The 265763-nt window shown below is 39.7% G+C and overlaps 12 protein-coding genes and 7 pseudogenes across 16 annotated transcripts; 14 read left to right on the forward strand and 5 right to left on the reverse strand.

The window, feature by feature from the left end:
* Positions 1-1169: 1169 nt before the first annotated feature.
* Positions 1170-3410, reverse strand: LOC115750484 (WAT1-related protein At5g64700-like). Its single transcript, XM_030687863.2, has 7 exons — positions 3155-3410; positions 2977-3039; positions 2715-2831; positions 2014-2266; positions 1706-1864; positions 1459-1610; positions 1170-1354 (listed from the first exon to the last, which is right to left on the reverse strand). The coding sequence occupies exons 1-7, from the start codon at positions 3340-3342 to the stop codon at positions 1186-1188; spliced, it is 1101 nt and encodes a 366-aa protein (XP_030543723.1). The 5' UTR covers positions 3343-3410; the 3' UTR covers positions 1170-1185.
* A 16458-nt stretch (positions 3411-19868) lies between these two features.
* LOC115750476 (WAT1-related protein At5g64700-like) lies at positions 19869-20785 on the reverse strand. The gene is made up of 3 exons (XM_030687857.2): positions 20480-20785; positions 20228-20341; positions 19869-20154 (listed from the first exon to the last, which is right to left on the reverse strand). Exons 1-3 carry the CDS (start codon positions 20713-20715, stop codon positions 19869-19871), a joined length of 636 nt encoding a protein of 211 aa, XP_030543717.1. The 5' UTR covers positions 20716-20785.
* Positions 20786-23651: 2866 nt separating this feature from the next.
* Positions 23652-28665, forward strand: LOC115750498. 4 transcript variants are annotated; one of them, XM_048272400.1, is made up of 4 exons: positions 23652-24133; positions 24767-26184; positions 26362-26441; positions 27054-28665. In XM_048272400.1, the coding sequence occupies exons 1-4, from the start codon at positions 23761-23763 to the stop codon at positions 28285-28287; spliced, it is 3105 nt and encodes a 1034-aa protein (XP_048128357.1). In that variant the 5' UTR covers positions 23652-23760; the 3' UTR covers positions 28288-28665. The 4 variants fall into 4 exon arrangements, with proteins under 4 accessions (XP_048128357.1, XP_048128356.1, XP_048128355.1 ...); XM_048272399.1 differs by having other exon boundaries at positions 24767-26082; positions 26260-26441; XM_048272398.1 differs by having other exon boundaries at positions 24767-26050; positions 26228-26441.
* A 2372-nt stretch (positions 28666-31037) lies between these two features.
* On the forward strand, positions 31038-34412 carry LOC115750487 (probable mediator of RNA polymerase II transcription subunit 26c). 2 transcript variants are annotated; one of them, XM_030687868.2, is made up of 9 exons: positions 31038-31995; positions 32113-32184; positions 32294-32376; positions 32511-32587; positions 32716-32765; positions 32867-32900; positions 33018-33139; positions 33431-33524; positions 33637-34412. In XM_030687868.2, the coding sequence occupies exons 1-9, from the start codon at positions 31606-31608 to the stop codon at positions 33744-33746; spliced, it is 1032 nt and encodes a 343-aa protein (XP_030543728.1). In that variant the 5' UTR covers positions 31038-31605; the 3' UTR covers positions 33747-34412. The 2 variants fall into 2 exon arrangements, with proteins under 2 accessions (XP_030543728.1, XP_030543729.1); XM_030687869.2 differs by having other exon boundaries at positions 31042-31995; positions 32116-32184.
* A 4471-nt stretch (positions 34413-38883) lies between these two features.
* Positions 38884-41333, forward strand: LOC115732747 (annotated as a pseudogene).
* Positions 41334-47447: 6114 nt separating this feature from the next.
* On the forward strand, positions 47448-53040 carry LOC115750477 (monooxygenase 2-like). Its single transcript, XM_048272440.1, has 3 exons — positions 47448-47547; positions 47813-47935; positions 52472-53040. Exons 1-3 carry the CDS (start codon positions 47448-47450, stop codon positions 53038-53040), a joined length of 792 nt encoding a protein of 263 aa, XP_048128397.1.
* A 6306-nt stretch (positions 53041-59346) lies between these two features.
* Positions 59347-63145, forward strand: LOC115750499 (monooxygenase 2-like). The gene is made up of 5 exons (XM_030687891.2): positions 59347-59627; positions 59820-59882; positions 60787-60964; positions 61070-61301; positions 62478-63145. Exons 1-5 carry the CDS (start codon positions 59416-59418, stop codon positions 63035-63037), a joined length of 1245 nt encoding a protein of 414 aa, XP_030543751.1. The 5' UTR covers positions 59347-59415; the 3' UTR covers positions 63038-63145.
* Positions 63146-73863: 10718 nt separating this feature from the next.
* Positions 73864-77654, forward strand: LOC125312479 (monooxygenase 2-like). The gene is made up of 5 exons (XM_048272733.1): positions 73864-74107; positions 75296-75358; positions 76302-76479; positions 76583-76821; positions 76993-77654. Exons 1-5 carry the CDS (start codon positions 73896-73898, stop codon positions 77555-77557), a joined length of 1257 nt encoding a protein of 418 aa, XP_048128690.1. The 5' UTR covers positions 73864-73895; the 3' UTR covers positions 77558-77654.
* Positions 77655-85101: 7447 nt separating this feature from the next.
* On the forward strand, positions 85102-87030 carry LOC115750478 (monooxygenase 2-like). Its single transcript, XM_030687859.2, has 5 exons — positions 85102-85316; positions 85431-85493; positions 85804-85981; positions 86093-86321; positions 86510-87030. The coding sequence occupies exons 1-5, from the start codon at positions 85105-85107 to the stop codon at positions 87028-87030; spliced, it is 1203 nt and encodes a 400-aa protein (XP_030543719.2). The 5' UTR covers positions 85102-85104.
* A 3918-nt stretch (positions 87031-90948) lies between these two features.
* Positions 90949-103012, forward strand: LOC115750479 (monooxygenase 2-like). Its single transcript, XM_030687860.2, has 5 exons — positions 90949-91163; positions 91318-91380; positions 91732-91909; positions 91994-92228; positions 102492-103012. Exons 1-5 carry the CDS (start codon positions 90952-90954, stop codon positions 103010-103012), a joined length of 1209 nt encoding a protein of 402 aa, XP_030543720.2. The 5' UTR covers positions 90949-90951.
* A 7086-nt stretch (positions 103013-110098) lies between these two features.
* Positions 110099-169409, forward strand: LOC125312826 (annotated as a pseudogene).
* Positions 169410-181477: 12068 nt separating this feature from the next.
* Positions 181478-184209, forward strand: LOC115731190 (tyrosine N-monooxygenase-like). Its single transcript, XM_030661828.2, has 2 exons — positions 181478-182440; positions 183583-184209. The coding sequence occupies exons 1-2, from the start codon at positions 181478-181480 to the stop codon at positions 184207-184209; spliced, it is 1590 nt and encodes a 529-aa protein (XP_030517688.2).
* Positions 184210-186412: 2203 nt separating this feature from the next.
* On the reverse strand, positions 186413-186986 carry LOC125312827 (annotated as a pseudogene).
* Positions 186987-188916: 1930 nt separating this feature from the next.
* Positions 188917-196431, forward strand: LOC115731548 (annotated as a pseudogene).
* Positions 196432-202185: 5754 nt separating this feature from the next.
* On the forward strand, positions 202186-206031 carry LOC115733646 (tyrosine N-monooxygenase-like). The gene is made up of 3 exons (XM_048272576.1): positions 202186-202292; positions 204263-205118; positions 205405-206031. Exons 1-3 carry the CDS (start codon positions 202186-202188, stop codon positions 206029-206031), a joined length of 1590 nt encoding a protein of 529 aa, XP_048128533.1.
* A 2219-nt stretch (positions 206032-208250) lies between these two features.
* Positions 208251-208815, reverse strand: LOC125312828 (annotated as a pseudogene).
* Positions 208816-216184: 7369 nt separating this feature from the next.
* On the forward strand, positions 216185-229569 carry LOC125312829 (annotated as a pseudogene).
* Positions 226830-228705, forward strand: LOC125312866 (tyrosine N-monooxygenase-like). The gene is made up of 2 exons (XM_048272575.1): positions 226830-227792; positions 228079-228705. The coding sequence occupies exons 1-2, from the start codon at positions 226830-226832 to the stop codon at positions 228703-228705; spliced, it is 1590 nt and encodes a 529-aa protein (XP_048128532.1).
* A 1332-nt stretch (positions 229570-230901) lies between the features above and the next one.
* Positions 230902-231475, reverse strand: LOC125312830 (annotated as a pseudogene).
* Between the last annotated feature and the right edge of the window lie 34288 nt (positions 231476-265763).

The raw sequence follows: 265763 nt of genomic DNA on the forward strand, positions 1-265763 counted from the left end.
CATTTATATTTAATTAATTTATTAAGTGGGATCATTTAATTTATTATGTTTTAATCTGTGATCGACGAGAAAATATTCAATGTGACAAATATACCACGTGGTGGACATGATGTAGTGTAATTGACCAAGCCCTAGTGCTGTGAATTTCATCTTATGTGGTACCATGTATGTATGTATGTACCTCCTTAATGATTGGTCAATTACTTCATGTGACGGTGTATGCTTCACACTGAGCAGTTTCTCGTGATAGACGGGTTGAACCAATTTACATTTTCTACTTGTTACTTAATAACTAATTGTTTTTGAAAAATAAGTAGTCGAGGGTGTACATTGTGATTACGTTTATAATATTAACATGCGTTGGAAGTCGCAAATGGTATGTATGGAATACTGTCTCGAGGAGACTTGTGTAAAATTATACGATATGGCACAAGCTGATTTTTTTATAGATTTGTTCGGTTTCGATTTATGTTAAATGATGCATGTATAATATTATTGGCGATTAGTCTTTCATTTTAGTGTTTGCGCACTTATGTATTGTTCAATAGATTTGAACGGTGATGTAAATTTGAAAATGTTGTATGAAACATGAGAAATTAGCGGGCATTGGTAAAAAAATTAGCTTGACTAAGTTCCCCAACCTTAGAACTCTGGTCTGTGGTAGTAAGGCTCGACTCCTAATTGGTGTAGAACAGGTCAGGGGCAAGTGTAGTGTCATTTGAGTGATAATAAACGAGAAATCAAGTTCTGGCCAGTAGGGTTTGGAAGAGTCCGTGCGACTTAAGCGTTTACTTACAAGAAGGTATTATGCGCCCATCTAGCAATCGGTTAAACCCCTCGAGGTACATCTTGAGAGGATGGGCGACATTCCGTTTTTCAAAGAATTTTCTCTCGTCGTTTCTCTCCTAGTTTGATCAAAATTTTATATGTTGTCAAAACCACACGATCTTAAGATCAGTCCTTCCAGTAGCGGGTCCATTTGGAAAGATGAAAACAACAATACCGATGCGCTTCATACACTATCTAATTCAAATTTAGAACAAGCACGAACAAAGGCAGCTTGCAGATGGCACATTTTCCTCAAAACTGTGAATCTCAGCAATGTAATTTTATTGCAATAGTTCAGACTACCTTAACTACAATCTCTGCCAAACTGGGAACCATTTTTGTCCCAGAATGAGAGATTCAGACAAGTATGTCTGGTGATTTATGAGAAGCCTCATCTTGTTTGAATTGTGGGCATTCTTGGTCAACCTCACGAGGCTTGCAACTTCCCTGGTCCAGCCTTTGTTCCCTGCTTTTCCCCCACAAAACACCGTACAGTCCTCCAACCAGCAAAACCCCACCAAGAATACTGAAAGAAAGCCCACACATTAGTCACAATCATCAATGAGTTCCACAAAAAAAGAAAAAGAAAATAAATTATATGATTGACGAAATAAATGGTAATGTTAGTACCTTCCAAAAGTGAGGGTCTCACACAGGAGAAATGTAGAAAAGAGAATAGTGATCACGAGAGCCAGTGGTGTAGACATGGCTAGGAAAACTGGCCCCCTCTTCTCAATGACCCAAGCTTGTAGATAGTATGTCAACCCAGTTACCACTATTCCCTGTTTGTCATATCAAATGGCAAACAAATTCATCAAGAGAAAATAATCTGTTGGGTATGTATGGAGCAACTTGGAGAAAAGATCAGTGAGCTCACACAATAAGCCACGGCGAGGAGGCGGACGTTCCACCCCAGTCTCCATTGAGACGGGTCTCTCGCCAAAGGAATGGCAATGATAAGTGATTGGATCGAGCTCATGAAACATTGCAGCGTCGTGAGCATCAGCTTCGACGGGTAACTCTTCATTATCCGCCCCTAAAAAACGCATATGCAAGTCGTCAATCCAAAAGTCATTCTTTAGGCAATTGCAAGGTCCATGACTAGGTCTTAATTTAAGCAACTTCTATACTGAACATGCGAAGCGCGATCCGCTTGAGGAAGATGTTATGGAGTTCTTTCTGTACCTGCAAAACAAGCCACAGAGCCCAGCAGAAATTGGAAGAGAGCATGAGGAAGCAACCCTTGACCCAAACTATGCCAGAAGATGCATGGGGCCGGCTATTAATGTTGTAATGCCCATGAAGCGCAAACTGATGGCACCAGAGTTTGATTTGTGGACCCTTGTACAAGGCCAAGGTAGCTGCTCCTCCCAGGCACACAATCACACCAGCAAGCTTTGCCAATCCTGAGGCTGTCCTCAGTCTCAACGTTTCCATCCTGCAAATATATATTTTCCAAGTTGATTTATAAATTTAATTTGTAAAGTGACGTGTCAGACTGTGATAAACAGTAAATTTCCCATAAAGCTCTCTCCCTCTCTCTAAACGAAGTATAGTAACCCTAGGTCATCATCCATCAATAAAAGCTAAGGCATTACTTTGCATGGGGCATCTCTCTCTCTCTCTCTCTCTCTGTACGTACGTATGTGTGGAGGAGAAACTATGGAATATAGGACTTAAAAGTGGTTTGTATTGTTTTGAATCTTCTTTCACACCAGCTGTTCATCATTGAATAGTTATACTAATATTTCTTTCGTGTCTTCTCTCATCCCCCAAAAACACTTGAAGGAAAGAGAAAACAGGAAGAATAGGGAAAGAAGAGGCTTCATTAATACCATACTCATCTTGTGCTGATAACTCAGTTATATAATATAAGTAAAGCTCACCTGAGCAAAACTGCCAAGAAGAAGGTTATGGCAGGCAAACAGTTTGTCGTCGCAGCCGCCAAAGTTGCCGACGTGTACACAAGGGCTACGCCATAGATGTCCAAGCTTGCAGTGATCCTGAAATTTTCGAGAAAGCTCCAACTGACTCACTATATTTCCTTTGTGGAAAAAGAAAGAAATCTTTCTCCCTTCTTGTGTATGGCATGATTTTGCATACTATTGCGTTCTTAAGCCAGTTAAGTAGAGATTCGCATATGCTTACCCTAGTAAGGAAATTAGAAATATCTTGCAGCAAGTCACGAACGATAAGGAAGGAGCGGTTTTCCTGGAATCGAGAGGATAATGAAATCTATCCATCATAAGCTTCATATCAATGCGGAATAAAAGACAATGAGTGAGAGAAAGAAGAAGAGCAGAGTCTGCTAAGTTGTTATCTTTACCATTCGAAACAGAAGGCAAAAGGGGCCAGGAAAATGGTGGCAGCGGCCTGTCTGTAGAAGACGAAGACAAAGTTGTTCATGCCACCGTCGAACGCAGCTTTCGAGAGCAAGAACATGCCCGCATAGATCGCTTGGACAGTCATAACAACCAAATAAGGTTTTTTGCTGTCCATTTCCTTCATCTCCATGAAGTGCTCCTACCGGAAATCAGAGGTGTTTTCTAGGTTCGATGGACTGTGCTATGTACTCCTGTGATGCTTTCTTTTTCTCTGTTTCTTTCAAGCTTGTTCTGATGATGAGGATCTTTAGAGCATTTATAAGTTCATGATGGGCAATAAAGTAGACGAGATAGTCACGTTTAGACCCGTCAAACGGGTAGTTCTAGTTAGGTTATAAATGGTCCGATCCAGATAAATTCATTTAACTGGTTTATTGCACTGCAGATTTGTTGACTCATATTCGACTTAATTCATGCCTGATCTGATCCATATTCAATTATATATTTAATTTAATATCGAAAAACTCATTTCCAAATTGAGGTGAGAGTGTGGAGTGAGCGAGCGCATGAGAGAACGAAGAAAGAGTCATAGAGGTGGGTTTGGATCTAATTAAGTTACAAACCCATTTATTTATCACCTATTATGACCCATCTAATACTCATATTATGTTTAAACTCAAATGTGACCTATTTATTGAATAAAACTAATCCATATAACAACTCAACTTATCATATATGGGTTAAGAAATAGGTTTATAATTTATTTTGACATCACGTGACTTATCGACATAATATCAGGCGAACCAGCTTGCCGCTTTATTTGCATACGTGAAAGAAATGAAAATGATATTACGTCAGCATGTGTGTCAGTGTTCTGTGCCATAGCCTATAAAGTACTTTATGTCGAAAAGAGAAGCCAATGCAGACTTGTCTGTTGGGACTTGTATGTGGTAAGAATTTTTTTTTTTTTTTTTTATGTGGTAAGAATTGGAGGCTGCTTTTGTGGGCACCTTTCGAGTTTTTGATAGGAGCAAAGATCCACATTTGAGCGACTTCGAGTACTTTAAAATTTCTTGAAAACTCAAGCTCATGGTTTGGACAAGATTTTATTTTACTTTTCTGTTGAAAATAACAACTGTTGTATGTTCATTCATTAATTAAAGAAGTCAAACAAGTAAAGTTTATTTAGGCGCACGATTACCATCATGTGTATTTCATTTGAAATGGGTTCATCTTTGAATTTATAATCAAAGCCCACGTGAATCTCTTGTGGAAATATTTCTTAACCAAAAAGTGATGTGTTGTAAGGAGGAGGAAACATCTATGCAATGAGGAGAAGCAGAGTGTGGTCAGTGTATTTAAAAGTCTCAAATAGGAATAACACAAGCTAAGAGTTATCATTGCGCATAATTATCAAGACAAGAATAGTGAATCGTAATCTCATGCGTTAGATGTATTATAAGTTTAGTTTTTCCTAACATGGGCTTACATAGAAATCATGTAAAAGGAACCGTCAGTATGAAGAAAATTTTACCCATGCGATTGTTGGGGCTAACAATGTAATCTAGAGAGAGGGGTAAATAGGTTGTTTCGAAACTTTTTCAAATAATTGCAAAAAACCAAAGGTGATATGGAAAGGATAAGGTGAGCAAATATTTTGCTAAACAAGATCCGAGTAGTTCGGCTTATATACTAAGCCTACGTCCACTTCGCACAACTAACAGCCACGGTATGGCTGAAATGCACTAGTAAACCGCCTTACAAGTTACAAATAATATGTGAGTCAATCTTTCACATAATGGATCATACTGTTTTGATACAGCCTCACTACTAAGAAATGTACACTTGTTTTCGCACGATTACAAAGCAACAGATGATCGGAAGATCTTTTACACTTATGCTTTTCAACTAGAATAATTTCTAGAGCAACACCTGGAGATATAAATAGTTTTTTGTACCCTTGGTTACTCCTTGGCCTTCATGACTTCCTCCTTTTATAAGCTTTAGCAAAATAGCTGTTTGAGCATCCCTACAGAAGGAAAAGAGCCGTTGGAGTTTCATGGGACATCTTGTCCTCAAGCTAGTTTCTATGTCGGACTTGAGATGCTTAGCTGTTGTTCCGCGCTAACGGTTTTAGTTTTTCTCTGACATAGCAATGTACTGTTCTCGAGAAGATAGAAATCCTCATGTTAGCCTTTTCTATCAAGCGAGGGAAACTTTAGCCAATCTTTCTCAAACATTGGCATGTATGGACTTTATATTTCTTGTTTGACCTGAACTTTTAAGCCTCGATATCATATGTCCGGTAACTAGATCTTTTGGGATCCTCAGCGAATGTTTTCACGAAAGTGCTTCGGTCTTCACGCGATTTTTATCTGATGGCCACAATTGATCCTTTGCCACATATATGAAATATCTGCACACCAAAAGTAAATAAAGTACCAAAAGATAGTTTGGAAATCATCAAAATATTTTTTGAGATGTTTCTTCAACAGCGGTCTTGTCCACCCTTAATTCTTTTTCTTTTTTAACATTGATGGCTACAATTATTCTAAATAAAGTGTGTATTGGAGAAGAGATAAGTCACGCAATGTATATCATCAATATGTAATTACCACTGTTATGTTAGTTCCAATTGAGATCAATCCTCAATTTTGAATATTTGTTTCAATCTTATCATTGGGATTGTTTTGGGAAAATTTCACATTGTCATCGTTTTGGTGGATTATCATGGAAAGCACAACTTTTCTTGATTCCTCGTGTTTTTTTTCTGCATAGGAAACTGGTACAGCTGCCCGAGTGCAGAGGTTCCTGTCCAATCATTTCTTCCTTTGGAATTTGGGGGAAGTGGGGGAAAAAGTTGTTTCTACTGCACTTACGAAAGTGCGTGAAAGGTAGAAGAATATTGTGTATATTCAATTAGTGATAAATGGTGGAGAGAATAATTAGAATGTAAGGTTTCATTTATTTCGTAAAAAATAGATAATTTAAAAAATATTTTTTATAAGTAATAATTTATATTATGTGCAAAAAAGAATAAATAATAAAAAAATTCATCATTGATGAAAATATTTAAAAATATTTAGATATACATTGTTTCCGAAAATGAAAATATATAGTTATTTTAAGCGATACAAGAAGTTATTTTTATGAATTTTTTGTTCAAATCGTTTATTATTATTATTTTTTGAAACAAATGGAGGTTAAGTAATATATAAAAGTTTATAATTGGAGTTTCTAAGTGACTGCTAGGTAAAGATGTGATCAATAGCCTTTGGCAGTTAGACTATGACGTCGACCCGTTTAACCAATTGTTTCTTATATTCCTAGTCCATCCATTCATAAATATTCCTTTGCTATACTCCCTGATATTCAACCATCTAGGGCATATCAATTTGCATGTTTCGAGATTATGCTTATTCACATCGAACTATAACTGTCTAAAATATTATTACTAAACGAGTACAATACTCAACTTTATAAAATTCATTTTGGAAAAGATTTTACTTTCTAAGTGCCTCGTGAGCACTTGTGAAGCATCTAATTAAGAAAATTTTGTCTTTTTATAACGCACTGGTTCTCCTTGTAATATGCACAATCAATGCTTTGAAAATCGTATATTTTTTATTAGGGTTAATACTATAAAAAATCCCAAAATGTTACACTTGTGATACATTTACCCAAAATTAGTTTTTTGACCACGAAAAATCTAAAACTGGTATATGTGTGATAAATTTACCCCCAAACTATTTTTTGACCACCAAAAATCCTAAATTGGTATATTTGTGACAAATTTATCTTAAACTAATTTTTTGGACCACGATAAACCCCAAACCGGTACAATTGTGACAAATTTACCTTTCATTAAATTGGGTTAGTACCACGAAAAATCTCAAATTGATATAACTATTACAAATAGAAAGTAAAACCCCAAATTGATACATCTATCAACTGCCACGTGTCTTTCAACTCATCAATTTAACGGTTAGATTGAACGAAAACTAACGAAGGATAAATTTATTATAGGTGTACCAGTTTAGGGTAAATTTATCACAAGTATACTAGTTTTTGATTTTTGTGATAAAAAAAAGTAATTTGTGATAAATTTATCACAGATATACCAATTTGAGGTTTTTCATGATATTAATTATTTTTATTAAGTAGACTTAACAAATACCTCTAGGGCACAAGTTAACAGTCCTTTACTGAAAAAAATTTAATGGTATGTAGACATAAGGTAAGATCCTTCCTCATCCTTGAGCTAAATAAGGTTTTGCTTTAATAATGGTGGATTGAGCCTAGTATGTTCAAAGTAAGAATAGGTGGAATATTTCCTCCTCTCTTTCAACGCTATCACTCTAGCAAATCGGGCGGGGGCTGCTTTTCATGCGAAAAGAAACAAACTTTAAATTTCTTGGATCTGCTGCTCGTATCTCATCGACTTTTCTCACCCAATTTTGGTTTTGAATATCTTCGTCAACCTTAACCGTAAGAAAAATTACCAAAAAAATAATAAACCTTTTGCACTTTTACCAATTCAGTCATATTGGCCAGAAATCGTTAACATGGACATCGGTCGTTCTACGTGGTGCGGACGGTGCTAGTGATGAACAATTTTAATATATATTTTTTATTTTCTCTTTGTCTATTTTTTTTTTCTATTTTTCCCTTCCACTATCCCCTAGTGAGGGTCGCCTAGGCGAGGGAGTCCCTCACCTGAGGCTGGAGGAGGTCGAACCTTGGGCAGAGGGAGGAAAAAAAAAACAAATGGAGAAAATGGAAAGGGAAAAAAAGGAAAAGGAAAAATATACATAAAAAATAAAAATATATATAAAATATTAAGATATTATTAAAAATTATCCATGTAAGTGCCGATGGTGCCACGTAGGATGACTGATATTAATGTTAATGATATCCGGTCAATAGAACTGAATAGGCAAAAGGTGAAATGTTGAGGACTGAATCAACAAATTTAAAAGGTTTATAACTGAATTGGCAAAACCGCAAAAGGTATAAGAATTTTTTGACAATTTTCCTCATTATATATAAGAATCAGACACAATTACTTTGACTACTTTTTCTCTCCATCAACTAATAATTTTTTTTTGCCATTTTCCAATCCACTGGTTCTCCTTGTGCTGTACATAATCAATGCTTTGAATATCGTATATTTTCTTGTTAAGCATATTGAACAAATGCCTCTAGGGCATACATTAACAAAGTCTTTTACTTAAAAAACTTAATGGTCTGCAGACAAAAGGTAAGATCCTTCATCATTCTTGAGCTAAATGAGGTCTCGCTTTAATAATGGTCGATTGAGCCTAATGAATTCAAAGTAAAGCATAGGTGGAATTTCCAAAAAACCAAAAGCATAGGTGGAATATTTCCTCATTTCTTTCGGCCCTATAAAATTATTCGATCTGCTGCTCTTATATCATCGACTTTTCTCACCCAAATGCCTCTAGGTCACACGTTAAAAAAGTCCCTAAGTTAAAAAAAAGAATTAATGGTAGGCAGACAAAAGGTAAGATGCTTCATTATCATTGACCTAAATAAGGTTTCGCTTTAATAATGGCGGATTCCCGACCAAAAAAAAAATTATAATGGTGGATTGAGCATAGTAGGTTTAAATTAAGCATATGACAAATATTTGCTCCTCTCTTTCAACTGGGAAAATTGTCTAAAAAGTCCTAAACCTATTACACTTGTGCCATTTCATTTATAAACCTTTCAATTGTGCCAATGCAGTTCTAAACCTTTTGATAACTTGCCAATTCATTCCCAAACCTTTAAATTATGCCAATTTAGTCCTAAATTTTTTAATGATTTACCAAACTAGTCGTAAACCTTTTTACGAATTGCCAATTTAGTCCTTCCGGCTAATTACTCAAATAATAAGTTCATGACTAAAATGGCAAAACTTCAAAAGCTTTAAGACTAAATTGGCATAATTTCAAAATATCTAGGACTAAACTGACACAATTAAAAGGTTTAAGACTAAATTAGAAAATCGTCAAAAGGTTCAGGACTAAATTGGTACAATTGAAAAGTTTAGGATTAAATTGGCAAGATGTCAAAAGGTTTAGGATTTTTTTGGTAATTTTCCCCTTTAAACCTTGTAACAACACACTTTAAATTTCTTCAATCTGCTGCTCATATCTCATCACCTTTTCTCACCCCATTTCGGTTTTGGGTATCTCCATCAAGTTTAACTATATATAGAAGGAATCAGACACAATTATTGTGGGTGTAATTTGTCTTGTAAGATGAAAGATGTGAATCCAGTTTGGAAAGTAATATTGTTTAGCAAACTACTTGACAATCATTCTATAATATACCAGATCGAAATAATTCAGTTTGAGAAACAAACATGCATATTTCCTCATTCTTCTTCGGCTTTGGTATTATTAGAATGTCCAATATAAAAAGTTAAAATGATAAGTGGCTGGAGATCACATGTATTCAAAGAGCATGTACAATTTATTGTTAACAATGTGGGACAATATTTCAATATGTACATAAAATGCCGAAGAATAAACTATCATGATTTTATACAGTTTTTTTTGGGTAAGGAACTGTCATGATTTTATACAGTTTGTATCATATACAAGGAAAACACATTATCAATTAACTATATAATTAGAAGACTTCATAGAAATGTCTTATCGAACAATTAAATCACGCTATATAACAAAAGATTACAAGAATGTTATTCTTATTTTTGTTAATAAGAAATACAAATAATCATACTTATATGCATAAATGATTCTTGAAATGTCAGATCATTAATTGACTAGAGAAAGGACATAAAAATAAATTCAAAATTGAAGCTACTTTCAACCGAGGATAACGCAACGTGTTTTATACGTGCATAACTTGAACTTTCCGTAAATTCAATGAACGTGTGGGAGACGGAAATTTCCCAAAAATCACGTACATATGTATGTGTATTTTATGTGAAAGTACGAATAGCTTCCTACATGGGCATTTCATGGACTTTTTTTTTTACTTGGGCATTTCTTGGAATTTTCTTTTACCATGTTTCTTTTTGTAAAAGATTGAGATCGAATGTACTGTTTTTGCTGATGAAGTGCTGTTTGCTTTTTTCAAGCCAATGTGGAATTGTTCGGAACTTGAACCAACTTTAAACCATCTCTTTCAACTGTAAATGACTCACGAAGTTGTTTCAAATTGCATTAAAAAATTATATTGCTAATACTTTATGTCAATCAATCAACATGCAGATGTTTCAAGATGCTTTTGTAGATTATTGAGGGACCATCGTAGGTTGCCATTGTGGAATAATAGAATTTTTTTTTTGTCAAAAGAATAATAGATTAATTAGATTAGGTTTTGGTGGTTTCTTCTTTAGTGTATTATTTTACTAATACTGTCTAAGGGGGCTTTGCCATGACAAAGATATAAAGACGAGAGACTATAATTTGGTTCCCCATCATCCTTTCCTTTTAATCCTTTCTTTACAGGCAACAGAAGCACTAAGGAATTGCCGCTTTATTCACACGACTTCTGATTAAAGAGACGTCAGTCAAACATCGAGTCATAAAATTATGTGAATTTCTATCATAATGACAATAAAATAATCACTATAAGCTAGGCCAGCGAGCCATCGTGCTTTCTTTAAAGGATGGGTGCTTCCAAGCCGGCCTCTTGGTCGTCATCGCTCTATCACTTCTTTTTTCACTATGTGCTTGCTAAACAGCGAATTGATTCAAGAGGTACACATTTAGAACTGTATGTGCAAATTGAATACTATGCAGGACATTATAGAGGTACAAACGGTTTGATTTTGTTATGTGCTCGTCTCACTTGGAGTACGATCCTCCTTCTTCTCTCTAGAAATATTTCCACAAGTCGTTTCTTAAAATTGCCTATGTGTTGCTTCAAAATTGCTTGCATAGCATCCTAATTTTTTTTACCTTTCTACTTAAGTTTTAGGACTTAGTGCTACTTCTAGTAAAGGCTTAGGATTGGATTGACCAAAATTCAAAGGATTAGGACAATTGCTCTTTTTTGTAGAGGTTAAGGCTATGATTAAACCAAGTGAAAAGTTTAGGACTGAATTGCACTCCTTAAATAAGGAGAGAAAATTGTCAAACAAGTCCCAAACCTATTGTACTTTCGTCAATTCAGTCTCAAACCTTCTAATTTTGCCAATTCAATCCTAAACCTTTTTGTATTTGTGTCAATTCAGTTTTAAACCTTTTGCATTTATGTCGATTTAGTACATCCGGCCAACTTTGGCTGCCGGAGCTAACATGGAGTCACCGGAATTTCTTTAATAATATTTGATATATTTTTTCAATTTTTTGTTTTTTACTCCATTGCTTTTTTTTTTTTTTTTTTTTTTGCTTCTTCTTCCTTAGGCCATGGTTTTCTCACGCTATGGCTAGAGCGGTGGATCGGCGGGGTGAGGCCAAGCTCGCGCAGCCACGTCGCCCAGCCACGACGGCGACACCATGGTTGGGTGAGCTCGGCCTTGCCCGGATCTAGCAAGGCCATTGCCCAACCATGGCGTCACCGTTGCCAATTTGTTCCTCCATTTCGAATCCGTCGAATCTTGTCTTGTTCCCAAGCTGGGCACCGCTCGCGCTCGCTCTCGCTCGGCGTTCTCTCTCGCCATGGTTGGGTGATGGCGAGGTTTGGCCTTCCCATATTTGAGCGAGGCTGAAGCTCGCCTAGCCATGGCGTGGGTTAGCCTTATCCAACGGCGCCGGTACCGGCCTTGCACAATGACCCTAGTTGCTAGTGTCCAAGCCGACCCTCTCCTCCAGCCATGGCCTGACGAAGAAGGAGACCAAAAAAAGAAAAAGAAAAAGAAATAAAGGAGAAAATTAAAAAACTAAAAAACTAAAAAACCAAAAAAATTAAAAATTGCTACGATGGCGCTACGTCGGCTCCAGCAGCAAAAAGTTGACCGGATGGACTGAATTGGTACAAATACAAAAAGTTTAGAACTGAATTTGCACAAATACAAAAAGTTTATGATTGAATTGATAAAATTAAAAGGTTTAGGATTGGATTGGCAAAAGTATAATAGGTTTAGAATTTTTTTGACAGTTTTCCGTAAATAAGGATTAGGGCTTGTGGTGCAACTTTCCCTTCATAGAACAATTATATTTTATTGTAAAATTGTTGAGATCTATATAGTCCAGTCTTCAATTTCTTTGATAAATTGAAAAAAAATAATTAAAGATCGGTAAATAACTAAAATGAGTATTGGCAACCTAAAACTAGTTGGTAAGTTTGTATAACAAAAAGTTAGTTAGCTACTCCACTTGTAGGTTGGTAATTTCATATTAGAGTTAGGAAATTCAAAGTATTAATAAGTAAGGAAAACAAAAGTTAATAAGTTAGTACAAAATTGATAATTAGTAGACTATCAAATAATAGTTTGTGCTTTCATAAAAGTGATGGTAGGTTACTAACTAGTTACTTGATCTGTCATCTTTTTGCAAACAGTTTTTGGCACTTATCAACATGTACTGATATTCAATAGCGCATTCCGACAAAAGAAAAAAAAAATATCATCACTCCGGGGAAACCAAAAAAATCATAAACTTATTACATATATGCCAATACTGTCATAAGCCTTTTAGTTAAACCAATTTAGTCCTAAACCTTTTCCTATTTTGCCAATTGAATATATTCGATTAATTTAGGCAGGAAAGTATTGACGTGGACGCTAGCGGTCCTATATGGCATAGCCGATGCCGACGTGAACATTTTTTTACAACTTTATAATAATTTTTTTATAATTTTATTTTTTGTTTCCCTTTTTTTGCCGGTCGTCGGTCATCGGCCATAGGCCATGGCCAGCTAGGGCTGGCCTCGCCTGGCTAAGGGTGGTGAGGGCGAGCGCCGGTGAGGGCTCCCTTCGCTTAAGCTAGGGAGGACTTGCCGGGCGTCGCTTGGGCTCTTGTTGGCCTCATTGGGCCTCGTCTAAGCGAGGGTAAGGCTTGCCCTCGCTTATTTAAGGGTCAGCCTTGCAAGATCTAGCGTGGGTGGCCCTCACCGGCACTCACCCTTGTTAAGGGAGGCTCGGCAAGGTTGATCCTTGCCTTAGTGACGCTCGGCTTGGTAGGGATCAGCCTCACTAGATCTAGAGAGGGGAGCCCTCGCTAGTGCTCGCCCTCGCCGACCATGGTCTATTTTTTGTGGTCGCCGGCTGGCCACCGATGATAATAGACGGGAAAGAAAAAGAAATAAAAAAACTAGTAAAAATTATTTTAAAAAAAAGGTCATATCAGCGTCGATCGTGTAACGTAGGATTACCGACATCTATATTAACGATTTCCGATCTAAATTGATTGGATGGACTCAATTTAAAAACGTTAAAAATTTAAAAACTAAATTGATGTAATTGAAAGGTCTATGACCAAACTGATATTAATGCAATATATTTAGGACTTTTTTGGCACTTTTCCCGTGAAATCTGCTGAAACGATATAACTCTAGTGTTTAAATGTGGAGTTAACATAGGCACTATATCCATGGTGTGTTCTCATCTCACCATATAAAACATCTTTAATTATTTGGTTGAAGCTTCTAAAAACTAATCATGAGTTTCCCTTATGTTCTTTTCAACATAGTGTAAGCTTTTCTTTCGGCCAATGAAAGGTTATATCAAGCCGTATGCAATGTGGTCGGCGTCAAATGATGTATCCCGTCACATTGAACAGATGAGAAACAACACAAATGTGTGTCATGCTCGTTCCTGCAAGTTTCTTGAAAAGGTTCTTTTCATAGGAACCAATACTTTTCATGAACCAGAATACCCTCGTTGCTTTTGTCAAAAGAAATACCGGTCGCATTCACTTCCAATGTATATTCGACGTCAACTTCATGAGCATGTTGATCTGAACTCGATCAATGGTGACCCAGGCCCTCTCTAGGGCTAGCAAAAGACTTTGGTTCTTTGGCAAACGTGCTTTATTTTCGAAAGAATGCCGAAAGCTGGAACGCCTATGAACAAAAAGTTTCACTCGGTTTTTCTACAGGTAAACATCAGATGAGAGCTCAGCTCATGAAACACGCCTTAATAAAGAGCTAATGATCAATAACTTTTTACCGAAAAAAGAGAAGTGTGGCTCATCAAACCTAACTTCAGTAACAGCGGATGTATAATTTTTAGCATGACTCACGATTCTAAGGTTAATATCAACTCAAGTCGCTTTCGAAAGACAACCAGGCAATCGGCCCGCTGTGGTACGAGGATCTTTTGATGGAATTTGAACAGATGGCAGAAACTTTTCCTGATGAAAAGGAGTTCATTTTCAGAAGAATCGCTGCAATAATTGAAAAGTAGATGCGGGTGTCCGGTTCTTGCTGATTCCGTCGATCCTAGAGGCAGTCCCATCGCGGTTTGGGGAAGGTCAATCATGGGGATAATGCACGTGTTTGAAAAGATCTTTGTAAGTACGCAAGGGAAAGGTCATGGTTATCTTTGGATCCTTTTATGTTGCCGAAAGTGGAGCGTACAATCGATCACAATAGCGATATTTAGAAAGAAATAAGCGATAAATAGAGAAAACAACGCATTATTAAGGCAAAGAATTCATTGTGAATAACGGGGATTACAAGCTTAGAACAAATACTTTTCTCACTCAACTTCCGGATTACACCCGGTTGATCCTTATCTAGGGGTTCACTCAATCTCTAAAATGATTTACGCGCAATCACTCAACAATAATGAAGTTTGACGGAGAAATAAGCGAGATCCGAGGATTGGAAACTCCAACGTGCTCTTGATCACAATAACGAAGTTCGCTCAATTACTAAAATGGTCTACGAGCAATCGATCGTAACTCATCAGGATTTATATGATTAGACTAAGAGATGGAATTTCGGCGATGAATTCACTACGAACAACGGAGATTACAAGCTTAGATCAAAAGCTCTCTCACACCCAAATCCCGGATTACACCCAAGAAACAATTACTTGGGGGGACTTCGAAAGAATGAAAGCCACTTTAACGTTGCCAATGGAATGAAAAGAGGATTTCGGGATGAGCACGCGTCGCCACTTTAACTTGTAATTTCTTCATTACTCACTTGAATCTTTCTTTTTTGATTTAATTTTTTTTATTATAATACCAAATACCAAATTAATTTCTTATATCAACAAATTACAAGTTACACTCCATATCGATATTTATTATCATCTTTATTCTTAAGGGCCGGCGGAGGAGGCTTGGCAACCCCCGCCGGCCCTTAACAGCAAAATAAGAATTTTTTTTTTGAAGTTTTAAAAATATTTGTTATATTGTCCATGTCAATGCCACGTAGGACGCCCGGCAAGCGGGTCATCGATTTTCAGTCAAAATTGATCGGAAGGATTACATTGACAATTCATTAAAAGGTTTAGGACTAAATTGGTATAATCGAAAAATTTAGTACTAAATTAGCCTATAATAGGTTTAGGATATCGTGGATAAGTTTAACTGATATATTTTTTTTTTTTTGGATTCTTTTATGTTGCGGAAAGTGGAACATGCAGTCGATCACAATAGCGAGATTAATGGAGAAATATAGGCTAAGTGTATTTATGGACACTGCCGTTTCTTGTGATATGCATTATTTTCTGCTACTTTTTACCCACAAACTGTCTATAAGGCAGCCTGTTAAGAATATAAAATGCGACCAACTTTAAACGGGCATGTTCCAGTTGGAATATAATATCTTACATCAGATATAAGTTGATCACGTTCAGACTAAAAATAAAAAATAGCAGGTGCATGGCCATGCATGGTGCAGATAGACTAGACTGGGTCTCCTGAGCTCGACTAATAGCTCGTGAATGTACTATGACAAATCTCATTGAGGTGCGTTTTGTCAATTTGGAGGAAAACTTCTTAAAAAGACTTGCTTATATCGCTTATAATACGGAAAATATTTTCACCGTCTACAAATATATTTAGAAATAATATATCTTAAGTCTCTTGAGATCATCTATAAAGCTAAACAATCCCCACTAAAGTTAGACAAAATCATCAGGCATGATTAAAACCTACACGCATAAATAGAGCTCGTGAATTAAAATGGTGTTGGTTAGTAGGTGTGCGGACTTGTTAGTAAAGGGATTGGGGGGGGCTAGGGACGCTAGTATCACAAGTGCGAAATTCGACTTTCATGCTATGTAAAGAGGCAGAGCAAAAATCAGAGAGATGAGAGTTTGAGATAGGACAGACAAAAAAAAATTTAAATGGTGATTGATGTGTTAGACATGTGAAACACGCGCGTTAATTACATAAGACACACTATAAAATTGGCAAATGTGATCGTCAGCCGTGACTTCTCAGATTAGTACCCGAAAACATTTGAATAATCTGGTTTGAACCAGTTCAAGCACGGGGCAGCTGACTAGTAATTTAGTAAGACAATGACACTAACCTTTGGACTTCGGTTTAAGGACCTCGTGGTGGATCATATGTGACAGAATTGACATGCACTGGGAAAAAGAGGCAGCCCATGGTCAGTAAAGGTTTCAAAGTTTGTCCCACGTATACTTACGTTCATGGAGTAATGCCACAGTACTTCGTTCAAATATAAAGTCACTTTCTCTGGTGGCTGATGGGTACCGAACAACTTTGTATGAAACAAAATAAAAAAGGCGTAATTCCCTTCAAAAGCGCTAATTTTAGATCGGGTCCTAATTATGGCCTAAACTTTCTTTTGTCTTATAAAAATCACACGATTTAGGGCATACCCCAATTCTGGCCCAAGCTTCCTCTTTTTTTTTTCCCATAAAAAACCACCAATTTTATGTCGGATCCAAATTTGGCAATTTTTTTTTGTTATCTCATGACAGAACACAAATTTTTGGTGGGTACCAAAATCCGGCCCCATAAATTTTTCAATCCAACGATGCCATCGAAGATTTGACGTGTCATTCCACATGTACCGAGCAAAAACTTGTTGGAAACTTGAGAGTCATATTTGGGTACCAACAGAAAGTTGGTACTTTTTCATTAGAAGAAAAAGGGTTCGGGCCAGAATTGGAATATAAGCCAGAATTGGTGTTTTTCTTTTTTTAGACAATAAATTTAGGCAAGAATTGGGACACGAGATAAAGTTGATGCTTTTTTTTATAAGACAAGAAAAAGTTTGAGTTAAAATTGGAACTTGAGTTAAAGTTGGTGTTTTTTTTAAAGGAATTCGGCCCAAAAAAAAAAAAAAAAAAGGCAAGTCCCTTTCACTTCAAAAGTGAAATGACATGGCCAATGTTCAGCTTGGACCCAGCATGCATGAGAGGGTAGCCATCACTCGTCCACGATGTGGACTCGTCGAGAGCGCCATGCACGACGAGGGAGAGAAAAGACGAAAAGCATGAAAGAAGAAAGAAATCCCAAAGGTTCTTTTGCAATCGCATGGAAAGATGCTAACGTGCAAAATAGTCGGCTTTAAGATCAGAATTTCAATGTGACCCGTATATTCGAGGACTGCTAAGATCTTTCCTTTGTCTTTCGCGCTTCAATTGCCACGTTTATAAGCACTGATATCTGTCTTTCGGCTTTGTCGATTGAGCGGGGTTACCGTGGTCGGCGTGACCTTATCTTGAATTCTCAAAACTCCCATTGCCTCTCGGCCGGTCTAGTGAGGACTATAACTCAAACTAAAGGGAGGGGCTCTCGTCCTATACGATCTTGGAAATAGGTCTTATATGGAAATCTGATGCAGCGAATCAAGGAGTTCATTTAAGCAAATTGGATAAGCACAATTTGACTTCGATTCACTAGGGTTTGTTTCAATAACAGCTCGAATTCTAGAGAAAATTGGATTTAAGCTATTGGATATCAAAAGTCCTAGGACAAATTATACAGCCAATCATCCATAAAATAAATCCAACCATTTGAATGACGAGCACATTAAACCGTAATTAGCGTACAATGAGTAAATCACTATTGATGTGATGGTAAACATAGTTTAGAATTTTTGGTGATAACAAATAAAAAATAAACCTATTTGACAATTTACTTTTGTTACGAAAAAAGAGAGGAAAATCCTTGTAAATGAGTACGGGCTTAAGTGACATGGAGGCCCAAAAGTTGAAAAAACTGCAGTACCCTCTGCCCTGGTCCTCGCCTGCTAAATATGTGTGGTTTCTGTTACATTACTATAGAATCTTATTCATTACCATGATTCATTTAAAGAAAATACTTTTCCGACAATCTGACAGTACTATCAATTATTTCTGACCATAGATTTGCACATTATCACAGCATGTTTTACATAAAACACTCATTAATTAAAAAATTATGGGTTATAAATAGTGACGGTCTTGTCAAGATAGTAACTCCCTTCAATTAATCACCTAACACACTGTTTTCATAAAACGGGCATAACATGAACTTTTAACTAGACTAATTCGCGCAAATGGGCATAATAAACCATCTCGCCCATGTGCATCAAGTGAGGATCCGCTCATAGGGGCGAGCAGCTTGCTTTGCCCCCGAAGTTCTCTTAAATAAGGCATGATTTTACTCAAACACGAAATTCTTCGCAGCCAAACCAAAATTTTCACCACTCAGCCGTAAACACGTGTTTCTTCCTCAGTGTAAAGCAATTGTTCGTGTCACCAAAACCCCCAAATTCGTACAAGTGTGAAAAAGTACGCTCCATCACAGTTCAATCCAAGACGGCTATTAAAAATCATTACCTACAAAACGACCAATGTCGAACGATATGAGAAGAAATCAAATTTCGTTAAGCTAAATAACGAGCTTCGGCACTTTTAGGCTCCTGGTCTTCTGCATTACTGCATTTCTTCTCAGCTTGAACTGGTAAGGAACTTTCGGTGGCTAGGTTTTCATGAAACATACTCTTTTCTTCTCCTTCTTTTCTAATGGATTTTATCGTATGGCGTATTGTTAGGTGTACTGTTGGTATAAACGAAATCTTACACATTCATAGTTGGATAGTTAACATGTGAATTTGTAGTTAATTGTGTAATTAAGTTCATCTACATGTCTACTATCTAACGGTGAGTATGTAAATCATTTCTTACACCGGTAGTGGGTCTTATGAAAATCCCTTTAATATTACAAGTTTTTTAGCGTAAATTCCACGAGAAATCGCGAGATAAATAGAAGCAGAGCTTCAGGTGCTAGGATTGAGACACAAGTCGTGTTTGCTAATCCTTGTTTATCCTAAACGTATTTATCAATGCAGCCCTGCCTATGGACATATGCATCGCATCGACCGAACCACATCAAATTCCTTTTGTTGATATATTTTCCCACTGTTTGATTCGCAATAAGCGAAATTAGGACCTTGATAAGGTCATTAAATCGAAACGCAAAAGTGTGCATATATGTAAGGTTTACTATAAACCTCTTACACAAAGATGCTTTCTCATTTTACATCAACATTAAAACTCGAAGAATTTTACGTTATTTGAGCATGCATAGGCAATACGGTCTTTTTCTTTTATCTTAGCCATTTGAGAGATCACGAAATATTATACGGAAATGCATCTCACGATGAGCAATATTCTGAGCTTACGAAGATTGATTTAGGGCAGACGTTTATTAAGTGATGTGTCAAACTACAAGTGAGCCATAGTCAAATTCGATAATAGTGACAATCCTCTTATGAGCCTATCCATGTCATGAATCATTCTTGACAAACCTATTGTTTCTCTTTGGCGATATCTGCCATGATCTGGAGAATCTAAATGGAATTAAATTCTTGAAAAGATCACAATCCTTCGTGAGAAGCTGGGGGTACCTGGAGAACATACCATAAGCCCCAGGAGGAGACTGAAATGAAAGAGGGGAAGCAACCTACGATCCATGTTGTGCTTCCGGATGATGAAACATGGTGTTGGTGTTGGTGTTGGTGTTGGGCATTGTGGAGGGCAAAAGGAGGGTTTAGAATTTGTCCCTTGAAGAACGCAAGGGTGGCCACTCCTCCCATGCAAATTGTTCTTCCTCTAAGCTTTGCAACTCCCGCTATTTCCCTCACATTCAACTTCTCCTTCCTGCCAAAGTAGTGGCCGGAGTTACAATGCACTAGGAAACGAAGTTGTACATGAATATTGGCTCAGTAAAGAGTTAAGAAGAACGGCGAAGAAGAAGGTTGTAACTGGTACGCAGTTAATAGCTGCAGACGCGAGTGAAGCCAAGGTACACAGGAGCACAATCCCATAGACATTAATAGCTAGCATGATACTGCAATACACATGTATCATCTCATGATGATTTTCCGGAAAAGGAGTAAGCTTTTGAATGTTAAGTTACATAATCACCAAATTCTCTGATTACGGTTTTGAAACTCTTAACATTTCGAGGGAACGTTTTGTAACTCACCCCAGGAAAGCAAGCGTGGATATCTTGAAGAAAATGATGAACGTGAGCGGAGCTGCAGATCTCCTTTCGAACATCGCAGATAACAGGAGCAAGAAGATGGTTCCAGCCAGTTGCCGGTAGAAGATGAAGATGAAACTCTTCATTCCTCCATTGAATGCAGCCTTGGTGAGCAAGGTCATGCCTGCCTGCATAATCTGGATCAATATAGTGAACAAGTATGGATTCTTCAGTCCCATTTTTGCTCTCTCCTCTCTTTACATTCACCTCAGATTAGGAATTCAGAGCCGAAATCTTTAAGATTCGCATGCTTTTCCGGCTCTGCAAAAAATTTAAAACTTGCTACCTTTTTATCTATGAATTAAGGAAATGCAAAGTCAGTGAGTGGAAGTGTTAGTTAGTCTTCTCTTTTGGAGGTGCTTTCTGACGTGGGTTTCCTTTCTCAAAAGCAGCAAATTCTGGCTAGGGCATTCTCTGGTTATGATGAGGGAGCATCGGACTTTGTCCAACGATTCAAGTCGAAGATGTCGATTGTGCAGGAGAGTTGTCCATTCAGGAAACAAGTTGTCGATTTCATGGATACTGTCAACTACCTAGATATCGATGTACAAGCTTCTTGTTGATTTCGAGACTACTAATTGATTAACTAACGACGGGAAGCTGTTCTGGACGATCCCTTTGCTGTTTGTTGATCTTTCAAGGTGTTTATTGGGGTGCCCAGGATGGTGAACGAATTTGATTCCAAATTTTATGAGTCTTAAGTGTGTTGTAGGTTTCAAGAGTCAAAATTCAAGTCTCTAGCTGTTCTAATGCATTTTCTAGTGCCTAAGTCTTTATTATATTTTCTAGTACTTATGTCATTAATGATGGATAGTTCTCATGTCTTTAATGTTTGTCTATATCTTTTGGAATAGTCCCTCTATAAAAAGAGGCGAAATCTCAAATGTAAGGGACATGACTTGAATATTGAGAATATATGGGATTTGTCTCTTTGTGAGTAGATATCTATTCTGATTTTTGATCAAGTCCTCGTTAACAACATTAAATATTTTCATATAGTCTAAGGATTAGATTGAACATATAATAAAGATTCAGGGACCACGTTGAGTAAATTAAAAGTTTAGGAACGACATTGCGTATTGAGCCAAATTTTGAAAACCACATTGAATAAATTAAAATTTCATGAATGACATAAGTCATTCGAACTCAATTATCAAACAATTTAATTAAATTTGAATGCAATTTTTTTTTTTTTTGAAATAGCATTGTCAAAGGATGCCATTCGGGTTTGCGTTTCTTAAAACATGGTTGGTGATGTGGGAGTATCCTTGAGTTCTAGTTTGTGAGTGTATGCTTGTGTAATTGATTAATGACGTGCTATTTAATAAATTTTTGTTCCGGAAATAGAAAATTTGAAATTGTGTTACTAATAGGGGTGTGCAATCGGACCGGGTTTACTTGGAAACCAGACCGGACCCCCTGAAAAATAGGTTCGGGAATCGGTTCCTGCTCAAACCAGTTTGGGTACAAGTTCTAATTTTTGGGAATGGGAACCGGTTGGAACTTATCCGGTTCCCGATTCCAAGTGAAAAGCCACATGGAAATCATATCGATTTTGGACCCAATTTTTAACTACTATTAAAAAAGAAACACTAGTCTCATTCGCCTCATTTCCTCCGATTTTGGTGGATTGTAATTTCCATTGCTCATATTATGGATTATTGCTTTTGGGGGATAGTAAGTTTTATTATTTAATCTTTCACTTTGAATCGTTTCATTGTTACTCAAATTATTTTGCTGGAAAAAATAAAATTAGAAAAATAAAGAAAGGAAAAAAACAAGTTCTCGGGTAAACCCTAGAACCGAACAAAAAAAACAGATTAGGTTCCAAGTTTCAAAATCTGAGAAAACCGGTTACAACGGGGTAGGTTTTAGGTTCTAGGTGTGAAACCCACCCACCCGGACCATGCTCACCCCTAGTTATCAAATAGCTTTTTTTGTTCCAAACCTCTCTCCAAAAACAGATTTGAAACAGAAATAGAAAAACATAACGGTTATCATCCGTGCCCTACGTTTGAACTTCACCAGAATTTCCTTACGAAATAAGAAAGACCGAGTTAGTATCTTGAATTTGAGAGCATAACATTGAAAAAAACAAAAAAAAACAAAAAAACACATAATTGGAGTTTAATATCTCGTGAATTATGAGCAAACGAATGCCCTATTTAAAAGAAAATTTTGCAAATTGAGGGAAAACCTTGCAAAACGTCAATTGGGCCTTAAAACGAAGCCTATTTTTTGGCTACATGGGGGCCCAATAGCCCTGCCCCGGGATCAGGGGTTTTCAAAATTAGGAATGACGTCACCACCAATCAATAATAATAATAATAATAATAATAATAATAATAATAATAAGATTAAGATTACCTTTGATTTTCGCCGTGAATGCTTTATGTTCTGAAAACACGATTAATGGCGTGCCGGAATGCTCGAGTCTTGATTTTCGCTGCATACTTAGTTTCGAAATGAGCGAAGCCACATTATTTATAGGTCCACTTAACTACGGGCATTTCTGTTATTTCGGCTATAAATTACACACGTTATGGGGAGTAAATTTATTTTTTAGAGCGAAAAAAATATAAATTTTGAAAATAATATGGAAAATCATGACATGCAGATGACGACGGCCTAAGGAGAAGAACAATGTTTCTCAAGTCTATGTCAATAGAGAAATAGCTGTAAAAATCCATTTTTCGTAAGCTTTCGAAGGTTACTTTCGACATTAGCAATGCCTATTTATTAAAAAAAAAACTAATTTAAAGACCGCAGACTAATTTTACTTAGGGAGTTCAGAACCTTATTTGAGGGTGTTTCGATTTTCTTTAATCCGTACATACCGGCGGCCGATTGAACCTTCAACCGCGTAGTATTATTTATTAACTTAGGTTAAACCGGAAAAGATTGAAGAATATCCGCACCTCCAAAATCCCAAAGACCTATAATAATTCAAATCACCTTTTTTTATTATTCTAATTTTTATTTTTGTAGATTAAAAAAAAAAATGCAATGTACGGGTGCACGTGCACCTCACGTGATCTTGGGTGGGGGCTTTAGCAAGGTTTAAGGTGAATGCCTTCTTTCTCGTTTCTTCTTTCTGGGTCTAACCAGAAATTGTTATACCCCCAGCGCAATTCCTCCTCCTTCGCATGGAGCTAAAACCTCCATGAAACCTCGCAAGACCCACCATTGAATCTTTAGCTCTCCACCACGCCGCAGGTCCCAGCATGAAGTCCCTCCGCCCCAAGACCCTCTTCCCATCTCCGAAGTCTCCACCCTCGTTTCTGAGGATCTCCCGTTTCTTGGCATCTTCTTCCGGCTATGACCCGCATCCGCACTTGGCGCAGAGTCCGCCGCCGCGGCGGGACGACGACAGGTCGCGCGGCGTCAGGGTCTCGGTGTGGTGGGACTTCGAGAACTGCAACTTGCCGGCCGGCGTCAACGTGTTCAAGGTCGCGGCTTCGATCGCCGCCGCGGTTAGGGCGAGCGGGATCAGGGGCCCGATTCAGATCACGGCCTTCGGCGACGTCCTGCAGCTCTCGCGATCGAGGCAGGAGGCTCTCTCGGCCACCGGAATCAGTATGACCCATGTGCCTAACGGTTTGTTCCCTGTTCCTTTCTCGATATTGGTTTCGGTTTCCGACATTTTCTGCGCAACTCGAGCTGTCTTGTTCACCTGAACTTCTGTTGTATGATTTTGGTGCTAATTGTTTACAAACACTAAAGTAGTAAGGCTTTTCATATAACATATATACAGAGGCTCCGTTTATTTCGCGAAAAATGAAAAATTTGATAAACATTTTTTCAAATAGATGATCACTTGCATCACTCACAAAACTGAATAAACGAAAGATTTCTTCATCGTCAAAGAAAATGTTAAATTGTTGCTGCCACCTAAAAGATTTTCCATTGATTAATTATTTCAAGCGGTGCAAGCTATCGTTTACTGGCAAATGTTTTTCAAACATTCGTTTCCTCCAAACAAATGGAGCCTTATTGATGAACGTGCTATATGCCAGTTCGTGGTCCTGTACATTATTATGCAACAGGGTTGATTGGTACTAGTTGGCTTGTCATGAATGGGAATGGTGGCTTTTGTAACTTCATCAATGGTATTTCCTACTAGGAAGACATTCATAGATTGTGTGTCCAGAATTGCCGCAATTAGTGGAGGTTCCCTTTTTTAATCTTTCAATCCGAATTCATCCACCCTGTAATCATTTTGAGTTGCAGGTGGAAAGAACAGTGCTGATAGGTCTCTCCTTGCTGATCTCATGTATTGGGTATCACAGAATCCTCCACCGGCACATCTGTTTTTGATATCTGGTGATAGAGATTTTGCCAGCATTTTGCACAAGTTAAGAATGAGCAACTACAACATTCTTCTTGCGAGTCCAGAAAGTGCCCCCCCTGTTCTCTGCAGCGCTGCTAGTATTATGTGGCATTGGAATTCTTTGGTCAAAGGGGAAAACCTTACGGGAAAGCATTTTAATCAGCCTCCTGATGGTCCATATGGTTCTTGGTATGGTCACTGCAAGCTTCCTCTTGAGGACCCTTTTGCAGCTACTGAACAGCCTCGCTTGGGGAGTGAGAACTTGGCTCGCCCAGTTCCTCAGGCAGTCATGAGGCAAATTTGGAGATTATTAAGGTCAAGTCCAAAAGGCATTCCAATTACGGAACTGCGTGCAGAGCTGGGAAGAAGTAATGTTCATTTAGACAAGGACTTGTATGGATACAAAAAGTTCTCACAGTTCCTTATGTCTATGCCGCACATCATAAAGCTTCACCCCCTAGGTGATGGGCAATTCTTGGTGCAGGCAGTTACCAAGACACCTCAATCATCATCTAACTCCATTGTGGATCCATCTACAAGGTCCATAAATGAAAGTGGAGAGGAGGGATGCACAAGTTCAGATGCAGATGATGAGTTAATGCATGCCAAAAGAGCAGCTGTCCAGAAATTACCACCATCTGAGCTGAATAAGGATCTGACTTCAGATAATGAACCACATCGGGATTCCCCTGATGCACATGTGGCAGTGCCTCCTAAAAGGGTTGGTGAGCAACATTTAATTGATAAGAAGGCCCTTGAGATGCCGACTAGACATGGTGCATCATCTGAAGTCACGAATTCAGGTGCAGATGAGGAGTTAATTGAGGCCAAAAGAGCTGCTATCAATGAATCACCACCGCCTGCACCTATAATGGGTGTGACTTCAGATGAGGCACAACAGTGGCCTTCTCCTGAAAAAAGTTTGGCATGTGCATCTCAGCGAGGCTCTACATCTCTAGCTGGTCTTTTCAAAAGGTTATGGACAAGATGGTTTAGTGTCAAAGATGGCAGTTCAAGTAAGAATAATGTCAAAATGTCAGACTGCACTGCTCCCCATCACTCCAAGGAAATGAGTAATGGTACACTTGAAGAATGTTCTACTCCTAGGGATGATTCAGGAGAGGTGAAGTACAAAGAAAAATGTCCAACCCAGGTTTCGGAGCTAGATTGCCCACCATCATCAGATTCAACTAGCAATCGGTCAGCTCAAATGGAGGTGGGTGCCTTGAGAATGGAAACTTACGATAATAAATGTAGTCCTTTGCCGAATGATAGTGGAATGCTTGAAGAGACCAATAATCACTCAACAAAGGGCAACATTGATGCACTTTGGAGTGACGTGAAATCATCACTATCATCAGATTCAACTAGCAATCGGTCAGCTCAAATGGAGGTGGGTGCCTTGAGAATGGAAACTTACGATAATAAATGTAGTCCTTTGCCGAATGATAGTGGAATGCTTGAAGAGACCAATAATCACTCAACAAAGGGCAACATTGATACACTTTGGAGCGACGTGAAATCATCTCTGAGTTCAGCCAAAGGATCGGAAACTGTCGGAAAGTCGAGGACCAGGTTAATGCATTTACTGCTCTATCATTATTAAGCTGTCTCATCATGATGACAATCTGTTAATTAATTTCTTGGATCCTCTTATTGCTGTAATTTGTGTTGGATTGTAGATGAGCGGAAACATTAACTCTCCATCTATGTGAATTGCAACTTTCTGCTAGGTTATTTTGTTTCACTAGTTGTCCCCTTGACTTAATGCTATCTAATATCATTTTAGATCATATGATTGAACATATGAGCCTCTGATGACTTCCAGCCCAGGAGTAGCATAACATGTCCTTTCTAAGAAGAGCAGCATGATTTGTGTGATCTCTTTTTGTTTTACCTGTGGCTAATCCATTATGGTTTTGAACTTGAATCGTCTTAGGTAAGAACAGATAACTTTGTTTGGCTGATTCACGATTTAGGGATGGTTTTTATATGGTTTTCTTTCATGACGATGGATTGCGAAATGATGAGGAAAGAAGAATCCTTCCATTGTCTTTTCAGCGGTCGTTTCTATGATTTTTCTCAGTGTAAAATTGTTTTCTTTCAAAACTCATATCTCATCTTAACATTTATCCTTGCTAGAAAAATTGTTAGTCAGACTCTCACACTGTTCATTTTAAATGGCAGAAGAGAAATGGCGCAAAATCTGCGAAAGGACAGACTGCCAGCTGCAAAATCTCTCAGCGAAAGCGATCTCCTCCAGTTTGTCGATCTCTTGAAAGTGGGGCAGAAATCGGATGAAGACCCATCTCAAAAGCTGCTTTTTAAACCTGCTGAACATAGCTCCCATGCCCCAAGTCGGCTGAGCTCTGTCTTTCAGGGGAATCTGTCGTTGCGCACGGAGATACAGAGGTGTTTTGAGCATAACGGAGAGAAAAAAATTCAGAATACTGATGCTGGAGTTTCTCCCCACGTTCTTAATAAGAGGCCAATCAACCAGTCGAGAAATAAGATCTTAGCTGACTGTCAGAAACTTGTAGATGAGATACTGAAGCAGTATCCTCAAGGATATGATATTCGCCCTTTCAAAAAGCTGTTCCTTGATAAGCATGGTTATCCTCTTGATCCACAGAGAGTTGGTTGCGAAGGCCTGGTATCCGTTTTAGAGAATATGGCTGGAGTGACGGTTGAATCTACTCATATTTATCCTTCTGGCAAAGCCGTAAAATGTCAAAAGATGGAAAATGCCGATCCCAATGTTCATCAAAGCGATCCCTCTTGCTCGTTGGGTAATTTGGATATTGAAACGCGCGGTCCATCAAAGGCGGAGAATGCGAGTCCCACTGTTCATCAAAGCGATCTCTCAGTGCGTAGTTTGGATATTGAATCGTGTGGTTCATCAAAGAAGGATGATTGTGTTGACTCTCTGTGGGAGGAATTGGAGCCCATTGCTGATGAAGTTTCCAGCAGAAATGACCTCAAACCGGGACATTTTGCTGAAGCAGATGCTGCTGATGCTGATTACAAACCTGACCTCTCAGACAGTGACTTTTTAGAATTAGAAAATGAGGTTAATGCATCTGGAGAAGATGCGGGTGGAACACAGAAGGAGGACACGGTACACACCTCACCATTCGAAGAAGTGATCAATTCGTACTACACCAGCAAGAAAAGTGATAGTGAGAGTTACAAGTCGACTAGTACGGATGGCATGTCCGATTCTTCCTCTGATACAGCGCAACCATCCGATCCATCAGAAGGCACGAAAGTTGAGGCTTCCGTTAAATGCAGCAACGGAAAGAGAAGGGTTGGAAAGACCTATAGTTTTGTCGCAGACCCGGATAGGAAGGTTGAAGGCAGTCCACTGTATGGCATTTTGGATAGCTTGGATAAGTCAAGCGAGTCAAGAATGCATGGCTGAAAGAGGTCTTGGAGATTTTAAACGTACTTTGCATATCTGAGGTTTCCCGGTAACTGTCTTTGGGGGATCGACTCGGAAGAAATCAAGCAACAGCCTTTGCCCAACGACGAGTTTCCATCAAATTACACATATTGGTCCTTGTTCTGGATTACCTTTGCTCACGAGGCAATGGAGGACTATACAAGGTCTGCTCATTGCAACTTTAGTTTCCTGCAAATATCATGTCTGAGCCTCCATGAGTTAATTGTTATCCAACCTTTATTTATTTCCGGCTGGTCGGCCATTTCATTTTTCCTATGGTCTGTATGGTCTCTATCAATGCTGTCCGCGGCGACTTTTGAATTTTTACTTTTTTGTTATTCTAAGCCTTACGGTATACATACTTTCGAATTTTTCGTATGCGTTAAATGCATGAAATATTTGGAAATGCTTTTTAAATTGTTGGATAATCTTTGAATTTTGGCAAGGACTTTTGATTATCATTCGCGCCCAGTCACTTAGGGCGTGAATGATAATCATTCTGTTTCTCTGTTTTTCTATTTTCGAGAACAGGTTTGAAACAGAAATCCGTTTGATAAAAAAATTTAATTTTTTCATTTTCGAGACAAATTTTTAACCTAGAAATAGATTTGGAATAGAAATGAGAAGCAAAATTTTTCTATTTTTCTATTTATGTATCAAAAACAGAAATGAGAATTCTTCTTATTGCTCATTCCCTCTCTCTCTCGCGTCCCTATCATTGGCCGTTGGTCCACCGGTCGCTTGCCGCCGGCCCGCCATCCGCCGTTTGCCAGTCATTGGTTTTCGTTTGTTGTCCATCAATCGCCGGCAATTGTAGGAATGCTATGTAGTTATCAAACGAATTTTTATTTTCAAAACATAAATTTTGTGTCGTTATCAAATACATTTTTGTGATCAAAAACTCGTTTAGGGAATAGAAATATAAAAATTTATTTTTGGCTAGAAATAGCTCACAAAAATAAAATATTTATTATTTGAGCCCTTAGCGGAACCATCTTTGGTGCCATTAACACAATCACTTTGTTTTCTATTCGAATCATATTTGATAGTTTAGGCTATATTTTTGAATTAAAAAGGATTTGGTATTAAATTTAAACTTCCCGCATCAATTAGCTGCGGGCGGTGTTTTCCTGCATCTATTTGGTTCTAATCATGACATTACTGTACTTGTGAGGCCTGCTTACAGGTCCACCTTGCTTTACGAGGCTTGCTAAATATGTCATGTCATTGAAGTTACTCCACTCCATCCGATTCGCGAAAAATGAATGATTTGACCTTTTGAAAAAATTAATCAATAAAAAATATTTTCATCATTCATAATAATTTTATGTCTAAACAATGTTGGCAAAAATAAAATTTTCATTCATTCAGCTTCATAAGCAATACAAGTGATTGTTTTCAGAAAAATATATTTCGCATCATTCATTTCTGTGAAGTAAAAGCACCCTAAGTTGTAAAGCTAAACATTCCAAGCACGAGGTCACAAGCATGCCACATGGCTATTCCTGCTTGAATATATGGATCTTAAAGCCACTATACTATGGACTATGTAGCATTGTGTGTTGCTTTAATTAATAAAAAATTGAAAATAAAAATTGAAAATTATTCACGTAAGACGGTCGGTGTCTACATAAATAATTTTCAATCGAAATTGATCGGATGGACTCAATTGGTAAAATATGAAAATATCTATGACTCAATTGATAAAATTAAAAGGTACATAATTGAATTGATAAAAATGCGGCAAAGTTAAGACATTTTGGACAATTTTTCCTCACTTGAGCCAAGTATCCTTACTAATCTCAATCTGAAGGTGAAATTGGAGAGGGACTGACAACTTAAGCCATTTTGGGCAGTGGGACAAAAGCAAATGGTCCATGGTTGGGGGGGTTGGTGCTGTTGTTGGTAAGGATATAAAAGGACAACCTCAAATCAACCCACTAGTACAACCCAATATTCCATTCCACTGCACCCAAAAAATAAAAAATAAAAAATAATAGTAAATTATGCACTGTCCTCAAAACTGTAAAGTGAAGAAGAATAAAGCCCTTGCACCAAAAAAAAAAAAAAAAACATAATTTAAAACAAGACATATTCCAACATAGAAAGACTAATTCAAAGTTGTTAATTAAGTTCTCTAAATCATATCTTTTATGTCCCACATGATTCTAAAGTGTGCCAAAAAAAAGAGCCCCAAGCCCCCATCGTTGACCACTTCTCTCTCACTCTCTCTCTCCCCTCCTTTGCACTCTGCCCATTCATCTCCTAAACCACAACAAACCGGAAATCTGCCCTGCTTCTGGGCCACGTGGGACTCCCCTAATCTTTTATTTATCTATTTCCACCTGTTCAACCAAACGAAAAAAAACAAATGTTTTATTCATTAAATACCCTTTGCTTTATTTATCGTAATTCACGTATTTAACGTCCCGAAAATCGACACTGGCTATGTTTAATTCAAGCTTAGAAACATATTTGACGAGACCCTTTTTTTTTTTTTTTAACTCAAAACGTGTGATTCTCTGATACCCTTTTTCGTTGGTTTATTGTTGAAAAATCGATATCTACTGTTGATGATAAGCATTTCGACATATTCGTGATATACGATGTTTCGTGAACTTTTTTTTTTTTCCTTAATTTTATCAACCTTAGTTGCAAATGCATGATGGCAGTATGCTCTGTCTCTGAGCTCGTGAGGTTAGACATAGAAATTTTGCTATTAAAAAGCTATTTAGGAATATACCATTTTTCGTCCCAATCTTGTGAAAAGGGCAAAAGAAAGAAGTCGACGCCATTATTCCCCAAATCAAGAAGCGCAAGCGGAGGAAAAAGAAAAAAAAAAAAAGCTGACGATGCACCTTGCCCATTTCCCGACAGCTTCCAGTCCAGCATTTCGTCGTCATCTCTGATCGTGTTTGCTTCACTTCGATCCTCGAACGATAATTTCTGGGCGTGGTCGGGTTATTGGTCAACGCGGAGTCAGATCTAGATCTTTTGACGATTTGGGGGTCTTCTCATCGTTATTGGGTTGGAACGATTTTCAGCTCGGGAGTCTGGAGGAAGCCCCCTGTTTGTGAGCACACCCTTTATTGATTCGGAGTTCGATTCTGCTTTTGTGGTTCTTGTTCTATCCAGCATGGCAGATCTGGGGGTGGGACATCGTAATCTCAGAACAGGCGGTTCTTGAAATATTTCAGCATCAGGGAGCTCTAGATCTTCTTGTTGTTGAGATAGCAAGCGGTTTGTCAATAATTTAGAGGTGGGTTTTGGTTGTTCCGATCATTTGGAGGTTGTAGAATGGATTTAGATGACTTTAGGACGGTATTGGATAGTTCAGGTGTTGATGTCTGGACGTTCATCGACACGGCGATAACGGTGGCTTCTTCGGACAATTCAAATGAGTTGAAGAGAAGGAGGGATGGGATTGTGGAGCGCTTATATGCAGCCACTTTGTCTTCCAAGTGCAGGAACTGCCAAACTGATGGTGTGGTGGGTAGGCCTAATGGGCACATAGTCAGGAGTCCAGTCCCAGAAGAGAAGGCCAAGGGTGGTGAAGGGAAGGCGAATTCGCCCTCCACGCCGCAATCGGCGGACATGAACGACGAGTTGGACCCGTTTGGGGGTTTGTTCGATGATGAGCAGAAAAAGGTTCTCGAAATTAAGAGGCATCTCGAGGACCCTGATCAGGTCTTGTTTCGTGTTGCCTGGATAAATTTCGTATGTTCATTGTGTTTAGTTGCTTTTTTCTGTCTTTGAAGCAGAGCGTTTGATTATTTCTATGGTGTTTGGTTGGCATCTGTTAAGCAGTCCGAAGATTCCCTGGTCGAGTTGCTTCAGAGTCTAGCAGACATGGACATTACATTCCAAGCTCTGGAGGTGATTATTGTGGAATGCTTATTGGTTTCCCGAAGGAAGACAAAAAGGACAACTTTTATAATCTTTCAGTTTCGGTAGGGATAAATTTCCTGCTTGTTGTGGTTGCTAGGAAACTGATATCGGAAGGCATGTAAACCAGTTCCGGAAGCATTCCTCGAATGATGTTCGGCGACTTGTGAAGCATCTCGTTAGGTTGGGAAACCAGTACTTTGTAAATTCTGATGTTTTTGAGCAAAAAATTTCTCGGCCTTTAGGCCGAGATGGAATGACTCTTTCGAGCAAGTTCTGGGCATGCCGGGATGTTGAATTCGGTTATTGTGTTGCAGGAAATGGAAAGCAATTGTGGACGAATGGGTGACTGTGAATCAGCCTGGAGAAGTTGCCTCCTCCGCACTCTTGGGAGGTAAAAGATCATTCTCTGTTTGAGAAAGGAAACAATTTATCTTCCTTTATCGCAAAGAGCAAGTGAATATAACTCTGATGATGCTATACCACAAGCTAGTTGAAAATTGTAACTTGACATTCTGGCAGCTGATGGAGACTCGCCCCAGCAGAAAGTTCCACAGAACGGTTACTCCAAGGTGAAAGAAGTGTTTCCAATATTTAGTTTGGTCCAACCTTTGTGCAAATTGATGAAATTTCAGTTTTTCGTTTTCGTTCTAATTCTTCGTTTTTCCTCTAGGTTCCTGAATTTGGACTCTCTCCAAATCCTCAGAGTGAGTTTGGGCTTTGGAATCTGATTCAGAGACTATTCGGTTTATTCTAACTCTATAGTGATCGCCGAGATGAAATTATCTCGTCTGATGCTTGTTTCTTCCTTTGGCTGCACACAGATGGAAGTTCTGGCTCAGAGAGAAACTATTCAGAGCCAGAACCCAAGGCCAAGATGGTTGTGCGCAAGGAAACTCCGTCTAAACCACACCCACTAGCTTCAGCATCTGCTTCTGCACAAAATGTAATGATCTGGTTCTCTTGCCGAATTACACTTCCGAACATGATGGCATGTCCAGCTTCCAAATGATGCAGCCTGTGAATAAATTGATAACGATTTGCTCAAACGAGAGGCTCATACGGTATCTTGATGTGGTGTGGCAAGCCTATTAGGTTTGAACATAGTAATTGCATGTTTTAAAAGACATGCTGCTTTAGCATGGAGAACTCGTGGGCATGTGGTATACGTGCTTCATAAAAAATTTTCTCTATTAATATTGGGTTGTAACATTGATCTTCTTATTGGAATTTACAGAGACAGAGGGAACAGAAGGAGAGCAGCTTTGATGCTGAGAGGCTGGCCTCAGCTAGGAAAAGGCTTCAAGCGAATTATAAAGAAGCTGAAAACGGTTGGGTTTTACTTGGAGCAATATGAGTTTTTCTGCGATCGATCTTTTCTCGTTTAATCGGACTCGGTACTGATTCGTTCTGCTTGTCTATTGTTGGATGCTCTTTGTGAAGCTAAAAAGCAAAGAACGATTCAAGTGATGGACATTCATGAGATACCAAAACCCAAGAATGCCTTCTTTGGAAAGAACAAAGCTGGTGGTTCTCAGGGGAAGCACTGGTGATCTGAATGGCAGACATCACAGAAACAACAATACAAGCGAGAGAAGCTTTTTTTGCAGGAACTGGGAAAATTCCTAAACCCCTTTCTTCCTTCAAAAACTTTTTTTGGGTCCTATAAATGACAACATCTTCCTCATATTTCTTCCTTTTTCGAGGACCGAAAAAGCCCGAAAACTCTGATTTAAGGAAGTACAATTTGCAATTTGCACTGTGGCTTTCTAATGAAGTTTGTCCTTAGCCATCCGTGTTTGGAGATGGGGGTTTTTTTCTTGAAAAGTTCGAACCTTTCCCACAAATTTCCTAAACTTTTTGCTGTCGACGGTGGCCTGTTCAAGAGGGTTCGCCGTGTTCTGAGATTGCTACCAGGCAAAGTTTGTTGGTCAAGTGAAGGTCTTCTTCTCAATTTTCTTTTTTTCTCTGGAAAAATACTCCAAGGTCTTGAGTCTATTAATCGGTTGTTTTCATGTAAACGAGGTTTCCTCTCAGTTGTCTTAAAAAAAAAAACTCCTTTTGACCTTAGAACAAGCCAGTTGCTTGCCTTAGGTCCAGAGGAACTGCATGATGTCTGGGAAAAAAACAACCCAAGAACTGTAAAAAAAAAAAAAAAAAAAACTGTTGTAGCTCCAATGTTACGTAGCTTATACAGTTTCTATCGTCTCCTTCCCTTATAATATGTTCAGAGACATAGAAGCAAAAGAGTGTATAAAGCTCAAGATGTCAACTTGCAAAGCATGGTCGAGTTCTCAACTAGCAGAATCACGTTTAGCAAGATCAAGATTGCATTCTTACCGATAGTTTGCTACTCTCCAAAGCTTTTTTGGGGTCTGCACTACTAAATCAAGAAGTCGATTGGCGGCAGTTCATTTGAGAATTGGTTAAGTCGCAGAATTTCCGATACTGTTCGCCTGCTCTCCTATCAGCTACTTTTGAATTCTACTTATGACTGACTTCCCTTCTAAATTTCAAAAAACAGAAAGACATGGTGTGAATTTGCGAAATTACGAAAAAAAAGTCATGTCCGATTCTATCTGTTAATATCTGAACAATTCGAAAGGTCTAGAGGTAATTCAGGTTAAATAGAAGTTTAAGCATTGAGTTTCGCAAGAACTTGCAAAAATTGTCACCAAAAAATAATCGAAATTGCCTATGTTAATAAGGTGAGAGGGCTTTTATTTATTTTTTATTTTTTTTTGGTAAGGTAAGTATGTATTGATCTTTCAAAAGTTAGATACAAAAAAACCGGGCACAGAAGCTATGAACTCAACATGGCACATAGGGTGCCATGGAGAGTTCAACGTTGACCGGTTGCAAAATACACCCAAGAGAGGGGCCAGAGCCAAAAGACTAGCAAGCTAGCAGGGGAAAGCAAAGGCCAAACAAGTGGCCAAACAAGAAGAGGAACCAACAAAACAGAAGTACACAGCTAGAAGATGGACGAGAAGTGGCATCTTCCAAGAGAACCAGCAGCGAATGATCAACCAAAGTAGATGGGGAGTCCTGAGAGAGACAATGTGTGAGAGGGCTTTTATTTAGCTTCAATTTAGTCAATTAACTTTGAAAATCAAGCTATCCTGTCATCAGTAGCATTAGCAAAAATCACTGTCTGCTACTTGGAACTTGCAACGGATGAAGAAACAATAGCAGTTATAATCAGTCTTCCACCAGCTCGCTATCCAGGAAGAACAAGAAATTGATAAAATGGTCGAAATTGAATGAGTGGGCCTAGCCCAGGGGCAAGCCCAAGCCAAAGCAAAAAGAAATACATATAGGAAGCATAATATTTTTTTTTTGTTTGGGACTATTAGTCGGTTCGGCCCAAGAAATCAGACAGAATGAAAATGGGGCCTGGATGACAGTGTGCTACAGATGGATGCACCACATGAAATGTTGATGCCATACCTCGTTTATTCGAGAAAATATCGAAAGCGTACCTGACTCTTCGCCTCTACTATGGTGTGCCCTATACGAGACAGAGCTCATGCAATGAGAGTCGTGAGCAGATATATGGCTGATCTAGGAATGAAGTATTGGGAAGCTACAGTGGTTACTAAGGTACCCGAGAAGCACTTCAGGCATGACGCTTTGTTTCATGAAAAGCGATGTGACTTTACAATGCCTTGCCAATGCAGATTTTGGTGACGACATCAACAATAGGAAGAGCACTTCTATTTTTATCTTAGTTCGCGCAGCAATCAATTAGATGTCTAGACTTTAGAATCGTGCTCTCGACCATCGAAGCGGAGCATGTTGCTATATCTGAAACTTGCAAGGAAATGATTTTATTGAAGAATTTTCGAGAAGAAGATAGGCAAGGAGCAGGATAGCAGCGTATTTTTTTAGCGACAATCAACTCCTTATGTGTCTTGCAAAGAATACCGTATTTCGGTCAAGAACAAAGCATATTCAGTCGATTTATAATCATGTTTGTGAGTCGATAGATGATACGACATTGCCAATGAAGAAATTCCTTCGTGTGAAGAGTCAAGTGAATATGTTACCCAACGATGTTTCCACTAAAAAACTGAGGTTGTGCATTGCCTCAGTTGGCCTCTATGATAAGCAATGAGGAGGTGTCGCCCTACTAGGATAATTTGGGATACAAAGTTAGGTGAAGATTGTGAGGGACAATTGACGTTTCAAAAGTCTGCCTCCAAATCAGAGATTGATGGAGTTGTGGAGTTTGATAGAGGAAATTACTATCGAAATCAAAGCCCAAAACTCACGGATCCAACTTTGCTCTGAGTTGGCGGGAGGTGCAACTCCTCGCTCGTATGGTTACAATCTTTTACGAAAGGGCATCGATGTAATCTATATTGTAACTTTCTACACCCTAAACTCCTGTTATATATTAAGACGGATTCTCTCGTAACTGTAATTTGATATTAATAGTGAAAAGATAACCCAGTGCAACACGTTTTCGAAAGGTTTTCCTTGTAAATAATTCGTATGTCTTTTTTTCTTGTTCTACATTTCTCGTTCCTAATAAGTTTAGCATACGTGAGTAGGTACCTAGCTATCAAAAGACAACAAATTTGCCACTTAAAAAATAGCAGCCAAAAGAGAAGAGACTCCTTAACCTATTAAGCTTAATTTCAAGGACTTCGATTTTTTTGTTTTTCCTGATTTTCCCAATTTCAAGCTTGGTCTTCATTAAGGAGTCTTTCTCGAGGGGCACTTTAGTTACATTATACCTCATTGGACCAGTTTTTTTTTTCTTTTTTTTAGGGCCAAAACATTAGACCAGCTTGAGTTGGGAAAAATTACCCAAAAAGTTCTAAACCTATTGCAATTGTACCAATTTAGTTCTAAACATTTTTGTTGGCCAAATCAGTCCCAAGTTTTTTGTATTTGTGCTAATTCAGTCCATTTGAAAAACTTGACTGGCCGGCGTCGACGTGGACACCGACCGGTGTTGATGTGGCATTTCCAGCGTTGAGGTGGTAATTTTTAATAATAAATTAATATTTTTTTTCAAATTTATTAGTTATTATTTTTTCCTTATCCCTCCTCCTCCAGCTGGTCCCCAATCCACCGACCGGCCAGAGGAGAGGGCTGATGAGGGCGATACCTTGCCTTCACCGGCCCTCTCTTCTTCCTCGGCTGGAGGACAAAGAAGGAGAAACTAAATAATTCAAAAATATTAAAAAAAATATTAACATATTATTAATAATTGCCACATTAGCTTCGATCGGCTAAAGTTGGTTGGATGAACTGAATTGACAAAAAAATTTAGAATTGAATTGGCAAAATGACAATAGATTTAGAACTTTTTTGATAATTTTCTCACTTGAGTTGTTAAGAATTGGTACTTGCCTCATCATCATCTTCTTCGTCTTCTACTTTTTTAAATTGAAAATTTCAGCAAGAACGTCAACACTTGGGTGAAATTCGTAGATTGACTAGACAACCTCGTTGGCTCAAATCCAATTTGTATTCTAGCTCTCTACAAGACACTGTTGGATAAGAATCCAAATGAGACAAGGTCTATGCTTGCGCATTTGCTTGTGCAATGGTACATCAATTCATGAGACAGGGCCACCTATTCACCGGAAGGAATTGAAAAGGATCATTTTGTGCTGATGGCAAAGAAAAAACACATGTATTTAGACCTTCCAAGCCATACTTTAGCAAAATTCTAGACATAAGAAAATCGAAGAAAAATGATACCATACGTGTCATAACTTTCATACGCGGTTGACTTGGCTACAATAGCTTCTTCTTCTTCTTCTTTTAAATTGAGCGCCACAACTTATGTGTAGAGTTCATTTGAGCACCATAATTTTTTTTTTTCCATTCACTCGAGTGCCAGTCATGTAACTTTTTAATCGATAATTTGAGTGACGTAAATTTTTTTGGAAAGTCAACCACAAGTTTCATCCCACGTTGGATTTTTGGCACTAGGCGAACATTATGAAAAAATTATGGCATTCAATTGATCGATTTAAAGTTATGAAATTTAAGGGAACACTTTTTTAGAAGTTATGACGATCAAGTGGTAAAAAAAAAAAATTATGACATTCAAATGAGCGCCATACAAGATTTATGCTAATTTGAATGGTTTGTCGAATACTTGAATGTGATGCACTTAGTTTGAACAATACCTAGAGTTTTACGGGTTGCAAGCTTGACCGTGATCCGCGTCCTATTGACAACGGAGTTCATCATTCATTGGGTATGATCCTAAATATTTCAAGCCCCCGGTTTTCGAATATCATTGCCCTCCACGCCGTTGTTGTAATATTTAATTAGGCTTCATTTATTTTGCGAAAAATAAATAATTTGGAGAACATATTTCTAAAAATAATTGATTGTATCGCTTGATATAATTAGTGAATAAAAATATTTTTATTATCAATAGTAATTTATGTGTAAACACTTTTGAGAAAGATAGAAATATTTTTCGTTTATAAATTGCAGTAAGCAATACAAATAATCATTTTCTGAAAAATATCTTCAAATCACTTAATTTTGAAAAATATTTTCAAATCACTTATTCTTGCGAAACAAACGCAGTGTTAATGATATTCCAATAGCATTCGTAAGAGGGTACGTGGCCATCAGAAGGACAATCAACCTTCCCGCACTATAAATAACGACAATTGTATAAGTGACTCCTCATCCCCATTCAGAGCAAAAACACACGCGCACGCGCATGAGCTCGAATTATAAGACGGTCATATATGGAGGAGGTGGTGATAGTGGGCGCCGGCATCGCGGGGTTGGCGATGGCGGTGGTCCTTAAGAAGGTCGGTGTCCGAGCCCTCGTCCTCGAGAGATCAAATGAGCTGCGAGCGACCGGAGCGGCTCTCGGTCTCCACCCTAACCCGTGGCACGCACTCGATGTGCTCGGGATTTCGGACAAGCTCGGACCCCTCTACGATCCTATCCACAAGTAAGGCCCTTGGTTGCTCTTTTATTCATGAACACAAACGTCTGATTATTGTGGAATTAGTGGAATCAGGTGAGGAATCAATTCGAAGTTACTAAAAGAAAGCCGTTCGACAATTTCTTAATCACTAGAAAAAAAATAATTTCCCTCGTTAATATTCTGATTTTCCGGTTCTTGTCCATCTGGGGATACATAACAGATGTCCAGACTAAATCGATTCAAGAAGTGCGTTATGCTCCAAATAACCGGTGCATCTCATATTTCCTACCTAACATTTCATCATCCCTTGTTTCCTTAGTTTAATGATTTTAGACGGGAAATGATTTCACGACGATCCGACAGATCTGTCGGTTATTTCTGACCACGCATCCACACACAATCATCCCGTGTTTTGCATGGAGCACTCATTAATTGAAAAATCGTGAGGTCAAAAATGATAACAGTATCGTTAGACCGTCGGGCTAGCGGTTTCCTTTTTAAACCTATCAATTTGTTGTAATCTTATAGTATTTATATTTCAATTCGCGCAAAATGATACAAATGATGGTCAGAATTGTACCATCAATGGGACAAATAACCCCTATTTTTACTGCTCATTTTTTAAGAAGATCGCCAATTAATCGAGTTTGATTATTTAAAACTCCTTTTAGATAAATTTTGGATAATCTAAAATAAAATAAATTTTATTAAGCAGGATAGGAGCCCCACCAAGAGGGGTTCATCGAAAAGCCCTGTTGGAAGTTCTGGCACAGGAGCTTCCTCCGAGTTGCATTCGATTCTCCTCCAAGATAACTTCCGTCGACACACAATTCGAACGAGGCTCATCCATTTGTGTTGTCACGCTTGATGATGGGAGCGTCGTAAAGTCTAAGGTCTCTACAGTTCTGGAGTATCTTCTTTCGAATTTGAAATAAGTCGCGGTAACTTACCGGAACCGTGATTATTTGTACATGTAGGTCGTTGTTGGATGTGACGGTGTGCACTCTGTCGTGGCCAATTGGCTAGGACTTCGCTCGCCGGTCTATTCAGGCCGATCGGCAGTGCGTGGACTGTCCGTGTTCCCGGAGGGCCACGGCCGCCGGTTTCAACAGTTTGTGGATGGGGGCAAGAGGGCAGGTTTTGTTACTCTCAACGATAAAGAAGTGTACTGGTTCTACGTGGGGAAGTCTCCTCCTAAAGGTACCATTAGATCTAGCTTTCATATTTTCCCTTCGTTTCTTTAGCGAGAAATTAATTATTTAAAGAAAAAATATATTTTTTTAAAAAAAATAATTGCTTGTGTTGTTTATAAATAATAATTAAATATTTTCGTGAACGATGAATTTTTTTTTTCGTTTATTGATTTTTGTAAGTGATACAAGTGATTTTTTTTGGAAAATATTTTTCAAATTATTTGTTTTCTGTGAAACAAACGGAGCCTTTATCTTCCGTTCGTTTTGAGTTATAGATTTTTAACGATATCGAGTGAGCTTATTTTCTTGATATTACAAAGAAAAGTAGCCAGATTGCTTTTAGGAGGGCAAAAAGAAAGAAATAATTATGAATGATTGATTCATAAATTGGGGGCATATGATACTCCTTTAATTATGGCTCACTAATCTTCCTTGATCCCTAACGTTTCAATTCATCAAGGTATGGAAAAAGGAGTAGATCCAGAAATGATACAAAGGGAAGTGAGCGGAAATTTGGCAAAGGACTTCCCGCCCGTGTACCTCGACGTCGTCAAGCACACCGATCTTTCGAGTTTGACATGGGCCCCGCTGATGTTCCGATATCCTTGGACATACTGTTCGGGATCCTAGCCCGATCAAACGTCACGGTGGCCGGAGACGCTATGCACCCGATGACCCCCGACTTGGGCCAGGGTGGATGTTTGGCGCTTGAGGACGCGGTGGTATTGGGTCAGCACCTCGGGGACTTGATTTCGAAGCACGGGAAACTCGTGACCCGCGATATCGGGTTTGCTATAGAGAGGTACGCAAAGGATAGGAGGCTGAGGGCGATGATATTGATAACGGCGTCGTACTTCTCAGGTTATGTGCAACAAGATGGGTCTAGTGGATTAATGAAGTTCCTGAGAGATGTTGTATTCTATGGGCTCCTCTTGGCTAGAGTAGTAAATAGTGTCACACAATATGATTGTGGGATGCTTCCTAGTGTCTCCTCTTTGCCTTCATGTGGATCTGTAAGATCCACCTAATTGCCGAGTTGCAAATGGTTAATGGTCTTCTATTTTGTTTTTGACAGGCGTGTTAGCGATATTATGCTATTTACTTAATTCTCCGTATCTCTTAAGATTATGCATATATCTCTTTTGATTGTGCATATTCTTGATTGATTATATTTGATAGTATCTTTATCTTATTACTTTAAATAGTCATATGCCCTATGTACCATTTAGCAATATATCGAAGTATATGGAATTCCTTGCTTCTCTCTTCCGCATTCTTATTCTTTTCTTGCTCTAAAACCATATGAGATTTAGTGGCTGTCAACTGTTCTAAAAGCTTAAACTTTGTTACATAAATGTATGATCTAATAGCTAAATGTTTTAATACTCTCCCTCACGTATAGGCTGGGCTTTGACCTAAGTATGAAAATATGTAATTGGAGAGGCAAATATGTGACGGAAAAAATTTGTACTCAGAATCTCATGCTTTGATATCATGTGATATTTAGTAGGACCATTACCAACTGTCTAAAAGCTTAAGATATGAGATGAAAACATGATTTGACATCTAAATATTCTAACAAGAAGGTGGCGAAGTTTACTACAATTCATAAACAGAAGTTCATGATGGTATTGTTGGTCTCATGGCTGCACTTGTTTTTTTTTTTTTCCCTAATTCCTATGAACCCTTTTACTTGATGATCAGTTGCGTCATGAGGGATTTGATTTTGGGTCTTTTTTTTTTTTTTTTTTTCCAAGTTTTCCTAAAAATCGAGACACGAAACACAACAACAGGTACACCCTCTCTATACAAGGTCACCAAACTAAACAAAGAGCACTTCGGTTTGATGTTCGAGTGAATGTTGGACATCTTTGTTCACTCTTCCTCTTTGTGCTCGGAAGGCTAAATAAAGTGAGCCGCGAGGCTTAATTGGCGATAATTGGCAATTTTATACCTGATTGGAAACGAGCCTCAATTAAGCGGCGGTTGAGTATAAGGACCGCCTAGTCGTTAGGGTTTGGTAATTTGCAACATTGGTAGCTAGTAGATCAACACTTTCGTCAACAATCCTGATCTACACTGAGATGCTTAGTGTTCTCGTGAGGTAGAAGATGGCTTGAAGAGACGAGATTTGGGATTGATTATGACCATTAACAAACTTTTTGATTGATTATTCTGCTGAACGTTGCATGAGGACAGCCAAGTGTGCTTGTAGAGAAAAGGGCTTGCTACCAGGGCCTTACTCCTAGGGTACTAACAATATTCTCCTACGGCCATGAAAGGTGCCGTTGGATATGGGCCGTGGTATATCAAATAATCTATCATTCTAGAGTTAGCATTGAAATCCCCTTTCGCTTTTACACTCTCCTTTTCCAAGTTCTTCGGCGTCCAGCCCCGTCGCCTCACCGGCAACTCCCACTTTGTTCAGGACGTTGTGCTCTCCGCCAATGGCCGGTTCGCTCTCTTCGGCTCTAGGATCTCTTCGCCGGCATCTCAGCCTGTAGGCGACCATTTCTCTTCCGCCAGCGCTTTAAACTTTTGTAGCATCCAGTCTATGGTACTTCACATGTGCAATGGTTTTGTTGACAATTCTAGTTGTAGATCTATGCTCGGTTGAGGGTATGAGTAATTTGTCTTCTGGTTCGAGCATGTCTGGTCGCTTGACTTTCAGAATTGGTGAAAGTTTCATGAGGGCGTAGTTTAATTTCTCTTCTAAAAGAGGCTTCAAAAGCAGGCTCAAATCTTGTTCAACTCGGGAACTAGACTAGTTGAAGTAATTTGAATCCGTTGTCGGGTTGAACCGGTTCCCATTCCAAGGCTGGAACCATAAATTCAGGTCGGTTCAGTCCGATTCCTAAGTTGAACCCAACCTGATGCACACCCTAACCGGCAATGACCAGACCACTAGATCAGTAATTTTCGAGCGAGAATTGATTGTACGGAATATATTGGAACCAAGCAAAATTTTAGGATTATATTGACAAAAGAAAAGATTCAGGACACGATCCATTCCGGACCTTTTTGCCTAGTACCATCTCAATAATTCGATCATTACAAAAAACATGTGAGTCATTCGAGTAGTCACGGCCGGTTCGGTGGAACCGCCGGTTCCGGTTCAGGAACCGGCGGTTCCGGTTCCACGAAAAGGTGGAATCGGAACCGGCCGTGAAAAATGGCGGTTCCGGTTCCGAACCGGAATCGGCGGTTCCGGGCCGGTTCCGGTTCCGGTTCGGAACCGCCGGTTCATTCCGATTCATTTTTAATAATAATTTTTAAAATAATAAATAATAAAATAAATATAATAAATTATAAATTATAAAATACAATTAAATTGTACATTGTAATAAAATATGGAAAAAAAAAAAAGAAGGAATGGGCTTGAACTTAATGAATTATCATTAAGCGGCCTACATATCTTCTTGGGGATAGAAGAATCAAAGCCCATGTAGTTCTTTTTACCTTTGAGAACCCCAACTTACCTCATCGTCAATCGTCGCTATCCGTTGTGGTACCCGTGGCGGTGGTATCTCCAATATCATCGCTAAAAAATTCGTGTTCACGATCTAACTCTTGGTGTCGATATTTCGCCCTCGTCCAATCGCCGACACAAGCTTGAGCTTCCACAGAATCCGGGCTTAATCTTGAACGGCGAGAGTCCAAAATTAATCCTCCGGAACTAAATGCTTGTTCAACCGCAACCGTTGAAGAAGGGGTTGCTAATATTTGACGAGCGATGAGGGCGAGAACTGGATACTCGATTTGGTGACTCTTCCACCACTTCGGGATTTCGAAATCTGTACTATGTTCTGCATCACGAAACTCAAATTGAGTGGTTAAATATTTTTCTAATTCAGAAATATTACATGTTGCCCCTTTTTGTTTTTTTTGCCTACTCTTAAGCATATTATACCCTCTACTAAGTGAACTACCACCTTCGCTACGTGAGGCAGTAGATTGTAAAGATCCGTAATCACTTAAACCATATCTACTACAAAATTCTTCATATAATGCTACTATAGATTCTTTAACATGTCCTAATATATTTGAAATATCTATTGAATCATCCAAATGTAAACAATCATGATAATACACATTCAAATAATCTTGTAAACCGTCTAATTTAATACGTGGATCAAAAACAATACCAACTAAATAGACAAGAGGAATTTGCAAATAATAATGCAACCATTTTTCTCGCATTACTAAAATAGTTTGACCTAATTCGGTATCTTTTTCATATTCACTAAAAACACTACTAATATTAACACACTCTATTAAAAATAAATACGTTGTAGGATAATAAATACCAGATAAAGTCTTAGTAGCATCATTAAAAATTTTCAAAATATCTAAAATTTTCTTGCAAACGTCCCAATGTTGAGGAAGTAAAGTAATTTCGGGAATATTTTGTGAAATAAACATACATAATAAATCTTTATATTCAAAAGTTTGCCGAAGCAACTCGTACGTAGAATTCCAACGAGTCGGAATATCTTTTGGAAATCTTCTTGGCCTTCTCCCATTTTGTTTACAAAATTTTCTCCACGATTTCATACATTGGGGACGACTCCATAAAAATTTAATTGCACTTTTTATTGGGGCGAGAGAAGTGTCAAGAGTTCGTAAACCATTTTGTACACATAAATTTAAAACATGACAAGCACATCTAATGTGAAAAAATTGTCCGCCAAAAGTGGGTTTGCAAATATTTTCTAATTCGGGAATAGAAGCGGTATTTGCGGCGGCATTATCAAAACCAATTGAAAATACTTTATTTATTAAATTATATTCTTCTAAAACTTGCCTAATTATTCTATAAATATTATGAGCCGAATGACTTTCATCAAAAACTCGGAATGCAATAAGTCTTTTTTGAATCATCCAATTGTCATCTATCCAATGACACGTGACACCCATATAAGAATGAATTTGCCAAGGATCACTCCAAATATCGCTACCTATATGCACACGTCCATTGAATTCCGCAAAAAATTTTCCTAAAGATTTTTTTCCTTTTTTATAAAGATGAAAAACTTCGCGTTTAAGAGTATTTTTTGGAATAGTTGGCGCTATGGAACCAACGCAGTATTTATCAAATATTTCATATTAAAATTTTCACCCAGTATTAAACGGAGCATGATCAAGGGCAACATATTCACCTAATGTTTGTTTATAAAGTGCTTCAAGTGAAACGAAATAAAGGATGAGGCTTAGAAGTGGCGTACCCGGAAATTTGTTGTTGCGTATTGTCGATCCCCGCTTGCGTTGGATGTTTTTTTCGTCAAATGCCGACGGAATGTTCCGTAGCCGTCTCCTTTCGTAAATTTATAAGTTTGCGAACAATATTTACATTTTACATTATACTTACCTTCGACTTCATCACGTACCTTGTCGAAGTGTAGCCACAAGTCCGATGTATTATCTCGGCCCTTCCGTTCCGGCTCATTTGCCGTTGACGTTTCTTCGACACCAGTGGGAGGATGAAGACTTTCTTGTGTTGGGATGTGCTCGACGTTCGGAATCGGGACATAGTTGATATTATCGTCGTCGTCTTCCCAACTTGCATACTCACGAGGATCGTATTCATGAAAGGGATACTCGGAATCTCCCATAGCCATCTTGCCCTTGTCAGCATTTCTGCTTCCACTTGCTATTTTTGAGAGAATTGATCGGAAATCCGATTGAGAGAATTGAGTCGGGAATGAGAGAATTGGGAGAATTTGAGCGATTTGAGAGGATTTCGGAGAGAATTCGAGAGATTGCTCGGAGAATTTGTGACAAAAATGAAAGGGGAAGCATATGCATTTATAGGCAAGAATTATTTTTTTTTTTATTATTTTTTTTTTAAAAATTGGAAAGCCCAACGGCCCAAAGCCGTTGGGGGGGGGGGGGGGGGGGGCCGGGGCAGAGAGCCCAACGGCTCTCTGCCCCGGGCCCACTTTTATTTTATTTTATTTTTTTTTGCGGTTCGGAACCGGCTCGGAACCGCCGGTTCCGAGCCGGTTCCCACGTTTCCGGAACCGTGGGCCCGGTCAACGGGCCGGTTCCGGGCCCACGGGCCCAAATGGCCCCCTCTACATTCGAGAACGAGGGTGGCTCAGAAAATCATACAGAATCGGGGTGAGGTTGACTGTTCAATAGAGGCAGGTGGGTGTCTCTCTTGCTTTCCAGCTATTTGGTGTGTTCCAGACAAGCAATTATTGGAATAAAATCAACAAAAAGACAAATCAATCACCTTCTCGTGCCCTGTGACTGTTGCTTCCTTTTACATATTATTTGTCTTTCCATTTCTTTTTGGTTTTTCCTTATATTTCTCTCAAGCTGATAACTTTTTTGTTTGTTCCATTCAGCTTTCCCATCAAAATTTAGGTACTGTTCACAAATTTCAGAAGTCATGAAAATACAATATGCGAGTTTATGTGTGAGGCTCATATTCTATAAAATTTTAAAGTGTTTCGGATAAAAAAAAAAAAGAAATCATTATGCAGGATTTGAAGGTTTTTTAACTAATTAAAATGTCAAAAGTGAAAATGCCAAAACCCTAACCACCGCAAATTCCACCGCCAAATTGGCCTTTGGCGACCACCATAATGCCAAACAGACTTAACGCTTTTGTTTCCCACGGCGATGCGACAATACTGGTCTGAAGCCGAGTTGTGGGTCGCCGAAATTAAGTTAAAATCGACAATTTCCCCCTCGGCAAGAATGCCCCGATTTGCAATTCCCTCAAAATTTCCACGTAAATCATGCTATGATACCAAATATAAGTAATTACTAAATACTGAATATCCCAATTATACGTGCGTGAACAAACAAATTTCATGTATAATCATAACCGAATGTGGAAGTGTAAAGATCTCGTATTTACCTCCGACCATTAATGAAGTCGAATGACAAATCAAAATTCGCGGAACGTTGAACTCGAACAGATGCCTCTCCAATCACGCTCTCAAAACGTCTATGGTGTGTTTTCCAAATGATTGGGTCTAGCGTTGAAGACCCTTTTATATTCTCTCCTTCACATATCTTCAGATAAAGTCGTCCATCAAGACGTTATCATAACTTTGGGCGTCATGACGCTTGAACGAAAAAAGATATCAAAATGTGAGATTACATCATCTTTAATATTACAAAATCTTTAAATGGTTTTACTATGGTTTTACTATTATCTCTATAAGCATCAGTACCTATCTACTTTTTTCCTTAAAGAGCTTGAACGAGTAGTCATTAAGGGTCTGCATGGTAACAATTTTGTTTTTGTGATTCTGTTCCCAAAAGCAAAAAAAATGAGAATCATGTTTGATAACACATATAATTTTGATTATGATTCTAGAAGCAGAATCAGTTTTGAAGAAAAAATGACCATTTTTACAAAACCACAAAAAAGTTGGTTTTGACAAAAATAATCACTTTTACAAAACACAAAAACCTTTTCTTTCCTCCTTTCTTTCGTTACTTTGCTTGACCTCTCAGAAGGTCTTTCGTTGCTTTGCTTTTGACCTCTCAGAAGGATACTCTGCCACGACACTCTTGAGACTCTCGGTCGCGACTCAATTCACTGCTTTGTCCGCCGCTCTTGTGACCCGCCAGCTCTACTGCCGTCATCCGTTGTTCCCGTTGTACGACTCTGGTAAGTTTCGCTTGACCGAGATATGTCCTCATCTTCTCGCTTGAGCCGGATTCGCCGTCTCGTCGCCCGAGCCCGAATAGGGCGGCTCTCACCAGATCGGCGAGGGCAACCACCCTCTTGGCCTAAGGTGAGACTCTCACTCGCTAATCTCGACTAGGGCTGCCCTAATCGAGCGACGCAAACTTTCCCCTCGCTGAACTCGACTGGGGTCACCCTAATCGGACGATGCGAGCATCCCCTCAGTGATCTCGACTAGGGCCGCCCTAATTGGGCGACGAGATGGCGAGCTTCGGCGAGGAGACGATGTAAATGTGAGAGCTGTCTATCAAAAGTATGGCACTGAGAGAATGCTTCCTTGAGTGCTGCAGAGAGGCACTTGCATTTCGTAGGGGGGTTTGGTGGCTCTTCTTCATGATAGAACACGCCCATGTTTGGTAAGCTCAGAGGCAAAGGCTTTGCTGGTGGCTGCGGGAAGACTCCTGGTTGATTTTTAAGACAGGAAAGGATTGTGAGCAAGAAAATATCAACAACACAATCCAATCAATTCTTTGAAGTGCTCTGTGATAGTGGCCTCACAGCTTTCTGAAAATTGTTGGCTTTTAATCTTTAGGGTAAAGACTAAGATAAAATAAAAATATAACGTGACCCACAATTCCATTTCAAGCTTTCTTCCTTCACCACCGGATATGGCTGTGATTTGTAAGTGCCTCTTGATCAGAACCTGTTGATTGTTGAACTTTCATGTCAAAAGCTTGTTATTTTTGCAGGAATCCTTAAAAATTTTCCCAAAGGGGATGCATGAAGTAAACTAAACATTACATAGATTTCACTTGAAGCCATATTTAGCAATTTATGGAAAATGGCCAATTTGATATTTCATCAAGTTTATTTATGTTGTTGCCGATGAGCGGATTTTCCACACCACCTAACTTTTGAAGCCATATTTGTTGTGCAGTGTCTAGTAACATGTGCAAAATGCTCATTGAATTTCATTTACGCAAAACATGTCCACGATTATATCGACATATGCTTATGCGCATAGGGACGTGACAAGTAGCAAAGTGAAGCATTTACATTTTTCAAATTAAATTTTGGATCTTATTTATAACATGCTGAAAAAAAAAATAAGTGTATTTCAAATTATTATTTTTTGTGTATTGAAAATTGATCTTCAATTTACGAAGAAAATTTTAAAGTAATTACAAAATTAATTGATTTAAATAAAAAAATTGGGAAGAGAAAGTATTTTTGGGAACATAAATTTTGTACAGTTATCAAACGTGTTTCTATTCATGAACAGAATCACAATACGGTTATCAAACACATTTTGATTCTCTAAAAACTCATTATAACCATAATCAGAAAAAATCATTATAACCATAATCTGTTTTTGGGAACAGAATTGTTGCCATGCAGACCCTAAACATTCTTGCTACTATTTTCCCCTTCACATTAATAGGCAACGAAACAATATTGAGGCTGTGGCGCGTATATCGATCAAAGTGCAAATTAATTATAGGCATTTATATTTGAAGGATAATTCATAAATGTATTAATTCATCATCTCAAAAATCAGAGCAATTAAGTAAAAATAATCTGATGAAAAAACGGAAAGGAAAGCATTTCATGTTCATAAACCTACATTCGACGAAAATGTGTAAAATTCAACATACACGAAAGATAAACTACATAGCATAAATTCTAATCATGTGAATATCCTGCACAAGTGTGTAAAAGATAATATAAGACAAACATTTATCACTTTTTATTAAAATTATTGTTTTGCAATGCACACGTAAATTTTGGTTATTGATTCTATAAAGATATGCATTGAAGATTTTAAACTATGCTTAAAATGCTGATTGGTTATTTTTATTATTATTATTTCGGCTTGAACTTCTTTGTGCTCCCTCCTTCACAATAGATCATCCAATGAATATGTTAGCTTCTCCACATTAAAGCAGAAGAACTAGAACACATCTAGGGAAAACATTGTCGCATTGGACATACAAAATGTGGCCGAAAAAAAAAAAAAAAGTGGCTGAAGCTAATGGGACGTTGGACAAGTTGGTTGAGCTTCTTGGACCTTAGACAGTTAAACCGATAAGGTCTCGGGTTCGACTCCCAACAACCACGTTTTGGGGACTTACCCGGTGGCATTGGCATACCCCCACCACTCCGAGGAATAGTTTATTGTATGTGAAAAACCTCTGTTATAAAAAAACAAGTGGCCGAAAAAGTTGAACTTATTATTTATTTAAATAGACAGAAAATAATAAATGAGAAAAGAAGAATTTGAAGACTAATAGATTCTTCACAAATTCGATTATATTTTGCTTCCACAGTATGTCAAATTTCTTATTCCTTGTCATATTTTGAAACAAAATTCTCATCCAATCTTTGTAAGTGCTAAATTAAAACCTGAGACCAATGTCTCTATTCACTCAATACATTTTACAAAAATTAAAGCTTATGGACTTCTCACTTAATTTCAAGCCTTGATAGCTTGATCTCGAGGAAGATGGTCGGGGGTCCAGATCACAAGGTACAGCAGAATTGCATGCTCACAAGCACATTATCCATTTTCAGCAACTTTAATATCATTCAACAGACCTATTAAAATGGGTCATAACACATTTCTTAACCCATAAACCGAGTTATTATATGAGTTAGTTATATTCAATAAATAGGTCATAATGAGTTTAAACTTAAAATGAGTGTTAAATTGATCATAAACGGATTTACAACTTTTTAAAACTCAACCCACCTCTATGTCTCTTCTTTCTCTCTTGCCCTCACTCGATTCGCGCTCAGTCACTCACATACTCCGCACTTTCATCTTAGTTTGTATATGAGTTTTCTTAAATTAAATTAAATACAAAAGCGATTTAGGAATATGGGTTGGGTATAGATCATAAACCGGTTAAATGAATCTATTTATGTCACACTATTTATGATCCAACTCACCTGTTTGATAGGTCTTTTCTATATATCAATGTGCACTTTCGTTACATGTAAAATTTCGAGGCAACTAAATAAACACGTAAAAGTTCGGGGCACTTTTACGTTTTATAGATTGCAAGGATTCGCATGATCCATGTCCGTATATTGAAGTATTAAATCACACGATCATATAATGATTTTGAAAACAAAACAATCTATGCGTGAGGGGAGTATTGGTGTCTTTAAATATTAAAGCACACAATTATCTAAGAGCTTAAGTTTTCTTCATGCATATTGATGTAATTTAATATTAAAGCATACAGTCATCTAACAATTTAAATTTTTGGAGCAATTCACACTAGCCTTTCACATTGTATCATGGTAGGGTCATGAATTCAAATCTTTCTATATCCCTATTTGCTTACTAATTATATCTTTCAAGTTTAAGTCTTAGGCCAAAGCTTAATCTACCTTTGATGAAGAGTATTAGCGTATTCAAATATTAAAGAACGTTTTCATTAAATAATATAAATTATTAGAGCTGTTAATAATGATACCATAATTTAAAAATCCATGATCATCGAGTAGGTATAAAACAAAATAATCCAAGCTCCTCGTTTGGAAAGAACTAAAATAACATGAAACAAAAAAGCTAAGGACTTTTTTCGTCTTAAAAATCGGTTGACGTTTTAAACACTTATAAATTAACGATAAGACGCTTTTAAACTCGAAGACAACACAACACAACTAATAAATTTGTAAAATATTATTCCTGTTGAAAATTTTCATTTCTTAATAAAATTGAAATTAGAAAACTTCTTTATTTTCACTTAAAACAAAATTACGAATATGCTGACCAATCAAGCGGCCTAGCTTTTGTTCCTTTCTGAAGGCATGTTGCCTCAATCATTGCAACATAAATACATACACACGAACCTTTTAAAAATATTGTCCAATCAATTTTTTGGGGAACTCATAGGGGACTATGATGGCGCTTCAGTCATTGCTCACCAATCCTCCTTTCGACCCTTATGCTTTGTTGGCGAGGGGAGGGGAAGAAAATGGAAGAGGCCTAGGAAATTGGGCAAACAACAAAAAGATTTATGGGACATTCACAAAAATGTTTTGTAACGTGCTCTCTGGATTCTAAATTGTTCGATGCAATTTTTGAACTTTAGTTTAATTTGCAACGTCGTTCATGAACTTTTTATTTGTTCAATATGATACATTGATTGTTGGTATATATTCAATTTAGTCCATAGACTGTTTGAAAATGTTCAATGTTGTTTCTAACTTTGTATTAATGGAAGGACAACATTAAACATTTTCATGCAATCTAAGGACAAAATTGAATATGAACAAAAAAATTTAAGATTCATATTGAACAAATTAAAAGTTCAAGGACGACATGCATATTGGGTTAAAGTTCGTGGGGATCATATTGCATATGGAGCCAAAGTTCAAAACTCATTCATGTCATTTACCTAAGATTTATTGAAGATGAAACATAGTGAAATTGAAGAGATTGCAAGTTTTCGTTACACATTTTCTTTCCGCCATGTCCCAAACAAAGCATTATTCACTCAATTCAAGGTATGGAGAAGGGAGCGAAACCAGAAAAGATACAAAGGGAAGTGAGCGAGAATTTGGCTAAGGACTTCCCGCCCATCTACCTCGACGTGGTCAAGAACTCTAATCTTTCAAATTTGACATGGGCCCCGCTGATGTTCCGATACTCGAGGGACGTCCTATTCAGTAAATTAACCCGGGAAAACATCACGGTGGCTGGAGATGCTTTGCACCCGATGACCCCCGACTTGGGCCAGGGGGGTTGCTCGGCGCTCGAGGATGCGGTGGTATTGGTTCGGCACGTTGGGGACTCGATTTCCAAGCACGGAAAACTTGTAACCTACTATGTGAAATTTGCCCTAGAGAGGTACGCAAAGGAGCGAAGGTGGAGGGCGGCGACTTTGATAACGGCGTCATATTTGTCCGGTTGGGTGCAACAAGACTGGTCTGGCCGATTGATGAAGTTCCTGAGGGATGTAGTGTTCTATAGGCTGCTCTTGACTAGAGTAGTACGTAGTGTCGCACAATATGATTGTGGGAAGCTTCCCAGGGTTTTCTATTTGCCTTCATGTGGATCCGGGATGTCCATCTAATTTCTAAGTTGCAAATGGGTAACTTCCCTTCTCATATTTCGTTTCGTTTTGTTTTTTATTTTATTTATGGAATATGATGAAGCTAGTTTATAGTAATTCATAAGGGAAGAGTGCATGGTTTGTTTATATGATGGACACGCTTACATGTTGCCACCACATAATTTGCCACTTCTTAATAGCATTTGGTCTACATTTTATTAAACGTCTTATTCTAGTGACATTAAATAAAAAATCGACTTTGAGGTCTCATAAAAGGTCTTTTTCATGCACTTATCCTACCAATCCGCAAAAGGTACATCTATTTGTAGGATTATCGATTTTCCTGAACATTTTGTAATTCTTTTGTCACATAATTTGAAGAATGTTTGCTAGAGAACAAGTCCACTAATTGCGGTTACCTTTTCATGACTATAATTTATTAACTTAAACTTTTGAGTGAAGATGGTTCCAACTAGATATGACAACCAAGCTTGCACTTTGCCCTGTCCTAGGCGATTTCCCCATATGAAGATGTAGGACTTTTACTGTGGACTCCTAACAAATGGTATCAGAACGAATGATTGATTAGTGATCCATGCCCAATATGTATTGTTCGCAGCAAGTGGCGAGGGAACCAAATTTCGAGCTCGTCAACATATCCAATTAGACTCACTTTCACTCAAAAAGCTTAAGCTAATGAGTAATGAGTCAACTATGATATATTAACCGCTTAACACTACGCCAATTCTTTAATGTGAGACTTCTCTAACACAGTTCATTTATGCATCCTAAAAATCTCCCCATCACGTGTGAGCTCATTGTTTGGTACACTCCCCTTTAATTTTAGGCATCCTCATCTCTTCCATGTCATTGCAATGCACCAGTAACTATGCACCATAGCCAACCAACATCAACTGCTAACTTGAGATTGCATCACCTATGGTCTCTATCTTCCGTCTCCAGACCGATTGTCCATGGTCTCTTCTCACCAAAACTTGCCTTACCGGACCAACTATGTATGGTCTCTTCTCGTCGGACCAACTATGATGGTAATTTTCACTCAAAATAAGCATAGATCATGAGATTTCTTCCTTAATATATTCACCAAACACCGGGACAGATTGGAGGCCTACCAATCAACCATCGGCTCTGATACCATTTGTTGGCAGCGCGTAACGTAAGTCCGATACCTTCACCCAGATAAGTCGTCAAGAGGGAGCCTAAGTTCGAGCTCATCAATATATCTAGTTGGACCTACCTTCTTTCAACATCTTAAATCAATTACTTATGGGCCAACTAGGATATCCACATCAATTCTTCGATTTAAAACTTCTCTAACTCAACTCACATATGCATCTTAACATATATCTCCAACAACCTTTGTGGTTCGATTTGGTGGAAGAAACCTGGAGTGAAGGTGGAATAGTGGTGTAGCAACACAATCTCGATGACATTAGTGGTTTAGCCCAAAGAGAGCATTGAGGATGAAGGTGAAGGAATCATGTGACCTACGTGATTTTTGGGCAGCCTGCCCGATGGTTTGGCGAAAGAAACCTATTTTTATGGTTCTATTCGGAGAAAGATGCTAGGAATTATATCTTTATGTTTCGATCTAGAGAAAGAGACTAGAGATAAATGTAGACGTTTTTGTTGCGGTCATCACAAGGCAACAAAGTGAAAGTTCAAGTTTAACATGCTGATGCAGAAGAATACCTAAATTAAGGGAAAACAGACAAAACACTAAGCTTACGTGTGATGGGTTGATTGTTGTGATGTGGACTAGTCATTATATATGTACTTGACCTATGACTCATTGGTTTAAAATTCTACGTGAGTGTGTGTTCAACTGGATAAGTTAACACGGCTCGGACTTGAGTTCCCTTTAATGATCTCCCCCAATAGAGATATCAAATTTGTGCTGCACATTCTCAACAATAACAAACCTCACGTTCATCGACAAATCGTCCAAAACCAATTGTTCTTTTTAATCACAACTATTCCATCCGAAGAAGCCATTCAAACAGCCGTTGCATGGCCACAAGCGTGAGCTCCTTTGAGACAGAGCACACGTGAGGGAGAGAGGCTTGTTGGCAACGTCATTTGCCGTTGGGGACAATGAGGGGTCAGTTTGGTCGATGATGAAGAGGGGCTGGGGCTATTTTTCATCAATGAAGAATATTTTGCTTTGATTTTGGAGTCCTTTGAAGTTACGACTTGAGGCGTAATTGCTCGTAGTTCCCCCAATTTGAAGACCACCAAAACGATGTCGTTTGGGCTGTAAATCCACATCAACAAGCGACTGAAATTGGGACATAAAAGGAGCTCTAATGGCGACACTAGATGGAAAGTTGATGGGGGCAGATTTGGGTATGGAGAATTTGTTAGGAGACAAAAAAATTCCGGGTCAGAAATTTTACCCTATTTAAAGTTAGTGTTTTCTTTTTTTTTTTTTTTCCTTTTTAAAGGAATTGGGAAATAAAAGGGGAACAAGATTCAAAACACGCATTCGGCGCTATTGATGCATCCAAAGGTTCCGAACGAACTGGGCCCAGATCTCGTTTCAGAGGGCCACAAACTTTCGTCTTGCTGGGCCTGTTGTACCCACTTTATAGCTGTTTTCTGTCCTTTTTGTCCTATTTTATGCCCCCCTTTTTTTTTTTGCTAGAGTTTTGTTATACAGTTGTCCAGACCACAGAGCACATGAAAGGCAGTGAATAGTTTTCGTCCTCTTTGGGTCCTAGAAGTAGATGCAAGATGGCGATGCATCTGAAAGTTTCTGGAAAGGACCTGACAGATAAATAATAGCCGTCCTGCTTTGAGTAGACCCTTTGGAATTAGGTACCAAATTGATGGACAACATGTTTTTGGGGACCACCTTTAAAGGAAGAGTTTTCATTTCTTGTTGAATGAGAGTGACTTATGAGAGTTTGTCCTTAGTTTTCATTTCTTGCTGATGGTCCATTTCTGACACTAGCCAATTCATAGGTTTAGTCCTTTCGTTTTCAGTTTAAAATCATTCGTCATGAGTGATGAGTCGGTGTAAGCATGTTTGAAAGGAGATAAGCTGCTTCAAATCTATCATTAACTAAAAAAATTCTTTAAAGTACAAACTACTTTTTCCACGATACCCCTCGGGACATCTAAATACCAATGAAAACCCTAGACCCTTAGAAACTTAAAACTTCATTAGGTCATCTTGGCCACCTTCTTGCCCTATTATGCCTTGAGAATCACTAGTCCGTGACAATTGCTCTACAAATTGTTGGTGTATGTTTGGAGCTTTCATTATAAGAATCAATGACCGTGAAAGTGACAATATTGTCATCGCTCCTTTTACCCTCATTTGTATTATTCATATTCAACACATTAAGAGATAAAGCATTATCTTCGAGACACTTTCCTTTTAATTGAGTTTTTCTCTGCCATCTGGGGTGGACCAAATGAGAGAGTGAGCAATAGATCGAGCGGAAGGTTAAGTTTAGATGACTCTAGTATAGGGTGAACGACTCGAAGGAAGCTCAAAGTTTCGCACAATCGCAATCTCAAGTGTCCCGGCGGGGCCCTCACACCAGCATGACCACAATCACTCTCTATCTCCCTTGACTTTTTATGTTATTACTGTCGTGTCAAAATAAGCATGTTTAAATCCGCTGTGGTTGTCCACATGTGTTTTCTGAATTTCTCAAAAAAAAAAAATCATTTTACTTATTTAACAATTAACATTGATCGTTCAACTCTCTTTTGGCTTAGCAATGTTGTTTAACTGTGCTGCTTTGTATGTATGTATGTATGTATGTATGTATGTAAAGCTGTAGATATTAAACGGCACGATTTTTGCATTAAGCAGGAACGGAGCCAAATCGGCTCGCCGAAAAGTCTTGTTGCAAGTTATGGAAGAGGAGCTACCTCCAAATAACATTAAATTCTCTTCCAAGATCTCTTCGGCCAAAACCCAAGTAGAAGGAGGCTGATCGATTTGTATGGTTGACATTTGATGAAGGGGCCACCATAAATTCCTAATATTATTTAGGAGATTGAAGACGCATTTGTTTCACAAAAAATTAGTAATTTGAAAAGTATTTTCCAAAAGGTAATCTCTTATATTGCTTATAAAAATAAACGAATAATTTTTTTTATATATTTTTATCGATACTAAAAGCATTTTTCGTTAACTAATTTTTCTAAATGATATAACCTATTATTTTTTGAAAAATGTTTTTCAAATCGCTCTTTTTCATGAAACGAACGACCCTGAAATGATAAATAATTTGCATGTATCACTTGTACGATTTGGTCATTTAATTATTTATGCAAGTAAAATTTCTAAAAAAGAAATGGTTTTTAGAGCCGGGATTTTAAGTATATGACTTTGTAGAAGGTTATCAAATCTTTTATAGGGTCAAGAAGGGACACAAAGTTAAAAGTTGATGAAAAAGCTTTGAAGGTTCATGAACATTTAAACACTTTGTTAGAAATGAAATTTATTGCTTTTTGTAGTATTCGAGTTCGTTGTAATTAGGAAACTTCAAGAAGGATAAATGAATAGAAATTAGCTCATAAGTTGTTGTCGGAGCTTGACGGCAAAAAACATGCGGACATAGTATTTTTTGGAGCGACTGATATATCCCGAAAAGCATATAGGGTTGTAGTTATCAAGAGTGAAAATTCACTGAGTTGAGGTTACTTGCGCATTCTATAGGCCTTGTTTATAATATTGGTTGTTTAGAATGGACACAGGTTTCATTGTTTATGTACGAATGTTTACAATGGACATTGGTTTCTATGTTTATGTATCGAAATGTAATATCAGGTAACTAAGCCAATTGTAGCTTTTGTGTTGGAATACTTATCTCTCTTTTGCACCTAGTGTTTTTTAAACCAAGGTTCATTACTTTTAGGACAAATACCATAAGATACACCAAATTACGCTAGACACAAATACTTTTTTTTTTTTTGTGTGTGTGTCGCTAAAAACCTAAACATGCCTACTATGACTCAAATACCTTGAACATTTTTTTGTGTCATGAAAAAATCGAAACTTATCCATGTGTGACATATATACCCTCTATTATAGTTCCATCTAGGGTATATTTGTCACATTGGCATAATAAGTTTATGGTTTTTATGACAATTTTTTTTTTTTGGAGTATCTATGTTACAATGGGCAAGTTTAGAATTTTTAATGACAAAAAAAAAATATTGGAGTATGCAACGTCCTGGGTACTTTACTCCACGATTTTTATTTGTTTTTACGGTTTTATTATTTTCTCCCCCTTTCTTTGGACACCAAAAAACGACGGTAGGTGAACTAAATAAGTAGACATAGCAACTTCCAAAGCTTTTACAAACATACGTAGTTTTATACATATGCATCATGTATATTTTATAGTACATCCTAACCTTCCGTTTGCTATGTACATTATTCAAAATTTTGGAAGGTTACTCGATGACTACCGTAGTGCCCCTCCTTACTATTGCTAAGCTGCTATGTGACGACCCAGAAACTATATCCCATTATTCTACCGCTATTTAATTTATTTATTATTTTCTGCCAACCTTTTTTGTTACTAAAGTGAGAAATAGATGAGAAATTCAAATATGTGGTTGAATATGTAGATTTTGGTGCATCAATGAATTTATACTACGATGCGTGCTCATAGAAGATGAAATTATTGACATGTTGTATTGGGATTGGATGATAAGTACATAAATAATATAAGATGCATGTTGTAATTCTCCAGTGCATGAATATTTCATTATGAATATGATATTAATTAACGAACAAGTCAACATACAACTAATAAATGACACTCGTTGAATTATAATGATTCCTATAAGTGTTATGTGACTCGTTACTCATTATCATGTTGTAATTCTATAACTCGTTGGCCTTTTAACATCATCTTTGTATGAAGAGAAAGAGCATATAAGACCTATTATCATTGTGTTGTTGCTAATATATAACTTGTGATTATCGGGGTGGGCACATATACACTCTAAATGATAGCATTTGGCTCTGATATCATGTTAGAAAGCTTAACTCAAAAGCATAAGTTCTTTAGTGGAGGGAATCATATGTACATACATAACATGCCCTCTCATTTTCACGTGATATTAATGTTTCAAAAAGAGGCCAAATCAAATGGTCTTGTTCGGAGTTTCGAACAAGCTCGCCACCCTCTATGAAAGTTTGAGGCGGCTAAACAAATACGGTTGTCAATTCTTGCGACAGCGCCGCCTATTCAACGGTAGGTGAATTAATGGCATCTAAGACATCTGGGAGTTACGAAGCACACGATATAAATAGCAGCCATAAGATAAGAGACTCCGTATCCCAATTCAAGAACAAAACACACGCACACACACTCACAAGCTCGGATTAGAAGAGGACTATATATGGAGGAGGTGGTGATCGTGGGCGGGGGCATTGCGGGGCTAGCAACGGCGGTGGCCCTTAAGAAGGTCGGTGTCCGAGCCCTCATCCTCGAGAGATCGACGGAGCTACGAGCGATCGGGGCAGCTCTCGGTCTCTTCCCTAATGCGTGGGTCGCACTTGACGCGCTCGGGGTTTCGGACAAGCTCGCGGCCCTTTATGCTCCTTCGGACAAGTGAGGTCCTTGTTTGCTCCTTATATATGATTGGAAAGTGTCCTTGCTTGCTCCTTATACATGAAGCCGACTCTTGGAGGGTTAAAGATCTAAGATGCTTGATATTGAATCTATTTGACACTTTCTCATTAAGTAGAATAGTTAATTTTCCTTTATTGTATTCTGATTTTTTTTTTCGTGCTTGTCTATCAGGGGATACGTAACTAATGTCCAAACCAAATCGATTCAAGAAGTGCGTTATGCATCAAATGACCGGTGAATCTCAAATTCCTCTCATATTTTCTACCTACCCTTAACTCATCACCTATTTCCTTAATTTACTTTTGTAATGTTTTAGAGCGGTCAATTTGTGGTAATCTTCTACTACATATTCTATTCGGACAAAGTGCTACAAATGACCGACGGAAATATACCATGAACTGGAATTTAACCTCTATTTTTACAGCTCATATTTGTAGAAGATCTCCAATCAATTAAGTTGGGAACATTAACAAAAAAGTCATAAACCTATTGCAATTGTGCAAATTTGGTCATAAACTTTTTTTCTGCCAATTTAGTCCAATTTTTTTGCATTTATGCCAATTTAGTTTATCCGGCCAACGTTGATTGGAAATTGCTGATGTGACGGTGTCAGTGCCGACGTGACAATTTTTAATATTTTTAAAAATGATTTATTTATTTTTTCTTTTTCTTTTTTTTCTTCCATAACTTCTTCCTCTAGCCGGTCGACGAGGTCCAATGATCGGCCATTCGTCGGCCTCAGGCAAAGCTTGCCCTTGCCTGTCCCTGGCGAGGCCGTCCTTGCCAAGTGTCGAAGATAAAAGAAGAACAAAAAGAAAATAAAAATAAACAAAGAATAATTTAAAAAAAAATTAATATCATTGAAATATTACCACGTTAGTACCGACGGCGTCAAGTCAATGATTTCTGGCTAGAATTGTCCGATAGATCGAATTGGCACAAATGCAAAAGGTTTATGACTGAATTATCATAATTGCAATAGGTTTAAGAATTTTTTGGTAATTCTCCCCAATTAAGAATGATAATTTCATCCTCTTTTGTTTAGATAAAATTAGATGATTTATCTAGATGATGTTCATCCTATGCATGTGTTCATCGTGCGCCAATGGTGGAAAACCATGCCTTGTGCATTAAGCAGGGATGGAGCTCCACCAAGAACAATTCACCGGAAAGTCTTGTTGGAAGCTCTGGCAGAGGAGCTTTCTCCAAATACCATCCGGTTCTCTTCCAAGATAACTTCCGTCGAAACCCAAGTAGAACAAGGCTCGCCCATTTGCATGGTCACGCTTGATGATGGGACCGTCATAAAGTCTAAGGTCTCTACAGTTCTCTCGAGTATACCTTCCTTTCAGAAATTGAAATAAGGCGAGGTGACTTGTCGGACTTTAATTTATCCGCCACCGTGATTACGGTACGTGTAGGCTGTTATCGGATGCGATGGGTTGCACTCTATCGTGGCCCGTTGGCTTGGTCTTCGCCCGCCGGTTTGTACAGGCCGGTCAGTAGTGCGCGGATTGTCCTTGTTCCCGGAGGGCCACAGACTTGAGCCCGGCGTGATTCAACAATTTGTAGACGTGGGTAAGAGGGCAGGTTTTATTGCTCTCAATGACAAGGAATTGTACTGGTTCTGCGTGGTGATGGGTTCTCCAAAAGGTACCATACATAAGATTGAATTTATATATTCTGCCTTCTAAACATGATGGTTTTTTCTTCTTCTTCTTTTTTCCATTATAGGGAGTGAGTCGCTCTTTCCTTTATATACTGCAATGGAAAGGTAGCCAGATTGCTTTTAGGGGAAAAAGAAGAAATAGTTATGAATAATTGTCTCATAAATTGGGGGGAAATTTCAAAAGAGGCCCGAAGTACCTTCATTTTCTCAAATAAGAACCCGACCTTAACCTTATTTTAAATAAGGGCCTGAAGTGCTCTCATTATCTTAAATAAGAACTTGAAGTGGAGACTGTTTCAAATAACACTTGAAGTGACCTTATCAATCTCAAAAGAGGGATCCGACTCACCAGTTGCTGAGGGCATTTCGATCATTTGGTATTTTTATTATTTATTATTTTCTTTTTTTAGTTTTCAATTTTTTTTTTAAAAAAACTAAGAAGTGAAACAAAAAATGAAACACAAGCGGGAGGGCAGCCCCTCCCGCTTGTGGCTGCCCGTCGAATGCTAGTGGGGCGGCGGCTAGGGCCAATGGGGTCGCGGGCGCCTCGGCTAAGGCCTGGCGGCCCTCGCTCGAACCGAGAGAGGCCTCGACCCTCGACGGAGGTTCGACAACCATCGCCTTGGACTAGCGGCCCTTGCCTAGATCTAGGAGAGGGTGCTCACCCTCGCCTCCGGTCGATGGGGTCGTCGGCCCTTGCCAAGATGCAGGTGATCTCTCCCGCCATCGTCGTCACCCCATCGACGTTGGGGCAGCATCCCTAGGTGGGAAGCCCAAGCCCTCCCCCAAAAAAAAGTGCTTTCCTTTTTTTTTTTTTCACTTTTAGTTTTTTTTTTATTTAGTTTAACTAAAACATAGGTTAAAATTGTATTTTGACGAAAATTTCCTTGATTGTTTGAAATATTTAGCCGGCTAGCCAGTCAAGAAAGTCAGGCCCTTATTTGAAACAATCATGGCCACTTCAAGCTAGTATTTAAGAAAATGATGACACTTCGGGCTCTTATTTGAGGAAATGAGAGCCTTTGGGGCTCATAATTGAAATTTTTTCTAAATTGGGGGAGGACTGTATAATAATAGCTCACTGGACTATGACACCGCTTTAATTATAATAGCTCACTAATCTTCCTTGACTCCTAACGTTTCAATTCGGCAACGTGTAGAAAAACTAGATCCAGAAATGATACAAAGGGAAGTGAGCGAGAATTTGGCAAAGGACTTTCCCCCCGTGTACATCGATGTCGTCGAGCACTCCGATCTTTCGAGCGTGACATGGGGCCCGCTGATGTTCCGATATCCTTGGGACGTCCTGTTCGGAAACCTAGCCCGATCAAACATCACAGTGGCCGGAGACGCTATGCACCCGATGACCCCTGACATGGGCCAGGGCGGATGTGCTGCGCTCGAGGATGCGGTGGTATTGGGCCGGCACCTGGGGGACGCGATTTCCAAGCGCGGCGGCGAACTCGTGGCTCGAGACATCGGATTCGCTATACAGAAGTATGTAAAGGAGAGGAGATTGAGGGCGACGGCGTTGATAGCAGCGTCGTACTTGTCGGGGTGGCTTCAACAAGGTGGGTCCAGTCGATTGATGAGGTTCCTAAGGGATGTGGTGTTCTATAGGCTTCTCATTACTAGACTATTCAACGCGACACGATATGATTGTGGGAAGCTTCCTAGTGTCTCCTCTTTACCTTCATCTGGTTCCAAAAGCTCCATCTAATTACCCTGTTGCAATTCATATCTGAGAACTCCATGTAACGGTCTTATAATTTGTTGTCAATAAAGGGTGATGGAGTTTATTGCAATCATATTGGAAAAGTTCCTGGTATTGTTTGTCTCGCGATCGTCCTCGTATTTTTTTCTTTTTGGTCAATTCGTAAGAACCTGTTCACTTGATGATCAGTTGCATCATGGAGGATTTGATTCGGGACACTTCTTTCTAAGTTTGTGTTGCGCGGAACAAACGATCGAACAATAAATAGACAGAACAAGAAAATAAATCGGACACCGGATGTACGTGGTTCGGTCGTAGAGACCTACGTCCACGGGAAGAGTAGCAACGAATTCCACTATAGAACGAGCGATACACGGAGATTACATAACCACATTCGAGTAACTCAAACACTCTCGGTGTTTCCCAAACCCCAATTACATCCAATAACGCACACAGTGTTTAGCCCCCAATTCCTAACGATATTCTCGCAAAGGAATTAACACAAATCTAACCTCAAGATTTAATCGGCTTCGACACTTGAATTCTTGATGTAATTCCACGAACAAAACCCACGAATGAAACCCTTGCAAAGCACTCAATGAATGGCACTTCAGGACTCTCTTTCAAAAGTCATCTATAAAGCAAACTTGAAAAGCATTTTATATTAAACCCACCACCAAAGAGTGTGCAGATTTCCACCGTGAAGATAGTTACAACAAGATCTCAAACTTGGACTTTCTTACTCCTGCACGCAACTTTTTCAACAACAAGAAAGCAAATCTTATCTTTTCTTTCATTGTCGTTGTCTTCAAGGAGTCCACTTTGAACCAAATATCCTCATTATTTGGCCAAAGTCAAAGATTGCACTTTTCCCTTTTCTCATCCTTTCACGTGAACACATATCCACCGGCAAATATATGTGCTAATCTTTTTTTTTTTTTCGTTCTTTCACGTGCTCGAGCATCCACACAATACATCGTCGGATTTCGTTCGAACTCAAACTCGAGACATATATTTTAACAATCTCCACCTTGGCTCGACGTTTGAGCCATGTCACAATCGCTTCTCTATAATCCGAACATCATCTGCTACTCTCCCAATAGCCCCAATGGGCTCAATCGCCAGAGATATCATCCAAGTCCAAGCCGCGCTTGAACTTCGCCGTAATCGTGGACCTCATCAGAATACCAATCGAACATGCACCTTTAATCGCTCTACAAGGACATTCTGACACAAGCTCTTTAATCGCAGATAAAGCAAAACCACCGTTGCATCCATATCTGTCGGGAGATCGAACACGTACCTTATCAATATCGGCAGTTACAACAACCGTTGGCTCTACGGGCTCCACCTCGCTACAAGCACCATCTGTGTCGATTATCACGCTAGTACTCGCTACCTCGGGAGTTTACGGTTGCAACTCCACCTCAAGCCGAACACCGTTTAGATCCGTATTTATACCGCCACGAACACTCCTACCCCGAAGTGCTGGAGACTCGTCAAAGGTAACTTTTCTGCTGCGAATAGGTGAATTTATATTTGAGCACCACAACCGATAGCCTCGCTCACCTCGTGCATAGCCATGGAATATGCACCTTGCCCTCACATCGAGCTTACCATCACTTACTCGATAATAACACGGGCAACCAAACATTCTAAAAGTAGAATAATTAGCAACGTTACCCGACCACACTTCTTCGGGAGTCCGAAATCCGATCGCGATCGATGGAGATCCGTTCACCGGGTAGCTCACCATACTAAGTGCATCCGCTAGAACTCTTCTAGCCATACCAGCACTAGAGATCATTTTATGGGTCATCTCTAGTAATGTTACGCTCATCAATTCTGCAACCTGTTGTGGTTTATTGGCACTAGTGCGGTGTTTCACTATGCCATTTATCATGCAGAATTTATTTACTAGCTTTGAGCGAAACTCCATGCTACTGTCGGTTCGCACATGCTTGATCGATTTAGTAGTCTCCACCTCGATCAAAGCTCTCGATCGCGTGTTCCCGACAACAGCATCAAACTTGTGCTTCGACACACTCACCCAAGTCTTTCTCGAGCGGTCGTTAGACCCTCGAACAGATGTCGACGTCTCCAGAGCGAAACTTGTCAATGTCTTACCTTGAAGTTCATACGGGCTTCCATGCTTGATTCCTTTCATTATCACCAAGGCACCTCGAACTACCTTTAGAACTCCACCTTGTGAAGAATACCGCATCCCAAGCTGAATCTAGGGCACCCAAGGAAATTAAGTTCTTTTTCAGTGCTGGAACGTGTCTTACTTCGGTCAACGTCCTCACAATACCATCATGCATCCCGATTTTAACATCACCAATACCCACAACATCGCATTCGGCGTTGTAACCCAACCGCACTTTACTACTATCTGTGCACCGATAAGTAGCAAACCGGTTTCTATTTGGTGTAGCATGAAAAGAACAACCAGAATCCATAATCCATCCGTCAAATGACGAATTCTCGATGTGAGACAAGACACTATCGACACCATCAGAATTTTTCTCTACTGCTGCAATATCATCCGCAGATTCAACTCTAATTTCCTTACCTTTCTCATTTTTCAGCTTTAAGCAATTCCTTCTAAGATGCCCTCTCTTGCCACAATTCCAACAGACGGCACCACCGGTCCTAGGATCGATGCGTCTATTCGAGTTCATACTACTTCTACTACCACGGGTATCAGTCCTTCCTCTATTTTCACCTACTAAAGCGGTAGATACATATTCGCGAGATTCTCTTCTACGGATGTCCTCACTTAAAATCAAATCTCGAATACCATCAAACGTCAAACTTGTTGACCCGGAGGAATTACTAACAGCAGTAACTGTAGTATTCCAGCTATCGGGCAATGAGGATAATAGAATCAAAGCACATACCTCATCTTCAAAGTCAATATCGACCGAACTCAATTGACTAACGATCACATTGAATTCATTGATATGATTAGTAACTGACGCACCTTCGCTCATCTTCAAATTAAATAGACGCCGCATCAAATAGACCTTGTTGATTGCAGAGGGCTTCTCGTACATATCCAACGGGGCTTTCATCAAACCCGCAGTGGTTTTCTCTTTGACGATATTAAACGCGACGTTACGAGCCAACGTCAGCCCAATAACACCCGGCGCTCGTCTATCCAGTAGTTCCCAATCGGCTTGCTTCATCGTCTCTGGTTTCTCCCCGGATAGGGGCAAGTGCGGCTTCATCCGATATAGATAATCCTCAATCTGCATCTTCCAGAAACCAAAGTCCTTCCCCTCAAATTTGTCGATTTTCACTTTTACTTCTTCTATCGCCATTGATTCGCTTCAACTCGACAAGCCTGGCTCTGATACCAATTGTTGCGCGGAACAAGCGATCGAACAATAAATAGACAGAACAAGAAAATAAATCGGACACCGGATGTACGTGGTTCGGTCGTAGAGACCTACGTCCACGGGAAGAGTAGCAACAAATTCCACTATAGAACGAGCGATACACGGAGATTACAGAACCACACTCGAGTAACTCAAACACTCTCGGTGTTTCCCAAACCCCAATTACATCCAATAACGCACACGGTGTTTAGCCCCCAATTCCTAGCGATATTCTCAAAAAAGAATTAACACAAATCTAACCTCAAGATTTAATCGGCTTCGACACTTGAATTCTTGATGTAATTCCACGAACAAAACCCACGAATGAAACCCTTGCAAAGCACTCAATGAATGGCACTTCAGGACTCTCTTTCAAAAGTCATCTATAAAGCAAACTTGAGAAGCATTTTATATTAAACCCACCACCAAAGAGTGTGCAGATTTCCACCGTGAAGATAGTTACAACAAGATCTCAAACTTGGACTTTCTTACTCCTGCACGCAACTTTTTCAACAACAAGAAAGCAAATCTTATCTTTTCTTTCATTGTCGTTGTCTTCAAGGAGTCCACTTTGAACCAAATATCCTCATTATTTGGCCAAAGTCAAAGATTGCACTTTTCCCTTTTCTCATCCTTTCACGTGAACACATATCCACCGGCAAATATATGTGCTAATCTTTTTTTTTTTTCGTTCTTTCACGTGCTCGAGCATCCACACAATACATCGTCGGATTTCGTTCGAACTCAAACTCGAGACATATATTTTAACAGTTTGGCTTAAAATCGAGCCTAAAAAAGCACAACAAGATGCCATCTCTACAAGGTTACACAAAAATAAACATAGAGCACTTCGGGTGGATTAAACTTCACTAAACCTATATGAGCGAATATTCAACGTCTTCGGTCACTTTCCCCATTTGTGCTCGGGAAGGCTAAGTAGAGCGTGACTGGATGCTCAATCGGCAATGATCGGCAATTTGACGCGTTGGAAACGAGCCTCAGTTTAGCATTAGTGTTTGCGGTTTTGAATAAGAATCTCTAGTTGTTAGGATTTGTCAATTTGCAACATTGGTAGCTAGTAGATCAACATAGTCGTCCACAATCGTGATTTAGACAGTAGATGCTTATTGGTTTCGTGCGGTAGAGGGATGGGGGGAGTGGGACGGGTTTAAATTAGTACAGGCGACAACCTTTTATTTGATTAATCAACTCAACTCAATGGTGTGGACACATATGTACGGAAGCAACCTGGAGTTCCTTTTCCAAAGATGTTGCCAGTGTTTTTGTTGTGCTAGTAGAGAAAAGGGTTTTCAATAAGGTGTTGAGATATACGTGTGAGTTGTATTAAAAAAAAATTTATATAAAAAAATTGGTGTGGTATGGAACTATAAAACACCGACACTCTTTGGAGGTCTACGTATCGTGTTCTACACTTTTCGACACTCTCCCAATACTCTTCGATATGCGACAGATCTATAGTCGGCGCTTCGGACACGCTAGCGAGTCCAGCATCCCGACATGCCATTTTGACTCACACGAGTTAATTTGAAGCATTTTCAATAAATTAGGAACCAAAATGTAAATTTATCAAAAATATATATACTTAAGTCATATACCCAGCCACTCCAAAATTAATATACTTAGCCAGTCAAAAAATAAACTAATTGTGATAAAACAAAAGAAGAAGAAGAAGAAGAAGAAGCTCACTGCCGATATAATTGATCATATATATATACAAGTATATATTTAATATACAATGTATGTCAAAATTTTCTATTTTTTTAGAATGACGTGTCGGCGTGTCGTGTCGTGTCATGTCATATCGTGTTGCGTGTTGGTATCGATGCTACTTAGGTGTTGAATAATTAATGATTCTAATTGGCTCATAACTCATTATTTTAAGTATTTGAGTGAAGATGAGTTCAGTTGGATATATTGATAAGTTTGGGCTTGAATTCTCCTTTGGCGATCTTCCAGCTCGAGGCAAAAAATTTTCTCTTCAAACCACCGGATGTATCGTCGAATATGCGCCATGTATACAAAATAATCCTTCATTATGAAGTTACCATTGAAATCATAATGGGGCACCATCCCATTCTCTCTTTCGCTTTCCCTTTCTTGTACCCAGATACCAGACCCCCATTGTAACAGATCTAAATTGCCATAGCCGCAAGCATCGACCCTCTCCAGCAGCTCGTCCCCCAACCATTGCCCTGCCCAGCCCTCCCTTTCCCTTCTCTGTCTCTCTCACATCTATTACATCTATTAACACGTTCTCTCTCGTGTTCCTACCTCTCGTCAACACCCCATTTACATTTCCTTTCACCAAATTTGGGGAGAGTAAACCTGTCAAATAGGTGGATCTGATTGGATTATGAATGGTCCAACTCAAATTGATACATTAACCTGTTTAAGACTGATTTATTTGTAATACAAATTTCTTGACATATACCCGAACCGATTCATACATAACCCATATTGCTAATACACTTCCACATTTATCCCAATCTAAGAAAACTTGTTTCTTATAATTTTTTTAAAATCCTATGTTGCTATAACACTTCCGTGCAATACAAATTTAGTAGAAATTTTTTCTAATTTTCCTTTTCTAAAAAAGACGGATTTTTTATTTTTTATTTTAATTTGTTATGATTTGTTTATTTTTTTAGTTTATATTTTTCTTTCTTTCCTTGTCTTTTTTTTTTTTTTTCATATGAAGTCCTGCGAGGATAGCTAGTCGACCCTCACTGGTCATAGGCAAGTGTAGGCCAACCCTCAATGGCCACTTGGCGAGGGCTACGAAGGCCTCGCTAGTAGCAACTAGCGAGCAAGGCCGTGGCCCTTACCCGGATAGCCTCACCTGCTGGTGGCGAGGGCTTCATGGCCCTCACCTAGTGGCAACACCGGACTTCGTAAAAAAAAAAAACATAAAATTAAAAATTAAAAAGAAATTAAAAAGAAATTAAAATATAAAAAATTATAAAAATCCTATTAATTGTTGGATCTCTTAAATGGGTTAAGTCCATATGATAGTGAAGGGTAGATGTCTCTTTAATGGGTTGTCTTAAGTGGGTTGTAAATGGATTTGCAATTGACCCATTTATAACCCACTCATTTTGGCTTCTTTATTTTGTTGATCCGTTATGCTAGCCTGCCAAGTTTGTTATGACACATTTATGATCCATTTAAATGCTTGTGGGTTATCAAATGGGTTTTGGACTCATTTTGACAAGTCTAAAGAAGAGTAGAGGCATGGTGGTAGGGGAGATAGATGGCGAGGAGGGGTTAGTCATAGTTCGATACATCTTTTGGTAAGCCAATTTGGTAAACTAATTCTACTAAGTCTAGCATTAATCATGCTTTTTAAATTAAATAACCAAACTTGACGCATATCTAAGGGTAGCCAGTGGGCCATGCCAGCCCATATGCCTGGCCAGGCATTCGTCGCAACTTATAGGCAACAAGTTGCATCAACTTAATCATTTCTTGAAAAATGAAAAAGATCCTTTGGCTGCTGCCACCACCTCGGCCACCGTCACGACACTCAAGCACCATCTCCTTTTCTACTTAAGACGAGTTGTTGCCATCGCCGCGATGCTTATCTCTCTTTTTCACTATTATGATGACCTCTAGTGGAGGTCACCATTGGTGGCTGAGTCGCACGATGATATGAGGTTGCTCAACTACTAACTAAGGTTGCATGAATTAGAGATAACAGCTCCACGATTGGTCGGGATCTCTATTTCACCGTCATCACCTCTCTTTCTCACTTTTTGTAACACTTGTCAAAGTGGTTCACAAACTCATTTTTTAACTCATCTTTGACGGATTGAATCATTTTATGTGCTAGCTATGTTAAGTAAATATATTATAAATGAGTATATAATGAAAAAACGCCAAAAAAAAATAATAATTGGCTTTTACAGCTAATAGCATACATATAATTTTCATGTTAAAGTAGGAAAGAAAGTAGTGCTGCTAATGACATGCATGTATTTATGACTACGGTCTAAACTCCTGCTATAAATTTGGGCATTTTCTTTTACAGTTGTAACTTTTAATACTAAAAATTGATACTGATATTAAGAGTGTAAAGATTATTTAGTGCGGTACCGTAGTTTTTCTTTTTTTGCTTTTGAAAGGTTTTCCATAAAGAAAATTTGTGTGTCTTCTTCTCCAGTTTTTCTCTTCAATGTTTCATGCTCTTAACACTAATGTGGGATCTAGGTGTTGCTAAGTCAAAATCACATAATTTTTAACTAATAAAATAAGATAGTGATATGCACAGGAAAAATAAAAGTTTATAAACACTATTTCAACAAGTTGTTTATGCTAATTTTTTTTTAAAAATTACATGAAAATTAATCCATAAATTTGCTCGACAACGCATAGAAGGACTACGTTTCTTGGAAGTTTCTTTCTTCGACAAAGGCAATTTCTACATAAGTAAAATCTAAAAACAAAACAGAAAAAACGTAGTGCTTTTAATATACATGTGATTTCCACGATAAACAATGACAAAACCAAGTGATATTCTTAATTATAACAACTAGGTCATACATAGAAATAGAAAATATTAAAAAAGAAGAAAGTAAATAATTTTGGGCCACCACTTTAAATTATAATTGTATAATTAATAGCGGTTTTTATCTCATTAGTAAAAACATGGTGTATTTAGTCATATGGGAAGTGATAATACCCCCAATCTAAAGGTGTGTTTGTTTCACAAAAAACTCAAAATTTGTAAAATCTTTATGATTAGTTATATCGCTCACAAAAATAAATGAATCAAAAATATTTGATCACCCATGAAAATAATCAAGCATAAATTATTGTTAATAATGAAAATACTTTCCATCACCTAATTTTTTTTAAGTAATACAATTGAACATTTTTCGGAAAATATTTATAAAATCTTGAGTTTTCCATGAAACAAGCGCATTCTTAACTTATTGGCATATTATACATCTAGACGGAAAATATTGTATTTAGACTTATCACGCAATAGCTTAAAAAATGATCTACACGGTAATTAGACTGATTTGCGGAATACTTGAATATGATGCACTTGTTTATAGTAACAATACTTATATTTTTTCATGTTATATTCAAATATTTCTGTGGATCAATTTGTGAAATAATTTTAGTTCTTTATTTTCACCTAGGGTTAAGTGTACCAAAAATCCTAAAACTTATCGCAAAAGTGCAATTAAGTCCTTAAATTATGCAATTAAGTTATAGAATTTGTTAAATTGGTGCAATCAAGCCCCTCCATTAATTCAGTCTAATTTGATTAATAGAAAATGGCAACATGATTTTTTTAAACATTTTCAATACATATAGCGTTGATGTTGTTTCCACTAAGTACCACATTAGTAAAAAAATTGAAAATCTAAAAAAAGAAATAAGAATCTATAAAAAAATGATGTTCATCTTTTTCTTAGACGGTTCATCTTCTTTCTTTTTCAAATACTTACAGGCAATTTGCTTAGCTTTAAATCCATCCCATGGTATCATTTCTAATACATATGTTGGGCAGGGTCGAAATTGTTCTATCTACTTGGAGCCGCGGTAATGGCCTCTCAAGTTTCATCGAGCCTCAGGTCATGACAAGACATCGAACTTGGAGCAAAGCCATACCAGTATTTTCAGTTTTTTTTTTTAATCTCAAAGTTTCATGGAAGAATAAGATGAAACCGATAAGAATTCTTTTTAATATTTCCATATTTTTTGGTATAAGTTTTCTAATTTTTCACGATATGGCCTTGGTGGGCACCACATCAGCGTCTTGTGTCTTGAAAAAATGGGAGAAGAAAAACAGAAGTGCCAAAAGTCGTACGACGCTCATTTTAGTATAAAAAATTTTGTCCAGATCATTTTAGTGCCAAATTTTTTGAAAAACGATCATTTAAGTGTTAACCTCAACCCGCTTAGCCAAAAATCCTATGTAGCATTTTTTTTTATTAATATATGAAGTGGATATGGCTCACTGGAGATCTACTCAGCAATAAAAAAAGGCTTAAAAATTGAAAAACATATTAAAGATTAAAAAACACAAACCTAATCAGTTAAAAAATAAAAAACTAAAAATTTTAAAAAAAGGCACATAAAATAGAGTTCTTAAAATCAGTCACGAAAGTGAAATTGAGTCCTAAAATTCCAAAAAAAAGCATAATCAAGTCTTAAAACTTGTCAAATTGATGCAATTGAGTCCTTCTGTTAACTCCGTCAATTTGAACTAACGAAAAATGACAAAGTTTTTTTTAATATTGTCTCTCTCCTACATTGTAATGACGTGGCTAATATTTTTTTCTAAATGCCACTTAATATTAAAAATTTAATTATAAATGTCACGTATTAATTTTGGCCGAAATATCTCACCGAAGGCATTTAACTAACCATTTTTCTTCAATTTAACACTTAAGTGATCTGGCGAAAACCTTTGACAATAAAATGAGCGAAGTACATTTTGGCACTTCTTGTATTTTTCTCCTTGAAAAATCATAATTAGACAGAATTAAATAAGGGACTTGATTGCACAAATTTGATAATTTTTAGGATTTGGTTGCATTTTCTGAAAATTTTGTAACTCAATTATATTTTCTCCATTAATTTTAAGTCTTCCGGCACACGTATCCCTTTTACATTGTGATCTATTTCTATATGATTTATAGAAGTTTGAGGCGAATAAATAAATATGAGCAGACCCTTCACATTTTATGGGTCGCAAGGATGAACATGATCCACGTGCCCCAGAGAAAGGCGTCAATCATTGATTAAGCAAAAGCAAACGACCAATTAGCGGCCTTTCACCATTTGAAAACCCAAATAACACTCAAAACACATTTGGTCGATCTTCATTAATTAGAAGTTGCTCGTTAAATTTGGAAAACCAAATGAATTTGTAAAATCTTTGTTCTCTGTGGGAATTTTAACTTCGCAAAACAGAAATGTTGTCCAAAATATAAAAAGAAAACCAAAATTAGAAAATCAGTTTAGTTTGGCGAAAAATGAATGATTTGAAAAATACCTCATAAAAATAATCACTTATATCTCTCATAAAAATAAATGAAAGAAAAAAATTTCACTATCCACAAAATGTTGAGACATAAATTATTATCCATAACGAACATATATTTTATTAGATAATTTTAAATAATATAAGTTATTATTCTTAGAAAATATTTTTTAAATTATTTATTTGACGTGAAATAAATGGACCTTGCCTCAAGTTTGGCTCCTTTCTAGAGATTGTCACGTTGCGTTCAATCATTGCTCCTCCATTCTGCAGCTGTAATTTTCATTCAATGATGCTCCGGTAGCAAACGTGAGCAGATACGTAGCAATCGAAAGTCCGACAAGTTTTGCCGCTCGATAAATAGCGACCATACGATAAAGACTCCTCATCTCAGCGCAAAACCAAAAACACACGCGCACGACACCTTCACTACACCAGCTACACTCGGAGTAGAAGACGATTGTCCATGGAGGAGGTGGTGATTGTGGGTGCTGGCGTCGCGGGGCTGGCGACGGCGGTGGCCCTCAAGAAGGTCGGTGTCCGAGCCCTCGTGCTCGAGAAATCGAAGGAGCTGCGATCCACTGGCACAGCTCTCGGTCTCTACCCTAACGCATGGGTCGCGCTCGATGCGCTTGGGGTCTCGTACAAGCTCAAAGCCCTTTATGCGCCTTTCGAAAGGTGAGATCCTCGTTTGCTGAAGCATTTAAAATAAACCTGATCCCATGTTTACTTCCACAATCATGTTCAGGTCGAGAGTTAAACGAGTGATTTCTCTGTTATTACTGGAAATGGATGAATATAATTTCTGGCTTTTTCAAATTTGATTGTTTGATTTGTCGAAGCAGAAGAAACCAATGCAGGATGACACCACTCAAATTGAGTGGAAGCCGACCCTTGCTTTGGTCCTTTTCAATTTAAAACAATTCTTGATGGATGATGAACTAGTGGGGGATAATTACCAAAAAAAAAAAGTAATAAAATTTTTGTACGAAGGTCAATTCAGTTCTAAATATTTTGATTTAGCTAATTTAAACCTAAACCTTTGATGTAAACATTTTGATGATTTGTCTATATAACTCGTTGGGCCAATTTGAACAAAAAATTGCTGATGTGGACATTGACATGTGATATAACCCTTGCTGATGTGAACAATTATTACCGTTTTTAAGGATTTTGTCAGTTTTTTCGTTTTCTTTTTTTGTGGCTGTGATTGTGGCCAGCGACCCTGACAGGCGTTGGGGGACAGCATCGCGGCCCTTGCTGGCTCTGGCAAGGGTCACGATGCCCTTGACGGGCACCACAAGGGCTTGCGGCCTCTCTCACCTAGATCTGTCGAGAGCCGCGGTACCGGAATGTGGCGAGTGCATTGCGTCCCTCACTGGCTCAACTAATTCTTTTCACGTGACGTCCATTCAAATGACTCAACTAACTTTCCGTCCAAATACGATGTTGTTTTCGTGCGTGTCATACCACGTCTCCAGCAAGGCACTGTGTCCCCAAATTATATTTACAATAGATTAAAAATGGGTCAAAAAGTTGTTATAATTCATCATATGCGGGAAGAAAAAAAATGCAATTTGAGTGCATTTCGTAAATAAAAGCAAAATACAGTGGCTTGTCGTAAAATGCACCTTGAAATTTACCCTTCTTATTCATCAAACGAAGGGAAAATGTGCTATATCAGTGAGAAAGAACAATAGGCTACTCAAGCAAAATATACTAAGTAGATATATTAGCTCTACATTGGTTTTGTACTTCGTTAACTTGATTTTAGGTTTCGGGAACTTCTTGAGTCAGTTCTTTTATAATTACGACAAAAATAGTTTCTTATTAAAATATTCTGATTATTCATGTACTTCTGTTCAGGGGATACATTACTGATGTCAAGACTAAATCGATTCAAGATGTGCGTTATGTTCCAATTGGCCGGTGAATCTCAAATTCCTTTTCATGTTTTCTATCCACCTTTTTCATCATATCTTGTTTCCTTAATTTACTGCTTAACCTTTTAGATCAATTAATTTCTTGTAATCCTGTACTGTAGGTTTTATTTCGTACAGAATGATATGAATGACCGTCAGAAATATACCAGGAAGGGCGCAAATAGCCTCTATTTTTACAGTTCATCTTTTAAGTATATCATAATTAATGAAGTTGAATTATTTAATACTCCCTTTTATAGATAGAATCGGGCAATTTTATCCGACTATGTTGTTGAAGATACGTCTAGATTTTGAGGTCTGTACCAAATAGGCGTCCTAATTTAAGTAGGTTAATTTCCTACACTTTTTTTTTTCGTTCAATTATTTTGTATATAAGATGTGGGTCTTCTTCAGGAACTTTTGGTATTCAAGCCCATAAAATATATGGTAAGATTTTGGGAATACCTTTTTTGAGATGTTATTTTGCAAGGAATTTGAGGGTTAAACACTACGTAGGAAGCTGGAAAATACGTAATTCAAGTGTTATTATAATTTTCTTTTTCATGAATAGTATCCAAGAGGAACTTTTGGTGTTCAAGCCCATAAAACATGTGGTAAGATTCTCGGAATACCTTTGTGCATTGAGATGATATTTCGCACGAAATTTGAGGATTAAGTACTATGTAGGAAGCTGGGAAACCATTAAGAGTGTTTACGTAATTCAACTATTAATATAATTTTCGTTGTATCGCTTGAACTATCGTGAATCTTATTCCGCCCTTCGTATGGAGTGGGTCCCACTGACCAATCCATGTAAATTCGATATCCGATCTATTTTCGTCTTCTGTTCATCTTATAGTTCAATCGCTTGTTTTTGGCAACAATGGTGTATTTTGTGCATGTGTGTTTGTGTGCTAAGGATACAGAACCGTGCCTTCGGAATTGAGCAGGATTGGAGCCCAACCAAGAGCGGTTCACCGAAAAGTCTTGCTGGAAGTTCTGGCAGAGGAGCTTCCTCCAAATAGCATTCGGTTCTCTTCCAAGATAACTTCCATCAAAACCCAAGAAGATCGACACTCACCCATTTGTATCGTCACGCTTGAAGATGGGTCCATCATAAAGTCTAAGGTCTCTATAGTTCTCAAGTAACTTCATTTGAAATCAAATAAGTTGTGGTAACTTACCTATTTTGATTTATCCGAGCGATAATTAGTAATTATTGTACATGTAGGTTGTTATAGGATGCGACGGTGTTCACTCGATTGTAGCCCACTGGCTCGGACTTTGCCCGCCGGTCTATTCGGGTCGGTCGGCGGTGCGCGGGTTGACCGTGTTCCCAAATGGTCACGGATATGACCGCAGTGGTGTGATTGAACAATTTGTAAATGTGGGCACGAGGGCAGGTTTTTTAACTCTTAATGATAAGGAAGTGTACTGGTTCTTCATGGGGAAGAGTCCTCCTAGAGGTATGTTACATATATACACACACTATCTTCCGTTCAATCGTTTTGGATTTATTGGTTTTAGTGAACAAAAAAGAAATAGTTATGAAGAATTAATTCATAAATTCGGAGATCAATGTACATGTGATAATACCTTACTAATCCTCATTAATCTCTAATGTTTCAATTCTAAAGGTAGGGAAAAAGGAGCAGATCCGCAAATGATCCAAAGGGAGGTGATGGAAAATTTGGCAAAGGACTTCCCGCCCGTATACCTCGACGTTGTCAAGCACTCCGATCTTTCGAGTTTGACATGGGCCCCGCTGATGTTCCGATATCCTTGGGACATCCTATTCGGAAACCTAGCCCAATCGAACATCACAGTGGCTGGAGACGCTATGCACCCGATGACTCCCGACTTGGCCCAGGGTGGATGCTCGGCGCTCGAGGATGCGGTGGTATTGGGCCGGCACATCGGGGGCTCGATTTCCAAGCACGGAGAACTTGTGGCCCGAGATGTCGGATTTGCTATAGGGAGGTATGCGAAGGAGAGGAGATTGAGGGCAGTGACGCTGATAACGGCATCATACTTGTCGGGATGGGTGCAACAAGATGCGTCTAGTCGATTAATGAGGTTCATAAGAGATGTTTTGTTCTACGGGCTCCTCTTGGCTAGACTTGTAAGCAGTGTCGCACAATATGATTGTGGGAAGCTTCCTAATGTCTCCTCTTTGCCTTCACGTGAATCCGAAAGCTCCATCTAATTACCGAGTTGCAAATGGATAATGGTCTACTATATTGTCTGACAGACGATGATGAAGTTTATTGCAATTTATAGCAGAAAAGTTCATGTTATTTGAATTAAGCATTGGATCGGAATTGGAGGGAAATCAGCTTAGCCATAACCGGTCGGAGGTGGAGTGGGCGACTGGACTTCTCCAGCTGCAATAGGAGGTGTGAACAGCAACAAAAGGACAACTCTCCAGCACCAAGTGGGAGAGGAAACTCAAGTTAAGGTTCATTGGATGTAAGCAAAAACCGAAGGGCAAAAGACTAACGAAAAAATCTCCAGTTGCGGTGATCATTTAAGGTCTAGAGTATTGGAACTGTTGGGGTGTAATCATGCTGGCCGTGTCTCCCCTCCTGAAAATCTAAGCCAATCCTTTGCTTGGTTAGGCTATTAAATTGATGTTCATGATGATATATGGCGTCCATTAGTGCTAAAATTGTCTCTTAGTTGTCCCATTTTGTATCAAATGTCTTGAATGTCAGATTTGGACCTTGAAATCGATTTTAGGCATTATGTTAGACCCCTGCTCAGGTTCGGTTTAGTCTTGATTTTAGTGTCTTTAGGTAAGTCTAGTACCAGCAGCTGCGGTGATTCTAGCCTAAGTTATGTGAATGACAACATCAGCATTACCTCAATAGTCCCCTTCAAACTGATTAGTGGGGAGGACCAGAAAAATGATAAGCGTAGTGGGATAAGTACAACATAAGTGCCATAACTTTCATACATGGCTCACTTGAGTGTCATAACTTTTTTTTTTCGACCACCTAAGGGCTATAACTTCTAAAAATGTTTACTTGAGTGCCATAACTTTCAATTGATTACTTAAGTGCCAATTTTTTTAAAAACATTCACCCAAGTTCCGTAAATTCGACGTGGCATAGAACTTGTGGTGAATGTTTTTAAAAATAGTTATGACAATTAAGTGACAGATTGAAAAGTTATATAGCACCCAAGTAATAAAAAAAAAGATATGACATTTAAGTAAGCGCCGTGCATAAGTTATGACACTCAAGTAATCGAAAAAAAAAAATATGGCATTTAATTGAGCGACGTATGAAAGTTATGACACTTGTGATGTTTTTATCCTTGAACGCAGTAGCATGGAGAGTAACTCTTTTTTTTTTTTTAATCGAAATAATAAGAGCTCTCAATGTGCTTTGTTCGACCATGAAAAACGGGATTAGTTGTGAGATGTAACGCTAAGCTATTGTCCGAGAAAAGTAACTAAGGTCGAGGTTGGTATTTCCTAATGTTATGCAGTATGCATGAGTGCGTTCAACAACTTTTGAAGCAAGAGCTTGATATTTAGCTTCAAATGTGGAGCAACCCACAATGACCTATTTCTTGGCATACCATGAAATACATTTTGAGCCTTGAAAAGTACAATAACTAGTGGTAAAATATCAGGCTAGTTTGTACCCGACTCAGTCTACATCGACAAAGCTAAATAAAAGGAGAAAATTATGATAAAAATAAAGTTTTTCCATTTTTCCAATCTAATAATGACCAACGGCTGGCACATGCATATATTGGTAAACAATGTTGGCCACAAGCAAAAGATCCGACGAGTAAGAGTAATGTATTGAAGAGCACAACCAATGCTCCGAAAATAAGATGGATCAGCATAAGACTTATCGTCGTGCTTGAGTGTTTGGCTCCTTAATAGTTGTGGGAGTAACAATCAGCTTGCATTGTGCTATGTATGCTCAACTCAAAAGATCGGAGGCATATTTTCATTGTGAGAGAGATTCCCTTGGTGACACGATTGATTTCAATGCCCAAAGATAACGATGAGTGCCGAGGTCTTTCATGAAAAAGACATAATCAAGTGCATACGCAAGATAGGTTCAATAATAAGCAAATGGAGATCACATGTATATAAAAAACATATGAATCCCACAATCAAGCGATGTTACATACTTCAATATCCCCTCTCACATGCAAGTCGTATTACAAATGACACATGAAATTTGACGAACATGGGAGAGACACATGCGAAATAAGTCGAGGTAGGACTTGATTTTGATGCCATAATGACAAATAGGGAATTGAATGAATGAAGCACACCAATTTCATTGACACTTGGTGTAGTATCAGTCGAGAGGTATCTTCATCTATGGTCATGATAGGAGATAAGCATAAAGATAATAATTTTATTTACATAAAAATTGGATACTAAAATAAGGGAAAATTTTCAATATGATCGGTTCGTGGATACTTTGCTTGTGTGTTATGAATAGTTGATTTGTAGAAGATTCTGCACCAAAACAATCCTGATAAATTGCTATAGGATTTGTTACATCAATGTTATATTCATCTTAAATGTAAGAAACTCGCCTAATTCTCATAAAAAATTCCAAGGTCCAGTTATCTCCCTAGGCGGGACATTTGAAGGCACAAATTCTGAATCATTGTGACTACGAGTGAGCATGGATCTAGATAGAACTAGGAATAAGACCAGACCAAGCCTAAAAATTGACTCGACTCTCAATTTCGGACTTCCCAATTCTAAATTTTTTGGAATTGGAACCATGAAATCCGTGTTGACACTCGATTTTTGGTCATTTTAATTTTTAGAAAAATATTTAAAAATCAATAAAAACTCATAAAATTCAAAAATCAACTTTGGAACCCTTACCCATGCCTAAGGAACCAAATTTGATCAAAAAATATTTTCCATGATGGAATGTCTTTTCATTTAAAAATGGCCGAAAATTAGGAAAAAATACCAAATGTGGTCGGAAAAATCTGAAAAAATAGTCAAATATTTTTCTTTTAATTTTAATTTTATTTGGCTACTTTTGGTTAAAGAATATTCGATTAGGATCATAGTTTTTCCTAATCAAAGGAATTCATGACCTAGTTGAGCCAAAAAAATCGTGGCTATCCAAAATGACACATCATAGGTCATGAGCCAATCAAGACCTTCATGATTAGCAAGAGTGAATCTAAAAATTAGATTAATTCTAAGGTTTCCTGATAAGCCTATAAAAGCCCTAGAATAACCTCACTAGCCCCAAGAAGGACACAACTCCCAAAAAATCCCCTCTTGGTACTAGAACAAACCCTAGAGAGAGCCAAGGGGGCTGGTGTTCGAATAAACTCAAAAAACCAAGTGAAAAAAAAAAATTAGAAAAAAGCTGGTCACGGAGGAAAATGGAGGAGTTCGAGTCGTGAGTTGAGTGTGTTTGAGAGTGAAAGAGACTTTGAGAAACCTTGAGGGAGACCTCCTCTTCCATATCCCACCGCCTCCTTGCCATCGTCCATCCCCGTAAGCTTCGAATAGGTGGGTTTTAAGCCCTTCACGAGCAGCCAAGCCTGCATTTTCTAAATATGGGTCTTGCATGCAGGCTATTTCATGATGTGTTTGTTATGCGTGCGTCTAACCATTTTCCGAACCGTTAAATGTTTTTGAAACCTTGTGTTACGTAATTTCATTTGGTTTGAGTGATTTTTCTTGTATGGTGTACTTGTGCGAAGTATTGGGGCTTGAAACAGGGCAGACAATAATTTTACCTGACCTGGGTTCAAGCCCAACTCTTCAAACAGCTCAGACCTGCGACTTTGAGGCGGATTTTGTTGTGATTTTGTTCGTTGTAGTTGTTATTTCTTAGCTAATGTTATTCCCAGCATGAATTAGTACACGTCTTTGTGGGATTTTGCTATTGGTTGTGCTTGAGATGCGAGATTAGGGACCATGGAAATGCTTCCGAGGGCTGGTTTTCAACCCAATTTTCTTGCAAAAAAAAGAAAAAGTTCAGACTTGCAACTTTGAGGCAGATTTCGTTGTGATTTTATGTGTTTTGATCGCTTTTTCTTAGTTAATACCATTTCTTGCATGTATTAGTACCCATGTATGTGCGGTTTTTCTGTTAGTTGTGCTCGAGGCCCGAGTTGGAAGGCCATGAATATGCCTCCATGGTCTGATTTCGTGCCCAAGCCGCCAACCAGGCATTCGATTTAATGCCCCAAAGAGAGAAAGCGGACGAAACGGCGCTATTTCACCCGTTTCCCTTTTTTTACAAAAAAAGTTTTAAAAATCACAAAAATAAGAAAAATTAAAAAAAAAATCAGAAAAATTCTAAAAAATTGGGAAAATTCTGGAAAATAAAAAAAAAATTTCTTCTGCATTTTTAGCCTAATTAGTGCCTTTATTTCACAATGGAGGATGACCGATGCTCATTCTAGTCCGATTTGTTGTACAACTAATCATGTCTTGGGTTCGATTATTTGGGATTGTAACCTATATTGATTGGCTTGCATGTTTACTTTCTAGTTTGTAGATAGCTGGTTTAAATAGTTAGTTGTTTAATTACGACGTTGTATTTCGACTAATTGTCTGTTAATTGCTTTTCCTAAATGCTAGTGTAAGAATTAAGTAGGTAATTGCACGAAAATGACAAAAAATCATTATGCATGATCACCTAGCATTGGTTTCATACCCGATAGGCTTTGAATGATAAGTAGCATTTGTGATCACTTTAGGAACATTAATTAGTTAGGTACCGAAAGGGCGCCAATTAGCTAATTAGTGTAAACAAGCCAATTAGCTAATTAGTGTAAACAAGTCCTTGAATCCAATTGCATAGAATTGAACAATTCATCCCAATCGCTCGATAAGATTTTCGATCCACCTTCCTCAAAGATTGGTGGCGACTCTAATGTATGTACACATACACAAGTCATAGATCATACAAAGATCAAATCCGATCTTTTCCCATCGCAATTTGCTATGGGCTTGAGCCAAAGCCCGCCTTTGAGGCTTGACAATCTATTAACCCATCACTCGATATGTAGGAATTGAGATGGGTCGCGATAGTCCTGTTCCCAAGTAGGAACCAAGCCGAACTGGACCAGAACCGGAGAATCGAAGAGTCGAACTAGGAAATGGAGAACCGAACCGGGAACTAGAGAACCGACTAAATCAAGGTAACCGTTATCGATAATTAGGATTTATCTAGGATATTTTCTAATTTAGAGATGTTTGGTAATTATATTGATTTTATATATCTCTTAAGATTGCGCTTATATCTCGCTTTGATTATGCCTATCTTCATTGATACGTATTTCCTTCTCTATTTATATCATAAAGCCTATGAATAGGCTGATGTAATCTTTATTATGGTATATCAACATATAGAGAAAATTCTCTAATTTATGTTTCGCATTATTCTCAACTTGATATTATAGCTTTATTTATGAGGCAACCATAGTGTATTGAGTGCACTTCGCCCTCGGTGGACCCCATGCACCTCATAGCACATTAAATTCCCGCCACTCGACAATGGTCATCGAGTGCCTCATTCCCATTTGGGTAGGTACCATGGTGGTTGCGTTACAATGTCATCGACGTGTTACATAGTAGAGCCATTTATAGGAGGTTGTTTTCTTTTGATGCAAGTCACACGGGCCACATCGCTCAGTAACTATTTTCAGCTAGCCGTATAGGTCACTTGATGCTACGAGATGTAAAGGCCGCATCGCTTAGTTACTGTTTCACAAGCAACCACATTGGTTGCGTGCTGTTTCCCTCAAAATTCTCGACCTTTTGCATGTCGTTTCGAGACGCAAAATACCACCATCTGAGTTGCCGCCTCAAACAACTAGATTTGGAAGATTCACCATGACAGCTGTCAGATATCGTTTCATGCATAGCCAAGTGCCTCCTCGCTGCGGATCCGCCCTTGTCGTTGAGTGCTGGTTTCATTGAGAAACAAGATTTTGTGGCATTGTTACATTTTCTTTCAAACTCAAGCTGACTTATAATCACCTTACGTTTGAGAAGGGGTGTTAGAGATAATTAGTATTTATCTAGGATAATTTCCTAAGCTTGAGATATTTGATAATTTTGTTGATTCTATATTTCTCCCAAGATTGCACATATATCTCCCTTTGATTTTGCGTATTTTAATTGATATGTATTTCCTTCTCCAATGATCTCAGAAAGCCTATAAATAGGATGATATAATCTTTATTATGGTATATCAAAATATAGAGAAAAGTCTCCAATTCACGTTTTCGTATTATTCTCAACTGTAACATTAAAACTAAGAAAATTATAAAAAATCTTAAACTTTTTGCACTTTTTTCAATTCAATTCTAAACATTTTAAGTTTATCAATTCGGTCCTAAACATTTTCACCTTTTGACAATCGAGTCATATTGGTCGAAAACCGCCGATGTGGACCCTAGCCGTCCTACGAGATACTGCTGGCCCTGGTGTGGATAATTTTATTAATATTTTACTATTTTTCGAATATTTTTAATATTATTTGTTTATTTTCCTTTTTTCCCCTCCCTCACCCAGCTTCAATTTTCGCTAGCCTCAAGCGACAGCAGCCCACATCCTCCCATATGAAGGTGAACCTCATTAGGGGCTGGCGAGGGGGGTCCTTACCAGCCTTGGCTTGAGGCCGGCAGAGGATAAGGCTAGGTGAGGGAGGGTAAAAAGAAAGAGAAAAAAACAGAAAAAAGGAAAAAAATAGAAATATTTGAAGAAGAGAAGATATAATAAAAAATTATTCACGTGAACATCGGCGGTGCCACGCAAGACGGCCATTGTCTTCATAAGTGATTTTCAGCCAATATGACTAAATTAGCAGAAGGTGAAAAATGTTTAGGACTAAATTGGTAAATTTAAAAGGTTTATAACTGAATTGGTAAAAGTGCAAAAGATTTAGGACTTTTTTGACATTTTTTCCCTTAAAGCTAATAGTATCTATGGATCTTTTCACCAACTTTTATTCTAGCAGTATCAAACTCTCAGCATTCGGAACATCAATTCATTACTAATGTTATATAATATATTCTCTATCACTATGATTATTTTTAAACTTGCTTTGGTGCTGGTGGAAGATATGTACTCGTTAGAATCCACCTCTAACACATACATATATTTTATTGTAAGAGTATCCAACATACTTTAAACTTTGAAAGCCCCAAATTAGCTAACCACTACTCTTTTACACGTGTTTTTAGTTTACTCTTTTATACATGGTAGGCTTCAGCTTTTAAAAATTAAAAACCAGTCTCGACAAAGAAGGTCCTAAGTTTTAGGTAAAACCAGAAATTGCTCACCACTATTTGCGACTCTTCTTTCGTGCTTTATTTTGCAACCATCATGTCCCTTCTTTTTTTTTGGTTTTGGTCAACATGTCCCTTCTTTTGCCTTGCGTTGCTTTGTCGTCGTCACTCTAAAAGAAAAGTCAAAGGGGGCCCACTTATTCAACTTTTGACCAGATACTTTGATTAAAAGAATTTCTACTTCTCCTTCTAGGAGACATTTTGTCATGTGCTAGTTTCTAGAACATCTGAAACTTTTATTCTTGCAGCTCACTTATCTGGTCAAAGGGGAAATCAAAATAGAGCACGTCATTAGACGTACACGACTGCCCACAACATCTATAAAAAGAAACGTAATCGTCACTCTGAAATAGTTCAACACCAAAGTCTCACCCAAATAACAAGAAAAGATCGTAAAAAGAGGGAAGAAGAAAAAAGAGTCAAGCGTTGCTTTTCAAAATGGAAGAGGTTGTGATTGTCGGAGCAGGCATCGCGGGGCTAGCGATGGCGGTGGCCCTGAAGAAGGTCGGAGTGCGAGCACTAGTGCTTGAGAGAGCGGAGGGGCTGAGAGCCACCGGCGCGGCCCTAGGCCTCTCCCCCAATGCCTGGCAGGCGCTCGCCGTGCTCGGGTTTTCTAATAAGCTCACCTCGATTTACAAACCTCTTTCCAAGTAAGGTTTTACCTTTCTCACGTTGTTATATAGCCTATCTTCAAGTTCCTTTTACTTAATTAAAATTCTTCTCAGATTAAACTTCCCATGATAAATTTTTTGTTCATGCATTAGGGGTTACGTAACGGATATGAAGACCAAAGCCATTCAGGAAGTGCGTTATGATGCAAGCAAAGGGTACTGCAACTCTGAAAATTCCTCATTTCGGTCAATGCATCGTCTATTTTTGATTTGTCGTGTGTGTTTCCTTCATTTCCCTTTGTTTTGCCAAAAGAAACATTGGATTCATTACACTTTAGATGGAAAACAAATTTGGGGTTTTGCAAAAATCCTATGGTGAGTCATGTATGGTTTTGAGCAACTACCTTTTTTTTTTGGTAAGTAGATAAGGCAAATAATAACATTATTGTCGCAAATTCTTAAACTTAGCATGACACAAATAGACATTAATTCTTTCATTTACCACTTCTTTTTTTACATTTCCTAGGAGTGGAGATGAACTAAGAGCGGTGCACCGAAAAGTCTTATTGGAGGTCTTGGCAGATGAATTGCCTCCAAATACCATCCGTTTCTCTTCAAAGCTCACTTCCATTGAAACCCAAGTGGAACAAGGCTCATCTATTTGTATCCTCGCGCTTGAAGATGGAACTGTCATCAAGTCTAAGGTATAATAACTTCTCGTAATTAAAATCTCTTTCTAATTTCCGCGGCAATAATACTATCCTAATACTTGATTAATGAATTTATTATAAAATATGCGTGCCATATAAATGTAGGTTGTTATCGGATGTGATGGGGTGCATTCTAGGATAGCGTGTTGGTTAGGGCTCAGCTCGCCGGTTGATTCGGGCCGGGCGGCTATTCGCGGACTAGCCGTGTACCCAGAAGGCCATGGGCTGAACCATGAGTTTCAGCAATTCGTGGATGTCTCACAGAAGGCTGGTTTTATGCCTCTCAACAGTAAGGATGTCTACTGGTTCTTTCTTTACAAAGCTCCTCCAAAAGGTATTGGAACACACCCTTTTATACCACTCTTGTATTTGCTCGTATGTCCTATAAAAGGGTATAATTTTTTACACTTCCGCATAAAATGAGTGATTTAGAAAATGTTTTCTAAAAAAATTCTAACTCATTGAACATCTACATTTCGTGGATGTCTAACAATTTTCACTCATCGAACATCTACATTTCAGGTGCAGACACGGGAGGAGACCCAAATTTACTACTAAGAGAAGTGGCTGGCCATTTAGCCAAAGACTATCCTCCATTGTACCTCGACATCGTTGGCCACTCCGACCTTTCCACCGTGACGTGGGCCCCATTGATGTTCCGGTATCCGTGGGACGTCATCCTCGGGAACCTGACCCGCGCGAACATCACAGTGGCCGGCGATGCCATGCACCCCATGACTCCGGACTTGGGCCAAGGTGCGTGTTTGGCACTCGAGGATGCGGTTGTGTTGGGTCGGCACATCAGAAGCTCGATGTCCAAACGGGGAGAGATCGAGACGCGTCGTATCGGGTCTGCCCTTGAGAGTTACACGAGGGAGAGGAGGTGGAGGACGGCGGCATTGATCACGGCATCCTTTTTTTCGGGTTGGGTTCAGCAGGATGGGTCTAATTGGTGGATGAGGTTCCTAAGACACGTATTCTATAAGTTTGTAATGGTTAGAGCCGTCAGTGCTACTAGGTACGACTGTGGCAAACTTTGCTAACCTCTTCCCTTTTGACTTCTGTTTCAATTCTAAACTGTACAAAAGTTGGATCCAGACTTAGCTTGGACTGATGCGTTCGTTTTGCGTAGCTCACAGGGGTTCATGTCCTGTGGCATAATAACAAGCTCTTGTAATATTCTTTACACAACATCGCATTGTGTTTTACTTTTCTCGTACTTTACATTCCATCATCCTTATTTAGATGCTTATCTCGATTTGGCGTGTCCTTTATTCTATATGCTTGATGGATACCCATATTTGGCAAGCAACCATGCTTGATCACATAGTGGCATGTACCTAGGAGGTTAAAAATTCGGAAGGCTGTTTGAATCACGTTTTCAATAAATAAAGCGAGTTTATGTACGGAAAGGGAGTTATTTGCACACTAGTGGTGATGCATTGGCACACGTATTGCACGTGGAAGAAAATCCCATTGCAAATAGGATTAGCTATTAGAACGGACTCCAGCCTAGGGCGTGTTTAGGCTAGCATTATCTACGTAGATGTTGAGGAATTTATTGGAGATAATAACCTCATCGGCAGCTCTCATTATTTTGACATCTATATTTGAAAATCATTCGAGAACATTAACTTCTTAATGTAAGAATGCAATAATGTAATTCCCCTTTCTCATCGACCCAATAGCGGATGACAACACGGTACTCGTGATTTATAGGGCTAGTCCATGAGCCACATAAGCTAAAGAGACTTGGAAGTTATTTGTCTGTTGAGCGAACCTTAGCTGAGGTTACAAAGCTGCCCATACATAGTGAAGTGGGGATTTTCGACATAGCCAGAGGCTTGTTCGACGGCAAGACAATAAAATGCTAGTGCCCAATACGCCGTATTGTAATTGTTGACTATCGCAACATTTTTAGAGGTGAACCACTAAAAGAAAAGCTAATGGATGCGGGAACTCTCCCGAGTCCATATCAATCGCAACTTTGGGTTTTTGATTTAATCAACGTGACATGGAAATCAATTCAATTAGGAGTTGTTACTAATCTATTTTGGATCAATTAGAAACCCAAGTAAATTGCAGGAAAACATTTTACTTCTGCAAATTGGAGATAACATGGATACGGGGACTTGGTTACACAAGATAAATCTAAAGCCCTTTCAATAATCTATTATATCAATCTTCAAGTTTCCATTGATTGATTTTCGAGATATTCAATTGAGCCATTGTAGATTGCAATAAGATCATTAGAACTTCGTTTGCCCATACAAACAAATCTTCCAGCAATCTTGTTGCTCCCAAGAATAGAGTCTCCAGATTAGGATGAATCTTTGTCTATTGATATAATACATGATTGACTAGATTCTCACCGAAGTGAACTCTCGCAAGTGTTACATCTATGTTATCCTTGATGCTTGTGTACTGCTCCACGATTTTCTTCCTTGTTGCTGAATGGTAACCGTTCCCTCCAAATGCTCGTGCCTTTGGTCTAACTTCCCTTGCTGTTATGGGTATCTAGAAACTGTTTCAATAAATGTCCGTCACCGGCATTAAATTAGCGGCTATCGATTATCCATCATCGTATTTCAACAACTGAATATTTAGTGCCGACGAACATCAATATCGCCTATCATATGTTGACTCTTGTGCTTATCGGCATTGTTTGCTAGGCTCGCGAGCCATTCACATGTTCACCTTTGCTCACGTGCCAAGCATGCACTTATTGACTACCAAATTATTTTAGGTGTCAACATATGCCACTTTTTAAAAGAATAGAAAGATATTAAAAAAATACCTAGATTGCAGCCCCTAACCAAAAATATTAGGACATGCTCATATATTTTTCTTATAGGTAAGTTTAATTTTCTGCATTGCATAGCATAGCACACCATTCATCTGCATATTAATTGGATTGGTGGCGGAAACAGATCTGAAATTGATGAGAAGAGTGGGCCAGATGTAACGCACCAGAACGTCACTTTCTAACTCGTGCTCTTTAATCTTCTAATGCAAGCAGAAGTCAAAACATGACACTAATGGTGTGCATGAAACACTTCAGAAATTGCATTTCTTCGCCAGAAGCCCATTTGGCAAAGAAACGTGTTTGATAAAAACCTGATCGAAGTAGAAATCTGTTTGATAAAAAAATTGACTTCTAGTAGGATTTTTCACTTATAATAGGATTTTTGGTCAATTTTGAAAAGTAAAAAATTTTAGCTTCTCGGCTCCCGAATCACCTCTTGGACCATACCCGCCTTCGTCGACCACCGTTGCTGTGACCGCCGGTAGACGACTATCGCCGTCACGGCCGCAACCGATCGCCGCAGCCCACCACTGTCGACCGCCGCCGCCGACCGCCTCCGCCGCTCGCCATCGCGGCCGCCTCCGACCACTGCGTCCGCCGCCGCCGCCGACCACCATCGACCATCGTTTCTATGACCGCCGGCCGCCGAGCACAGACATCGCCACTAGAGGTGGCAGGTTCGGCCGAACCGCTGGTTCCGATTTAGGAACCGGCGGCTCCGGGCTGGTTCCGGTTCGGAACTGCCGGTTTCCAAGCCCAACGGGTCGGTTCCGGGCTGGTCAATTGGCCGGTTCCGGGCCCCCGGGCCCATTTGGCCATGTCTAACCGCCGCCGACCACCGTGAACCACTGCCGCCGCGGTTGCGGACCACCGCCACCGCGGTTGCCGACCACCGCCACGATCGATCATCGCCGCCGAAGATTTTGTTAATAATGTTTCAAAAGTAGAAATTTTCAACCGTTATTAAACGAATTTTTCTGATCAGAAGTTAATCCGGAGTAGAAGTAGAAAAATCAATTTCTACTTTTGAGGAGAAGTAGAGAAATCAACTTCCGATCAGAAGTTGATTTCTCATGGAAAAGTGTTTTCATGCGCACCCTAAACACATGTCACTAGGACGAAGCGCATTTATTATAAAATACCACTTCCATTTCATATCCACTTGATGGTGTTCATTACATGCACTTCACATCGACGTACATTCCAATATATATATATATATATATATATATATATATATATATAGGGGTTCAAAAAGTTGCGTAAAATTAGCTTCTTTTTCCTTGCGTTGCTTTGTCGTATTCCCTCTGAAAGAAAAGTCAGGGGCGGCTCACTTATTGAACCTTTGAGCAAATACTTTGCGTTTAACATTTTATTAAAAAGTTAATGTCACGAAAAATCTTAAACTAATATGCTTATAACAAATTTATCCAAAAATAATTTTTTGACTACAAAAAATACTAAACCGATATATTTGTGATAAATCTATCCCTATTAGTTTTTGCTAATAATTTTTTGACTACAAAAAATACTAAACTGGTATATTTGTGATAAATCTATCCCTATTAGTTTTTGCTAAATTTTACTGTTAAATTACTGAGTTGGATGAGACGTGACGGTTAATATGTGTAACAGTTTGAGGTTTTACCTTTTGTTTGTGGGAGGTGTTATCAGTTTAGATTTTTTGTGGTATTAACTTAATTTAACGAAAACTAATGAAGGGTAAATTTATTGCAAGTGTACTAATTTAGGATTTTAGGGAATCAAAAAATTAGTTAGTTTGTGTGGGCATATCGGTTTGAGATTTTTTATGATAAAAAAATTGTTTGAGATAAATTTATTACAAGTGTATTAATTTGAGGTTTTGCATGATATCAATCATTCGTTAAACGAGAAATGCTACTGCTAAGAGACATTTGTCTTGTGCTCGTTTCTAGAACGCCTAAAATTTTATTTTCTATTTTTGCAGCTCAAATATCTGGTCAAACGAGAAATCAACTAGAGCACGTCATTAGACCTCCGCGACCGCCCACGACAGCTATAAAAAGAAACATAATTGGCACTCAGAAATAGCTCAAATAGATCAACACCATAGTCTCACCCAAGTAACAAGAAAAGATCGTAAAAAGAAGAAAAAGCCCAACGGCTGCTTTTCCAAATGGAGGAGGTTGTAATCGTTGGAGCAGGCATCGCGGGCCTAGCGACGGCAGTGGCCCTCGATAAGGTCGGTGTACGAGCACTAGTGCTTGAGAGAGCGGAGGGGCTGAGAGCCACCGGCACGGCCATAGCCCTCTTCCCCAATGCATGGCACGCGCTTGCTGCGCTTGGGGTTTCGGATAAGCTTGCATCCATTTACGAACCTTTTTTCAAGTAAGGTTTTTCACCTCTTTCATTGTGAAAAAAAAAAGGTAAGTTTGATATTGGCCGAAGCGACGCAGATGCATAGTGCATAATTAATTCCTTTTACTTAATTAATTCTTATTAGATTGAACTTCCCAGAATTAATTTTTTGCTCATGCATTAGGGGTTACGTAACCGATGTGAAGACCAAAGCCACTCAGGAAGTGCGTTATGATGCAAGCAAAGGGTACTGCACCTCTGAAAATTCCTCATCTCGATCAATGCATCGTCTATTTTTGATTTGTTGTACGTGTTTCTTTCTCGGTTTGCCAAAAGAAACATCGGATTCATTACTACATTAGACGAAGTATATTCGATGAAAAACAAGTTTGGGGTTTTGAGAAAATCCTATGGTAAGACACATGAACATCCGCAAAGATCTTTGAATTTTCACAAAACCCTAAAATTGTGTGTGTAAAAGTTGCAAGACCATGTACAATGGTCTAAGGAGCTAATTGTAGCTAGATGAAAAAAAATTAAAGTCTATTCGTGTGATGCAAAAAGGTTAAGAATTTACACAATTTTTTACATTTCCTAGGAGTGGAGATGAACAAAGAGTGGTGCACCGAAAAGTCTTATTAGAGGTCTTGGCAGAGGAATTGCCTCCAAATACCATCCGTTTCTCTTCAAAGCTCACTTCCATTGAAACCCAAGTGGAACAAGGCTCATCTGTTTGTATCCTCGCGCTTGAAGATGGAACTATCATCAAGTCTAAGGTATCATAACTTCTCATACTTGTGGGCAGATTTGTTGTTGATTGATTAATATAGTATAAAAATACTCGTGCCACCTACATGTAGGTTGTTATTGGATGTGACGGAGTGCATTCTAGAATAGCACGTTGGTTAGGGCTCGGCACGCCGGTTGATTCGGGCCGATCTGGAATTCGCGGGTTGGCCGTGTATCCACAAGGCCATGGGTTGAACCATGAGCTTCGGCAATTCGGGGATGTCTCAAAGAGGGCTGGTTTTATGCCTCTCAACAATAAGGAGATCTTCTGGTTCTTTGTTTGCAAAGCTCCTCCAAAAGATATTGGTACACTCCCTTATATATCCCTCTTGTATTTTGCTCGTACGTCCTATAAAAGAGTATATTTATTTCTTGGGACTGACACTTCTTGTATAAGAGTAAAATTAGTGATACTTAGGTCCTGTTTGTTTCGCATAAAATGAATATTTTGAAAAATATTTCTAAAAAATTATAGCTTATATCTCTTATAGAAATGAATGGACGAAATGTATTTTCATCGTCCGTGCAAATGTTTAGACATAATTTGCTATCAATAATGAAAATATGTTTCATTGAGTTCAAGCGATAATGCAATCATTTTTAGGGAAAATATTTTTCAAATCACTTATTTTCTGCGAAACAATAAAAGTATAATATGTTACTTTCATTTGTCATTTGGATATGGTCTCATCCCCCCTACCGTTATTACTGTGCATTGACTTCTACATCACCGGTTCAATTAAAATGTTTTCGTAGATGTATCTTGTTGACGCCTAAATTTTGACTAATCTATTTTTTTTGCATAAAAATTAGAACTAATTTTAGTTCTAAATAAAAATCATCTCACATCTTTATTTTTAGCGTACATTGCATTGGCATATAATTGGGCAAGCGGAACACGTAATTTAGCATGCGTCTAGACTAGGCATGGGATGGAAAAATACACCGAGAAGATTTGAAACTTCGGGGACTATATTGCAAATACTTAAAACTTGGGGGTATTGCAAATACTTGAAATTTCCGGGACTGCATTGCAAATACCAAGAGAAGATGAAGAAGGGAAGATAATGAAGGGAAGATGATGAAGGGAAGGTGATGAAGAGAAGATGAAGAAGGGAAGATGATGAAGGGAAGATGATGAAGGGAAGATGGTGAAAAGAAGATGAAGAAGAGAAGATGGAGAAGGGAAGATGGTGAAAAGAGGATGGTGAAATTTGGCTATAAAAGAGGGAGAGTTCTTGAGAATTGAGAAGGAGAATTTTTGGGGTGATAGAGAATTTAGAGAGCTCTTAGAAGGGGGGAAGTTGAAGAGAATTGAGAGAGAGAGTAGAAGAGAATTGAGGGAGAGAGTAGAAGAGAATTGAGAGAGTTTTTTAGGAAGAGTGAAAGAGAATTGAGAGAGTTTTGAGAGAGTTTTGAGAGGAATTTTTAGAGAGGAAAAAGAGAGTTCTTGAGAAAAATCAGAAGAGAAAATTCGAGAGTGAAGAAAAGTGTTTTAGTCGAGCATCATCTTCGACGAGTCCCGACACATATTTCGCCCTCGCAACCCAACAAGGCCATTGCTTGCCATTTTCGGCGACAGCGCGTTCTTCCGGCTCCGAGATCTTGAAGGGAACTATAACGTGTATGTGAGTAAGATTTTGTGTAATAGAAGGTAACCCTTTCCATCTCGATCTACAAAAATGTAATCGTTTGGTTTGAATATTTGTTTGTTTATTTTAGACATGCCACGTGTTTCAAATTTTAGCATTATTACATGTTAATTTATTTTTATAAATACTGTGATTGGTTGCATTTTCTTTCTTTCTAAATCACCCATGGTGTATATCGTACAAAGTTCAATGTTTTACATCCCCATAAAAAAGAAGAAAAACCAAAAAATTGCATCTTTGAATTTCGAGTAAAATCCATCAAAATTGCCAAATCAAATATTTTTCATGAAAATGGTACCGAAAGGGCGTTAGAGAAATCGCGTAACCAAATCCCGAATTCAAAATCTGCGGTTCGCGGAAATAAGATAGTTTTCTCCGCTATTTTATTTAGGTTTCTAATCAACCTACCGAAAATGATTAGTGGCGACTCCAAATTCAAATCACATTGCATGTTAATTATTTGAACCTTAAGTTGCGATTTGGTATGGACTTGGGAGAGTCCGAGTTAGGTTAGTTAATTAATTAACCTGATAATCCATTAGCCCGAAAATTAACTTGTCTATTTTTTTTTAGGTCGCGACAGCTTGGCGACTCATTTGGGGACCCAAAGAGGACTTAGGCCGGATAATTTCATGAAAAAGAAATCACTTGATTTGGCAAACTTTGGTTGAATTCTCATTCTTAGGTGTTAAATGTTTTTGCGGATTGGGAGTTATAAGGGGAGGAGTGATTGGCTAACCCTTTGTTTTGCGAGGCTTGGTGAATTGGAATTGTGATTTAACTTTTGAATCATTGAAGCGGTGTTTGCTTTTAATTGTTGTGCATGATTTATCGTCTTTGCACTACACTCGCACACAACCCGTGACCGGACCGGGTCACACTAATAGTTTTAAGATGGTATTTAGATGGTCCTTTAACCCTGGCGGTAAGGCTTCGCTAAAGGTTATCCCATCTGGATCCCGAAAATTTTTCAAAAAATGGCTCAAGGGTCGTTCTTATGCACGTGAGGTTACGATGCATGAGAATTGCCCTTGTCGACCGAACCAAGCCGAAGTGATTGAACCCGACTAGTCATGACTATTGTACGCGAGGCTGCGACTAGTCATGATGATTGCGCGAGGCTGCGACATGTCGTTTCGTTCATCATTTCACTTTGCAAAGCCTTTTGGATGATAGAATAAGATTTAAACTCACGATTCATGCGCATGTCTTTGTGATTAACATTTTCTTCGTATGAGAGGTAATTTCTTGTCTCTTGTACCCTGTTATCTCATTTTTATTTTGGGCGGTCCATGGTTTAGGTTGATTGTTTAGAAGTTTCATTGTCTTATTTCCAATTTCGCACTTTGCTTGAGCTTTTACAATTCCATCGGTTGTCCTCAATTCTGATTTGGCTTATTCCTGTTGTGCGATTTTTACTAAATTCTACGATCGAGCTTTGAGTAAGTGCCAAACACGAAAGTTGTAGACCTATGTTTCAACTAATATCTTGCAAAATTTCAGAATTAAATTCATAATTTAAGATGGCCTTTCGTTTTTTCAACTACCTGCGGTTATAACAGTTTTCTGAATGTGATTTTTTGGAAAAACACATTAAACTAATTTGACCCGTGCATTTCTAGTCCGATTGGCCAACATAAAAGTTGTTCATCATCTTCTCAACTACAAGCTCGTAAAATTTGGACATGTTTTGATCAACGTGCGAATTAATATGAATTTTTTCGTAAAAGCGGATAAACTGAAAATTACATGTTTCAATCCTTTGGTCATAATCACTTTGTTCGTTTGAGTCTAGAGGGATGCCATGGGCCGGCTCGCTATTCTTGCTCCCTGTACTCATTTTGGGTTTGTTGCGTGTACGGGTAATTTATCACGGATCCTCCACATATCACCCGATCAATAGCAAAAGGATGGCCGACATCAACGCCACCGTTAGTGCTGCCCTGGATGAGAAACTTGGCTCCTTGACCGAGCGCTTTGAAGGGATGATGTCCCGAAAGATGGAGGAAATGATGGCCGCATTTGCCGCCAAACTTCAATCATCCACCTCCGGCCGCCGCTAACCATTCCTGCTCTAATTCCTCCTACGGACAACGTCGGTAAAGCCCTAGAAGCTACTCCCTATCCGACAATGCCGCTAGAGGATGTGATCATCACAGGCGTGAACTCGAGCACGCCGCCCGTAGTCCCAATCCCTCAAGCCAACCCCGTGGGCCCGGGTTGAATGGTGATGCGGTCAAGCTGTTGGCCCAAATGGAGCAGAGGATCCGAGAGGTTGAGGGGACTCACAACATACCCTGTTGACTGTCTGTCTTTTCAAAGGTCACGGTGCGGGAGAAGTTCAAGATGCCCGACTTTGAGAAGTATGATGGAACTTCAACCCGGTTCGGCACGTCCGGATGTACCAGGCAAGAATGAATAAGCATGCGACCAACGGTCCCTTAATGGTTCGGACCTTCCAGGCTAGTTTAAAAGAAGTGCCATGAGATGGTATCGGACTACGAGATCTCCGGATGGATGATTGGGAGAAGGCGCTAATGCTTTCATCAAACATTTCAGCTTTAACTTGGACGTGCTCACCACCGGAGAGGACCTTGAGCGGCTTGAGATGAAAAGGAAGAAACAATCAAGCAATATGCCACTAGGTGGAGGAACGTGGCAGGTGAAACAGTCCCTCCCGAAAGGGAACTCATGAAATTGTTTGTTTCCACCCGCGCGATTATGAGAACTCGAATTTTGGGATCTGCTGCCACGTCATTCAGCCATCTCATCGCAATGGTGAAGAAATCGAGAACGGCATGAAGAAAGGTTGGTACGGTGATGTCGCCATGACGACTAAGAGGTTTGTGGTAAGGAAAGACAAGGAGTCGGCCCCATGGTCAACATGACCTACGGCCCAAAACCCACGACCCGGACGCCGGTCGTTGATTCCTAATCGCCAGGCTAATTTCGGCATGCAACGACAAAGAGGGAATCAACGGTCTCCTCGGCGGTTTACCCCTCTACCGGGAACCCCGTCGCGGTACTTGCGGTTCTGCGTAAGAGAGGTTTCCTGAGCCTCTACGACCCGAGATACGAGCTTGCGAGATATGATCCATCGAAGAAATGTGATTACCACTGCGGGAGCTTGGACATGACAACGATGGCTGTTTTGTCTTGAAGCATCGGATTCAAGATCTCTTGGATTCTAAAGCATTCTCATTCCAAGGCAACAAACAGCAAATGTCCGGAATAATCCTTTGCCGGATCATTCGGTAAAGTTAATGCTGTATTCGGGTGGGAATCGAGACAGTTGGTGCTAGTAAGGATGAAGGGTCTTCGATATCGCGGTTGTTTTGATGATGTAACCATTTTGCTATATCGAAGACGGAGCGCATAAGGAGGAACCTTACGGCGCCTAAACCTTCCAAATCATTCATTAATGCCATATGTGATGATCTTGGAGGGTTTAGATTCGAGTAACATCTTTATGTTTATGCAATCCCCTACGTGGGACATTTTCTGTTTCCTTTAGGTTTTGGATCGCATTTGGATTTCTATTCTGTCTTGCACTCTTGAATTTTCTTTCCTAGAAGATGTAATTTCATATCAATAAAATTGCACCATTTTTCGAATCTTATTGAAGTATCCCAAACCAACCCGATGACGATAACCAACGACCAACAAGTTTGTCATCATGGTAAGAACTGAGGGTTGGGCTTCTTCAAGAATTCATGTCCCACGGTTTTGAAAAATAAAAATAACAAAAATAACAAAAATAAATAAAGTTCTTCAAAAAAAATCACACCGCAATTAAACCCTGTTTGTTTTTCTGATTTTGTTACTTTATGTTTCGGGGATACATGAGGAGGGAAACCTAGTGGATTTGAAGTATACGACCTAGATGAGTCGATCTGATTATGAGGAAATTCGTCGGGATTTCGAACGACATGAGGAGATCAAGCCATTGTGAGTTCAATGCCGATTGAAGCTTAGCCCAAATGGTTACAAAACCGGAGAGATAACATCACAAACATACAATCCGATCCGGATGAATCGATCTTTTCAAATTCAAAATTTACAAGGAATACGTACAAGGGTAAAGCGGTATCGTTTCAACTCGTTTAGAACATGAGAACGTACATTGATGCTTTCCTTTTGATTTTTACGGATCGCCTTTCCGGGATAGGGAAGTATCCATTCTCCCTGAAAAATTAATGAAATAAGAAATTCCTGGAGCCTTTGACAATCTCATGTCTCGAACCGGATAATGAAGTTTTGCAACTCATTTGCATGGCGGGGGCAACTCCCAATCCATGCCCCTAAGAAGTTTCTTATGTGCTTGCGATTCGTCACCAAGATAAAAGTTGCTGCATTTTATATGCTCAAAAACACTCATACATTGCATAGTTTGCATGATTGTTCCTCATGTTTAATTTACCAACTCTGAATAAGGAACATGAATTACATAAGATACATCGAATGTACGGAATGGGGCGGGCGGGATGATGAAAGGCAATCCTTTCCCAAACACTTCCCATTTTTTCGGGAGAGTTGAACGGTGGCTAAGTTCCGCATTTCACAAGGTAAAAGGTTTTTCGCAAAGGTACGATAGCCGAAATGACGGAGGCATTCGGTTCTCTATCCCAAACACTGCGGGTGATCCATTGATTACCCCTTTTGGCGGTGGTTTCATTTCTTTACCCTATCAAGAACCACCCCACATCGGGGTCAGGGAGTTAATTCCAACAGAACACGAGGTAAATGGTTAGAAATTTTCTTGCTCGGACTAACATTAATCTTCGGGTGTTTCTTTGCATTTATACTCGAATTTTAATTCAAGTGCCTTAGGATGATGAAGAGTATTCATTTCTCTATCCTATACACTTCATTCTTTGCATAGCCCACTTGAGCTTGCAAATTCATTTCTTAAACCCCTGTTGGTGATCATTTGCTCAATCCAAAGACGAAGGTAGCATTTTCCCAAGGATTAGAATTGAAGATGGTCGGGTCAACGGAGAATTCCCGAATGGACTCATTTCTTGTATGCTACATTTTTTTATGTTTACATAATTTTTCTTTGTAAATGTTTATGCTTGCTGTAATTCCTGGTTCAAAATCATGGGATTAAAAAAAAAAAAAAAAAAAAAAAAAAAAGGAGAGGCAAACTCGGCTTAAAGGAGAAGGGCCCGCTCTAAAAAAAAACAAAAAAACAAAAAAAGCAAAATAAAGAGATGTCGAAGGGCTCTCAAAGAAAAAGGAAAAGAAATCTTTTCTCGAAAAAAGAAGAAAAAAGAAAAATGAGAGTCGGGAGTAAGAAAAGCAAAGGCGATCTCATATGAAAATTTCAAGCATAGGAAAAGCAAAGTGCCTACCAAAAGTAAGGCCAATGCACATTCATTTGTAAAGTACTTCTGAATTTTGAATGTACATTTTTGCATGTTAAGTTGTAAATTCCATGTACATGTTTGCATTGTGTCTCTTGCAAATCCTCGACGGACACTTGTTGTGAAGAAGACTCCCCAGAAGTCGGTTTGCAAAGTGCAATTTTCAGTAGAAAACTATCATCCCTCATTCAATGATGGTATTTTTTTTGAAGACATTTCCGGAAGACCAAGATCGGTGACTAGTCGGCGATGACCACCAACGTCAAGCCCCTTCTCATTTAATTTCGAGCCAAAGCGAGCCTTTTCGTTCCTCGGTCCCCAATCCTAGCCTACGTTATAACCCTCCAAAGTCTCTTGATTAGGACACTTGAGTTAACGTAGAGTTAAATGATTTTAAGCATCACTCGAAGGAGTTCGAGCAAGATTATTTTCTCTCATTTTTGCAAGGCTCTTGACTTGTAAATCGGAGCAGATGATGAAGAAATTCATTTCGGCGGCCTCGACTCAACTAGAGTCCCCTTTGTAAACCTTTGACCTAGCTCTCATTACGGTCCTAATCAAGACCTCCGACCTCGGCTCGGTCGTACCAATTGCGAGATTACTTGGATCCTTATCGAATGCGATGATGGAAAGATTGAGTGATTTCTCTTGAATCCTGAGACGGGATAAATAGCTTTTCTCAGAGTGAGTGAAAGCCCTTTTTTGAAGTCCCCCATTAGCTCACATTCGAGGTATTCGTCATGTGAGAACCTCCCTGGACAAAATTGGTAATGCAAACTTGACGGAATGGTTATGCATGAACCATAGTATGAGTGATTGCATTATACTCATTGTTGAATATGTTTGTGTGTGTTACCTCGACATTCTATGATAGGTAATACATTCCCGATGTTCGAGTTCCCTCCCAGGTCTCGAAATTCATCCAAGGATTATTGAATGAGCAAGTTTTCTTTGGCAAATGCCTACCGGTGCGATCGGCAATCGCTTCGTTCCTTGATTAATCGTTTGGAGAACCCGGGTAAGTTTTCTGAACCCCTTTTCAAATTAACAACTCTTCGATGATAGTTGTTATGATTCATTCGGGCAATATGCCCCTTTTGTACTTATCGATTCCATTCGGTGGTACTCCTCTCAAATATTGTTCAAATCGGGCAATATGCCTCTCCTCTCGGGACGTGAAGACATATGCACTGGCGATCTTGACATCTCTTCAAATCATAACGACGTAGCTCTTATGGTTTCAATCTCGGGACGTGAAGACATATGCCTGGCGATCTTGACATCTCTTCAAATCATACGACGTAGCTCTTATGATTTCGTATCGATCACGAAGACGTATGCTGGTGATCTTGACCTTTAGTCGGCTCATAATGACATAGCTCTTATGATTTTCGGCTCCTTTATCAAATCATGAAAACATAAGCACCCATATTTTTGATCCAAACCAAATCATAACGGCGTAGCTCTTATGATTTTGGTTCCCCTTTATTGAATCGTGAAGACATATGCCTGGCGATTTCGACATTTAATCAACTCACAACGACGTAGCTCTTGTGAACTTGATCCCACTTCTTTCGACTCACAACGACGTAGCTCTTGTGATCTCAAACGACACACATATCTTGCGTTGTCTTGCATTAGGGAGAAGTCTCTCGATAACGGATAGGCCAAATACCTTAAAATCCTTGCATGCAAAAGAAGCTTGGAAATTAAGAGAACCATTAGCTTACGAGAAATTTGGTAAAACAGGTATTCTTGTATGCGATCCATGTTGGGTTTCTCTAACATGAAAAAGGGAAATTATGACACATGTTATTTACGGTCTTGCATATCATGCATCACTTCATTACATAAAAAATGAGATTAAAACTCCCGCCAAAAGTTCATCCATAATTTGCCTGTCAAAATTTAGGATTCAATTGTCTTTGAGCGGAACCTCTCGAGCCTCCACTCAAGAGGGGCAGCGTTGACGCCTAAATTTTGACTAATCTATTTTTTTGCATAAAAATTAGAACTAATTTTAGTTCTAAATAAAAATCATCTCACATCTTTATTTTTAGCGTACATTGCATTGGCATATAATTGGGCAAGCGGAACACGTAATTTAGCATGCGTCTAGACTAGGCATGGGATGGAAAATACACCGAGAAGATTTGAAACTTCGGGGACTATATTGCAAATACTTAAAACTTGGGAGTATTGCAAATACTTGAAATTTCGGGGCGCATTGCAAATACCAAGAGAAGATGAAGAAGGGAAGATAATGAAGGGAAGATGATGAAGGGAAGGTGATGAAGAGAAGATGAAGAAGGGAAGATGATGAAGGGAAGATGATGAAGGGAAGATGGTGAAAAGAAGATGAAGAAGAGAAGATGGAGAAGGGAAGATGGTGAAAAGAGGATGGTGAAATTTGGCTATAAAAGAGGGAGAGTTCTTGAGAATTGAGAAGGAGAATTTTTGGGGTGATAGAGAATTTAGAGAGCTCTTAGAAGGGGGGAAGTTGAAGAGAATTGAGAGAGAGAGTAGAAGAGAATTGAGGGAGAGAGTAGAAGAGAATTGAGAGAGTTTTTTAGGAAGAGTGAAAGAGAATTGAGAGAGTTTTGAGAGAGTTTTTGAGAGGAATTTTTAGAGAGGAAAAAGAGAGTTCTTGAGAAAAATCGAAGAGAAAATTCGAGAGTGAAGAAAAGTGTTTTAGTCGAGCATCATCTTGACGAGTCCCGCACATATTTCGCCTCGCAACCCAACAAGGCCATTGCTTGTCATTTTCGACGACAGCCGCGTTCTTCGAGATCTTGAAGGGAACTATAACGTGTATGTGAGTAAGATTTTGTGTAATAGAAGGTAACCCTTTCCATCTCGATCTACAAAAATGTAATCGTTTGGTTTGAATATTTGTTTGTTTATTTTAGACATGCCACGTGTTTCAAATTTTAGCATTATTACATGTTAATTTATTTTTATAAATACTCGTGATTGGCTGCATTTTCTTTCTTTCTAAATCACCCATGGTGTATATCGTACAAAGTTCAATGTTTTACATCCCCATAAAAGAAGAAAAACCAAAAAATTGCATCTTTGAATTTCGAGTAAAATCCATCAAAATTGCCAAATCAAATATTTTTCATGAAAATGGTACCGAAAGGGCGTTAGAGAAATCTGACGTAACCAAATCCCCGAATTCAAAATCTCTGGTTCGCGGAAATAAGATAGTTTTCTCCCGCTATTTTATTTAGGTTTCTAATCAACCTACCGAAAATGATTAGTGGCGACTCCAAATTCAAATCACATTGCATGTTAATTATTTGAACCTTAAGTTGCGATTTGGTATGGACTTGGGAGAGTCCGAGTTAGGTTAGTTAATTAATTAACCTGATAATCCATTAGCCCGAAAATTAACTTGTCTATTTTTTTTTAGGTCGCGACATATCTCACAGCAATTACACTTGGGAAAAAGCTGTTTTTCATCTTTTTATTTCCGATTTATGTAAGCTTAACTAGTAACAACTTAACCTTTATCTAACAATCTTTACTCATCGACGCGTTCATCTCAGGTGCGGACATGGGAGGAGACCCAAATTTACAACGAAGAGAAGTGGCTGACAATTTAGCCAAAGATTTTCCTCCATTGTACCTCGACATCGTCGGCCACTCCGACCTTTCCACCGTGACGTGGGCCCCGTTGATGTTCCGCTACCCGTGGGACGTCATCCTTGGGAACCTGACCCGGGCGAACATCACGGTGGCCGGAGACGCGATGCACCCCATGACTCCAGACCTGGGCCAAGGTGGGTGTTTGGCCCTCGAGGACGCGGTCGTGTTGGGTAGGCACATCAGAAGCTCGATTTCCAAATGGGGCGAACTCGAGACGCGTGATATCAGTTCCACCCTTGAGAGGTACATGAGGGAGAGGAGGTGGAGGGCGGCGATGTTGATCACGGCATCGTTCTTGTCGGGTTGGGTTCAGCAGGACGGGTCGAGTTGGCGGACGAGGTTCCTAAGAGACATATTCTATAAGTTTCTGTTGGTTAGAGTCCTCAGTGCTAGTAGGTACAATTGCGGCAAACTTTGTTAATGTCTCGTCTGACATTTGTTCAGCTCTAAACCCGTTAATTAGATCAATATAGTCAAAAATAAACCTTTGAAAGAAATTACAATCAAGTCCTCCAGCTAAGTCAGAATTGCTAGATCGTTGCTGAACTTCTCTTGAGTAGCGCCATGTTGACATCACAATGACAACATGACTCTCCGTGACTGTTGATTCAATTTTCTTTACACGGGAAATGGATTGCAGGATTAGAAGTTGCATCCACAGTTGGTTTGGGGTCGTGGGATCGTTTTGACTAGCTCACGGGGGTTCATGTCTCGTGACGTAATAATAAAGCCAGTAACATCCCTGGCTCGATGCCGCATCGAATTTTACTTTTCTTGCGCTTTACCGTCCAGCTTCCTTATTTAGAGGCCTATCTCGATTTGGCATGTTGTTATTTCTATCTGCTTGATGGCTACCCCTATTTTGCAAGCAGCCATATGATTACTTAGCTAGTCAATTTTAGCTGAAAATCATTGACGTGGACTCGAGCCTTTCTACGTAGGACAATCAATGCTTACGTAGACAATATTTATTATTTGTTATTATTTTTTTCGAAATTTTTATCAATGACCATGCATATTTTATTTTATTTATTATTATTTTTCTTTTCGTTTATATTTTTTCCTTATTGGTTCATCGATTGCCAAGCCTCGCAATGGTCTGCACCTAGCCAAAGGCAATTGCCAGCGAGGATCGACCTCACCACCCTTGCCCGGATATAACAAGGGGTGACCTTGCGGGCCTCAGGTGAGGGTCGACGATGAGGGGCGAGTCTCCCCGAGGCCGACGAGGGCCAGGCTCGCTAGGTTCACGTAAGACTTGATCTCGCCGGCCTTTGTTGAGGCTTACCCTCGCCGGGTTTTAGCGAGCCTCAACCTCGTAGGATTTGGCTAGGGCGAGCCTCTCGAGGTCAACAAGGTCCACTCTTGCTAGGTCTCAGTGAGGGTGACCTCGCTTGTGGCTTGTCGAGCAACCTTGCTGGTTGTAGCCTTTGGCCTATTTCTGGCCATTGCAAATGCCCGACAACCGGGCCAATGAAAAAGGAAAAAGAAGAAGAAAAATAAAGGAAAATATAACAATTCAAAAAATATAAAAATTTAAGACTAAATTGGCATAACTGAAAAGTTTATAACTAAATTGACACAAATGCAATAAATTTTAGATTTTTTTTGGTAATTTTACCATCAAAGTTTACAAGGGGTTGCACCACCACCCCGCGAGGGTTGCTGGTCCATGCAGAGACGGTGGGATGGCAACGACATGCCTTCAAAAACCTTTCCCTACAATCGCCCCTCTCTCTCTCTCTCTCTCTCTCTCTCTCTCTCTCTCTCTCTCTCTCTCTCTTTGTACCATTTTTTCTTTTTATTTTTTTTCCGTTTTGGTTTTTTTTCTTCTTCTTCTTTTTTTATTTCTATGTAGTGCCCACTTGCTACTATATCAATGTCATCCGTAGAAATTGATTTTTATAACACGCCACGTCAGCATTTTTCGGCATTCGAATTGATTGCCCCAATGAAAAAATCAGTTGTACTTTCACATTAAATTTAAGCTTTTTATCAAGAATATTAGAATTTGATTGCGCATAAATTTCCTCCAAAATGTACCATAGATCTTTTCACATTCCCGCCTAAAAGCATTGGCTTCTTGGGTCGGCCTCGCCGGTTCTCTAGACATTGATTTGCTCGCATATTGACGTGATCTCTAGTTCGATATGTTTCTGTTATATGGAAATGGAAAATAAGCAGTTTTTGGTGGTAAAAATTAGTTACAAACAATAAACAAAGTGGGAGGACGAAATGACATTCGCTAATTAAAGCAGACTCCTCATAGGTATTTTTCTAAACAATTTTCTATGATTTCTTTTACAATGTTAATTCTCAGTGGACAAGAATAGTCCTCTGAGAATTGCTTCTCTGACTCCAACGTCTCCATTCAAGGCATGGAAGGGGGGAAAGCCCGAAAATGATACAAAGAAAAAGTGAGCGAAAACTTGGCCGGGGATTTTCCACCTGTTTACACAAAAGAATGACTAACTTCTAGTTATAATCGATAAGTGCAAGGATTAGTCTCAAGATGAGAGTTTGATCACTCAGAACGGATGTACCGATAACTTAAATGGAATCGATAGCTCGGCAGTGAAATTATCGACAACACAATGCAAAGTTATCTTCGAGATTCTTAACGTTTCTCAACAAAGTTATCGATCTCAATGTTGGCCAATCGATAAAAGGATAATTTTGGGTGGTTCTATCCATATCCATTAATTTAGGATTTGTGTAACTTTTTTTGGACAATTGTTCGTGAAGTAACTTCCAATCACCGCCATTATGAAGTTATTTGTTTGTTTGAATGCCAAAATTGTAACCACCGGGTCATAAATAGCCCAAGTGAAATCTCTGTAAACCCTTCAATCAATTACAAAACTCAAAGTTCTTTATTTTAATTTTTACTTTCCATAATTTATCTTTTCTGAACTTTATAATCCCGTACCTTTCAATTCCCATACTAGTTGTAGTTTTATACATCTTTGTCATCGAGGAAATTCCGGCATTATATCTCTCTCTCATCTCACATTGTCATCGATTAAATCTCAGCAAAGTGTTTCAAATTCATCATCGATTAAATTCCGATGAAGTATATATGTGTCTTATGATTCGTTGAGACTCTTGTTCAGAGTCGCCACAAAATCCGTCTCTTTTCAGTAAAAATCGAAGAACCAATTTCAGAAACATGTGCTTCATCAATTGGGACCATTTTCAGCGAAACATCTTTTTGGCACATCCAGTGAGACGACTTGTGGTTTGATTTGAGGAAATTCTATGTGGAGAACAAAGAAACATCTAGATGTTGGGATTTATGTAACATGCATTGGCAAATAAAATATATAAACCCAGCAGAAATAAAACCTATACATGTATCTCAAAGGCGTTGTTCGTACGTTTTAATCAAAAATCAAAATAAATGAAGAGTGTTAAACGGATTACCTCTTATAAAATGCTTGAAACAGGTTGGTTCAAATGTTCTTCAGTTCGAGTCTTACAAGTATCGGACCTCTAGTTCAAAGACACCACCAATCGTTCAACGAATGGAAGAAAGACGTCATGCATAATCACCACACTTACTTGTACTAGCAATCTCGCGATGACAACTCTCCGCACTCTCAATAGTTTGATCACAGTAAGAACGAAACTGAGAAAACTCCTTTTTTCACCTCTCGTCACTTTGCACGCTCGCGCACAGAAGAAGAGAGAACACTTTTCTCACGTTTGCACTTTATCTTGAATAGCACACACTTCAGCATTCTCTTTTTTTTTTTTTTTTTTGGCATTTTCTAATAGCCATCGGCGGTTGCTGATTGTGAGAAACTCCCACGATCAGCAATTACCGCTTGCTGATCGTGGGTGTCCCATGCGCATATGATCAGCAAGTTTAATGACCGGGTGGGTGGGCCTTTATTTTATTTTTTAAAATTTATGTATTTCTCACACACACACATACATGTATGTCAAAAACACAAAACCAAACATGTATGTAATCTGTTAGGAAACTTATATGCAATATGTTAGGATGCATGTATGAGTTGTGTTAAAAAAATCCCATGTTGGAGAAATAATGTGGTGTTGAGCAGTTAATATATCCAACTTAGCCCATAACTCATTGGCTTAAACTTTTAAATGAAGGTGGGCTCCCTATTGGCGATCTCCCCCAATAAAGATATCAGACTTATGCTGAGCGTAAAATTTAGCACTGAATTGGTACAAATGTAATATGTTAAAGACTTTTTTAGTATTTTTTCCCATTATTAAATGCTCACACAAGATTCTTGAAAAAAAATTTCCAAAGAAAGCTACATCGTTTTGTTCAATTTGTCAAGTTGGACGAAAAATTTTCCGCATTGGACTTCAATTTCTTTTAAAGAAGCCACGTGTGAGCTGAAAAATGATTTAAAAAAGCCACGGAGGACTTTTGGTCGGAAGTTATGGTCGAAGACACTAGCACTTCTAGTGTCCTTATCAGTATAGATGATGAGTGAGATCCATATCACGATTAGTGGGTTATGTCCATTTTAATATAACTATCAAACTCACCTAACTATCATGAAAAGGTCCAAGGTCCGGTTATCTCCTTAGGCAGGACTTTTTTTTGAAAGCCCAAAGATTCTGGACCAGTGCGACTATCTTCTCGTGTGTTATTTTGCAACCATCATGTCCTTTTGAGAGAGAGAGAGAGAGAGAGCAAAGAAAAGAAAAATAAGAGGAAGGTAATTGCAACAAGTAAAAAGATGGAGGCAAAGTCTTACTTGATTAAAATAGTTTTGGTGATTATTAATTGTTATAAGTTGAAAGCGTTCGTGCAATACATGTATCTCCGGCATATTAATTGAATTTACCACCTCTATCGTTGTTCTATCCGGAACGTTCAAACTATGTGACACACACACACACACACACACACACACACACACACACACACACACACACACACACACACACACACACACACACACATATATATATATATATTCCTTTCGTTGCTTCGTCATATTCTCGCTAACAGAAATTCAATGGCTGCCCACTTATTCAATTATATGTTGTGACCAGATACTTTGCAACTTCCTAATAGCAAATGTTTAACATTATACTAACCACGGTCTAATTGTCGTGCTAAGAGATATTTTGTCATGTCCTCGTTTTTAAAACACCTGAACGATTTTGATTCTTGCATTTCACGTGCCTGGTCAAACGGGTAATCCAAATCAAGCACGTCATTAGACGTACAAAACTGCCAGAGTAGCTATAAAAAGAATCCGCCGACTCGGGAAATTGGATGATCCAATCGATAATCATTTGGGTACGATCCGCAGATTTTTGTTAGTCAATTTGGATTAAATATTCTTTAAAATCATGCATTATTTTCTGTATATTTTGACTGCATGTTATCTCTATTTGTTTCCTTAATTGAAAATCCAAAAAAAAAAAAAAGATTAGCAAGATAAGGTTTTCCGTAAATCCTATCTGATCAGATTTAAATTGCATTAGAAAGACAGGATTTGTTATAAATCCTATCTCATAGATCGCATTGCATTTAATAGATTAGGCGCATTTAAATTGTTTTGCAAATTAGAGTAGATTGCATCATTATCTAGGTAGGTTTGCCTATTTTAAAACATGTAGATTTAGGGTTAAAGGTTTTCTAAATAATGTTAGGATTTAATTCAAATTATTTCCTAGAAATTTAGGATAATCTCCATTCATGATAAATTTTATTCCATTAATTGTTAATTTCAAAATTCATCAGAAAATGCCAAAAATATCTCATTCATATGTATTGCATACAGTTTAGAATATTCCATGTCATGCATATAGACTAGGCATTTATTCCATATAGGTTATAATGCATAATTGCCAGGACTCATGTCTTGGTTCATTCATATAGTCCGCATGTCTAGGTTCATTAATCTAGTTCATATGTTTAAGTCATTTAACCTAATGTTCCATGTCACTTTGGTTAAAGTTATGTTATTTTTGGATGTCATTTAAATTATGCTCATTCACATGTCATCTAATTAGAGCTGCATGTCAATCCAATTAAATTAATTTTGCATGCCAATTGGACTAGGTTAATTAGCATGTTATTAAGCTAGAATTGCATGTCACTTAGGGTTAGGACATTTAAACAAATGCCTTGCATGTCATCCTATGTCATTTAGCTTAGGATTGCATATGTATTGTATTTCATTTCCATTCTTCATTTAAATAAGTGAAAACCCATAAAAATATTGTATTAGACTAAGACTTACACTTGGGAGATAAGCATTAGGGATTAGGCTGCAGTTTCTAAGTACGTTCCCTTCCCTTTTTCCTATCTTGCAATTTATTTAATGCTTTGATTATTGAATGTTAAAAAATGTTTGCACACCCAGGTGATCACCTCACATGTTAAGACCTTAGATTAAAATTAATCCAAGATGCTCGCTTAAATGTTTTCATTGAAATGAAAAGTACCAAAAGAGCGTTAATAGAAATATTTGCGTAACCAAGTCCCTATACGCATTAATCTCTGGTTCATATGAATAAAGTATTGGTCGCGATACTTTATTTAGATGGCTAATCAGCATACTGTAATTGATTAGTGGCGGCTCTAAATATAAAGTCTTTGCATGATAATTGAACCTTAAGTTGCGATTTAATAGAGCTTGGGAGAGCTTGAACTAAGTTAATTTTATTAACTTAGTAATTCATTAGCCTAAATGACTGAAATTTAGGGCATTTTGTTCTGTCTCTAACTTGGTTCCGAACTTGATTGTTTACATTCAACATTAATTTATCAAGTTCATTAACATTACTATTCACCCTCCTCTAGGTGATACTACTAGCTACAACGTTATGCAATTTGCAAACCTCAAATTAACTAATCACTACTCTTTTACACGTGTTTTTAGTTTACTTTTGATTCAATCCATCTCATTTACTCTCCATGACAACATAATGCGACTTTTCTCATAGGTTTGACAAATTACTTCACTTATAAATGGTTCTGTTTGAGATAGTTAGTCTTGTTGATGAAACTCTATCTATTTGATGGGGAATTTTGTTGTTGCTCTAATCTTTACTTTTGCTTGACTAAAAACGAAGCAAAAATAAAACAGAATAAAAAGTGAAAAAAATTGGCTAGTTCTTGAATAGACCCTTACTTGAATAAAAAGTGAAAAAAATCGCATGTTCCGTTCCTAGATATACATTGTAAGTTCTAGATTTTAAAAATTGAGAACCGGGCCTGACAAGATAGGTCCTAAGTTTCATGTGAAACTTGAACCTACTCTGAAACTACTCCCCACAATTGCGACTCTTTTTTGGTTCTTTATTTTGCGACCATCATGTCTCCTTGCCAAATTGGCTTCTTTTTCCTTGTGTTACTTTGTCAGACCTTCGTGACTGCCCACAATAGCTATAATAGGAAACATAATTGTCGCTCTGAAATAGTTCAAATAGATTAACGCCATAGTCTCACCCAATTAACAAGAAAAGATCGTAAAAAGAAGAAAAAGGTCAACGGTTGCTTTTCCAAATGGAAGAGGTTGTGATTGTTGGAGCAGGCATCGCGGGGCTAGTGACGGCGGTGGCCCTTAAGAAGGTCGGTGTTTGAGCATTGGTGCTTGAGAGAGCAGAGGCACCGAGAGCCACCGGCACGGCCCTAGTCCTCTTCCCCAATACCTAGCATGAGCTCGCCCCACTCGGGGTTTCAGATAAGCTCACATCCAATTACAAACCTTTTTTCAAGTAAGGTTTTACCTTTCTCTTGTGAAGACGAAGGATAAACTTTATATTGGTAGAATCGACGCAAATGCACAATGCATAATTAATTCTTATTAGATTGAAGTTCCCGGAATTCATTTTTTGCTCTTGCATTAAGGGTTACGTAACCAATGTGATGCACTTAGAGTTGGCGAGCTCGGAATGGGCTGAAATTTGGTCTGCTGCATGAAAAAGGGTTGCTGATTAAAACTCACTGCTTTGCTACAATTGATATCATTTTTTCACGTTTCGGAGTCGTTTTGATAGGTTTTTAGGCATTTTTCGTAATTCCGGTAGCATTTTCATAATTTTGTATTTCCTATTTTAATTAGGGTTAACACCATATAAAAGAGTACTTAAGACTCCTAGTGGAAAACAGCTTTTGGGACATTCAATTGATTTTGATAATCGTAATTAATAGAACAAGTTATTCCTCTTTTCAATACTAATTTTCTGTTTAACCAATTTTTGTTACATTTAAGCATTCTTTGGTATCAAAGCACATGTTGCCTTGAACCAATGGCTGAACATAATTACGGTGGTTGTGGACGGCGGGGTCATGGTGGCCGGGGACATGGAGTCATTCTTGAAGCAAATGAACAACCGCGCTAAAGAAACCTGCGAGACATAGAAATTGAAGAGGAGGGAAGGCGAATCCAAGATTTGGAACGACAACTTGCACATGCAAGGTCGGGCGTTCAATTTGAAGGAGGAGTGGAATCTGAGGATCCATCCAATGATGAAGAGGAGGACGCCAATCATTTCGGGGTTCTAAACTAGGGACGGAATAGGGAAGTACGACCTGGAAATCAGTATTCTTTTCATAATATTGGGATGAAGATCGAGATTCCCGCATTTGAAGATAAGGCTCATCCCGATGAGTTTATTGACCGGCTGCATACAATCGAGAGAATCTTTGATATTAATGATCCGATTGAAGAACAAAAAGTTAAATCGGTGGCTATAAGGCTACGAAAACATGCTTCGATATGGTGGGAGCGTGTGAAGAAGTAGCATGCTAGAGAGGGGAAATCAAAGATGGATCGCTGAGATAAAATGAAGAAATTGCTGCAAAGAAAATTTCTGCCTACTCATTACGGGAAGGAGGTGTTTATTGAATATCACAATGTTAAGCAATGAAATTTAACGGTCGAGCAATATACCGATGAGTTTGATCACATGTGGATGCGTTGCGATGTAGCTTTAGGAAGACGAGAAAATAATTGCTTGATATTTGGCAAGGCTGCGAACTGAAATTTCTAATGTTGTCCAATTATAGCAATATTGAACCTATGTGGATGTGTACAAATTGGCCTTCAAGGTGGAAATGCAATGTAAAAGGAAGGGCAACAATTCTAGATTTCGTAGTCGATGGTTAGGCAAAGAATTTCGAGGAAAAGCAAGGAATTCTTCAACCAATTCGACACCAACATCGATTAAGGGTGCGAGTTCTAAACCTACATCCAAGATAGGACAGAGTAGTACTGGAACTAGCAGTGGAGGAGCTGCAGCCAAGTAGTGTTACAAGTGTGAGGGAATCGAGCATTTCGTTGCTGATTGTTCGAACCGACAAATTGTGACACTTGTTGAAAATCCATTTTTTGATGAAGATCCAGTCTATGATGAATCTGATGGAGAATAAGAGGATATGGATCCAGATCATGAAGAGATTATCTATGCTGATTCTAGTGAGTTCCTAGTCGTTAGAAGAATGTGGCGGAAGATGAATCGTGGCTTAGGCATAATATTTCTCATACTAAGTGCACTAGTGGGCGAAAAGTATGTAGCATGATAATAGATGGAGGGAGCTTCGAGAATGTGGTATCTACTACCATAGTGGAGAAGTTGGGGTTTAAAATAGAAGATCATCCTTAATCATACAAGCTGTCGTGGTTTAGGAAAGGAAACGAGGTGAAGGTGAGCAAGAGGTGTCTTGTACAATTTTCGATTGAAAAAAAGTATGTGATGAGGTGTGCTGTGATGTAGTCCCAATGGATGTTTGTCGTATTCCGTTGGGGAGGCTATGGCAGTTCGACGTAAAGACACAGCATGATGGCTTCAAAAATACCTGCACCTTCAAGAAGGATGGTCGGACCATTACCCTAGGTCCTTCTGATTTGAGAAAGAAGGTGAAGAATAATCTGCTGTCTTGGTCAAAGTTCCATGAAGAGGCAGTGAACGCGCCTAAGCTTTTTGCCGTTGTGGTGATGGAGCGTAATCCCGACAGTCCCGAAATTCCTACACAAGTTCTACCCTTACTTGAGGAGTTTGCTGATGTCGATCTGGAAAAGATACCACCGAGGTTGCCGCCCATGAGAGACATTCAGCATTGTATTATTTCATTCCATGAATTGTTGTTCCTAATAAGGCAGCTTACAGAATGAGTCCTAAGGAACATGAGGAGCTGTAGAGACAAGTGTAGGAGCTATTAGAGAAAGGCGTAGTCCGAGAGAGCATGAGTCCCCGTGCAATGCCGGTCTTATTGGTTCCTAAGAAAGATGGGTTGTGGAGAATGTCCATAGATAGTAAAGCTGTCAACAAAATTACAATCAAGTATCAATTTCCTACCCCACGATTTGATGATTTGATTGATCAGTTACATAAGGTGACTATCTTTTCGAAGATAGACTTGAGAAGTGGTTATCATCAGAGTAGAATGCCACCTGGAGATGAGTGGAAGACAGTGTTTAAGACAAGAGATTGTATGCATGAGTGGATGGTGATGCCCTTCGAATTGTCTAACGCACCGAGCACTTTGATGGTTTGTATGAGTGGATGGTGATGCCCTTCAACACCATTATTATGCCTCTTACGGATTATCCGAAGGGAGGCGGACTTGTGTGGGCGGACGTTGCGTTTTAGTGAAGATATAGGTGACTGAAGCCCCAATTTTAGCGGTTCCGCATTTTAGTGAGGTTTTTGAGGTGCATTGTGATGCCTCGGGCATTGGTATTGGGGCGTCTTGAGCCATAAAAATAAACTTGTGGCATTCTTCGGTGAGAAGTTGAATGAAGCGAAGATAAGGTATTCGACTTATGGCAAGGAATTTTACGGCATAGTGAGGAGCTTGAAGCATTAGAGGTACTACCTTATTTCGAAGGAATTTATTCTGTATTTTGATCATGAGGCCTTGAAGTACATTAATGGGCAACATAAACTAAATGCTAGGCATGCAAAGTGAGTGGAGTTTCTTCAAGTTTTCAGTTTTGCCATTAAACATAAGGTAGGAGTGCTAAATAAGTTAGCATATGCATTGAGCAAAAGACATTCTCTATTGTCTACAATGCAGGTGAGAATTTTGGGCTTTGATTCTTTTAATGATTTGTATGTTGATGATCCTATTTTGGAAATATTTGGAGGAAGTACAAAACAGGGCCCTTTTAGCGAGTTTCGATTATGGAGGGCTTTCTTTTCAAAGGCAACAGGTTGTGTATCCCTCGGTGTTCTTTGAGGGAATCCATTAATACCGTGAGTCATGTAGGAGGTCTAGTTGGGTACTTTGGGGTGGATAAGACGATGGCCTTGATGTGTGAGCACTTTTATTAGCCCCGAATGGAGAGTGATGTGACTCTATTTGTAGAGAGATGCGGGGTATGTCATGTGGCAAAAACCAAAGGTACCAATGCTGGTTTACATATGCCTCTACCCGTCCCAATTGCACCATGGGAGGATGTCGGCCTTGATTTCGTCTTGGGATTGCCAAGAACACTGCAGAACAAAGATTCCATAATGGTAGTTGTCGACAGATTTTTTACGATGGCGCACTTTACTCCTTGTAACAAGACCTTTGATACTTTACAGGTCGCTTGATTGTTTTTACAGGAGATTGTTAAGTTACATAGAGTTTTCAAATCCATAACCTCAAATTATGATGTGAAGTTTGTGAGTCACTTTTGGCAAATTCTTTGGAGGGACGTGGGAACCAAATTGCAGTTTAGTTCCTCCCACCATCCCCCGATCGATGGGCGGATCGAAGTTGTCAACCGAAGCTTGGGAAACCCGCTGCGAAGTTTGGTTAGAGATGGCCTGCGGTAGTGGGACTTGGTGTTACCTTAGACAAAATTTTCCTATAACAGGTCACAAAATCAAACTACGGGCAAGAGTCCTTTTGAGATAGTCTATGGGCATAATCCAATTACTCCTCCGGATCTCACACCATTACCAGTTCACAAGCGGTTCATTTCATACTGAGATGACCATGCCAAGCAGATCAAAGAGCTGCATTCATAGGTTCATAACTAGATCAACAAGTAGAACATGAAGTATAACCAGCGGGTGGATTGGCGCAGAAAAAGAGTCGTCTTCAAAAGGGGTGATCTAGTGTGGATTCACCTCAGGGAAAAGCGTTTTCCAGCTAGCGGGTTTGGCAAATTGCAATCTAGAGCTGATGGACCATTCAGAGTTCTTGAGCGAATTAATGACAATGCTTATAAGATTGAGCTACCGGGTGGATAAAATGTATCCAGGACTTTTAATGTAGCATATTTGTCACCTTACCATGCAGATGAGGAAGAACCCGAAAAGATTGATATCAATGAAGACGAAGCGGATTCGAGGGCAATTCTTTTCCTAGCAGGGAAGAATGATGCACTTAGAGTTGGCGAACTAGGAATGGGCTGAAATTTGGTCGGCTGCATGGAAACGGGCTGCTGATCAAAACTCAATACTTTGCTGTGATCGACATCGTTTTTTCGAGTTTCGGAGTCATTTTGATGGGTTTTTAGGCATTTTTCGTAATTCCAATGATGTTTTCGTAATTTTGTGTTTCCTATTGTAATTAGGGTACACTGTATAAAATGGTGTTTAAGACTCCTAGTGGAAAGCAGCTTTTGAGACATTATATTGATTTTGATAATCATAATTGAGAGAACAAGTTATTCCTCTTTTCAATTTCAATTTTCTGTTTAGCCAATTTCTATAACGTTTCAACATTACGATGTGAAGACCAAAGCCATTCATGAAGTGCGTTATGATGCAAGCAAAGGGTACCGCAACTTTGAAAATTCCTCATCTCGATCAATGCATCGCCTACCTTTGATTTGTCGTATTTGTACTACATTAGATGGAGTACATTCGATGAAAAACAAATTTGGGGTTTTGGGAAATTCCTATGGTAAGTCACATGAACATCCGCTAAGATCATTGAAATTTCACAAAATCCTAATATTTTGTGTTTAGAAGTTGCAAGACCATGTGTAATGGTTTGAGGAACTAATTGTAGCTAGATGAAAAAAAAAAAAACTAAAGTCCATTGGTGGGGAAAAGTACACTAGAAGTGCCATAACTTGTGTACGGCGTTCACTTGAGTGCTATAACTTTCAAAACGTTTACTTAAATGCCATAACTTTCAAAAATCGTTCATTTGAGTGCTACAAGAACTTTTCCGGCGTGTCACGTCGGCTTCCCGGCGTCTACAGTAACTTTTTCGGCATGCTACAGTAACTTTCCGGTGTCTACAGTAACTTTTTCGGCATCCACATCAGCTTTTCCGATTGCCACGTCAACATGGTACTCAAGTGAACGCTTTTTAAAAGTTATGGCACTTAAGTGAACGTTTTGAAAATTATGGCACTCAAGTGAACGCTGTACAAAAGTTATGACACTTCTAGTGTACTTTTCCCTCTATTTGTGTGATGCAAAAAGGTTAAGAATTTACACAATTTTTACATTTCCTAGGAGTGAAGATGAACAAGGAGTGGTGGATCGAAAAGTCTTATTAGAGGTCTTGGCGGAGGAATTGCCTCCAAATACCATCTGTTTCTCTTCAAAGCTCATTCTATTGAAACCCAAGTGGAACAACGCTCATCTATTTGTATCCTCGCGCTTGAAGATGGAACTATCATCAAGTCTAAGGTATCATAACTTCTCATACTTGTGGGACGATTTGTTGTTGATTGATCAATATATTATAAAAATATGTGTACCATCTATATGTAGGTTGTTATTGGATGCGATGGAGTGCATTCTAGGAAAGCACATTGGTTAGGGCTTGGCGTGCTGGTTGAAACGGACCGGTCCAAAATTTGCAGGTTGGCTGTGTACCCACAAGGCCATGGGTTGAACCATGAGGTTCGGCAATTCGTGGATGTCTCAAAGAGTGTTGACACCTAAATTTTGATTTTTAGCAAGTCATTTATTTAAGCATAAAATGAGAATTAGTTATAATTCTCACAAAAAATAATCTTCATGCATTGCATTTTTTTATTTTTTTGTCGTCGCATCATCTGCATTTAGGGTCGTAGATAAATCATTGCGGTCCGACTTGACAGGCGACTAGACCGGACTCAATGTAGGATTTTTAACTGAACCTGCGGGATGTGCCGAATGGACCTACTTCTTGAGCGCAATTCCATTTCGTTCAAGCTTGTTTTAATCATTAAGGCTTTCGATTAAATGTTCGTTATTTAGAAAGGCCTTATTTTGAGCTTGAGAATTCAAGATGAGTCCATAATTTGTATTGAAAGTTCGGATGGGTCATGAATGAGAAAGTGCCAAAATTTATATATGTGGCTTGAATTTTATCTCAAATCTAATCTAGCCCATTTTTTGTCATTGAAGCCTTTAGTTTATTACTTGTTGAATTAATTAAGGCCCAAAGACTTTGAAATTACGTGAGGTAGCCCATAAAATGAGAAGAAATTTTGCCCACACATGATAACATCACTTTGGCCGAAATTGATAGGTGTTTAGTTAGATTAGGACTCTTTTAAGGTCAAAATTCAAAATTTATTTAAAGAGTCTTATCTTAACTAAGATTTTATCACTAATTGGCTGCAAATAACAGAAAGTTTTGGTGGATATGGACTCTTAAAATCTAAGGCTTACATTCGATCCCGTTCTAACTAGAACTCTCTATCCAACGATCCAAATTGACTCCTATTCCTACTAGGATTGTCGAGACAAGTTCTATAAATACAAGGTCGTTCACAAGGGGGAGGAGAAAATTTTTTTTTGAGAAGAACACCGAGAATTCACGTGAGAGAAAAAAGGGCAGGAGAAGAGGAACCGAGAGCCCCTCGGTCAAGTCCAGCCACACGTGCCATCTTTGCTTTCTTTGGCTAACATCTGCAGCTCCGGTGGTCCTTGCTTCTTGCTTCAACGGCCACCATCGACGGTGGAGCTGCCCGATGCACATACCGACCCGTTTGTGCCGTTGAAGAGCCCCCTTGTGCTGCGTTTGTTCTGGTCCAAGGCGCAAGATCAGCTGCTGTCCAGGGGCCTTTTAATCGCTTTTCGAGGTCCAAATCAACTCTGCTTTGGACGTGTTTCATTGGTGGTGCAAGCTCGATTGGCAAAACTCACATTCGGTTCAAGACGTGCTGTTCATGCGGCCTTCTTTGGGTGAATTAGCGCGGGATTTCAACTTGAAAAGGTAGACTTCGAAGAAGCTCCATTGGATCCGAAGCTTGCTGGATAACCAAATTTTCGGTTCAAGTTCGAATTAGGTAAAATCTCTATTTCATGATATTCTGAAAGTTGATTGCATAATTTGAATGTTTAGATGAACGAAATTTTCAGATGTGATGAGATTATTACCTATTTTAAAAAATCAGAATCGGAAGTTATCTTGTGAATATCTTGGGTATCATTGAATTTGATTTTGGGATATATTTGCTTATCTTTGGATACATCCCGTGGTTCAATTTGAATATAATTTGAGTCCCGATCATATCGTTTAGGTTTGGATAATTATCTGAAAATTCATTTTCAAATCTCAAGATATAATCTTTCCTATCTTAAAAGATGTGAATCCTTTGCAGATAGGGGCCTATCCCCTTTAAAATTTCGGCACCTACCCCTAGTTGGCTGAGAAATTATTTTTTATACATTAGCCTAATTCAAATATTTTTATAATCTACCTTGAGTATAATACATGCTCCCTTGTGCCTTGTCCCTCGGAATATGTGCATTGTGGATGACTATCTGACTTTACCCCTGAAGTACGATGTCATCCGCACATGGATTTGTTTAACCTATCCCATAACTTTGGGACCGGATCGACAAATTTCATAATATATAAATTCACTATCTGACCCCACCCTCGGGGTACGACGTGAATAAACTACCTTCTAACCCCACCTCCCGGGTACGAAGCGAATTCATCGGAAAAATTCGGATTATAAGGTGTATTATGCTCAAGGTTTATTATATTCTTATTTGATTCATTTTTTCATTAAAAAAAATCATAAAAAATCATCATATCTTGACCTTAAATGAATTTTTTTCGGAAATTATATCTTAAGATGACTCTTAATATAAATTGGATTTTGATTAATCAATTTGTGTTGATTGTCGGACCAAAAATCATAAAACCGAAAATTCATTAAAGGGTTATGACCTTCCATGTGCATTTCACATAGTCTAATTCATCATGCATTATCGTATGTCATTCATGCATTTTCATGTCATCGATATAATCCATATTGCATGCCATGTAGTTCGAAGTTCTTGTTCACGTTCCATCAAATTCAATTTTTCCAAAAGCCATTCATGCATTTTTTTTATATACCACATTACGTAAATAAATCATCTTGCATGTCATATAGGTTAGTTCTTATGTTGCACATCATGTAGTTAGAATTCCCTTTCCTTTATATGCATCAAAATACATTTTCTCAATATCATCATTATTCATTTCATATAGTTGCATAGCATTCATCTAATCAAGAAAACCCAAGAATAAATTGCACCTAAATTCATTTATTGAAATCAATTGGATTTGCCAATCAAGAGAATCTTCACAAGAATGGTACCGAAAGGGTGTTAATTGAAAAATTAACATAATCAAGTCCCCGAACCTAAATCTCTGGTTAGCAGAAAATAAAGTATTCTCCCATACTTTATTTAGGTATCTAATCTACCTTCCGAAAAAGATTAGTGGCGGCTCCAAAAAAATCAAAAATTCCTTAATTGAAATCATGTGAACCTAAGTTGCGAATTGGTAGAGCTTGGGAGAGCTCGGGCTAGGTTAATTAATTCATTTAATTAATTTGGCAATCCATTAACCCGGAATTCAATACGAATTTTAGGTCGCGACAGCTTGGCGACTCCATCGGGGACTAAAACTTTAATTTTTCAAAAACAAATTCAAGACTTAACTGGTTCACCTGAATCGTTTGGAAAATTAAAATTTTTAGTGGATTTAGGCCTGCAAAATTTCATGGATATCTCGCTTTTGGCGATCTTGATTGAATCTCACTTTAAGGTGTTAAATGTTTTTGCAGATTGGAGTGATAAGGGGGAGGGTGTTTGCTAATCTTTTTGTGCAGGTTGAAGGAGATTGTGTAAGATTTATATTGGAGTGTTGAGTGCTTAAACTGTTGTGCATGTCCTTATTATTTACGCATCACACTTAGCACACACAACCCGCCATTGGACCTGAATGGCTAGGCTTAGGATGGTACTTGATTGGGGATACTTCGGCCATCGCCGTCTTTCCCGAGTCGCCCTTCTCGAGTCCCAAACCTTTTCAAATCGGTGCCAAGAGTTAACACCTCCATCATTCGCCATGTGATGTGGGTCGTTACTTGGCTAAGCCGGGTGTCTACGGGGGATCTTGGTTCAATCACAAGCCAAGGTGATTTAGTCCGGATATCCCTGGGGCCCCACCTTTGTCAAGCCATGTTGTTGACGCCTAAATTTTGATTAATCTATTTTTTGCATAAAAATTATAAAAAATCATCTCACATATTTATTTTTAGCGTACATTGCATTGGCATATAATCGGGCAAGCGGAACACTTAATTTAGCATGCGTCTAGACTAGGCACGGGATGGAAAAATACACCGAGAAGATTTGAAACTTCAAGGACTGTATTGCAAATACTTAAAATTTCAGGGACCGAATTGCAAATACTTGGAACTTCGGGGACTGTATTGCAAATACCAAAAGAAGATGAAGAAGGGAAGATGATGAAGGGAAGATAATGAAAAGAAGATGAAGAAGGGAAGATGATGAAGGGAAGATAATGAAGGGAAGATGAAAATGGAAGGTGAAGAAATGAAGATGAAGAAGGGAAGATGAAAATGGAAGGTGAAGAAATGAAGATGAAGAAGAGAAGATGAAGATGGAAGGTGAAGAAATGAAGGTGAAGAATGAAGGATGAAGAACTTTGCCTATAAAAGAGAGAGCTCTTGAGAAGAGTTTTAGGAAGGGGGAAGTGGAGGAGAATTTTGGTGATAGAGAAGGTAGAGAGCTCTTGAGAAGAGTTTTAGGGGGGAGTGGAAGAGAATTGAGAGAGTTTGAGAGAGTTTTTGAGAGGAATTTTTAGAGAGGAAAAAGAGAGTTCTTGAGAAAAATTAGAAGAGAAAATTCGAGAGTGAAGAAAAGAGTTTTAGTCGAGCATCATCTTCGACGAGTCCCGACACATATTTCGCCTTTCGCCACCCAACAACGCCATTGCTTGCCATTTTCGACGACAGCGCGCGTTCTTCCAGCTCCGAGATCTTGAAGGGAACTATAACGTGTATGTGAGTAAGATTTTGTGTAATAGAAGGTAATCCTTCCCATCTCGATCTACAAAAATGTAATCGTTTGGTTTGAACATTTGTTTGTTTATTTTAGACATGCCGCGTGTTCCAAATTTTAGCATTATTACATGTTAATTTATTTTTATAAATACTCGTGATCGGCTGCGTTTTCTTTCTTTCTAAATCACCTATGGTGTATATCGCACAAAGTTCATTGTTTTACATTCTCATAAAAAAGAAAAAAAAAATCAAAAAAATTGCATCTTTGAATTTCAAGTAAAATCCATCAAAATTGCCGAATCAAATATTTTTCATGAAAATGGTACCGAAAGGGCGTTAGAGTAACCTAGCGTAACCAAATCCCCGAATTCAAAATCTCTGGTTCGCAGAAATAAGATAGTTTTCTCCCGCTATTTTATTTAGGTTTCTAATCAACCTACCGAAAATGATTAGTGGCGACTCCAAATTCAAAACACGTTGCATGTTAATTATTTGAACCTTAAGTTGCGATTTGGTATGGACTTGGGAGAGTCCGAGTTAGGTTAGTTAATTAATTAACCCGATAATCCATTAGCCCGAAAATTAACTCGTTTTATTTTTTTAGGTCGCGACAGCTTGGCGACTCCACCGGGGACCCAAAGAGGACTTAGGCCAGATAATTTCATGAAAAAGAAATCACTTGATTTGGTAAACTTTGGTTGAATTCTCATTCTTAGGTGTTAAATGTTTTTGCAGATTGGGAGTTATAAGGAGAGGAGTGATCGGCTAACCCTTTGTTTTGCAGGCTTGGTGAATTGGAATTGTGATTTAACTTTTGAATCATTGAAGCGGTGTTTGCCTTTAATTGTTGTGCATGATTTATCGTCTTTGCACTACATCGCACACAACCCGTGACCGAACCCGGGTCACACTAATAGTTTTAAGATGGTATTTAGATGGTCCTTTAACCTTGGCGGTAAGGCTTCGCTAAAGGTTATCCCATCTGGATCCCGAAATTTTTTTTAAAAAAATGGCTCAAGGGTCGTTCTTATGCACGTGAGACTACGATGCATGAGAATTGCCCTTGTCGACCGAACCAAGCCGAAGTGATTGGACCCGACTAGTCATGACTATTGTACGCGAGGTTGCGACTAGTCATGATGACTGTGCGCGAGGCTGCGACATGTCGTTTCGTTCATCATTTCACTTTGCAAAAGCCTTTTGGATAGATAGAATAAGATTTAAACTCACGATTCATGCGCATGTCTTTGTGATTGACATTTTCTTCGTATGAGAGGTAAATTCTTGTCTCTTGTACCCTGTTATCTCATTTTTATTTTTGGCCGGTCCATGGTTTAGGTTGATTGTTTAGAAGTTTCATTGTCTTATTTCCAATTTCGCACTTTGCTTCCGTAGCTTTTACAATTTCATTAGTTGTCCTCAATTCTGATTTGGCTTATTCCTGTTGTGCGATTTTTACTAAATTCTACGATCGAGCTTTGAGTAAGTGCCAAACACGAAAGTTGTAGACCTATGTTTCAACTAATATCTTGCAAAATTTCAGAATTAAATTCATAATTTAAGATGGCCTTTCGTTTTTTCAACTACCTGCGGTTATAACAGTTTTCTGAATGTGATTTTTTTGGAAAAACACATTAAACTGATTTGATCTGTGCATTTCTAGTCCGATTGGCCAACATAAAAGTTGTTCATCATCTTCTCAACTATAAGCTCGTAAAATTTGGAAATGTTTTGATCAACGTACGAATTAATACGAATTTTTTTCGTAAAAGCGGACAAACTGAAAATTACATGTTTCAATCCTTTGGTCATAATCACTTTGTTCGTTTGAGTCTAGATGGACGCCATGGGCCGGCTCGCTATTCTTGCTCCCTGTACTAATTTTGGGTTTGTTACTGTGTACAGGTAATTTATCACGGATCCTCCACATATTACTCGATCGATCGCAAAGAGGATGGCCGACATTAACGATGCCGTTAGTGCTGCCCTAGACGAGAAACTTGGCTCCTTGACTGAGCGCTTTGAAGGGATGATGTCCCGAAAGATGAAAGAAATGATGGCCGCCTTCACCGCCAAATTTCAATCATCCGCCGCCAGCCCGCCGCTTCCTGCTCTAGTTCCCCCTACGGACAACTTCGGTCACAAAGGTCTTGGGAGAAGTTCAAGATGCCCGACTTCGAGAAGTATGATGGGACTTCCAACCCGGTTCAGCATGTCCGAAGCTGTCACAAATGTCAGATTCATGGTAACAAGATTAATGTCCCTCCAAACGAGTTGCATCGGTTATCCGAACCATGGCCGTTTTCTATGTGGGGCATTGATGTTATCGGCCCTATCAACCCTAAAGCATCCAATGGCCATCGATTCATCTTGGTGGCGATTGACTATTTCTCCAAATGGATCGAAGCCGCATCCTATTTAGCGGTCACGGCACGAAATATCGTGAATTTTATCCGCCGGGATATCATTGCTCGATACGGTTCACCTGAAGCTATAATCACCGACAATGGCTCGAACTTAAACAACAAGCTAATGGACGAATTGTTCAAGATCAAGCATCCGAACTCTTCCCTATATCGTCCTCGGATGAATGGAGCAAGAGAAGCCGCCAATAAGAACATCAAGAAAATCTTAGCGAAGACGGCTGAAAATTATCGCGATTGGCATGAGAGGTTGCCATTTGCACTTATGGCGTATCGGACCTCGATCCGGACATCTACCGGGGCAACCCCGTATTCTCTTGTATATGGAATGGAGGCTGTTCTACCGGTTGAAGTGGAAATTCCTTCCTTACGTATATTGTCTCAAGCTATGCCGACGGAAGCTGAATGGATCCAACAGAGGGCGAGCCAATTGAATCTGATCGACGAAAAGAGACTTAAGGTCGTATGTCATGGCCGGTGTTATCAGCAGAGAGTTGCTAAATCATTCAACAAAAAAGTTCGGCCTCGATATTTTCGGATCAATGACCTGGTCTTGAGAAAATTATTGCCAATAGTCCCACTCCCGTAAGGGAAATTCGCTCCAAACCGTGGTGGTCCATATATAGTAAAGAAGGTGCTCCCTGGTGGTGCTTTGATTATGGCCGAGATGGACGGTCATGTCTTTACCAACCTTGATTAGTTCGACTCACGTAAAGAAATATTATACTTGATTCACTCGATGTTTTCATAATCGAGTTATAATATTAATACTGATTCACGAGTTGTTCACATTTGGGCATTCGTTTGTTTCCTCGCTACTAATCTTTGCCGAGAGATTGTTTCAAATGGGGGAGTCTCTCCGGCCCAATTGAAATGACCATCGGTAGCGTGAGATTTACATATTCACAGAGTAAAAGGCTTATCTTGCAAAAAAAAAGATATGACGACCAAGATGAAATGAGTAAAATGAAGAGCCCCTTCAATGTCAAACATATGGAAGATCGAATAATGCGAAAGCGAAATGCAAATGAGTAAAAACTTGCATTTATTTCATCCATCGGAGAGCCTTACAAACAGATCATCGGGGTGGGAACGTAAAGCCAAACCGAGCCCTAATGAGCATCACAAAGGAGTTTAACCGACTCTCCATACGGTTGATGCTCCGCCTACACCGATCGCTTCGAGAATCGAGATCCGCCGCCTTAAAGAGGAGGAGCTCACATTTCTCTTTAAGCTTGGCCACCCCGTCCTCGTGATACTCGGCAGCAGATTCCAAGTCATGGATCAGCATTCTCCCGCGGGCTATATCCAGGGTCGGATCGTCCAGCCTTTCTTCCAGCCATGAGCATTGAAATTTCAAAACAATATCGAGCGGATCGCGCTCGAAGATGGTCCTGGGACATGGCCAAGCGTTCCACCAAGTTCCCCTCTCACGAATCGGAAGTGAGACTTGATCATTACCGTAGTCAAGGGCCTTCTTATAATTGTCGGCTACAAGATCGGCCAACATCAAGTTATCCGACCGATCCCGATAGCGTGCCCTCACAAGATAGGCCAAAGTAACATCTTGATAAGCATGATTGTAAGCCTCCGGGAAGTTAGTGAAGAGGGTAGGGAAGATCCTATATTCCTCTTCTAACTTGGTACCTTGAATAGAAACGGTGTCCATATCCGTAAACATGAGACGGATTTCGGTTTCGACCTCCGGATGGTTGGCTATATAAGAGTAGCCCTGGCCTAAGAGATTATAAAGTTTCTCCCATTTGGCCAAAACTTCAGCCGAGAAGATGCGTGCGGGGAGGGAGGCCATTGTTGCTGAAGTTGCTGAAAAAGAGTGGATGCGAAAGAGTGCTTAGAAGGTTGGAGATGAGGATATGGAAGCGATAATCGTCTCGGCGTTAAATCCTAATTTAAAGGGCAGAAAAAGTTATAGCAATAATTATTGTGGGGGCCGAGTTAATTATCCGGGTAAAACTACAGACGTTTCGTCCGTGAATCACGGATCTACCATCTCGAGGCTCACGAAATTCGAAAAGTTGCGAAATGACTTAAAGGTTCCGCCATATTAAAAGAGGGACAAGCATACTACGTAAAAGATTTGAGGGTCCCACCATGTTAGAAGGAAATGAAGAAGACAGAGCGGGAAACACGAAATCTTGGGAGAAGCACTGGCTTAGTGGTTTTCATCCACGTTAAAAGGGAGGCTCCGGAACATGCATGTTTACTCGGAAGAATTTGGAGAGAGTAAGCATACAGCGGAGAGTAGAGTGAACAAAAGGCAGTAAGAAGTATTTCAATCCAACATGTTTGGAGGCTACCAAGACTTACCGGAGGCAACCAACCTAGACATCCCCGAGAATGAACTCGCTGAATTTCGAGGCCGGATCCAGCCTTGAAGCCGTAAAACCCAACTCCCTTGGCGGTGAAGTTCAAGATCTCGATAACAAAGAACAACAATAGCAGCAGCAGCAGCCGTAGTCAACCCCCTTAAAAGAAAACATCAAATCAAAGAGCTCGAAGCTGCCTTTAAGGAGTGCCCTTACGTGAACGGGAAACGAAAAAATGAGTTGAGCCGGAAGCTAGGAATGGAGCCCTTGAAGGTCAGGTTTTGGTTTCAAAACAAGCGGGCCCGAGTGAAGGTTCGAAGTGAAAGTCATGAACTTGCGTCTCTAAAGGAAGAAAATGAAGAGCTTCGAGCGAGAGATCAAGAGGTATAGGGATGCTCTTAACATCGCTATTTGCCATGTCTGCAAAGCAACCCCATCACCTTTGGTGGCATGTTCCTTGATGAGCCACATCTCGAGCATTGGAAATGCTCATTTATCGATTCATCCTCCCGAGCAAGTTCTCGCACAATCGGATTTCGTTGGGGATACATCCCGCGAATGTCGGCCTTGCGGAGGCGTAACCGATGCCCTTCGAGGGAAGTGACATGCATCACTACAATTGGAGTTTCCCGATGTCACGGTCGGCCAATTCAACACCGATGAAACTCCGAATCAGTAGCCTACATGAAGCTTGAGTTTTTATTATGGGCTCTCAAAATGTCGCTCTTTTGAGCATTACTAGCCAGCCCTTACGAATCCTCAAGAAGAGTAGAGACATGCGTGAATGAATGTACTGTTTGTTACAAAGTCCCCATGCGAGACATTCTTCCTTTTACGCCTAGAGATAATCAAGGGGCAAAGAACAGTACTATCCGCAAATATCGTCATGCTTAAATGCGTGAATTCTTTGTCAGATTTGACTGAACGCCGAAAGAAAAAGCATTAAAAGCCTTCACATAGGTAGATGCAAAAAGATTTGAGGAGGGAAATAACCGCCTCGTTCGTAGGAGAAAGCGGAAAGATTTGAAGAGGGAAATAATCGCTCGCTCGTAGGAGGGAGCGAAAAGATTTGAGGAGGGAAGTAATCGCCTCGTTTGTAGAGAAAGTGAAAAGATTTGAGGGCTCCTCCATATCAGAAAAGGAAGAAGATGATAGATGGAGTGAGAGATGAGAGTTATTACGAAACGGATCCAAGGCACTAAGACCGAAAAGGAGAGAAAAAGCTGTCCTCTTTCGTAGAGAAAGCGAAAACCTGTTTGCAAGACTAATAAAAAAAGAGAGAGGAAGTTTATAAAGAACTTGAAGTCTCCATACACCTAGCGACCTTCGGAATCCGTCACGAAAGGCCATCATCGCTTTTGTGATTTTCGGGCAATTTGTTTTTGCAAGTCCAAGAACATCTAAAGCTCATTCTCTAGTCGAAATAGCCATTTTCGGTCTACATATGGAAGGTTTTAAAAGAAAAACACGTTCATTCCAAGCGGAAGTATGGGAACCTTCCTATCCCGAGGATCTGCGAGTCATGGCCATTGATGGCAACCCCGTTTCCCTCTCAATCCTCGTTGCTATGCTGAGAAGTTGCATGTACGGGGTTTTTGCTTATGCGAAGGCAACGGATGCCTTAGAAGTGCTGAGGCAGTACAAAGAAGAGTTTGACATCGTCGTCACAGCCGTGATAGGGATCAATATGGACGGTTTCGATCTCTTAAAGATCATTGATTCCGAGTTAGACATACAGGTCATCGTAGTATCAGCAAGTAATGATCAGCAGTTCATAACGAGGGCCACATTGCATGGTGCTCGAGACGTCCTACTGAAGCCGGTCTGCGTTCGAATGCTCCAAAACATTTGGCAGCATGCTGTAAGGAAGCAATTACTCGAACAAAAAAACTACGACCAAGCTGATGACGACGATTTTGTCCAAAAGAAAAGGCCCCTTTGGTCCGCCAAGCTTCATTCTATATTCATTGAGGCGGTTCGACGCCTAGGAATCAATTCAGACGACCAATGGCTGTACACAGAATAATGAATATAGACGGACTCACCATGCAAAGTGTCACGAATCACCTTCAAAGGGTTAGAGATAAGTCGAGGAAGCACGATGCAGGTTGGGACCAACGCGACCGGACCAGAGTTGACTGGAAGATCAATTCCGGGAAAACCTACCGAGCAAAAGGTACCCGGCCACTTCCCAATCAAGAATACGAGTCATACCAACCTTCCGCTGGTGGTTCTAGTAGCGGACCAGTTGATCATCCCTACAAGTTCCCGAGCAACGACGGAGGCTCAAGCTTAAGGAGTCGGATCGCTCACAAGAATCTGTCACCGGTGTTAGCAAGTAACAATGCCCAATTCGAGTATCAATTGCTCGAAAAATCAGAAGATTACTTTGATGATGAGCTTGCTACCTTGATGAGCCTGTTTGGAAATGAAGGACCTCAGGCTGTGATCCGAAGCAAGTTATTATGGGTCTTCAAACAACGATTGTTGGTGTTTAGTCCAAGACAGAATCGGTTGATCGTTGAAGTGGCCAACAAGAGAGGTGGAACCAATCTCGCATGAATACTCCTTTAACTCCATGTATAGTTCCTCTACCTGGGATATTTTTTTACTCTCTAACTGTCTAGAATTTGCCTAGAGTTAAAGGACGAATTTTCTCCTCTCTTGTCAAAATGCGTAAGTTCCTTACTAAGCTAGGCCTGTAGCAAATCAATTTGTGGACGACGCCCCTGAACGCCCGTAAAGAGAGATTCCGAATAGCCTTACTTGGGAGAATACGAGTAAAAGGCCCGACGGGCTCAAAGATGGGTAACTCCGTATCGTCCCAATTGGCTCTCGGTTATTTCAAACTCTAAATTATGCTTATTTTATTCTCAACAGGGGATTGCCAACTGTTTTGAGAACAATATAGCAAAAAGCGAACCAACCGTGGACGCCAACATCACCACAGCCTGGTGGTTGGGGGAATGACGGTGGTCCGAGGCGTCCCGGGTTCGATCCCGGGATTTGGCATCAATGTACAAAGATTAATAAAAACCTTTTTGCTTCGCAGTTCAATGCCGATTGAAGCTCAGCCTAGATGGTTACAAAACTTGAAGAGATAACATCCCGGACATACAACCCGATCCAGATGAGCCGATCTTTTCAAATTCAAAGTTCACAAGGAATACGTACAAGGGTAAAGCGGTATCGTTTCAACTCGTTTAGGACATAAGAACGTACATTGATGCTTTCCCTTTTGATTTTTACTGGGGTCACCGCCTTTCCGGATAGGGAAGTATCCATTCTCCCGGAAAAATTAATGAAATAAAAAATTCCTGGAGCCTTTGACAATCTCATGTCTCGAACCGGATAATGAAGTTTTGCAACTCATTTGCATGAGCGAGGGCAACTCCCAATCCACACCCCTAAGAAGTTTCTTATGTGCTTGTGAATTCTGTCCACCAAGATAAAAAGTTGCTGCATTTTATATGCTAAAAAACACTCATACATTGCATAGTTTATGCATGACTGTTCCTCATGTTTAATTTACCAACTCTGAATAAGGAACATGAACTACATAAGATACATCGAATGTATGGAATGGGGCAGGGCGGGATGATGAAAGGCAATCCTTTCCCAAACACGTCCCATTTTTTCGGGAGAGTTGAACGATGGCTAAATTCCGCATTCCCCGAGATAAAGAGTTTTCTCGCGAAAGATACGATAGCCGAAATGACAGAGGCATTCAGTTCTCTATCCCAAACACTACAGGTGATCCATTGATTACCCCTTTTGAGCGGTGGTTTCATTTCTTTACCCCTGTCAAGAACCACCCCACATCGGGGTCCAGACGATTTAATTCTAGCAGCAACACGAGGTAAATGGTTAGAAATTTTCTTGCTCGGACTAACATTAATCTTCGGGTGTTTCTTTGCATTTATACTCGAATTTTAATTCAAGTGCCTTAGGATGATGAAGAGCATTCACTTCTCTATCCTATACACTTCATTCTTTGCATAGCCCACTTGAGCCTGCAAATTCATTTCTTAAACCCCCGTTGGTGATCATTTGCTCATTCCAAATGCGAAGATAGCATTTTCCCAAGGATTAGAATTGGAGATGGTCGAGTCAACAGAGAATTCCCGAATGATCATTATGCTTGTTGTAATTCCTGGTTCAAAATCATGGGATTGTAAAAAAAAAGGAGAGGCAAACTCAGCTTAAAGGAGAAGGGCCTGCTCTCGAAAAAAAAAAAAAAATGAGAGTTAGGAGTAAGAAAAGCAAAGGCTGATCTCATATGAAAATTTCAAGCATAGGAAAAGCAAAGTGCCTACCAAAAGTAAGGCCAATGCACATTCATTTGTAAAGTACTTCTGAATTTTGAATGTACATTTTTGCATGTTAAGTTGTAAATTCCATGTACATGTTTGCATTGTGTCTCTTGCAAATCCTTGACAGACACTTGTTATGAAGAAGACTCCCCAAGAAATCAGTTTGTAAAGTGCAATTTTCAGTAGAAAACTACCATCCCTCATTCAATGATGGTATTCTTTACGAAGACATTTCCAGAAGACCAAGATCGGTGACTAGTCGGCGATGATCACCAACGTCAAGCCCCTTCTTATTTAATTTCGAGCCAAAACGAGCCTTTTCGTTCCTCGGTCCCCAATCCTAGCCTACGTTATAACCCTCCAAAGTCTCTTCTGATTAGGGCACTTGAGTTAACGTAGAGTTAAATGATTTTAAGCATCACTCGAAGAAGTTCGAGCAAGATTATTTTTCTCTCATTTTTGCAGGATTCTTGACTTGTAAATCCGGAGCAAATGATGAAGAAATTCATTTCAAAGCAACCTTGACTCAACCGGAGTCCCCTTTGTAAACCTTTGACCTAGCTCTCATTACGGTCCTAATCAAGACCTCCGGATCGACTCGGTCGTATCAATTGCGAGATTACTTGGATCCTTATCGAATGCGATGATGGAAAGATTGAGTGATTTCTCTTGAATCCTGCAGACAGGATAAATAGCTTTTCTCGAGAGTGAGAGAAAGCCCTTTCGGACTGAAGTCCCCCCATTCAGCTCACATTCGAGGTATTCGTAATGTGAGAACCTCCCTGGACAAAATTGGTAATGCAAACTTGACAGAATGGTTATGCATGAACCATAGTATGAGTGATTGCATTATACTCATTGTTGAATATGTTTGTGTGTGTTACCTATGACATTCTATGATAGGTAATACATTCCCGATGTTCGAGTTCCCTCCCAAGGTCTCGAAATTCATCCAAGGATTATTGAATGAGCAAGTTTTCTTTGGCAAATGCCTACCGGGTACGATACAACAATCTGCTTCGTTCCTTGATTAATCGTTTGGAGAACCCGGGTAAGTTTTCTGAACCCCTTTTCAAATTAACAACTCTTCTCATGATAGTTGTTATGATTCAATTCAGGCAATATGCCCCTTTTGTACTTATCGATTCCATTCGATGGTGCTCCTATCAAATATTGTTCAATTCGGGCAATATGTCTCTTCCGTCAAGTCGTGTAGACATATGCACCGGCGATCTTGACATCTTATCAAATCATAACGACGTAGCTCTTATGGTTTCAATCTCGGGACGTGAAGACATATGCACCGGCGATCTTGACATCTTATCAAATCATAACGACGTAGCTCTTATGGTTTCAATCTCGGGACGTGAAGACATATGCACTCGGCGATCTTGACATCTCTTCAAATCATAACGACGTAGCTCTTATGATTTCAGTATCGAATCACGAAGACGTATGCACCGGTGATCTTGACCTTTAGTCGGCTCATAATGACATAGCTCTTATGATTTTCGGCTCCTTTATCAAATCATGAAGACATAAGCACCCATATTTTTTATCCAAACCAAATCATAACGACGTAGCTCTTATGATTTTGGTTCCCCTTTATCGAATCGTGAAGACATATGCACTGGCGATTTCGACATTTAATCAACTCACAACGACGTAGCTCTTGTGAACTTGATCCCACTTCTTTCGACTCACAACGACGTAGCTCTTGTGATCTCAAACGACACTCATATCTTGCGCTGTCTTGCATTAGGGAGAAGTCTCCGATAACTGTATAGGCCAAATACCTTAAAATCCTTGCATCCGCAAAAAAGAAACTTGGAAATTAAGAGAACCATTAGCTTACGAGAAATTTGGTAAAACAGGTATTCTTGTATGCGATCCATGTGCATGTTTCTCTAATATGGAAAAGAGGAATTATGACACATGTTATTTACAGTCTTGCATATCATGCATCACTTCATTACATTAAAAAAAAATGGGATTAAAACTCCCGCCAAAAAAGTTCATCCATAATTTGCACTATCAAAATTTAGGATTCAATTTTGTCTTTGAGCGGAACCTCTACGAGCCTCCACTCAAAGAGGGGCAGCTGTTGACGCCTAAATTTTGATTAATCTATTTTTTGCATAAAAATTATAAAAAATCATCTCACATATTTATTTTTAGCGTACATTGCATTGGCATATAATCGGGCAAGCGGAACACTTAATTTAGCATGCGTCTAGACTAGGCACGGGATGGAAAAATACACCGAGAAGATTTGAAACTTCAAGGACTCGTATTGCAAATACTTAAAATTTCGGGGACCGAATTGCAAATACTTGGAACTTCGGGGACTCGTATTGCAAATACCAAAAGAAGATGAAGAAGGGAAGATGATGAAGGGAAGATAATGAAAAGAAGATGAAGAAGGGAAGATGATGAAGGGAAGATAATGAAGGGAAGATGAAAATGGAAGGTGAAGAAATGAAGATGAAGAAGGGAAGATGAAAATGGAAGGTGAAGAAATGAAGATGAAGAAGAGAAGATGAAGATGGAAGGTGAAGAAATGAAGGTGAAGAATGAAGGATGAAGAACTTTGCCTATAAAAGAGAGAGCTCTTGAGAAGAGTTTTAGGAAGGGGGAAGTGGAGGAGAATTTTGGTGATAGAGAAGGTAGAGAGCTCTTGAGAAGAGTTTTAGGGGGGGGGAGTGGAAGAGAATTGAGAGAGTTTGAGAGAGTTTTTGAGAGGAATTTTTAGAGAGGAAAAAGAGAGTTCTTGAGAAAAATTAGAAGAGAAAATTCGAGAGTGAAGAAAAGAGTTTTAGTCGAGCATCATCTTCGACGAGTCCCGACACATATTTCGCCTTTCGCCACCCAACAACGCCATTGCTTGCCATTTTCGACGACAGCCGCGTTCTTCCAGCTCCGAGATCTTGAAGGGAACTATAACGTGTATGTGAGTAAGATTTTGTGTAATAGAAGGTAATCCTTCCCATCTCGATCTACAAAAATGTAATCGTTTGGTTTGAACATTTGTTTGTTTATTTTAGACATGCCGCGTGTTCCAAATTTTAGCATTATTACATGTTAATTTATTTTTATAAATACTCGTGACTGGCTGCGTTTTCTTTCTTTCTAAATCACCTATGGTGTATATCGCACAAAGTTCATTGTTTTACATTCTCATAAAAAAGAAAAAAAAAATCAAAAAAATTGCATCTTTGAATTTCAAGTAAAATCCATCAAAATTGCCGAATCAAATATTTTTCATGAAAATGGTACCGAAAGGGCGTTAGAGTAACCTAGCGTAACCAAATCCCCGAATTCAAAATCTCCGGTTCGCAGAAATAAGATAGTTTTCTCCCGCTATTTTATTTAGGTTTCTAATCAACCTACCGAAAATGATTAGTGGCGACTCCAAATTCAAAACACGTTGCATGTTAATTATTTGAACCTTAAGTTGCGATTTGGTATGGACTTGGGAGAGTCCGAGTTAGGTTAGTTAATTAATTAACCTGATAATCCATTAGCCCGAAAATTAACTCGTTTTATTTTTTTAGGTCGCGACACATGTTAGATAGAAATCGAACCTCACGAGCATTTTCATGCGTATGTCTATGTGCTTGTTTATTTTGGGCATTCAAAGGCGGTATTCTCTCGAACCCTTTTCTCCTACTTACTTATATTTTTGGGTCGGTCCATGACAATTCTTTAGGAGAGTCATAGTCTCGAGCTATACATCATGGGGGAAGTACGAGTCATAACTCCGGCGAAAGATCAACTGAAGCGATGGTGGTGCGAATTGCCCGAGGGTGGCCGAGAGACCGTTAGATTTCGCATTGGCCGAATGCTCCCCTTGATTCATATTCGACTTCGATTTGGTCTCATCCATGCACTGGCACATTTCTGGAGCCCGAAGCCCGCTACTTTCATATTCGGTAAGCATGAGCTAACTCCAACTTTAGAAGAGTATGGCATTCTTGTTGGAAAGTCACTTGACTCTGGGTTGATTACTTCGCCAATTGGAGAGGATCCGGTCTTGGTTCTATCTGAATATTTGAATGTTAATCGAGATGAAGTAGCTAACGTTTTGAAATCAAACCGAGGAAGTTGCTCCATGTCATTTTTGGATTCATGTTTTGCAAAAGCTCCCTTCGAATATGATAAAGCTAAGATTTTCATACTACTATTCTTCGGCTCAATCATTTTTCCGCATAAACAAAATGCAATTGACCCCATGATTGCGTTTTTTGCCCGACAAGTAAATAATGGAAAAAATTTTGTCAATGCCATTTTGGCGGAAACCTTCATCTCCCTTACAAAGTTCAAAACAAGCCAAGATAGAGCATTTCGCGCTTCACCCGAGCTTCTTCAAGTTTGGTTCCTTTCCCACTTTTCCAAATTTGGGAGCCTTCTTGAAATTTTGAAAATCTCTGAATTTGAGCACCCTCTTTTGATGTTTAAAAATGAGCAAGACCGTGTTCCCGAATATCATTACTCCCAATGGCTAGTCTTATTAGGAAGCCCGAGTCCCGTGACTTTCCTATGGAATGCTCCTTGGTTCAGAGTGGAGGAGGCTAGGCTTACAGGTCGAGATGGAGCACCGGTCCCTCTTTTGGGAGTTTCTGGCATTACGGAGTACTACCCGATGAGGGTAGTCCGACAATATGGCATGATACAGTTGATTCCTCCGAATCCGAAAAGCGTGGAGGTTCGCATTGACTTCGACCTGAAGAGCCGAAGATTTGAGGAGCATGTCGCTCTTGCTCATGCTATGTGGGAGCGGTGCCGGCCAACCAAGCTAGTGTTTCCCAAGGGAATTCTTATTGGGGAGGTCAAGACATATCATGCCTCGGTGAGCTACATTCAAGGGCATGTTATCCCAAAGGAGTGGCTTCCGGTTATACCTCATGCGGCCCTACAAGACACGAAGCAGTTCGAGATCAATCGTTTCAAGCGTAAGCTTGCTAAAGCAAAGGAAGAAACCAAGAAGAGCGAGGAAAAGTACAAGAAGCTCAAGGCTCGCCTTGTCCCCCAGAAGTCTATAGCTCGAGCTAGCTAGAGTCTTTATTTACAAGTTATGGTCATTGTTTTCGTTAGGATGTATTCTGGACGTTACTGTTTCTAGGTGACCTCTCTGCATGGTCTTATTTTTTCGAGCTTCTTCTAGTCATTTTTTAATTCCAACATGTGAATGGAAAGTGCTCAGAACGTCTTGAGCTATCATGTGTAAAATTTTGAGAATGATCCAATGCATTTTCCATTTAATAGTGATTTTCCATCGAGAACAACGTCGCAGGAACTTTGACAGCTTTACTGGTACCAATTTTGTTTCGCTGATTACCACCACTGAATGAGTTCCTTTGCTAAATCACCAAAAATGAAAGTTTTAGAGTGGTCTTTTAACTAGAATCCTACAAAATTTCAGACCTTTAATCACATTTTTAAGTGATCTTTCGTTCTTTTTATGGGGATCTGACGAAGCAGTTTTCTAGGCTGAAATTTTTCAAAGAAGTAATAAACTGTATTGATCCATGCGAAATCCACCTTAGCGCGAAACATGAAAGTTGTTCATCGTTGTATTATCTATCAGCTCGTAAATTTTTTCATCATTCTGGTGCAGGTTTGAATTAAGACGAATTTCTTCATAAAAGCCGACGAAATTGAAAACTGCCTGATTCAGTTTTTTGTCCATACCCATTTCATTCGTTGAGTCTAGAGGGACGTCATGGACCGGCTCGCTATTCTTGCTCGTTGTACTTATTTTCGCTTGTTACTTTTGAACAGTAATTTATCACGGATCCTCCGCACATTACCCGATCGGTGGCTAAGAAAATGGCAGACAAGGCTGAAATCAACAACGCGGTCCAGGAAGCTCTGCGAGAGCAATTCGAGGTTATGAACCAGAGGTTTGAGGGTATGATGAGCCAGATGATGGAACGTATGATGGCTGCTACTGTTGCTTCTGCTAAGCACCCGACCGGTCCGACACCTCAGAACGTCGTCTCTCCGACCCTTCCCGCAAGCAATCCCGAGAAGGCTTCCGAGCATGTCCTTGATTACACCATGCCGCTAGAGGATGTTGTCATTATCGGCGCTAGCTCGAGCGCCCCATCACCAGCTCTCATCTCCCAAGCCAGCCCCGTGACTATGGGACCGTCCGTTGAAATGGCCAAGTTATTGGCCCAAATGGAGCAGCGAATCCGTGAGATGGAAGGAACGCACAGCATACCCCATATTGACCTATCTGTCTTTTCAAAGGTCATGGTGCCGGAGAAGTTTAAGATGCCCGATTTCGAGAAGTATGATGGGACTTTTAACCCGGTCCAGCACGTCCGGATGTATCGTGCAAGAATGAACAAGCATGCGACCAACGGCCCCCTAATGGTTCGGACTTTCCAGGTTAGTCTAAAAGAAGCTGCCATGAGATGGTATACGGACTACGAGATCTATTGGATGGATGATTGGGAGAAGGCAGCTAATGCTTTCGTCAAACATTTTAGTTTTAACTTGGACGTGCTCACCACCAGAGAAGATCTTGAGCAGCTTGAGATGAAGAAAGGAGAAACGATCAAGCAGTATGCCACTAGGTGGAGGAACGTGGCATCTCAACCGAAACCGGTCCCTCCCGAAAGGGAGCTCATGAAATTGTTTGTTTCCACCCTGCCGCAAGTTATGAGAACTCGAGTTTTGGGATCCGCTGCCACGTCATTCAGCCATCTCATTGCAATGGCTGAAGAAGTCGAGAGTAGCATGAAGAAAGGTTGGTACGGTGATGCCGCTACGACAACCAAAAGGTTTACAATAAGGAAGGACAAGGAGCCGATCCCACGAGTCAACATGACCTACAGCCAAAAAGTCATGACCCGGACTCCGGTCGTACAGATTCCTAATCAGCAGCAGGCTAATTTCAGCGCGCAACGACAAAGAGGGAATCTACGGTCCCCTTGGCGGTTTACCCCTCTACTAGGGACCCCGTCGCAGGTACTCGCGGTTCTACGTAAGAGAGGCTTATCGACTTCCGAGCCTCTGCGACCCAAGAACACGAGCTCGCCGAGATACGATTCATCGAAGAAATGTGATTACCATTGTGGGGAGCTTGGACATGACACCGATGGCTGTTTTGTATTGAAGCATCGAATCCAAGATCTACTTGATTCTAAGGCATTCTCGTTCCCGAGCAACAACCAGCCGAATGTTCAGAATAATCCTTTGCCGGATCATTCACGTAAAGTTAATGCTGTATTCGGGCCGGGAATCGAGAGGTTGGTGCTTGTTAAGGTTGAAGTGGCCGATGTCCTCGACGCTCCGATCAGGGCGGGATATTATAAGATCGGTGAACCGATATCACTCGATCGGTTGAAGGAAAAGGTCTCCGATCTCATGAAGAACGGATTCATTGTTTGGGCAAGTCAAGCCGGGACAGTGGCCACTATATCCCAGATTGTCATTGATTGGGATCGGGAGCTTGCAGCTTTGACCCAACCCGGGACCCTTCAAGAGTCTCGGGTAAGAGATGCTGATATGACCGACTTAATCAAGAATGACCCAGCAGTGGCAGATATGCCCGCCTTGGAAGATGCAGTGGATGATGAACTCGGAATCATCATTGCCTCGCCCCAGCCTTTTCCGTATGTTAGTGACAAGGCGGTTCCTTGGTCCTACGATCTTGCCCCGATAACAAGATCGGGACGTGCTTATAACGATGACCGGCCAACTAAGCAAGTTGCTGAGAAGGATGCTAAGGAATTCTTGGCCGTGATCAAAGCGTGTGAGTATAGTATCGTCGACCAATTGCGGAAGTCACCGGCTCAAGTGTCCCTACTTGAACTCCCGCAATCATCCGAGAAGCATCGGGAGTCCTTAATGAAGGTACTCGATCAAATTTACGTACCCGAGAATATTGAGCGGGACAAATTGGAGAATTTCGTAGGGACGATCCTTCTAAAAGATCAAGTCGCATTTGCTGACGATGAGATTCCGCTCGAGGGGCGCGGTCATAACAAAGCTTTGCACATAACGGTCAAACACAAGCAAACTCACGTGGCTCGGGTACTTATTGACAATGGGTCGGCATTGAATATTTGTCCATTAGCCACATTGAATCGTCTTGGAATCGACTTGGCCAGGTTGCAGACGGCCAAGACTTCCGTCCGGTCGTTCGATGGCGTGAAGAAGGATGTGCTGGGGCAAATCAACTTGGAGATTCAGATCGGACCTTCTTTGTTTGACGTTCTCTTCCAAGTACTAGATATTCCTTCGGCCTTCAACTTTCTCCTAGGCCGTCCTTGGATTCACAACGCCGGGGCTGTCCCATCGAGCCTTCATCAGAAAATTAAGTTCGTGGTCGAGCAGAAGTTGGTGATTGTCCATGGAGAGGAAGATCACCGGATTTTCAATGAAACGGCCATCCCATACATCGAGCCGGCCCATGATGAAGAAGATTCTTACCACGCTTTTGAGATAGTACACACCATTCATGCATCTTCGGAGAGCCCTTTACCCATTCCGGAAGTGTCATCCGCATCCCTTATGGTGGCAAAAGTAATGGTCGGTTGTGGTTTCGAACCTGGCATGGGTTTAGGTCGACACGGCCAAGGGATCCGCACTCCGATCAAGCTTAAAGAGCAGTCCCACACAGGTGGTTTGGGATATCGAGGGTATAACCGCCTTAGGCGTGATAAGCGATATACAACCGGTCGGAGTGAGGAAGAACGCAGTCCTTTGCCACCTCCCTTGTACACTACCTTCCGATTGGCTGAAGTGACCGGTGGTTTTGATGAATTGAGCCGGTTTGAGGATGATCTGGGAATAGTGTTCCCAGAATGCCAAAATGCTGATCCAATGATACTCGACAAAGAGGATGAGGACTTCGACCTTGCCAGTTGGTTCGATAATCTGACTATTCTTGCTGTATTGGAAGAGACCATAGAGGTTGATGGCTCATTTGTAGAGGAACCTAATATAGCACGTGAACTCCCGAAGCTATCCGTCAATGCCACGTTCGACGATCCGTTGGAGGGATTGGTTTCAGAGTAACACTTGCTTATTTATTTTCATGTTCCCCTGCGTGGGATATTTCCCGCTTTCCTTTAGGTCACATTGCTTTCGTAGGATTTTGATTCAATGTCGTACTTCCCTTTCAATAAGATGTAATTCATTGATTGGATATCAATAAAATTACAGACAATTTTTATTATGATCTTTGAAATCTTGTCGGAGTATCCCAAACCAATCCAATGACGATAACCAACGATTGAACAATCCGCCATCTATGGTAAGCACTGAGGGTTGGACTCCGTCAAGAGTTCTCGTCCCGGGGTCTTCAAAAAATAAAAAAAACACGGCTAAAGGTGCTCGATTTGCAAAGAAATGCATCAAATGTTTAAACCCTATTTGTCCTCCCGATTCTACTACTTTTTGTTTCGGGGGTAAATGGGAAGAGGGAGACCTAGCGGATTCCGGAGTATACGACTTGGACGAGTTTACTCCTGACTACGAGGAGATACGTCAAGACTTCGAGCAACACGAGACGTTTAAACCTCTAACTGGCGAGGAGACTATATCAATCAACTTGGGCGATGAGGAAAATCCTAAAGAGATTAAGATAGGGGCGAACCTTTCCCCGGAAATGTCTGAGCGCTTGATCAAGCTTTTGAAGGATTACCGGGACATTTTCGCCTGGTCCTATGCAGATATGCCCGGTCTTGACCGTTCCATTGTCGAACATTGCTTGCCGATCAATCCTTCGGCTAAGCCGGTGGTGCAAAAATCGCGGAGAGTCAGACCTGAATTGGTCCGGAAGATCAAAGAGGAGGTCATGAAGTCGCTTGACGTTGGATTTATTGGGACTAAAGAATATTCCGATTGGGTCGCCAATATAGTCCCGGTCATGAAGAAGGATGGGCGCATTCGGGTCTGTGTCGATTATCGAGATTTGAATAAGGCCAGTCCTAAAGATGATTTTCCCATCCCGCATATCGACGTACTCGTTGTGACGATCTGCAGGTTCGAATTGTTTTCATTCATGGATGGTTTCTCTGGATATAATCGGATCCCGATGAATATCAATGACAAGTTGAAAACCACTTTCACCACACCATGGGGAATGTTCCATTACCGGGTGATGCCGTTCGGTCTCAGAAATGCTGGAGCTACTTACCAACGAGCCATGGTTACCCTTTTCCATGACATGATGCATAATGAGATTGAAGTTTACGTCGATGACATGATAGCAAAGACGAGGCATGGAGAAGATCACGTCGAAACGCTGAAGAAATTGTTCGACAGACTCCGAAAGTTCAAGTTACGCCTCAACCCCGCCAAGTGTGTCTTTGCGACCAGCTCGGGCAAGCTGCTCGGATTTGTGGTAAGCAGCAAGGGTATTGAAGTCGACCCTTCTAAAGTCAAGGCGATTTGTGAGCTTAAGCCGCCGACGACGGTTAAAGAAGTGCGAAGTTTGATGGGTAGGCTAAACTATATTGCTCGATTCATCTCTCAATTATCAGAAACCGCTAAGCCGTTCCTCAAGCTATTAAAGAAGAATGCGCTAGTCGAATGGGATAGTGAATGTGAGGAAGCTTTTGAGAAGCTGAAGCAACATCTCATGAATCCACCCGTGCTTGTTCCTCCAAATACGGGGCAACCTTTAATCCTCTACCTCACAATCCATAGTGAGTCTTTGGGCGCTATGTTAGCCCAAGAAAGGCGGGAGGATGGAAAAGAACAAGCCATTTATTATCTGAGCAAGAAATTCACAGCTTCAAAAATGAAGTACTCCGAAACAGAGAAAACATGTGCGGCGTTAGTCTGGGTAATGTACAGGCTTCGGCAATATACCTTGAATTACCAGGTGCTTTCGGTGACAGAGTGCGATCCTATCAAATACCCGCTGAATCAACCCGCCTTGATTGGTAGACTTGCCAAATGGCAGGTCCTCATTTCTGAATTTGATGTTCAATATTTGTCTCAAAAATCAATCAAGGGACAGGCCGTAGCCGATGTCATAGCCGAAAGTCCGGGGCGGGATAATGACACCTATCATCCCGAGGATCGAATCATGGCAGTGGATGATTATATCTGGATCATGTATTTTGACAGAGCTGTAAATTTGTCTTGATCGAGCACTGGAGCGGTTCTAATATCCCCTGGTGGCCAGCACTATCCCGTGGCAGCAAAGTTGGTATTTCCTTGCACAAATAACATAGCAGAATACGAAGCATGCATTCTCGGCTTGCGGGCAGCAATTGAAATAGGTATAACCCGGCTTAAGGTATTCGGAGATTCCGCTTTGATTATCCTTCAGACCGTCGGAAAATGGAAAACACGAGATGCCAAATTGCTACCCTACCATGAGTATCTGGATGAGTTGGTGGAGGAATTTGATGATATTTCATTTGAATATTTGTCCGTAACCCACAATCGGTTCGCCGATGCATTGGCAACCTTGTCCTCAATGTTACAAGTCACTAATGGATTTGAGGTTGAGCCGTTGAAGATCGAGGTACTAAGGAAGCCAGCATATTGCATGGCTATGACCGATGAACCCGACGGCAAGCCATGGTACCACGATATCAAGACTTACCTTCAGAAACATGAGTTTCCCGAGAAAAGTACCGCGTCTGACCAAAGGTACATAAAGAAGATGGCCTCGAAATTTTTCCTGAGCGGAGAGAGTATATACAAACGGTCGTTCGATTCAGTCCTTCTAAGGTGTATAGATTCCACCGAAGCGATCCGCTTGATGATGGAAGTGCATGAAGGAATTTGTGGTTCGCACATGAACGGACACATGCTAGCTAAGAAGATCATGAGGTTGGGCTATTACTGGCTCACCTTAGAGAGTGATTGTATTCAACATGTCCGGAGCTGTCACAAATGCCAGATTCATGGTGACGGGATTAACGTTCCTCCAAACGAGCTGCATCGGTTGTCCGAACCATGGCCATTCTCTATGTGGGGCATCGATGTGATCGGTCCTATTAATCCCAAGGCCTCCAATGGGCATCGTTTCATTCTGGTGGCCATTGATTATTTTTCCAAATGGATTGAAGCTGCATCGTACTTGGCAGTCACAGCTCGGAATGTCGCGAAATTCATCCGTCGAGACATTATTGCGCGATACGGTTCGCCTGAAGCCATAATCACCGACAATGGTTCAAACTCGAACAACAAGCAGGTCAATGATCTATTCAAGGAATTCAAGATCAAGCATCTGAACTCTTCTCCATACCGTCCCCAAATGAACGGGCAAGTGGAAGCAATCAACAAGAACATTAAAAAAATCTTAGCTAAGACAACTAAGAATTATCGTGACCGGCATGAGAGGTTGCCGTTTGCCCTCATGGCGTATCGGACTTCGATCCGAACATCTATTGGGGCAACCCCGTACTCTCTAGTATACGGAATGGAAGCAGTGTTACCGGTTGAGGTGGAGATTCCTTCTTTGCGGGTCCTATCTCAAGTTAAGGCGATCGAGGCCGATTGGATCCAACAGAGGATGGATCAGTTAAATTTGATCGATGAAAAACGGCTTAGGGCCGTATGTCATGGCCAGTGCTATCAGCAAAGGGTTGCTAAATCCTTGTCGCGACCTCGCCTTCGGCCTCCCGCGAGGGTCCGGCGGGGTTTAGAAGTTTTGCCATAGATCAATGGCGTGGACTCTCCCAAGTCCTACCTCGCGTGACATTGGATTTATTTTTACTGATTAGCAAATTAAAATGCTATTAAGAGTCGCCACTAGCCTATTGGGGTCGGCTAGAAACCAATCGAGACGTGGGAGGGTTATCTCGATTCCTACGCAACGTGAGCTTCTAGGTTCGGGGACTTGTTTACGCTAACTAGATAATTAGCGCCCTTTCGGTACCTAACCAGTCTATATTCCCTAAGGTGACCACACATTATGCATATCATTTTAATCTCTTTAGGTATCTAACCAAGTACTAAATGATCATGCATAATGTCTTTCTATCATTTCGTGCAATTACCTATTTATCCTTAACCTATCGGATAGGAAAAGCGATTAACGGGCAATTTTTTTAAAAGACAGTGTTATAAACACTAAATCAGATAAATATGCCAAATAAATATCAGGATAAGCACATGCAGACCGAATCTATGATGGCGATACTTAAACAAACAATTTCGACGCGAAGGTCGAATTACAACGATCATCAGACCGGATTGGACATCGGTCTTCAATCAACGCCAATTTTAGGCATGAAAATTCATATTAGGGGTAAAAAGGTCAAAGAAACCACTTTTTTAATTTTCTGAATTTTTTCTGAATTTTTTTGAATTTTTATTTATTTTTTCAAATTTTTTATTTTATTTTTAATTATTTTATTATTATTAATTTTTTATTTTTTATTTTAAAAAAAGGGACCGGGACCGGGTCCAAATCGGGTTCTCGGACCCGGACCTAGATCGAGTCGTCGGGCCCGGTCCGGTCCGCGGGAGAGACCCAAACCCGGGCCCGGAGGACACAAAGGAAATTTCGGGCCCATTCTTCTTTAGCTTAACCGAATTGGGCTTCCAATTTTTTTGGCCCAGCTTCTTCACGCCCAAGCCAGCCCACTCCCCGAACAAGACAGCCCGGCCCAGCTCCTCTTCTTTTGCTCAGCCCACTCGAACAGCCCACATAGCCCACGACCAGCTCCTTTCTTGAACAAAATAACCCAGCCCAAATGCATGTCTTTTTTCTTCCACAATGACCCACACGAACCAGCCCACTCTCCTTCATTTCATTAGGGCCAGCCCTCCAAGAAGCCCATGACAGCCAACAAAAGAGGAAAAAAACGTGGAGAGGCCGTGCCACTATTCACCGTCTTCTTCCCGTGGTCCCTTTTTCTGCAACATCCCGACGACGACGACAATAGCTTTTTGCTCACCTTGCCACTACACCGCCAAGACTCGATCATCGCGCCGCCGTGAGGTCTTGTTCACCGCACCGCCGGGATCCACTCGTCGCGCGATCGCCACTGTTCATCGTTTTTTTTTTTTTTTTTTTTTGCGCGATCGCAATTCTCACTGCACTTACGGCCGTGACCAAGCTTGACGCCACCGCCGGCCTTCGTTCGCCCGCATCGCCTTCCGTCGAGAATCGTTCACCGCAATGCTACCGAAATCGCGCCCGTTGGGCTTGCTAGAAGCCAACCGGCTCTGTTCACGAGGTGCCGAGATCGTGACACCGAGACCCGACCTCGGTGTCGTCGCCTCTGACTCGAATCACCACTTGCGCCGTCACTGTTCGGAACTCGTACGCCTCGGCTCGAGCTCAAGTCAATCCTGTTTACCCTTGCGTCGCCATTGTTCGGACCGGCATCGCCTTCGTTCGGACTCGCGTCGCCTTCGTTCGGACTCGCGTCGCCGAAGTTTCGGACTCGCGTCGCCTTCGTTTGGACTCGCGTCGCCTAAGCTCGGACTCGCGTCGCCTTCGTTCGGACTCGCGTCGCCTAAGCTCGGACTCGCGTCGCCTTCGTTCGGTTTCCCGCACTGGTTTCTACTCAGATCGAGCTCACCTCGGCTCTCTTTTTGTAGATTTCGGGTCCTCGGTATCGAAGATGGGGCGCCAGAGCTCCATCTCGCATTGTCGAGTCTTCTCGGACGACCAATCGTCCCGAACGATGAGCCGCAGATCACAACAAGGCAAGTGCAGCAGATAAAAGACTATCGTAGGAAAAATGAGTGCAAAACCAGTAGTTTGGAGGAAGAAAATCCATCATGGAAGCTGGGGTACTTCGCTAGAGATGTGGGGGGCACGAACAGGTTGTGGGTAGGGGAGTACATCCAGGTTCAAAAGAAAACCACGCATGCACTATTCATATGAAGACACAATGCATATATGGAAAAGGAAACGTCCACCTTGGCTGGGCAAAAGCAAGGAGAAAAAGAACAAAAACTTACCTGGTTAGCGAGCCGAGGAAAAGCGAGCTTCGGGGAACTTCTTGAAGCCTTTTCTTGTCTTTTTCTTTTTAGAAGCCCCCCTTTCTTCTCTCTCTGACCCAACGCCCCACCTGCTCTCTTCTCCTTCTTTTCAGAGTCCTCGAACGAACCTTTCTAGCTCTCTCCCTTCTCTCTATTTTCTTTTCATTTTTTTGGTCGCCGAACGGAACAAACTTGCTGGAGCCGAACCAAAAAACCAACCCGGGGCCTGCCCTCTCTCCTTCCTTTTATGCACGTTGCCTCCTTCCCCAAGTTTTTTTTGTGCGGATGGGCGTGATTCCCGCTTGATGTGGACGTGGTTTGGTGAGAGACCGCGTGCAGTATGCGGTGAAATCGTGAATAACGTAAGTGTGTGTAGGTGAGTGGACGTGAGGGTGGGACATGTTCACGTATGGAAGGGCTGAAGAGAAAAGATTAAAAGAGAGAGATGGGCTGTGGGGGGAGGAAACAAAACAAAGATGGGCTCAAGAGAAATAAGAAAGGGAGATTGGCTGAGAACTAAAAGGAAAAGGTGGGCTGAGGAGAAAATGGGCTGAGGAAGAGAATTGCCCAACCGGGCCGCACGTGGGTGGGATACGCGTGAGAACAAAACAAAGGGCTATGGGCTCGAGTTTGGGCCTGAATCGAGCTGGCCCGAATTGATTTTTTCCTTTTTCTTTTTTTTTTTTTTTTTTTTTTTAGTTTTCTCATTTATTTTTTTCTTCTTTTTTTTAAAAAGATTCGTTTTATATATATGTTTATATTTTTTGATACTTTTTCTATTTTGCAATAAGACAAAAATAAAATAGACGTATTCTTATTTAACGAATAATAATAATAATAATAATAATAACAATAATAATATGGGATCGCCAAAATTAGGTGTCAACAGTTGCCCTTCTTGGAATGGGAACTCAAAGAGGTTCCATTCCAAGACGAAAGGACACCTAATTTTGTCGAGAACTAACTTTGGCAGTGTTTGGGAAGAACCGCCAAAGCAACTATCAAGACTAAAAATGGGAGACTCGCTCGGAGAATATGCTCCGGGGCTCCAATCCTCTTAGTACCTGCGCATGCAAGGTTAACTTTGGGACGACCGTATAAATGATACGGGCTTGGTCCTCGGATGGAAATGGCACGACCGTATAGATGATAAGGGCTTGGCCTTCATTTGGTAATGCGTTTGCTCTGGGCTTTAAGGCTCACCAGACTTGAGGGGACTTGCTCGGGGAAGCGGCTTCGGGGCTCATGCCTCTCCGTACCTGTTCGAGCAAGGTTAGCTCAAACAAACACACCTCCGGGACGACCGTATAAACGATACGGGCTTGGCCCCAAAGGGAACGACACGGTTCACGGTATTCTGACCCGTGAAAAGGCGATTGAAAAAGTCACGGTTCACGGTATTCGAACTCGCGAAAAGGCTATTTTGAAAAAGTCACAGTTCGTAGTCTTTGACTCGTGAAAAAGCTATTGAAAGGTCTCGGTTCAGAGTCTTTGACTCGTGAAAAGGTTATTTTAAAAAGTCACAATTCGGGATATTTGACCCGTGAAAAGGCTGTTGAAAAGTCACGGTTCAAAGTCTTTGACTCGTGAAAAGGCTATTTTGAAAAGTCTCGGCCTGGGGTCTTTGACCAGTGAAAAGGCTGTTGAAAAGTCACGGTTCAGAGTCTTTGACTCGTGAAAAGGCTATTTTGAAAAGTCTCGGTTTAGGGTCTTTGACCCGTGAAAAGGCTGTTGAAAAGTCACGGTTCGTAGTCTTTGACTCGTGAAAAGGCTATTTTGAAAAGTCTCATAGTGGGCTTAGCATTGTATCATGCTCACTAGAATGAGGAAACCCGCTTATAGAATAGGCATTGGGAAGCTAAAGTTCACCTTACCTATCCAAAAAAGGTTAGCTCTAACAAATAATATGCCAATGGGGAGAGAGTGCTACTTGGGGCTGAACTTACACTTCGGCCTCCGGAGTACATTCTCTGGATTGCACGGGACAAGCTCTCGACCTTAGCGCTTGCATGTCGATCGGAACTCCGCCAATGAACATCCGTGATATGTTCGCTTCATAGCTTGGAACTTGTCGCCAATAACCGAATCGCTCAAGCCAAGTCCCTATGCAACTTAGGACTTTCGAAACAATTTTAGAATGATGCACAGATGGCATTAAATGCATGGGCAGATAGAGCTATATCTACTTGCTGGGGAAGCTACTTGGCACAACATGATACCGAAAGCTTCTCACTCGGTTAGATGACATCGCTGACTATTAGACTCCATGGGGAAAATTGATTGAAGGGAGAACTGTCGTTCCCGAAAATGATAATAATTTTTTTCTTTTTTTTGTCGGTGAAAACCTTGGTTAATGGAAACAATAATTTCGCTTCATGAAAAGGCTTTATTGAGCATGCCAAGCTAAGATCCTTAATCTGAAGGGCTTCTCACACACTCTCGCTGGGGAATATTTCTTCATCCCGATCGCTCACTTGGAGGTTTTTGGGACAAATACTCTCGAGACCTTGCACTCTTTTCGTGTCTAAGGTTTTGGACATATTCGCAATGCATACATTATTGATCAATCTGAAAAGTCTTTCGGGGACCGTAATGTTGGCTTGGTCATGGGCTTACACAAGGGGTTTCTCCCGCTTTGAGGCCACACTGGAGAAATATTTGAAATTACTATCTTCACCGGGTTTACAAGTCAAGAACCTGGAAGATAAGACAAGAAATGATTTACTTCACTCCTTCAAGCGGCCGCTTCTTTGTAAAGTCTTCATGTCAACTCGAAACATCCCAATCGGAAGAGTCTTCGGATGGGTTGTAATGTCGATTTGGGAAGGCTCATAGGCTCTGATGATTTTTTTTTTTTTTTGTGGGATTTATGAGTTGGTGACCATCTTGGTGTTTTTACCAATCTCGCTTCATCTAGGGAAAGCATCTGACTGCGGGGATTACAACCCGCCTCGAGAGTCCAATGAGCTGTTTGTTTTTGCTTGGCAAGAAAAGAGTTTTTCTCTATTTTCTGCATTTGTTTCTGTTTGAGGTAAGCTCGATGCTTTCTGCAGTTGGCTTTTTCCTCTCCGGGCTTTGGCCATGCTTTTACTAGGCACTTTGCTTTTTTAGCCCTTTGATTTTCATTTTCCTTTTTTTTTCTTCTCTTCTTTGCTATTTTCATGAGCTCTCTAGACTCTCGAGACATTTCACATTGATGCCAATTTTTCCGGTAGATCATTTGTTTTGCCCCAATTGGAGGGATGATCACCACTCGGGCTTTGAAATGAATGATTTCAGGCTCAACTTGGCTAGCAAATGGTATTTAGTGTTTGGGTAGAGAAAGAAATGCTCTTCTTCATTTTGGGATACTTCGAGTCTCCATAAAGATTCACCTGAAGTTACCACACAAAGGTTAACGCAAGTGAATGCAATTAAATCTTACTTACCTTTTTTCTAATGATTTTGAACTACGATCTCCTGCATTTGCCCCGGTGTGGGGTGGTTCTTGACAGGGGTATTTTGAATTTCTCCTTACCGAGGCTCAAAGTGGCTAGCAAGGGATATATTGTGTATGAGGAAAAGAAGGAACCGCCTTTCGTCACTTCGACCCATGTATACATTGCGAATGGATCCTCTGTCCCAAGATACGAATTTTGTTCTCACTTCACTCAATCTCAGAGTGTATCAGGGGTGTGTTTAAGTGGAGCTTGCCTTTCATCCTAAGCACTCTCACTTGGTAAACTCAATGCCTTCGCTTCATTCAACAAAATCATCTCATCAAATGAACTTGGAGGAAATTTCAATGCAAGATGCATGTATGCACGAATGGACGCACTGATTGAGTGAATGGCGATGCCCCTTTTTTTTTTTTTTTTGGAATGAGTTGAAGCATGAACTCTAACTGTACTAAGGATGAGAATTTTTTTCTCTCTTTTTTTTTTTTAATGCTTTACGGATTGAACATTTATTACGGCCTAGCTAGGGACGAAACATTTGAGCGATCACGCGTCCCGCAAAAGCTTTGGGAAAGGGATACTTACTCGATCTACTCTGGCAGGCTGATCCCTTTGTGTTCACTCTTCTGAGGATTGATGCTGATAGCACATCCTACACATAGAGATAGAAGTCATTATTGCGAGGATGACAAAACTTTTTGTCTCTGACGCTTGCTGGAGATGTATTCCCTCCGGACCGAGGATACACATCCTTCTTCGGGAATCCCTAGGGAAAATTTGCACGATGGTCCCGCTGGGGATAAATCTACATGACGATTCTCCTAAGCAACAAATTACTACTATTTTGGGAATCTCCTCGTTTTAGGGAACCTGCAATTTTATTGGCAAAGTCAAAATCCGTGTTTAAGACTTGCATGAATAGAGAATTATTGACTCTTAGGGAATGGTGAAATTCGTGTGCATAATCCGATTCCACATCCGAGATTTGCATGAATTGAGAAACTTGTTGACTCTGTCTCTCTAACGATCAATTGCTCTACAACGAGGTCACGATCACATTGGATCTTGGATTTGATCACTTCTCATTCCAGCATCGATCCATCTTTGGAAAGCCGATCCTACAATCAGTAAAGCAAATCACGTTAATGAGTATCCTTTTTGAAAATGACAACTTGGAACGATACAACGTTACGTTTTTGTCTACGCTTTTAGGGATTGATGGTTCCCCGCTCGTTTGAGTTCGTTTCATCATTCTTCCGGCAAACCCCTTTTTAACCTTTCCGTTTGTAGCTCTCTCCTTGTGAGAGAGTTTCTCATCTGATTTTTGTTTTCTTCACGGGACCTACTTGCGGCGAAGCGATTTGATAACCCCTCTGTCTAGGTTGATTTTCATATAGCTGGAAATGCCTCTTAGCTTAGCCTCAAAGGTCACCATGATGCCTAAGTGGCTTATACAAGGAAAATGGAGTTGCTAACATCATCCTGCAACTTTATCATCTTAAGGGACGATTTTAAGGAATATCAGCTCGCCATTACTATGCGATATCTTCGATGCGTTCTCGCCTTTGATGAGATTCTTGATTATCTTACGGAGAATTGACTTCATCCCTTAATACATGGTAGTGATGGATCTGGTTGTTCCAATTATCTCCACATGTGCATAGGGATAGAAGTCCCAATTACAGGGATGACAAGCTTCGCTGTATGGTCCAATGAACTAGAGATCGCCTCTGTTTAGGGGGTCTACAACCTTTGTTGCCATGGTCTAATTCAATGTTTAAGACCTGCATGAGTTGGGACTCACGGATTTCGCTTCTCTATTCCGGTTGACGTAATAGTCCAACCCTTTATCTTTGTTGGCTCAGCTAACTTCTTGTTGTTGAAGTTCCAACTCTCATTGTTAGGAAAGGAATCTTCTCGGGTAGACTGGATGTTGATTCGTCTTGGGCTTGGCTACACCGGGTGTTGATCTGCGTCGATTAGCCGATTCTTCATGTTTGCTCTTCTAATGGCTTCATCTGAGCTTCTTGGGTAATTCTTCAGGTTGCTTAAGGAATGAAAAATCATCCGGGATGCCTTGATTCTCTTTTCTTTCTTTTTTGTTGAAATATCATCCGAGACCTAAGCGAAGGCGTTGAGGCAAACCCGTTGACTTTGAGTGTCCACATGTCCCCGCTAATCGTAGGTTTGTTTTTCCAATGTCCGCATCTCCTATCGTAGAGTCAAAAGCATGTCGGATGTGTGATTAAAAGGGATAAACTGGAATCGATACCGAGCTACCCTTCGCTTTGATTTCGTCTTTTAAGGTGCTTTGCACCTCCCCTTTTGTCAACTTTGCCATTTGGATGTTCGGCACTTTTCCTTTACCGGCTTCGCCACTTGGTGGCAATGATTGAATGGATCAATAGCGCCCAAGGTTCAAGTATTGTCCGAGATTCCACAGCCATCCAGGTTAACTCCTTTAAACTTCGTTGAGAACCGGACTGTTGAAGCCATCATTATGAGGGAACATTGATTTGGGTTGTATTCTCGCCTTTTTCTGCAAAATAAGGGAAGTGCAAAAAGGTTTTTATTAATCTTTATACAATATATACATTGATGCCGACCGCGGGGATCGAACCCGGGGTGCTTGGACCATTATCACTCCCCATGCCATCGGGCCGCGGCGCTGTTGGCGTCCTTGAGGTGCTTTGCTTTTTATTTAAGCGCTAACTCTCGGACGACACGACTCGATGTTACGTCGGACGGCCACGCCTTGTACTAGTCTTGAGTCGATTGACAATTCTCTGCCAAGAATAAAATAAACTCATGTTAGAATTGAAATAATTAAGGGTAAATTGGAAACGATACAGAGTTACCCTTCTTCAAGCTCGCTTGAGTTTTGTCATTCCCAACCTGAAACAACTCAAAAATCCTTTTTACGGCCTTTGGGGGACCGCCTCCAAGTTGATTTCCCCCATACTTGTTTGGCAAGGTATCCATGCACTCGACAGACGGATGAGGAAAAAGATACCCTCATGTCTGGATTTTCTCCTTTCCATCCTTGGGAGAAAGGGCTCATCAACTATTTTGCCTCGTTGTGACATGACCTGCTGATTGTCGCCCTTTTCAATGGATTGCTTGACTTTGACATTCTAGTGCCAAATTTGATTGGTGGGTAAATGCTTCTTTTGAATCCACTTGTTTGCTAACGAAGACATGCTTTGCCCTCAAGGGTTGCCTTGTAGTGAAATGCTCCCGCATGGAGTCATGAATGGATTTTTGCTCATATCCTGTTCCTTTCATCGAACCTATTATAGCCGGAAGACTCGTTCTTAAAAGAGAACCACTGGAATCTAGCTGTACATAAATTTGACGTCCTTCTTCATCACGTAGACGGTATCCACTATTCAACCGGTATAGTGAGTGATCTAGGTGGAATCAAATTTCAAGGGCTTCAACACCTCATGTTTGATCTTCTTGGACAAATCAGGCTTTATCCTTCTTAACCGCTATTTCTTCGGCGACACATCTAGATTGGTTGCTAAAGCACCGCCCCCGAGTTAATCCCCGGCGTGTTAGTGTAAGACTAGGTGATCACATCTTAGATTTCTCGGAGGAGATTGATCAATCTGGCGGCTTCTGCTTTCTTGCAATTTTGCCCCGATCTTTGCGTCTTTGACACTATTTACATTACCCGGACTTATTGTCACTATCGGCTCTGCTGTCGATGGTTTCGACTCCTCACGGCAGTTCCATTTGAACTTTATCTCATTTGGATTATTGATATCACTATCTGAATCTAAAGAACTCCCTTCTCACGAATCCGAGTCACAAGTACTTTCATCGGGAACATACGGGATGTGATGCTTGATTCCCTCTGCTCATCGCTTGGGCCATTCTTCGTTTTCACTCCTTTCTATCTTGAGTAGATGGCTCAACTCGATCATCTCTTCCACGTAGGATGCATTGTCACTATGATTGAGCATACTCATTTATCTGCAAATTGAGAGATAGAACGAGTCATTTCATATTCTCAATTGAGCTAAGTTTGAAATGATACACCTTGCTACTGAAGTCGAATGATTCTTTCTGATCCGGATTCGTTGGCGAGAGTCATCGCATCTAGAAGAGGCTCTTCACTTTTGGTGGATGTCTTCCGGTTGAGCATCCTCATTCTAAAACTCTCCGCAGATGTCGTAGCACACGGGATGGGTTTTCGGACCTTTGGCCGTGCAAGACTACGGTTGCGTCGGATCGTCGTCGAGGTCCTCGTTCTTGAGGGCATCGATGCTGGATTATTTTTGCCGGTGGATCGTGGTTCGCAGCATGACGACCGCATACTTCATCTTGAAATCAAGAAGTCCGAGGAACTTGAACGAGATGACATCGGTCCAATTATCCTTGAACAACGCGATCCTCTTGGTGGAGACCGTGGATGGACTACTTTAGCTCCTCCAGAATCTTCCTCTTGGGATTCAAGAAATCAGCAACGTCATTGGTCATTTCCTTGGAGAAAGCTACGGACTGAGGAGGGAACTTCTACGGCTCGACTCGTTGCTCAAGCTCCTTGGTGGTATCAACAGAGATAATGACCTAATTGTGGATTGGTGCCAATTTCTCAAACATTTCGGACTCCACTACCGTGGCCGTCGTCACGACGGTTTCATTTGTCATCCGCAAGGAAATATGTATAACACGTCATTCTGAAAATGAATTCAAACGATAATTTGGAACGACACATCCTTTTCCCCATATCAAATGATCTCGTCAAGCTTGGTGTCTAGGGGTTGCCTCAATGATCGGGTCCATTGCCCCATTTGACTTTTGAAACAGTCTTGGGTGATTACATCCTGTCGGGCTCTTCTAACAAGGAGGATTGATATTATCCACATGGATGGATGCGCATCGTGTTATCCATTAGATCTTTTGGTTTATGTTAAACCTTTCTTCGTTCGAGTTGAGTGACCATGACAATTCATGTTCTCGACCTATTATGCGGTTTCTCCTAATTAAGAGCTTCCCGCATGGTAAATACAAAATAGATAAACTGTTTGCAATGGTTCGAACTAAGAACGAGAACGAGATATATCATTTTTATCCTCCTTCGTCCTTCGTCCGAAAGGTCTTAACACCGGGTGCTCCATTGAGTCCGTCTAGTGATCCTTTTCAAGTTTGAGCAATCTTCAGCCTTTTTTGGGCTCGGAGGTTGAGGCCACTTTTCCTCAGTAGAAGGGCCAGCCATCACATTTGAATCCATGTTCATCACCTCCAAGCGGGTGATCATATGATATCACTAGCTTGTCCACGTTTAGTTTGTTTTACTGCACATGCAAAAAGGGGACGATATTTAGCATATAATTCAAAATGAGAAAGATTAGGACCGACTTCCTTTTTATTCACACGTGGGCACGATTGCTCCTCCATAGTGGCTATCCTCTACTATCATTAGAATAGGTCCGTCTTTCGTGGAGTTGCTCCAAATTGGTTCTTCTTGTCCATTTCGGCGCATCTTTCGCTAACCAACTTTGGCTTGAAAAACAAAGAGGAATGAGACTTTCCCCTTCTACCGAACCGGATGATAAGTCATCGACTCGTTTGGAAGCGTGGCCTTCACGCTCTCCGCCCAATTATAGAATGAACACGGGTTTAACATCTCGGGCGTCACTTTGCGACACAATCTTTGCATAGTCGGTCAAGAGAATCTCAAAGAATGATCTTCATTCATATCCTACGAGGGAAGATAATAATGTTAGCACCTAGAAAGAGAATCGATCTTTCAATGATATCGCCTCTTATATGAAAATGAGGCGACGATACCCGCCCCGCAATCTCAATCTAAAGGTATTCGGTACTTCGCTACAATTTCATTGTAAAAGAAGATATCATTAAAAGATCGTTCACGATCATCAATAGGATGCCCATTCAATTTCAAAAGTTTAACGCACACAAAATGATATCAATTTTGAAAAATTGCTTCGAGACAATCCTTTTGCAAAAACGACGTGAAAATTATGACAAATGATTTGTTCATTTGAAATTTACTCTTCAAACTCACTACAAAAAGTGATCGCCAAAATTTTTCAATTACGTACTCATATCATGCAAGGCATTCAACTGATTTTCGCGAACTATCGGAAATAAAATTTGGAATGGACCAAGGAAATCTGAAATCAACTCACAGTGGTCGGTGAACGGTACCTGTTAAAGGCATTGACATGCGCATGCTAACAGTGAGGTTCGACACATAAAGGGTAGAGTAGACTAATGGCTAAAGGCTCCCACCACAACGAAATGATGTACCGCCCCCAAAAATGCCGACAGCATAATCGGATCGGGGCACATATTCCGAGATGATGAGCGGGATCAGAAATGATCGTGCCATTTGCAGACTTGCGTATGGCCCAATCTATTTTCGACACCTCCTAAGGATTTCCTAGGATCGCAGCCTGGGTTTGACCACTGGATGTGTGTGCAAAAAGTGTAGTGTATGAAAAGCATGCATAGTAGGGTATATCAAACACCGCTTCTATATACATATAGAAAGCATACATTCCTACGACTCCCTACAAAACAGATATGTCAACAATCACTTTGCCCCTAATGACTCCCAAACCTGCAAGAACATCTAATCACAAAATTAGCAGATTAACCTGATTTTTCTACCAAAACAGCAAAATTGTGATCAAGTTAGGAAATAATCAACTGGTTATTACGGCCTAAGTCTACATAGATTTTTAACCTATTTTTCCCCAGCGGAGTCGCCAAGTCGTCGCGACCTCGCCTTCGGCCTCCCGCGAGGGTCCGGCGGGGTTTAGAAGTTTTGCCATAGATCAATGGCGTGGACTCTCCCAAGTCCTACCTCGCGTGACATTGGATTTATTTTTACTGATTAGCAAATTAAAATGCTATTAAGAGTCGCCACTAGCCTATTGGGGTCGGCTAGAAACCAATCGAGACGTGGGAGGGTTATCTCGATTCCTACGCAACCAGAGCTTCTAGGTTCGGGGACTTGTTTACGCTAACTAGATAATTAGCGCCCTTTCGGTACCTAACCAGTCTATATTCCCTAAGGTGACCACACATTATGCATATCATTTTAATCTCTTTAGGTATCTAACCAAGTACTAAATGATCATGCATAATGTCTTTCTGTCATTTCGTGCAATTACCTATTTATCCTTAACCTATCGGATAGGAAAAGCGATTAACAGGCAATTTTTTTAAAAGACAGTGTTATAAACACTAAATCGGATAAATATGCCAAATAAATATCAGGATAAGCACATGCGGACCGAATCTATGATGGCGATACTTAAACAAACAATTTCGACGCGAAGGTCGAATTACAACGATCATCGGACCGGATTGGACATCGGTCTTCAATCAACGCCAATTTTAGGCATGAAAATTCATATTAGGGGTAAAAAGGTCAAAGAAACCACTTTTTTAATTTTCTGAATTTTTTCTGAATTTTTTTGAATTTTTATTTATTTTTTCAAATTTTTTATTTTATTTTTAATTATTTTATTATTATTAATTTTTTATTTTTTATTTTAAAAAAAGGGACCGGGACCGGGTCCAAATCGGGTTCTCGGACCCGGACCTAGATCAGGTCGTCGGGCCTGGTCCGGTCCGCGGGAGAGACCCAAACCCGGGCCCGGAGGACACAAAGGAAATTTCAGGCCCATTCTTCTTTAGCTTAACCGAATTGGGCTTCCAATTTTTTTTGGCCCAGCTTCTTCACGCCCAAGCCGCCCACTCCCCCGAACAAGACAGCCCAGGCCCAGCTCCTCTTCTTTTTGCTCAGCCCACTCGAACAGCCCACATAGCCCACGACCAGCTCCTTTCTTGAACAAAATAACCCGGCCCAAATGCATGTCTTTTTTCTTCCACAGAAGCCCACACGAACCAGCCCACTCTCCTTCATTTCATTAGGGCCAGCCCTCCAAGAAGCCCATGACAGCCAACAAAAGAGGAAAAAAACGTGGAGAGGCCGTGCCACTATTCACCGTCTTCTTCCTGTGGTCCCTTTTTCTGCAACATCCCGACGACGACGACAATAGCTTTTTGCTCACCTTGCCACTACACCGCCAAGACTCGATCATCGCGCCGCCGTGAGGTCTTGTTCACCGCACCGCCGGGATCCACTCGTCGCGCGACCGCCACTGTTCATCGTCTTTTTTTTTTTTTTTTTGCGCGATCGCAATTCTCACTGCACTTACGGCCGTGACCAAGCTTGACGCCACCGCCAGCCTTCGTTCGCCCGCATCGCCTTCCGTCGAGAATCGTTCACCGCAATGCTACCGAAATCGCGCCCGTTGGGCTTGCTAGAAGCCAACCGGCTCTGTTCACGTGGTGCCGAGATCGTGACACCGAGACCCGACCTCGGTGTCGTCGCCTCCGACTCGAATCACCACTTGCGCCGTCACTGTTCGTAACTCGTACGCCTCGGCTCGAGCTCAAGTCAATCCTGTTTACCCTCGCGTCGCCATTGTTCGGACCGGCATCGCCTTCGTTCGGACTCGCGTCGCTGAAGTTTCGGACTCGCGTCGCCTTCGTTCGGACTCGCGTCGCCGAGGTTTCGGACTCGCGTCGCCTTCGTTTGGACTCGCGTCGCCTAAGCTCGGACTCGCGTCGCCTTCGTTCGGACTCGCGTCGCCTAAGCTCGGACTCGCGTCGCCTTCGTTCGGTTTCCCGGACTGGTTTCTACTCAGATCGAGCTCACCTCGGCTCTCTTTTTGTAGATTTCGGGTCCTCGGTATCGAAGATGGGCGCGCGAGCTCCATCTCGCATTGTCGGAGTCTTCTCGGACGACCAATCGTCCCGTAACGATGAGCCGTGAGATCACAACAAGGCAAGTGCAGCAGATAAAAGACTATCGTAGGAAAAATGAGTGCAAAACCAGTAGTTTGGAGGAAGAAAATCCATCATGGAAGCTGGGGTACTTCGCTAGAGATGTGGGGGGCACGAACAGGTTGTGGGTAGGGGAGTACATCCAGGTTCAAAAGAAAACCACGCATGCACTATTCATATGAAGACACAATGCATATATGGAAAAGGAAACGTCCACCTTGGGTGGGCAAAAGCAAGGAGAAAAAGAACAAAAACTTACCTGGTTAGCGAGCCGAGGAAAAGCGAGCTTCAGGGAACTTCTTGAAGCCTTTTCTTGTCTTTTTCTTTTTAGAAGCCCCCCTTTCTTCTCTCTCTGACCCAACGCCCCACCTGCTCTCTTCTCCTTCTTTCTGCAGTCCTCGAACGAACCTTTCTAGCTCTCTCCCTTCTCTCTATTTTCTTTTCATTTTTTTGGTCGCCGAACGGAACAAACTTGCTGGAGCCGAACCAAAAAACCAACCCGGGGCCTGCCCTCTCTCCTTCCTTTTATGCACGTTGCCTCCTGCCCCAAGTTTTTTTTGTGCGGATGGGCGTGATTCCCGCTTGATGTGGACGTGGTTTGGTGAGAGACCGCGTGCAGTATGCGGTGAAATCGTGAATAACGTAAGTGTGTGTAGGTGAGTGGACGTGAGGGTGGGACATGTTCACGTATGGAAGGGTCAAGAGAAAAGATTAAAAGAGAGAGATGGGCTGTGGGGGGAGGAAACAAAACAAAGATGGGCTCAAGAGAAATAAGAAAGGGAGATTGGCTGAGAACTAAAAGGAAAAGGTGGGCTGAGGAGAAAATGGGCTGAGGAAGAGAATTGCCCAACCGGGCCGCACGTGGGTGGGATACGCGTGAGAACAAAACAAAGGGCTATGGGCTCGAGTTTGGGCTCGAATCGAGCCGGCCCGAATTGATTTTTTCCTTTTTCTTTTTCTTCTTTTTTTTTTTTTTTAGTTTTCTCATTTATTTTTTTCTTCTTTTTTTTTAAAAGATTCGTTTTATATATATGTTTATATTTTTTGATACTTTTTCTATTTTGCAATAAGACAAAAATAAAATAGACGTATTCTTATTTAACGAATAATAATAATAATAATAATAATAACAATAATAATATGGGATCACCAAAATTAGGTGTCAACAGCTGCCCTTCTTGGAATGGGAACTCAAAGAGGTTCCATTCCAAGACGAAAGGACACCTAATTTTGTCGATAAACTAACCCGGCAGTGTTTGGGAAGAACCGCCAAAGCAACTATCAAGACTAAAAATGGGAGACTCGCTCGGAGAATATGCTCCGGGGCTCCAATCCTCTTAGTACCTGCGCATGCAAGGTTAACTTTGGGACGACCGTATAAATGATACGGGCTTGGTCCTCGGATGGAAATGGCACGACCGTATAGACGTGGGAGGGTTATCTCGATTCCTACGCAACCTGAGCTTCTAGGTTCGGGGACTTGTTTACGCTAACTAGATAATTAGCGCCCTTTCGGTACCTAACCAGTCTATATTCCCTAAGGTGACCACACATTATGCATATCATTTTAATCTCATTAGGTATCTAACCAAGTACTAAATGATCATGCATAATGTCTTTCTATCATTTCGTGCAATTACCTATTTATCCTTAACCTATCGGATAGGAAAAGCGATTAACAGGCATTTTTTTAAAAGACGAGTGTTATAAACACTAAATCAGATAAATATGCCAAATAAATATCGGGATAAGCACATGCGGACCGAATCTATGATGGCGATACTTAAACAAACAATTTCGACGCGAAGGTCGAATTACAACGATCATCGACCTGATTGGACATCGGTCTTCAATCAACGCCAATTTTAGGCATGAAAATTCATATTAGGGGTAAAAAGGTCAAAGAAACCACTTTTTTAATTTTCTGAATTTTTTCTGAATTTTTTTGAATTTTTATTTATTTTTTCAAATTTTTTATTTTATTTTTAATTATTTTATTATTATTAATTTTTTATTTTTTATTTTAAAAAAAGGGACCGGGACCGGGTCCAGGTCGGGTTCTCGGACCCGGACCTAGATCGAGTCGTCGGGCCCGGTCCGGTCCGCGAGAGAGACCCAAACCCGGGCCCGGAGGACACAAAGGAAATTTCAGGCCCATTCTTCTTTAGCTTAACCGAATTGGGCTTCCAATTTTTTTTGGCCCAGCTTCTTCACGCCCAAGCCAGCCACTCCCCCGAACAAGACAACCCAGGCCCAGCTCCTCTTCTTTTTGCTCAGCCCACTCGAACAGCCCACAAAGCCCACGACCAGCTCCTTTCTTGAACAAAATAACCCAGCCCAAATGCATGTCTTTTTTCTTCCACAGCAGCCCACACGAACCAGCCCACTCTCCTTCATTTCATTAGGGCCAGCCCTCCAAGAAGCCCATGACAGCCAACAAAAGAGGAAAAAAACGTGGAGAGGCCGTGCCACTATTCACCGTCTTCTTCCCGTGGTCCCTTTTTCCGCAACATCCCGACGACGACGACAATAGCTTTTTGCTCACCTTGCCACTACACCGCCAAGACTCGATCATCGCGCCGCCGTGAGGTCTTGTTCACCGCACCGCCGGGATCCACTCGTCGCGCGATCGCCACTGTTCATCGTCTTTTTTTTTTTTTTTTTTTTTTTTTTTTGCGCGTCTGCAATTCTCACCGCACTTACGGCCGTGACCAAGCTTGACGCCACCGCCGGCCTTCGTTCGCCCGCGTCGCCTTCCGTCGAGAATCGTTCACCGCAATGCTACCGAAATCGCGCCCGTTGGGCTTGCTAGAAGCCAACCGGCTCTGTTCGCAGGGTGCCGAGATCGTGACACCGAGACCCGACCTCGGCGTCGTCGCCTCCGACTCGAATCACCACTTGCGCCGTCACTGTTCGGAACTCGTACGCCTCGGCTCGAGCTCAAGTCAATCCTGTTTACCCTCGCATCGCCATTGTTCGGACCGGCATCGCCTTCGTTCGGACTCGCGTCGCCGAGGTTTCGGACTCGCGTCGCCTTCGTTCGGACTCGCGTCGCCTAAGCTCGGACTCGCGTCGCCTTCGTTCGGACTCGCGTCGCCGAGGTTTCGGACTCGCGTCACCTTCGTTCGGACTCACGTCGCCTAAGCTCGGACTCGCGTCGCCTTCGTTCGCTTTCCCACACCGGTTTCTACTCAGATCGAGCTCACCTCGGCTCTCTTTTTGTAGATTTCGGGTCCTCGGTATCCAAGATGGGGCGCCAGAGCTCCATCTCGCATTGTCAAGTCTTCTCGGACGACCAATCGTCCAAAACGATGAGCCGCAGATCACAACAAGGCAAGTGCAGCAGATAAAAGACTATCGTAGGAAAAATGAGTGCAAAACCAGTAGTTTGGAGGAAGAAAATCCATCATGGAAGCTGGGGTACTTCGCTAGAGATGTGGGGGGCACGAACAGGTTGTGGGTAGGGGAGTACATCCAGGTTCAAAAGAAAACCACGCATGCACTATTCATATGAAGACACAATGCATATATGGACAAGGAAACGTCCACCTTGGCTGGGCAAAAGCAAGGAGAAAAAGAACAAAAACTTACCTGGTTAGCGAGCTGAGGAAAAGCGAGCTTCGGGGAACTTCTTGAAGCCTTTTCTTGTCTTTTTCTTTCTAGAAGCCCCCCTTTCTTCTCTCTCTGACCCAACGCCCCACCTGCTCTCCTCTCCTTCTTTCTGCAGTCCTCGAACGAACCTTTCTAGCTCTCTCCCTTCTCTCTATTTTCTTTTCATTTTTTTGGTTGCCGAACGGAACAAACTTGCTGGAGCCGAACCAAAAAACCAACCCGGGGCCTGCCCTCTCTCCTTCCTTTTATGCACGTTGCCTCCTGCCCCAAGTTTTTTTTGTGCGGATGGGCGTGATTCCCGCTTGATGTGGATGTGGTTTAGTGAGAGACCGCGTGAAGTATGCGGTGAAATCGTGAATAACGTAAGTGTGTGCAGGTGAGTGGACGTGAGGGTGGGATATGTTCACGTATGGAAGGGCTGAAGAGAAAAGATTAAAAGAGAGAGATGGGCTGTGGGGGGAGGAAACAAAACAAAGATGGGCTGAAGAGAAATAAGAAAGGGAGATTGGCTGAGAACTAAAAGGAAAAGGTGGGCTGAGGAGAAAATGGGCTGAGGAAGAGAATTGCCCAACCGGGCCGCACGTGGGTGGGATACGCGTGAGAACAAAACAAAGGGTCGTGGGCTCGAGTTTGGGGCCTGAATCGAGCCGGCCCGAATTGATTTTTTCTTTTTTTTTTTTCTTTTTTTTTTTTTTTAGTTTTCTCATTTATTTTTTTCTTCTTTTTTTTAAAAAAGATTCGTTTTATATATATGTTTATATTTTTTTATACTTTTTCTATTTTGCAATAAGACAAAAATAAAATAGACGTATTCTTATTTAACGAATAATAATAATAATAATAATAATAATAATAATAATAATAATAATAACAATAATAATATGGGATCGCCAAAATTAGGTGTCAACAATCCTTCAACAAAAAGGTTCGGCCTCGACACTTCCAGGTTGGTGACCTTGTGCTGCGGAAATTGTTGCCCATTGTTCCACTTTCGGAAGGGAAGTTCGCTCCAAACTATGGTGGTCCATATGTTGTGAAGAAGGTACTCCCGGGAGGCGCTTTGATTTTGATCGAGATGGATGGTCGTGTTTTTACCAACCCTGTCAATTCTGATGATGTAAAGAAATATTATGCTTGATTTTCTCTGACATTTTAATCAAGTTACAATTCAGCTAATGAGTCTTCATGCATTATACTTGTACTTGAATTGTTCCTGGTCGCATTGTTAATCTTCAATGTGGGAGGTTTTCGATTAGGAAATTTCTTTGATTCTGCTGAACCGATAATTTTGAATGAGGAATATCGGGATGATGAAAGGCAAGCCATTCCCTATACACGTCCATATCATAATTCCCAGTGAGAGAAGTGAGATTTCCACACTAACAAGGTAAAGGGTTATCTCGCGAGAAGTATGACGACCAAGATGATATGAGGCATTCATTTCCTCTATCCAAACACTACAGGTTGTCTATTGCTTAACCCCTTTGAATGACGTTTCGTTTCGTATCCCTGTCGGGAACAACCCCACATCGGGGCAATTCTCGGATCAAGGAATGAGTAAAATTTTCTTGCTCTCACTTGCATCAATCTTTGAGTGTATTTATTGCATACGAATTCTGTATTAGTCCAAGTGCCTTAAACATGACGAAGAGCATTTCATTCTCTACATCATACACATTTATCCCTTTGCAAACCCAATTTGAGCGGTGGATTCATTTCTCGTAACCCAATTGGTGATCATCCCAGCAAGGAATCATTTCGGATCATCCGGCAAATGAGCAAAATGCCTTGGGGCAAACTCGAACTCGAAAGATTTGCTAGCAAAATATGCAGGATCCGGACGAGACCCCTTCTTTCCTTTTGAAAAAAAAAATAAAAAAAAAATCAAAAAAAGAGAAAAGCAAAGGCTTACCGCTCAAATAGGAAATGAAAATAGTGGCAAAATTTTGAGCATCCAAAAATCCCAAAAAATAGAAAAAAAGAAAAAGAAAAGATGAGAAATGCTGTCCAAAAAAAAAAAAGAAAAAAAAGAAAAGGGGGCCATTTCCTGTAAAAGAAAAGAGGAAAAATTCCCGGGATAATCTCTGGAATGAAGGGGTGTCTCGGTTGGACGCATTCAAATGTTCCTCAGGGAGTCTGCAAGAATACCATTCTAAGCAAAGAGATGGTCACCGGTCTCATCATTATGCACCCTTTGTTGCAAATAAGCATCTCATTTCTAGGCCTACCCTTAACCTACATTACAACCGTTACTAAAAGTCTCTTCAGATTATGGCACTTGGGTTAATGTAGGATTTTTAATTGCTTATAAATATCGCTCGAAGAAGTGCGAGCAAGATCATTTTTACTTCATTTTGCAGGGTTCCCGACTTGTAAACCCGATGCAGCTAACAAGAGTTTCATTTCATTTCAAAGCCAAAAATGACTCATACGAGTCCCCTTTGATAAACCCTTTGACCGAACCTGAATTACAGTCCTTGCAAAAGACCTCATAGATTGGTCTGGTCATACCGATTGCGAGAATATCCGGACCCTTGTCAAGTGTGATGATGACAGTTCTTAGTGTTTTCTCTTACCCGTATCAATGGTCGGGTTTCAAAACCTTTTTCATGAGAGTGAGCGGAAGTCCTTTTTGATCGTAGTTCCTCATTTGATTTGATCAAACTCGTCAAAAGGATCAGACTTATTTCCTTATTGACAAATCCCCATGGAGCTTTGCAATGCAAAAAAAAAAAAAAATCAAGAATTTGTGGACGTGTCATGTTATGTTAACAATTGATCATGTTCATCTCAAGTGATTAAACAGGTATGATACAAGCAATCTACCTCGTTTTGTGATTATTCGTTCGGAGAACCCGGGTAAGTTTTCTGAACCCCTTTTCAAATTAACAACTCTTCTGATGATAGTTGTTATAATTCAATTCAGGCAATATGCCTCTTTCGTACTTATCGATTCCATTCGGTGGTACTCCTCTCAAATATTGTTCAAATCGGGCAATATGCCTCTCCCGTCAGATCGTGTAGACATATGCACCGGCGATCTTGACATCTTACCAAATCATAACGACGTAGCTCTTATGGTTTCGGTCTCAGATCACGTAGACATATGCACTGGTGATCTTGACCTTTAGTCGGCTCATAATGACATAGCTCTTATGATTCTCGGCCCTTTTATCAAATCATGACGACATAAGCACCCATGATTTTGATCCAAACCTAATCATAACGACGTAGCTCTTATGATTTTGGTTTCTCTTTGTCAAATCGTGAAGACATATGCACTGGCGATTTTGACATTTTATCAACTCACAATGACGTAGCTCTTGTGAAGTTGATTTCACTTCTTTCAACTCACAACGACGTAGCTCTTGTGATCTCGAAGCACATTTCAACTCTACGTATATCTTGCGCTGTCCTGCGTCAGAGGGTGGAACCTTTGGTAACGGATAAGGCCCTAGTACCTTAAGATCCTCTTGTGATCTTGGTCCTTTTTTTCGATTCACGATGACGTAGCTCTCATGATCTCGAAAAACATATTTTCAACACTACACATATCTTGCGTTGTCTCGCATTAGGGAAAAGTCTCTAGTAACAGATAGGCCTAGTACCTTAAAATTCTCACATCTATAAGGAGCTTGGAAATTGAGGGAATCATCAGCATTATGAGGTACTTGGTAAAATAGGTATTTTCATGTGTGACCCATGCGCAGTTTTCTTTAATCCATTTATGGTGGACGGGAGCTTTGGCGCATGTTATTTATAGTGTTGCATATCATGCATCATTTCCTTTTGCATAGAAAATGGGATCAAAACTCCCACACACACACACACAAAAACACACTTACAAAATTTAGGCTTCAATTTTGGGTCTTTGAGCGAAACCTCTGCGAGCTTCCACTCAAAGAGGGGCAGCTGTTAACACCTAAATTTTGATTTTTAGAAAATCATTCACATAAGTATAAAATGAGAATTAGACATTGTTCTCACAAAAATGATTTCTCATGCATTGCATATTCAATTTTTGTCAGTCATTACATTTAGAATCAGAGGTAAGTCAATTGAGCTTAGTTTTAGCGTTCACCAAGATCATATTCAGTTTGGAAAAAATTTGTTCCAGCAGAGGGTGTGCCAAATTTATTAAGCTAATTGAACTTAACTTCAAGCCAATTTTATTTCGTTCAAGCTTAAATTATCCAAATAAGGCTTTCGGTTAAATGTCCGTTATTTAGAAAAGCCTTAGTTGAGTTCAAGAATGTGAGACGAGCCCATGGATTGATTAGAAAATTCGAATGAGGCATTACAAAGGCTGGCTGAAATTCCATGATGGGTTCGGTCCTTAATTTGACTCCAAATTAGCCCATCGTGAAGTAAAGCCCCCAGTTAATTAGTCATTAATCATCTAGAACCCAATTAGGCCTAAAATTGCATTCTAAACCCACAAAAGAGGCCATTTTCAGCCATTTCTTTCATCATTACCCCCTTTGGCCGAGATTCATAGAGTCCTAGTGGATTAGGACTCCTCAAAGTTCAAATAATTCAAGAGTTCTAATGATTTGGGGATCCTATCTAGCTAGAGTTTTATTAGATTCAGAAACCTAAATCTAACGGTTCATAATAAATCCTATTCTAGCTAGGGTTGATAATCCGACGGTTTCCGATAACTCCTACTCCTACTAGGACTCTGGCTCAGGACTCTATATAAACAAGAGCTCATTCACGTTCAGGGCATTGGACCATTATCAAAATTTTCGGCACACTTGAAGAGCAGAAAAATCCAGAGCTAGGGGTACGATTGTTTCCCCGACCGGTCGAGACAATCCCTTTCCAAGCTCTTGTCATCATTCACCCAGATCATCACCGAACGGTCCCCTTGGCCAAGCATCATCCTTGGGTATCCACAGCACCATCAGCAACCACCACAGTCCAGCGTTCCTCATCCCAAGCAGCCTCAACTTCCTCCTCAGTGCGATCTGCCAATCTCAGCCCGAGATTGCTCCGCACGATTGCCGATCCAGCCGAGCATAGCCTGCTGTCCAGCCCTGTTTCAAGCTCAATTCATTGCGAAATTGAGCGAAAAGTGGGCTGATCCGGGCGAGGATCCTAGTTAGAGCGCATGCTGGGAATTGTTCGAAGCAAGGGGAATTGCGTGCGGCTGCTTCCTCTTCGACACCAAACGACCATGTCCATGATAAGAAGGCAATTTTCCAGATTTTTCAAGCTCCACTAAGCAGCCACAATCAGTGCCTTTGTCTCGTTTTGTGACACAACTGGCGCTCGAATTCTTCTGCCGCATCTGTCCAATTACTCCTCATCGCGACTCAGCTCGAATCTTGCCCGACGAATCAAGGTGACACTCGCATACTTTTAGGGTTAATTCAAACATGTTTTAGGGTGTTTTTATTTGTTCTTTTTGAGCTGTTTAGTGCACTGTTTCAATGCTGTTCCTGCACTATCGACATGCTGCTTGCTCCGAAAAATACCTCGTTTTCGCATGTTCTGTGACGTTTGACCATGCAGATTTTTGCAGGAGCTAGACAGGTGAGTCTTTGACTTTTCTAGTTGCTATTTTGCACGTGTTTGATGCTGATTTAATGCTATCGTTGAGGCAAGAACGCAGTTTTTTTTGGAAACTCAAGAAGTAATTATTTTTGTATGATTTAAATATCAAAACCTTAATTTTATCACAAATTTCGAAAATTGGGTTTTAATTGGACTCACTAGACATGTTTTCAGAATAAAAAATCCTAAATCTAAATTAGGGAATTTTATTCCCTAATAGGCAACATCTATGTTAAGTTGGATAAACTTGTCCGTCGCCGTTTGGATACGACCCTCCAACTTAGTAAAGATGGGAATTTAGTTAATCCGATCTATCGCCGTTTAGATCCGATTCGCTATCTTCAAAAAGCCGAATTTAGATTTATAAATATCCTTTTTTTTCGAAAAAATTGCAAAAGGATAGGGTTTTTGATTTGATGTGGATCGCTATCTTGGATTATTTGATTGGATTGATATTCCATACCCGATTGATATATGGTTTGATTTAAATTTCTTGATAAACTTTTAAAAGAAAATCCTAAAAAATTTAGTGAGATATGGGTTCTTAGAAACCATGTTTGATTAAATCTTTAGGAAGATGAGGTTTCTTTAAAACTTTATCTCGTTAAGTTTATCTTGAAGATTTAAATCAAGAGAATCGAATCAAGGATATTTCTAATCCGGTCGAAAATTGCATCTAAAAGAGGATAAAAAAAATCTCAAAAAAAATTCGGCAAATCCTTACGTATGGTTCGAATTGTCATGTCTACATATCTTGCACATTCATACATCATATTTCCTATAATCACATGTTGCATTTCATATAGGCTAGGCATAAATTCTTGTCTTGCATATCATATCTATTCGCATGTCACATGTTCAATTTCTATGTCATATTTGCTTGCCTTACATTTTTATATCATTTTTTTAATACGCCATAGTCATTCGCATGTTCGTATATTCATTCTGCAATGTTGCATTTTTGCACGTCACATTTTCACATATTATATATTTGCATGCCCATGTTGCATGTTAAATTTTTCCATGTCATTTTGCATGTCCTTAGTACCATGTTTAGGATATTCACGCTAGGTTAGTCTAATTGCATGGTTAATTTGCTTGAATAAAAAATTGCATGCTCGTATCTCATGCTTGCATATCATCATTTTTTTCATATATTGCATATTCGCATATCATATTTTCGCATGTCTTATGTTAGCATCTCACATTTGCGCATTTAATGTTTGCATATCCCATGCTCGCATATCATATGTTTGCACGTCTTATCGCTCGTATGTTATATGTCTAATTATTATATCATGTCATATGTTTGTCTCTTATACGTTACGTTTCGACATGTCATATTCGCTTTTTCATTATGCCATGTCATTCGCATGTCATATAGAAAACATGTTTGGATTCGTTCATCTTAGGCTAATTAATTTTAATGCATGGGTCATTTAATTTAAATTGCATGTCTTTTAAATTAAGCATGAACTTTCGCATACGGTTCTTGCATTTTGAATCTAATTGATTGCATATTCGCTCTTATGCCACCCATGTTATCCATGTTATGCATAGTTAGAGTAGATTGCCTTGCGTTTTACGTCATATACGGATTAATGCCATGTCATTTTGCATGCTTTAATTGATTAGTTAATTTTTGCATATAGGTTAGTCTTGCATGTCATGCATTGCATTCATTCTAAATAAATGAAAACATAAAAACACCTCGTTCGAGCCTAAATTCAATCAAGCTTGAGTCGTCGATTTAGGACATCTCATGGAATTAAGGTACCGAAAGGGCATTAGCTTTAATTAGTTAATGTAACCAAATCCCCGAATCCTTAATCTCTGGTTCGTAGGAATAAAATAGTTCTCCCGCTATTTTATTTAGGTATCTAACCAACCTACCAAAAATGGTTAGTGGCGACTCCAAATTTTAAATCATTCTAATTAATCAAAGTTGCAATTTGGTAGGGCTTGGGAGAGTCCGTATCAGGTTAGTCATTAAAATTAGCCTGATAATCCATTAACCTAAATTTGATTTTTAGGTCGCGACAAAGAGGGCTGGTTTTATGCCTCTCAACATTAAGGAGATCTACTGGTTCTTTCTTTGCAAAGCTCCTCCAAAAGATATTGGTACACTCCCATTTATATCCCTCATGTATTTGCTCGTATGTCCTATAAAAGGGTATAGTCTTTTCTTCGGACTGACCCTTCTTGTGTAAGAGTAAAATTTGTGAGACTTAGGTCCTGTTTGTTTTGTATAAAATGAGTGATTTGACAAATATTTTCGAACTAATGATAGCTTATATCTCTTATAGAAATTAATGGACGAAATGTATTTTCATCGTCTATGCAAATGTTTACACACAATTTGATATCAATAAGAAAATATGTTTCAATGATTAATTAACTCAAGCGATACATGTAGTCATTTTTAGGGAAATGTTTTTCAATACTCATTTTTTGTAAAACAAGCGGATACTTAAACAAACAAAAGTATATGGGTCTCATCCTCCCTACCATTATTACTGTGCATATATTTCTACATCACCGGTTTAATTGAAATGTTTTCGTAGATGTATCTCATAACAATTATGCTTGGGAAAAAGCTGCTTTTTATCTTTTTATTTCCGATTTATGTAGGCTTAACTAGTAACCACTTAACCTTCATCTAAAAATTTTTAATCATCGTCACACCTGCATTCGGGTGCGGAAATGGGAGGAGACCCAAATTTACTACCAAGAGAAGTGGCCGACAATTTAGCCAAAGATTTTCCTCCATTGTACCTCGACATCATCGGCCACTCCGACCTTTCCACCGTGATGTGGGCCCCATTTATGTTCCGCTACCCGTGGGACGTCGTCCTTGGGAACCTAACCCGCGCGAACATTACGGTGGCCGGAGATGCAATGCACCCCATGACTCCAGACTTGGGCCAAGGTGGGTGCTTGGCCCTTGAGTACGCAGTCATGTTGGGTCGACACGAACTCGAGACGCGTGATATCGGTTCCATCCTCGAGAGCTACATGAGGGAGAGGAGGTGGAGGGCGGCGACGTTGATCACGGTGTCGTTCTTGTCGGGTTGGGGTTCAGCAGGACGGATCTAGTTGGTGAATGAGGTTCCTAAGAGACATATTCTATAAGCTTCTGTTGGTCAGAGGCCTCAGTGCTAGTAGGTACAATTGCGGCAAACTGAGCTAATGTCCCTTTTGTCATCTGTTCAGTTCTAAATCTGTCAGTTAGATCAACATAGTCAAAAATAATCCTTTGAAAGAAATTGCAATCAAGTCCTCCGGCTACGGAAAAACTGCTAGATCGTTCCTCAACTTTTCTTGAGTTGCGCCATGTTGACATCACCAATGACAACATGACTCTCCGTGACTGTTGCTCCAATGGTCGTGGCAGCGATTTACGTGTTTGATTGTTTAAGTCTGAATTTGCTTTCCTTAAGATTGGCCATTTCTGAATGACTGTGTGTCCAAACTTTGCGCGAAGTAATTGCCCGTCACAGATATTGGTATCAAAGAAAAAGGAATATTCAGGTTTTCAAACTGAGGCACTATTTAGTATTTGACTATTGTTGCATATTTTCTTTACGCGCCAAATAGATTGCACGATTAGAAGTTGCATCCACACTTGGTTTGGACTTGTGGGTTCGTTTTGACTAGCTCCGTTCATGTCTAGTGGCATAATACTAAGGCCATGTAATATCCTTTGCTCAATATCTTATCGAGTTTTACTTTTTTCGCACTTTACCTTCCAATTTCCTTATTTAGAGGTCTATCTCGCTTTGGCGTGTTGTTGTTCTATGTGCTTGATGGCTACCCCTATTTCGCAAGCAACCTTATTATCACTTAGCTAATCGGTCTCACGTGGCACGGCCAGCGCCGACGTGGACAATAATTATTATTCGTTAATGTTTTTCAAAATTTTAATCAATAATCTTGCATACTTTATTTCATTTCATTTTTCTTTTCTTTTTTGTTCTTTATTTTTTTCCTTAGTCCTTCGTCGATCGCCTAGCCTCGCGATGGCCAGCGAGTTGCCAAAAGCAACTACCATGAAGATCAACCTTGCCACCCTTGCCTGGATATAGTGAAGCTGGCGTTGGCCTCGCTAGGTTCAGGTGAGACTCGTTCTTGCCTACCTTGGGTGAGGCTTTCCCTTGCCAGGTTTTAGCGAGGCTCAACCTTATAGGATCCGGCTAAGGTAAGCCTTGCCCGAGATCGACGAGGTCCCCTCTTGCCGGATCTCGGCGGGGGAGACCTTGCTTATGGCCTGTGAGGGCAACCTTGCCGATCATAGCCTTTGGCTGATTTCAAGGCATCGCTAAGGCCCGGTGACCGGGCCGATGAAGAAAGAAAAAGTAAAAGAAAAAGAAAAGAAAAATAGAGGGGAAAATAAAAAATTCAAAACAAATTAAAGAAAATTAATAAATTTTGTCCATGCCAATACCTAACGTTTTACATAGGATAGCCCACATCGACGTTAGTGATTTTCGGCTAAAATTTGCCGAATGGATTACATTGACAAAACATGAAAATATTTAAGACTAAATTGGCATAATTGAAAGGTTTATAACTGAATTGACATAAATGCAATAGATTTAGAATTTTTTTGATAATTTTACCATCAAACTTAACAAAGAGTTGCACCAGCCCGTGAGGGTTGCTGGTCCTCGCAGGCAATAGCGGAATGGTAGTGACGTGCCTTCAACAACCTTTCCCTACAATCCCCCCCCGCCCCTCTCTCTTTGTACCATTTTGATTTTTTTTCCTTTTTGGTTTTTTTCTTTTTATTTTTTATTTCTATGTGTTAAAGTTCGTTTATAAAACAAACAAAAGTTGCATTTTCTAATCTCACATAGAATGGAAAGAAGGGTGCAAATCTCTTTATTAGTTAGAAGGCTACTATGGTCTTTCAAAATAAAGAAATGGGCAAGTGAGATAAACCTCACTATACTCGTGTGTGGGTGCGCGATTATTAGGCACACTTAGCACTTTGCACGTTGCACGGCCACGAGTAATAATCGACACTAATCAACAATCATGTTCTTATTTTTATTTTTTTCGAAATTTAATTTAAATCTAATTTTAATATCCTATCAAAACAGTGAGACTATTCACTTAGGAATTGCGATTATTTTTAATATTAATCTCGAATTTTAATAGATTAATTATGACCAATAGTTGCAACTCTTCAAACTTGATAGTCTAGACATGAAGAATTGCGTCCGTTCATGTTAGCAGTTTTAGACGAGCGAATAGTTGCAATCTTTCATACAAAACTGTTTTCAAAAAATGAAAAGGCATGATCGAATAAACTGTTTTGGACACAAAGAGTTGCATGAGAATTAACTACTTTTTGGACGCGAAAAAGGTGTGTTCATTTTTCTTTATATATTCAAGTGTTCTGTTCATTTTCAGAAACTATTTCACTTTCAATTTTCGTTCTTTCCAAATAAGAGAGATACAGCCTTCGTTTTCGATTATTTCCTAGAGAGTTCTTGGAGAATTATTTGAATTGCCATTTAATAATCTTGCTTGAGACTCTTGTATCCTAGAGGATCTTTGTGGGTAACCATTAGCAACGTTGTAGGGCAAGTAATTCCTTAAAGAAAGTATTGTCATACTTCGTAGTCCGATTCCTTTATTCGTCCCATTTGACCATATTTTTACCTTCACTATGTAGTGCCCACTTCCCGCCATATGAACGTCATCCGTAGAAAAAAAATTTGTAACACGTCGCACTAACATTTTCGGCTTTCGAATTGATTGCGCCATTGAAAAAATCAATTGCACCTTCACATAAAATTTACAATTTTTATCAAGAATATCAACTGCATACAATTTGAAGGTAGAGCAACTTGAAGAAAAAACAACATTCCTCCATAGTGATTTGGAGGAGGATATTTACATAAAAAAAATAGAAGGATTTGAGGTCAAAGGAAAAGAAGATTTTGTCTGCAAATTGAACAAGTCTTCATATGGCCTAAAACAATTTTCAAGGATGTGGTACCAAAATTTCGACTCATATGTCTTAACGCTTGGTTTTGTTCGCTGTGATGTTGATCATTGTATCTATGTGAAGAGGTTAGATGATGATATTGTTAACTTAACCTTATAAGTTGATGATATTATGCTAGTTAGAAATAGTATGAGAATGATTAGCATTGTAAAAGGACTGTTGGCAAAACATTTTGCCCAACAAATTTCATCTTGGGCATGCAGATAAAAAGGGAGCGTGAGAATGGGAAGTTGTGGCTATATCGGAAGAACTACATTGATAGTGCGTTGAAAAAGTTCAACATGTCGGACTGTAAACTAGTGAAGACCCTCATGTTCATAAGTTTCAAGTTATCAGCACTCTAGTGTCCCAAGATTGAAAAGGAAGTTGAAGAGATGACAACAGTCTCATATGTAAGTGCAGTTAGGAGCTTGATGTATGTCATGGTGTGTACTCATCTAGTTATTGCTCAAGTAGTAGGAGTATTGAGTAGATATTGTCAAATTTGGGGAAAGAGCGTTAGATAGCTGCAAAGAGGGTGCTTCGTTATCTTCGTGGTACATCTTACTTTGAGTTTTGTTATGAAGGCATCAAAAGCTTGTTGACACCTAAATTTTGATTTTTTCTAAAATCATTCATTTCAAGCATAAAATGAGAACTAGTCATAGTTATCACCAAAAATAAATTTCTTATGTATTGCATATTTACTTTTCGTCAGTCGTGCGTATCATTGTATTCAAGCGAGAGAAAGTAATTGAGCTTAAATTGACAAGCAAACGGATTAGGCATTACATGGAAAATTCAGCTAAGCATGGGGAGATTGCCAAAAATTCTAAGAGGGCTTGAACCTATTTTTATATTTAATTCAGCCCATTTATGCTCATTTAAATGTTAAATGCTTTTAATTAATTATTCATTTAATTAATTAAAGCTCAATTTGAGCCCGAGATTGTATAGTTAAGCCCGCAAGAGCGGGAAATTGAGCTAGCCCATGACAATTCCTCTTGCGGCGGAAATTATTAAGTTTTAATGAGATCGGACTCTTAAAGATAAGAATTTTTAATCCGATGGTCATTAAGGAATCCTACTTCAAATAGGATTAGGTGATCCTAGTCTATAAATACCACGTTAAGCTTAGGGTTCGGGGGTCCACATTCACTGAAGACACGGCAGATTTTGGGGGCCCACATTCTGATATACATTGAGAGAGGAGGGGTCTTCCACGAAAAGGAGGAGTTCTTGTTCGAGTCTCCCGCTCGGTCATCCTTGCCCATGCTGATTCACTCACCATAGAGCGACATCGCAAGAGTCACATCCACGTGAATTCGGTTCCAGCGAATCCAAGGTTATCTGCCACAAGACTGTCACTTTCATGATTATTTAACTTTTCTTGCTGCAGGAAGAAAAAGAGAGGACTCACCGTTTGGAGCCGAAGATGTGAGAAGAGCGGTGAACTTTTGTTGCCTTCTGGTCCCCGTCCCTGTTCGCCGAAATAAGGCAGCAAAAGCTTCGGTCTTGGTGACCCCCGAATGCAAGCAAAAGAAAAATTAAGAAGGCACATAGTGCAACCTCTATCACCGGGCTTGCCATGGTTCATGGTGACCATCCTTAGATCCGAGACGCTCTTACCACCGTTACTCAAACTTGACGTGTGCCCATGAAGTCCTCATCATCAGAGAGCCAGACCTAGAAGCCATGATGGCCAGCCAATTAGAATCCCTTTCGATGCACAGCCGCGCGATCGACGATTAGTAGTAGCTGGAGTGATTCTAGTACCTGCGGCATAATCCAGCAAGTTCGATGCCGACCCCTTCCTTAAAATCCGGCTTCGTTGGTGATCCCTTTTTGGGCGAGAATTCTTGATGGGACTCCAACACGTTTTTGGCTGCACCTTTTTTATTTATTTATTTTCATTTGCAGGTTATCTTAGTGCCTTTTTACTCGTAAATTATAATGAGTTTCTAGTTCCTGCAGGCATTATCCAAAGCAAGTCAAGACAAGATTTTCGAAGGCTCATGACTTAGTTCTTTCACGTTACTAAGCCAATCTCAGCCATCCCACTACCTTATTCGCTAGCATTATGGAATTTTCACAAAAAGACAAACAAGGTGCCTGGACCGTCTGGACGTGTCTTTGCTTGAGGAGATCTTCATGCTTTCTGGCGTGCTCACATTAGCCATAACAGCCCCCTGCACCGTCACCCAAAGTTGCTCACTTGCCGAGCTGCGGATCAATCTTGTTTTTGCACTCAATCAGCTCAGATTTTGAGGTTAATTAGCCCTATTTTTTCATCGTTATTTGGTTCTTGATATAGCTGCTGTTTGGTTATAGAATTTCTCCAATCCAGAGCTCAATCGGTGACAAATTCGGGTCAAAGGGCTGCTGTTCTTGGGCGAATTTACAGCTTGCATAGGTGCAAGAATTTGGCTCAGAAAAGTTATGATTCTTTAACTTTTGATTGCTGAATCAATGCTTATTTGATTGGAAACTAGCACGTGTGTTCTTACATCTTAAGAAATGTACACGTTGGTTTGCAATTAAAAGTGAATAGTTAAACCTTTTTGCTAATTCTTTGCTGCAATAGAAAACTTGGAGTTCTTGGTATGAAATTCTAATTTTTTCAAGCAAGATTAATTGAATGATGAAATTGGTTGAATTCTATGCATGATTTGAGAATTGATTGTTTTTTTTATTGGAAAATACCTTTTCTTGAAGCTTAATAATTGTTCTACAATTTCTCTATGATCTAAATTGAATTGAAAAAATTGAATTTGTGGTGAATTGATTAAGGAATTTTGGCACACATGACCCCTTGGCCGAATTTGTTGATATGTAGATGGATGAGCATTGTTTTGATTTTTATCCCAATTGGTTGATTTGATGTTATCCATTGGTTGTTCAATCTTATCTCATGTAAATCAGATAATGATCATGCGAATCGAGCTCTATCTAATCTCTAGGAATTTTTTAATCGGATAGTATTTAACTTGTGGATAATCCTCGCTTTGAATTATGATCCATGGTTGGTTGATTTATCTAATCCTTGCCTTATCTTGATGTTATTTGATGCTATCTTATCGTAGATAAGGATCGGTGCTTAATTGGATAATGTTTGATCGTTGTGGATAGACTTTTGATTCCAATTATTATCTTTAACATGTGAATCGGTTGGGATGATTATTTGATCTTATCTCTGGCAAATTTTCTGAAAGCATTTGATTTGAGATAATATTTACATTTGACTGGATAATTATCCCATTTTTTATAATTATCTGAAATTAAATTTTCAAATCTCAAAGATAATTTCTCAAATTAAAAGTGGATCAATTTTTTTAGATGAGGGAAGGTGGACCCCAATGCCATATTTTTGGCCACCCCTCTCATATTTTCAAAATATCCAAAATAAATTGACTCATTTTCATTTTATTTTTGTTGTGCTTGTTTGTTTTGATTTGTTATAAATTTTGCACAATTTTAAACAAACATGCCCATAATATATGCTCTCCTATGTGCCTAGACCCATCGGAAAATTAAATTGTATGCCTTAGCCACGATCTCATAGAATGGGATGGTAATTTAGTATAGAAATTTGTGTTCTACCCTTTGACGAAAGGGATGTTGTTTTTCTATACACGTATCTGCATACTAGCTCGAATCCTCGAGAATGTAGCGGATAAAATCTCGCTATAGCCTAGATCTTTAGGAATGAGAGGATTTTCGAAAAAATTGAAAATTAAAAGGTATATTATGGGCATATTTGTTTATTTTTATTCAGATTTTTTTATTTGCTTTTGAATGTTTTCGTTTATTGCCGAAAATATCAAAAAAATCATCCTCTGGGCGCATAATATATGGTCTTCATGTCACGTTTTTCCAATTAATCAAAATCGTTCAATTCACATCGATCAATCAAAAGAGGCTTTTTCATGAAATTGGTACCGAAATGGCATTAATTTTTCAATTAGCGTAACCAAGTCTTCGGACTCATTTTCTCTGGTTCATAGGAATAAAATAGCTCTCTCGCTATTTTATTTAGGTTTCTAATCGACCTATCAAGAAACGATTAGTGGCGGCTCCAATTTAATATCTTTCGAAAATTAAACCTAAGTTGCGATTTGGTAGGACTTAGGAGGGTCCGAATTAGGTTAGTTGATTTAATTAACCTGATAATCCATTAGCCTAATTTTAGGTCGTGACAAGCTCAAAGGGACATCAAGCGTTAGAACTAAAGTGTTTTGTTGATGTTGGTTGGGGATATGACATTGGTAGCAGGAGGTAGACCAGTAATTATGTTATTTCCTTATATAGCGGAGCTGTGAGTTGAATGATTAAGAGACAAAGCATGGTTGCTTTATCTACCACTGAGGTAGAGTACATGGCTCTTATTCATACTGCTAAGGAAGTGATCTGGGTAAACAGATTGTGTAAAGAGCTTGGTTTTACACAAGGAGGAATGAAGATTGGGTGTGATAGCCAAAGTGCTACATTCTTGGCTAAAAATCCTGATTTTCATACAAGAAGAAAGTACATTGACATACGATATAACTTCATCCGAGAGAAAGTAGAACAAAAAGTTGTAGTGCTAGATAACGTTGACACATAAGTGAATACTGCAAATTTTTTTATCAAGATAGTGAGTATAAAAAAGTATGAATGGTATACAATTAAGTTGGGTCTAAAGAAGCATGGAAAGTATTCACCAAGTGGGAGAATGTTAGGGTGTGGCTCATATTCCCCAATGATAACAAATCACGTGGGTCCCGCTCCAACGGGGTCGCACGGTCAGTGCCCCCAAGCCGCCATAAGGCATTTATAGTTTGAGCTCGTAATTTTTCATTGGTAGTTTTGGCTTGAGGCCCATGTATAGCTACTGTTATATATACCTTTTTTCGCTTATAATTGAGTAATGTAACGAGAGATGAGATGTGCTAATTAAAGTGGAATCGTCTGTTGGACGTAACCCTAGTTTAAAGGTGAATCGGGATGAAATCTCATTGTCTCAATTTTTCTTTCTCTCTCACTTTACTTGTCCGAGATTGTGCGCTGAATCCTAACATTAATGGTACATGCCGAATAGCTATTCACCAAGATTCCGATGTGGAAACTATTTAATCATCTAGTTGTCAACTTCCGTCTTTTCTTGTGGAGAATGTCTACTTCTTTTCCCACGAAATCCCAACGAATGTTTCGCGGGAGTTGTCTGATTGGAACATCCACTTGCCTGATAATTAATACAAACTTGAAGTGGTGATTAAGGTTATAATTGGTTCAAGTAATACTGAAAGGATAACCAATTTCATCATCAAATTTAAATATATTGCCAAACATGTTGGTCATGGTTAAAGGATATCCTTACTTTAATTAGCCAAAGGCCACAATGCCTTTGCGATACGCTTCGGAATATCCAACATATTGTGCTCCAGAAGCACCAAGTGAACGAAGGCTATAAAGAGGTTCATTGCACAATTAGGACAGAATGATCTTCTGAGATTTATGAAATCATAGAAGATATTGAGCAGATTCTAGAGAATAACAATATATTATCCCTAGCTATTAAATGATATTTCTGGCAAGTTTAATACACACGACAATCAAACTTCTAATGCGGTTGGCTATTTCTACCTAGTGTACGGCTCATTTCCGTAGTTCAATTGGCTTTAGGTACAAATGTATTCGTGCCCTAGACAGTTAGGATCCATTTCCTTCACAAAAGATAAATAATTTGGAGAATATTTTCTTAAAAATGATAATTTATGTCTCTTGCAAAAATGAACAAATAAAAAATATCTTCGTCATTCATGAAAATAGTTAAATATAAATTTCTGACATTGTGGAAAACATTTTACATTGACTAATTATGTTGAGTGATATAAGGGATCGTTTTCTCTTTTAGAAATGTTTTTTAAAATATTCATTTTTCGTGAAACAAACCGAGCCTAAAAAATGAGTTAATCATACTTGGATGAGGATCGTCGTAGGGTGCTTTCATCGGTGTCTCAATCACCTCTCACCAGTTAATGCATGTAAACAATGTACACAAACCGGACACGTATTTCTGGAACGAGGTTTCTTAGGAGAAAGCTTACCTATTAATCGAGAGACTAAACAATGACCAAGACCATGAGAGGCCTGTCCAAAAGGAAATAATCAACATGGACTTCAGTGAATAATGACACTTTGGTCAATCTAAATAGAAGACAAGATCTAAACCCTTTGCTATGTGACGAGGACCTTGACTTGCATATTTATAGGTGACTCTCCTCCAAGAAGAAAAGAGAAAATTCTTTTATCCTCTGAACCCTAGCCGCCATCGAGTTGATGACGACGAACTGGCTTTTCAAGGTGAATGATAGAGATTGAATCGATAGCTACCACGAATTTCGAGAGATGACTTTGCTTTCGCAAAGACGTGAATCATTTAGCTCTCTTTTGTGCTACGAAGTAAGGAAGTGATCAATAGTAGAGGTTGCATAGGTGATGATAGGGGAAAATTACCAAAAAAAAGTCTTAAACCGATTCTGCTTATGCCAATTCACCGCTAATTTGTTTTTTGTTCATTCAGTCATAAACATTTTATATTTGTAACAATTCAGTCCATTTGACCTACCGAAGCTGACGTGAAAATTTTTTTTTTTTTGGTCCAAAAATGATTTTTAATATCAATTATATTTAAATTAAAGTAAAAAATGGTACATTTTTTTTTTTTGAGAAAAAAAAAGGACAAAGAGAGAGTGAAGTAGGCGATGAGGGCTACAAGCCCACGCCGTCGCCACCGCCGCCGCCGCCCCACCATCATCGGGAAGGGCCGGCGAAGGTTGGGAACCCGGGTGAGAGTTGGCGACCCCCGACCCTACCAAGGTGAGGGCCGCGACCCTAGGCCAAAATCTGGATAAGGCCCGCACGCCCTCACTTCCAATTGGTGAGAGTCACCGGCCATACTCCACCCTTGCTGGCCCTTCCCAGTGATGGTGAGATGGTGGCCTGCGATGCTTGCTTCACTCTCTCTCTCTCTCTCTCTCTCTCTCTATTTTTTATTTTACCTTATTTTTTAAAAAAATGATATTAAAAATCATTTTTGGACATAAAAAGGTCCACCTTAGTGCCGATAATGACACGTCAATGCTGACCCTCCAAATGGACTGAATTGACATAAATACAAAAAAATTTAGAATTAAATTGACACAGTTACAATTTATTTAGGAATTTTTTTGATAATTTTCCCTTGATGATAGTTTCAAACATAAGCGGTCGAGCTGGTTGGGAAATGAGCGATAGAAATTGAGATTGTAGGATATGTAGATTTTGGTACACGACTTTTACTTGTTAAGAGGACAATGGAAATCACTTAGGCTACGTTTGGTAGTCGGGATAAAATTCAGGATATGATAAAATTTATCCTTTCATGTGTTTGGTGCTTACCCAGGATAGGATAAAGTTGAATATAAGAGGGATATAGCCCTGGTAAAATTATCCTTTGGGAGATGTGGGATGAAGGTGGATAAGATTTCTAATAACCCTAATGCATAAGTTATTTTTTTTTTAATAAAAATTTTCTCAAACTAATAAAATTAAAATAGTATTAGAATATAAATAATATTTGATTTCTAATATAAAAAATTCAAAATAACAAAAAAAATGATTTCATTATTATTTATTTCCTTTTTTATTTATGTATTCGAATTTCTTTCTATATTATAATATAAAATTTTCTTATATTATACTATATTTATAGTTATTACATATTTTAGGTATTTTGGTAATTTAGGAATATTAGTATAATTCATTATTTAGTAAAATGTTATTAGAGAATGATGGAAGGGGAAAAAAGAATTAAAAAAAGGAAAAGAATTAAAAAAAAAAGGAAAGGAAAATAATAATAATAAAAAGCAATAAAAATGAACTAGGCAAGAGTATCATGAGAGATTTCTACCATTTTTTTTTTTTGTGTGTAACTTTTAGGTTCATTTACACTGATATTTTGTCCATACCAAATGATAGACAAAGTAGGATGTGAAAATATCCGGCTTTATTCTAGTGATTCATCGAACAACGAATATGATATAGCAAATCCCTTGATTTCATATCATATTCTATCCAGTCTTATCTTATTTAGAAATTTCGACGATCAAACACAGCCTTAGTTTTTTATTTAGGTTAAGGTTTTTTTCCCTTCGAATTTTGAGGAGGTTTTCTGTCCGGGCCTTGCAAAAGGGTTAGCGCTACGCAAAAGTAACACCACAAGCATGATGAAGCCAAAATGTTGTGAGAGGGAGGAGTGAGCAGTTCTGGTAAACTCAAAAATGTCGAAGTCCTGAAGTTTTGTTCTAAGCATAAATGAATTCGTACCTCGAACAGTAAAGAATTGATATCAAGTCTCCAGATCTAGTTTTTCTTTCGAGGTTCGAGACCAACTCTACAGTGATTTTATGCCATTTTTGTGTGTGCTATTGTGTATAAACATGAGGATTAGGGAATGTAAAAGTTTTCCCATTTCTTTTTATTTGTAATTATAATGTGTTGAGCAATGTTGTTTCATGATAATTTAGAAATTCTGTAGATTCGTGGTCAATATGTAAACTTCCTATTGTTTTTGGTGAAGATATACGTGATAAATTTGTAAACAAAGGCACCATTTATTTAGCGAAAAATGAATAACTTAGAAAGATTTTCTTAAAAATGATCATTCCCTACAAAAATGAATTAATAAAAGAAATTCATTATTCTGGTGAATGTTAAACCATAAATTGTTGTCTATAATGAATTTTTTTTTATTGATTAATTATTTTAAGCGATACAAGCCGTTATTTTTAGGGGAAAAATTTTCAAATCATTTATTTTTCGCGAAACAAAGTACTCTAAAAGGTATTACCTTTTTGAGAATAAAAGAGTAGGGTAGAAAAGGGTTAATCTGATTTGAACAGGGTTACGTATGGGTTGGTCGAATCTCGATCCAGTTAAAATAATCCATTTCATGATCTCGTGCAGATTTTGTCTGGATTGAACGAGAATCTTTCAGAGGTTTGCTAGGGGAATACGTACCTCGTACTCTGGGAGACTAAAACAATGACCAAGACCAAGAGAGGCATGCACAAAAACAAATTATTAACGCAGACTTCAGTGACTAATGACACTTTGGTCAATCTAAATTGATAAGAAGATGTGAATCCTTTGCTATTTATAGGTGACTCTCGCTCCAGGAAGAAACAAGAAAAAGCTCAGATCCCTTGAAGCCGAGCTTCTCCTGACTATCCAAAGCAAACAAAATGATCTCCTCCAGTTCTATACCCCTACTCTTCATAGTTCTGATCCTTCTCCTTATACTCATTAAGAAATTAAAGTTCAGGAGTACCCGCGAAAATGGAAAATCGGTCCCACAACTTCCCCCCGGTCCTGCCCCGTGGCCCACAATTGGCTGCGTGCCCGAGATGCTGTGCCAAAAGCCGATATTCTGGTGGATACATTGCCTCATGAAGGAGATGGACACCGACATCGCATGTGTTCGGCTCGGCAAAGTTCACGTCATTCCCGTGACGTGCCCTAAAATCGCCCAAGAGTTCCTCAAGAAGCACGACGCGATATTTTCATCGAGGCCGACTTCGATGGCAACACGGATGTATAGTGGCGGATACGTCACAGCCGGTCTGACTCCTTATGGCAGCCAATCGAACAAAATGAGGAGAGTTTTAGTTTCAGAAATAATTTCTCCCGCAAGACATCATAGGCTCGTGGATAGAAGAACCGAGGAAGCGGACAATCTGGTTAAGTACATCTACAATCGAAGCAAAAGCTCCAGTAGAACTGTAAATGTGAGGACCGCCACCAGACAATATACAGGAAACGTGATGCGGAAAATAATGTTCAGTAAAAGATGGTTCGGAGAGGAAAGGGCAGACGGCGGACCAACCGTTGCTGAGGAAGAACACGTTGAGGCGATATTTACTATAATAAAGTATTTATACGCATTTTGCATATCTGACTATTTTCCTTGGCTGGTAGGGCTCGATTTAGATGGACATGAAAGGTCTGTTAAAGAGGCTGTCAGGACTGTAAACAAATATCATGACCCCATTATTGACTCGAGGCTCGGAAAATGGAGGAGGTTCGGCAATTCGGACGATGAATCTACCAGCGACGAGCCTCATGATTTGCTTGATGTTCTGGTTAAGCTCAAAGATTCAGAGGGAAAGCCACTCCTTACGCCTGAAGAAATCAAAGCAGAAGTTACGGTAAGCTACGAACATGCATAAACTAGCTTCTTTTTCTTCAAGCAGACTATTTATGCGTATGTCGAATTGATCCCTATGGTATATATGTATGAAAATGTCGTCTTTACATTAACAGAAGCTCAATTTATCTCGTCTCTTTCAAGAGTGAAGAGCCTACCAGGTATTACCATCCTATTCTGAAATCACCCATGAGAAAATATGTTGTAAAAGTTAATATTACCGGTTCATCTTATATAGACGAATAAGAGGCGTTACGCATTAGTGTCACAACTTATGTATGGAACCCATTTTTGTGCTAAGCTCTTGGAACGATCATGTTACAAATTTTTAAAAGCTCTTCGCTGATTTAGGTTGCTAGAAAATCGGATGCTTTTAAAAAGTTTTGGCACTAAAGTAATAATCATAAAGTTTTGGCACAAAAATTGTCATTTATGAAATTGTTTGTCTAGCACTTCTAAGATTAGAAACCTACCAAAAATGGCGAGGTGAGTCAAAAGCAAAAAAATAAAGCAAATATTCTCACTTTGCCTCTACTTTTCTTTGCTTTGTTAGACTCAAAAGCAAAATCATCAAGCGACCACTCTCTCCAAATAATTTCATTGAAAATCACAAAGTCTGTTTGTTTTTCTAGAAGAAAAAAGAGTAGGAAGTAAATTTTTTCCTTTACCCCTCGTAAATTTGCATTTATTTCTTCTTTAACCTTGCTCTATTTTGATATTGAACAATAGAGGTTGGAGCCTAGTGTAAATGGACTGCTTTACTTTGATCATCTAGGAGGGTCAATGCTAAGGAACGTTTCTGAGCCGACTTAACCCTGATTCTTAATTTATGCAAAATTGATGTGTTTAATGACGTTGATCCATACAAAATTACTCATTACACAATTTTAAAGTGTTTCATACCAAAAATTTACAAAAAGGATCACTTTAACGCTGAAATTTTATGGATAATCAATTTCATGCCAAAACAATTGAAAATCGTCTTTTTAAGTAACCCCAGTGAGTGACCCTAGATTGTTTTTTTTGTTAACGGAGTCATTAAGTGATTGCCCTTTAAAAGTTGTGTGACTTAAAAAATAGTTTGAAAAGTCACTAAAATGGATGTAGTACAAGAACATAACCAGGCAAAATCTATATTTGCAGGAAATAATGTTCGCTAGTGTTGATAATCCCTCAAACGCAGTTGAATGGGCCTTGGCCGAGATGATGAACCAACCCGAGATCCTCAAGACAGCAATGGAGGAATTAGACAGGGTCGTTGGCACAGAGAGACTAGTCCAAGAATGTGACATCCCACATCTTAATTACATCAAAGCATGCGCTCGAGAAGCCTTCAGGCTCCATCCAATCGCACCTTTCGTCCCTACACACATGGCCATGTCCGATGCCATTGTCGCTGGCTACTTCATCCCCAAAGGAAGCCACGTGCTATTGAGTCGTCTCGGTCTCGGGCGAAATCCTAAGGTCTGGAACGAGCCGCTCGAGTTTAGGCCACAGCGGCACTTAACTAGCGACTGCACTGAAGTTCAGCTCACAGAGCCGGACTTACGCTTCATTTCCTTCAGCACCGGACGGCGCGGCTGCGTGGCTCCAATGCTTGGGACTGCGATGACCACCATGCTTCTCGCTAGGATGGTTCAAGGGTTTAATTGGAAGGCACCCCCTGAAGTAACGAGCATCAACCTCGATGAGTCCACTGGAGATCTGTTTCTTGCTAATCCGCTCATCGCTCATGCCGAACCGCGTTTGCCATTACATCTCTATCCGTGAGAGTTACTTGCAAGAAAGTGAAAGTTGACGTTGCTTAGCCTGTTATGGACTAGGAGTCGCAAGGGTCACTGGTTGTCTCCGCCGACGGCGGGATGGCAGCGTTATCCCTTCAAAGACCTTTTCCTGCTGTCTGTCTTTCTCTATCTAGTTTGTTTTCATATGTAACGCCCTCTTGTTGCTATATCATCACTTGTGGAGAATTTTCATAAAATGCCATGCACTATTTTAAGATTGAATTCGATTGCACTTTCACAGTAAATTTAAGATTCTTATTAACAAAATTATGGAATTTTATTGCATATAAGTTTCCTTGTAAAGGTACCAAAGATCTTCCCACCTTCGCGCCTAAAAGCATAGGCTTCTTGGGCAGACCTCGCCGGTCATCCAGATATTGATTTTGTTACCGATTGGATTACATGGAAAAGAAGTCGTGTTTAGTGGGAAAAATATAGTTACCAATGAATCTCTTTTTTATTTTGAACTTTCAGTGGACTATGATAGTCCTTAGATAATTGCTTAGTAAACCTTCTGTGACTCGAACTTCTCAATCCAATAGAATGGGAGTTCGCCCAAAATGATACAAAGGGAAGTGAGAGAAAACTTGGCTAAGGATTTTCCACCCATATATAATTTGACTATATGGCCTTAGGCGCTCTCTTGAGCCCCATTGATGTTCCGAATGGTGGTGACACGATCTTATTTGGAAATACAACCTGATCGAATCACAGTGGCCAGAGATGCTTTGCACCCGATGATCCTCGACTTGGGCAAGGGTGGATGTCCGGCGTAAGAAGACGGGGCGGTATTAGGACAGCACATTGGGGATTTGATTTCCGAGCACGGCTATCAAACTCGATGTTCTTTGTTCTTAGCCCATTTGGATTGTCCTTCCACATTATCTACTTGAAATGAAATGAGGTTGTTCCCGCCTAAAAAAAAAAGGAGACGTGATGTGGGGCAGCAACAATGATTTCACTGGTGTGTGGTCCTGTTTTCACAAGGGTCGAAGACAGTTCACGACGTCAAATTGGCTCCGAAAAGCTAGGGTTGCAACAACATTGAAATTCGTTTCCCAAACGAACAAGTGAAAAATCGAAGAGGAAAAGAATAAATCAAGAGCAAAACGATTGTCTTCCACTTCTTCATTTATCTATCGCGCTAAATATACAGAAGATAATTTGTCCCAATTCGAGAAATTAGATTTAGAGATTTGACGCAAATAGATGGCCAAACGAAGTTGTTACGCATTAATTTTGCTGACTTCACTTTGCCGATGAGTCATGTCGAACAGTCTGTACTATAATATTGCCAAGTCAGATTTTCAGGCCACACAAATTGCTGGTGGTAGTTCAGTGAAATGTTTCGACTTCGATAGCAGGGTTTTCAAAGTAAAAACTGGACGTGACAGATCCAAGAGATCAAGGAGCCGCAAACACATTATGCGCCCGACTTGTAAACGTGCACATGTAGGAAATTTCAAGAGTTGAAAATCCCACATAGCGATCCACAAACACATAGTGCGCCTTTTTTTTTTCCACTTTAATAAATGTAGTTTGGATTTTGAGTTTGACCTATCAAGTTGTGTGCTTCTTCTCGCTTCGAGCATGCAAAATTCATTGAAAACTTCGTGACAAAGAAAAATATTTTTCATAAATATCATTCATTTCACATCGAGAATGCATCAAATCCTTGTAACATGGCAATATATAGGCTTGTGTATAAGTCTTTATGGCAAATTCCAAATGAAATAAATGAACTATTTCGTCTTTTTCCTGTTTCTTTTTTCGCTAGAAAATAGATAAATGACTGGCACAATTCCAAAAGGTTTAGGACTAAGTAAGCATAAAAAAAGTTTATGACTGAATTGTCATAATTGCAATATATTTAGAATTTTTTGGATAATATTCTCCACTAATGTTGGGTGCTCTTGAGCTGTCCTTATCCCAAAAGATAGTTAAAAGGTGAGATTTTTCTTCACACTCATGAACCGACCATCAGGTCTTGTCACATCCGTTGTAAGATAACCCAACACACTATATGAGTGTCAGTTAACTTAAAAACCTCACATCCTATGACCAAATGGGACAGAGGAGCGATTAATACATAAAATTATTCATAATCCCTCTCGAATCATGGGAGCACATGACAGGACGAGAAATGTCGATTTTTATTTTCATGTACTTCATGTTGGAGCTAGTAACTCTCAAGGATAGAGACGTAATGGCAAACGCGGTTTGGCATGAGCGACAAGCGGATTAGCGAGAAACATATCCAGAAAGGACTGATCAAGGTTGATGCTAGTAACATTAGGCGGTGCTTTCCAATGAAAGCCTTGGACCATCCTTGCGAGATGCATGACCGACATCGCAGTTCCGAGCACAGGAGCCACACAGCCGCGCCACCCGGTGCTGAAGGAAATGAAGTGTAAGTCCGGCTCAATAGCACGTGGCTTCCCTTCGGGATGAAGTACCCGGCGATGACGGCATCGGACATGGCCATGTGCGGAGGGATGAAAGGTGCGATTGGATAGAGGCTGAAAGCTTCTCGAATGCTTGCTTTGATAGTTTGATATAATTAAGATGTGGGATGTCACATTCTTGGACCAGTCTCTCTTTACCAACGACCCTGTCGAATTCATCCGTTGCTGCCTTGAGGATTTCGGGTTGGTTCATCATCTCGGCCATCGCCCATTCAACTGCATTTGAGGGATTATCAACAGTTGCGAACATTATTTCTTGCAAATACAGATTTGGATAAGTTATGCTCTTGCACACCATCCATAAATTTTCGATGTAGCTCTTAGAGCCTTAAAATTTATTCAAAAAACAAAAAGACAATGCATGAAGCATATAATTCAAGTGAAATTTCATTTCCCTAGTTTATCTTCTTGTGTATTTTTTAGTAGGCAAAAGGACACCTCAAGTGCCAATATTTGTGTGCAGCGCTCACTTTGGTGCCAATTTTTTTTTTTTTTTTAGATTACTTAAGTGCCAATTTTTTTTAAAATTATTATTTAAATGCCAACTCCGATAAGGTCGCGGGAATTTCTTTCCGTTTGCACTAAAGCGATCGTTTTTTCTCCGATTTGGCACTAAAGTGATCGTTTTTTGAATTAACCTAAGTGCCAATTTTTTTTATAAAAAAAAGATTATTTAAGTGCCAACTCCGGTGAAGTCGCCGGAATTGTCACCGTTGGCACTAATGTGATTGTTTTTTCTCCAATTTGGCACTTAAGTGATCTAAAAAAATATATTGGCACTAAAGTGAGCGTCGTACACAAATATCGACACTTGAGGTCTATCGCTTACTTCCCAACCAGCTTCACTGCTTCTGTCTATGACTATAATCAATCACCAATGCAACGTCAACTATTGATGAATTATTATCACTTCCTTACTTCGTGGCACGAAAGAGAGCTAAATGATTTGCGTCTTTGCAAAAGGAAAGTCATCTCTCGAAATTCATGGTAGCTATCAAATTAAATCTCTATCATTCATCTTCTAGCCAATTCAATCCACCATTGATGGATTGCCTTCGGTTTCGCTTTGATAGATACTTAGTTGCCACCTCCAGCATTTCTCCAGAAAATGCAAAGTTAGCACAACCATCCACATACATCAACAAATGGAATGAGTTAGGGTTTGCTATTTTCCTAGGATCCGTAGAAGATAGATCATTATGATCTAATCAATCATGTTACTGTTTATGTCTTAGGTTGATTTGGTACTTTTGGAGACAAGACGTCCAGATATTCCGAAGCATATCCTATATGCTAATTCAAGACAGTAAATGTTCGACTACTGATCACATGTTCGGCATTAACCTAAATTTATAAAACTTTGACTACCGACCATCAGGAAAGAGGATGTTCCAAGAAAACAAGTCAAACAAACCAGCCGCTGTGATTTCAAGAAAACAATTTATAAGACTTTAACTAACATTTAAAAGATGGACTTGTACTTCAAAGTCTAAGAAATATGTATATCCAAAGAGATGCTCTCCACAAAGTTTGCCTTAAAGGATTCATCCGGGCTGTTCTCATTTTCGTCCTTGGTGGAGGAGGCCCGAGGCGCGTGGCGCCCACACACGGTGGCCGTTAGAGGCGTGCCCGAGGGTGTGCCTCTGTCCGGCGGCGGACGAAGGCGTGCGACCACTCTATTTGTTTGTGTCGACGAGAGCTATCCAAATATATTATCAAAACTAACTTTAATAAAAAAAAATACATAAAAATGGGCAAAAATAGTAACATTCATCGCAGTCGTCGCGTGCCGCCACCGCCATCGCCGTGGCGCGTGGGGGAGCATGTGGGAGTTTTCGATGTCTTCCGGAGACGTGCGACCAGTCAAAACGCTCATATCGACGAGAAGGGTCTAGTTGATGGACGAAGTTTCCAAGGAATGGTGTGGCTTCTCTCTTGACAATTTGGTAGGACAGGCCAATTTATGCTGTGCCTCCTCGCAAGACATTGCTCATAAAGAAATTTAAAAAACAAAATGATATAAGACAAGTTCCATGTGCTAACGGCACATGTAGGGCACTTAATGCACTAAGATTCCTCTTTGGAAAGGATTTAATCATCGAGGCTTTGTTTGGTCGTCTTGACGTTCATGAAGTCCAGTTAAGCTCCGTTGAGTTGAGCTTAGCCACGGAGCAGCTCTAGATCCAGCCATAGAGCTCCTCCCTAGTGAGGCCAAGTCGAGCTCGGTCATGGATCAAGCTCATCCATGGAGGAGCCATCGTGCCTCATCGGTGGCACCTGAAGTCGGGCTCAGCCATGGATCAAGCTCAGCCATGGAGGAGCCGTCATGCCTCATCGATGGCACCTGTTCACCAAGGTTCCAGTTTGGAGATTATTTAACCTTTTTTTTTTTCTGTTCTATCCCTAACTCTCTCCTCTCTGACTTTTGCTCTGCCTATTTGCAAAGCATGGGAGTTGAATCACGCACATATGATACTAATACTCCCACCCCTCAATCTCTTTATGAGCAGAGCCACATGCCTATTGACGAGTATTTAACCATTGAGCTGTTAGAAACTAAACAAGTTCAAAACTAAACCATTTGAGATTCCAATGCGGAAAGTTTTTCGATACTTTCCGAAAAAACTTTCCAAATTTTTATCGTGTTACTCTTCATCCATCTTGCAGTAAAAAAAAATTCCAGCAAACTTGTGACCAAGCACTATAATATGCATACAATTTGGTTCATACACCCCACCTAATATCCAGCAAAAATGCCATACTCGCAAGCACGTGCTCCTAAATTGTTGGTCGGCCTGTTTCTATAATACAAAGCCAGAATACTAGGCTTCTAGCTTCATTGGCTACAAGTCCCACTAATGGTACTTTTCTCGCCCTAATAATTGTCATCACATGAGATGAGATCCATCTCTCCAACTCGCACACGATACCTGCCCTAATCCAATGTATCATCCATTTACGTAATCATAATTGGCTATTAATCTTGCGCCACATCCTCTTCATTGAAGTTGGAAGCACCACGGACTAACGATTATCTAACAAATAAATAGAAAATTCAAAAAAAATTAAAAGATTGTTAAAATTTGTCTACGTTAGCGTCGGCACCCACGTCAATAATTTTTTTTTTATCAAAATTGGCTGAATAGACTAAATTTGCAAAAGATGAAAAAGTTTAGGTCTCAATAGGCAAAAATTAAAAAGTTTAGAATTGAATTGGCGAAAATACAATAAATTTAAGACTTTTTAGATAATTTTCTCCTCCAATATGTGTCGAGCCTCTTTGCATGACCTTGTTCCAAAAGGTTATCAAAAGAATGGTACAAACTTCTTTCCATGGCGTACAAGTCCATCTTTCAAATCAGAACATAATATCTACGTGAACTTCTTTCCTTTTCTTATGGATGGTTCAATTAATTATCGGGAACACTTAGCAGAAGTCCAATACCTGATTCAAAAACCTTACCTACTAAGTAGAGATTAAAGAATGACCAAGACCATCAGAGGCCTGTCCAAAAAGAAATAATTAACACAGACTTCAGTGAATAACGACACTTTTGGTCAATCCTAAATTGATAAGGAGATCAATTTAACTTCTTCTTCTTCTTCTTCTTCTTCTTCTTCTTAATTGATAAGAAGATTTGGCCCCAAAAAAAAAAAAAAAAACAAATTGATAAGAAGATCTAAATCCTTGGCAATATGACGAGCACCTTGACTTGCAGATTTATTGGTCACTATATCTCCAATAAGAAATAAGAAAATGCATTGATCCTCTGAACCCTTGCTTTTCCAAAACTATCCAAAGCAAACAAAATGATCTCCGCCAATTTTATGGCCCTATTCTTCATAGTTCTGATCCTTTTCCTTGTACACATACCGAAATTAAAGTTCAGGAGCATCCACAAAAATGGAAAATGTAGGTTAAGCATACGCCTCTCTCTTGTTAAGAGGGCGGCGAAATCACTTAGTTTGATATAAATTCAGTTTCTTTGGTCCCTTTTTTTTTTCAAATTGTGGGAAGGGTTTTTTCTTCGGGCCTCTTTACTTTGTGAAAGGTTTAGTGCTGCGCACAAGTAGCATTACAAGTAGGATGAAGCCTAAATGTTGTCAGCCTCGCTAGCCCTCGCCTCTGGCCAATCATTGGGCAATCTGCTAGTGGAAGACGGATAAGAAGAAAAAAAGAAAGAAAAGAAAAAAGGAAAAAAAAAAGAAAAACAGAAATAAAAAATTTGAAAAAATATCAAACATTATTAAAAATTGTCACGTTAGCGCCGACTAACCAAATTAGCTGAATGGACTGAATTGGCATAAATGCAAAACGTTTAGGACTCAATTGGCATAAAAAAGGAAAGGTTTCGGACTCAATTGGCACAATTATAATAGGTTTAGAACTTTTTTGGTAATTTTTCCTAAACTCAAATGCCAGCATCTAGATGTGCATAGACTTTAGTGATTTGACTGCCAAAGTCCTGAAGTTTTGTTCTAAAGATAAATGCATTAATGCCTCGAACAATAAAGATTGAGTTATTTCATACTAGGAAGATAATCCTCTGTTTCATCGGTGTCTAAACCACTTCTCGACTGTTGATGCATTAGGTATGCGTTTTAATAGTCTAGATATCGTTGAAATGCTCATAAGAATACCTTGTTGGGTTCAAGATCGATATCAAGTCTCCGATCTGCTTCCACTTTCAATGTACCAGATCAGCTCTACCGTGATTTCATGCGATTCTTTTGTTTCATGTTTTGAATTTATGCAATCGTAAGGATTGCAGAATGTAAGAGTTCTCCCATTTACTTTTATTTGTAATGATAATTTGTTGAGCAAACTAGTTTCGTGATAATTTAGAAATTTTGTAGATTTGTGATCTGTACGTGATCTTTCTATTGTTGTTCGTGAAGATATATGCATACTAAAGGCATCACCTTCTTTCCAGGACAAGAGAATAGGGTAGAAAAGGGTCAATTCAATCTGAATAAGGTTTAGGTATGGGTTGTTCTAATTGAGTTCATCCAATCAATTTGGCCAGAAATCGCCGACGAGTGTAATTTTTAATAATATTTTAAAATTTTTCAGTATTTTTTTCTTTTTTTCTTTTTTATTTTCTTTTGTTTCCGTAGCGGCCAGCTAGGGTCCCTAAGGCCTTTGCCGGCCACTGAAAAATGAAAATAAAAAAATTTAAAAGAAAAAAAAGGAAAGGAAAAAAAAATGAAAACATGTGTTATATATTTTTGGCATAACCAAGTCTCTAAGCTCACGAATTTGTGGTTCATAGAAGTAAGCAGGCTACTGCATCTTAATTGGCCCCGACCTAGCCCATAGGAGCGACTTTTAAGAAAAACCAAATGGCATAAAAGAGAATGACATAGTCGTCCTTCCTCCTGAAAGATGCAGTCTCAAACAGAAACCAACAACTTGTTATCAAAATATATATCCATATCCTTACATTTATGATAAACCAACGGGTTAGTTACAACATCAGAGCTTTTATAATCCGTCAAAAAAAAAATATTTACATTTCTTACTCAACTAAACTCAATAAATGTCATCTCGGACATATATACAACTCCCACAAACCATACCCAAAAATCATACTCCAAAAAGTGCTCATTAATAGTGCTCTCAAACCATAACCAAAAATCATAAAAAGGTTTGGAATGATTGGCTATGAGCAACCATACCTCAGTGAATAGTACATCTATTTTAAGCAGATCAAGCAATCACTAGGCATATATAAAGCAATATCATAAACTCACACTCTAAACCTAAAATATAATATACACATCTAATCAAATATGTGTTGTTTTATTTCAATAGAGATTCATACAAATCAGAATTACCCATTTAATCCATCACCGCAATTCAAATATCATGGTCAAGTCCATCGATCAATCTTATTAGATCACGCGTCAATGGTCCATTCCATTGATCAATTTCACCGTGGAGACAGGTAGACTCATCAAAGTACTCTTTATCCTATCTTTTTCAGTCGAACACATCAATGGTCAATTCCATGCTTAATATCAAACTCCGGGCTCTAAAGATGGCTCCCATGAAATATATGGGGAAAAGCACATTAGAAGTGTCATAACTTTTATACGATATTCACTTGAATGCCATAATTTTCAAAACGTTCACTTAAATGTCATAACTTTCAAAAATTGTTCACTTGAGTGCCATGTTGACGTGGACGCCGAAAAAGCTAACGTGGCACGCCGGAAAGCTGACATGGCACACTGAAAAAGTTATTGTAGAACTCAAGTAAACCATTTTGCTCCGACGTAACTCTCAAGTGAACGATTTTTGAAAGTTATGGCACTTAAGTGAATGTTTTGAAAGTTATGGTACTTAAGTGAACGCCGTACACAAGTTATGGCACTTATAATATACTTTTCCCAAATATATGTTATCGTGTAGCACTTAGCTCTTGACCAACATATATCAATAGTACAAGGCCGTAGGGCCTCCCACCAGATTCGCATCATTATGTAGCACTTAATCCTTGACTAACATATATCAATAGTACAAGGCTCTAGAGGTGGCTCCTACGAGACTCGTATCATTGTGTAACACTTAACCCTTGACTAACACATATCAAGTTTAAGACCTTAGGAGGTAACTCCCACATAACTCGTGTCACCATGTAGCACATGACCCCTTACTACAAGGTCCTAGAGGTAGCCCCCACGAGACTTACATCACCGTGTAGCACTTAGTCCTTAACCACTGCATGTCACAATTTGGTTTCACAAACCAAAACATAGCCTTTCACAAATAAATTCTTTCCACAATACCAATTCAAAATTCTCATTATTTGGTTTCACAAAATAAAACATATAATTTTTCTCAACTTAGTTCATCAGTCAGAATCCTCTTTCATGAATAATTTCTCAAATCTTTTCATAACCTATCTCATAAATCAAATTTACAAAGTAATACGCCTACCCTTTTGAGAAAGATTTCTCAAACCATCTCACAATAACCCAAAAAAGTGGTAAAAATAAATATCCAGCTTTATGCAACAAATATGGTCTTTTTAGTTCATTATACGTCAACGCATAGGTTTTATTAAAACTAAAGAAGAGGTCAGCACCATTCACCTAGGAATGCTCAAAAGCCAAACGATGAAGCTTACTCGAACCAACCATATTATAATCCAATCAATTAAATAAGCATCGACGTCAAAACCAAGTAAAACATTACCACAACAACGAAACAACTATACCAGGTTTAAACACTAACAAAAGGATTCCGCTCCTCAACAAATTGCCCGCTCAAAGCACATATTTCAAGTTAACCGCAATGCAAAACTTGCGCATCAACTTGGTCAGATCACAACTCTCTCCATCGAGCTTCGTTTCAAATTAACTTACAATCTAAAGAAAGCCTTTCTAAATAATAGAAAACCCATAGCTTGTGACCCAAAATATAGTTGGCAGCCGACGAAATTTGGCCCGAAAGGGACTGATCATGTAATGTTCATCACAGGCACTCGACTTTGAAAATTCATTTCGGACAAACAACTCCAAATCGAGTTCTGTAAAATTCTCTAGCTCCGCAACACCTCAAACTACCATTCCCTCATAATTTATCAGTTTAATGCCTCGCAATTCAAATTTCATATAATTCCGAATTTGAGCCCTAGTTTTGTAAACGATTCTGATTATACGAATAGAGGGTTTATATTCTTAACGGGCATTGCGAATTGAAGTCAAATTAGTTTGGTGAGGCTCCTTGTGACATGTGCTCCTTCCCTTTTTCTTTCTTCTTTCCCGTTTCATTCTTTTCTCTTTCTTTTCTTTCCTTCTCTTTTCCTGGGAGCTTTCCTTTTATAACATTTCTTTTTTCCCTTTTCTTCCTTTTTGTTTTCTTTTTTGAGTTTTGATCGACTTTTTCCCTAGGGAATATTACGATAATTTATGAGAACGCCAAGTTGCAATTAATAGTTGATTGAGAGGGCCCGTGATAAGTACAAACGCCATTTCACAAGGTGGATTGTTTGCGCCCGTTTGGCAATCCATTAAACTCTCTCAAGGTTCACATAAGGAGGATCGCAACAGTACTTGAAGACCTCCCCTCAGCCGTAAGACAACTCTGTATCATGTCTTGTGGTCTAAATAGCATCGACACTGATACGCAACATTAATTATAGTTCGATTAAATTTCTAGTAATTAATTGTTTGATCATGCATTAGGGGTTACGTGACCGATGTGAAGACCAAAGCCATCCAGGAAGTGAGCTATGGTGCAAGCAAAGGGTATTGCAGCTCACAAATTTCTTCATTTGGATCAATGCATCATTTATTTTCCATTTGTCTAGTTTTACCATTATAAAAAGACAATGGTAAATAATGTTTCTTTTTAAAGCATACAAGGCAAATAATGACATCACTGTAGTTCAATGAAAGAATTAATGCTCCGTTTGTTTTGTGGAAAATGAATGATTTTGAAAATATCCATTTAAACATGATCTCTTATGTCACTTACAAAGTAAAAAATGAACGAACGAAAATTATTTCCATGATCCACGAAATATTTAGATATAAATTGTTGTCAGTAGTGAAACATTTTTCATTAACTAATTATGTCAAGCGATACAAGCGATTATTTTTAGAATTATCATTTTACAAGAAACAAACAAAGCCTGAAGTCCACTCGTGTAATGTGAACATTTGGAAAATTAACACCTTTTTAATATTTCTTAGGAGTGGAGATGAACAAAGAGCGGTCAACCGTAAAGTCTTATTACAGGTCTTGGCGGCGGAATTGCCGCCGAATACCATCCGCTTCTCTTCAAAGCTCACTTCCATTGAAACCCAAGTGGAACAAGGCTCATCCATTTGCATCCTCGCGCTTGAAGATGGAACTATCATCAAGTCTAAGGTACCATAACTTCTCACACTTACGATCTCTTTCTGATTTTCAGTGAGGATCTTGTAGTAAATTGAGGCTTTGTAGGTTGTGATCGGATGTGACAGGTTGCATTCTACGATTGCACGCTAGTTAGGGCTCGTCTCACCAGTTGATTCGGAGCGGTCTGCAATTCGCGAGCTGTGGATGTCTCGATGAGGGCTGGTTTTGTTCCTCTCAACGATAAGGAGATTTACTGATTCTTTCTTTGCAAAGCCCCTCCAAAAGCTATTAGTTCCCCTTTCGTCTGCAATTTAAATAGGCTTGCCTAGTAACAACTTAACCTTTATCTAATAATTTTTTCTGTCGTCGTCACATCTACATTTCAGGTGTGGACATTGGAGGTGACCCAAATTTACTACTAAGAGAAGTTGTTGACAACTTAGCCAAAAACTTTCCTCCCCTGTACCTCGACGTCGTCGGCCACTCCGACCTTTCCACCTCGACGTGGGCCCCGCTGATTTTCCGATACTGGTGGGACGTCATCCTTGGAAACCTGACCCGCGCGAACATCACGGTGGCCGGAGACGCCATGCACCCCATGACGCCGGACTTGGGCCAAGGCGGGTGTTCGGCCCTCGGGGACGCGGTCGTGTTGGCTCGGAACATCGGAAGCTCGATTTCCAAGCTAGGCAAACTCGAGACGCGTGGCGTCGGGTTCGCGCTCGAGAGGTGCGCGGGGGAGAGGTGGCGGACCAAGCACTATAATATGCATGCAATTTGGTACATACACCCAACCGAATATCCTGCAAAAATGCCATACCGGCAAGCACGTGCTCCTAAATTATTGGTCGACCTGTCTCTATATTACAAATCGAGAATACTAGGCTTCTAGCTTGATTGGCTACAAGTCCCACGAACGATACTTTTCTTGCGTTGTGATGACATTCACCTCTCCAACATGCACACGCTACCTGTCCTAATCCATTGTCATCATCCATTTACGTCATCATAATTAGCGATTAGACTTGCGCCACATTCTCGTCATTGAAGCTGGAAGCAACTCGTACTAACGATTATCTAATAAAGCAAATAGAAAATTAAAAAAAATATATTAAAAAATTGTTAAAAATTGTCCATATCAACGTTGGCGCTCATGTCAGTAATCTTCGATCAAAATTGGACAAATAGACTAAATTTGCAAAAGATAAAAAAGTTTAATACTCAATTGGCAAAATTAAAAAGTTAAGACTGAATTGACAAAAATGTAATAAGTTTAAGATTTTTTGAATAATTTTCTCATCCAATATGTGTCGAGCGTCTCTGCATGACCTTGCTCCTAAAAGTTATCAAAGAATGGTACAAACTTCTTTCCATGACGTGAAAATCCATCTTTGAAATCAAAACATAATATCTATGTAAACTTCTTTCCTTTTCCTATGGAGAAGGTTACTTATATGATTATCTCTATCACTGAAATCACAGTGGTTGTTATTTTGATAGTCAGTAATTAAAGTTTTATAAATGGTTCAATTAATTGTTGGGAATACTTAGTAGGAATCCAATATCTTCACCCGGGAAGATCACCAATAGCGAGCTCGTCAACATATCTAGTTGCACTCATCTTCATTTAAAAACTTAAGCCAGTAAGTTATAGATCAACTAGAATATATTAACTACTTCATACCACATCAATTTTCCAATGTAAGACTTCTCTAACATAACTCGCACTTATATCTCAACATCAATATCGAAAGGATAAGCAAAATGGACAGCGTTGCACAAAAGTAGCACTACCACAAGCGGGATGGAGCCAAAATGTTGTGAGAGGAGGCACGGATAATTCTAGTGAATTCATATGCTAGTGTCCAATTGTGGAGAGCTCCTGAGAATAGAATGATTATCATTCGCGCCCTTAATAATTCGATTGCCAAAGTCCCGAACTTCAAAAATGTCTGAAGTCCACACGGCTAAAAAAGCTCCTCGAGAATCTTTGTTTGTGTGATTAGTCTTTTCACACGAATCCGAGCGGATGTTTCGTGTCACTTGTCCGCTTGGAACATCCACTTGTCTGATAATTAATATAAACTTGATGGGGGTGACTACGGTCATGTCATTGGTTCAAGCAATATTTGAGGGAAAAGCAATTTCATCATCAATATCAATTTAGAGAATTGATTATATAACAACATTTGAATGACTGTAACACTAACAGTCTATTTTGAGCCATAAAAAATAAATCGCGAGTAATTAAATATTATTATGAGATCTACTTTTTTAAGGATTTATAGCTCACCCCATACGGTTATTTTCACAATCACCCAAAGACTGTTGTCTTAGTAAAGTCCATTAATTAATTACAAAACATGTTAGTCACGGTTCAAGAATATCCTATCCTTAATTCGCCAAAGGCCACAATGCCTTTACGATATGCTTTGGAATATCCAACATATTGTGCTCCAAAAGCACCAAGTGAACGAAGGCTATAATGAGGTTCATTGCACAATTAAAACAGAATGATCTTCTGAGGTTTATGAAATCATAGAAGATACAAAGCAGATTCTAGAAAATAGCAATGTATCGAATAATATCCCTAGCTACTAAATGATATTTCTAGCAAGTTTAATATGCTCAACGACCAAACTTCTAATGCGGTTGGCTTATTGCTACCGAGCGTACGGCTCATTTCCATGGTTCAATTCCTCTTTAGCTCAATCCATTGGTCGATGTAAGGTTTTGGCTTTAGGAACAAATGCATTTGTGCCTCAGACAATTAGGCTCCATTTGTTTCATGTAAAAAAACATAATTTGAAAATAATATTTTTCTGAAAATGACCGCTTATGTCTCTTGCAAAAATGAACAAACAAAAGATATTTTCATCCTTCATGAAAATATTTAAATATAAATTTCTGACGATATGGAAACATTTTACACTGGCTAATTATGTCAAGCGATATAAGAGAACATATTTTGGAAACATTTTCCAAATAATTCATTTTTCGCGAAACAAACGGAACCTAAAACTTAGTTATTCATAATTGGGTGAGGATCGTCTATCATGTAGAGTGCTTTCATCGGTGTCTCAATCACCTCTCACAAGTTGATGCATGTGAACAAGGTACACAAACCGGACAGGTCTTTCTGGTAAGGTTTCTGCTAGGAAACCTCGTTCCTATTAATCTAGAGACCAAACAATGAACAAGACCATGAGAGGCCTGCTCAAAAAGAAATAATTAACACAGACTTTAGTGAATAACGACACTTTTGGTCAATATTAAATTGATAAGAAGATCAATTTAACTTACTTCTTCTTCTGATCAATATTAAATTGATGAGAAGATCAATTTAACTTCCTCCTCCTCCTCCTTCTTCTTCTTAATTGATAAAAAGATTTGGAACAAAAAAAGATAAATTGATAAGGAGATCTAAATCCTCGGCTATATGACGAGCACCTTGACTTGCAGATTTATTGGTCACAATATCTCCAATAAGAAATAAGAAAATGCATTGATCCTCTGAACCCTAGCTTTTCTGAAACTATCCAAAGCAAACAAAATGATCTCCGTCAATTCTATGGCCCTACTCTTCATAGTTCTGATCCTTTTCCTTATGCACATAATGAAATTAAAGTTCTGGAGTATCCACAACAATGGAAAATGTAGGTTAAGCATACGACTTTCTCTTGTTAAGATGGCAGCGAAATCACTTAGTTTGATATAGATTCAGTTACTTTAGTCCTTTTTTTCTTTTTACCAAATTGTGGGAAGATTTTTTCTCTGGGCCTCTTTACTTTGTAAAAGGTTTAGCATTGCGCACAAGTAGCATCACAAGCAGGACGAAACCTAAATGTTGTCAGCCTCACTGGCCCTCACCTCTGGCCAGTCGTTGGTCAACAGGCTAGAGGAAGATGAGGCATAAGAAAAAAAGAATGAAAGGAAAAAAAAAAAGAAAAAGGAAATAAAAAATTTGAAAAGAAGTTGATGCATTAGGTACGCATTAACAGTCTAGATATTGTTGAGATGCTTATGGGATACCCTGTTGGGTGTAGGATCGATATCAAGTCTCCGATCTACTTTTACTTTGAATGGACTAGATCAGCTCCAAACGTGATTTCATACCATTTTTTTTATTTTTGAAATTTATTTAATAATGAGGATTGGGGAATGTAAAAGTTCTCTGACTGATTTTTATTTGTGATAATAATGTGTTGAGCGAACTAATTTCGTGATAATTTAGAAAATTCGTAGATTTGTGATCAGTACGTAAACTTTCTATTGTTCTTTGTGAGGATATATGCATACTAAAGGCTCCATTTATTTGGCGAAAAATATCTATCAATAAAATATTTTTCGCATTTTCCAGCATTTGGTACACGGAAAATAAGCTAAATCAAGGAAAATATTTTTCACCCGTAGAAAAGACTCCATCAAAAGTGGCGAAAATAGAAGAGGAAAACATTTTCCTCATCTCTTTCACATTTTCTTTATCTTTAATTTTTTTTACTTTCTTTTCATTTTTATTTATTTTTTTAAAATTGGTCATTTTAATTTTAAATTTTAAATTTTTCTCGTTTTATTTTTTATTTTTCTCTTTTCTTCTATTCCTTTCTTCTTTGGCTAGTTGCCGCCCATAGTCACGGCGGGCGATCGGCCTAAGGGGAGTGAGGCGAGGCGTCACTAGCCTCAAGCGAGGCTAGGCTTTGTTGGCCTCGCCGGCAAAAGCTCGATCCTCGCCGGCTTGTGGCAAGGCTCAAGCTTTCTGCGGGCGAGTTGCCGGCCGTCGTCACGGCCGCCGACCGACGGAAGGTGGGGATGGGTAAAAGAAAAGAAAAACGTAAATAACAAAAAGTAAAAAATAAATAAAATTTTGATTTTTTAAAAAAGGAAAAAAAGAAGAAGAGATAAAATAAAAATTAAAAAATAATTAAAATGAGTGTATGGAAGAAAATCCAATCAGATTTTCCATATCAAACAACATAAAGTGTTTTCTAGTACATTTTTAGATTTTAATCAAACGCCAGAAAATGACTTGCTAGAAAATATTTTTTGAAAATGCCAAATTTTTTTGCGAAACAAATAGAGTCTAAAAGGATTACCCTTTTCCGGGGGAAAAAAGTCCGAGCGGATGTTTCGTGTCACTTGTCCGCTTGGAACATCCACTTGTCTGATAATTAATATAAACTTGATGGGGGTGACTACAGTCATGTCATTGGTTCAAGCAATATTTGAGGGAAAAGCAATTTCATCATCAATATCAATTTAGAGAATTGATTATATAACAACATTTGAATGACTGTAACACTAACAGTCTATTTTGAGCCATAAAAAATAAATCGCGAGTAATTAAATATTATTATGAGATCTACTTTTTTAAGGATTTATAGCTCACCCCATACGGTTATTTTCACAATCACCCAAAGACTGTTGTCTTAGTAAAGTCCATTAATTAATTACAAAACATGTTAGTCACGGTTCAAGAATATCCTATCCTTAATTCGCCAAAGGCCACAATGCCTTTACGATATGCTTTGGAATATCCAACATATTGTGCTCCAAAAGCACCAAGTGAACGAAGGCTATAATGAGGTTCATTGCACAATTAAAACAGAATGATCTTCTGAGGTTTATGAAATCATAGAAGATACAAAGCAGATTCTAGAAAATAGCAATGTATCGAATAATATCCCTAGCTACTAAATGATATTTCTAGCAAGTTTAATATGCTCAACGACCAAACTTCTAATGCGGTTGGCTTATTGCTACCGAGCGTACGGCTCATTTCCATGGTTCAATTCCTCTTTAGCTCAATCCATTGGTCGATGTAAGGTTTTGGCTTTAGGAACAAATGCATTTGTGCCTCAGACAATTAGGCTCCATTTGTTTCATGTAAAAAAACATAATTTGAAAATAATATTTTTCTGAAAATGACCGCTTATGTCTCTTGCAAAAATGAACAAACAAAAGATATTTTCATCCTTCATGAAAATATTTAAATATAAATTTCTGACGATATGGAAACATTTTACACTGGCTAATTATGTCAAGCGATATAAGAGAACATATTTTGGAAACATTTTCCAAATAATTCATTTTTCGCGAAACAAACGGAACCTAAAACTTAGTTATTCATAATTGGGTGAGGATCGTCTATCATGTAGAGTGCTTTCATCGGTGTCTCAATCACCTCTCACAAGTTGATGCATGTGAACAAGGTACACAAACCGGACAGGTCTTTCTGGTAAGGTTTCTGCTAGGAAACCTCGTTCCTATTAATCTAGAGACCAAACAATGAACAAGACCATGAGAGGCCTGCTCAAAAAGAAATAATTAACACAGACTTTAGTGAATAACGACACTTTTGGTCAATATTAAATTGATAAGAAGATCAATTTAACTTACTTCTTCTTCTGATCAATATTAAATTGATGAGAAGATCAATTTAACTTCCTCCTCCTCCTCCTTCTTCTTCTTAATTGATAAAAAGATTTGGAACAAAAAAAGATAAATTGATAAGGAGATCTAAATCCTCGGCTATATGACGAGCACCTTGACTTGCAGATTTATTGGTCACAATATCTCCAATAAGAAATAAGAAAATGCATTGATCCTCTGAACCCTAGCTTTTCTGAAACTATCCAAAGCAAACAAAATGATCTCCGTCAATTCTATGGCCCTACTCTTCATAGTTCTGATCCTTTTCCTTATGCACATAATGAAATTAAAGTTCTGGAGTATCCACAACAATGGAAAATGTAGGTTAAGCATACGACTTTCTCTTGTTAAGATGGCAGCGAAATCACTTAGTTTGATATAGATTCAGTTACTTTAGTCCTTTTTTTCTTTTTTACCAAATTGTGGGAAGATTTTTTCTCTGGGCCTCTTTACTTTGTAAAAGGTTTAGCATTGCGCACAAGTAGCATCACAAGCAGGACGAAACCTAAATGTTGTCAGCCTCACTGGCCCTCACCTCTGGCCAGTCGTTGGTCAACAGGCTAGAGGAAGATGAGGCATAAGAAAAAAAGAATGAAAGGAAAAAAAAAAAGAAAAAGGAAATAAAAAATTTGAAAAGAAGTTGATGCATTAGGTACGCATTAACAGTCTAGATATTGTTGAGATGCTTATGGGATACCCTGTTGGGTGTAGGATCGATATCAAGTCTCCGATCTACTTTTACTTTGAATGGACTAGATCAGCTCCAAACGTGATTTCATACCATTTTTTTTATTTTTGAAATTTATTTAATAATGAGGATTGGGGAATGTAAAAGTTCTCTGACTGATTTTTATTTGTGATAATAATGTGTTGAGCGAACTAATTTCGTGATAATTTAGAAAATTCGTAGATTTGTGATCAGTACGTAAACTTTCTATTGTTCTTTGTGAGGATATATGCATACTAAAGGCTCCATTTATTTGGCGAAAAATATCTATCAATAAAATATTTTTCGCATTTTCCAGCATTTGGTACACGGAAAATAAGCTAAATCAAGGAAAATATTTTTCACCCGTAGAAAAGACTCCATCAAAAGTGGCGAAAATAGAAGAGGAAAACATTTTCCTCATCTCTTTCACATTTTCTTTATCTTTAATTTTTTTTACTTTCTTTTCATTTTTATTTATTTTTTTAAAATTGGTCATTTTAATTTTAAATTTTAAATTTTTCTCGTTTTATTTTTTATTTTTCTCTTTTCTTCTATTCCTTTCTTCTTTGGCCAGTTGCCGCCCATAGTCACGGCGGGCGATCAGCCTAAGGGGAGTGAGGCGAGGCGTCACCGGCCTCAAGCGAGGCTAGGCTTTGTTGGCCTCGCCGGCAAAAGCTCGATCCTCGCCGGCTTGTGGCAAGGCTCAAGCTTTCCTGCGGCGAGTTGCCGACCGTCGTCACGGTCGGCGACCGACAGAAGGTGGGGATGGGTAAAAGAAAAGAAAAACGTAAATAACAAAAAGTAAAAAATAAATAAAATTTTGATTTTTTAAAAAAGGAAAAAAAGAAGAAGAGATAAAATAAAAATTAAAAAATAATTAAAATGAGTGTATGGAAGAAAATCCAATCAGATTTTCCATATCAAACAACATAAAGTGTTTTCTAGTACATTTTTAGATTTTAATCAAACGCCAGAAAATGACTTGCTAGAAAATATTTTTTGAAAATGCCAAATTTTTTTGCGAAACAAATAGAGTCTAAAAGGATTACCCTTTTCCGGGGGAAAAAAGTAGGGTAGACAAGGGTCAATCCAATCTGAATCACGTTTGGATAAAGGTATTTCGAATCTCGATCCAGTTAACATTACACATTTCATGATCTCGTCCAAAAACCTGGCGGGTTATTTTCTGGATTAAACGGGGAATTTTTCAGAGGCTTGTCTGTAAGCTACTTACCTCTTACACTTGGACAGTAAAAAATGACCAAGACCATGAGAGACCTATCCAAAAAGAAATAATTAACATAGACTCAAGTAAGTCAATGACAATTTCCTCATTCTAAATTGCAAGTGGATTCAAATCTGCCGTGTGGCGAGCACCTTGGCTTGCATATTTATAGGTGTCTCTCCCTCAAAGAAGCAACAAGAAAAAGCTTAGATCCCTTTAAGCCAAGCTTCTCCTAAGCCATCCAAAGCAACAAAATGATCTCCACCATTTCTGTGGCCCTACTCTTTATAGTTCTGATCCATTTCCTTGTACACAAGACGAAATTAACGTTCAGGTGTATCCTCGAAAATGGAAAATCAGTGCCCCAACTTCCCCCGGTCCTTCCCCGTGGCCCATCATTGGCTGTGTACCCGAAATGCTGCGGCAAAAGCCAACTTTCCGGTGGATACATCGCCTGATGAAGGAGATGGACACCAACATTGCATGTATCCGGCTGGGCAATGTTCACGTCATTCCCGTGACGTGCCCTGAAATCGCCCGAGAATTCCTCACGAAGCACGATGCCAAATTTTCATCTAGGCCTCCTTCGATGGCATCACGAACGTGCAGTGGCGGATATCTCACAGCAATTCTAACTCCTTATGGCACTCAATGGAAGAAAATGAGGAGAGTTCTAGTTTCAGAAATAATTTCGCCTGCAAGACATCGTTGGCTCAAGGATAGAAGAACCGAAGAAGCGGACAATCTGGTTAAGTACATCTACAATCGAAGCAAAAGCTTGAGCCAAACTGTAAATGTGAGGACCGCCACCAGACAATACACTGCAAATGTGACGCGACAAATAATGTTTAGTAAAAGATGGTTCGGAGAGGAAAGGGCAGACGGCGGACCGACCGTTGCTGAGGAAGAGCACGTTGAGGCGGTTTATACTATACTTAAGTATTTATTCGCATTTTGCATATCTGATTATTTTCCTTGGTTGGTAGGGCTTGATTTAGATGGTCATGAAAGGTTAGTTAAAGAGGCTATCAGCACTGTGAAAAAATATCATGACCCCATAATTGACTCGAGGATCGGAAAATGGAGGAGGTTCGGCCATTCGAACGAGGAACCTACCAGCGATGAGCCTCATGATTTGCTTGATGTTCTGATTACGCTCAAAGATTCCGAGGGAAAGCCACTACTTACACTAGAAGAAATCAAAGCACAAGTGACGGTAAGATGCAAACATGTACACGCTAGCTTCATATTCTTTGTATTTCAAATAGATATCTATATTATATAAGTATATATACATTGGTACGTCGTCAAAATGTAATTTTTACATGAACATAAACTCAATTTACCTTGTCTCTCTCTCAAGAGTGAAGAGCCTACCAGATATTACCATCCTCTATTCATTGTCTTTATTATTGTAAATAAAATATTGATGGTCTAAAAGATACATAGGAAATTTATGGATGAAGTTCAAGAACATAACCTGGCAAAACGTATATTTGCAGGAAATAATGTTCGCAAGTATTGACAATCCCGCAAACGCAGTTGAATGGGCCTTGGCCGAGATGATAAACCAACCCGAAATGCTGAAGACAGCAATGGATGAATTAGACAGGGTCGTTGGTAAAGAGAGACTGGTCCAAGAATGTGACATCCCACATCTTAATTACATCAAAGCGTGCGCTCGAGAAGCCTTCAGGCTCCATCCAATCAGACCTTTCGTCCCTACGCACATGGCCATGTCCGATGCTGTCGTTGCCGGCTACTTTATCCCAAAGGGAAGTCATGTGCTGTTGAGTCGTCCTGGTCTCGGGCGAAACCCTAAGGTCTGGAACAACCCACTCGAGTTTCGGCCGGAGCGGCACTTGACTAGTGAGTGCACTGAAGTTCAGCTCACAGAGCCAGACTTACGCTTCATTTCCTTCAGCACCGGACGGCGCAGCTGCGTGGCTCCGTTGTTTGGGACTGCAATGACAGTCATGCTTCTCGCTAGGATGGTTCAAGGGTTTAACTGGAAAGCACCCCGTGATGTCACGAGCATCAACCTTGATGAGTCCATCGAAGATATGTTTCCCGTTGATCCGGTCATTGCTCATGCCGAACCGCGTTTGCCATTACATCTCTATCCGTGAGAGTTACTTGCAAGAAAGTGAAAGTTGACGTTGCTTAGCCTGTTATGGACAAGGAGTCGCAAGGGTCACTGGTTGTCTCCGCCGACGGCGAGATGGCAGCATTATCCCTTCAAAAACCGTTCCCTGCTGTCTGTCTTTATCTAGTTTGTTTTCATATGTAACGCCCCTCTTGCTGCTGTATCATTACTTGTGGAGAATTTTCATAAAATGCCATGCACTATTTTAAGATTGAATTCGATTGCACTTTCACAGTAAATTTAACATTCCTATTAATAAAATTAAGGAATTTTATATAAGTTTCCTCGTAAAGGTACCAAAGATCTTTTCACTTTCACGCCTAAAAGCATTGGCTTCTTGGGCAGACCTCGCCGGTCGTCCAGATATTGATCTTGTTACCAATTGGATTACATAGAAAAGAAGTCATGTTTAGTGGGAAAAATATAGTTTCCAATGAATCTCTTTTTTATTTTGAACTTTCAGTGGACTATGATAGTCCTTAGATAATTGCTTAGTAAACCTTCTGTGACTCGAACTTCTCAATCCAATAGAATGGGAGTTCGCCCAAAATGATACAAAGGGAAGTGAGAGAAAACTTGGCTAAGGATTTTCCACTCATATATAATTTGACTACATCGCGTTTGGCGCTCTCTTGTGCCCCATTGATGTTTCCGAATGGTGGTGACACGATCGTATTTGGAAATACAACCTGATGGAATCACAGTGGCCAGAGATGCTTTGCACCCGATGATCCTCGACTTGGGCAAGGGTGGATGTCCGGCGTATGAAGACGGGGCGGTATTAGGACAGCACATTGGGGATTTGATTTCCGAGCACGGCTGTCAAATTCGATGTTCTTTTTTCTGAGTCCATTTGGGTTGTCCTTCCACATTATCTACTTGAAATGAAATGAGGTTGTTCCCGCCTAAAAAAAAAAGGAGAGGTGATGTGGGGCAGCGACAATGATTTCACTGGTGTGTGGTCCTGTTTTCGTAAGGGTCGAAGACAGTTCACGACGTCAAATTGGCTCCGAAAAGCTAGGGTTGCAACAACATTGAAATTCGTTTCCTCAAAACGAGCAAGTGAAAAATCGAAGAGGAAAAGAAGAAATCAAGAGCAAAACGATTGTCTTCCACTTCTTCATTTATCTATCGCGCTAAATATTCAGAAGATAATTTGTCCCAATTCGAGGAATTAGGTTTAGAGATTTGACGCAAATAGATGGCCAAACGAAGTTGTTACGCATTACTTTTGCTGACTTCACTTTGCCGGCGAGTCATGTTGAACAGTCTGTACTATAATATTGCCAAGTCAGATTTTCAGTCCACACAAATTGCCGGTGGTAGTTTAGTGACATGTTTCAACTTTGATAATGGGATTTTCGAAGTGAAAATTGGGCGTGAAAATCCAGGAGATCAAGGGGCCACAAATATATAGTGCGCCTAGACTTGCAAACGTGTACATGTAGGAAATTTCAAGAGTTGAAAATCCCACATAGCGATCCACAAACACATAGTGCGCCTTTTTTTTTCCACTTTAATCAATGTAGTTTGGATTTTGAGTTTGACCTACCAAGTTGTGTGCTTCTTCTCGCTTCGAGCATGCAAAATTCATTGAAAACTTTGTGACAAAGAAAAATATTTTTCATAAATATCATTCATTTCACATTGAGAACGCATCAAATCCTTGTAACATGCCAATATATAGGCTTGTGTATAAGTCTTCATCTTTCTATAAGTCTTCATGACGAATTCCAAATGAAATAAATGAACTACTTCGTCTTTTTCCTGCTTCTTTTTTCGTTAGAAAATAGATAAATGACTTGCACAATTCCAAAAAGTTTAGGACTGAGTAAACATAAAAAAAAGTTTATGACTGAATTGACATAATTGCAATATGTTTATGATTTTTTTGATAATATTATCCACCAATGTTGGATACTCTTGAGCTTTCCTTATCCCAAAAGATAGCTAAAAGGTAAGATTTTTCTTCACACTTATGAACCGACTACCGGGTCTTGTCACATCCATTGTAAGATAACCCAACACACTGTACGAGTGTCGGTTAACTTAAAAACCTCACATCCTGTGACCAAATGGGACATAGGAGTGGTAATTAATACATAAAATTATTCATAATTCCTCTCGAATCACGGGAGCACATGACAGGACAAGAAATGTCGATTTTTATTTTCATGTACTTCATGTTGGAGCCAATAACTCTCAAGGATAGAGACGTAATGGCAAACGCGGTTCGGCATGAGCGACAAGCGGATTAGTGAGAAACATATCCTCAAAGGACTGATCGAGGTTGATGCTAGTAACATTAGGCGGTGCTTTCCAATGAAACCCTTGGACCATCCTTGCGAGAAGCATGACCGACATCGCAGTCCCGAGCACAGGAGCCACACAGCGGCGCCGCCCCATGCTGAAGGAAATGAAGTGTAAGTCCGGCTCAATAGCATGTGGCTTCCCTTCGGGATGACGTACCCGGCGATGACGGCATCGGACATGGCCATGTGCGGAGGGATGAAAGGTGGGATTGGATGGAGGCGAAAGCTTTTCGAATGCTTGCTTTGATATAATTAAGATGTGGGATGTCACATTCTTGGACCAGTCTCTCTTTACCAACGACCCTGTCTAATTCATCCGTTGCCGTCTTGAGGATTTCGGGTTGGTTCATCATCTCGGCCATGGCCCATTCAACTGCATTTGAGGGATTATCAACAGTTGAGAACATTATTTCCTGCAAATACAGATTTGGATAGGTTCTGCTCTTGCACTCCATCCATAAATTTTCGATGTAGCTCTTAGAGCCTTAAAATTTATTCAAAAAACAAAAAGACAATGCATGAAGCATATAATTCAAGTGAAATTTCATTTCCCTAGTTTATCTTCTTGTGTATTTTTTAGTAGGCAAAGGGACACCTCAAGTGCCAATATTTGTGTGCAGCGCTCACTTTGGTGCCAATTTTTTTTTTTTTTTAGATTACTTAAGTGCCAATTTTTTTTAAAATTATTATTTAAATGCCAACTCCGATAAGGTCGCGGGAATTTCTTTCCGTTTGCACTAAAGCGATCGTTTTTTCTCCGATTTGGCACTAAAGTGATCGTTTTTTGAATTAACCTAAGTGCCAATTTTTTTTATAAAAAAATGATTATTTAAGTGCCAACTCCGGTGAAGTCGCCGGAATTATCACCGTTGGCACTAATGTGATTGTTTTTTCTCCAATTTGGCACTTAAGTGATCTAAAAAAATATATTGGCACTAAAGTGAGCGTCGTACACAAATATCGACACTTGAGGTCTATCGCTTACTTCCCAACCAGCTTCACCGCTTATGTCTATGACTATAATCAATCACCAATGCAACGTCAACTATTGATGAATTATTATCACTTCCTTACTTCGTGGCACGAAAGAGAGCTAAATGATTTGCGTCTTTGCAAAAGGAAAGTCATCTCTCGAAATTCATGGTAGCTATCAAATTAAATCTCTATCATTCATCTTCTAGCCAATTCAATCCACCATTGATGGATTGCCTTCGGTTTCGCTTTGATAGATACTTAGTTGCCACCTCCAGCATTTCTCCAGAAAATGCAAAGTTAGCACAACCATCCACATACATCAACAAATGGAATGAGTTAGGGTTTGCTATTTTCCTAGGATCCGTAGAAGATAGATCATTATGATCTAATCATTCATGTTACTGTTTATGTCTTAGGTTGATTTGGTACTTTTGGAGACAAGACGTCCAGATATTCCGAAGCATATCCTATATTCTAATTCAAGACAGTAAATGTTCGACCACTGATCACATGTTCGGCATTAACCAAAATTTATAAGACTTTGACTACCGACCATCAGGAAAGAGGATGTTCCAAGAAAACAAGTCAAACAAACCAGCCGTCGTGATTCCAAGAACACAATTTATAAGACTTTAACTAACATTTAAAAGATGGACTTGTACTTTTTTTTTTTTTTTTTTGGGTCGAAATGGACTTGTACTTCAAAGTCTAAGAAATATGTATATCCAAAGAGATGCTCTCCACAAAGTTTGCCTTAAAGGATTCATCTGGGCTGTTCTAATTTTCGTCCTTGGTGGAGGAGGCCTGAGGCGCGTGGCGCCCACACGCAGCATTCGTTAGAGGTGTGCCGGCTCGTGTGCCTCCGTCCGGCGGTGGACGGAGGCGTGTGACCACTCTATTTGTTTGTATCGACGAGAGCTATCCAAATATATTATCAAAACTAACTTTAATCGAAAAAAATACATAAAAATGGGCAAAAATAGTAACATTCAGCTTGGTCGCCACCGCCGCCACCGCCGTGGCGCGTGGGGGAGCATGTGGGAGTTTTCGACGTCTGCCGAAGACGTGCGACCAGTCAAAACCCTCATATCGACAAGAAAGGTCTAGTTGATGGATGAAGTTTCCAAGGAATGGTGTGCCTTCTCTCTTGGCAATTTGTTAGGACAGGCCAATTTATGCTGTGCCTCCTCGCAAGACACTGCTCATAAAGAAATTTAAAAAACAAAATGATATAAGACAAGTTCCATGTGCTAACGGCACATGTAGGGCACTTAATGCACTAAGATTCCTCTTTGGAAAGGATTTAATCATCGAGGCTTCGTTTGGTTGTCTTGACGTTCATGAAGTCCAGTTAAGCTCCTTCGAGTTGAGCTTAGCCATGGAGCAGCTCTAGATCCAGCCATAGAGCTCCTCCCTAGTGAGGCCAAGTCGAGCTCAGTCATGGATCAAGCTCATCCATGGAGGAGCCATCATGCCTCATCGGTGGCACCTGGAAGTCGAGCTCAGCCATGTATCAAGCTCAGCCATGGAGGAGCCGTCATGCCTCATCGATGGCACCTGTTCACCAAGGTTCCAGTTTGGAGATTATTTAATCATTTTTTTTCTGTTCTATCTGTAACTCTCCCCTCTCTGACTTTTACTTTGTTTATTTGCAAAGCGCGGGAGTTGAACCACGCACATATGATACTAATACTCCCGCCCCCCAATCCCTTTATGAGCAGAGCCACATGCCTATTGACGAGTATTTAACCATTGAGCTGTTAGAAACTAAACAAGTTCGAAACAAAACCATTTGAGATTCCAACGCGGAAAGTTTCTCAATGCTTTCCGAAAAATCTTTCCAAATTTTTATCGGGTCACTCTTCATCCATCTTGCCGTGATAAAAAATTCCAGCAAACTTGTGACCAAGCACTATAATATGCATACAATTTGGTTCATACACCCCACCTAATATCCTGCAAAAATGCCATGCTCGCAAGCACGTGCTCCTAAATGGTTGGTCGACCTGTCTCTATTATACAAAGCCAGAATACTAGGCTTCTAGCTTCATTGGCTACAGGTCCCACTAATGATACTTTTCTCGCCCTAATAATTATCATCACATGAGATGAGATCCATCTCTCCACCTCGCACACGATACCTGTCCTAATCCAATGTCATCATCCATTTACGTAATCATAATTAGCTATTAATCTTGCGCCACATCCTCGTCATTGAAGCTGGAAGCACCACGGACTAACGATTATCTAATAAATGAATAGAAAATTCAAAAAGAATATTAAAATATTGTTAAAAATTGTCCGCATTAGCGCCGGCACTCACGTCAGCAATTTCTAATCAAAATTGGCCAAATAGACTAAATTTGCAAAAGATGAAAAAGTTTAGGTCTCAGTAGGCAAAAATTAAAAAATCTAGGATTGAATTGGTGAAAATGCAATAAATTTAGGACTTTTTAGATAATTTTCTCGTCCAATATGTGTCGAGCCTCTCTGCATGATCTTGTTCCAAAAGGTTATCAAAAGAATGGTACAAACTTCTTTCCATGGCGTACAAGTCCATCTTTCAAATCAAAACACAATATCTACGTGAACTTCTTTCCTTTTCTAATGGAGAAGGTTACTTATATGATTATCCCTATCTCTAGCCAGTAATTGAAGTTTTATGAATGGTGCAATTAATTATTGGGAACACTCAGTAGAAGTCCAATACCTGATTCAAAAACCTTACCTACTAAGTAGAGACTAAACAATGACCGAGACCATGAGGGGCCTGTCCAAAAAGAAATGATTAACACAGACTTCAGTGAATAACGACACTTTTGGTCAATATTAAATTGATAAGAAGATCAATTTAACATCTTCTTCTTCTTCTTAATTGATAAGAAGATTTGGAACAGAAAAAGACAAATTGATAAGAAGATCTAAATCCTTGGCGATATGACGAGCACCTTGACTTGCAGATTTATTGGTCACAATATCTCCAATAAGAAATAAGAAAATGTATTGATCCTCTGAACCCTTGCTTTTCGGAAACTATCCAAAGCAAACAAAATGATCTCCGCCAATTCTGTGGCCCTACTCTTCATAGTTCTGATCCTTTTCCTTGTACACATACCGAAATTAAAGTTCAGGAGCATCCACAAAAATGGAAAATGTAGGTTGAGCATACGCCTTTCTCTTGTTAAGAGGGCGGCGAAATCACTTAGTTTGATATAAATTCAGTTTCTTTGGTCCCTTTTTTTTCAAAATGTGGGAAGGTTTTTTCTTCCGGCCTCTTTACTTTATGAAAGGTTTAGCGCTGCGCACAAGTAGCATTACAAGTAGGATGAAGCCTAAATGTTGTCAGCCTCGCTAGCCCTCGCCTCTGGCTAGTCGTTGGGCAATCTGCTAGAGGAAGACGGATAAGAAGAAAAAAAAGAAAGAAAAGAAAAAAAGGGAAAAAAAAAGAAAATCAGAAATAAAAAATTTGAAAAAATATCAAAATATTATTAAAAATTGTCACGTTAGCGCCGGCTAACCAAAATTAGCCGGATGGACTGAATTGGCATAAATGCAAAAAGTTTAGAACGCAATTGACATATAAAAAAAAAGGGTTTAGGATTCAATTGGCACAATTATAATAGGTTTAGAACTTTTTTGGTAATTTTGCCTAAACTCAAATGCCAGCATCTAGATGTGGATAGACTTTAGTGATTTGACTGCCAAAGTCCTGAAGTTTTGTTCTAAAGATAAATGCATTAATGCCTCGAACAATAAAGACTGAGTTATTTCATACTAGGAAGATAATCCTCTGTTTCATCGTTGTCTAAACCACTTCTCAACTGTTGATGCATTAGGTATGCGTTTTAATAGTCTAGATATCGTTGAGATGCTCATAAGAATACCTTGTTGGGCTCAAGATTGATATCAAGTCTCCGATCTGCTTCTACTTTCAATGTACCGGATCAGCTCTCTTGTGATTTCATGCGATTCTTTTGTTTCATGTTTTGAATTTATGTAATCGTAAGGATTGCAGAATGTAAGAGTTCTCCCATTTACTTTTACTTGTAATGATAATTTGTTGAGCAAACTAGTTTCGTGATAATTTAGAAATTTTGTAGATTTGTGATCGATACGTGATCTTTGTATTGTTGTTTGTGAAGATATATGCGTACTAAAGGCATCACCTTCTTTCGAGGACAAGAGAATAGGGTAGAAAAGGGTCAATTCAATCTGAATAAGGTTTAGGTATGGGTTGTTCTAATTGAGTTCATCCGATCAACTTGGCCGGAAAATGCCGAAGAGTACAATTTTTAATAATATTTTAAAATTTTTTAGTAATTTTTTCTTTTTTCTTTTTATTTTCTTTTGTTTCCTTAGCAGCCAGCTAGGTCCCCGAGGCCTTTGCCAGCCACTGAAAAATGAAAAAAAAAAAAATTTAAAAGAAAAAAAGGAAAGGAAAAAAATGAAAACATGTGTTATATATTTTTGGCTCACAAATTTGTGGTTCATAGAAGTAAGCAGGCTACTGCATCTTAATTGGCCCCGACCCAGCCCGTAGGAGTGACTTTTAAGAAAAACCAAATGGCATAAAAGGGAATGACATGGCCGTCCTTCCTCCTGAAAGATGCAATCTCAAACAGAAACCAACAACTTGTTATCAAAATATATATTACCATCCTTACATTTATGATAAACCAACGGGTTAGTTACAACATCAGAGCTTTTATAATCCGTCAAAAAAAAAATATTTACACTTCTTACTCAACTAAACTCAATAAATGTCATCTCGGACATATACACAACTCCCACAAACCATACCGAAAAATCATACTCCCAAAAGTGCTTATTAATAGTGCTCTCAAACCATACCCAAAAATCATAAAAAGATTTGGAATTAATGGCTATGAGCAACCATACCTTAGTGAGTAGTACATCTATTTTAAGCAGATCAAGCAATCACTAGGCATATATAAAGCAATACCAGAAACTCACACTCCAAACCCAAAATATAATATACACATCTGATCAAATATGTGTTGTTTTATTTCAATAGAGCTTCATACAAATCAGAATTGCTCATTTAATCCATCACCGCAATTCAAATATTATGGTCAAGTCCATCGGTCAATCTTATTAGATCACCCATCAATGGTCCATTCCATTGATCAATTTCATCATTGGAGACAGGTAGACTCATCAACGGACTTTTTATCCTATCTTTTTCAGTCGAACACATCAATGATCAATTCCATGCTTAATATCAAACTCAAGGCTCTAAAGGTGGCTCCCATGAAATATATGTTATCGTGTTGCACTTAGCTCTTGACCAACGTATATCAATAGTACAAGGCCATAGGGCCTCCCACCAAATTTGCATCATCGTGTAGCACTTAATCCTTGACTAACATATATCAATAGTACACGAGACTCGTATCATTGTGTAACACTTAATCATTGACTAACACATATCAAGTATAAGACTCTAGAGATAGCTCCCACGAGACTCGTGTCACCATGTAGCACTTGACCCCTGATTACAAGGTACTAGAGGTAGCTCCCATGAGACTTGCATCACCGTGTAGCACTTAGTCCTTAACCAGTGCATATCGCAATTTGGTTTCACAAACCAAAACATAGCCTTTCACAAATAAATTCTTTCCACAAAATCAATTCAAAATTCTCATTATTCGGTTTCACAAACCAAAACATATAATTTTTCTCAACTTAGTTCATCAGTCGAAATCCTCTTTCATGAATAATTTCTTAAATCGTTTCAGAACCTATCTCATAAATCAGATTTACAAAGTAATACGCCTAATCTTTTGAGAAACGTTTCTCAAACCATCTCACGATAAACCAAAAAAGCGGTAAAAAAATATATATATCCAGCTTTATGCAACAAAATATGGTCTTTTTAGTTCATTATACGTCAACGCATGGGTTTTATTAAAACTAAAGAAGAGGTCAGCACCATTCACCTAAGAATGCTCAAAAGCCAAACAATGAAGCTCACTCGAACCAATCATATTATAATCCAATCAATTAAATAAGAATCCACGTTAAAACCAAGTAAAACATTACCACAACTACGAAATTACCACAACTATACCAGGTTTATACACTAACAAAAGGATTCCACTTCTCAACAAATTGCCCGCTCAAAGCACATATTTCAAGTTATCTGCAATGCGAAACTTGCGCATCAACTTGGTCAGATCACTACTCTCTCCATCGAGCTTTGTTTCAAATAAACTTATAGTCCAAAGAAAGCCTTTCGATTTCAAATGAACTTACAGTCTAAAGAAAGCCTTTCGAAGTAATAGAAAACCTATAGCTTGTGACCCAAAATATAGTTGGTAGCCGACGAAATTTGGCCCCAAAGGGACTGGTCATGTAATGTTCATCATGCACACTTGACTTCGAAAATTCATTTCGGACAAACAGCTCCAAATCGAGTTCTGTAGAATTCTATAGCTCCACAACACCTTAAACTACCATTCCCTCATAATTTATCAGCTTAATGCCTCACAATTCAAATTTCATTTAATTCCAAATTTGAGCCCTAGTTTTGTAAACGATTCTGATTATACGAGTAGAGGGTTTATATTCTTAACGGGCACTGCGAATTGAAGGAAAATTAGTTTGGTGAGGCTCCTTGTGACATGTGCTCCTTCCCTTTTTCTTTCTTCTTTCCCACTTCATTCTGTTCTCTTTCTTTTCTTTCCTTCTCTTTTCCTGGGAGCTTTCCTTTTATAACATTTCTTTTTTCCCTTTTCTTCCTTTTTGTTTTCTTTTGTGAGTTTTGATCGACTTTTTGACTAGGGAATATTACGATAATTTATGAGAACGCCAAGTTGCAATTAATAGATGATTGAGAGGGCCCGTGATAAGTACAAACGCCAAGGTGGATTGTTTGCGCCCGTTTGGCAATCCATTAAACTCTCTCAAGGTTCACATAAGGAGGATCGCAACAGTACTTGAAGACCTCCCCTCCGCCGTAAGACAACTCTGTATCATGTCTTGTGATCAATATAACACCGACACTGATACGCAACATTAATTGTAGTTCGATTAAATTTCTAGTAATTAATTGTTCAATCATGCATTAGGGGTTACGTGACCGATGTGAAGACCAAAGCCATCCAGGAAGTGAGCAATGGTGCAAGCAAAGGGTATTGCAGCTCACAAATTTCTTCATTTGGATCAATGCATCGTCTATTTTCCATTTGTCTAGTTTTACCATTATAAAAAGACAATGGTAAATAATGTTTCATTTTAAAGCATACAAGGCAAATAATGACATCACTGTAGTTCAATGAAAGAATTCAAGCTCCGTTTGTTTCGCGAAAAATGAATGATTTTGAAAACATCCATTTAAACATGATCTCTTATGTCACTTACAAAGTGAAAAATGAACGAACGAAAATTATTTCCATGGTCCACGAAATATTTAGATATAAATTGTTGTCGGTAGTGAAACATTTTTCATTAACTAATTATGCCAAGCGATACAAGCGATTATTTTTAGAATTATCATTTTACGCGAAACAAACAAAGCTTGAAGTCCACTTGTGTAATGTGAACATTTGGAAAATTAACACCTTTTTAATATTTCTTAGGAGTGGAGATGAACAAAGAACGGTCAACCGTAAAGTCTTATTACATGTCTTGGCGGCGGAATTGCCGCTGAATACCATCCGTTTCTCTTCAAAGATCACCTCCATTGAAACCCAAGTGGAACAAGGCTCATCGATTTGCATCCTTGTGCTTGAAGATGGAACTATCATCAAGTCTAAGGTACCATAACTTCTCACACTTACGATCTCTTTCTGATTTTCAGTGAGGATCTTGTAGTAAATTGAGGCTTTGTAGGTTGTGATCGGATGTGACGGGGTGCATTCTAGGATTGCACGCTAGTTAGGGCTCGTCTTACCAGTTGATTCGGAGCGGTTTGCGATTCGCGAGCTGTGAATGTCTCGAAGAGGGCTGGTTTTGTTCCTCTCAACGATAAGGAGATTTACTGATTCTTTCTTTGCAAAGCCCCTCCAAAAGCTATTAGTTCCCCTTTCGTCTGCTATTTAAATAGGCTTGCCTAGTAACAACTTAACCTTTATCTCATAATTTTTTCTGTCGTCGTCACATCTACATTTGGGTTTTTTTCCAATTTAATTTAAAAAAAAAATATTTACAAAAATATTTTTTAAAAATAAATATTTACGGATTTGGGCCTCGCTCGGCGGTTGGGCTGCAGAGCGAGAGCCCATCTGCTTTTTTTTTTAAAAAAATTCATTTTTTAAGTGTTTTAATTATTTATATTTATAATATTTTCATATTTTTTAACATGTTTATATTTATTTTATTTATAGTTTTTTTTTGCGAAGCTTATCTTTATAACATAATTAGTAATAATTAATACAAAAAATCATTAAGATCTATAATTCATAAATAATGTTGTAATTATGTAACTAATTGAAAATATTCACATAAAGAAAATCATCAATACCAAACGAAAAGCAATCCTAGCCGTAGTATAAAAAATAGAGCCCAAAAAAAAAAAATTCGGGAGCGTTGCCCCCGTACCCCCACACAGATCTATTCGCACCGCAAAAAAGATTTATTCACTTGCTCCAAGTTGGGCCTATCGGCCCAACTCTCCGCGTTGCGAACTAAATCTCAATTTTTCCTCCACTTTTTGGGCCGCACAAAAATATATCGGGTCGGGTCATAAACCGGACCGGGTACATAAAATTCAAGACATATTTAACAATATATAAAAATTAATTGAAAATATTCATATAAATGATGTTGTAATTATGCAATTCGGTCGGCTAAAAAGATTGAAAGAGAAGGAAAGAGGGAAAGGAAGGTTCATTTAATATCGAGAAGTAACACCGAAGGGAAAAAATGCAAAATTAACAAGGAAAACGGCGTTTTTTGGGAAAAAAGCCGGGCTTTTCTTTTTGTGTGGGAAAATAGCCGTTTTCCTTGTCAATTTTGCATTTTTTTCCCTTCGATGTTACTTCTCAATATTAAATGAACCCTCATTTCCCTCTTTCCTCCTCTTTCACTCTTTTTAGCCGACAGAATTGCATAATTACAACATTATTTATATGAATATTTTCAATTAATTTCATATATTGTTAAATATGTCTTGAATTTTATGTACCCGGTCTGGTTTATGACCCGACCCGATATATTTTTGTGCGGCCCAAAAGTGGAGGGAAAAATTGAGATTTAGTTCACGACGCGGAGAGTTGGGCCGATAGGCCCAACTTGGAGCAAGTGAATAAATCTCCTTTGCGGTGCGAATAGATCTGCGTGGGGGTTCGGGGGCAACGCCCCCAAAAAATATTTTTTTGGGCTCTATTTTTTATACTGCAGCTAGGGTTTCTTTTCGTTTGGTATTGAGGATTTTCCTTATGTGAATATTTTCAATTAATTACATAATTACAACATTATTTATGAATTATAGATCTTAATGATTTTTTGTATTAATTATTACTAATTATGTTATAAAGATAAGCTTCGCAAAAAAAACTATAAATAAAATAAATATAAACATGTTAAAAAATATGAAAATATTATAAATATAAATAATTAAAACACTTAAAAAATGAAATTAAAAAAAAAAAAAGAGATGGGCTTGCTCGGCAGCCCAACCGCCGAGCAAGTGGGTCGCTCGGCGGTTGGGCCGCCGAGCAGCCATGCCTGGTCCACCATGCCAGTCGCTCGGCGGTTGGGCTGCCGAGCGGGCCTCGCTCGACAGTTGGGCTGCCGAGCGAGGCCCAAATCCGTAAATATTTATTTTTAAAAAATATTTTTGTAAATATTTTTTTAAAAAAAATTAAATTGGAAAAAAACCCATAATATGCATGCAATTTGGCACATACACCCAACCGAATATCCTGCAAAAATGCCATACTCGCAAGCACGTGCTCCTAAATTATTGGTCGACCTGTCTCTATATTACAAATCGAGAATACTAGGCTTCTAGCTTGATTGGCTACAAGTCCCACTAACGATACTTTTCTTGCGTTGTGATGATATTCACCTCTCCAACATGCACACGCTACCTGTCCTAATCCATTGTCATCATCCATTTACGTCATCATAATTAGCGATTAGACTTGCGCCACATGCTCGTCATTGAAGCTGGAAGCAACTCGTACTAACGATTATCTAATAAAGCAAATAGAAAATTCAAAAAAAAAATTAAAAAATTGTTAAAAATTGTCCACATCAACGTTGGCGCTCACGTTAGTAATCTTTGATCAAAATTGGCCGAATAGACTAAATTTGCAAAAAATAAAAAATTTTAAGACTCAATTGGCAAAATTAAAAAGTTAAGATTGAATTGGCAAAAATATAATAAGTTTATGACTTTTTAAATAATTTTCTCATCCAATATGTGTCGAGCGTCTCTGCATGACCTTGCTCCTAAAGGTTATCAAAGAATGGTACAAACTTCTTTACATGACGTGAAAATCCATCTTTGAAATCAAAACATAATATCTATGTAAACTTCTTTCCTTTTCCTATGGAGAAGGTTACTTATATGATTATCTCTATCACTGAAATCACAGTGGTTGTTTTTTTTATAGTCAGTAATTAAAGTTTTATAAATGGTTCAATTAATTGTTGGGAATACTTAGTATGAGTCCAATATCTTCGCCCGGGAAAATCGCCAATAGCGAGCTCGTCAACATATCTAGTTGCACTCATCTTCATTTAAAAACTTAAGCCAGTAAGTTATGGATCAACTAAAATATATTAACTACTTCATACCACATCAATTTTTCAATGTAAGACTTCTCTAACACAACTCGCACTTATATCTCAACATCAATACCGAAGGGATAAGCAAAATGGACAGCGTTGCGCAAAAGTAGCACTACCACAAGCGAGATGGAGCCAAAATGTTGTGAGAGGAGGAACGGATAATTCTAGTGAATTCCAATGCTAGTGTCCAATTGTGGAAAGCTCTTGAGAATAGAATGATTATCATTCACGCCCTTAATAATTCGATTGCCAAAGTCCCGAACTTCAAAAATGTCTGAAGTCCCCACGGCTAAAAAAGCTCCTCGAGAATCTTTGTTTGTATGATTAGTCTTTTCACACGAATCCGAACGGATGTTTCGTGTCACTTGTCCGCTTGGAACATCCACTTGTCTGATAATTAATATAAACTTGATGGGGGTGACTAGGGGAGGCCGGTTCGGTGGAACCGCCGGTTCTGGTTCCGAGCCGGTTCCCGGGCCGGTTCCGGTTCCGCTTCGGAACCGCCGGTTCATTCCGATTCATTTTTAATAATAATTTTTAAAATAATAAATAATATAATAAATATAATAAATTATAAATTATAAAATACAATTAAATTGTACATTGTAATAAAATATGGGAAAAAAAAAAAGGAATGGGCTTGAACTTAATGAATTATCATTAAGCGGCCTACATATCTTCTTGGAGATAGAAGAATCAAAGCCCATGTAGTTCTTTTTACCTTTGAGAACTCCAACTTACCTCATCGTCAATCGTCGCTACCCGTTGTGGTACCCGTGGCGGTGGTATCTCCAACATCATGGCTAAAAAATTCGTGTTCACGATCTAACTCTTGGTGTCGATATTTCGCCCTCGTCCAATCGCCGACACAAGCTTGAGCTTCCACAGAGTTCGGGCTTAATCTTGAACGGCGAGAGTCCAAAATTAATCCTCCAGAACTAAATGCTTGTTCAACTGCAACCGTTGAAGAAGGGGTTGCTAATATTTGACGAGCGATGAGGGCGAGAACTGGATACTCGATTTAGTGACTCTTCCACCAGTTCAGGATTTCGAAATCTGTACTATGTTCTGCATCACGAAACTCAAATTGAGTGGTTAAATATTTTTCTAATTCAGAAATATTACCTGTTGCCCCTTTTTGTTTTTTTTGCCTACTCTTAAGCATATTATACCCTCTACTAAGTGAACTACCACCTTCGCTACGTGAGGCGGTAGATGGTAAAGATCCGGAATCACTTAAACCATATCTACTACAAAATTCTCCATATAATGCTACTATAGATTCTTTAACATGTCCTAATATATTTGAAATATCTATTGAATCATCCAAATGTAAACAATCATGATAATACACATTCAAATAATCTTGTAAACCGTCTAATTTAATACGTGGATCAAAAACAATACCAACTAAATAGACAAGAGGAATTTGCAAATAATAATGCAACCATTTTTCTCGCATTACTAAAATAGTTTGACCTAATTCGGTATCTTTTTCATATTCACTAAAAACACTACTAATATTAACACACTCTATTAAAAATAAATGCGTTGTAGGATAATAAATACCAGATAAAGTCTTAGTAGCATCATTAAAAATTTTCAAAATATCTAAAATTTTCTTGCAAACGTCCCAATGTTGAGGAAGTAAAGTAATTTCGGGAATATTTTGTGAAATAAACATACATAATAAATCTTTATATTCAAAAAGTTTGCCGAAGCAACTCGTACGTAGAATTCCAACGAGTCGGAATATCTTTTGGAAATCTTCTTGGCCTTCTCCCATTTTGTTTACAAAATTTTCCCCATGATTTCATACATTGGGGACGACTCCATAAAAATTTAATTGCACTTTTTATTGGGGCAAGAGAAGTGTCAAGAGTTCGTAAACCATTTTGTACACATAAATTTAAAACATGACAAGCACATCTAATGTGAAAAAATTGTCCGCCAAAAGTGGGTTTGCAAATATTTTCTAATTCGGGAATAGAAGCGGTATTTGCGGCGGCATTATCAAAACCAATTGAAAATACTTTATTTATTAAATTATATTCTTCTAAAACTTGCCTAATTATTCTATAAATATTATGAGCCGAATGGCTTTCATCAAAAACTCGGAATGCAATAAGTCTTTTTGAATCATCCAATTGTCATCTATCCAATGACACGTGACACCCATATAAGAATGAATTTGCCAAGGATCACTCCAAATATCGCTACCTATATGCACACGTCCATTGAATTCCGCAAAAAATTTTCCTAAAGATTTTTTTCCTTTTTTATAAAGATGAAAAACTTCGCGTTTAAGAGTATTTTTTGGAATAGTTGGCACTTGCGGAACCAACGCAGTATTTATCAAATATTTCATATTAAAATTTTCACCAGTATTAAACGGAGCATGATCAAGGGCAACATATTCACCTAATGTTTGTTTATAAAGTGCTTCAGTGAAACGAAATAAAGGATGAGGCTTAGAAGTGGCGTACCCGGAAATTTGTTGTTGCGTATTGTCGATCCCCGCTTGCGTTGGATGTTTTTCGTCAAATGCCGACGGAATGTTCCGTAGCCGTCTCCTTTCGTGAATTTATATGTTTGCGAACAATATTTACATTTTACATTATACTTACCTTCGACTTCATCACGTACCTTGTCGAAGTGTAGCCACAAGTCGGATGTATTATCTCGGCCCTTCCGTTCCGGCTCATTTGCCGTTGACGTTTCTTCGACACCAGTGGGAGGATGAAGACTTTCTTGTGTTGGGATGTGCTCGACGTTCGGAATCGGGACATAGTTGATATTATCGTCGTCGTATTCCCAACTTGCATACTCACGAGGATCGTATTCATGAATGGGATACTCGGAATCTCCCATAGCCATCTTGCCCTTGTCAGCATTTCTGCTTCCACTTGCCATTTTTAAGAGAATTGATCGGAAATCCGATTGAGAGAATTGAGTCGGGATTGAGAGAATTGGGAGAATTTGAGCGATTTGAGAGGATTTCAGAGAGAATTCGAGAGATTGTTCAGAGAATTTGTGACAAAAATGAAAGGAGAAGCATATGCATTTATAGGCAAGAATCATTTTTATTTTTATTTTTTTTAAAAAAAAAATGGAAAGCAACGGCCAATTTGGCCGTTGCACGTTGGCAACGGCCCAAAGGGGGGGAGGGAGGGGGGCCCGGGCCCCGGGGCCCACCTTTTTTTTTTTTTTTTGGCCGGTTCCCACGTTTCCGGAACCGTGGGCCCGGTCAACGGGGCGGTTCCGGGCCGGTTCCGGGCCCACGGGCCCAAATGGCCCCCTCTAGGGGTGACTACGGTCATGTCATTGGTTCAAGCAATATTTGAGGGAAAAGCAATTTCATCATCAATATCAATTTAGAGAATTGATTATATAACAACATTTGAATGACTGTAACACTAACAGTCTATTTTGAGCTATAAAAAATAAATCGCGAGTAATTAAATATTATTATGGGATCTACTTTTTTAAGAATTTATAACTCACCCCATGCGGTTATTTTCACAATCACCCAAAAACTGTTGTCTTAGTAAAGTCCATTAATTAATTACAAAACATGTTAGTCACGGTTCAAGAATATCCTATCCTTAATTCGCTAAAGGCCACAATGGCTTTACGATATGCTTTGGAATATCCAACATATTGTGCTCCAAAAGCACCGAGTAAACGAAGGCTATAATGAGGTTCATTGCACAATTAAAACAGAATGATCTTCTGAGGTTTATGAAATCATAGAAGATACAAAGCAGATTCTAGAAAATAGCATTGTATCGAATAATATCCCTAGCTACTAAATGATATTTCTAGCAAGTTTAATATGCTCAACGACCAAACTTCTAATGCGGTTGGCTTATTGCCACCGAGCGTACGGCTCATTTCCATGGCTCAATTCCTCTTTAGCTCAATCCATTGGTCGATGTAAGGTTTTGGCTTTAGGTACAAATGCATTTGTGCCTCAGACAATTAGGCTCCATTTGTTTCATGTAAAAAAAACATAATTTGAAAATAATATTTTTCTGAAAATGGCCGCTTATGTCTCTTGCAAAAATGAACAAACAAAAGATATTTTCATCCTTCATGAAAATATTTAAATATAAATTTCTGACGATATGGAAACATTTTACACTAGCTAATTATGTCAAGCAATATAAGAGAACAAATTTTGGAAACATTTTCCAAATAATTCATTTTTCGCGAAACAAACGGAACCTAAAACTTAGTTATTCATAATTGGGTGAGGATCCTCTATCATGTAGAGTGCTTTCATCGGTGTCTCAATCACCTCTCACAAGTTGATGCATGTAAACAAGGTACACAAACCGGACAAGTCTTTCTGGAACGAGGTTTCCTAGCAGAAACCTTACCTATTAATCTAGAGACCAAACAATGACCAAGACCATGAGAGGCCTGCTCAAAAAGAAATAATTAACATAGACTTCAGTGAATATCGATACTTTTGGTCAATATTAAATTGATAAGAAGATCAATTTAACTTACTTCTTCTTCTGATCAATATTAAATTGATGAGAAGATCAATTTAACTTCCTCCTCCTCCTCCTCCTTCTTCTTAATTGATAAAAAGATTTGGAACAAAAAAAGATAAATTGATAAGAAGATCTAAATCCTCGGCTATATGACGAGCACCTTGACTTGCAGATTTATTGGTCACAATATCTCCAATAAGAAATAAGAAAATGCATTGATCCTCTGAACCCTAGCTTTTCTGAAACTATCCAAAGCAAACAAAATGATCTCCGTCAATTCTATGGCCCTACTCTTCATAGTTCTGATCCTTTTCCTTATGCACATAATGAAATTAAAGTTCTGGAGTATCCACAACAATGGAAAATGTAGGTTAAGCATACGACTTTCTCTTGTTAAGATGGCAGCGAAATCACTTAGTTTGATATAGATTCAGTTACTTTAGTCCTTTTTTTTTTTTTTTTAACAAATTGTGGGAAGATTTTTTCTCTGGGCCTCTTTACTTTGTAAAAGGTTTAGCATTGCGCACAAGTAGCATCACAAGCAGGACGAAACCTAAATGTTGTCAGCCTCACTGGCCCTCACCTCTGGCCAGTCGTTGGTCAACAGGCTAGAGGAAGATGAGGCATAAGAAAAAAAGAATGAAAGGAAAAAAAAAAGAAAAAGGAAATAAAAAATTTGAAAAGAAGTTGATGCATTAGGTACGCATTAACAGTCTAGATATTGTTGAGATGCTTATAGGATACCCTGTTGGGTGTAGGATCGATATCAAGTCTCCGATCTACTTTTACTTTGAATGGACTAGATCAGCTCCAAACGTGATTTCATACCATTTTTTTTATTTTTGAAATTTATTTAATAATGAGGATTGGGGAATGTAAAAGTTCTCTGACTGATTTTTATTTGTGATAATAATGTGTTGAGCGAACTAATTTCGTGATAATTTAGAAAATTCGTAGATTTGTGATCGATACGTAAACTTTCTATTGTTCTTTGTGAGGATATATGCATACTAAAGGCTCCATTTATTTGGCGAAAAATATCTATCAATAAAATATTTTTCGCATTTTCCAGCATTTGGTACACGGAAAATAAGCTAAATCAAGGAAAATATTTTTCACCCGTAGAAAAGACTCCATCAAAAGTGGCGAAAATAGAAGAGGAAAACATTTTCCTCATCTCTTTCACATTTTCTTTATCTTTAATTTTTTTTACTTTCTTTTCATTTTTATTTATTTTTTTAAAATTGGTCATTTTAATTTTAAATTTTAAATTTTTCTCGTTTTATTTTTTATTTTTCTCTTTTCTTCTATTCCTTTCTTCTTTGGCCGGTTGCCGCCCATAGTCACGGCGGGCGATCAGCCTAAGGGGAGTGAGGCGAGGCGTCACCGGCCTCAAGCGAGGCTAGGCTTTGTTGGCCTCGCCGGCAAAAGCTCGATCCTCGCCGGCTTGTGGCAAGGCTCAAGCTTTCTGCGGCGAGTTGCCGACCGTCGTCACGGTCGGCGACCGACAGAAGGTGGGGATGGGTAAAAGAAAAGAAAACGTAAATAACAAAAAGTAAAAAATAAATAAAATTTTGATTTTTTAAAAAAGGAAAAAAGAAGAAGAGATAAAATAAAAATTAAAAAATAATTAAAATGAGTGTATGGAAGAAAATCCAATCAGATTTTCCATATCAAACAACATAAAGTGTTTTCTAGTACATTTTTAGATTTTAATCAAACGCCAGAAAATGACTTGCTAGAAAATATTTTTTGAAAATGCCAAATTTTTTTGCGAAACAAATAGAGTCTAAAAGGATTACCCTTTTCCGGGGAAAAAAGTAGGGTAGACAAGGGTCAATCCAATCTGAATCACGTTTGGATAAAGGTATTTCGAATCTCGATCCAGTTAACATTACACATTTCATGATCTCGTCCAAAAACCTGGCGGGTTATTTTCTGGATTAAACGGGGAATTTTTCAGAGGCTTGTCTGTAAGCTACTTACCTCTTACACTTGGACAGTAAAAAATGACCAAGACCATGAGAGACCTATCCAAAAAGAAATAATTAACATAGACTCAAGTAAGTCAATGACAATTTCCTCATTCTAAATTGCAAGTGGATTCAAATCTGCCGTGTGGCGAGCACCTTGGCTTGCATATTTATAGGTGTCTCTCCCTCAAAGAAGCAACAAGAAAAAGCTTAGATCCCTTTAAGCCAAGCTTCTCCTAAGCCATCCAAAGCAACAAAATGATCTCCACCATTTCTGTGGCCCTACTCTTTATAGTTCTGATCCATTTCCTTGTACACAAGACGAAATTAACGTTCAGGTGTATCCTCGAAAATGGAAAATCAGTGCCCCAACTTCCCCCCGGTCCTTCCCCGTGGCCCATCATTGGCTGTGTACCCGAAATGCTGCGGCAAAAGCCAACTTTCCGGTGGATACATCGCCTGATGAAGGAGATGGACACCAACATTGCATGTATCCGGCTGGGCAATGTTCACGTCATTCCCGTGACGTGCCCTGAAATCGCCCGAGAATTCCTCACGAAGCACGATGCCAAATTTTCATCTAGGCCTCCTTCGATGGCATCACGAACGTGCAGTGGCGGATATCTCACAGCAATTCTAACTCCTTATGGCACTCAATGGAAGAAAATGAGGAGAGTTCTAGTTTCAGAAATAATTTCGCCTGCAAGACGTCGTTGGCTCAAGGATAGAAGAACCGAAGAAGCGGACAATCTGGTTAAGTACATCTACAATCGAAGCAAAAGCTTGAGCCAAACTGTAAATGTGAGGACCGCCACCAGACAATACACTGCAAATGTGACGCGACAAATAATGTTTAGTAAAAGATGGTTCGGAGAGGAAAGGGCAGACGGCGGACCGACCGTTGCTGAGGAAGAGCACGTTGAGGCGGTTTATACTATACTTAAGTATTTATTCGCATTTTGCATATCTGATTATTTTCCTTGGTTGGTAGGGCTTGATTTAGATGGTCATGAAAGGTTAGTTAAAGAGGCTATCAGCACTGTGAAAAAATATCATGACCCCATAATTGACTCGAGGATCGGAAAATGGAGGAGGTTCGGCCATTCGAACGAGGAACCTACCAGCGATGAGCCTCATGATTTGCTTGATGTTCTGATTACGCTCAAAGATTCCGAGGGAAAGCCACTACTTACACTAGAAGAAATCAAAGCACAAGTGACGGTAAGATGCAAACATGTACACGCTAGCTTCATATTCTTTGTATTTCAAATAGATATCTATATTATATAAGTATATATACATTGGTACGTCGTCAAAATGTAATTTTTACATGAACATAAACTCAATTTACCTTGTCTCTCTCTCAAGAGTGAAGAGCCTACCAGATATTACCATCCTCTATTCATTGTCTTTATTATTGTAAATAAAATATTGATGGTCTAAAAGATACATAGGAAATTTATGGATGAAGTTCAAGAACATAACCTGGCAAAACCTATATTTGCAGGAAATAATGTTCGCAAGTATTGACAATCCCGCAAACGCAGTTGAATGGGCCTTGGCCGAGATGATAAACCAACCCGAAATGCTGAAGACAGCAATGGATGAATTAGACAGGGTCGTTGGTAAAGAGAGACTGGTCCAAGAATGTGACATCCCACATCTTAATTACATCAAAGCGTGCGCTCGAGAAGCCTTCAGGCTCCATCCAATCAGACCTTTCGTCCCTACGCACATGGCCATGTCCGATGCTGTCGTTGCCGGCTACTTTATCCCAAAGGGAAGTCATGTGCTGTTGAGTCGTCCTGGTCTCGGGCGAAACCCTAAGGTCTGGAACAACCCACTCGAGTTTCGGCCGGAGCGGCACTTGACTAGTGAGTGCACTGAAGTTCAGCTCACAGAGCCAGACTTACGCTTCATTTCCTTCAGCACCGGACGGCGCAGCTGCGTGGCTCCGTTGTTTGGGACTGCGATGACAGTCATGCTTCTCGCTAGGATGGTTCAAGGGTTTAACTGGAAAGCACCCCGTGATGTCACGAGCATCAACCTTGATGAGTCCATCGAAGATATGTTTCCCGTTGATCCGGTCATTGCTCATGCCGAACCGCGTTTGCCATTATATCTCTATCCGTGAGAGTTACTTGCAAGAAAGTGAAAGTTGACGTTGCTTAGCCTGTTATGGACAAGGAGTCGCAAGGGTCACTGGTTGTCTCCGCCGACGGCGAGATGGCAGCATTATCCCTTCAAAAACCGTTCCCTGCTGTCTGTCTTTATCTAGTTTGTTTTCATATGTAACGCCCCTCTTGCTGCTGTATCATTACTTGTGGAGAATTTTCATAAAATGCCATGCACTATTTTAAGATTGAATTCGATTGCACTTTCACAGTAAATTTAACATTCCTATTAATAAAATTAAGGAATTTTATATAAGTTTCCTCGTAAAGGTACCAAAGATCTTTTCACTTTCACGCCTAAAAGCATTGGCTTCTTGGGCAGACCTCGCCGGTCGTCCAGATATTGATCTTGTTACCAATTGGATTACATAGAAAAGAAGTCGTGTTTAGTGGGAAAAATATAGTTTCCAATGAATCTCTTTTTTATTTTGAACTTTCAGTGGACTATGATAGTCCTTAGATAATTGCTTAGTAAACCTTCTGTGACTCGAACTTCTCAATCCAATAGAATGGGAGTTCGCCCAAAATGATACAAAGGGAAGTGAGAGAAAACTTGGCTAAGGATTTTCCACTCATATATAATTTGACTACATCGCGTTTGGCGCTCTCTTGTGCCCCATTGATGTTTCCGAATGGTGGTGACACGATCTTATTTGGAAATACAACCTGATGGAATCACAGTGGCCAGAGATGCTTTGCACCCGATGATCCTCGACTTGGGCAAGGGTGGATGTCCGGCGTATGAAGACGGGGCGGTATTAGGACAGCACATTGGGGATTTGATTTCCGAGCACGGCTGTCAAATTCGATGTTCTTTTTTCTGAGTCCATTTGGGTTGTCCTTCCACATTATCTACTTGAAATGAAATGAGGTTGTTCCCGCCTAAAAAAAAAGGGAGAGGTGATGTGGGGCAGCGACAATGATTTCACTGGTGTGTGGTCCTGTTTTCGTAAGGGTCGAAGACAGTTCACGACGTCAAATTGGCTCCGAAAAGCCAGGGTTGCAACAACATTGAAATTCGTTTCCCCAAAACGAACAGGTGAAAAATCGAAGAGGAAAAGAAGAAATCAAGAGCAAAGCGATTGTCGTCCACTTCTTCATTTATCTATCGCGCTAAATATTCAAAAGTTAATTTGTCCCAATTCGAGGAATTAGATTTAGAGATTTGACGCAAATAGATGGCCAAACGAAGTTGTTACGCATTAATTTTGCTGACTTCACTTTGCCGACGAGTCATGTCGAACAGTCTGTACTACAATATTGCCAAGTCGGATTTTCAGGCCACACAAATTGCTGGTGGTAGTTCAGTGACATGTTTCGACTTCGATAGCGAGGTTTTCAAAGTGAAAATCGGGCGTGACAGATCTAGGAGATCAAGAGGCCACAAACACGTAGCGCGCCCGACTTGCAAACGTGCACATGTAGAAAATTTCAAAAGTTGAAAATCCCACATAGCGATCCACAAACACATAGTGCGCCTTTTTTTTCCACTTTAATCAATGTAGTTTGGATTTTGAGTTTGACCTATCAAGTTGTGTGCTTCTTCTCACTTCGAGCATGCAAAATTTATTGAAAACTTCGTGACAAAGAAAAATATTTTTCATAAATATCATTCATTTCACATCGAGAACGCATCAAATCCTTGTAACATGACAATATATAGGCTTGTGTATAAGTCTTTATGGCGAATTCCAAATGAAATAAATGAACTACTTCGTCTTTTTCTTGTTTCTTTTTTCACTAGAAAATGGATAAATGACTGGCACAATTCCAAAAGGTTTATGACTGAGTAAGCATAAAAAAAGTTTATGACTAAATTGACATAATTGCAATATGTTTAGGATTTTTTTGATAATATTTTGCACCAATGTTGGGTGCTCTTGAGCTTTCCTTATCCCAAAAGATAGCTAAAAGGGGAAATTTTTCTTCACACTCATGAACTGGCCACCGGGTCTTGTCACATCCGTTGTAAGATAACCCAGCACATTGTCTCGGTGTCGGTTAACTTAAAAACCTCACATCCTATGACCAAATGGGACAGAGGAGCGATTAATACATAAAAATATTCATAATTCCTCTCGAATCACGGGAGCATATGACAGGACAAGAAATGTCGGTTTTTATTTTCATGTACTTCATGTTGGAGCCAGTAACTCTCAAGGATAGAGACGTAATGGCAAACGCGGTTCGGTGTGAGCGACAAGCGAATTAGCGAGAAACATATCCTCAAAGGACTGATCGAGGTCGATGCTAGTAACATTAGGCGGTGCTTTCCAATGAAAGCCTTGGACCATCCTTGCGAGAAGCGTGACCGACATGGCAGTCCCAAGCACAGGAGCCACACAGCCGCGCCGCCCCCTGCTGCAGGAAATGAAGTGTAAGTGCGGCTCAATAGCACGTGGCTTCCCTTCGAGATGAAGTACCCGGCGACGACGGCATCGGACATGGCCATGTGCGGAGGGATGAAAGGTGCGATTGGATGGAGGCTGAAAGCTTCTCGAATGCTTGCTTTGATAGTTTGATATAATTAAGATGTGGGATGTCACATTCTTGGACCAGTCTCTCTTTACCAACGACCCTGTCGAATTCATCCGTTGCTGCCTTGAGGATTTCGGGTTGGTTCATCATCTCGGCCATCGCCCATTCAACTGCATTTTAGGGATTATCAACAGTTGCGAACATTATTTCTTGCAAATACAGATTTGGATAAGTTATGCTCTTGCACACCATCCATAAATTTTCGATGTAGCTCTTAGAGCCTTAAAATTTATTCAAAAAACAAAAAGACAATGCATGAAGCATATAATTCAAGTGAAATTTTATTTCCCTAGTTTATCTTCTTGTGTACTTTTTAGTAGGCAAAAGGACACATCAAGTGCCAATATTTGTGTACGGCGCTCACTTTGATGCCAATATTTTTTTTAGATCACTTAAGTGTCAAGTTTTTTGAAAAATAATTATTTAAATGCCAACTCCGATGAGGTCGTCAGAATTTCTTCTTGTTGGCACTAAAGTGATTGTTTTTTGGATTAACCTAAGTGCAAATTTTTTTTAAAAAAATGATTTTTTAAGTGTCAATTCCGGTGACGTCGCCGGAATTATCGCCATTAGCACTAAAGTGATTTTTTTTTCTCCAATTTAGCACTTAAGTGATCTAAAAAAAAATATTGACACTAAAATGAACGACGTACACAAATGTTGACACTTAAGGTCTATCGCTTACTTCCCAACCAGCGTCACCACTTCTGTCCATGACTATAATCAATCACCAATGCAACGTCTACTATTGATGAATTATTATCCCTTCCTTACTTCATGGCACGAAAGAGAGCTAAATGATTTGCGTCTTTGCAAAAGGAAAGTCATCTCTTGAAATTCATGATAGCTATCAAATTCAATCTCTATCATTCATCTTCTAGCCAATTCAATCCACCATTGATGGATTGTGAAAGAGGTTTAATATTTTTATATTTCAACACTCTCCTTCACGCTTAGTCTGGTCTTTTTGCCTAGTACTAAGTGTGGAAATATTCATTGGAGAGGCAAATAGGGTCCCGAAAAGATTTGAACTCGGGACCTCCCGCTCCGATACTATGAAAGATTTTATGGGACCACAGCCAACTGCTCTAAAAGCTTAAGCTTATAGAAGAAGGCGTGGTTTAATATTTATATATTTCAACAGATTGCCTTCGATTTCGCTTTGATAGATACTTAGGGTGCGTATGGTAACGCTCCGGAAACGCGTATGGTAAAAAAGTGTTCCCAAAGTATTCCGGGAACACTTTTTGAGCGTAAACGAGAAACAAAAAATACTTGTTTCTTTGTTCCTAGAACACTTTTTAGAAACACATTTGAAACATTTTTTAGAAACAATTGGGAATAATTTTGTTTTTGAACACACTTTTTTCTCTTTTATTCTTGCATAATGTTGACACTTGATTTTTGATCATTTTATTTTAAAAAATTAATTAAAAATATGAAAAAAATTCATAAAATTACAAAATCAACCTTGGAAGCTTTGGCCTGGCCTTAGCAACCAATTTTGAATAAAAAATATTTTTTGTAATATTTGACATTTTGCAGATTTATTTTAATTATAAAAATAGCCGAAAATAAGGAAAAATAGTATTTGTGGTCAGAAAAATGTGCAAAAATAGTCCATATTCTTATTTTAATTCCCTTTTCATTTTGGTCTCTTAAATTTAAAAAAATTCAGTTTGGGACCACATGCCTCTTCATCGAACATAATCCTAAATTGACTAAAAAATTTCATTTTAAATCATTTTAGCCAAAATTTTTACTTTTAGAGTCATGACATGAGATTTTGATACCTTGCATCTCATTTCAGTCCTCATGTTTGGAAAAATTGCACAATTGGACTCAAAGGACCTAAATGCACAAATATTTTTCATTTTAGTCCCCGATTTCACTCAAAGTGCAATTAATATTTTTCTAGGGTCCCCGTTTAAAGGTAATCATATTTTTAACTACTTGGGAACATTTACGTGTAACTCATAATTGTAATTTTTCCTATCTATAGAAAACATATTTGATGTTCTCGTTGTCTAATTTCAATTTGTCTTCTCTTTCTTTTTTTTTTTTTTTTTTATAGTTGATCTCGTCCATATCATCATTTGATAAATCGTGCATAAATTACTTATACATATATTGGTCCAATTTGATTTAGTAAATTGAACAAATGCGATTTAATTTGATTTAGTAAGTTAAAAAGATAAAGACATTTTAATTTTAATATATATAGTCCCCTTAATTAAATGAAAAAAATTAGGAATAATTTTTTTGCAGTTATCAAACGCATTTCTTTTCTTCTTCTTTTTTGTTCCAAAACAGAAATTTTATGCGATTACCAAACGTGTTTTTGTTCTTTTTTTATTCCGGGAACAGATTTTTTTTACAGTTACCAAACACCTTTTTGTTCCCAAAAATCATTGCTGGGAACAAAAACAGAAAAAAATGTTTCTGTTCTAAAAGTTATTCCGGGAACGGAAACGTTACCATACGCAGCCTTAGGGTCTATATGGAAACGTTTCTATTCATAGGAACATATTTGGAACATAAATATTTTTTTGTGTTTCTGTTCCCGGCTACGATTTTCGAGACCAAAAACGCATTTGGCAAGTACAAAAAAAAACACTTTTTTCATCAAAAGGAAGGATCTACAACCGCCGGTGGCGGCGGCCGACGGCGACCGGCGAAGGCGGTAGCGGCGGCCGGCAACCGACGGCGGCCGGCAGAGGCGACGGCGAAGGGCGGCGGCCGGCGGAGGCAGCGATCGCCGACGGCAGCCGACAACCTGTGACTGCTAGCGGTGGCAGCTTTAACTCCTCACCAACGATGGTGAGCATTGGTGGCTTACACAAGCTCGCCCTCAATTGTTTCTAAAAAGTGTTTCAAAACCCAGAAACAAGTTTTTTTTTGTTTCTCATTTTTACTCCAAAAGTGTTTTTGTTTCTCAAAAGTGTTCTCGGAACATTTTTGGAACAATTTTTTACCATACGCGTTTCTATTCCCAAAGTGTTATGGAAACACTTTTTCGGGAGTATTACCATATAGACCCTTAGTTGCCACCTCCAGCATTTCTCCGGAAAATGCAAAGTTAGCACAACCATCCACATACATCAACAAGTGGAATGAGTTAGGGTTTGCTATTTTCCTAGGATCCGTAGAAGATAGATCATTATGATCTAATCATTCATGTTACTGTTTATGTCTTAGGTTGATTTGGTACTTTTGGAAACAAGACGTCCGGATATTCCGAAGCATATCCTATATGCTAATTGAAGACAGTACATGTTCGACTACTGATCACATGTTCGGCATTAACCTAAATTTATAAGACTTTGACTACCGACCATCAAGAAAGAGGATGTTCCAAGAAAACAAGTCAAACAAACCAGCCGCTGTGATTCCAAGAAAACAATTTATAAGACTTTAACTAACATTTAAAAGATGGACTTGTACTTTTTTTCCTTTTTCTTTTTTGGGTTGAAATGGACTTGTACTTCAAAGTCTAAGAAATATGTATATACAAAGAGATGCTCTCCACAAAGTTTGCCTTAAAGGATTCATCTGGGTTGTTCTCATTTTCGTCCTTGGTGGAGGTGGCCTAAGGCGCGTGGCGCCCATGCGCGGCGGCCGTTAGAGGCGTGCCGGAGCGTGTGCCTCCGTCCGGCGGCGGACGGAGGCGTGTGACCACTCTATTTGTTTGTATCGACGAGAGCTATCCAAATATATTATCAAAACTAACTTTAATCGAAAAAAATACATAAAAATGGGCAGAAACAGTAACATTCATAATGGTCGTCGCGCGCCGCCACCGCCGTGGCGCGTGGGGGAGCATGTGGGAGTTTTCGACGTCTGCTGGAGACGTGCGATCGGTCAAAACGCTTGTATTGACGAGAAGGGTCTAGTTGATGGATGAAGTTTCCAATGAATGGTGTGCCTTCTCTCTTGGCAATTTGTTAGGACAGGCCAATTTATGCTGTGCCTCCTCGCAAGACATTGCTCATAAAGAAATTTAAAAAACAAAATGATAAAAGACAAGTTCCATGTGCTAACGGCACATGTAGGGCGCTTAATGCACTAAGATTTCTCTTTGAAAAGGATTTAATCATCGAGGCTTCGTTTGGTCGTCTTGACGTTCATCAAGTCCAGTTAAGCTCCGTCGAGTTGAGCTTAGCCATGGACCAGCTCTAGATCCAGCCATAGCGCTCCTCCCTAGTGAGGCCAAGTCGAGCTCGGTCATGGATCAAGCTCATCCATGGAGGAGCCATCGTGCCTCATCGGTGGCACCTGGAAGTCGAGCTCAGCCATGGATCAAGCTCAGCCATGGAGGAGCCATCATGCCTCATCGATGGCATTTGTTCCCCAAGGTTCCAGTTTAGAGATTATTTAATTATTATTTTTTTGTCTTTTCTATCCCTAACTCTCTCCTCTCTAACTTTTGCTCTGCCTATTTGCAAAGCGTGGGAGTTGAACCACGAACATATGATACTAATACTCCCACCGCTCAATCTCTTTACGAGCAGAGCCATTGTCGCGACCTTAAAAAAATAAACAAGTTAAATTTCAGGCTAATGGATTATCGGGTTAATTAATTAACTAACCTAACTCGGACTCTCCCAAGTCCATACCAAATCGCAACTTAAGGTTCAAATAATTAACATGCAATGTGTTTTGAATTTGGAGTCGCCACTAATCATTTTCGGTAGGTTGATTAGAAACCTAAATAAAATAGCAGGAGAAAACTATCTTATTTCCGCGAACCGGAGATTTTGAATTCGGGGATTTGGTTACGCTAGATTACTCTAACGCCCTTTCGGTACCATTTTCATGAAAAATATTTGATTTGGCAATTTTGATGGATTTTACTTGAAATTCAAAGATGCAATTTTTTTGGTTTTTTCTTCTTTTTATGAGAATGCAAAACATTGAACTTTGTGCGATATACACAATGGATGATTTAGAAAGAAAGAAAACGCAGCCAATCACGAGTATTTACAAAAATAAATTAACACGTAATAATGCTAAATTTTGGAACACGTGGCATGTCTAAAATAAACAAACAAATGTTCAAACCAAACGATTACTTGTTGACACTGAATTTTTAGTCGGTTTTCCTTTAGTTTTATTTTCCAAAATTCATTAAAAATTCACAAAAAAAATAAAAATTGAAAAATCAACATTGGAAGCCTTGGCCAAGCATAAGGAACCAATTTGGAACAAAAAATAATTTTTCATATTTTTCGCATTTTTTATATTTTCGAAAAATAAGGAAAATATTAGAAAATGCATAAAAAATACCTTTCGAGGTCACAAAAATACACAAAAATATCCAATATTTTTATTTTAATTCCCTTTTCATATTGACCTCAAGAAAAATTGAAAATTGAGTTCAATTTTAGGTGTTCCTTCACAACGCCTAAGGTTGAATTTGCATAAAAAAATACCAATTGAGTCTTTTTATTTGCAAATTTTGCACATTTTAGGTCTAGACATTCAATTGCAGTCCCTTTGAACTTCAATTTGATCAATTGCACCCTCAATTGCATGAATTGCACTAATTAGGCTAAATCCCCAAATTTGTTTGCAATTTAGTCCCTCAATTTGCCCAATTTTGAAATTACTTTTAATTGAGGGACTATCTTGATAAAATTGGACTATCCCCCTATGTTTTCATGCGTTCTAAATCGATTGGAATGGGTTTCATGATCCAATTTGGTCAAATTGACACTCAATTGAACATTTCCCTAATTTGGGCAAGTTGAAAAATTTGGGGTTTTCATGTAAATTGATGGGAAATTTTGGGCAAAAACACATTTCTAGATAATATACAGGGTCCTGAATCCAATTTTGAAGTTTAATTGCAAAATTTCCCAGCAAATTTTGTTTAATTTTGAAAATTGAATGAAATTCACTGTCTGAACCGGTTCAGACCGGTCTGATCGCCGGTTGGACCGGGTGAACCGGTCCCGAACAGTGTCGTCTTCTTCGCGAGCAAGGGCCGTTTTGCAGATTTGAGAGGTGGATTTCAATGGACAAATTGAAGTTCAATTCGTGCCTAATTGAACTAATTGATCTAGGGCTTTTATTCCCCAGGTCCGGGAGCGTTGATTGATGCCGGCGGCGAAGCCAATCGTCGCCGGAGCACGGTGGAACCACCGGTCAAAGGCTCGGCGGCTTGAAAAGTCAACGTTTTGCAAAATGCCCAAATTCGAGCTCAATTCACGACTAACGGAGTACTAAACGGAATATGTGGTGATGGCCGTCTCCGTCCGACTTCCGGCGAGCCAAAAATCACGCGAATGGCACGTGAGGGAGCTCGGCCAGCTCACGCCCGCTCGCGCGCATTTTCAAAATCTTTGGTATAAAAGGGAGGAAGCTTCGCGAATCAAAGGAAGGAGGCTCATTTTGGCTCGCGGAACGAACGTAAAAGAGAGAGAAAGGAAGAGAGGTAGAGAGAGAGACTCTCGAGTGCCGTCTTCAACGGAATTTCAGGCCGAAGTTGCGGAACTTGGTCCCAAGCGATTCCGGCCAAATCAAGGCGGCGGATCATCACCGGAAGCTCGCTTGAGCTTGGAGGAGCCGATCGATACAGCTCAATCGGTCTACAACTTCCATAAACGGTAAGTCGAGCTTCGAGCGTTGTTCTTGTGCGATCATGGCATCTCGACTTCCCAAGCGTGATTCTGTCAATTGATGTGTGCGTTTTTATCCTCATACATCACTAACCACGTTCGCACTTCGTTTCTGCATCAATTTTCTCCGAATCGCGCGAGTCAAACCTCCCACACCTCACGGCCTGGTTGGACTTTGGCCAGGCAAATCTGGTAACTCCGGGCTCAATCGGAGCCCGAGGTGAGTATTCTGAACTCGATTTATGCATGTCTGAAGCTTGGATTTGGTTGTTATGCTCTGTATTTCTTGTTTGAGATCCGGAATGCCGTGATTGTGTGTAGCTCGGTTCTTGTGATTTAGTCCGTAGAAACTTTTGATTTTAAGGTATGTTGATCCGGACGTTAAGGTGATTCGAACGGCGGTGGTTTTGTGTCGATCCGGCGAGATCTCACCGTTAGATCTCGCCGGAGCCTCTCGGCCGTCCATTCGCTCGGCGGCGCGAGGAAGAAGACGAGCCGAGGTGGCGGGTCAACAGGTCAAAGTTCCTAGGTGGCGTCGTGTAGTTGGTCCACGTCATTGCCGACTCGGCCAAGTCGTTGGCGCGAATAGGCCGAGTCAGACTGGATCCAACGGTGGAGATAATAAGTTGTATTTGATGCGGGACCGTTAGATTCGATTTTCTTGTATTTCTACGATATTAAGATAATAGGTAGAAAATTAAAAATACAGAAACGGCGCCGTGTTTAGCTTAGGAGAAGTGTCGTCGTTTAGGGTTAATAAGAACGGACGGCCTAGATAGAATCCGGGATCAATCGTGGCCGTTCATAGTGATAGTTGATGCGGCGTCGTTTAGATTAGAAGGCCCGAATGCGTCGTCGTTTCGTGCGCTGAAGGCTTGAACGGCCCGGATCTAAGCTAGGATTAATCGCGGCCGTCCGAGGCACCAAGTGATGCGGCGTCGTTTTTGATTCAGAGAGATAAATGGCTCGGATCGGATCTAAGGTTTTAATCATAGCCGTCCGTTTAACGCTCCGCACGACGTCGTTTCGTTTAGTAGATAGCCGACGGTTGAGATTGATTTACAAATTGATCTCGGCCGTCCGTTATTTTCTTTTATATTCGAATATCGGAAAATCGGTTTTAGAAAAAATCAAAAAATAAATAGATGTATAAATATGCGACGCCGTTTTGTGTAGAGTGAGTCTGAGTTCGGTCGGACCGGGTTGACCGGTCGTTGACCGGTTTGACCCGGTCCGGTTTAGTAATAAAAAATAATAAATAAAAAAGAAATTTCCAAAATCCAAAAAAATTGTAAAAATACTTAGAAAATTCATAAAAATTCCCGGATTTTCATAAAAAAATTTCTAAAAATTTCTAGATCGATTCGAGACTCATAAAGTCTGGATCGAAAATTTTTGAGACTTCGAGGGTCGATTAATTTCGATCCGGAAAATTCCCAATATTTTTGAAAAATAAATAAAAATTCCAAAAAAATAGAAAAAATTAGAAAAATTCAAGAAAATCACAAAAAATGAGAAATGGCCACATTGAACTGGCCAAATCGAAATTTTGTGATTTTGGTCCCAAACCCCAAAAATAACCACTCTACCCTTCCGGGCCTTCCGCCCCAAATTTTTACCAAATCACCCCGACACCCAAAATTGATTTTTTGTATGGGCCGATAGGGCCATTTTAGACATATCGAACATTGATTGATTGATTTGTTTGTTTGTAATGATTTTGATTGCGCATTAATTTTTCTGATTGTGATTGATTAGGATAGAAAATTCCCATCCGCATGAAAACTTAGAATTGTTAGGGCCTACCTCACCCGATATTACATCTGTATGAATTCTTAGGTTAGAAAAACAATCAACATCGGTAACCGAAAGGGCGTCAAATATGAAATTTGGCGTAACCAAGTCCCCCGGACCCAAAATCTACGGTTTTCGCGGAACCGAACGGTTTCTCCCGACCGCTCGGTAAGGTTTTCCGATCGTACCTTCCAATAAATCGATCGGTGGCGACTCCAAAATTGCATGTACACCTCGCACATGCCACCCGACCACACAAGGTCAATTTCGATATTTGAAAAATTTTACCCGACATCGCGATTCGAGTAATGGGTCTTGGGAGAGACCTGCGATCCCATATAAAATATATATAAAAGGGGGGATCGGCTCGTTAACCCTACTCGCCCCCGCCGGAACCTAAACGATCCGGACCGACGGAGAGGGTCGCGACAGACTGGCGACTCGCCGGGGAAATCATTTAAGAGGATTTAAGCCGATAAAAATGTTGAGTGTTTTCTAACCCCGTTTTCTGCAGATGCTCTTGAAGGTGAGGTACGTCCACTAACAAAAAGTGTTAAATGTTGATGCAGATGGGAGTTATAAGGGGTGGCGTCTATGCTAACCATTTTTGATGCAGATATGGAGTTTTAGATTGTTTGTTTATTTATGCAAATTTTGAAGCGGTGTTTTGAATATAAATTGTGGTGCATGTCTTGCATATTTTGAGGATCACGACACTGCACACACAAGCGCCTAAACCCGAGCTGCGAAATCACCTCTTAGGTCGCCATAGATAGGGATCGGTATGCGAAGCTCTTGTGTTTGATTGCACTTGGGTTGACCATATTTGATCCCGCTCGCTATGCAAGATTGATGGTCCTACCCACTTGTTGTTTGATTGCGCTTGTGGGCGGCCCCTCGGTTTGTATAGCGGGAGCCTTGTTAGGTCCATACCCGAGCCTTTTTGATTTCTTTAGAGTTGAACCTCACCTGTCTCATGCGCATGTGAAATGGATGGTTGGTATACCTAAAACCAAAAACCAAAAAAAGAGAGTAACATCGGTTGGTAAGGCTTTCTACCCTTTTTATTTTGAACTTGTAAATTTAAATTTTGCATATCATACATTTTCATTACATATCATTACAATTTGTAAGATCGTTTAAGTGATCGGGGTTGAAAGTCAAATTTTCCTTTTTAGGATAGATGGCGCCCCAAAGTCGTGTTGTTGTACCCGATGTATTCACATGGGAGCGGAGGACCATTCGACGCGAGGACCGAGTACCCGCTTCATTCCGAGTTTTCGGATTTGTTCACGGACGAGAGCTCAACGGACGAAACCGCATCCGTAGCGAGAGTTGCGATTATACCCGATGTGGACGATATTTGGAGCTCGAGCGCGAGAAAGAAAGAATCTGGGAGTTGTACATGAAGTTGGCAAGAAAGCCACGTGCGACCAAGACGGCCCCAAAACACTCCCCGATTAAGAAGAAGGAAATCATCACCATATCCTCCGATGATGAAGAAGATATCAAGCTTCCCGAGATAGTAGAGATTTCATCGGATGAGGATACCATTCCCACTGTCTAGATTAGTACGACTTTGGGGCATTTTCTAGGTTTCATTATATTTTGAGTCTATTATGTACTTTCATCGACATTTATTGTCCGAACATCTCTAGATACTATCATGTTCTATCTTTTTCGACTTTATTGTATTAGACTTGTAAATTTCATGAGTTGTCAATTTGTGAACGACTTTCTACCCCGATTACGCTTAAACGATCCTAATCAAATTACATGCCATCTTTAGGTGAGGTTAGGTCCATAATTACCCTATTTGGCTTATTTGGGTCAAGTGGGAGTAGTTGACCCTCATGTTACCAAAAGATGACATGGAATTTGGTTAGCACATCTGCATCACATTGCATGCATATTCATATTAAAACCGTGGTAATTGGCTTTAGGATCATCATTTTGCATATTCATATTATCATAGGGAGTGGAGCCGTACATTCCCGAGGATCCGGAGCAGTGGATGTCAGAAGAAGGAGAAGACCCATACTTGTGGGATTCCGATGGATCAGAAGAGCAAGAAGAGTGGAAGCGTCCCCGACTTGGATAGATCCATTCCCCCATTTAGATTTTACATATTTGTTATCTTTTAGATACTTTTGAACAATTTGGTTTGTAATAAATACATACTATTTCTTTTATGAGCATTTCATGCATACATATAGAAAAGTCAATTAACACGGGTCAATGTCTCCAATCCTTTAAAATTTTACATACTAATTTGATATTTCGAAAACAGGTGAGTGACAAATACGAGGACTCGTAGCAAAACGCGCAAATTAAGAATGGAACAAGAGGAGCTCGCACCTCGTGTGGGTAATCTGAAAAACCAAATGAATGTGATCGCCACAATGGTGGCGGAGATGAAGGCAATGATGATTGCAAGCCAGGGGAGATACCCCGTTGACCCTAATTCTCAAGTTCCTGCGGGGCCATCCGATGGAGCAAACGCTAACCCGGCGCCCGCCGCTAATCCAACTACGAATCCGGAAAGACCGCCTAAGGATCCTTCCATTGTGATTGACCTGGAGAAAAAGGAGAAGCAAGTCCTCAAAATGGAAGAGGAAATTAAGAGGCTCGCTAAGATCGAAGAGTGTTTGGCGAGTCGGGGTTATGAGCTCTCGAGATTCGACAAGGTTGCACCGTTCAAAAAGATAGAGGTTCCCGCTGATTACAAGGAACCGGACTTTGTAAGAAGATATAATGGGATTGGGTGTCCCAAGGCGCACTTGAAGTATTATCTGCGCCGAATGTCGCAATTCTCGGACAACATTCAACTATTGGTTAACACCTTCCAGGAAAGCCTATCTGGGGCAGCCCTGGCGTGGTTCATTGAATTGGAGCCAGAGAGGCTCGCCGATTGGGATAAACCGGCAGACGAGTTCCTTCGGCAATACAAGTTTAACACTTTGACCGCCCTAACTAGAGAGGACCTTTTAAGGACCGTAAAAGGAAAGAGCGAGGCCGTTCGCGCCTACGCCCGGAGATGGAGAGCACGGGCTGTGCGGGTAAAGCCGCCCGTCCCGGAAGAAGAACTAATAGACCTTTTTCTCAAGGCCCTTCCATTTGAATTTTTCGACAAGTTGAACACCTCGGGTGTCGGACATTTGCGCACCCGATCAAGGTGGCGGAGCGTCATGAGTGGGCACCGAGAGAAAAGAAGATACCCGAGGCGCCTTTCAAACGCCAATACCCTTTGAGAAGGGATAATAGGGAGCAAACTGGAGAAGTAGCCTTTGTCCCTAACCCGCCAAAGCCCGGGAAATTTCTCGCCTTCAATTCCTACCCAAGGAACGTCCTCCTGGACCGCTTCCAAACCACCGGAATTCAGAAAGAAGAACCCGAGTTATTTTCACCCCACTACCCCGACCCTTATCCAAATTGTTACCCATGCTTTTGGAGAATCGTTTAGTTGCAAAAGAGCCACCTCGAGCTCACCCGCCAAAATTTCCTGGGTATGATGAGACCCGGACGTGCGTATACCATATGGGAGAAAGGGGGCATAACGCGGACAACCTGTCTCGCTCGAAGTTCAAGGTGCAAGCATTGATCGACGGAAAAGTTCTGGAGTTTGATAAAGCCGAACCGAATGTGCAGCGAGAACCCGCTACACGAGCATCGCGAGGTGAACGCGATTTTTGAAGGTGAAGAGGATGAGGTTCTGGAATTCATAGTGGACATGAGTAAAATGCGGGATATCTTGACATTGGCCTCGCAATATCCGGAAGGAGAGAGTATTTCCCGGGAGCAAAAAGAGGCTTGCTTGGAAAAATTGATTAGCTTGGGCGTCATAGGAAGAATGGAAAATGTCGCTTTCAAGGGGACCTACGTGGCGGTGGACATGCTGTCTGAGGAGTTCACGATGAAACCTACGAGGGGAGCTGTTTTAAAAATACCCTCGGGATATTTGATGAGAATCAAAGATGGTCAAGAAATTGAAGAGATAGACGAATATGAAATCCGTCTGGATAAGGCCCGCCGAGGCGATAGAAGATTTTTGCAGAAAGCCCTAGAGAGGGGCGAAATAGTTGATAACCTGGGGGAAGATAGTGGTGGTTACAACTTTAAAGTGTTGTATTCGGCACCCCCAAGCTTTTTTGTCGATTCTGGAGATGTAGTCCCCGATGGGTGGGGTGGAATGGATGACCCGGTAAGTGATGAATTTGTGGGAACGATCGATGAAGTTAAGGACCAAGCGGCTCCTCGGAATGAACAGGAGAATCGAGAGGTCGATATGCGACTTTCTAACTGAGACGCACATGCGTCATTTGACGACTATGGTAGCAGAATTATCGCAATTGATGGCCGGGAACAACGCCACAAGAATAGAAGAGAATATGCAGATTCCGGAGATACGGCGGACCATGGAGACACAGAATCGAAAGATCGCTCTACTGCAAGAGCAAGGAAATGACGTGTCGAGGAAAATGGATGAGTTGAAGGAGCTGATTACGCCACTCACCCAAGCGAGAAATGTCCCGCCTCAAGGCGCGAACCCGAGAGCGACCTTCCGTACGAAGTATAATGGCGCCGGGTGTCCTCTGGCGCATATCTCATACTATCTCCGCCAAATGATTGGCCACCATGAAGATGATGAAACATTGATCCGGAATTTCGGACATAGTTTAACGGGTCCTGCGCTGGCATGGTTCCAATCAATTGACCTAGACTGGGTCCCGAACTGGGAGGATTTATCAGAACACTTCATACGACACTTTGAAGCTGGAATCAGAGGTTATTTCACTAAGGCTAATCTGTTGAATATCCGGAAAGGGGAAGACGAGAGTTTTGAACTCTTCGCTAGGAGGTGGAAGAAACACGCCGTGATGGTGCAACCGCCGCCTGTCGGAGAAGGAAATGCTGGAGTTCGTACTCGAAGTCACTTCCGGCGGAATACTTTGATCGCATGTATGCATACACGTACTCATCGTTCCAACATCCGGTGGAAATCGGCATGAGGATTGAAGGGATTATCCCGAGAATCGAAGAGAAAGGCGAGAGGATTTCGATGAAGAAAATGCCACATTGGTAAGGCCAGGTCCGAACATAACCCCGAGGATGTCCACGAGGACGAAATGATCGGGATGGTAGATACCCCGATTCGTTTCGTGATTGATTTGAACAAAGTTGATAGTTGGGAATTGGAAACTTCTAGTTCGGGAAAACCATCAACATCGAATCACTACCGAGAAAAGATCGTACCGGTGAAGATTAAGCTGCCTTTGTGGAGAATTATAATTCAAGGGCAGTTCACTGGGATTATGGAACGGGCGAGATTGACGCCATAATGAGATCGGGAAGATGTTATCCCCCGAGAGAAGCGGATCCTGAAAAGAGAGTCCCAACTGCGGAAGAGGTCGAGAAGTTGCAATCGGTCGTGAGGACCGGTGAATATGAGGTCGTTGACCAAGCTGCGGAAGATGCCCGCATGATTTCCTTCTTGGATCTCTTCAAAAATTCTGAAAAGCACAAAGACGCCCTTTTGAAGGTCTTTGGATGAGGTGCATGTTCCGGAGACAATTAACGAAGTGCAATTGGGAGACTTTGTGGGTGCTATCCTTCTGAAGGACCAGATATCCTTCTCGGACGAAGACTTCCCGAAAGAAGGGCGGATCCACAACAAAGCCCTTTACATAGCTGTGAGGTGTCACGGAAAAGAGGTGCCTCACGTCTTGATTGATAATGGTTCCGCTTTCAACTTTGTGTCCACTAAGCACTTTGAGAAGCTTGGGGATCAATGAAGGTTTTGTGAAGACATCCAAGGCCACCATCCGATCATTTGATGGAGTCTCCAAGAATGTTGTAGGAGAGATCGAATTGGACATTGTCATTGGACCGGTAACATTTTCTATACCGTTCCAAGTAATGGATATTCCAAGCGCCTTCACCTTGCTCCTGGGAAGACCGTGGATTCATGTGTCCGGAGCGGTACCTTCCTCTCTCGCATCAAAAGTTAAAATTTGTGGTCAAGGGTCGGTTGATCACCGTCCATGGCGAGACGGGACATCGGGCCGCTTTAAAAGGGATGGTTCCGTACGTCGAACTCTCAAAAGAGGAGGAGCTGAGTTATCACACCTTCGACATTGTATCTGTCATGCATGTGTCACCGGATGCAAAGGTGGCTATACCGAGCTTTCGAGACCTGCAACTATGGCGGGAAAAGTGCTACTCTCGAATGGATTTATTCCGGGTCTTGGATTAGGGAAATATGGTCGGGGAATCCGTAACCCTTTGAATTTGGGCTCAAATGACCACAAGGTTGGTCGCGGGTTATAATGGAATAGCGGAAAATAACATAGGTCGAGGCCGAGGTCGAAACAATCGTTATGGAGACCGTGGACGCCGTGGACGCCAAGGTGGCCGTTTCATAGGTACCGATGTATGGAAAGCTAGAGGAAAAATGCTCCTAAACCCTTTATTCGAGGTATTCTCTAAGGGAGGCAAATGGCTGGAAGATGAAGACATCTACGAGGATGCAGAGCCGGACTTATTCAACCCGTTCCTGGATAATCGGGTGAAAGTGATAATTGAGTGGCTGGACGATGATTTCCCCACCCCCGAGTAAAAGGCTCTTTCGAACTTTATCTTTTAATGCATTTTGATTACTGCATTTGCTTTAAAGCTTTTTGATGTTTTAGCACCCTTTGGGTCACATGCTGTGATCCGGGAAATGCGATCTTGTATTGCTCTTAGTTGCATCTATTAATGAAAAACATTTCAAATTTGATTACGGACATGTGGAGCAACGGATTGGTCCGATGATGACAATTGATTCTACCATGAAACTTGAGGCCCGATCCGCCATATGATCTTGAGTTTTAAATAACTTTTGAGAACCAGGATGTCCGGAAGATCGTGGACTAGTTCTCCTTTCCTTGTCTAAGAAAATTGAAATTTGAAAAATGTTTTCATGATAGAAATCATGCATCCTTCAATTTTATCATCTTTGAATACTAACCTTTCATGGTGCATTTCGGGCATGTCATCCCACCCATACATAACAGGTTAATATGTAACTCGGATCAGCTCGATGACTATGCATGCGAAGTTGATATAGACGAGGTTGATGTGAGCGATATCAAGAAAGAATGGGATTGTTTTGAAGAATCTAAACCCCCTATTTCTGAAGAACCCATCACTATTAATCTGGGAGATTCTGATTGCGTCAAGGAAGTGAAAATAGGAGGACACCTGTCCGCAGCAGATGTTTTAAGGATGACGGCGTTACTCAAGGAATATCAAGATATTTTCGCCTGGTCATATGTTGACATGCCGGGGCTAGATCGTGAAATTGTGGAGCATGCTCTGCCCACCAATCCTTCTTGCACACCAGTAAATCAATCACCCGGAAGGATGAATCCCGAGGCGCGGATAAGATCAAGGAAGAGGTCATGAAGCTCCTTAAAGTTGGATTTATCGAGGCTGTCCCATATGCTGATTGGGTCGCCAACATCGTACCAGTTAAGAAGAAGGATGGGAGAATTAGAATATGCGTGGATTATCGGGACTTGAACAAAGCCGAGTCCACAAGGATGATTTTCCCCTACCGCACATTGATGTGCTCGTCGACGCATCTTGCGGGTTTTGAATTGTTCTCCTTTATGGATGGATTCTCGGGATATAATCGGATTATGTTGAAGGAAGAAGATAAGATCAAGACCTCATTCACTACACAATGGGAAACTTTCTGCTACAAGGTAATGCCCTTCGGATTGAAAAATGCAGGTGCAACATATCGGAGGGCTATGGTGACCCTTTTTCATGACATGATACATAAGGAGATTGAGGTCTATGTGGATGATATGATTGCCAAGTCCAGACACTGGAGAAGACCATGTTAAAGTGCTGAAGAAGTTATTTGATCGATTAAGAAAGTATAAGCTCAAGTTGAATCCTGCGAAATGCGTATTTGGCGCAAGATCCGGAAAGTTTGCTAGGATTTGTGGTGAGCAATCGTGGTATTGAAATTGACCCTTCCAAGATTAAAGCCATATGGGAAATAGGAACTCCTTCCCTTTGTTAAGGAAGTAAGGGGTCTCTTGGGAAGGTTGAATTATATATCCAAATTCATATCCCAACCGTCGAAACGGCGAAACCCTTCTTCAAGTTGTTAAAGAAAGGTGCAAAAGTCAAATGGGATGCGGAATGTCAACAAGCATTTGAGAAGATCAAGGAATATTTGGTGCAACCTCCAAGTGTTGGTACCTCATATCCCTAACATTCCTTTAACTCTATATCGACGATCAATGATGAATCCTTGGGGGCTTTACTTGCCCAAACTAACCCCAAGGATCGCAAAGAGCGAGCCATATATTATTTGAGCAAAAATTTCACAACATCGAAGTCAAATACCCAAGCAGTGGAAAGGACTTGTGTAGCATTGGTTTGGGTCCTCCACAGATTGAGGCGATATACCTTTGCATTATCATATAGAACTGGTCACTGAAAATGACCCTATCAAGTACCTTTTGGAGAAGCCAACATTGTTGGGAAAGATGGCTAAATGGCAAATCTTGCTTTCAGAGTTTGATATCAAAACCTCTCCCCAGAAGTCTGTCAAGGGAAGAGCAATTGCTGACATGCTAGCTGAGAATCCTCCTAAGGATGTTTTAGAGCGAAACAAAGAAGGTCAAATCCTGAATATATCGGAAGACAAATGGACAATGTACTTTGACGGTGCGGTGAACCTCACTGGATCGGGCACTAGGGCGATTCTGATATCCCCCGAAGATCAACATTATCCAGTTTCAGCCAAGTTGGTATTCCCCCGCACCAACAACATTTCTGAATATGAAGCCCGCATACTAGGATTACAATTGGCCATCTCGTTAAAGGTGAAGAAGCTACTGGTATATGGAGATTCCATGCTAATCATTTTACAAACTCAAGGGGAGTGGAAGACAAAGGATCCCAAGCTTATTCCTTATCATAAGTACCTCGAGGAGATGATCCAACATTTTGAGGAGATCACTTTTGAATATCTGCCGAGAACTCGGAACCATTTTGCTGATGCTTTGGCCGCATTATCAGCCATGTTACAAGTGCAAAATGGTCTTGAGATAGAGCCATTAAGGATTGATATCTTAGAGCAACCTGCATACTGCATGGTCATTGAAGAAGAACTTGATGAAGAACCGTGGTACCACGACATCAAGAATTACCCTCTTGAAGGGCGAATTCCCGCGGGACGGTCAACCGGAAGATAAAAAGTACATAAGCAAGATGGCATCTAAATTTTTCCTCAGCGGACGGATCCTATACAAGAGATCCTTTGACTCGGTCCTGCTGAGGTGCGTGAATTCCAAAGAAGAAAATCTCATTATGAAAGAGATTCATGAAGGGGAATGTGGACCGCATATGAATGGCCACCTCCTCGCCAAGAAGATCATGAGACTCGGGTATTACTGGTTGACTATCGAGTCGGATTGCAACCAGCATGTTAGATCCTGTCATCAATGCCGGGTATACGGCGACAGGATAAATGCGCCGCCAACCGAGCTACATCAAATGTCAGAGCCATGGCCATTCCGCATGTGGGGAATTGATATGATTGGCCCTATCAACCCAAAGGCCTCAAACGGACATCGCTTTATTTTGGTGGCTGTTGACTACTTCACTAAATGGATTAAAGCCAGCTCATATGCCAATGTCACCGCGAATAGTGTGGCTAAGTTTATCAAGCGAGATATCATCTCAAGATATGGAGTGCCAAGAGCCATCATTACGGACAATGGCTCTAATCCGAATAACAAGGTTGTCGATCAACTATTGGAATAATTTAAGGTACGACACCTTAATTCTTCACCTTACCGCCCACAAATGAACGGAGCTGTGGAAGCGGCAAACAAGAACATCAAGAAGATATTGGCCAAAACTGCTGAGAAATATAGAGATTGGCATGAAAGATTGCCGTATGCTCTCATGGCCTACCGAACTTCCATTCGTACTTCAACTGGGGCAACTCCCTATTCTTTGGTATACAGTATGGAAGCAGTCCTACCGGTAGAGGTGGAAATCCCCTCTTTAAGGATCCTGTCTCAAATAGAACTCACAGAGGATGAGTGGGACCGGCAGAGACACGAACAATTGAATTTGATTGATGAAAGGCGATTAAGGGCTATCTGTCATGGTCAAAGCTACCGGAAGAAGGTGGCCAGAGCTTTTAACAAGAAGGTTAAGCCCAGAAATTTTGAAACAGGGATGCTAGTTGTGAAGAAAATGCTTCCAAATGCACAACACCCAGGAGGTAAATTTATGCCAAATTATGAAGGCCCCTACGTGATTCAGAAAGTCTTATCGGGGAGCTCTTATACTTGTAAACATGGACGGAGAAGATTTGACAAGTCCAGTAAATGCGTACGCCGTGAAAAGATATTATCCTTGAAATAAAATTGAGCTTCGGAGCGGTTGATGAGCGGATCCTGAGTCACATGAAAATTTTGCATTCGCATGACATTTGCATACATGCATTTGCATATATTCGTATTTTTTGCAGGTGAATTGGGAATCATGAAGAACTTTGCGAGCAATTGATCAAAAGGGAAGTTATTCGTTACTTTGGATCACGGATTTTGAATATCTTGGGTGATTGTTTCCTTTTGTTCTTTACGGGAAACGGGAGTCGACATCCGAAGGAGGTAGAAAGGAGTCGCTCCGGGAATTGAAATTTTGAATATTTTTAATCGATTGATTCCTTTTGTTTTTACGGGAAACGGGAGTCGACATCCGAAGGAGGTAGAAAGGAGTCGCTCCGGGATTTGAAAATTTTGAATATCTTTAACTGATTTGTTTCCTTTTATTTTTACGGGAAACGGGAGTCGACATCCGAAGGAGGTAGAAAGGAGTCGCTCCGGGATTTGAAATTTTTAAATATCTTGAACTGATTGTTTCCTTTTGTTTTTACGGGGACGAGAAGTCAATATTTGAAGAAGACAGGTTTGAGGTTCTCCTCCTTTACAAAGTATTTTCATACACCGTCGTGCTTGAAATTAAGAAAAATTTGGATTTGCAAAGCAACAGAGCTTTTTCAAAGAAACATTCCTTTCAAATTTCGGAAACGTCTTTTGAATACCCTCTCAATGAAGATTTTTGCGAATGATGAATTTTTGATGAAATACCCTGAGTTTCTATAAAAGGGCATGCTTTGAAAGCTTTTCAAAAGAATGATCCTTCAAATGAGAAGAGGCAAGCATTGTCCTCAAACACGTCCCCGATACACTTGAGTGATGAGTGAGAGTGATAGAGCGAAAGAGCTTAACCTCGGGACGTAGGGATCATTCGCGGTGATTACATGGATTGAAATGATGAAAGGCATTTCCATTTCAAAATTATCCATACACATTTATATCCCTTGATAACCAATCCGAGCCAAAAAGGGAGAATTTTATGAATACAACCCTGTCAAGAACCACCCCGCACTGGGGCATGTTTGGGGGTTCATTGCATGATTCCTTGGAGAAAAGATCGGGTAAGACTTTATTGTGCTAACCTGCATCAATCTTTTTGTGATAGCTTCAGGGGATTTCTAGCAAAGACTCGGGACACCTCAAAGTGAAGAAAAGTACTGCATTTCTATATCCCCAAACACTTACCCTTTGAAGAGCCAATTTGAACCTTTGAATATTCGCTTCTAAACCCTTATTGGTGATCACCCTCCCCACACTGGGGCAAGCAAAGGAATTACCGGCAATAAGTCAAAATGCATAATTTGGAAAAATTCTTGATACTGGTCTCAAAAGAACCAGTCAGGGCAAAAATGATGAAGAATGAAAGGGCTAGAAAAAGCAAAGTGCCTGGTAAAAGCAAGGCCAAAGCCCATGAAAAGAGCATCCCGAAAAGGGGCAAATTCTAAAAAAATCATCAAGATGAAAAGAGGAAAATCCTCAAAATCATTGAAGAAAGAACGATTATGAATCTATTGCAAAAAGCAAATGCATGCTGGAAGAATGTTAAGGTGATCACCAAAGTTCACCCCTCTTTTGAAAATATGGCCATTCTTAAAGAGCCCACCTTAAGCCAAGATACAACCTGTTACCAAGACTTTTCGATCTAAGAGGTGTTTCGAGGTTGATGCGAGAGATCACACGGGAAGCTACCGCTTAAGGAGGTAAGTACAATCCTGTCTTATCGGGTCTTGGGGTTCTTGACTTGTAGACCTGAAGAAGCTATTTCGATCAAAATTCATTTCTAAACCTCAAAATGAATATCCATTGATAAGCCCTTGACCTGGCTCCGAATTACGGTCCCTTTTAAAATGCCTTCTCTCGATTAGTTAGATTGTAAGCATCTCGAATGATCCCGAAACCTCAAGGTTAGGTTTTACGTGAGCGATTCGAATTTTAAGAAAAGCCTTTCCAAAATGGTGAGAAGCCCTCTTGGATGAAGGAAAACCCTTTTGGAAAAATTTTAAGACAACCTTTTTGTAGAACACTCGGGATGTGTCATTCGAATCCATCCTCGGTAAAAATTTGAAATTGTGATTGGATACATTTCTTTCGCAAATACACTTTGAAAACTTGTCTGGAATTCTTAAGTTTCTCCCCGGAATTTAAAATTGTCATTCTAATGATATTTGACTCAACTTTCTGCGGGTTCCCTGGTGATCCCAAATTCTCGGAAAAGTTGCATTTTAAAATTTGATTAACTTGGATTCTCTGCGGGTCTTTTGGCATCCCCAGGTCCTCGGATTCTCAACTTTGAAAATTTGAAATAGGGTTTGAGCTCGTAGGTACACTAGTCAACCTAGGTCCTCGGATGGCACCCTCTCGGACGGTTAGTAGCTGGAGAGACGAAAACCGATCCTGCTTATTTGAAAATTTGAAATAGGGTTTGAGCTCGTAGGTACACTAGTCAACCTAGGTCCTCGAGATGGCACCCTCTCGGACGGTTAGTAGCTGGAGAGACGAAAACCGATCTCGCTTATTTGAAAATTTGAAATAGGGTTTGAGCTCAGAGGTACACTAGTCAACCTAGGTCCTCGGATGGCACCCTCTCAAACGGTTAGTAGCTGGAGAGACGAAAACCGATCTCGCTTATTTGAAAATTTGAAATAGGGTTTGAGCTGCGTAGGTACACTAGTCAACCTAGGTCCTCGGATGGCACCCTCTCGGACGGTTAGTAGCTGGAGAGACGAAAACCGATCTGCTTATTTGAAAATTTGAAATAGGGTTTGAGCTCTGTAGGTACACTAGTCAACCTAGGTCCTCGGATGGCACCCTCTCGGACGGTTAGTAGCTGGAGAGACGAAAACCGATCTGCTTATTTGAAAATTTGAAATAGGGTTTGAGCTCAGTAGGTACACTAGTCAACCTAGGTCCTCAAATGGCACCCTCTCGGACGGTTAGTAGCTGGAGAGACGAAAACCGATCTGCTTTTTAGATGGTGAGTCCCCGCATGGAGGATAGCCAATCTCTTTTAAATAGGTGAAACCCCTTTGTTACAAGGGTGAACCTCCCCCTCGGACGGTTAGTAGCTGGAGAGACGAAAGCCGATCCGCTTTTTAGATGGTGAGTCCCCGCATGGAGGATAGCCAATCTCTTTTAAATAGGTGAAACCCCTTTGTTACAAGGGTGAACCTCCCCCTCAGACGGTTAGTAGCTGGAGAGACGAAAGCCGATCTGCTTTTTCGATGGTGAGTCCCCGCATGGAGGATAGCCAATCGCTTTTAAATAGGTGAAACCCCTTTGTTACAAGGGTGAACCTCCCCCCTCGGACGGTTAGTAGCTGGAGAGACGAAAACCGATCCGCTTTTTAGATGGTGAGTCCCCGCATGGAGGATAGCCAATCTCTTTTAAATAGGTGAAACCCCTTTGTTACAAGGGTGAACCTCCCCCCTCAGACGGTTAGTAGCTGAAGAGACGAAAACCGACCCGCTTTTTAGATGGTGAGTCCCCGCATGGAGGATAGCCAATCTCTTTTAAATAGGTGAAACCCCTTTGTTACAAGGGTGAACCTCCCCCCTCAGACGGTTAGTAGTTGGAGAGACGAAAGCCGATCTGCCCCCTTTTTTAAATGATGAATCCCTAGTGGATAGTCAAACCCATTTTAAATAGGTGAAACCCCTTTGTTACAAGGGTGAACCTTCCTTCCAAATCTTCAAACCACCGCTCGACACCGGACGGACGCCGACCATTGCAAAATCGCGCCAAACCGTCCACAGGTAATTCCGTACACTCGACTTTTCAACCTCGGATCAACAAATCTCAAACCATAGACAGGTGAGCTACAAGTAAGTCTCTCTCTTCTCATTTCTCTTTCACATAAGACGAGCATGAACTGAAATAATTCCCCACAGAGTTAGAGCTTTAACAGCAAAGGTAAAGCAATCGAATGTCAAGACTAGTTTTCTTTAGATTTTTTCCCAGCAGAGTCGATTAAGGATCCAGGTGTCACCTTGTCTTTGAAAGCAACCTCTGACCGAGATTACTTTCAAAGAGGGGCATTTGTTGACACTCGAATTTTTAGTCAGTTTTCCTTTAGTTTTATTTTCCAAAATTCATTAAAAATTCACAAAAAAAATAAAAATTGAAAAATCAACATTGGAAGCCTTGGCCAAGCATAAGGAACCAATTTGGAACAAAAAATAATTTTTCATATTTTTCGCATTTTTTATATTTTCGAAAAATAAGGAAAATATTAGAAAATGCATAAAAAATACCTTTCGAGGTCACAAAAATACACAAAAATATCCAATATTTTTATTTTAATTCCCTTTTCATATTGACCTCAAGAAAAATTGAAAATTGAGTTCAATTTTAGGTGTTCCTTCACAACGCCTAAGGTTGAATTTGCATAAAAAAATACCAATTGAGTCTTTTTATTTGCAAATTTTGCACATTTTAGGTCTAGACATTCAATTGCAGTCCCTTTGAACTTCAATTTGATCAATTGCACCCTCAATTGCATGAATTGCACTAATTAGGCTAAATCCCCAAATTTGTTTGCAATTTAGTCCCTCAATTTGCCCAATTTTGAAATTACTTTTAATTGAGGGACTATCTTGATAAAATTGGACTATCCCCCTATGTTTTCATGCGTTCTAAATCGATTGGAATGGGTTTCATGATCCAATTTGGTCAAATTGACACTCAATTGAACATTTCCCTAATTTGGGCAAGTTGAAAAATTTGGGGTTTTCATGTAAATTGATGGGAAATTTTGGGCAAAAACACATTTCTAGATAATATACAGGGTCCTGAATCCAATTTTGAAGTTTAATTGCAAAATTTCCCAGCAAATTTTGTTTAATTTTGAAAATTGAATGAAATTCACTGTCTGAATCCAGGTTCGGACCGGTCGACCGCCCGGTCGGACCGGGTGAACCGGTCCCGAATGATGTCGTCTTCTTCGCGAGCAAGGGCCGTTTTGCAGATTTGAGAGGTGGATTTCAATGGACAAATTGAAGTTCAATTCGTGCCTAATTGAACTAATTGATCTAGGGCTTTTATTCCCCAGGTCCGGGAGCGTTGATTGATGCCGGCGGCGAAGCCAATCGTCGCCGGAGCACGGTGAAATCACCGGTCAAAGGCTCGGCGGCTTGAAAAGTCAACGTTTTGCAAAATGCCCAAATTCGAGCTCAATTCACGACTAACGGAGTACTAAACGGAATATGTGGTGATGGCCGTCTCCGTCCGACTTCCGGCGAGCCAAAAATCACGCGAATGGCACGTGAGGGAGCTCGGCCAGCTCACGCCCGCTCGCGCGCATTTTCAAAATCTTTGGTATAAAAGGGAGGAAGCTTCGCGAATCAAAGGAAGGAGGCTCATTTTGGCTCGCGGAACGAACGTAAAAGAGAGAGAAAGGAAGAGAGGTAGAGAGAGAGACTCTCGAGTGCCGTCTTCAACTGAATTTCGGGCCGAAGTTGCGGAACTTGGTCCCAAGCGATTCCGGCCAAATCAAGGCGGCGGATCATCACCGGAAGCTCGCTTGAGCTTGGAGGAGCCGATCGATACAGCTCAATCGGTCTACAACTTCCATAAACGGTAAGTCGAGCTTCGAGCGTTGTTCTTGTGCGATCATGGCATCTCGACTTCCCAAGCGTGATTCTGTCAATTAATGTGTGCGTTTTTATCCTCATACATCACTAACCACGTTCGCACTTCGTTTTCGCATCAATTTTCTCCGAATCGCGCGAGTCAAACCTCCCACACCTCACGGCCTGGTTGGACTTTGGCCGGGCAAATCTGGTAACTCCGGGCTCAATCGGAGCCCGAGGTGAGTATTCTGAACTCGATTTATGCATGTCCGAAGCTTGGATTTGGTTGTTATGCTCTGTATTTCTTGTTTGAGATCCGGAATGCCGTATTTGTGTGTAGCTCGGTTCTTGTGATTTAGTCTGTAGAAACTTTTGATTTTAAGGTATGTTGATCCGGACGTTAAGGTGATTCGAACGGCGGTGGTTTTGTGTCGATCCGGCGAGATCTCACCGTTAGATCTCGCCGGAGCCTCTCGGCCGTCCATTCGCTGGCCGGCGCGAGGAAGAAGACGAGCCGAGGTGGCAGGTCAACAGGTCAAAGTTCCTAGGTGGCGTCGTGTAGTTGGTCCACGTCATTGCCGACTCGGCCAAGTCGTTGGCGCGAATAGGCTGAGTCAGACTGGATCCAACGGTGGAGATAATAAGCTGTATTTGATGCGGGACCGTTAGATTCGATTTTCTTGTATTTCTCTGATATTAAGATAATAGGTAGAAAATCAAAAATACAGAAACGGCGCCGTGTTTAGCTTAGGAGAAGTGTCGTCGTTTAGGGTTAATAAGAACGGACGGCCTAGATAGAATCCGGGATCAATCGTGGCCGTTCATAGTGATAGTTGATGCGGCGTCGTTTAGATTAGAAGGCCCGAATGCGTCGTCGTTTCGTGCGCTGAAGGCTTGAACGGCCCGGATCTAAGCTAGGATTAATCGCATTTGCCCGAGGCACCAAGTGATGCAGCGTCGTTTTTGATTCGGAGAGATAAATGGCTCGGATCGGATCTAAGGTTTTAATCATAGCCGTCCGTTTAACGCTCCGCACGACGTCGTTTCGTTTAGTAGATAGCCGACGGCTGAGATTGATTTACAAATTGATCTCGGCCGTCCGTTATTTTCTTTTATATTCGAATATCAGAAAATCGGTTTTAGAAAAAATCAAAAAATAAATAGATGTATAAATATGCGACGCCGTTTTGTGTAGAGTGAGTCTGAGTTCGGTCGGACCGGGTTGACCGGTCGTTGACCGGTTTGACCCGGTCCGGTTTAGTAATAAAAAATAATAAATAAAAAAGAAATTTCCAAAATCCAAAAAAATTGTAAAAATACTTAGAAAATTCATAAAAATTCCCGGATTTTCATAAAAAAATTTCTAAAAATTTCTAGATCGATTCGAGACTCATAAAGTCTGGATCGAAAATTTTTGAGACTTCGAGGGTCGATTAATTTCGATCCGGAAAATTCCCAATATTTTTGAAAAATAAATAAAAATTCCAAAAAAATAGAAAAAATTAGAAAAATTCAAGAAAATCACAAAAAATGAGAAATGGCCACATTGAACTGGCCAAATCGAAATTTTGTGATTTTCGGGTCCCAAACCCCAAAAATGACCACTCTACCCTTCCGGGCCTTCCGCCCCAAATTTTTACCAAATCACCCCGACACCCAAAATTGATTTTTTGTATGGGCCGATAGGGCCATTTTAGACATATCGAACCTTGATTGATTGATTTGTTTGTTTGTAATGATTTTGATTGCGCATTAATTTTTCTGATTGTGATTGATTAGGATAGAAAATTCCCATCTGCATGAAAACTTAGAATTGTTAGGGCCTACCTCACCCGATATTACATCTGTATGAATTCTTAGGTTAGAAAAACAATCAACATCGGTAACCGAAAGGGCGTCAAATATGAAATTTGGCGTAACCAAGTCCCCGGACCCAAAATCTCTGGTTTTCGCGGAACCGAACGGTTTCTCCCGACCGCTCGGTAAGGTTTTCCGATCGTACCTTCCAATAAATCGATCGGTGGCGACTCCAAAATTGCATGTACACCTCGCACATGCCACCCGACCACACAAGGTCAATTTCGATATTTGAAAAATTTTACCCGACATCGCGATTCGAGTAATGGGTCTTGGGAGAGACCTGCGATCCCATATAAAATATATATAAAAGGGGGGATCGGCTCGTTAACCCTACTCGCCCCCGCCGGAACCTAAACGATCCGGACCGACGGAGAGGGTCGCGACAATTACATTTTTGTAGATCGAAATGGAAAGGATTACCTTCTATTACACAAAATCTTACTCACATACACGTTATAGTTCCCTTCAAGATCTCGGAGTTGGAAGAACGCGGCTGTCGTCGAAAATGGCAAGCAATGGCGTTGTTGGGTGGCGAGAGGCGAAATGTCGGGACTCGTCGAAGATGATGCTCGACTAAAACTCTTTTCTTCACTCTCGAATTTTTTCTTCTGATTTTGCTCAAGAACTCTCTTTTTCCTCTCTAAAAATTCTTCTCAAAAACTCTCTCAAAACTCTCTCAATTCTCTTCCACTCCCCCCCTAAAACTCTTCTCAAGAGCTCTCTACCTTCTCTATCACAAAAATTCTCCTCCTTTTTTATAGACAAAGTTCTCCATCCTTCATTCTTCATCTTCACTTCTTCACCTTCCATTTTCATCTTCTCTTCTTCATCTTCATTTCTTCACCTTCCATTTTCATCTTCACTTCTTCACCTTCCATTTTCATCTTCTCTTCTTCATCTTCATTTCTTCACCTTCCATTTTCATCTTCCCTTCTTCATATTCATCTTCTCTTCTTCATCTTCCCTTCACCATCTTCCTTTCATTATCTTCTCTTCTTTATCTTCTCTTCACCATCTTCCTTTCATTATCTTCTCTTCACCATCTTCCTTTCTCCATCTTCTTTTGGTATTTGCAATGCAGTCCCTGAAGTTTCAAGTATTTGCAATACAGTCCCCGAAGTTTTAAGTATTTGCAATACAGTCCCTGAAGTTTCAAATCTTCTCGGTGTATTTTTCCATCCCGTGCCTAGTCTAGACGCATGCTAAATTAAGTGTTCTGCTTGCCCAATTATATGCCAATGCAATGTACGCTAAAAATAAATATGTGAGATGATTTTTATTTAGAACTAAAATTAGTTCTAATTTTTATGCAAAAAATAGATTAGTCAAAATTTAGGCGTCAACAGCCATATACCTATTGACGAGTATTTAACCATTGAGCTGTTAGAAACTAAACAAGTTCGAAACTAAACCATTTGAGATTCCAACGCGGAAAGTTTCTCGATACTTTCCGAAAAAACTTTCCAAATTTTTATCGTGTTACTCTTCATCCATCTTGCGGTAATAAAAAATTCCAGCAAACTTGTGACCAAGCACTATAATATGCATACAATTTGGTTCATACACCCCACCTAATATCCCGCAAAAATGCCATACTCGCAAGCACGGGCTCCTAAATTGTTGGTCGACCTGTCTCTATAATACAAAGCCAGAATACTAGGCTTCTAGCTTCATTGGCTACAAGTCCCACTAATGATACTTTTCTTGTCCTAATAATTATCATCACATGAGATGCGATCCATCTCTCCAACTCGCACACGATACCTGTCCTAATCCAATGTCATCATCCATTTACGTAATCACAATTAGCTATTAATCTTGCGCCACATCCTCGTCATTGAAGCTGGAAGCACCACCGACTAATGATTATCTAATAAATAAACAGAAAATTCAAAAAAAAAATTAAAAGATTGTTAAAAATTGTCCACGTTAGCGCCGGCACCCACATCAGCAATTTCTAACCAAAATTGACCTAATAAACTAAATTTGCAAAAGATGAAAAAGTTTAGGTCTTAGTAGGCAAACATTAAAAAGTTTAGGATTGAATTGATGAAAATGCAATAAGTTTAAGACTTTTTGGATAATTCTCTCCTCCAAAATGTGTCAAGCCTCTCTGCATGACCTTGTTCCAACAAGTTATCAAAAGAATGGTACAAACTTCTTTCCATGGCTTACAAGTCCATCTTTCAAATCAAAACATAATATATACGTGAACTTCTTTCCTTTTCTTATGGAGAAGGTTACTTATATGATAATCCCTATCTCTAGCCGGTAATTAAAATTTTATGAATGGTTCAATTAATTATCGGGAACGCTCAGCAGAAGTCCAATACATGATTCAAAAAACTTACCTACTAAGTAGAGACTAAACAATGACCAAGACCATGAGAGGCCTGTCCAAAAAGAAATAATTAACACAGACTTCAGTGAATAACGACACTTTTGGTCAATATTAAATTGATAAGAAGATCAATTGAACTTCTTCTTCTTCTTCTTAATTGATAAGAAGATTTGGCCCAAAAAGAGAAAAAAAAAATTGATAAGAAGATCTAAATCCTTGGCAATATGACGAGCACCTTGACTTGCAGATTTATTGGTCACAATATCTCCAATAAGAAATAAGAAAATGCATTGATCCTCTGAACCCTTGCTTTTCCGAAACTATCCAAAGCAAACAAAATGATCTCCGCCAATTTTATGGCCCTATTCTTCATAGTTCTGATCCTTTTCCTTGTACACATACCGAGTTTAAAGTTCAGGAGCATCCACAAAAATGGAAAATGTAGGTTAAGCATACGACTTTCTCTTGTTAAGAGGGCGGCGAAATCACTTAGTTTGAAGCCTAAATGTTGTTAGACTCACTAGCCCTCGCCTATGGCCAGTCCTTGGGCAACCTGCTAGAGGAAGATGGATAAGAAGAAAAAAAGAAAGAAAAGAAAAAGAGGCAAAAAAAGAAAAAAAGAAAAGCAGAAATAAAAATTTTGAAAAAATATCAAAATATTATTAAAAATTGTCACGTTAGCGCCGGCTAACCAAAATTAGCTCGATGGACTGAATTGGAATAAATACAAAAGGTTTAGGACTCAATTGGCATAAAAAAAAAAAAGTCTTATAGCTGAATTGGTACAATTATAATAGGTTTAGAATCTTTTTGGTAATTTTCCCTAAACTCAAATGCGAGCATCTAGATGTGCATAGACTTTAGTGATTTGACTGCCAAAGTCCTGAAGTTATGTTCTAAAGGCAAATGCATTAATGCCTCGAACAATAAAGATTGATTTATTTCATACTAGGAAGATAATCCTCTGTTTCACCGGTGTCTAAACCACTTCTCAACTGTTGATGCGTTAGGTATGCGTGTTAATAGTCTAGATATTGTTGAGATGCACATAGGAATACCTTGTTGGGTTCACGATCGATATCAAGTCTCCGATCTACTTCTACTTTGAATGTACCAGATCAGCTCTACCGTGATTTCATGCGATTCTTTTGTGTCATGTTTTGAATTTATGTAATCGTAAGGATTGCAGAATGTTACAGTTCTCCCATTTACTTTTACTTGTAATGATAATTTGCTGAGCAAACTAGTTTCGTGATAATTTAGAAATTTTGTAGATTTGTGATTAGCACGTGATCTTTCTATTGTTGTTTGTGAAGATATATGCGTACTAAAGGCATCACCTTCTTTCGAGGACAAGAGAATAGGGTAGAAAAGGGTCAATTTAATCTGAATAAGGTTTAGGTACGGATTGTTCTAATTGAGTCCATCCGATCAATTTGGCCGGAAATCGCTGATGAGTACAATTTTTAATAATATTTTTAAATTTTTTAGTAATTTTTTTCTTTTTTCTTTCTATTTTCTTTTGTTTCCTTAGCGGCCAGCAAGGGTCCCCGAGACCTTTGCCGGCCACCGAGAAATGAAAAACAAAAAATTTAACAAAAAAAAAAAGGAGGGAAAAAAAAACGAAAACATGTGTTATATATTTTTGGCATAACCAAGTCTCTAAGCTCACGAATCTGTGGTTCATAGAAGTAAGCAGGCTACTGCATCTTTATTAGCCTTGACCCAGCCCATAGTAGTGACTTCTAACAAAAACCAAATGGCATAAAAGGGAATGACATGGCCCTTCTTCCTCCTGAAAGATGCAATCTCAAATAGAAACCAACAACTTGTTATCAAAATATATATCCCTATCCTTACATTTATGATAAACCAACGTGTTAGTTACAACATCAGAGCTTTTATAATCCGTAAAAAAAAAATATTTACACTTCTTACTCAACTAAACTCAATAAATGTCATCTCGGACATATATACAACTCCCTCAAACCATACCAAAAAATCATACTCCCAAAAGTGCTCATCAATAGTGCTCTCAAACCATACCCAAAAATCATAAAAAGATTTGGAATGAATGGCTATGAGCAACCATATCTCAGTGGGTAGTACATCCATTTTAAGCAGATCAAGCAATCACTAGGGATAGATAAAGCAATACCAGAAACTCACACTCTAAACCTAAATATAATATACACATCTAATCAAATATGTGTTGTTTTATTTCAATAGAGCTTCATACAAATCAGAATTACTCATTTAATCCATCACCGTAATTCAAATATCATGGTCAAGTCCATCGGTCAATCTTGTTAGATCACATGTCAATGGTCCATTTCATTGATCAATTTCATCATCGGAGACAGGTAGACTCATCAACGGATTCTTTATCCTATCTTTTTCAGTCAAACACATCAATGATCAATTCCATGCTTAATATCAAACTCAAGGCTCTAAAGGTGGCTCCCATGAAATATATGTTATCGTGTAGCACTTAGCTCTTGACCAATGTATATCAATAGTACATGGCCGTAGGGCCTCCCACCAGATTCGCATCATCGTGTGGCACTTAATCCTTGACTAACATATATCAATAGTACAAGGCTCTAGAGGTGGCTCTTGCGAGACTCGTATCATTATGTAACACTTAACCCTTGACTAACACATATCAAGTGTAAGACCTTAGAGGTAGCTCCCACGAGACTCGTGTCACCATGTAGCACTTGACCCCTAATTACAAGGTCCTAGAGGTAGCTCCCATGAGACTTGCATCACCGTGTAGCACTTAGTCGTTAACCAGTGCATATCGCAATTTGGTTTCACAAATCAAAACATAGCCTTTCACAAATAAATTCTTTCCACAAAACCAATTCAAAATTCTCATTATTTGGTTTCACAATCCAAAACATATAATTTTTCTCAACTTAGTTCATCAGTCGGAATCCTCTTTCATGAATAATTTCTCAAATCATTTCAGAACCTATCTCATAAATCAGATTTACAAAGTAATACGCCTAATCTTTTGAGAAAGGTTTCTCAAACCATCTCACAATAAACCAAAAAAGCGGCAAAAAAAAATATCCAGCTTTATGCAACAAATATGGTCTTTTTAGTTCATTATACGTCAACGCATGGGTTTTATTAAAACTAAAGAAGAGGTCAGCACTATTCACCTAGGAATGCTCAAAAGCCAAACAATGAAGCTCACTCGAACCAACCATATTATAATCCAATCAATTAAATAAGAATCCACGTCAAAACCAAGTAAAACATTACCACAACTACGAAATTACCACAACTATACCAGGTTTAAACACTAACAAAAAGATTCCACTTCTCGACAAATTGCCCGCTCAAAGCACATATTTCAAGTTATCTGCAATGCGAAACTTGCGCATCAACTTGGTCAGATCACAACTCTCTCCATCGAGCTTTGTTTCAAATGAACTTGCAATATAAAGAAAGCCTTTCGATTTCAAATGAACTTACAGTCTAAAGAAAGCCTTTCGAAGTGATAGAAAACCTATAGTTTGTGACCCAAAGTATAGTTGGCAGCCAACGAAATTTGGCCCCAAAGGGATTGGTCATGTAATGTTCATCACACACACTTGACTTCGAAATTCATTTCGGACAAACAGCTCCAAATCGAGTTCTGTAAAATTCTATAGCTCCACAACACCTTAAACTACCATTCCCTCATAATTTATCCGCTTAATGCCTCGCAATTCAAATTTCATTTAATTCCAAATTTGAGCCCTAGTTTTGTAAACGATTCTGATTATACGAATAGAGAGTTTATATTCTTAACGGGCATTGCGAATTGAAGTAAAATTAGTTTGGTGAGGCTCCTTGTGACATGTGCTCCTTCCCTTTTTCTTTCTTCTTTCCCATTTCATTCTTTTCTCTTTCTTTTCTTTCCTTCTCTTTTCGTGGGAGCTTTCCTTTTATAACATTTCTTTTTTCCCTTTTCTTCCTTTTTGTTTTCTTTTTTGAGTTTTGATCGACTTTTTGACTAGGGAATATTACGATAATTTATTGAGAACGTCAAGTTGCAATTAATAGATGATTGAGTGGGCCCGTGATAAGTGCAAACGCCATTTCACAAGGTGGATTGTTTGCGCCCGCTTGAAGACCTCCCCTCGGCCGTAAGACAACTCTGTATCATGTCTTGTGGTGCCTCCTCAAGTGGCCCCTCCAACTTGACAATTCGTCAAATAATTCGGAACCTTGTATCATGCAAATGGCCTTAGTAAACACCTTTGGCATAAATCACGAGCCGAAGTATACTCCAGACAGCGGACATTCTTCTTGCCTAGCAGGCACCGTAGTTGGATAGGGATATCCAGGGGAGCTACTGGCATGGGGACTAGCTTGCGGCATTCGCCCCTGCAATTCCTTCCAATTGTCGGGTCGATGTGTCTCGTTATTGTGTTGAGAGTGCTGAGCCAGCATGTGTACGTTGTTGTCATGGAAATCACTGGACAAGTCCCAAGCCCATTTTATGGTCAAGTTCGTATCGATTTGACATAGTCATGAATGTTTGTTATTGTAGTTGTTGTTGCTCACCATTGCTCCACTCACAACGTGATTAAATCATTGTAAAGAGAGAGGAAACAAATGAAACTGACAAATGGTTGTAGAGAGTAAGAGCAGCTAGGAAGTGATACGTAATTGAGGATTGAGGAATGGTGAAAACTGAGAGGACGACCGGATCAATTATAGAGGGCCATTTTTATCCCAATGATCGGCCATTGGTCCTTTTTCTTTTTGGGCCGGGATGGGAGGGGGGGGTCAAAGGCCATTTGGGTGTTTTGATGTTGGACCTGTGTGGTAAGGCCCAAAAATTAGATTGGGGCCCATGGGTCGGGTCAAGCCCTAATCCCAAGCCTATGGATTCTGATGGTTCGATTGGGAGGATACGTGACGCAGAACAGATGATACTAACAATAAAACTCGCCTAGTTATCGTAAAAAGATGCAAGGTCCGCTTATCTCCTTAGGCAGGACTTTTGAAGGGCACAGATTCTGGACCAGTCCGACTCTTTTCGTGTTTTATTTTGCAACCATCATGTCCTTTTGTCACAGAGAGAGAGAGAGAGAGGAGGAAGGTAATTGCAACAAGTAAAAAAGATGGAGGCAAAGTCTTACTGATTTAACATGGTTTTGTTGATTATTAGTTGTTGAAAGCATATATGCACACACAAATCACACATGTATTTCCGGCATATAAATTAAATTTGTCGCCTCTATTGTTGGTCCATCCGGAAGGTCCAAACTATGTGAGATTTCACATTTTCCTTTCATTGCTTCATCGTATTCTCTCTAAAAGATATTCAATGGCGGTCCACCAATTCAACCATATGTTGTGACCGGGAAAATTACCCAAAAAAATCCTAAATCTATTGCAATTGTGCCAATTAATTCTTAATTTTTTGTCGATGGAATCATAAACCCTTTACAATTGAGTCAATTCAGTTTATTAGGTCGGTTGGCACTAACGCGGATAGCTTTTAATAATATTTTTTGAATTTTTTAATTATCTTTTAAATAATTTTCTTTTCTTTTCTTATTTGTTGGTTAGGGCAAGCAGGAGCCACCGGCTAGCCAATGGCTACTGGACGAGAGTTGTGAGCCATTGTCTAGTTGCCGACGACCTCCTACCGGCCTTAACAAAAAAAAAAACGATAATTTTTCTAAAAATAATTATAAATTTGAATATTATTAAAATATTATTAAAAATTATTTATGTCAGCGTCAGGATGCTAAATGGATTAAATTGGCACAATTGTAATAGGTTTAAGACTTTTTTTCAGTAATTTTCCTTGTTGAGATATGATACTAACCA

Source organism: Rhodamnia argentea, chromosome 11 (assembly GCF_020921035.1).
Source record: "Rhodamnia argentea isolate NSW1041297 chromosome 11, ASM2092103v1, whole genome shotgun sequence".
Classification (NCBI taxonomy): Eukaryota; Viridiplantae; Streptophyta; class Magnoliopsida; order Myrtales; family Myrtaceae; genus Rhodamnia; species Rhodamnia argentea.

Excerpts from the sequence above, each read along its gene's own strand:
- LOC115750484 (XM_030687863.2), bottom strand. The coding sequence starts at position 3,342 with ATGGAGATGAAGGAAATGGACAGCAAAAAACCTTATTTGGTTGTTATG. Across the intron at positions 2,832-2,976 it reads TTTCTAATTTCCTTACTAGG|GATCACTGCAAGCTTGGACA; the intron begins GTAAGCATATGC and ends CGAAAATTTCAG. Across the intron at positions 2,267-2,714 it reads TTCTTGGCAGTTTTGCTCAG|GATGGAAACGTTGAGACTGA; the intron begins GTGAGCTTTACT and ends ATATATTTGCAG.
- LOC115750476 (XM_030687857.2), bottom strand. The coding sequence starts at position 20,715 with ATGGGACTGAAGAATCCATACTTGTTCACTATATTGATCCAGATTATG. Across the intron at positions 20,342-20,479 it reads TCCACGCTTGCTTTCCTGGG|TATCATGCTAGCTATTAATG; the intron begins GTGAGTTACAAA and ends TGTGTATTGCAG. Across the intron at positions 20,155-20,227 it reads TTCTTCTTCGCCGTTCTTCT|CAGGAAGGAGAAGTTGAATG; the intron begins TAACTCTTTACT and ends CCACTACTTTGG.
- LOC115750498 (XM_048272400.1), top strand. The coding sequence starts at position 23,761 with ATGAAGTCCCTCCGCCCCAAGACCCTCTTCCCATCTCCGAAGTCTCCA. Across the intron at positions 24,134-24,766 it reads TATGACCCATGTGCCTAACG|GTGGAAAGAACAGTGCTGAT; the intron begins GTTTGTTCCCTG and ends TTTGAGTTGCAG. Across the intron at positions 26,185-26,361 it reads ATCACTCAACAAAGGGCAAC|ATTGATACACTTTGGAGCGA; the intron begins ATTGATGCACTT and ends ACAAAGGGCAAC.
- LOC115750487 (XM_030687868.2), top strand. The coding sequence starts at position 31,606 with ATGGATTTAGATGACTTTAGGACGGTATTGGATAGTTCAGGTGTTGAT. Across the intron at positions 32,588-32,715 it reads CTCCTCCGCACTCTTGGGAG|CTGATGGAGACTCGCCCCAG; the intron begins GTAAAAGATCAT and ends ACATTCTGGCAG. Across the intron at positions 32,901-33,017 it reads ACTCTCTCCAAATCCTCAGA|ATGGAAGTTCTGGCTCAGAG; the intron begins GTGAGTTTGGGC and ends GGCTGCACACAG.
- LOC115750477 (XM_048272440.1), top strand. The coding sequence starts at position 47,448 with ATGGTTTTACTATGGTTTTACTATTATCTCTATAAGCATCAGTACCTA. Across the intron at positions 47,548-47,812 it reads AGTCATTAAGGGTCTGCATG|AAGGATACTCTGCCACGACA; the intron begins GTAACAATTTTG and ends TTGACCTCTCAG. Across the intron at positions 47,936-52,471 it reads GTTCCCGTTGTACGACTCTG|GTATGGAGAAGGGAGCGAAA; the intron begins GTAAGTTTCGCT and ends ACTCAATTCAAG.
- LOC115750499 (XM_030687891.2), top strand. The coding sequence starts at position 59,416 with ATGGAGGAGGTGGTGATCGTGGGCGGGGGCATTGCGGGGCTAGCAACG. Across the intron at positions 59,628-59,819 it reads CTTTATGCTCCTTCGGACAA|GGGATACGTAACTAATGTCC; the intron begins GTGAGGTCCTTG and ends CTTGTCTATCAG. Across the intron at positions 59,883-60,786 it reads CGTTATGCATCAAATGACCG|GGATGGAGCTCCACCAAGAA; the intron begins GTGAATCTCAAA and ends TGCATTAAGCAG.
- LOC125312479 (XM_048272733.1), top strand. The coding sequence starts at position 73,896 with ATGGAGGAGGTGGTGATTGTGGGTGCTGGCGTCGCGGGGCTGGCGACG. Across the intron at positions 75,359-76,301 it reads CGTTATGTTCCAATTGGCCG|GATTGGAGCCCAACCAAGAG; the intron begins GTGAATCTCAAA and ends GGAATTGAGCAG. Across the intron at positions 76,822-76,992 it reads AAGAGTCCTCCTAGAGGTAT|GGAAAAAGGAGCAGATCCGC; the intron begins GTTACATATATA and ends TTCTAAAGGTAG.
- LOC115750478 (XM_030687859.2), top strand. The coding sequence starts at position 85,105 with ATGGAAGAGGTTGTGATTGTCGGAGCAGGCATCGCGGGGCTAGCGATG. Across the intron at positions 85,494-85,803 it reads CGTTATGATGCAAGCAAAGG|GAGTGGAGATGAACTAAGAG; the intron begins GTACTGCAACTC and ends TACATTTCCTAG. Across the intron at positions 85,982-86,092 it reads GAACTGTCATCAAGTCTAAG|GTTGTTATCGGATGTGATGG; the intron begins GTATAATAACTT and ends ATATAAATGTAG.
- LOC115750479 (XM_030687860.2), top strand. The coding sequence starts at position 90,952 with ATGGAGGAGGTTGTAATCGTTGGAGCAGGCATCGCGGGCCTAGCGACG. Across the intron at positions 91,164-91,317 it reads ATTTACGAACCTTTTTTCAA|GGGTTACGTAACCGATGTGA; the intron begins GTAAGGTTTTTC and ends CTCATGCATTAG. Across the intron at positions 92,229-102,491 it reads AGCTCCTCCAAAAGATATTG|GTGCGGACATGGGAGGAGAC; the intron begins GTACACTCCCTT and ends CGTTCATCTCAG.
- LOC115731190 (XM_030661828.2), top strand. The coding sequence starts at position 181,478 with ATGATCTCCTCCAGTTCTATACCCCTACTCTTCATAGTTCTGATCCTT. Across the intron at positions 182,441-183,582 it reads AAATCAAAGCAGAAGTTACG|GAAATAATGTTCGCTAGTGT; the intron begins GTAAGCTACGAA and ends CTATATTTGCAG.
- LOC115733646 (XM_048272576.1), top strand. The coding sequence starts at position 202,186 with ATGATCTCCGTCAATTCTATGGCCCTACTCTTCATAGTTCTGATCCTT. Across the intron at positions 202,293-204,262 it reads CACAACAATGGAAAATGTAG|TGCCCCAACTTCCCCCGGTC; the intron begins GTTAAGCATACG and ends ATGGAAAATCAG. Across the intron at positions 205,119-205,404 it reads AAATCAAAGCACAAGTGACG|GAAATAATGTTCGCAAGTAT; the intron begins GTAAGATGCAAA and ends GTATATTTGCAG.
- LOC125312866 (XM_048272575.1), top strand. The coding sequence starts at position 226,830 with ATGATCTCCACCATTTCTGTGGCCCTACTCTTTATAGTTCTGATCCAT. Across the intron at positions 227,793-228,078 it reads AAATCAAAGCACAAGTGACG|GAAATAATGTTCGCAAGTAT; the intron begins GTAAGATGCAAA and ends CTATATTTGCAG.